The sequence below is a fragment of the Motacilla alba genome, chromosome 1 (assembly GCF_015832195.1).
Source record: "Motacilla alba alba isolate MOTALB_02 chromosome 1, Motacilla_alba_V1.0_pri, whole genome shotgun sequence".
NCBI classification, from domain to species: Eukaryota; Metazoa; Chordata; class Aves; order Passeriformes; family Motacillidae; genus Motacilla; species Motacilla alba.
This window is the reverse complement of record NC_052016.1, coordinates 36013005-36225721: the sequence shown is the minus strand read 5'-3', so window position 1 is coordinate 36225721 and position 212717 is coordinate 36013005. Positions and strand designations below refer to the sequence as shown.

The 212717-nt window shown below is 42.1% G+C and overlaps 7 protein-coding genes across 14 annotated transcripts; 3 read left to right on the top strand and 4 right to left on the bottom strand.

The window, feature by feature from the left end:
- Nucleotides 1-9115: 9115 nt before the first annotated feature.
- FBXO40 (F-box protein 40) lies at nt 9116-22995 on the bottom strand. Of its 5 annotated transcripts, none has more exons than XR_005258263.1 (4): nt 21938-22995; nt 14074-15969; nt 12648-13556; nt 9116-10740 (listed from the first exon to the last, which is right to left on the bottom strand). XR_005258263.1 is itself a non-coding variant. In XM_038148139.1 (3 exons), exons 1-3 carry the CDS (start codon nt 21944-21946, stop codon nt 13359-13361), a joined length of 2103 nt encoding a protein of 700 aa, XP_038004067.1. In that variant the 5' UTR covers nt 21947-22995; the 3' UTR covers nt 9116-13358. The 5 variants fall into 5 exon arrangements, 1 of the variants encoding a protein (XP_038004067.1); XR_005258264.1 differs by having other exon boundaries at nt 9116-9807; XR_005258265.1 differs by having other exon boundaries at nt 13064-13556.
- Nucleotides 22996-25886: 2891 nt separating this feature from the next.
- KPNA1 (karyopherin subunit alpha 1) lies at nt 25887-76697 on the top strand. Its single transcript, XM_038130445.1, has 14 exons — nt 25887-26015; nt 38533-38666; nt 39433-39540; nt 41254-41353; nt 41932-42026; nt 45387-45518; nt 53423-53511; nt 54800-54899; nt 55468-55631; nt 56769-56847; nt 59053-59178; nt 71719-71846; nt 72591-72769; nt 73681-76697. The coding sequence occupies exons 2-14, from the start codon at nt 38538-38540 to the stop codon at nt 73866-73868; spliced, it is 1617 nt and encodes a 538-aa protein (XP_037986373.1). The 5' UTR covers nt 25887-26015; nt 38533-38537; the 3' UTR covers nt 73869-76697.
- A 4162-nt stretch (nt 76698-80859) lies between these two features.
- FAM162A (family with sequence similarity 162 member A) lies at nt 80860-89086 on the bottom strand. Of its 2 annotated transcripts, none has more exons than XM_038133057.1 (5): nt 88936-89086; nt 87781-87906; nt 85434-85542; nt 82191-82299; nt 80860-81109 (listed from the first exon to the last, which is right to left on the bottom strand). In XM_038133057.1, exons 1-5 carry the CDS (start codon nt 88949-88951, stop codon nt 81023-81025), a joined length of 447 nt encoding a protein of 148 aa, XP_037988985.1. In that variant the 5' UTR covers nt 88952-89086; the 3' UTR covers nt 80860-81022. The 2 variants fall into 2 exon arrangements, with proteins under 2 accessions (XP_037988985.1, XP_037989819.1); XM_038133891.1 differs by lacking the exon at nt 88936-89086 and adding an exon at nt 88618-88809.
- MIX23 (mitochondrial matrix import factor 23) lies at nt 88948-97274 on the top strand. Its single transcript, XM_038131780.1, has 5 exons — nt 88948-89313; nt 90362-90487; nt 90985-91131; nt 93440-93499; nt 96978-97274. Exons 1-5 carry the CDS (start codon nt 88984-88986, stop codon nt 97026-97028), a joined length of 714 nt encoding a protein of 237 aa, XP_037987708.1. The 5' UTR covers nt 88948-88983; the 3' UTR covers nt 97029-97274.
- A 143-nt stretch (nt 97275-97417) lies between these two features.
- On the top strand, nt 97418-110447 carry LOC119700192 (cystatin-A-like). Of its 2 annotated transcripts, XM_038135232.1 has the most exons (5): nt 97418-100289; nt 100486-100562; nt 102991-103175; nt 108003-108104; nt 110171-110447. In XM_038135232.1, the coding sequence occupies exons 3-5, from the start codon at nt 103011-103013 to the stop codon at nt 110297-110299; spliced, it is 396 nt and encodes a 131-aa protein (XP_037991160.1). In that variant the 5' UTR covers nt 97418-100289; nt 100486-100562; nt 102991-103010; the 3' UTR covers nt 110300-110447. The 2 variants fall into 2 exon arrangements, with proteins under 2 accessions (XP_037991160.1, XP_037992029.1); XM_038136101.1 differs by lacking the exon at nt 100486-100562 and having other exon boundaries at nt 97418-99287.
- A 150-nt stretch (nt 110448-110597) lies between these two features.
- LOC119701037 (cystatin-B-like) lies at nt 110598-115743 on the bottom strand. The gene is made up of 3 exons (XM_038137378.1): nt 115548-115743; nt 111803-111904; nt 110598-111421 (listed from the first exon to the last, which is right to left on the bottom strand). Exons 1-3 carry the CDS (start codon nt 115611-115613, stop codon nt 111293-111295), a joined length of 297 nt encoding a protein of 98 aa, XP_037993306.1. The 5' UTR covers nt 115614-115743; the 3' UTR covers nt 110598-111292.
- Nucleotides 115744-117772: 2029 nt separating this feature from the next.
- Nucleotides 117773-193212, bottom strand: CASR (calcium sensing receptor). Of its 2 annotated transcripts, none has more exons than XM_038154464.1 (7): nt 193139-193212; nt 160969-161406; nt 151862-152168; nt 148554-149435; nt 127547-127777; nt 124018-124141; nt 117773-121137 (listed from the first exon to the last, which is right to left on the bottom strand). In XM_038154464.1, exons 2-7 carry the CDS (start codon nt 161151-161153, stop codon nt 119687-119689), a joined length of 3180 nt encoding a protein of 1059 aa, XP_038010392.1. In that variant the 5' UTR covers nt 161154-161406; nt 193139-193212; the 3' UTR covers nt 117773-119686. The 2 variants fall into 2 exon arrangements, with proteins under 2 accessions (XP_038010392.1, XP_038010391.1); XM_038154463.1 differs by lacking the exon at nt 193139-193212 and adding an exon at nt 192755-193128.
- Between the last annotated feature and the right edge of the window lie 19505 nt (nt 193213-212717).

Genomic DNA, 212717 nt, shown 5'->3' with positions numbered 1-212717 from the left:
CCCATTGGGCAGGGTCACTTTTCACTGGACCGGGTTGCTCAGAGCTCCATCCAGCATTCTCACATGTTTCTGGAGTGACATCTCTACAGCTTAAAAGGCAACCCTTGGTAAGCCATGTCTTTCCTGTGGTGCACGTACACTGAATTCCAGTGTCACAGAGGTGGCAGGTGCATGGCTGGTGGAGGCCAGCACACTGACCTGGAGGGTTGGGAGTGGCCTCTCCTGTTCTTGTGTCTGCCATGTCCCAGAAAAGGGCTTTGTCTGAACACGGTGCCGTACCTCTTCTGGAGAAAGCAAGCCCAGAGCTTTGGAAGCACTGCAAAATGTGTGGTTGTGATATAATGTGAGGTTGAAGCAAACACAGTTTATTTAAATGATTTACCTCTGATCAGTGAATGCTTTCATGGAGGCAGCTGAGCTTCAGCTCTGTTCATAAAGGGCATCTAAACCAATGTAGTTAAAATGCTGAATTTATTTTGCTAACTAAAATTGAACGAGCAGAGGCATAATCAAACAAGTGGAACCTTTGGGGAAAATATAATCTTGAGCTTTGCTTTATTCTTTGAAAAATATCTGCTCTTTTAATACCACCTTAGATGATCTGGCTTGACCATATCCACAAAACAATGCAGCCACGGCCTCCAAGTAATCTTTGTTGGCTCAAGTGCAAAGAACCTAATCTTTTGTTTTGCAGGTTGACAAAACATGTATAAAATTTTGTATCTTACATCCAACAATTCTACTAAAGAGTTAGTTTTAAATGCCTAAATTTAATATTTATTTGCACTGACACAGTGTGCCTCACAATGGGCTGGTGTGTCCAGCAGCTAATCAGATGATGACCAGATTCCTGCTCCTTGATCCACGTGGCCGGGCAGTGATGCCATGTGGCACTTGGCCACAGCACATTTGACCTTGGAAGGCAGCGTGGCTGCCTCCCAGAGAAGCAGAAGGACTAATATTATTTATCTCTGTCTTCTTAATGCAATCAAGTTTATATTCGATGCACTCTTAGTCTCAGTGACATTTTCTGTAATAAGTGTTTTATATTTAAAATGGAATTAATATTGCTCTTAAGCACAAGGTCACCTTGTTTATCAGTGAGTATTACTTTTTTCTGCTTCAAAGTATCTACTTCACTTGTTTTTGTGATTTAAATCCAGCTTGAGACCTTCAGGGATGCAGTAATTGCAGACTCTAGTGGGGAGTATCAGAGAGCAGGTAGTCAAACAAAATCAAAAGCCATGGTATATGTCTCCTTATGAGGAATTCGGCCAATCCTGATGCATTTCTTCCATATCTCCATTATTTTTCCTTCCTTCCAAGTCAGTTTATGGGCCAAAAAAGCAGACAAACTGCCAGCTCTTATTTTCGATGTAACACAAGCCTTGGAATTTTACCCAGTGCCCCTTTTCACTGATGTAATTAATTTTTAAAATTTTATTATTGTAACGAAAGGACAGCTTGAAAAAACTATCCTGACCTTTATTTGAATACCTTGAAAGACAGTCTGCCCCTTTGACTGGCTGCTGGCTAGGACAGTCATGCTCACTGTTGGGGATGTGATGTCCCATTCTGCTCTGAGCGTGCCTACATAAAGCTCACAGGGGTTGATTCTCACCGTGCCTTTCTCCGCAGGCGATGGTGCCACCAGCCCTCTGTATTTTCTGTGCTGTGACTGGGAGATACTGGTTTAGCTAGACCAGAGTAATGGCTCAGAGTGCCCCCTGTCAGGCCTTGTCTGACCTTCCTAATTGCTGCTGTCATTTTGCCCTGGACCCTCTCCAGGCTTTTGGCATAATAAAGAGCCGCGTGGGCGGCTGCTCTGTGGGTGGGTGCTGCAGCTGCAGGCTTTGCTGGGCTTTCAACTCCACACTGTCAGTCACAGGTGACGGTGACTTTTCCAGTGGCTGCCAACGAGGTTCCTGCTCTTGCCAGCTTGTCCCTCCTCGCTGTCTGCACAGCAGCCAGCGGTCACACACCCTCCTGGGGGTGTCTAGGAGTGTCTGAGTCCAGCGGGCCATCCACGAAGCTTCCATGAGTCCTGAGCCAGAGCAGCAGCATCAAAAGTGAAGAGGAAAGGATATGAGCAAAAACTGCTTCCACCAGCAGTTACACTCTGCCCCTGGTCACTCTTAGGTGTTCCCACAGTCAGACAATTCAGAGGGATTCAAGGATCAATAGCATTGAGGGAGTGTGGTGATGCACGGCCTGAAGAGACTCCAACACCCCTGAGCATCCTGTCTTGGCTGAGGATGTTCACCTGGCCAGGTGACTCATACTCATCTGAAGGACTCCCTCTCCTTTGGCTACTGACCTTGACATTTGCAAATTTTATCAACAATATTTTTTACAGTTGTATCTCCCGGTGCAATTATTAAACAACACAGTTCTTGCAGAGAGACACACATTTGCAGCAGTGATTGGTATTTCTTTTTGGACAATGAAGTTTTGCCTGTTAGCTGCTAATTAATCCATGTAATGCAAATTGTGATGTATACAGATGCTACCCGTTTTTTCTTCAGAATTTACAAGTTCCTTGATTTGTTTCCACCAGTGCATTCATCAACCTAATGTATTAGTTTGTCAAAGAATGAAGTCAGGTTTGTTTCTCGCAATTTTTTTTTTAATACTAAATTATGAAAATTATTTTTATTGGTGGAGCATCTGTTAGCTAACTTGTAATAACTTCCCACTCCACACTCTCTTACCTATGATTATTACAACAGAACAATCCAGCAGCCAGGTGTCATCTCACTTTCTGTCTCTGGACACTGGCACATGTTTTTCCAAGACCTTGGGATTTCTCTAGTACACCAGGATTTTTAAATACCAAACTCCATTGGGCCAGGTGCCTCCTCAGTCAAATTTTTCTATGATTTTGAGATGCAAATTTGCTTGGCTACTGATCTGAAAATACTTATGCTTAATAGATGCTGTTAAAACTTTCCTTAGTTTGCAGAAAGATGAAGAAGATTTTTACTATCCTCCATCAAAAGTCATCACTATCAACACTTTTACCTTTATCCACCCAGTAAGAGCCTAGGCTCTCATGGCTATTTTTTAGTTTTCAATGTATTTTGAAAAAAAAAAAACCTGCTTCCAAGTGCTGTTAGCACTTGCAGCAATCCAGTTTTTCCAGATTATTTTGAACACTCCTTATCACCTTGTATGCTTCATAAATTCTCACTTTTATTGTGTGCCATATACCTCCTTTCCATACCCCTTCCTTCTGCTTCCCCCCCCCCCACCCCCCGTTTGTTTTATACAAGATTTCTAAGTGTTAACCTTCAAATTCCCTTTTAGGCCAGAAAAGGGCTGAATTGTGTCTGTCTTTTTTTTTTTTTTTTTTTTCCCACAGATGATCTTCATCTTGTAAACTCCCAGCAGTGAAATGTCTATTAATAAAAATTTTATTGCAGCTTTCTCCTTTTCTCCTGGGGAGTCCTATTTTTTTGATCACTTGATTTGCTATCAGTTTAACCCATAACTTCCCCTGCTTGAGGATTTACCATTTTGAAATACCAATTTTTGCCTACCTATATGCTCAGCTTCACACATAAAATGCATAAATACATAAAGATCTTGGTTAATGGCTTGTAGGCATTGACTAAGTGTACTTCTATACATCTACAGGTACACATCTACATACATGTTGTAAATCTACTTACAACATGCACACATGCATGCATGTAGCTGTATTTCCACATCATACATGCAGGCATGCAAACACACCTATATGCAATGTGTTTTTCTCTGAAACCAGAGAAGAGGCATTTCTAAAAGTGTGTGCCTGTTGCCTGTGACACGGCCATGCAGCACAGAGCTGAGGCTGTACAGGCTGCCCTCCCTGGATGATGTGTTTTTCTGTGAGCCCATCCCTGAATGGTCGCTCAGCTCCTCCACCAAGGGCAGCCCTCCCCCTCCCATAGCAACCAAGCACTCTGTTAATATTTGGACAGGGCTGGCTTTTCTGAGCAGGATGTGTCAAGGGACAGGAGGCGAAGGACTGCAGGTTAGTGGCACTAAGCTTTCCTCTATTCTGAAGCCCTTCGATGTTGCTGAGGCTTTGGTTTATCTGAAAAGGAGAGAGAAACAATAAAAGAGGTAAAATGCAGTAAGGCAAAAGCAGTGCTGAACATCACCTCATGCTGCCTTCCACCAGAAAAGAGTCCCCAGCTCATCCCCTCCCCGCCTCTCCCTGCAGGATCCTGGGATATTCTGCCCTCCGTCTCTCTTAGGCAGCAGTGCAGGGGAGAGGCAGACACTCTGTGCATCCCGACCACGCCGGAAGAGGCTCAGCATTTTAAACTCCCACCTGCTCTTCTCCTGAGCACAGTGAAGAGGTCAGCGATGAAGACAGCAGCAATAACATCCCCCACTTGTCCTTGGGATGTCCCTTGCTCTGCAGAGGAAGAGAAGGGTCAGTGATGTTGTGTTGCCTGGAGCAGCAGCGTGGCCAGCGAGTTGTCACAGCTGAACAACCCAGCAGCTGGCCGTGCGCCTGCTCTTGTCACACATGTGACAGGAAACAAGTGAGCCAAAGCCACGCAGACCCAGGGCCAGGTGTGCTGACTACACTGCTGTGTCGTAACTCGTTGAACTGCGGGTATGGCTTGCTGTTCCCTGCTGGGTCAGAAGGAGGCACAGGAGCAATGTGACATCAGCACGGAGAGCGCGAACCCCAGCAGCTCCAACAGGGGGAAGCGTTTTTTGCTATAGCTCTCTGGTAGCTTCAGCCTCCCGCTGAACATTGGGTCCAGCTGTGTGCCTAACTCCTTGGAGCGTGGCTGCTTTCTTGTGCCTGTCCACTGGGGTCCAGCCCACTTGCTACAGACTTTCGTTCTGTTGCTTTACCTTCAGTCATAAAATCTCTTTTCCCCTGAAGGAAATGAGATGTTTGCTCCCTCAGAACCTCAGGGAGTCAAATAAAAGCTGAAGAAGTGAAAGGGTAGAGGATGACAGAGAGAATGGGTATGAGAGGACACCAGAAAGAAAGCAAGGGGAACCAGGAAGATGTGGAGTGACTCAGAGGTTTTGATCCCCAAGGTGGGTAGATGAGGTGTGAGGAGGTCTGGGCAGGATGAAGGACTTGTCCCTCTGCCCCTGACACCTACCTGGTGCCTTGAGATGGGCACTCACAGGGATAGGCTCTGCCAGGGCAGCTCCAGGTGGCTGGTACCTGTGTTGGGACTGAGCTGATGCTGAGGCAGGAGGTGATGCTGGAGGGGCCATCTCAGCTTTGCCAGTGCCTGGAGAAATGTGTGTTCGGGAGAGGAATTTCTGTGAAGTGGCAGGTCAGACTAGTCTTCACATCTCTCTCGAATGATGCCACTGCTGGAAAGACATGAGCTCTTGGAAGTTGTGGAGGAGGTACACAGGGAATTGTTTTATTGATAGCACACTACAAAAGTCTGTCCACAAGGGAAAGAAGTTGAGCCTGTGACGATGGGTGTTGGGAGCACTGGTAGGAGGGTGCAGGGCAGTTTCAGTGCCTGAGGACAGGGCTCTCTTGTTGCCTTCCAGGTACTTCCCTTCCTCACTGGCCAAACACAGCTGGGTGATTGCTGGGCCTGGTGCTGTGGGCTGGACACACAAACAAATGCTTGCTACATCTCTTGTCTCCCAGGCTCAGTCCTTGCAGTCAAGGGATGGGTCCCTGCTTCCTAGCAGCTTTGACACAGCCACATGGACTTTTGGCCGCCTGGTCACCTGCAGTCAGCACTGTTCCCTCCTTGGCTGCTGCCGTGGGTCTGTCTGAGCAGCAGAGCAGTGCTGACTCTGCTGGGGAGCCACAGAGTGACCATGAGCCAGGACACAAGGCATGGCCCTCACCAGGCCACTGAAAGCTGGGTGTGTGGATCTCAGGGTCCATCCTCCTCCCCATCCTAGACCTCACACAGCAGAGATTCTGCCTGGGGGATGGATACTGAGTGTCAGTGGATGCCTCTCACCCTGTACCATTTTCCCCTCTGGAAGAGCATTCACCTTTGGAAGAACCCTGTTTTCACTGGGTGACCTTCACCACAGGTGTGGGGGTGCAGGAGAAGCCCCACACTGGCTACCAGAACTGCTTCACTTTCACTCTGACAAAGCTACAGGGAAAAAATCCCCTACATTTAAACCTATTAACTCTTCCTGCACCAAGCTTGGGAGCCTGGAGGCAGCAAGGAAATGAGGCACAACCACTGGGGTCGAGGAGCCCTTCCCAACCTGCAGTATTTGAAAGCAGTCACCTCTCTGCATATTTGCTTTTTAGATTACTTCATCTTTGTGAAACACTTGGAGGCTGAAGCAAGTTTCTGTTTCTTTTTCTTCTTTTTCTTTTTCTTTTTCTTTTTCTTTTTCTTTTTCTTTTTCTTTTTCTTTTTCTTTTTCTTTTTCTTTTTCTTTTTCTTTTTCTTTTCCTTTCTTTTTCTTTTCCTTTCTTTTTCTTTTTCTTTTTCTTTTTCTTTTTCTTTTTCTTTTTCTTTTTCTTTTTCTTTTCCTTTCTTTTTCTTTTTCTTTTTCTTTTTCTTTTTCTTTTTCTTTTTCTTTTTCTTTTTCTTTTCCTTTCTTTTTCTTTTTCTTTTCCTTTCTTTTTCTTTTCCTTTCTTTTTCTTTTCCTTTTTCTTTTCCTTTTCTTCTTTTTCTTTTTCTTTTTCTTTTTCTTTTTCTTTTTCTTTTTCTTTTTCTTTTTCTTTTTCTTTTTCTTTTTCTTTTTCTTTTTCTTTTTCTTTTTCTTTTTTTCCCCTGCAAAACCTTCTTCAGCTGGAAAGAAGATGGTTGCTCTACAGTGGCTGAGCCAGCTCCAGCTCCCCTCTAGCCCAGTGGGTGTGTAGTGCCACCACCAACTGCCCATTCAGCCCTGGTTTTGCAGGAAGAAGTCACTGGGGATAAAACAAGCTGCGAGAAAGGAAACGGATGAGCTCTGATGCTGTTTAACTGCTGCCTTTTCTCTGTCTTTCAAACACATGGGGAGAAGTTGGCTGCTTCTCTGCTGGTCTGTTTCCTCTCCTCACAGTAACAGAACTCACCCTCACTGTGGCCAGCTGAAATAATGGATAAATACCTGCAGGAAACCATGATACCACCAGACACAGCTCGGAGGTCTGGATACAGACTTACCCTCTGCATCCCAGTCCTATCCTCACTCACCAGTTCAGTCCTGCTTGGAAAAGCCTCACAAGGAATATTAACTCTTCCTGCAGAAGCTATGCTTAGGAGCCATGAGCTGTCAGATGTGGCCAGCTGCTCTGCCTGGTGCTCCCACAGCCTCTCCAGGGCAAGATCACACACACATACCAGCACACCCCGTGAGTCTCTGCCAGTCTGAGATGCACTCACCTGTGCTCCCCTGGCCCTACAGGTTAGTGTCCAGCACTATCCATGCTCTCAGAGGGGCACCCACATATTCCAGCAAAGCACAGCTTTACCATGAAGGCATCGAGTTCAAGGGAGCCATTCAGTGGTGCTGCAGCTGCTGGGAGAGCGCTGTGGATCAGTTTTCCTACTCAGGGAGATGAAAACCTGTTAAATCACTCTGTGATGACAGATAAGAGGTACCAATGAGCAGAGGCCTAGACATCAAGGGAAAAGAATACACTCATTGTGATGAGAGGAGCAGCAGCAGACAAAAGCAGCAGCCAAAGGACCATCTAGTTCAGCCAAGGGAAGCAGGTGAGGCCAGGGTGGCAGATGGGTGCACTGAGGGAATCGCAAGAGATGCTGTGGAATCAGAGAAGTGATGCTGGCAGGAGACCTCCAGAGGTCTCTGGTCCAACCTCTGACTCATTCAGGTCACCATAATTTTGTCCAACCAAATCTGGAAGCCCTCCAAGAGTGCAGATACTGCCATCTTTCTGGGGACCAGTTCCAGTGCTGCTTTTTTACCCTTCTGGTAAAAAACTCATTCCTGAGGTTCAGCCTGAACCTAACAAGTTTCAGCTTGTTGCCACTGTCCCTTGATACATCACCTGCTACTATTGAGAAGACCTTGGCTCCATTATCTTTGTAACCACCTTCTAGATATTGGTAGGAAACAATATAGGGTGTAAACTAGAGATCACACAAATACCAGCACCATGGTAGTTTAACAGTCATCCCTGGTGTTAAAAATTCTGTTGTTCAGGGCTGGTTTTTTCAGAAAGGAAAATAAAACCAGTTCATTAATACCATAAGTATGATGTTACAGGCTGTTTAGATGGAACTCAGAAAGCTAAAAGAGGCTTTTCTCTGGTGCAGCTCAGTGTCAGCCATGAACTACTCGAGTTCATACCTGGATATGTAGGGAGAGAGCAAATATTAAGAGATAAAACCCAGTAAGAACTCTGCTGACATGGGGAAAATAACTTCAGAGTTATGGACCAGTGAATCATCTCTCATCATCAGAATGAGCCTCAGGCCTATGATTCTCAGCATGACACGACAAATTCCTTCACCAAACCATCACTGAACCTACAAAAGATTTGTCAGCTCTAAATAGCAATTAAGTCACAGAGCAGGTGGCCATCAAAAATAAATTTGGAGTGTGTGATCATAACTTCCTTACATATACATTCAGTGGAAAGATAGATAAGAATAAGCCTGTACTGCATATGCATGTTTTGTTTCGAAAGAAATTAAATCCCAAGGAATTTGAGACTCTTAAGTGTGGAATGCAGTGGTAAGGAAACTGTATGTGAAAGATGCTCAGAATTATTGACAGAGATGTGCAGTGTCTCTGGAACATGCAAAGCAAAGAAACAAAAGCCCCTCTGTAGCTACCTGGACAAACAGCCACAAAGTGAAGGGTAAGGAGAAAACTTTTCTTCATATGTTTGTAGATGTAATGTAGCATCAATCTGGAAAATGGATTTTTAAAAGTAGAGATAGTTTTTCATTTAAGTAAATAACTGAACCAGGAAGGAGAAAGTGGCTTGCAAAGAAGATGAGGTCAAACCTAAAAGTATTTGTTAAAATTAAATAAATATAAAACATACATTAAAAAAAAGTCTTCAACCAGGAAAATGATAGTGAAGAGCAGAGCAGAGGACAGGAGCATAATGAGTAAGACAGTACAGGAACTGCCACACCTGATTTGAAGGCAAAACATACATTTATGTGATGAAGTCAAGAAAACAAGCTAAGACCTGAATTTGAATGGATTTTTTTATACCATAATAATTTTTATTCCTAAGAATGCAACAAGGAGTTACAGAGTTTCACAAAACAACAGGCACTGTTCAGATAAACTTCACCTTATCTGTGCTCTCTCAGTTTTGGGAGTTGGAGGTCCATCAAAAAATTCCTTCCTTCAACCCAGACTTAGGATACATGTCAGTAGGTCACTTGCCCTTTCACTCCTGAAAAATTATCTTCTGCCCCATGTTACAATATAGCACCAGTTGGGAATTTCCAGAGTCTTTGTCAAGGAAATGCTTTTATCCTGAAAACCTCTGGTTTTGGCAGCACATCCCAACTCCTTTCATTCCTGTGCCCTTTCACCTGTCTCCTCTTGCCTCTCCTCACACCACCTACAAAGAGGCAGGTCTCTCTATCCAAACCCATTACCTTTTCTGTTTCCTGTCTTCTCTTGTTGTGAGTTTTTTTGCCCTGCTCTGACCTTTTTGATTTCCACGATGCCTTCACTTCACTTCCACTTTTCCAGTGAGAGGAAACACTGCAAGACACATCAGCCTGGAGTGTGTGGAGTATTGCTCTTGCACTTCACAGGACTTGTGGACAGCACAAACAAGATCAAAGTCACGAAGATCCAGAGTGTGGGGGCTGGACTGAGAGCAACCTCAATGCTCTGCTGGAATTGGATTCCCTTTTCCAGTTCAGACCCTGCCAAAACAATAAACTATTTTGAAAGACACCACATGCTCAGTTCCTTCTAATCAAATTACTCAAGCTGAGATTTAACCAGAGTTTTCTTGGCCAAATTACAAACTCAAACCAGGAGCTAAGGACTTGCTGAACCCAAATCGAAGCCTCTCACCTTTTAAAAAAGCCAGCATTGTGCTCACCAAGACACACAGTGCAGGAAAATTCAGTTCCTTCCAGTTCCTAAATCTTCTGCTGACTCTGCTAATGGCAGGACCATCAACACTGAGCTAGCTTGGCATGACCCTTAGATTAATTAAACTGCATCTGACACCAGCCCACAGCTCTCCACCCCTGGTAAGACTGGGATGAAGCGAGAAGCAGCTCCCTGCTGACATTGGCCAGGTGGGTATGCAGAAATGCCAGGGTGATTTCCTCTTCCTTGTACAGCTTTGCTTCTCCCAGATCAAGTTGACCAGACTAACCTGAAGATTTTGGCTGTGGATTTTCAGCTTTGACTGGATATACTGAAGGTTACCTAATCAAATTTACAGTTTTTCAGAAATACACCTATATATTCACAGGAGCAAATATGTCTCTCTGTGAATGAGCACTCTGTGTCTCTCCAGCACGCCCTGTAGGGAAGAAGGGAAACGAACCAGAAGGGAAATGATCCAGTCTCCTGCATGTTCTATGCACACCCTGGCTGATCCCACGAGGTAGAGGTTGCAACATTCCTAACTCTGACCTGCACCATCAACCATCTCATTTCCAAAGGTTGCATCCCCCTGAAGTCTGACTCAGGCACCCCCTGTGGAGGGAAGAAGCAGGATCCATTTTCATAGGGCTGAAGTCATGCTATCTCCAGGAGCAGGGAGTGACAGGAACAAAATCCTCTGGAACTGACAGAAGGCAGCCAGGTGCAGAATAGCAGCGGTGCTGGTGACACTGGAACTAAAGGTAAAATGAGCCAAATTCACACCTCACATAGGCCAAAATTTCAAGGCAGCCACAGCACTTTATAGCAGCTAAAGTGGCTGATATGAGAGATTGTTCACAGGCTGAAATTTTTCATGGTCTTCTACCTTAAACACTGACTTACTCTAAGACCTTATTATTTAAGCAATCTTTTTGTCCACCCTCCCCAAATTATCCATAAAAGTAAGTGGCTCCATTTTCAAGCACCCAGCATAGATTCTGGCACCCAATTTTTGGACATGCATTTGCAGATACTGTAGTCTGCAGCTACAGTTGAGTGCTCAGCATCTTTCAAAATCAGATACATGGTAAGTGAAGAATGAGGCCCTGATGTAGAGACCCAGGAATTCTAGGTCTCTTAGGAATTCCTAGAGACCTAGGAAGTCTAGGAATTCTGGCTGTATGTTTTCACATCTGTCAACTTTGCTGGGTAAAATAAGGAGATAATATTGAGCAGCTCATGTTATACGGAATGTTTTGAGGACAGCTGAGTTTTTGTAAGCAGCTTTAAAGGATGGACAGTTTGTTTTTGTGCAGTGGTTTAAGCCTCAGGATGAAGGATCAGAGTGTCTGGTTCTAACTGCTCTGGCCCAGCGTAGGTTCCCTGTATTCATTTCCTTCCATTTCCTCTTCATAAACCTGGGATGCTACTTGTGTTTTCTGCAGGATACCTGTGCAGAGAAGTTTATTTTCATGTCTAAAGCATTATAAGACAGAAAAGGATCTCTAGGGGCAGAAAATAGAGTTGCATAAAGAAGAAAAAGAAAAAGAAAAAGAAAAAGAAAAAGAAAAAGAAAAAGAAAAAGAAAAAGAAAAAGAAAAAGAAAAAGAAAAAGAAAAAGAAAAAGAAAAAGAAAAAGAAAAAGAAAAAGAAAAAGAAAAAGAAAAAGATCCTGGGACCATTCCACTGTCCTCACAGCTCAGACTGTATGCTCCTGAAGGTGTGTGTTTGGAGATGAAAAACATCCTCATATGGTTAAAAAACTCACAGGGACCACTTAAGCTGCAAGTGTAGGCAAGGTTGAGCTGCTCTGAGGGTGGTTTGGGTCACCACGCAATTCATGCCTTTGGTTACCCAGCACTCAGCTCAGGGGCATCAGCAACCTCTCTAGGTAAGAGAGGGCTCCTTCTTGCATGGACACCTCATCCCAGATCTGCACTGAGGTCGAGGATGGCAAAGCGTAGCACACATCCATCCATCTGCCTGAGCCAGTTTGCACCTGGCCAGCCCAGGTGAGAAGAGCAGTGGTCCAGGCCAGCAAATATCCCAGCTCTCAGCAAGGTTCCCCTGCCCAAGACAGAGATGAAAGCCAGACCTCAGTCCTGAGCTCACACTTCTGGCTATGAACTTAAAAAAAAAAGGTGGTGAGTCAGCACCCTGTGGCTGTGCAGTGGCTGGGAACTGTCCTAAGCTGACACATTTATGGCTGTTTCAGAGGAATCTCACCCACCACCACATCCATGGCATTTCTGACTAGCACCACTGAAATGGTTTCAAGTAGTGTAATGAGACAGACACTGCTGGTAACATGCCTGCTCCCTCTCATCTGTTGCCTCAGCAAGCCCATTCTGGTTTAAGTTAGTGTATTTATTTAAAGATAAACCAAATACTAATCACTTTTCTGCTCTCTAAAAAAAGATTCTATGCTCCAGTCCATTCAACTGAAGCAAACATTATCCAAACTGTTACTAAATGGGTTACTGAATTACTTTTCTTTTATGGAAAAGAATATTGTTTCTTTGACATCCTGCTTTCATTTGCTTACAATTAGAATTTGCAATTTACAGCTGCAAAATTGAGTTGGTAAGGCATTCTAAAAATGACTTCAAATATTCTTTAATGGCTTTAATGAATTTTCAGATAAAACACAGAAAGTTGTTACCTTCAAATATAAAAAGTCAATTGAGTCTCCAAAATAGTTTGCCACTTGGTTACTTCTAACAAAGAACAAGTTTGCTTGCTTTGGTTTGGTTTGAATGCTCCCATGAGCTCAGCTTTAGGCTTGCACTCAACTTGGTGTGCTTGCCTTAGTCAGGGTCCTAAATGATGGTCTGTGGCAGTGCAGTGAATTCCCAAGCTCTCACTGGAGTTCTAATCACATAATTTTGGGGTGTCCTTTTCTTCTGCCCGTGCCTCACAGTAGGTTAGCAGTTCCTATCTGCCAGGCAGGAGGGCATCTACTTGTGCTCCAAGAACTTGGCTTTCCAGACAAAACTAAGGTGTTTCAGATCTATTTGAGCAAAGTACATTAACTGCTCTTGCTTCTCTCAGGCACATGGTACAGGAGCAGCAGCCTACCTTCAAAGATGTAAAAATGCTGTTTTCAAATAAGATCCTCATTGCTTTCTTCAGGATGCTGTATTAAACCAGGAACAGAAAACAGAAAGCATGTGAAGTTAGTAAGCAGTGGTCAAAGCTTTAACAAATTAATGCAGGGGAAAAAAAAAAAAAAGCAGAGGTTTCAAATGCAGTTGGGGGAGAAACCAATTTTGTACGTCCAAAGGAGAGTTGGAAGCAACCATCTTTACATCTGAATCCCCAAATCTTCATCTCAGAGCCCTGAAGGGAGCATATCCGAGGGGAAGCAAGTTGTTCAGACTCTGTGCTTGAAAGTAGAGACCAAAGTCTTTCGAGTTTGCTCCCGAGATTCGCTCATGCCCGTCAGCAGCACGGGGTCTGTCCTATGCTCTGCCTGGTAGAAAGGACAATTCCTCAGGTGCTCCGACATGCTTGGGACATTGCTGTGCTGCCAGTTGTGAACTCTGGAGAACAGGCTGCTGAACTGCCAGATCTAATGCAAGAGAGGGGACAGGAATTGGGGAGAGAAAATGAGGATTTTAAATACCTGTCTGTGCTCACAGTGGGTGTGCATTACTCACTCTGGAGGCTGCAATGAATGTCTGATGGTGCAGGGCTGGCATAGCAAGTGAAAATGGGGTCTGTATTGTTATGTACCTCATATTTGCTGGTTTTGCTACTTTAGTTATCACCTGCCATTTTTAATGGGGATAGTAATACTTAAATATCAGGAATTCTTAGTTCTCAGTGCCTAGAAATGGTGCACATGCAAACAGGTTACCCAAGATGAGTTTGGGTGGGGACTTTCAGAAAATGTCTATTTACACCTTCATCCTTTTGTTAGATGTACTGCACCCTACAGCCCTGGGCCCTGACAACAAACCCCAGTGCAAATTCACAACCTCATGAACCTTCCCCACATCTGCATGTTTATATGCAGCTTTTCTTGTCATTCCCATGTTTTATCTGACGAGAACTCATGAGTCTTTCCCAGTGTCACAGTCACTTGCCTTTTTGCGAGCTCTCCAAGAAGTACCACCATGGGAATATCTTTTTTTCTCCCAGACAAGCAGGACCATTCCCCTCTCTTGAAGAAGAGTGGCACAGATGTCCCTCATGAGCGCTGACACTTGTGATAGCTGAGATAAACTGAAGCTGTCCAGGAATCCTGCAATGTACTTGAGCACTTCCACTGGGAGGCTGCTCAGTAAGTCCTTTTGTCTCCCTCGACTATCCACTATGGAATTGCACTTGCCCGGTTCAGCAAGAAGGGTGTCCACCTCTGGCTTAATAGCAAATGTCTTGAGAGGCTTGCTGTAAATCACCTTGGCCTTAAGTCCCTCAGGGCGGAAGTGATTTTGGACAAAAGGACATCCCAAGTAGGCCAGTGGGCATCGATGCTGGAACCATCCGTCCAGGCACGACTGGATATCAGCGTGCACATTCTTGAAGTGGAATGGGAACTCATCCCTCCTAAAGAAATGACTGCAAGTGAACGTGAAAGCTGAACTGCTTTTGTTGTGTCTTCTGGTTACACATTCAGTGTAGAGCTCCATGTGCAGTTCTGGTGGGCTGTTTTCATCCAGAATATCTGCTAGAACTGCGCTGGAGGAGAAGGGCTCCAAAGGAAAGCTGTATGTCTGTGTTGCAAAATCCACAAACAGTCCATCGATACCTCTTGCTTCAGAGATCTCATGGCCTTTCAGCTCTTTTTCCAGAGCACACAGCAGCGTGGCTTCAACTATATTTGTCTTAGGTAGTTCTTCTATGTTTATTCCCAGTTCTGAGGTATCCACTGACTTGTCTGAAGTTGGCATCTTGTGGCCCAGTGCGTCTCCTAGTCGTGCTCTTTTGCCACAATAACTAACTGGCACTTTGAAGGTGTAGACAGTCTTCACCTCCTGGGCTTCCAAGTTCCCATAGACAAAATCTTTTTCTCTGGGAGTGCAAGCAGCCATCTGGCCAAAGCGGATGAGCATTCCCCCGTGATGTACCAGATACATGTTGTAATCTGCTACACCAACTTCCTTCTTCAGCCTCTCCAGGACCCCTTCCTGCCAGGGAGCCAGTCCATTCAGTTCTCTACTCGGTGTTACTTGTTCAGACTTCTGGCCCTTTCCATCTTCTGCACCATCAGGTCCTTCCTTTGCTTTCTCTGTGGAGCTGGCAGCACGAGAGGCTGCTGCTGTTTTCTTGGAAGCCTCCTCCGTCTTTTGTCCTGAGCTGGTTGCTGAGCCTGTTACCTGGCAAGCCAGAAGCTCTTTGCTGAAAATGTTCTCCCACGTTTTGTAACTCCCCAAATCCATTCCCTCTTTGTCCTTTGCCAAATCTTCCCGCTCACGTTGGCTGAGCTCAGACTGGTCATCGCCCTCTTGGGAACCACCGGCAGCTCCTCCCACAGCACCTGCTTCCCCACCCATGGCTTGATCCATTAGTTCTTCCAGTTCATCCTTTTTCCTCCACTCTGGAAATAATTCAGCTACTTTCAAAGCCCTGAAAAGTATCTTCTGGTCTCTGAGTGCCAAAGCTGTGTCCAGACATTCTTCATTCAAGGTCTCTTTCATAATGTTCTTGTGCAGTGTTGTGTCTGAATCCACGTTTGGCCAGCGGTTCCACTCCATCGAGCAGCAGACAACACTGGCTGGACAGACCTGGAGGTGCTTCCCCAGCTTAAAGCGGGCCATGGAGAAAGGGCAGCCATAGGCTGAGTTGAGGCAGGACACCTGCTCCAAGGGGCAGAGCAATTTGTGCTCCTCCTCCTTGCACATGTGGAAGGTGGCCCCGCAGTGGAGGTGGCAGCTGATCACCATGCAGGACACGGAGACCTCAATGGGTGCACGGCAGTGCCGGCTGAAACATCGTTCACAGTGCCTGTGTTGCCCAGGGGGAGCTTTCTGGGCCCGGTGCTGTGTGTGGCAAAGACAAGGAGACAAGAGTTATTGTCTGAAAGAACGAGGAGGGCCACAGACCCTCCACGCCCATAGTTGGTTTCCACACATGAGGTGTTAACAATGCACTTCTGGTGGGACTGAGGCTGTGAGAAAGTGACTGCCAGCTCCACACAGTCACGTATCACCTCTGATCCCCACGGTACAGTGTGGCTGGTAGCAGCACGGATACAGACAAGGTCTTTACTCCTTAGCTCAGGCAGCCAGGCTATGAGCTGTTTTTTGTCCCAATATATTCACCAGGCTGCTGAAATCAAGACTGCTAGGGGCACAGTGAAGGAGCATCCTACTTCCTCAACACTGAGTAGGAAAAATGACATTCCTTTTTCCTCTCTAGATTTGGCCTAGGCCTCTTCTCATCTCCCCACCAAGACATGAATGTTGCACAATGAACCTTCTTTTGCTCTACACCAGCAAGGTCAAGAGTGAGCATTATCTTCAGGATCCCAGTTCCCAGTGTGGAAAACAGCCTGGGTAAGAGCTAGTTTCCTTGGTCTTCTTTACTCTGCTTTCCTGACTTACCCTTATACTCCAATTGTTGGCTTACAGAACTAGAGGCTGTTTAGTCACTACTTCCCTGGATACCTTCAATGCTATCAGTAACTCGGCCCATAGAAGACCTGCTGCAAGTAGAAACCTCCCAGCTTTTGACTTCCTGCTCCTTACTACAGGAGCTGCATTCCAGCCTGGTTCTGGAATCACTGTGAATCTTTGTCTAAAGAAAAAAGCTAATGATAAGGAGGAACTCAAGTTTTGTTTTCAAACAGGACCCAGGGTGCTTTTCTTTTTTATGTGAAAATAGGAAAAAAATTTGACAAATCTTCCCCCCCCTTCCATTTCATGCAGTAAGAGCTACCATAGGCACAGTAGAGTCTCACTTGGTTCTGAGAAAAGGCAGGTATTGGTTCTAAAATAATTTAGACTTTGTTTTATTTTCCCTAGGGCTAAAGAAAACACAGTAGTGTTTACCTAGATGTGTTTTCTTTTGCAAACCCAGGGTTAAGTGACCTAGCCCTGGGGAGAGGTGTGCTGCAGAGGAAGTGGGCTCAGGCTTGGGGGAAGAGATTCTATGTGAAGAACTTCCTCTATCTTTCTTGAAGGTGTTCTCTTGACTGCATGTCTTTCACATCTTTACACCCTGATAGTGGAAGCCATGAACAATACTGGAGAAGGAAAGACATCTGGGAAAGGCAATGCTTATGCATCTCTGCACTAAATACCAACACTCACATTTGAAAATTAGATGTGCGTTAATTGCTCAACACAACTTTGTTCCGTCTTCTGCAATAACCAGTGCTGATCAATACCTGCTTACCCTCCTAATGAATCAACCCCATTGCCTCTTGGCCCTGCAGAGTAAAGGAACACACATCCTTGGTGGTCCCTTTACTCAGAGACAAACATGCACTCTCAAGTAGAAGGCACCACCACCTTTGCAGGGAAAGAGCTCAAGACAGCAATGTAGAAAATAAAACGTTGTGACTTCCCATTATAACATCCCTACCTTGCCTTAGGAGACACTGGCATCTGCACAGAGGTGACGCCAGGGTGCTGGCCAGGGTGTCCTCAGCCACACCAAGCCCTTGAATACATGTAGTTTGGGGTGGCACCTGTCCTGCTGTTAAGTTACATCTACTTTTATGCAGTTCAGAGAAGCAGGAGATACAGATGGATCTATTTCACACTGGTGGCATCCTTGCTGCTCTCATTCTTGTAGCATTTTGCTGCAAATATAATCTCTAAAAATAGTCCCAGCCATGACTTGCATAAGGTCAGAGGAAGGCTGGGTACATTACACTGCAAAAACATGACTGTGTGAACAATACTTTCCACTGCAAAAGTAACTCTTGGGGAGAAATAGTTGATAAGAAAAAACACCTACATTAGAGGCATAGGCCTTATTGGTCTCCAAAACACAGAAAGGACTGATGGCAGAGTTTCTGGGGAGAAGCTTGCTTTCACAATGTTGTATGCTGAAATAAACCCTGTCCAAATCATGTGTAGAGGAAGAAAATACATGCTTTGTTTATGAAAAGTGACCATATCACAGCATTCAGATGCAGATTCAGTATTCCTCGTTATTCAGGCATTTTTTAGTTTAGTTTACCTCATCTCTAACTTGTATATGCTGTTCTTTTCAGACAAAAGATATCTATTCCTCTCTTCTCATTGTCAAATCTGTGAACATAGAGGACAGGAAGAAGGGACAGAGAGTTTCTTTCTGATATTTATCAGGGTTTGAATGCTTGTTCTATTCTGACATGCCAGTAATCTGGAGCTCTGTATTTTAATTGATAATTTAGTTGGCTGTGGTTTAGTTGATGGTATTATTGCAAGTACACAAACTACAAACTCAAAACACTCAGCAGAAAGTTTACAAATTTTGCCTCAGTAGGTTTGATACATAACATCCAGAGGCAGGTGACACACAGATAAGTCAGGTGACAAAACATTTCTCTAAACTTGTACACTTCTTGATTCCCTGCAACTTGCAAAATTTCTCAAGGTCTGGGTTAGGAAACAAAAAACCCCAAACAAACCAGAAATGATTACTTCAATAATGTTCAAGCTACTGTGTAAGGAAAGAACATTACAGTCCATAGTCTGTCCACTTTGGTAAATATTTTTAGACCACCATGACAGCAAATCAAGTAAGGTTTAAAAATATACAGCTGCTATTTTAACTGCAGCTACGTCTGTGTCTGGAGTGGGTCTGTTCAGTGATAATAACTTACAGTTTACAAACCAATTAAAATTTATTTTCAGGAGACATATATTTAATTAATTTGCAGTCAATGAGCCAAAATAATACAAGTATTTTCTCATTTGGCATGTGACTGACCATTTGACATAGTAAGGTCAAACATTGTACCTGAGCTCTTTGCACAGAATAAAGCGATACCTCCCAGTTTGAAGAAACATCAAAAAGGGCCACCAGAAACCCAGATAACACCCCTTAAGAGTTCCTCTGAGATGAGATTGCAAATGAACATAAAACAGTCTTTCTAAATTTTACAACATGATAACAAGCTCCTAAAAAAAAATCTCATGAAAGTTCACATCCAAATGCTGGAGCCAAGAATGCTGAAGTTATACATAATGTTACAACAGAAGGAATGTGAATACTTTTGGTGAAGTGTATAGGGCAGATGGGCAATGTTCTCTATTTCTTTTAACCCTTGTTACCTAGTATATAGTGTTTATCTCATCTTTATCATACTGAAATCTTGAGGGGAATAGTTATTTTCTTACAATATAAGAATTTTCATGTCAGTATATTTACTATCTTAGATCTGATCGTGTTCACAATAATGAATTTATCTTTGCAATACTAGAGGAGCACTTGAGGTTGAAAAATACTATTGCTTCGATTTGTCAGATGTAGAAATAAAGTTTAGAAAGATGAAAATATATAGAATTAAATATGGTATTTTATACATATATGTAAATGCCAGGCAAAAATGCCAAGCATAGAGATACTCAGGTTTTTATGGTTCACTTGCAGTTGCATGCCTCCTGCACAAAAACTTTGGCAGAGCCAGATGTAGAATCACATTTTCTAGGACACCACGTAAGTCTTCTTTAACTAGCGATTTTCTTTTCCTTTCATGCACTGCTCTTCCTCAATCACAACTTGCTTAACAACCTTGTCTAGAAATCAGGCATGGGTCTCCTTTTGCTAAATAGATATTTTCATTTCTTAGAGGTGAGGACAAAATCACTATGCCATTGGAAACCACAGTGTACTGCATTTATACATGAATCCCAGGAGCCCAAGTTTTCCTAAGTCCTCTCTTTAGACACAAAATAAAAAGCAAATCCAAGAATGCTACCACCTGGAATCGTGGAGACCTCTAAATAAGTCGAACTCCATACCTCAACACCGACAGCAGGGTCAGCTACAGCTTGGGTGACCCCCTTGGCACGCAGCACAGTGGGTCACTGTCCTTCATGGCACTCCTGCTCTGCAGTTGCCATTTCAGACTGACCTTGTAGAATACAATACAAGCCAGCCAAGCTTTAAATGAGGCAGGCAGTGAGTATGATATGGCTCAGGGCAGGTGGAAAGGGAGAATTAAAGGTGTAGATGAAATCTTCCTCAATAACACTAATAGTGAGCAAAAGCAAGACCTACTTTTGAGGTGACCTTGAACAAGTTCACATGGATTTTACAGGGGCACTTTGATTCCAGGGCAATCCTGGTGAACTTCAAATCTTTAGCATAAGACATGAGGAGGAGTAAGATTTTCTGTGAAAGAAGTGACTTGTTGGATAAGCCAAACAATGGAAGGATGAAGCTGTGACAATTAGGGAGCTACTGCCTTATTTCCCACCTGGGGATCATCTGGATGGGGCTGTGGTGTTTCATGGCAATAACCACTATTTCAGAGTTACTGAACAGGTTGGAATTACTTTATACTGAAAAAAAAGAAATCCACAGTATAGTGCATCAGTTGGGCAAGGACTTCAATCCATGCTCCTTGCCTTTCTTCCAGAGCACGTTCAGGTTCTCAGAACAGCACATCAGTTTCTGCTCAGCTCCCTACACCTGACATGCAGGACCATAGAGATCAAGAGAAGCTGTTGCACCATCAGGCCTCCCCCTTGCCTGGAAAATCTGTGCTGCACACAGGCAGTAAAGTGGCACCAAAATTTCCTTGTGTGATTTCTGTCCGGTGAAATGCACTAAAGCTGTTACAGGAGGAGCAGGGAGACTTCAGAGCAGTGAGGCACAGGTAACACAGGGCACTGCTGGTGGGAACCCTGCACTGCACTTCCTACTAAAACACCTGGATCAGGAATGTTTCTTGCTCCTCCCTACCTGGTGCAATGTAGCCATAGCTCATTTAAGAGAAACCCACCCAAAAATTCCAGGTGCTGAAATGGTCCCCTGGGCTGGTGGCATAGTGCAGAATGGCTCAGCATCAGCATCATGTGCTGGGCTTGCTGGGGAGTCCTGTGGGAGACAGGCAGATCAGCAGGCTGTGCCATGGAGCTGCTCTGCTGCTCCTCAGACGTGTCAGGGGTCCCTGTGCTGTCCTTGGTAGACACAGTCAAGCAAACGTTCACTTTGCATTGGTAACTAGGAAATGGTTTTGGTCTTGGTTTGAGTTCAACAAGTGCTTTAATAGAATAGGTCCAGTTTGGTTGCAATTTAAGAAAAAAAAAAACCAAAAAGGAGGGTAATGGTCCAAACCATGTTTTTTTTTTTCTCTTTGGGCTTGGGTTCTGTTTTCTGTTCTGGTAACAGTCTCATTAACATACTTTTCTGAAAGGTGCCCAGTATAAAGAATCTCAGAGCTATTGGTTAAGATCTAAGTCATAAAATAAAAATAAAAGACATTAATTAATAACAATTGCTAAGCAGTCACAAGACTAAATGGTACAGTAGTACCTTTAACTCTTGTAGTTCTTACTTCATCATTCATTCAGTCTAGAGTGCCAACATAAAGTTTGCAGTCTCAATCTACAAAACTCATTTAATTTTAAGTATAAGCACTTTTGCCATGAGATTGCTCTTGCCTTTCCTCTGACCCTTACTGTATCTTCTTGTCTTCTCTGAGTTTCCTGAAAATAACAGAAATTGAATTTTTGATTTATCATCTGATCTGCTGCTGAAACTCCCATCTTACAATCAGCATTTTAGTCTTTTTTAAAATCCTGCATACAGTGCTGCAAAATACAGCTAATTCACTGAATATATTATGGAGGGTTTTTTTTAGAGTAGTATGTCACAGAAGTGCTCACAGTTACCAGCTGCCTCTGTTTTAGAGTGTCATTTAAGACATCTCATGATTATTCTATTTCATCTTAATTACTAAGGCTGTTTTGAAGATGTCTTGATTTTCATAGCTTGCTACAGTAACCATTACATTGCATCAAGGTTTGTCCAAAAAAACCTCCAACTCTATTTACAAAGTCTTACCTTGATCATAGAGTCCCTGTGCACGTACCAAACACTTCTCGGCTGCTTGTGCTCAGCTGAGCTGAAGTGAGGTGGGTGAGGGAGAACTGCACACAAAGAAAGAGAAGAGAACAGAAGGACACGGAGCAAGCCCAGGCAGAAACATCAAGAAGTTTTGGGATGTTAAAAATAAAACCTGTGCATGTGACCACATAGCTCAGCTTACAGAGCTGTCTCTTCCACTGTATTTGTTAACTCTGTCACTCCTGGAGTGATAGTTCTCAGACAAGTGGAGAGGCAGAACCAATAGCACTCCGTGTCCCTTGCATGAGAGGAAAAGATCAAACCCCTTCCCCAGCCCTGTATCAGCTCCCTGCTGCTCTCTGATGGAGGTTTGCCCTTTACAACTTAACTCCCCTTAGTGCCTACACCAGTTTGGGGTTTCTGCAGTTGGAATTGTCACCCAGTTCTCATTGTCAGTGGATGCAGCAGCTGGCACAGACAGCAATGGTGGTGTTCTGATCTGTCCAGGCAGGGTGGACGTAAGGAGAGGAAAGCGGGAATGGCCCAGACTTGAGCAGCTGGGCAAAGGTCTCTGCCCTCCTCTTGGGGACACCCAGGAGACTCCCCAGCTTCAATCCCTCCACTGCACAGTGAAAAGGTCCCACCAGCCACCAAGAGTAAGCCTGAGGGTACAGCTCCCAGCACCACCCTTCCTCAGCCACACCTGGGGAAGCAAAGGAGCAAAGGAGAGCAGTCATGCTTTTCTGCAGGCATGGACTCATTAAAGCTTTTCACAGTGATTTCCATGGTGAGCACTCGATACTGATGGTGAGTATGGACAGGTCCTCCATGCCAGTGAGGTTCAGGGGTGCAGATGGAGCAGGTGCTGCTTCTTCCTGGTGGGAGCTCACCCCTTCTGGCTGCAGACATCCCTTGTGACCCAGCTGCTGTTTGCTGCCACCTCTCACCGCCTCAGAAACACAGAACAACCCTTTTGGCTGTGGTGGCCTTGAGATCCTAAATCATGATGAACTTGATACTTTGCCTTATCTTTCTCTTTCCCATCTGTGAGTCCTCAGTGACTCTCACGGCTTGAAACATTGCAGGCAACTGTTTTCATTTTTAGGGCTGAACAAAATGTCAGTGGGTGACAACCAAGGCTTGCTGGTGCCAATTGCAACTTAGTAGAGCTAAATATGGTCAGCAGTCTGGCTCTGTGGCCTTTTTTAGAAAGGGCTGCATTATCGTGATACCATTTTCTGGCATCCCATTGCACTGGGGAAAACAAGAGCCGGGGTATTTTGCCTAAACTTGAATTTAACCCAATCACAGCATGATGGCTGATCTGTTTACTCTGTCCACTTCCACTCTTCCTCCCCCACCTCAGGATCATTTGTCAGCCTTCAGTGTTGTTGTCATCTTTTCAGGCTGTGTTTAAAAACATGCTGAGGGTGTGCCTCGCTTTTGCATGAAGAAAAATTCTGCTCAAAATTGTGTATTGGTTTAAGAGTAAATTCCCTCCAGCTGAATTAACTCAGATTACAAAAACACTCAGGGCTTCAGAAGTTGTTGTCAGAAATGAAGCTACCTTCTGTCTTAATTTTACCTGCATTTGATGTCAGCCTGGTCTCAGGTATCTCTGCTTTCAGACAGTTGGAACTCTGGTGGTGCTTTTTGCTGTTTTCATGCCTTGCTCTGTGACCACACAGACCCAGACAGCCTGGACCTGCCTCTCTCTCTGGTAGGCTGCCTCACCCCACACAAGGCCCCACACAAGTTTTGCAAATCCTTGCCTGCAGGTGATGACTGTGATCCAAAAAGGTGTCATCTGTGGTGGCTGTTAAGGGTAGGTTATCACAAGACATGCAGAATGAACATAGTTCACCATGCCTGAAAATATGTACTTGGTGGGGAGAAGGGAGCAGAAGAGCAGAGAGACAGGAAACAGGAATTCGTCCTTGTACCTGCATTGCATTAGCTCCGTTGCACCTGAAACCAGACTTTCATAAAAACCAGGAGAAGCTGAAGATCTCTGCTGCCACCCATAACTGTGCTAATTTGATTCAAGGTATATCAGGAATGCCAGCCAATACTGTAACCAGACCTCCTGCTGCATTTCAGATGTGCTTAGGTCAGGTGCAAGAAACGTGAAATCCCTGAAAGAAAAGCAGAACTGTTTTTTTTTGGGGTTTTTTTTGTTTTTTGGTTTTTTTTTTGGTGCAAATGCTTTGGGAGAAAGCTGTTGCCTGCCTGCTTTAATCTATCTTATCTCAATTCAATGGGTAGAAATGCTGTGCTTCTATATGAAGCCCTGTGAAATATAAATGTGTGTATGTACACAAATATATGTATCTATTGATGTGGCAAAATTGCCTGAGATCTGGTAGCCTGAGAGAGGCGAGACTGCTGCAGCCCCATTCCCATGTCTAAGCAATAGCCAGACAGAGTTTGTATTCCCAACAGGCACATGCACAAATTCACATATGCACCAGTTAAGCAAATACACATGGACACAGATTACACATCCATCCACACAGAGCACTCCCACACAGCACGGGCAGCCTCATCCCACACTCTGCTCCAGCTGAGCAGGATGGAGGTGCACTACTGAGTCTGTGTCTCTGTATTTACAGAAGCATTTACACACGTGCACAGTGCATCTCCTGCCAGCAGCTGGGCTCAGGCAGCGCCCAGTGGCTGCCCCTCAATCCCAACCTCTCCAGCCCCCCAGCAGCCAGCTCCCTGTGGTGCTCTGACCACGAGTTCCTCGCGCAGGGCAAAATGCAAAAGGAGTTTAACGAGAAGACCAGACGGGCTGCACTGATCAGGTGCAGGACATGGACAAATCATCACAAACCATTGACACATGACTGGCCCTTTTTATTCCTGTATGCTATATTTGTTTCTCTATGTGACCTAGATCACCCCTGGTCCCTGCCCTAATCACGCCCTAATGCGTCCTGTGCAGTCCCCAAGTGCTCTTCCCCTGCATCCCGTCCTGTGTCCCACACCCCTGAGGACAGCTGCATCCCTAATCCTAAAGGTGCTCTGGGGCTGAGGCTCCTGGGATGGGGCTGGGCAGGGTGTTCCTTTCTCTGAGTCCTTAATTTGGGTTCCCAGCTGCCACTGTGCTCCTGTACCCCTCGAAATGGGCCTTTATTGGGCTGATGGCTCCTGGGACGGGCCTGGAAGCAGCCTGGGGGTGCTGCTTGGGCTCCCCCTCCTGCCATCGTCACGCTGTGCTCCTCTGTGGGAGTGCGGGCCCGCTTGTGCTACATAATCTGTACGTGTCACACAATCTGTACGTGTCTGTCGCATCATCCACCGTGGCTGACCAGCAGCCTCACCGGCCCGCGGCCGCCGCTGTGTCCGTGGCGGCCGCGGCATCTTCCGTGGCACAGCGAAATGGCTCCGCTGCTTGCCGCACCCGCAGTGACGCGGTCTGCGGTGACACCGAGGCCACCGCTAGGGGACCTGCATTAATTAAAGTGGAAACATCAGCCCGCTGCGCTATCCTGGGCCGTAACAGCCCCGGGAACATCCCTGCCCCTTTCAGCGCTTCCCGGCACGGAGCTCCCTGGCGGCGGCGCTGGCGGGCGGCGCGTTGGGGCCTAACACCGCCGTGACATTGGCGGCTGCTGCGCCATAGCCACCGCCACCTCCGTGTCCCGGCACGCGACCCATCCCCCCCGGCCGGCCTGCCGCCACCGCCTCTCAGGCGGGGAAGAGTCGCGGCACCTCCTCCCCTCTCCCCAAAGCCGCCCGGGCGCGGCGCCACCGCCCGTCGCACTACGATTCCCGGCGTGCCCCGTGGCGGGGGAGGAGCGCCCGCGCGGAGCGCGCGCTGCTTGCCGGGAGTCGTAGTCTTTCCTTCGGGGCCGCGCCGTCCTGAGGAGGGCGCCGCCGCCGCCGGCCCGTCTCGCCGGAAGGGCTCTTCCTCCCAGAGGGCGCCGCGGCGCGCCCCGCGCGTGCGCAGTGCCGCTGCCAGCCAGCGCCGGGCAGGCAGGGAGGGAAGGAGGGAGGCAGGGAGGGAGCGGCGCTCGCGCGCCTCGGGCCCGAGAGGAGACAGCGCGGTGCCGCGCCGGGCCGGCAGCAGGTACGGGGGCGGGGGGGAGCCCCGTTACCTCGGCTCAGGCGGAGCGAGCGTGACGGCAGCCGGGCGGTGCGCGGGGCCGCGTTCCCGCGGGAGGAGGGACCGGGCGGGGATCGGCTGCCGGCGGCTCGGGTTGGGGGGGGGGGGGGGGGGAAGGAGTGGGGGGGGGGGGAGGACGGGAGGCCCGGGCCGGGGGTGCCGCGCGCGGCGGGAGCCCTCTCGCGAACCCCCGGCCCGTGCGCGCGCAACAGGCGCGCGGGGGCCGCGCGCGGGGCGGGGCCGGGGCCAGCGCGGCGGGAGCGGCGCGCGCGTGGGCCGGGATCGGGACCGGGACCCGCACCTCGCGGGGGAACTGGGGAGAGGCGGGCCGGTCCTGCTCTGCTCGGGAGAGGCTCCTCATGGCTGGAGGGACTCTCTTGGCTTGTGTCGGTGGCGGGGCCGCGGTTGGCTGCGCCGAGTCGGACAACTCCGTGCCGTGGGGACGGGATGGCCCGGTGCTGCTGCTCCCGCGGCGGGACGGGGTGCGAGCAGAGGCAGGGCGTCAGCTGGACGAGGGGACATCGTCGTAAGCTGAGCCAGGGGAGGTTTAGCTTGGACATCAGGAGGAATCTCTTCACGAGAAGCGTGGTTAAGCATTGGAGTGGGGTGCCCAAGGAGATGGTGGAGTCACCGTCCCTGGAGGTGTTTGAGGAAAGACTGGACGTGGCACTCAGTGCCGTGGTCTGTTTGACATGGTGGTGCTGGGTCACAGTTGGACTCGGTGATCGGAAAGGTCTTTCCAGCCTGATTGATTCCGTGGAGGGGAAGGTAAACTTTCTCCTGGATCTTCCAAGCTTTTTTTTTTTTTTTTTTTTTTTTTCCCCTTGTGGTGTTAGTTGATTTAAAAAAGCTCTGCCATCTCCCTACAAATATCACCCCGTAGCCTCGCATGATGTCACTTAAAATGTTATTTCTTTGACTGCCTGTATACGATGGAAGGTTAGCGCTGGGTGGCCGTTTCCAGTTGTCCTGTTCCAGAGGCTGTATATGCAACAGAAACTTGTCCCATTCATAGTCTAAATCTGTGTTGCCCGTAGCGCGGTCCCTGTAACAATGATTTTAAGCTTTGCCTCTTGAGGGCGTTTCGTGAAAATGAAACTCCGGGCTGAAAAGATACGTCATGAGCTGTGAAAATACCGGGCTGCTGTTTCTGCAGAATTCCCAAATGGTGCTGAATGGTGGTGTTTAATGGTCCCTTTATCCTTTATTCAAGCTGCTGTTCCTCTGGATTTTTTTTTGTTTGCTGGCGTATTTTCTGCTCTGACTGCTTGATGTTAATGAAAGACTTAACAAAGTTGGGATATGTCAATGAGCTCTCAGGAAATGGGATTGCAACTTTATCCTCAGAAGCTCTTTATTTTAAAGCTATTTTGTATATACCTCTGGCAGTTGTTAGTAGTTAGAGTAGAATTCCCTCCAGCTGTTAATGAAGCACTGTGTTAATTAATAGGTTATATCAAGCTGATCTTTTGTGTACTTGGCCGTGGTTTTATCGTAACTTCGTTGTGTTCTCCTTCCAGTGTTACCACCTGCACTGACATATGAACTAACTCATTCAAAACAAGTTTTGAAGTTTCTACTTGAACTGTGGTTGCACCTTTTAATTACCCTTTAGACATACCCACAGGCACAGGGGAAATGAATCGTAGCTTGAGGCACTGTAACTTAAGATGACACACGAGGTAGAGATTTCTCTCAGCATGGGTTTTCTTGTCACAGTCTTTCAAACAGATTCAGTGATGCTTCACTTCTGAGAGATGTGACTGTTTTGGGGCCTTGGCATCCCCCCACTGACCCCCAACTTCAAAGCAGAGTCTTCCTTACATCCCATCTCTCGCTCTGACACTGTACCAAGGTGTTCACCTCTTGCTGTCAGTGTGCCATGTGCTGATTTTTTCCAATGTTATGTTCTCTGTGTTGATGACTTCAGAGCTGGCATGCTCATGCGGTCCTGTATATTCAGCTGAGTGCTGGCTCCTGGAGAAGTCCCAGTTTAGTCCATTTGGAAAGGGAAAGGCAGTAACAGCCCATGGCGGCAGCACTGGGCCAAGTCACCACAAGAACTAAAAAGTCCTACAGTTGCAGCAGTTTCTGAAAGGTTCTTTATAGAAACTTCTAAGTGAAAATGTTTATTTAAGCAGGTTATTTGATAGTCTTATTTCAGCTTCAGTGTTTCTGTACAGTGCTCTTTACTTTCTTTTTTTTATTTCCTCCCCTTCTGTTGAATAAGCTAACATTAATAGAGTGGTACATTTTCTTTTATGGTCCTGTTTCTGCAGGCTTGCCTTAAAATCTTCCTGTTTGTCCCTCAATAGGGTTGTGAATTTTTTCTTCTGAAGTGTTTCACAAGTTCTTGAGGGGGCTTAATTTCTATCTTTAGGAACACAAAAGTGTACCTTTAAAGGCAACTAAAAAAGTTCCTAAGTTGCAAAATGTAACTTTTATGGCAAGAGGTTGATGGATGTAAACCAGTGCCTCCCTGAAAAACTGCAATCAAGTTTTTCCAAAATAGCATATAGCACATAAAAAAGCCCCAGTGATGTGATTTAGGGCTAGGGGTTTTAATGTTAATTTGCAACATAAGAGAAATAGAAGGGCAGCAGCAAATACTTTGAAGGCCAAAGGGAATAGTGAGCGAGCCTAGTAGGCTGTGAGTAAGTCAAGAAAAATAAAAGACATTAAAGGAATTACACACTTGATGAAATATTCTGAGTGGCTGAAATATCTGCACAGGAGGTTCTGGAATGATGTAATGGACAAACAAGTTAGAAGGACCAGACCACCTCTTTTTCAGAGAACAAGTAGAAGATGAACTGATAGAAAAATTATTCAGTTTCATACTAAGGGGCACAAGCATAATGGATGTACTTGTTTAAATAATATAATAATACTAATAAAGAAATGCTGATGTAAATGACTGAGAATAGAGGCAGCATTATGATAGCAAGTCAGCTTTTTTTTTCTGCTCTGAAGAAAAAAAACCCTCGTCTATTACAGTTTTTAAAGTCTGTTAAGCGAGTAAGTGGATTTAACTGCTTGATGTTATTTCCAAGAATAAATGTGGAGTTTTCAAGATACAAAATGCCAGCAGTAGAATGCAAGGCCTGTAGAAGTATCAGTACTTTTAAATCATTGTGGACAATGTAAAGGGACTCTGGAAAAACAGAAGAGGTAATTTTAAGCTAAACGCTCTCAAAACCTCTACTGAATATAAAATCTGTAGACCAGTAGGACTGTAGGAAATTGTGTTATGCCACTTTCTGAATGTCTTGAATTGCATTAAACATTGTGCAGGCTTAGTAATTAATTTTGAGGATGAAAAGTAGAAGTAGTGTAAGACAGGTGACAGTAAATTTCCTTTCACCAGAATTGAGTTAAAAAGGATGTTATTAGCAGGAAGGTATGGAAAAGTGTTAGAAAGTTGTGGTAGACTGCACATCACAGGGTCACTTCTGGTCTCTTCATGTTAGACAGGAATAAATGGAGTTCAGTGACAGAAGAAATTTGGTTTGGAATAATGCGAACACTTTCTTGAAACATAATTATTGCTTAGTGTCAGGAGGAGACAGACGCTAAAGCTCATTGGAACTGAAAGAAATACGACCGTTCCTGGATGTGTGTGGAGAGTTATGGACTCTGAGCTTTCAGAGTGTGACATAAGATTTAGCCAGTCACCTGCTGCTGACAGCTTCTTTGTGATCCAGAGTATTTATTTTCTCTGTTTTTTCTGTTTTTGTTGGTAGTTGAGAGTGCTTGTCAGGCTCAGCAGGAGGATTCATATGTTCTGTGAGATACCAACTGGTTTGACATGCACAGATCTTTATTTTATTTTATATAAAGTTGAGATTATATGTGAGTGATGTGCTGCTTCTAAAACCATAAAATAAATACCCTGTGGCTAAACATCCTGAACATATCTTAAAACAAGGCTTTGCGAGCCTATCAAATTTAGTGCTAAGGTAACACTTGAAAGCAAATTCACCTGTTGAATTATGAAAACTGGCAAACAAGCCACCTATTAGTGGATCACAAACTGTAAGTATCTATAAGTAAAGTCCAATAATAATGTTGCGATTAACATTAGGTTGATGCGGTTTTGTCTGAAGTAGGGTGAGATTGCCTCTTAAAAGACACAGGGATTCTTTGTAGAGCTTTTCTCAAACTGCCTATGTGTTCTTATTCTACCCTTTTTTTTTGGTATTGATAATTTATCAGAAAAGACAAGAGGTGTCTCTGTGAATGTGCTGTTAGTTGGATTCAGGAGCTTTTGGCAGGTGTATTGGTTGTAAATGGGATGAGGGAGGCAGAATGAGTGTAACTAAGCTTTGAAGTGCCTGTGGGTTTTGGCTGGATGTGGCTGATGCCTCAGTGCCGTCTGACTCTTTCATTGCTGATGTCCAAAGCTAGGAGGAGGAAATCAGTGGAATTTTGACTTACTGTTATTTTGTTGGTTTGCACACTTCTCTTCCATAGTGCTGAGTCACAGCAAATGATACAATTGTGGCAGGCAGATTTGTCATCATGGGAAGCATGAGATGGCTTTCCTTTCAGTGCCTTCTGATATTTCCAACCCTAGACAAAAGCTGCTTGAAACTACAAAGTCAGCTTAATTATTAATTTAGTTTATTTTTAACCTTATTTGTTTTAAACTGTCAGAGACTTCTTTTTGTTGGTGAAGTTTCGAAAAGTGCATTCTTGTTCACTTATAAAGAATGTTTAAGGCAAGTTAGGATTTTGGAAATGTTAGGGTGATCTTTTTTTCTGGCTGATGACTGTCAAATGTGGTTTTTCAAGCAGTCCCTCTTCTAGATATGACCTTACAGAAAATACATAGTTGACCAGCCCATTCTGTGAGTGCAGGGAGGATGTGCTGTAATCTTGATCAAAATACAAATATATCTCCTCCTCAAAAGAAAAACTGATTACATTTTCATTTGGCACTCAGGAATAATCACTTCTACCGTTTCATACGGATGGGCACATTAACATGAGGTTATTTTTTTTTAATGTCAGTATAATCCTCTGTGGCTGAATAGTTTAATTCCCCATCACTTGCTTCTTTGTGTTATGACTTGTGGGACCTTTTGATTTCAGGTGGATTGTGGACTGTAGGGTTATAGAAATGAAGGTGAGGTTTTTTTTTAATTTAAACAGATTTATTGCACTGCTGCCTCTTTGAATGCAGCAAAGGAATTTTGTGTTTTCAACTCAAGTCAGAAAGTCTCAGTTAACAAATTTGAAGATGTTTTCATTTTAAATTGACCTGGCTTTGACAGTCAGTTTTTTTGCCTTCTCAGTCAAGTTAAAAGCTTTCTGGAACTTTGAAAACTGCATCTATTGCCTTGTTAAGTCAAAATGGACCTTTAAAAATGGAACTCAAAACATCTTGTAAATATCTTCATGGTAGTAAATGTATAGTCAAGTGCTAGATACACTGTATATAATCTTTTATTGTGCGTGTTGCCTTCTAAAACTGTTTTCCAGTAAACCTTGTAAATGCATTACTTCTTAATATGTTCAGCAGTGTTTCTTCAAAAAAGAGAGAGAAAAAAGAGCATACAATCCTCAAACTTTTAAAAATTAAGTGTCCAGCTCTGTGGCTGTCACTGGGCTTAACTAGTAATACATGCTGATGTGCCAGATCAGTTTCTCAGGTAGCACCAAGTGTCAGATTATTCTGTTTCTTTTAGTGGTTGGTTTCTTTATGCAATCAGAAATTTACTTCCTTGATTTTTTTTTTTTCCCCTATGGGATTTTTTTAAGTGTAAAGATCAGGAGCCTGGCAAACTGTTGTTGGCCTGGTTTTAAGTACATCTCTTAAAAAATAGATACTTTTTTTTTTTTAAGGACAGAAGACCTTTCTGAATGCTACGTGGCGATATAATCAATGTACCCTTCAAGATCAGTAATTTTGCAGAAGTACCTTTGATGTGGTAGCTGTTTGTCTTTACTTTAGCCAACTTTTCAGCCCTTTTTTCTGTTTGTGAATGAGAAAGTCAGGATGAGGTGTTGTAATGTGACATCCCTGCAGATTTGACAGAGGTGTCTCAACATTGTTCAGATAGCACACAATGTATTCTCCCCCCCCCTTTTTTTTGCCTTTGAGCAATATTAAAGTTTGTAATTTGTCTGTAATATCACATTCCATGTTGAGCAATGCTGCTTGTCTTTTAGGTCTTGTATTAATTATTTTAAGGCTATTCTTATTTTTAAGCAAGAACCAGTCCAACTTGCCAAGTGGTCTAGTGCTAGAACGTGCCAACTTAGCCATAGATTAGGTGGGTTAGTTCTTGTTTCGCTGTTTCACAGGGTTATAAAAGTGTTAGAACAGAAACAATTGTGAATTAAGGCTTACCACTGGGCAGGGAAAAACCCTAAGAGGACTAGGAAGCCTGCAAAATAAAGCAGATTTGAAAGATATGGAAATGGGCAGCAGTTCCATGAAGAAACCCACTTCTTAATTCCAGTTTTTAACATAAGGTCTCTTAAAGTCTGAACCCTGTTTCAAGGCTGTACATTCTACTCATGTCTGGCTGCCATTCTTATGTTGCATTTGAAGCTCCTTTAATCTTCTGGCCTTTTGGATAGCAGAGGGTGGTGATTGCTTTTCTTCTCCATTGTTCTTGTATGCTGGTTGCCCTAGGACTGTGGATCCCTGCTGTCGGGCTGTTGCAGCTTTCATAAACCACAGAAAATGAAATTCACAGGATCGTTTTGTTTCCTTGTTAGGACTGGAGCAAAACTTACTTTACAGGTCTTTACAAATACTGTAACTGCTGATTTTATAGTGACTGTGAGATGTGTTTCCCAGTCCTCTTTTACAGCTAGAGAAAGGTAAGCAGAAGTCTTGGAAATTGGCTGTGCTTTGCTTGAACAATAGCTTTTTGTAGTTGAGATGATTAAATATCCTTTCCTGTAGATGTCCTGAGCTTTACAAGAGTCTGAGGACAGAGAGAAAGTAAAACCCCTGTCCCTCAGATGGTATGGGTGCTTCTACTGATGGGCATTCCCACAGACCCCTGTAAGCCAGTATGGTTTGTCCAGTAGTTTTGCATTAGAAGTCAGGGCAACCTCATCAAAGTGTTTATCTGGCTGAGCTGGCTTTTGAAAAGCATGAGACAGCAGTGAAGAGAGAAGTCAATCTGTTGATTTTCTTTATTTTTCTTTTTCTCTCAGATAACACTGTCAACAGCACAGAGACTTGGTGGATGTGTTTTCATCTCTGTAAGATGATGCCAAATGTAGGAATTTGCTCTAGAAGTTTTTCCAGGGAAATAGCATTGATCCCAGGTGATACTTTTATCATTCTGTGCCCTGTATTATTCATGGTTTTATTATGAAAGGTTTTTGTTGTCTGTCCTCTCCAAGAAAGCTGACCATTTACTTCCCTGAGATTTAAAGACTTCTTTTAGCATCCTGACTTGTTGCCTGTGAATTACCAAAAAGCAAATCAGAAGGACTTTCTAAAATCTACACTTAGTAGGAAAAAAATCCTAGACACATTTGTGGCCAAAATACTGATTTTTTTTTTTTTTTTTTTTGAGAATGTGTTCATGAGGGCAACGAATGACCAAGTGCTGCTTTCAGGTTGGCTTTTTTAATTGGATAGGTTTCCTAGTCTCACATGAAAGAGTGTTAGAAGGTGAGGTATCCTGTAATCAGAGCTCAGTGAATTGCTCAAACATCTGTCCAGGCTGTGCTGTAGGTATTTGGCTTGATGTCAAGAAGTGTGATTGTGAGGAAACTTCTTCTCTAGGACATGTAGAATCTCATGGCAGAGCCAGTAAACAAACTGAAATCTCCTTGTAAGTAAAGCTTTTGTGCATTTCTTCCCTTGAATAATTCCAGCTTCTCTCACTGCTTGACAGTGCAGTTTCTAATACGAGTTGTCCTTTCAAGGCTGATCATGCCTCTTGTATCTTGTCTGTGTCTCTCTGGCAGCAATCTAAAGGAGAGGCAGCAGTGTGACAGCACAACAGAGCTCCCAAGTCTGCCTCCAGTGACTGCTTTTCTTCTGACAGCCGCCTCAGTTAGGAAATGTACTCTCATAATATGGCAAATCATGGGTATTTTGATAATTTTTTATCACACTCTTTCTCTTCAAACTCCTATTCTGCCTTAATTTTCAAGTCTTCCCCTTCTGACCTATTCTCATAGTGAGGTAGTGTCATGTATAGCTCTATGCTTCTGAAACAAGTTTGTTTTTTTTTTGTTGTGGTTTTTTTTTTTTTTTTTTTGTATTCTTGCCCCTATTTCCAAAAAAGGAAAGTCTGTCTCTATTAGTCTTTAATATCGGGAGTGTATTTGGTAATCTTATTTTCATTATGTATACATGGTACATGTATGCTATTACATGTGTAAAAAAATAGAATTTTTCTATGTATATAATATATAATTATACAGCTCTTGATTTGTAAGGGCTTTATTTTTACATCTTGGTACCTCTGACGTGTGAAATATCCAAGAGTCTTAGTCACAAGGTATTCCTTCTGGCAAAGCCCTTAAGTCTAGTGACAGTGATAGCTGATTTAAGAAGGCAGGGAGTTCATTTTTATTCCTATCTAGATGATTGCTTGGGACAAGGTAGGTCATGGCAGTGAGTGACTCTGTATTTCCCAGTGCTTCAGAGTTTCTTTGACTTGATGAGCAAGGAGAAATTCAGAATTTCTTTTTTCCCCTAAAAATGTGTGCTTAGAATACATCCACATTCAGTATGGTTCTTGTCTTAGTTAGCAAAAAAATTTGGGATCATGTTTGCCCTGTGGAAATGCAGACATCCAGGAATAGTGGGTTTAATTTTGCTAAAATTTGTTTTTATGCCGGCAAACTGAGAAGGAGAAAGTGTTATATGGGTGGTACTTGTGTGGTGCTGCACAAAAGCCCAAGAAATACACCATGAAAATTCCTTACCAGGTCTCCAGAGGTTTTTATCTGTAGCCAGGAGTATCAAAAATATGGACAATGCTGTGCTATCTTTAGGAAAGAAAAGATGGGTAGAACATTTCCATGACAACCACCACAGATTTTCTCCAGAAGTAGCGTTAATTTTGACAATGCAGAGAAGATCCAGGGTTTGCTATTTGCTGCAAGGGTGAACTTAAAGTGACCACTGAAAGATTTTCAGCTAAGTTACACCAAAGCTGCTGAAGACCAGAGAGACAATTTGACGTTGTTTTGCTTCTGTGGTTTAGTCTGGGGAAATAGCTACATCCTCAAAAATGGAGGAGGAGATTTATAGCAAACAATCCTTAGATGACTGTAACAACTAACATAGAGTTGTTACATTTTTAGTCCTAAAAAGCCATTGTGTGCTCACACATTTGAATAGGTCCAAGGATGCTGTCAGTATGTGTGGGCTGGATGGAATCCTTGATGCACTGGTGGAATTTTTCACCAGTAGTCAGGAAACCAGTAAAGAATGGTAAAGAAAGAATTGATATTAAGATTTGTTCAGGAAGTAAAAACTTCTAGAAAATAAGTATGGTTTAACAGTTAAAGAGATTAGACAGACAGGTGTATAAAATAGGTGTGTGGCTGTGTGCTGGCATTTTATTTACTACCAGTGGCAGCCTAGTATAAAATAAGGTATCGAACCCATCTCTAGTTGGATTGGTAACTTCTCAGTGATGAAGAGAGTTTAATCTTTTCACCTTTAATGAAAGAAACTCTCTTCCTAGTCATTTGGTGGTAGGGGCTTGTACTCCCAGGTAAAAGACAATATACTATTTTGAGAGGATTTTAAGTGTACGGTTTACTCATGAAATAGAGGAAGGGGTTAGTCAGCCACGTGAGCTGTCTTGGAAGTCAGAAATAAGCATAACCAAAACCTGCAGCTGCAGCTTGTAGAGGGTGTAAGAAAGATAATACCTGTGAGTCTGTTGGGTAGAGGGCTTGCAGTAAAGTCAGAGAAAGAATTCAAGTAAAAACCTGTATTTTCAACGAGTGAAACAATGGTTTAGGATACAACAGGAGAGGCTAAGAGAACTCTGAGAGGAAAATGAAAATTATTACCTTAAAGACAGAAGCAAAATTAATTGAAAGAAAATCAGTGTACAGACTGGGGGATGGGGGGAAAACTAGGTTAATAAGTACAGTAAGGAAGAATACACTTAAGGAAACTTACTTATGATGAAGCTGGTTGTGTCATTGATGTTTAGAATTGTATGGAGGCTGCATAGTAGAAATCAGATGAAATTCAGTATTGAGGGATGAAGATGTTCCCTGTCAAGAATTCAATTAAATTAAGAACTTGTAGGTATTGAAAGTGAAGGTGTGAAATGACCACAGGTGTTTATCAAAGGAGTTATCAAAGTCTTGAAATCCCAAATAAAGGCAAATACAGTCTTCTGAGTTGGAGAAGACAGACTTCAGACAAAAATGGAGAATTATTGATAACACTGTGGAAGGCCTGAGATGTTATGTGGGCTGTAATGTATGCCTGTGTTTATTCATGGTCAGGGGCTGAATGACCAGAGTGTCTGCAAAGCCATTTTCCTGTTAGGAATGTCCTTCTAGCTCATGGTTGTCCACCTGGTGTTTGAGTTCAACTTGCTTATTCTAAAATATATAAAATGCTTTGTTCAAAGTATTTTAGGAAAGAGAGAAATTTTGAGTGTTTGTTGACTGAACTTCTTTTTACAGTTAAAATCCCAGGCTTATTCACATAGTATGTGTGTTTAATATACAGATAGTAGTCACTTAAACTAAAAATGTGAAGAACATATAATTGCTAAGCATACTGTAAGAAACAGGAACACTTGAAGCTCAAACATGTAAACACAGGAAGAAAGGAGTCTCAAAGCTGTTAAGAAAGATGTAGGGAACTTCTGGTGCTGTGAGATTTATCTTTTTGTTATACTTTTATTAAAAAAAAAAAAGGCCATTTCAGGAGAACCTTTTTAGTAGGCTGCTGAATTGCTTACCTATATGCCCAGGTTGTTAATGTTGCATTGGGTGCAATCTGTGATTGGCTGACCATCAATGTAGTAGTTCTGTGTCCCTGAGCAATTTTTTAAATCTCAGTTGTCAGAATACAGTAACACTTGAAGTGATGTCCTAAATGTTTTCTGTGAAAGTCAGTTCTGATCATCAGAATTCTTATAAATGGTTGTCAGGTAATAGCAACTTAAAAAGAGGCTCTAGCAAGAAGCATATTTTAATATTTTTTTATTGTTATTCTCTTACAACTCTGTGCTAACTGAAAGAAGAGTTGTTAGAGTAGACTCAATATACATTTGATGTAATTTAAAGAGGAAACCTAAGCTGTTGAGAATCTGTACAGACTCATGTTGCTTCATTTTAAAGTAGAAAATGCACAGGAGATCATTTTATCATCTGGTGATTCTGTGCTTATGGAATTTGAGGTAGGTAGCTTATTTAATACAACACATTAGAGCATTTGAAGGAGATCTTTAAAAGTCCTGTAGAGTAACTTTTTATATAGCGCAGCTTCCTAAATTCTGTGTTACAGGATTTACAATATGTTGGAGACTCTACATCTCTGTGAAGATGCATGGAAACACTGACGTGTTGAGAATTTGATTCCCAAAGTCTTTTGGATTTAAAGGGATGGTGTAAGGAGAGAAGTAGCAGCAGAATGGAGCACTAAGAGTAGAGACCTGATCCACACCCATTGCTTTCAGGGGAATGAGTTCTTTCCACGCAGTTCTCCACCCACTGCTTTATGCTAAGTGACTCCAAAGTGTGGTGTTGTACATGTGCAAATCATCATGGGCAGCTATAAATGCCGACCCACTGAGTTACATAAGACAGATGGAAATCACAGACTGAAAAAAGGCCCCTCTGCATAAACAGTGGCAGGATTAGGGATTGGGGGTGGGGAGGAGGGGAACAATAGCACTGCTTTCTTTGCAGGACTGAGCATTTTCAATGGTTAAACCATCTTCACCTAAAATTTTTCTTTTCATTTCAATTTCCTTGTAGGCCTTGTCTGGATAAGAAGAACACAGGGTTTCTTCAACAGGGTTGTGTTGAATTAGCTTAAAATGTTGGTTATGAAGTGCAAAAAAAAAAGCCCCTGTACTGACATGCAAAGTAAATTAAGATAAAAAGCAGCTAAGACACCTTCACTTTTGAGTAAAAACAGGAGTATGTAACTTGGCTAGTTCTCTGTGTGCAGAAACGTTAAATTTTTTTAGTACCGTTTTCTTTTTAGCCCAGGCTATATACTCTGCCTTATAGACCTTAGTTCTTAGTTAAGTATTTTACTTACTCTCTGTTGCCTCAAAATGATAAAATAAAAGTTTGTTGGACTGCTGTAAAGAACTGACACACCAAAGCGACAATTTTGTGAAATTTTACTTTTTTTCCACCTTCTAAATTTTATTAGAAGTTAGGTGACAGAATATAGAGGGGCAGTGGCTGGAAGTTCATGGCTGCAGAGTTTAAGGAGTGGATACAATATAAAATGATGTGTTGTTGAAGAGTAATTTTGTTTTCTTTCTTAAATTGCATTGTGAAGGAATCATGACGACCTCAGGAAAAGAGAATTTCCGGCTGAAGAGCTACAAGAACAAATCTCTAAACCCTGACGAGATGCGTCGCAGGCGGGAGGAAGAAGGTCTTCAGCTACGGAAGCAAAAGAGAGAGGAGCAGGTAACGCACAGCAGTTGAGATATCTGTGCCCAGTCCTTAAATGTCCCGTCTTGCAGTGTGTCTGACTCTGTGCCTCCAAATTCATAAACAGTCAGTCTGAAATCAGAATCACTTGCACACTTCACTGCCTCTTCTGCAGGCTCTACAAGACATAGAGCAAGTGCTCCTCATTCACTCAGGAGTAACATTGGCCAGAGCAGCTTGAGGGTTTGAACAAAACTGTCTGACCAGTAGCTGTAGCCTCTCCAGCTCTTCTCATGACATCTTAAACTAGGTACCTTGTCTAAGTCATAGCAACCAAATTCTGCTCATGCCAGTATAATAACCTATGTATAATCACCCTCCAAAGCCCTCTTTGCCACTGTAACTCGACTGTCAGAGCCCCTGCAGGTGTTCTATGAAGATGTGTAACACACAGGAATTTATCAGGTCTCTGAACCCCAGCATCCTCTGCAAGCAGGCAATGGTGTGGAAGCTAGAGAGCTTGTAGATGGAAGCAGATGGTGAAGAAGAGAAGGGGATGTCAGTGAACATTTTCCAGAAATGTTAGGAACCAATATTTTAGCACATTGCTGTTTTCATTTACTCCATGGCTAAGCTTTCTCCATGTGCTGTCAGTTGAAGTCCTGTAGCCAGTGTACTGCCTTCTCTCAGGTGATAGCGTATGGAGTTTTTATAGCAGCCTAATGCAACATGTTGTGTGTATATTTGCTATGTAATATATATTAAAAAAAAAAAAAAAATGTTAAATATGTCCTCTCTTTAGTTGTTTAAACGCCGGAATGTTGCAACAGCTGAGGAAGAAGCAGAGGAGGAAGTGATGTCAGATGGGGGCTTCCATGAGGCTCAGATGAACAACATGGAGATGACTTCTGTAAGTGATGAGAAATGAATACAGTGTTGGTTGAAGCTGGGGAAGTCTGTTGTGCAGTGACGTGATGAAAATGAAATTCCAGAATGATGTGAAGAATGCATTCAGAGATGGACAACTCTGAAACACCTGGCTCAATGAACCACCCTGAAACAGATTACAGGAGAGAAAAATGCCAGGGATATATAGCAAGTGGTTTTTCAGAGAATGTGTGCTCAAGAAAATGAATTAAAATGTCATTGTCCTGGCAGGCTGATCACTTCCTGGATTTAGTGTTCACCATTATGAGTGATTCTATCAACTGTTGCCCAGAGGTTTTTTTAATCTGAAATTCATACTGCTTGAAGCATAAAAATACAAATCAGGCAGTGTGTTATTGCAATTTACAAAGTTAAAAAGGGGCTCAGTGGGAAGCTTTCTTAGCAGACTTTCAAGTGGCACCATTTTTAATCTAAGTGTTGGAAACACTGCTAGACCTAGCTTAACTGTCTGCATGAGGCCTTGAACCCCTTTCCATGCTAGAATTTAAAACTACAGAAAAATACTTCTTGTGGGAATTAGACTTTTTTACTTTCTCTCTGGAAAGAAAAAGAGTAAAGATTTCAGTTCTACAACAGAAAAGTTTTAAGAAAGTGCAGTTCTCACTTTAAAGTGTCGCTGATCTTCACAGTGTCTGTGTTCAGAGTATGCAAGTGATGTTTCCATAGAAATCAGGCTGAGCTGTTGGTGGTAATATGAGCCTTGAAAATTACTGGGAAACAGAGAAATGCTTTTAAACAGTGTGGTAGATCAATAATAGAAGATATGGTTTTACTCTTCAAGATAGTATTCAAATATCAGGCAAGTCCTAAATACCATTAATCATTTGTGTGGAAGCTTATATTAAACAAATAGAGAGTAAAAATTAAGGAAAGGCTTTTGCATAATTGATAGATAGTGTCATTACACAGTTTGCTGTGTTAAATGCCATTAATTTCAAGCTCTTAACAGTTGGACCTCTTGGCTGTTACAGACAACGCTTAAGTATTTTCAGCACTGTCATCTGTCTCCCTGTCTGTCTAAGGGTTGGGATCAGATGGATCTGAAGATTAGATTAGAAGTGGAAGAAAAAAATCTGACTTTTCTTACGCTTCTTTACATGGGTGCATGTATGGTGAACAGAATGTCAGATTTTACCTAGCATAAGAAAGGTTTCTGATTTAATTTATTCATATTATTGGAAGCCTTCAGTATTATGGAAAGTTTAATACCTCTACTTGATGCTGATAGCAAGCATTAGGGTTTGTCGACTCTTTTAGAAATGACAGGTCCTATACATTTTGGTGTAAGAGGGTAATTCAAAATGTACATGTTAGGGAAATCTAAATGCTAACAGAATTACTTTTTGTTAAAGCTGACAATTTTACATTTATTTTAGAGGAAGGGAGAGAATGCCAGTGAAAAATTCTGAAGAGTAATTTTCTTGCCATATCTTGAGGAAAATTTGAATTTTGGCTTTCAGTAAAGCAAAGTTGCATTTGAGAATGACGCTGCCCTATGCAGATGTTCATATATAATGATTCCTTTGTTGTCCATAATGGTTTTACCTAAGTTTTTATTCAGTAAGGAATAAACTTTATGCTGGTTTAGCAAATGTAACCAGTATGTCGCTAATTCCAGATTTTCTCCCCTTTTGCTCTCTATCACCCTCATTCTGTTTCCCTGTGTAAATCCTAGAGTGCAGTCATCACTGCTGATATGATTGAGATGATTTTCTCCAATAGTCCAGAGCAGCAGCTCTCAGCCACCCAGAAGTTCCGAAAGCTGCTTTCTAAAGGTAAGGGCTGAAATTACTTGGAGAAAAATGTAGAAGCCTCCCTAGCATGTGGTTTTACTTTGACAGCAATAAAAACTGAGTTTCACACTGAAATTTCAGGGTCAAGCTCTGCTTGACACAGTGTCAGCTTGATGTATGTAATAGTCATTTATTTTCTTGAAGTGTGTACTGAGTGTTGCAGATGTGAGATCTCCTCTTGGATGTAAGTTCAGATGTTGTAGGCAGTGTCTCTGTGGCCCTGCTGATATAAAACATGCTAAACATGCTGATATACCAAAGGTCCTCTGCGTGTGTGCATGCCAGAGTGACTGCACAGAGGTGCTGCTCTGAAATCAGTCTGCCTAAACTACTGCGTGTGTCAGTGCTCTGAATCATGTTATCTTACTACCTCAGAACTCTGGAGTTTTCTTATGTTGACAGATAGTAATCTGTTGCCTTTTAGTGAAGTATTGTAAGAAAAGAACACACTCCAAGAAAAGAGCAGTCAGTATGTCACTGGATATTGTCTTGAGGCAGTAATTTGAGAATTTCCTTACTAAGAAATGAGTGTATCTAACGTAACTTCTTATTTTAAACAGAACCGAATCCTCCAATAGATGAAGTCATAAGCACACAAGGAGTAGTGGCCAGGTTCGTGGAGTTCCTGAAGCGGAAAGAAAACTGTACATTACAGGTATAAAAATATAAATGTATCTACCTTCCTAGTTTAGGAAGGCATTTGGGGATGCAAATTAGATAGGAAAAAAATTAGTGATTTGTTCAGCTGTACTTCCTCTCTTTCTTTACTATGTTAAAAAAGCTATTTTATTTTCAGAATTTCTGGCAAGACCTCTGGGTGCAGGACAGGAGAGAGAGAGAGAGAGAGAGATGTCTGACGTGCATTGAGTGACTGATAGGATAGGGTCTTCAGACTTCAGCAAATACAGAGCTTTGAAATTTGGAACTAACAGATGAAAAGCTATTAAACAAAACTTTGATGTTTGTCTTCTTTGTACAAATTGAAGGCAGTTTTAAATCTTTAGAATTAGCATTTAAATTTTTGATTGAAGTAAAAAAAAAGTTTAGAATTAGAAATACAATTTCTATGCTTATCTGTAGTGGTAAGCATAGAAAGCTGGAAACCTTACTGTGGTTTGAAAAAACTGAATTATATGTGCTACAATGGTGGCTAATTTTTCTTGACCTTTGTCTTATTTCTAGCTATGTGTTTTTCTGGTCAGTCTTTCTTGGCTAATAGAAAGTGAAAGAAAACAAATTACCTGGTTAAGCAAAAAATATGTTAACATGTAACCATTAAATACAACACTTAGATTAGAATCAATGTTCTTTTAAAATGCATAAGACAACAGGTTTGTGAATGCCATGTGAAATCCAAATTTTGTTGACTGGAAATATGCAAAAAATTAGATTTTTTACACATTAGAGAAAGCATTTACAGGTATTGCTTTTCAGATTGTTATCCACAGAATTCCAGAGGTCTGTTAGCTTCCTTTGAGGAGTCTGGGGACAGTGACTAAGTATGTATCAGATTTAAGCTTGTTGGTTTGCAGCTCCAATGGAAGATTTGTAAACTATCTGTTGTAAAAAAAAAATTAAAAAAATTAATGCCTTTTATTACTTATTGGGGTCAAGCATAGAAACCCAAGACAGGCAGATAAATGGAAGCAATTCTTGCAGCCTTATTGGTGTAACATTTATTGATTTTTACATGGAAATGGTAAAAATGAGTCAGAGTGGAAATGTGCAAGCTTGTCCTAAAGAGTTTGTAGGAAAGCAGTGAAAATACAAGCTTGAGTATGTTGCTCTTGATACTCCATTCTACCTGGGTAATTTTCCTCCATCTTGCCAAATCTCTCTGCCTGCTTGGCAATTTAGTGTCTGCAGATAGATTTTTTTTGCTTTGATCAGTTGGGAAGTTCTCTGGAACTTGCCTTTTAATGTTTTTATTTGCTCTTTCATTGTTTCCAAAAATATTCCTTTGGGCTTGGCATTCTAGCCATTTCTAACTGTAGCCTAGCCTAGAAGGAAAGGATTTTCAACTCATTCTGAGACAGTGAATTATAATTTATAACTGCTTGTATGGTGGATTGAATATGGCAACTTCATGTTAATGAACTTGGAACTTTATAGGAATTTGTGGTCTGTTATTCTTCTATGTTGTCAGTGGAATATGCTGTAAAAACTAGACCTCTGAGATCAGTGATAGGAAGGCCTAATTTGTTAGGAATTCCTCTGTCTTGTTTTTACTCAAGGTAAGTGGAAGACTTTAAAAAGCTCCCCTGTTCTCCAGGGTCACTTTAGCCATATATGAGCAAGTGCATTAGTCTCATGTGGAGAGAGGAATCTTAAAAAAGAACAGCACCACACCGATCTTTGCCATTAATGTGTGACTGTTCCTCAGTTTATACATCCTGGAGCATCAGGTGTCCACAGAGAAGGAGGAGGAGAGAAACTGTCACTCTCTAACCTTTCTGTGACTTACACTGGAGACAGTGTGAGTCTCCAAGCTGTGAGTGAGTTGTTCAAGCTGGTGGTACCAGTAGGAAGCTGAAGGACAAACTTTAAAATATGGATGAGAGACCTCTGTGGAGGAAAGATGAGTAATAGTTACATTATAACATATCCCAGAACACTGGATACTCACTTCAGAGAAAGTAGAATTACAGGAAAGCAACATTTCAGGTTGGCCTTAGGTTCTGGTCACACTGTTTTGCTTCTTGTTCATTAATGATGAATCTTGCAGTTTTGACTGTCAGTTTCTGCTTTATCTTGCAGCCCATACTCCTTGTGCATTGCAGTGATGTATTTATTCTGATCACATCTTACTAGAATGTTCAGTTGATCAGAAGGGCAGGATTAATTGTATTAATTAACTGTATTTTCAAAACCAAAGTCTTTAAGAACACTTAGAAATGAAAAGCCTTAGAAGTCTGGGCTTAATTCTTGAGTTCTTATTTCAGGCACATTTCAGGATTTGGTGCAACTCCTTAGCAGGAGCTGTTTTTGTAACTAAACCCTAAATATAAGTCCTTGCTCTATCTGTTCAGACAGAGACAGGCAGTTTTTGAAGGTATGTCAGTATTTCCACTGGAATACTGCTGGATCAGCATCTTTTGGTAATGTCAAAATCAATAATTTATAGCTTTACAACTTCCCATTTTCACTGTTTGTTGATTTTTACTTTTCATTCAACTTTTAGCGGTCTTTTAATTCTATAGATTCTGAATGTACCTAATAAGATGTAAATTTCCTAGAGAAGTGTAATAATCTTTGGGCTGAAAGCATGCAGAAACCTACTCAAACACGGATTTCTGGAATCTGTGTTTTCTGAGGCCTGAGGTCTCAGGTAGGGTTAAAATTTGCATTTCATCTTAAAAAGTTAATGTTTTTGCAAGCTGACATTAAAATAATAAATGACAAAAACAGTTGAAAATGCAAAGTGTTTGGGATTTCACCTTTTCTTCAAGTCATGAATAAAAACATCATACACTAATAACATTTGGCATCAGTACTGATCACTAGAGTTGGAGAGAAATTTTTTTGTGTTGTTTTTTAGAAATCCGTTTTTGTTTGGTTGATTTCTTAAAATCTCTTTTAGATCTTTTATTTGCTTCATATCCATGAAGTTTTGTCAAACAAAGTCTTCTCCTGCATCTTTGGGAATACCGCTGGTGATTCAGTGATTGCAGGTGTCATGTCATGAGAAAGCACATTGTTTTGTGTACAGGTTCTTAGCCAGTAAGAAAGGCAAAGGTAACATAAATGCATAGCAAAAAAAAAAAAAAAGGTTTGAAAAGCCACAGCAAATCCAATGTTCTGATAAGGAACTGCTGCAAATTTTTGTTTCAAGTGATAGTGATAACTCTTAAATACAGAATTCTGGTTCTTTGCAAATTGTCTGTTAATTGGTAATATCTCATGTTTTCCCTATGCCAGATCTGCCAGATCTCTCTGGTTTTAGAAGACATTTAGTCTCTGTGTTTGGTGTGGCATAGAAAGTTCCTAGTAAACTGACTTGTATTTTGTTTTCCAGTTCGAGGCTGCGTGGGTGCTGACAAATATTGCCTCGGGAAATTCCCTTCAGACTCGAATAGTGATCCAAGCAGGAGCTGTCCCCATCTTCATAGAGCTGCTTAGTTCAGAGTTTGAAGACGTACAGGAACAGGTAAAGATTGAGAACAGTATTGAATTTTGTGTGTGTGTTAATTTGTGGAATTGGAGGCTTTTTTGTTTGACTTTTTGTTTGTTTGGTGTTTTGTTGTTTTTTTTTTTTTCCACTTCTCTGGAAAGGAACAAGACTATCCTGTAAGAAAGCAGTTAGAGAAAATGCAGTATGTGGAAATTTCACACATTCGTTGCTTTGTGCTTAGTATGTGTTGAGTTACCTAAGCAAGTATTGTATTTTCCACTTTCTGGAAATCATACGCTTAACCATAGTTAATGAGGTAATTAATTTTGTTCTCTAACCAGTTGGTATATTTCTGTCTATTGAGGAATTCAGGGAGCCTTGTTTGAATAATTGCTTTAGATAGGAAAAGTTCGTGCCTGTTTCTCCTGAAGATAAAGCATGAGTAGAAATTATAGTATGTTCTCCAAGCTCCTTTCAGCATAGATGAATATTCTTCAAGGCCCACAGGGATCACTATAAAGCACAGACCAAACATTTGATTCAGTAGTTTCCATTTGAAGTCTGTAACTTGTATTTAAACAAGGATGTACTTGAGACATATAATCTTGCTTTGAAGACTTAGGGTGATGAAATATTAATGATGTTAACAACTTTAGTTTCCGCCAGTCTTAATCCTAACTTGAAAGTATGTACCTTTACTATACAAATTTGACTAGCTTTGGGTTCAGGTATTGCTTTTGTTACATTCTTTACTCCATCAGTAAGTTCTGTGTTTTTTCCTATACCTACTTGCAGACCATGCCTTAGGCTTTACTTGAGTAAATGAAATTAAGCACTGAGTTCTCATTTTGAGAACATTTCTGTGGTGATTGGTTTGTTTTTTGGTGGCCTTTTTCTGAACATTTCTTAGTTTCAGTATCTTTTTGTGGTGAAATGACAAGCACTGGCTATTCCAGTAGCACTCTTTCAGCACTGTTGTTTGCAGAGATAGTAACTCATTTTCACTTCTGCTCAATATTTTGGTGTGTAAATATCCAGTGTCTTTGTGGACTCCTTGCCACAGAAGCTGCCTGTGAGCTCAGGTTAAGCTGATTATCCAATATGATCCATTGTTCTTTTCAGAGTCACTGACTTCCAGGGTTCACTTCTCCATCCTGTGTGACCTCTGTTCTGTGTTCCTAGATATCTGACCTTGCATTTGGCTGAATTGAGATGTATGATTGGAGGAGTCCCAGCTCATAAACATTGGACTCTTTGTGTAACTTGCCTTTCTTTCTTCTAGCTGGCTCAGAGTGTACCACCTGTACTTAAGGTTGCCTTACATTTTCCACAAGACAGATTTTTTTTCCTAGTTGCTTACAGCTTTCAAGTTACTCCTCTTTGTATCTTTCCATTTTCAATGTTCTGTCTCAGACCAAATTATTGTTGGGAAGGCTTTTAAAGAGGAATGGAATTCAGGTTTTTGAAAAAATGTTAAAGAGAATACAAAGTATTTTTTGTCCATTACTTTAGCTTTGAGGAGTTGAGTCTGCTGTCGTTGTAGAAATTAGAAATGTAATAGAGAACTTGCCAAAATGGCAGATAAATGCTGTGTTCTGCCCATGTGAAAATCCATCCGGACTTAGCTATGTGGATCCTTTCAAATTTTGTGTTTTGGGGGTTGAACTGAGTAGCATTGCTTTCCAAATTCAGCCATCACTTGAAGAGTGCTGTTCCTGCAGAATGATTGGTGCTCTGTACATAGTAAAAAGGCTGCTCTTATTTTTCTCCTAATGATTGATCTTCTATGCAAGAGCTAACTTGCTTTTTTTGTTAGGTTGTTATCATCCCTGCTGATGTTCAGAGAGCAGGTGGGAAGAGCAAACCTATTTAGATTAAGTTGTGCAGCCTTCAATCTTTAAATGGGTGAATTAACGGAAGAGCTTAGGGGCCACAGTTAAGTAGTTTATCTGGCTCCTTCCCCCCTCCCTGCCTCCTAATAAACTGCTGACATATTAAAATTCAGGTTGCAGGCAAAGTGGCTTGGTTGTCATTACTGAAAAATATTGTTCCATGCAGTTCAAGTGCTGCCAAATTCATGATCTCTCTTTTACTGGTAATCTCAAAGTACCAGTTACAAATTGCCTCGGTAGTAAGCTGTGCTGAAGAAGGAAAATGTGCTGTGGCAAAGTGTTACACTGTTTCATTGTGGGTTTCTCGGCTGCAGCTCTGGAGATTGCAACCCTGCTCGCAGCTGACATGGGGTTTAATGCTGGCCAACAAAAGAGGAAATCTGCTTTTTTTCCCAACAGCTGTAAAAAACCCCAAGCACTTCACCATAGTATCCTCTGAAACAAAAATTAGGAGCATATAAGCACTAAGAAGTTAGCTTCTGTACCTCTGTATTACAGGATAGCAGTAGTACACAATTGCATAGTATTTTTCCAGATGACTCTTGTCTCATTCAGTATATGCACAGATTGTTGCCCTGGCAACAGATGAGTGGGTAGTAAAGGAGGCTTTTATTTGTCACACTATGACCCTGTTTGTTAAAGTTGGAACAAATTATAGTGCATGGAGGAGAATAGGGAAGAAATTCTTACAATTAAGCCTGATAGCAGGTTTGCGAGAAAAATGTTTCTACTGCTTAGTGTCTGATGCAGGACGATTTCCTTCTCTCAGTTTTCAGTAAGTGAGTACTTGTTTGGGGGTTTTTAGATGCTCAAGGTGAAATATTTCTTTCTCATTTTGTAGTTGAGGACAGCTCAGCAGTGATTTTTATAGGCCTGTGTTTTGGGCAGGTCTGATCCTGGAGTTCTCAAGTTTGATTTCTGAAACTGGGTGATATTTGGCTACAGTTTTCTCCTAAAATGATCACTGTAATTATGTCTCATGGAAGTACTGTGAAGATTATTTGCAAGCAACTGCATTTGCAACAAATTACAAAAATACAGGAAAATACAGAAAATATAACAACGTATTCTGGGCAGAGGGGCCAGAAGCTAGCCCTGTAATCATAGTAAAAGATGAAGAGAGAAAGAAGTGTTGAAGGCTGTGTTCTAATTAAGATAGCAATTCTTTAGAAGGAAATGTTAAGTGATAACATTATTTTGAATATGTAGCATGACATAAGCAAAAAATATGTATACCATCTTACTTATTGGCTAGTCATTATCCACTGTTTTTGTTTTACAGTAAGTCTGTTTTAAAGATTTATGTATCTACTTTGTCTTTTATTTCTAGCTTCCCTTAGCAGTAGCTCAGGAACAGATACCAGTGTACCTTGTCTTTTGATCACAGTGTTCCCAACATGTATTTTTCATATCTATAAGCCAGTTTTAATTTTACACTTTTTTCCTTTGCATATGCTAATTTCTGAGTATAATGAAGAGTCCAGATCAGCTGTTTTAAAGAAGTCTGTGAGGGAATCTTTATAGCTATGTTTAATAAGCAGCATGTATGTTCATGAAATGATTCCTTACGTCCTTTTACAAGATCTGTTTCCCATTAAGCTGTGCAGGCCTCATTTAATTAACCTAACGTCCTTTAACTCTTTCATTGCTTGTACTGTGTGTCAGTCTTCCTGTGTGGTCAGTGGTCAAACCATTTAGCATACATTTTTCTCATCAGAGAAATTGAATTTATCACAGAATCTACCTCCTCGTTATTTAGGAAAAACACTGGTTACATCTGCCTTCTCTCCCCATTTCTGTTTTTGGGGTACTGATTTTTAGGTTTAGTTAGTGGCATATGTCATAGTCCTTTTCCACTTACCACAGTTTTTTTCTTCCAAAAGTCATCTAGAAATTTTGATCTACCTGCCTGAAATTATTTATATTGAAAGACTCCATCAAAGCCCTTTAGACATGCTCCAGGTTGATGTGGCTTCAGCAGTGTCTTAGCTGCAGTTCTTTCCTGACTTCCCATGCTGTGGTACTTAAAACCCAGATGTCAGCTTGGGTTTCCTTGATGAGCATGGAATTTTCATTCAAAACCCATGCAAGGCGTTGTGCTGCCTGTCGGGGAGGATTGCAATTGTCTCACAGTGACAGGTGTGGGTCACTGTGCTCCGCTGGACAGACCCAGCTGCCCTGTTCCCTTTTGGGAAAGTTTGCATTTTCAGCTGAGGCAACCAGTATGTTTCTCCCTCAGTATTTTTCCATTTCTAGGTGTATTGCTATTCCTTTTGGTAACCATCACTTGCTTGGCAGAGCTGACCTGTGAGTCTGGTGTCCAGGTTCTGTTTGGCTTTTACATCAGCAGTCCTATTAACAACCTCTTGGTAATCAAAATCAGGATGAACAGTCAGGGTGTGAGGATGAGCTGCTTTCTCTGTTTGTCAGATGAGATGTGAGAAGAAGGAGCTATAACCACCCCGGGCACTGAAAGAATGATGTTTTCTGTGTTAGGACATAGTAGCAGTCATCGCCTAGGAATGTGTCCTTCTGGTATCCTTTCTTGTGTTTACTTAGCCAATCACACTTGCATGCAAGCTAATCTTCACCATCTTCATCTCAGCATTGGATCCTTTTCCCAAGTCAGCATCCAGATGTTGAGAAAGGGTTGATTCTTTGTAATATTTCTTCTCCACTGAGAGGCAAACTCTGCACAATGTTGGTGATTGGCTTAAGCACTTAGTTTAAATATCCAAAGAAATAATGGCTGAGAATCTTCAGAATCCAGGGGATAGTGGAGAGTTGTCAAAAAGCACAAAATGGATTATTCACAGAAGGCACCATGTGGTTCAACAGTACTTTACAAGACTTGCACTTTACTTTTACTGAATCCTGAAGTTGCCCAGCACTGCAGGAAAAAACTGAACTGGAGTTCAGTGATGAGTAAAATAAATCGAAGATTTACAACAAACCCTACTCCACTGTTAGCAACAAATGGAAATCTATACAAGTTTGTAAAAATAAGTGCTGTCAATTAACAAGGCAGCATTTGCACTTTCAGTTTGCATACAGCTTTCCATCTAAGATGTGGGTTAAAAAATCAGGCTACAAATATTAAAATTAATGTCAACTTTAGTCGGGATATAGATAGTAGAAGGTACTGAAATTGATTTTTTTTAAGTCAAATATTTTTTTGATTGAATAAGGTCTATAATTGAATGAACATGAAAATATTTAAGTTGTGTAGAATGAAGCCAAAGCCAAAATGTTGTGGCAAGCATTTGCATCTTGAGTGCACAGAAGAAGAAATGGAAATCATTGAACGTTATTCAGACAAACCCTGAAGAAACTTGTCATTGTTCATGTGTTTGTGAAAACCATGATAGAGCTTTGTATTTATGGCAGTATTTGATGAGAAGAATTTAAATGAGCTTGACTTCTGTTCCTTACTTATCTGAAGAGCTAAAGTAATTCCCTAAGGAGAGACATTTTCCTTATTGAATGAAACATTGCATATTTTTCTAAAGTCTAAAGTCACCCCAGGACATGGTATTTCAATTAATTGGCATCTTGTGTCCTATCAGTGATTAGCATTACAAGGATTTGTTGCGACATCTTCTCTTACCAGCTCCTGTGACACCAGACTACACACCCAGACGGTCCTTGCCTTAAAAACAATGAAGAATGAGAAAGCAGAGGTGCTATTTGACTTCTCTGGTCAGACTTTTTGATGTGAGATTTGCTGTTGCAAAACCCGTCAGTCATTCAGGGTCAGAATGGATTCTTGGATTAAGTGATTATCACTCTTGTCAACCTTAAAAATAGATATGGCTATAATGGTAGAAACAAAGACCACAGACAAATGAAATAGGGCTTCCTTGTTTTTTTACCTGTGTAAGGGTGTCCAGGCAAGGAAACTGTGTCTTCATGCAAAATCACTCGCCTCTTCAGTGAAAGAGAATTATTCTTTTTCCCCCTCCAGAGTGTTCTCAGAAGATTCACAAATTTATTTGGGACTGTCTGAAATCTGTGGTTCATTCCTCAGGTTTCTCCTTGCTGTAGAAATGCAAGTACTGGAGTGAACAACAGGTGTGGCTCCTTAAAGTTCTGACATGAGTGACATTTTGCAGGAGGTGGCATATATTCTGTCTCTTAAGCTAAATTTTTCTGGTAGCTGTCTTCTGTGTGTTGAGTCCAAGAGGCTGCTGAAGTTGCACTTTTTAGATAAGCTGTTGTCACAATAGTTGTAAAAAGAGTAAGAGTTAGAATGGAAAACAATGATGAAGATCAGTTTTGGGAAAACATTGTGTAGTTGTAATGGCTGTGCTGTTTCGTAGCACAGGTCAGTAAAATCTTGTGTCCTGCCTCTGACTGTGGCTGACAGCAGAAGCCTGGAAAAGAGTAGAAAACAAAACAAATTAATCCTTCCCCTGAACAGTCGCCTACTCTCTTCACAACTTGCACTTTATTGGCTCTGATCCTATGCTGTTGTTGGTAGTACTGGTAGAGAGGAGTCGTCTTTTTATTTTGTATCTAGTAAGCTGACATCTCTATCTACATTCTGTATATACTTCTGGTTTTAGCTGTATTCATTTTGCAGGGTTTGCCAGTGCATTTGGGCCTCTAGAGTGGTTGGAGTCTTGTTTTTTAAAGTAGCATCTTTTTGCCACCATTTAAAAACACCTAATGCCTTAAATTACTTGACACCATATTGAAAATGAATAAATACGTTTATTTCAGATTATCCACAAATTTCCTTTAGGTAAAAAATTTGGCAATTCTGTCAATTTTTTTTGGAGGAGCATTTTATTTTAAATAGGTATAGAGAGAGGGAAGAACATGTTTATTTTGTGTGAGGAACTTTGTTCAGTTGGAGAAATAGTTATGCACTATAACTCATTTTACTGAAGCTAAATACGTAGCCTTCAACTGAAGAGAAATTTGGGGAGGACATTCAGCCTCCATGACAAATGGAGGATTTTGTCCTCTGTATGTAGAGGACATGACAAATAGGATTGCTATTGTCCTCTGTATGGAGAATTGGGAGTACTTCAGTGGTTGTGTAGATACATGTGTCTAATGCCAAAAGCCAAATAAGCCAACCAAATAAGCAGATACATATATCTATTTGATATGACACTTAGTCATCTGCTAACTTGAAGTAAATAGCAAATATGAACTTCATAAGCTTTCTTGTGTGACAAAATATTGTAATTTGCATGGAATTCATAAAATTGCTTTTATACTTGACATAGACTATTTCTACTTTTTAAAGTTATAGCTCTCATACTAGTGGACAGTGATACATAAAACACCACTTGGCCCAAATGTATAAATCAAAACAAGTTAAATCTTTTATTCTCATCATATTACAAAAGATGGATTTTATACTGCTTTAATTCTGGTATTTTTGATCTTCTCAAAATGAAGTTAGGGGTAGTACTCATGTCCAAGCCCTTACATTTTGCCATGCATATGATTTAATCAGCAACACTGGTTCTGTCTCATATAGTGTTATTTTAAAGAATTTATGTCTGGGCCCACCTGAGCTCTTTGATTCTGGGTATTGGTTTATCTTGAACATAGATTCTCGTTTTTATCTGTGACTGTGTAAACAATGCATGGTTTTATGCTTTTGTAGTAAATACTAATATGGGCTGTTCCACACAAACATTTTTGGGTAGATACAGACTTGCTTGATCTGTGCTACAAACGTCTGGTTTTAAATTAGGTGTGAACAGGGAGGGTAGAATTCGAATGTTCCTAAGCCTGTGGAGGTAAGCTCATCTCTTACATTGTGGACAGAGCAAGGGTATGTCTGCCTGCACAATCTTTGGAGACATACATGTTTGCTGTTATGGTGTTCTTCTTAGATATCCACAAATATTCCTGAATCATATAATGAGCTTGAGTGTATACGTGTAATATACAACCAGAGTGCATTCCCCTTCTGTACGTTGTCCGGGACCTAACAGAGAGAACAGATTATCTCTCAACTCTATTACATATGTTAAACAGCTGGAATTTTGAGAATAAAAGCAATTATTATTCTGTTTTTCATTGCAGGCAGTATGGGCTCTTGGCAACATTGCTGGAGACAGCACTATGTGCAGAGACTATGTTTTGGACTGTAATATCTTGCCCCCTTTATTGCAGTAAGTTTGTTTTAATATGTTTTTCAGAATTTTTCTTGAATGCCTGATATGACTGAAATTTGGGTTTTGCCTTGAAGAATAATAATGTTTTCTTTTATTGTGGACTGATCACAGTTTTTGAAGGGGAGTCCCGATCTACTTTTTTAATGAAGCTAAAATGCAAACATGTTTTAGAAGCAGCTAAGCTGGAACTATTTTATTCTATAGTGTGGGTGGATGTCTGAGCTTATTTTAGAGTCACATAATAATTTAAATTGAAAGGCACCTTTGCAGGTCATCTAGTCAAAGCCTTTCTTCATAGCAGGTGAGATCAGATTAGATTGCTCAACTGCTTAACCAGTCAAATTTGGAACATCAAAAGTAGATTCTGTAACTAGCTGGGGTAACCTGTTGTAGTATTTGACCATGGCATGGTGAAACACAGTGTTCTGATACCTAATCAGAATTTTCTATGTTTTGCCTCCTGATGGTGCCTCTTGTCCTGTCATTATGCACCTTTGAGAAGGATCTGCCTTCCTGTTTTCTGTATCCACCTGTTAAAGTGTTGCTGTATCTCCAGCAGTTGTATCTCCTCTCGCACCATCTCCTTCTAAGGCTGAACAAATCCAGGTCACTGACGTCCCACTGCGTGTCATTTCTCTAGCCTGCTAATTATCTTGATGATCCTCTGCTTAAGAAGCATATTATTGCTGAAACACCGACACCATCTTGTGTTGTCATGTCCAAATTACAATTATTCAGTCTCTGTCCTTTGCAGACTCTGCAGCAGGGGAATTCTCCTGTATTCTTATAAAGACATTGGAAGAGTGGGAGATGGCTGTGAGAAAAGGAAACTGAATTCTTATGCTTGTGGGAAAACTAGGTCTTGACTTTCTGCATTTTCCTAGGCCAAAGTGGGGCTCATAGTCTGAGACTGACATAAAAATGCAGTTTGACTATGAGAGTTCTCTTCAAAACTATCTTCGTGTCCTCCTCAGAATAATTTTGTCACAATTCCTACTCGTCTTTTGACTGTTAATCTGCCACATCAGTATCTAAGCATTTGAGTGAAATTTAGTGTAATGTTTACTGTTCTTGTTGGGATACTAGGTTCCTGTGTCTAGCATGTGTATTAGTAGCCATCAAGGATGATTTTCTTTAGGATGTGTTTTCATAGAAAAAAAGGATCATATTTTGCCCTGGTGTATGTTAAAAAGAGTTTGATTTAATGGTTCACACAGTTAACAGGATTGCCTGGCTTTGATTTTTTTAAAAGCAAGGGTTGGAATTTTTTGTTGGTTTGTTTTAGATTGCTTTCAAAACAGAATCGTCTCACTATGACCCGAAATGCTGTATGGGCTCTGTCCAACCTCTGCAGAGGGAAAAATCCTCCTCCTGATTTTGCCAAGGTAAGAGATGCTTGAAAGAAAATGTGTTGTGAAGTGGTGGTAACCAAATTATTAGTTTAAGGTGGTGAAACTTAAACTAAACAGAAGGAATGTTTCATCAGAGAAATTCTGAAATATTTGGTGGCTGTCTTCCAGATGAAGTTTTTTGAGGTTTTTTGTTTAGTCCTTTGGGCAGACATTCACAACCCTGCTTTGACATGGCTGCCTCGTACCTTTTTGTTACTGTTTGTGTACTGGAGACGACTGTCCCATGGCAGAACAAAACTCTGCACATCTTGGCTGCTGTAGAGCAGCACCTGGCACGTCTTAGTGGACAAGTCTGAGTTTCATTGGCAGACGTTGTTCTGTAGAGGCTGAGGAGCTGCCGTGGTGCTTTTCTGGAGACATGCTTCTCCATGCTTGTATAGCCATGGTCCTGCACAGAAGTGCTAGCTAGGTCTGAAATTTTCTGAGTATTGAATCTTAAGATGCCAGCGCCTAATCCAAAAATGACATACTAAATGAGCTGATATAATAATAGGTCTTTTGGCCATTTTAATTGTATGTATCTCCTCTTAATGTCTTACAGGTTTCACCTTGTCTTAGTGTGCTTTCCTGGCTGCTGTTTGTCAATGATACAGATGTATTAGCTGATGCCTGCTGGGCCTTGTCCTATTTGTCTGATGGCCCCAATGATAAAATCCAGGCTGTGATTGATGCAGGAGTCTGCAGAAGACTTGTGGAACTGCTGATGTAAGAAATCTGTTGCAAGCAAGCATTACTCTTTTCCCTGACATCAAGATTATAACAATAAGGAGTTTAATTCAATAGGTCTTGAAATGTTGTGATTTCCAGAGAGCAAGATTTGAGTTTTAATTTCACCTGTCTGTTCAGTGTTCTCTATTTGTCATGAGTAACAAAAGCAATGGAATTTTTCTTGGACTAATTTTGCTGTTTCTTAAGAGATTTTTTTCCTGCATCTAACAGCTACATTTTTGTAAAACCCATAATACACATTGGAATTTTCCTTGTGTCATTGAAGTCCATATTATAGTTACCTAACAAGGAAATTACCTAAAGGATATCAAAGATAAAACTATAAGAAATAGTTCAATTTACTAGAATTGACAGTACCAGGGACTTGAAATATTAATAATTTCCTCAACCCGTACTGTAGAAGAGTAGATGCACATTTTGGTCAGCAAAGTATAGCTGTGACTGGCCTTGTTCAGAGCCATTGCTTCAGATTCAAGGTCAGGACATGGACCATTCAATGGCCGAAGAACAAGGAATAATGGTTTTTAGTGATGTTAACAAAAAGACTACTAAGGCCTCTAACATTAGGGCAAAAGTGTTGCTGGATTAATGAAAGGAACATATTGCCTCTAAGTATCTTTTTATGAAGAAGTTTTGATTTGAGAAAAACATTCCTTACTTCACCTTTCCTATTCCAGTTCTGATTTAACAATGATGATGAAGGGATGCATATGATGATGGAAGATGATAAACAGGGTTTGATGGGTTAAACACACAACTTCTATCCCCATTTCTTCTGTCTCATTCTTGGCCTTTGTGCATGCTACATTAAGTGTATTTTGTAGTTAATGATAATTGCTTTTTCCTCCCAAGGATACTTGGAAGTACTCTGAAGTACTTTTATTCTTTTAATGTTTTATTTTTATGCTGCTGAATGACATCTAAAGGTCTAAATATTTAGAAACCCTAGAAAGGTTTGCAATTAGTTTAAAATCAGACTGTTTTATTTAGATAGTGAAAGTCAGATTTGTTGGGGAAGTTTTCCTCTGGCTGATAGGCGTTCCTTCCTTGAGAATATGAAGCTGGAGATGCTTTGGGAAGGTTAATACTTATATTTTTATATGTCAATTTTAGGCACAATGACTACAAAGTTGTATCTCCTGCCTTACGAGCTGTGGGAAACATTGTTACAGGAGATGATATCCAGACCCAGGTATGGATAAACTTTCTCTTGTGTTGTACTGCAGTTCATCTTTCTGTTAATTGTGGTAACCTGTTTACAAGCACCTCCTCTTGTCCTTTTGAAGTTTGAATGTGAAGGTTGATGGCACTAATTGCTTCAAAGTGTGGTGGTTTTCCGTTTTTCTGTTCAGTCCTGAATTGTTGATGGCTCTTAGGTAGCTGTGTCTGGGACTTCTGGGCAGCTGTGCAATACCCCTCAAGGGTGGGATGTTTTTGGTTTATTTAAAGCAAATCTGTCTCTCAGGCTGAATTTTGTGCTGAGTGATGTATGCTGGTAGTGCCGTCAAAGTCCTGTCACATTCAGTGCTGTTGCCAATCTGTGATGAATCTATCATATATATGATGAAAAATATGTCATATTTATGATGAAAAACAAGTGTCCGGTCATATTTTGGGTGATGTGTGGCTGTGTCTGGACATTTATTTGGAGAAGCATAGGTAGGAGGCAGTGATTTCCACCAATGTAGGAATTGGAAGGCAGGAAACCTGGTGCTTCAGAGGCACTAGGTTGTCGCTGGGATGCTTCTGTAGTTCTGTGACTCTGAGACCAGAGTTAAAGATGAATTAGCAGCATCAGAGCATTGTTTCAGTATCTTATTCCTGGGAAGAAGATAACATGATTTCTTGATTGTCACAATATATTTTGTGTAGCTGAATTGCAGAGGCATTGTTGTGTTTTTTTCAGTGGCATTTGTTTCGCAGATCAGTCATAAAGAATGATTGAGGTGGGATTTCCTAATTTTGTTAAAGATAAAACCACAAGGGATCACTAATTCACATGCAATACAAGTTATTAAATACTGCATATATCTTAGATTTTAATTAAAAATAGTTTAAACGTTTTTGTTGTGCATGATTTTTTCCGAGGAGCATACCATGAGCTTTCCTAAAATTCTACAAAACCATATAGGTAGGATAATTTGATAGTCCTGCCTGCAGATTGTGCTGTATGCTAAAAAGTGATACAGGATGCATGTAAAAATCAGTAATCAGAAGGAAGAGCCCAGCTTTGAGAGCTGATACATTTCTGAATGTGAATGCAATGTACAAGTTCTTCAAGAACTTCTCTGTAAAACTTTGGGGCACAAACTTGCTTTTACTTTTTCTTTCATTTTCAGCTGTTAGCAATTGGCAGTGCTTGAACATGGCTAAAACCATACATATTATGCATGAAAAAAAAAAATTGTCCCAGCAGACACCTGATAAAATCCTGAATCATCATCTTTGCTATTTTCATCTTAGTGGGGAGTATAAAGATTTTAAGACTATGGACCAATGCAGGCAAGGGAATTAAGTCCTCAGATTCCATGATCAAAAGTCATGACCATGATTCAGCTTGACTGGAGTATTTCTTGTAAAATTCTGTACCACGCTGTTCTTTCCAAGAAGAACTGCTTTTGCAGTTCTTTTGCCACACAAGGCAAAACTACTGTGTTTCTTGGTATACTTTCCCAGTTTTTGGCTTCATTGTTAGAAGTTAGAATTTAATTGAAAAAATAATTGTTTGTTTTTCATTTTTTGAATCTTGTTATGTCCTTTTAACCGGTCGAAAAGTCCTTCACTATCACACATGACATAATCAAGGGTGCTGTCTTGTAACATTCAAGTTCTGGGGCGTTTTCTGTTGTATATTGGTAATTTAGGAAAAGGAAATTTTGTTGCAATTTTTCTGCACTGTAAAATTGCAGAGTTTTTGCAGTTTTTGGAATTTTTTAAATAAGAATTGTTCATTCATAATGTCACTGCATACAACACTGGTCAGACTCTGCACCACAGTGCCAGCAGATGTGGAAACAGAACTAGTTGGTGCTTACAATTGTACAAAAATACAAGAAAATGCCATAAGTTTTATTTTTGTTTGGTCATAACGTGCTTAGTATATTCTTGTTTTCAGATCACACTGAAATAATTATGAAGGTGTAATCTCTTACTGAAAGACTTGGTAGTTTTGCTCTTTAGTTTTCCTGCAAATGTTTATTTCTTAATTCTTGCTGGGGTTTTTGTTGTCTGTTTGGTTTTTTTGTGTAAATTTAGTGGTTTTTTAAAGCAACCTCTGTGATCATCTAATGGGGTATGGTTTTTTATATTTTCAAAACATTGTATTCCTTGTTCCTGTGATTCTTTATCATAAATTCCTTCTATGGTGTGTTCTGTTTGTTTTTCCTGTTGTATTCAGGTAATTCTGAATTGCTCAGCTCTGCAGAGTTTGCTGCACTTGCTTAGCAGCCCAAAAGAATCTATCAAAAAGGAAGCATGCTGGACAATATCTAATATAACAGCTGGAAACAAAGCCCAGATCCAGGTAAGCTTTTCAGCTATGATCAGTAATCTTTGTCTTGCAGACTAGAAGGAACACAGGTGATTTTTTTGTGCATCAAGTGCATATTAATGTGAATGCATTATCACAGATATATAATTCCATACAAGAAGTATATTACTGTGTGTAATTAGAATATTTCAATGGCCCAGTCATCTCTAAATTCAAATAATTTAATTTTCTAATCCTCTACACGTTATAAGGGGGAGAAGACAGTCATGGTAGAAAATACCAAAATGTAGCTAAGCTCAAGAAAATTTTGTCTTAAATAATTTGCTTTGTGCTTTTGACAGTCACTAAGATACAGAAATTCTCAAGTATGAAAAGAATAGGCTGCAAACTTTGAGAATCAAATAATTTCACGTATTTCTTGGTTTCACCATTGGACACAGACATACATTTGAAAGTACTTTATTTCTGTTTATATTTCCTTATAATTCTTTTATAATTTCCATAAATGGGCCTTATAATGCCCCATTGTAGGCATGTGTGCTTAGCTAAATTTAAATCTGCTGTTTATAAAACTGAACAGTAATGGAGGCTATCTGACATGTTGTCCTGGGATTTGCCCTTTCTGATTACACTAAATGTTGTAATCCCTTCATATTAAGTGGTAGCATACAGAACAAATGAGTCCCACTCCCTTACGTCAGTCATTACAATTAGGCTCCAAAAGATCAAATCGTTGTTCTGAGTCTGGACTGAGTGTCAGCCATCAGGAAGAATTCCCAGGACTTGTCTCCAAGTGGTATAAATGAGAGATGGAATATATTTTCCTCAGAGAGAAGTCTTTGGCTAGAGAAGTCTTCTTCTAGAAGAAGAGGCAACTCAATATGTTTTGTTTTCCTTGAATATCGAGTTTTGTTCAAGAACAGCTTTACTAGGGAATTTTTTGCTTGTCTTTCGGGGATGTGGTTTGACCTGGTGGGATGTCAGGTGTCCCCCAAAGCTGCTCTGTGACTCTTCTTCTCAGCTGGTCAGGGGAGAGAAAATATAAGGGAAGTTTCATGAGTTGAGGTTAAGGACAGGGAGAGGTCACTCACTGATTACTGTCATAGGCAAATCCAGACTCACCTTGAGAAATTTATAGAATTCATTACCAATCAAAATCAGAGTGGGATAATGAGAAATAAAGCTAATCTTGAAAGCACCTTTCCCCCACCCCTCTGTCCTTTCAGGACTTAACTTTATCCCTGATTCTTTTCCTCCTCTCCTTGGCAGTGCCAAATACAATCAGTTCTTCACAGGTTGTTTTCTGCTGCTGCTTCCTCCTCAGGGAGGGAAGTCCTTTGCCTGCTCCAGCATGGGGTCCCTCCTAGGACAGACAGTCCTTCAGAAACTCACTGCTCAGCATTCGTTCCCTCTGGGGTCACCAGTCCCACCAGCAAACCCGCTCCAGTGTGGGCTTCTCTCTCCAAGGGCCACAAGTCCTACCAGGACTCTACGCCGGTGTGAGCTTCCCATGGGGTCACAGACTCCATCAGGCATTCACCTGCTTCAGCATGATGTTCTCCATGGGCTGCAGGTTTATCTCTGCTCCCCCATGGACCTCCATGGGCTGCAGGAGAGTATCTTGCTTCACCGTGATCTGTACCACAGGCTGCAGGTGAATCTGTGCTCTGGCACCTGGAGCACCTCCTGCCCTTCCTTCTGCACAAACCTTGGTGTCTGCAGGGCTGATTCTCTCACATATTCTCACTCCTCTCTTCTCTGGCTGCAATTACTTTTGCCCAATAATTTTTCCCCCTTCTTAAATGAGATATTACAGGGCTGCTGTTACTGTCTCTGTTGGGCTCAGCCTTGGCCAGTTGGAGGTCCATCTTGGAGCCAGCTGGCATTGGCTCTGTCAGACAGGGGGAGAAGCTTCTGGCAGCTTCTCTCAGAAGCTGGTCCTGTAGCTCCCCCCACTGCTGCCAAAACCTTGCCATGCAAACCAGTACAAAGAACATTGTCTCATTCCTTCTCTTTTGCAGAAGTGTTGGAAAAAGAGATTGTAGTGAGTGATAAAACCATGAAGGCTTGGTTTGGAAGGGTCCTTAAAGGTCATCTAGTTTCAGCCCCTCTGCCATGGGCAGGGATGCCATTCACTAGATTGAGTTGCCCATGGCCCTATCCAACCTGGCCCTGAAACCAGGCTTTATCTGATAAATACAAGTGTTTCTATCAAGGCAGTTCAATAACAGTCTCATGTAAATCAAATTTAGTTCTGAGGTTATGTTTTTCAATTCTTTTTTCCCTCATTGGATACATAAAGTATTTTCAGAGATTGCAGAGGGTAAATGAAAGTCTGGCTGGAGACGTTTATTCTTTGAGGAATGGCAATAAATGTCAGAAATATTAGACTCTGGAAATATTTGTCTTACACATTAGTAACCTGGAAGAAACAATGTTTACACAGAAAATGAACCAAACCTCTTAATATATTGGCAAAAGTAGCGAAGGCACACTTGTTGCCTCTGTTTTCTTTGGAAGGCAGACTGATTGCTGCTCTTATAAATGATGACTCTGGATTACTCATTCTGTATGACCAGAATTAGCATGAAGTGGTTAACTCTGTTCACCTATGGGGTGGAGTTACTTCTCTTTTTGGAGAAAGCTTGCACAAGACTATGAAAAGGCTGCATAATTTTCCTGAGGAATAAGTGTATTATAGCCTTTGAAGGTGACACTTGGAATCATTTTGGTCTACATTCTCCCTTACAAAGAACATTCAGCTGCTGAAGGGGCAAGAATAAAGCTTTAATACCTTCAGTGAGAGCTTCATCTCAGAAGGCATAGGAAATGAAGTTAATACCTTTGTGAAGGGTACTTCAGTCTTTGCTAAGATACCTGAAATTCCTGAAAATGAGAGCGAGTGCTCATCTAACATTCAGAGAATTTTGTTAGGAAATGAGTAAACAAAACCCTAAAATTTAGAAAGGTGGAAAGCTCTGTAGGTTCTTGTTTGAGGTAGAGATGTGACTAAGATGGAAGTGGGATTGTGAGGAAAGGAACCCCCTGCAGTGGTATTTGCTCTGGTCAGAATTTTGTTTTTACCGCTGGAGGTCATGTTTTTTGTAAGATACAGAGAACGATATGGTTACTCAATCTAACCTTGGTAGAGCTCCAAGAATTTTGATTCTGCTTTTATTGTGGTTTGTGTGTTAATCTGTGGATTAGCTGAATTTCTAACAAAGGGTGCTGTGTAAAATCAGCAACTGTACCACGGGGTTTTTTCCCATATCAGCAATTGTAATTGCTGTGCAAGTAGCCGTGCCCAGAAGGTAGTTACTGCTCCTTGTACCAAGGTAAAACTTGTGTTTCTTCTTCTTTCTTTGCTCTTTATCTCTTCAACACCCACATTTGAAATACAGTATTTTCTCTCTGGAAGGGCATTTCTGCTTTTTCTGGAAAGTCTAATAGTATTTTCTGAGGAACAGTACAACCAAATATATTGTCTTAAGTTTGGGGTTTTTTCAAGTCTGTTGGAGGGTTGCTTCAGGATATGTAATGTATAGGGATGTTCCAAACTTAAGAAGAGCTTTAAAAAGCCAGATACCTATACAAGTCATTCCATAAAGACATATCAGAAGTGACAGTGGAAAGTAGTTTGTTGTTAGAGCATTTTGTCAAAACTTTGGGATCTCTATTTTTCATATTCTTGATCTACTGAAGATACAGTTATGAAGAGTCCTAGAGGTAACTTGAATTCTAGTGCACCAGAAGCTATTTCAGTCGTATATTCACTTCTGTAACTTCTTTGTAAGTACTCACTGTACCACATTGTCCTGTTTTCAAGTGAAGGAGTAGATGCCTGTCCTTGTTGGCAAAGTACTCATACACCTGGTATTCACTACTCAGGCACAAGTGAGGCTTTAGCTGAAGAGTCTTATCTGTATCCCTGGTAATCCTTGGTCTTCTAAACTGTTATCACATCTTTATTTGAAAGTGAGTAAGGATAAAATAACCTCTCCTTTGTTAAAACAGAATTTGCCTAATCTACCTGAACAAAATCGTTAGTCTATGCATGTGTGTGTTTAGTAGTTTTTGAATATTTTGGAGTATTTTATCACAGATCAGCTGCCTTTCTGTTGAGAACAGATGAGAATTGCATGGTGACTTGAAAAGGTGAGGTCAGAAGGGAGAGGGGAATTATTGCTTTGAGTCATTAGTATTGCACCTTCATTTCTAGCAGTGACTCTTTAAAAAGTACAAAAAAAGCCCTTTAACTCTCCATAGAAGAATAATTGTGTTTATGTGCATAGAAGCTCTCTTTCTCAGGAGTCTTGTATCAAGAAGAAAACTATCAAACAAATCACCAGAATACATGTAGATTTAAAAGAATCCAGCTTAAAAGCAGCTGCCTGAGGATATGTCACAGACAAGGCTGGGAGTGTGTTGATGCATTATGCAAGTCCAGGGAAAAAGAATGTAAGAAGCATGTTCTCAAAAGTGAAAACTGTATTTTGTTTAAGAGTCCCTTAGGCCCCATTTAGAGTAATCGATCTGCCTTCAGATTCCAAGCTCACACTTGCTTTGTAGTGAAAAAATGACTGCCCTAAGTGCATACCCTGTACTGACAGTTACAAAAATTAAATTATAAAAGCAGTGTTTCTGATTGTGAGCAGGATATAACTATCCTGTTAATCATGACTTACTGCAAATCCTGTCCATCATGAGGCCTTGATTTTTGGAACTGCAGAAAATGGCTCATTAGAGAAAGTTGTGAAATAAAGCACAGTGGAGAATACTAACAACATGCTTGATTGAAGAGCTCAAAGTCAGTGTTTCTTGGAAGTAAAATTGGCAATTGCAGGTGTGATTGCAATGATCACCTTGTGTTGAAAAAAAGTGCCATCACAGATGTGTAACAAGTTCCAGAAAGACCCTGGATTCTCTAGTTTCCAGTCTCAGCCTGGAGAATGTTGTGTGAGATACAAGGTGTGATGAAGCCTCCTTTCAGCTCCGGAGCTGATAAATCTGAATTTCTTAGAAAATGCCTTTGAGGTATTACTTCAGACAACTCTTACTTAATGTCAAAATCATTGTAAACATTTGAGCTGAAAAACACTTAAAAAAAAGGATTTCTGAAGTTAAAAAATGCTGTTTGGTAAATGTTTCTTGAAGATGGTCGCATGCTAAAATGGAGAATAAAAGTGTAGTCTGTTTTTAATTGCTGTGATGATAAAGGATAATTCCCATCTGGGATGAATACTTGTTTTAATTAAGTTCATGGGTGAACCTGTTTCATCTGTGAGTTGAGGTAGGCTTTTTTTTTTCTTTCTCTAAATGAATTTCACATTGTGATGAATTAAAACGTTACTTCTTGAGAACTGGTCTTCGTTACAGAAGGAATTCTAAGATACTAGATGCAGCTCTCAATTAAATTGCTTACTTTCCTTTCTTCCCAGTCCCTGTAAATTGCTCAGTAGTTACTACTAGAGGTCATAGACTGGAGCAGATCTGTTCTGCTCTCTGTGATGTTTACTGGATTTTGAACATGCACAATCTTTAGCCAGAAATCAGGCAAGAATGATTTCAGCATATGATAATTTTTTTCACGTCTGCCTGGCACAGTAACCCACATTTTTGCAAGTTACCAGCTGATCTAACTAGTGGATTGTTGCTTCAGAACAGCTGGGATGTTAAAATGCTATGGACTTTGGGTAGTGCTCAAGCCATAATCTAGCAATCCCTTCTGCACACCACGAAGACATTAAAATATTTTGAGTAATTTAATAGGCATTTTACCTAACCAGCATTAACAGACAGAACTATATTTAGTGTTGTCTAAGATTGCATTGGGTTACACTCCCTCCATCCACCCACTGTAAAGTATAGAAATATAAAGTCAGAGGGAAGGACTTTTATATAAATCTCCACTTTCATACTGCCTACGATGCTGTTTGGTAGCACACTCCAAAGGCTTTCACTGCCATTTCACTGCCAAAAGATAAGGCAGCAGCCTATCACTATTAGATTTGCACTCCAACACAAAAAGTAAACTCTTTCTAGCGTTAAGGCAATGTAAATTAATGCATGAAATGTGTGAAAGTGCGTGCTGAACTTTCTTTGGTGGCTCTTACTAAAGCACAGGAGGTTTGGGTTTTTTTCCCCACCAAAGGTGGAAGTGAAAGCCTTTCAGAGTGTGTTATCAACAGTGCCTAGGCAACAGAAAAGTGTGGTGGAATGCAGCAGTCTTTCCCCTCTTTATTTCTGTGCTTTCAAGGTTTGGGGTGGATGTGTATATCCTGATGCAGTCATGATTGTCACTAAGTATAGTTTTTGTTTGTTAATTTCCTAGTTTGTATACAGCATTGCTGTACTTCAGTGGATAGCTTCCCCAGTCAGGGAGAAGGGGAACTACATCTTCCTGGGAGTCAGAAGGAGAACTGCACAACTGAAGCTTAATCCTGACTGTCGACCCTTCTGAAGGGTATGAAAGGCTATCACATACCTCAGAAAATGTTCTGTGTCTTAACTTCGCAACCCATTGAAAAGCTATGGAGGGCAGTACATCAGACACAATCTTCCATGTCTGACAGTGACGACATCATAGGAGTTCTCTGCTCTTGACAGGTTAAGAAACTTCTCACTTCTTTTCTAACATACCTTAAATTTTCACAAGAGCATCTGGAAGTCTGAGTATGGGTAGGCATGGTAGCCAGAGGATCTGTGCCATGTTTTTCCTCCTCTAGAGTTTCTTAACCTTGCAGAAGAGCGACATGGGCAAATGTAGCAAATGATATGTTGTGTGTCAGTTTTAAGAACTCTGGAATGAAATGCATTTTTACAAAATGTGGTGAAAGTTACAAGCTTAGATTTGTCAGAGGCTCTTCTCCAAAAGGACCACTGGGGACCACTCCAAAAGCAGTGCTGGGGACATGGAAAAGAAGTTACATGATTCACACAGAGCTGTGGTTTATACAGGCATCAAGTTACCTTAAATATAAAGTATGTTTAATTTATGTCATAGTTTGCATAAGTAACCTAAGAATCTTAACATGCTGTTTGTGGTAGTAGAACTTTAAAAAGTATATTCATTAAGAGCAAAATATGGCGTTGCTGACAAGGTCATATTAGTTTGCAGACTAGTGAAAGTCAAAGATTCATATCTTTCAGGTTTGACTTTGTGTTTAATTACAAAATCTGCTTTCAGGCTTCTGCATACCTTATACCACATTGTGGGAAGCAGAGCTAGAATACCTTTATTTTCTTTATTCTGGCTGAAAACCACAGCAGTCAGTGGTGTGTTACTGCCTTTGGGATGTGGGATGCTGGTTGGTCTGTTTGTTTTTTTCTTTCTTTGTTTTTTTGTTTGGTTGTTTTTTTTTTGTTGTTTTTTTTTTTTTTTTTAGAATTGACTGATCCTAAAAGCAGGAGAGAGCTCAACAAGGTGCTGCTCATTATACTGTAGGTTCTTCCAGATGGCTTTGTGTAAACTGGCTAGAAGTTTGCTTGAGGATAGGCTTAGGTGTCTGTGTCAACAACATAAAGGCTCATTAGAACTGAGATCTGAAGTGCTTCCTCTCTGACTCCAGGAAGGCAGGGTTCTTTGTACCCATGCCATTGTGTGAAGTAGTTTCAGCTTACAAGTATTTGCTAAGTTATTTATGAAGCAGTTGTAAATTGCATAAATAAACAAGGTAACTGTAAAAGAAGTCACTGAGAAGCTTCTATGAACTAAAATTTCCAGCCAGGAGCGGGAGATCATAGCAGTAGGGCTGTATTTGCAGCTGCCAATTATATGTTGACTGTAATTTTGATTTGTTAAAAGTAATGAGAGAATGCAGGAGCAGGGAAAAAAAAATCACAGTCTAAGACTTGTTTGCTTTCACATTTATGTGATGAATGATATGTAGACATGTGATGCCAGCACGTGCACATTAAATGTGTGTGTGTGTGTGTTTGCATATCACAAGTGATTTAGGTGTGGGAACCCAAAGGGGGAGAAGCAGATACTCATAGGGCTCAAAATATAATTTAATACACTGTGGCTGAAGACCTCCCTAGCAACAACTGCAACATATTTAGATTAAACATCCATGCAGGTGTAATAATACTTAGAAGATTCATTTTTGTAATCTAGCTTCACTCTTTAAAAATCCAATACTGTGAGGTGAAGAAGCTTGATTAAAATAAGACAGTGTTTCCAAGAGACAGGCAACCCTCCTAGAGGACTACACCACAGGGATACCAACTATTAAAAAAACCACCCCAAACCAAACATAGAGTTGACGCTTTAGAAGTGAGGGTCAGGTTTGCTGAAGTACTGAGTATTACAAATTATATTTGAAAGTTCATATATCAATTAAAATTAAATTTCAGTTAAAATTCAGTTTTGGTTTTCCAAAAGACTTGTAATTACAACTCCAGATGGACTTCAGTTCCAACGAATACCTATGGATGCAGCTGGGCAAAAATTTCAGTGTTAGTTTAATGTATTATAGGATGGGCTTTGGATTGCCTATTGGGCAAAAATGTACACGCTATCTACATTTTGTAGATAGCATCTCCATGCCTAGTAGTGGCAGCCTAAAACCTTTTTATTTCTTTCATGTTTTTCAGATTCTTGTTGAACAGAAATCCCTTAACTCTGTTCCTTTTGTTTGAAAGCTGTACTTATCTTGAGCATTTTCTATACACTACACTTCTTTAGTCTTCAGCACACTTCCGTCTCAGGCACACACATTATAGGGATGCTAAAAAAGTAAAGTAATTTGAATTAAGCCAATCTAAGTCCTTAGAAGTTTTAAGTGCCTCATCCTGCCACAGTTCTTATGGGTTTTGCTCTGCCTGAGGCTTACTTTTCTTAGAAAACAAGAAACCAAAAGAACAACAACAGCAAAAACCCCACTACATCAAGTTCTGTTTTAGCATTTACTATTTTATCACTTGAAAGAAGTTTACCTGAAAGGGAAACATGACCTGTTTCCACAGTAACTGTTGTTCCTACATAAAATATCATAGAGATGGGAATCCTTAGGCATTCTAGTGTGCTTTCAAGAGCAACTGCTGTTGGCAGGCTACAAGTCATAGGGTGTAAATATAGATGCTGCCTGGCACTTACTCTGTATTGGTACTTTATTGTTTCCTCCTTTGCTGAGCTTAACTAGACTTTTGAAATCTAGTGAAAATATTAAGGTTAAAGCAGACCATTTTCTCACTTAGTTAATGTGGGTTTTTTTCTTAAATCTGAGCTCTGAGAGTTTCAACTGTTTGAGAGGGTGCTAGTGGAAAAGCTTTGCAGTGTTACAGAGGGAGAGTTGAGAACCTGTCACTAAGACTCATGCTAGGGTGACCTGGCAACGCTTATGTTGCCTGTCAGGCAGTAGAAACCATAAAAGTATACTACTGGTAATCATCTCTCTTGAGTCAGTCTCTTTCAGAGAAGCGCCTTATGAGAGGCTGTGATTCATTGTGGTGCTTTAACTTGTTCTGCTTGGGTAAAGATAGCCAACTGCATTGTAGAGCAGAAACGAAGCAAGGTCCCCGTAGCCTTTTATGCAATAGAAATAGAAGTAGGAGCACTTATCCAAGAGATGTGAGATCTGGATTCAGTTCTTTCTGAGAAGGTTCAAGTGTGTAATTCTCCACTCTTAAAGAAGAGTAATTTTACCCACCGAACTGAAGCATCCAAGCACTGAAGCAGAGTTCAAAGTTGATTGAGCCTGAAGAAAAACAGTAACAGTCTTTTGTGTTTCTTCCACTTAATTGACCTCGTGTTGCTAGTTCCCTTTATTGTGAAATTGTCTTACTGTTTTACAAGTTTTAAGTTGAAACATTTTAAGGTAACATTTTTTTTGTCAATAAGAAGATTCAAGTGTTAGTTACTGCCTGTCAGATAAGGTGTGCTGATGTGTTTGCGCACTATCATGTAACATACTCTGATTTTAGTATTTATTATACAAGTTGGTTTTGCGAAGACACTTTCTAAGGAAATGAATCTCCTGTAAAAGGATTGTTTTGGAGAGAGGATTTAAGAAGTTATAATGAGATTTTTTATTTGTTTTTTGCCACAATAATAAAAACCTAATGCCCTCAAATATCCCTATCCTAGACCTGTATCAAGATCTTTCAGTAGGCAGTGCTTGGCATCCTGTAACACATTGTTGTTCTTAGGACTTCTGCCTCAACAACACCCTTGTCTATACAATTCTCTGGACTCACATAAAGCAAAGTGTAGACTGACAAATCCCCTTCTCCTCTCCATCTGATGACAACTGAAGTTCACTGGTGAGAACACTTATGCTCTCACTCTCTAGGTGCACAGTTACAGATATCTCAAGCCCCAGTGTGGGTTCTCTGTTCAGCTGCTGTCCATGGCTGCATCAGGAGCTTTCTTGACTCCCTATGCTTGGGTTCTACTCACTGGCTGGTTCAGCTTGATTCTCACTGGCAAACACATGAACACGTTTGTCTTGGGCATCTCCACGCTTGCAGACCCATTGAATATCAGCACAAACTCTCTGTCCATGCCTGGATCCTGGATTCTCCCAGTTGCTGCCCAGTCAATTTGCCAGCAATCTAAGTACACTGTGATCTTCCATACCCACCACCGCTTTTGGGGATAACATAAATTCCCCCACCACACACAGCAGGTGCCCAGGCAAATGGGTTCTGTGACCTGCAGTCCCTTTGCAGCGCTGAGGTGCTGATATCTTCATTAAACTGTGCTCCAGTCCCTCTAGTAGCTGGCATCCAGGCACATGGGCCCTATGGGCTGTGATCCTGCCCCAGTGGTTGAGGCCGAGACCTTCACCCGCTCCTTCACCTTTTATCCAAAACCTGACACCGGTTGCTGACCCCAAATTCACGTTTTATGGGACCTGATTTCATGGCCCATTTTGCTGCTGAGACACCCCCACCCACTGTAGCTGCTGGCCCCTCAGCACAAGGGATTGTCCTGAGGTTTGGTCCAGTTCCTGGCCCAAAGTGAGTCGTGCTCAGTTGCTAGCACCTAATCTTTACAGTGCTCCGGTGGGACAGAGAGAGTGGTTACATAGTAAAATAGTTAAGAAAAGATTTGTTATTAAGTTTTGCACAGTTGCACTTGTCATCAGCTACAAAGTTCAGGCTGGCTCTCTGCCTGTAGTTTCTTAATGACCTGTTAATTAGTGACTGGAACCTTTCCTTCCTTGTGTTTGTTTCCTTATCCCTTGTCAGTTGGGTTTGTGTCACTGTGTGTTTTATTTATTTCTTTCCTGTTATTAGTATCTGCCTTTGAGCTGGAAAGGTCCTTGATCTGATATCCATAATGAAGCATATGCTCTCACGTTCCAAATACCCTACAGTGATAATTTCACAAATTAATTGGGGGTTTTGCAGTAAAATATATGAGGGGGTAAAATGCATCTCTTTTTAAGATACTTCCTTTTATCTTTTTCAACTTTTTTAAATAGCTGGCTCCTGTTTATGACCTATCACTTTCAGCAGTCATGTTCTAAAATTTCAGTTAAGGATACTTTTTCAAATATTCTTGGCAATGTACAAATGTTGTACAACATGGCATGATGGAGATAATGGTTTTCCTTGAGGACCCCAGATTGCTGTATCAGAAGTGTGGATTCTTTGGAATAGGAGACAGTGTTCGTGGGCCTGTTGGTACAACTGAGAGGCTGTATGGATTTACAAAGTAGAGGCAGTGTGGATGCCCAGACAAACAGGAAGGATAAAAGAAATATCAAACTATTGTTTTACTTTTACAAGGTTAGCCATTCACACTGTGAATTGACTGTAGCTTTTTGCTGTATATAATCTGTTTTCTTCTGCAGAACTCTGTGCAAAGGATCTTTTTGGCTTTCTTTGGATTTCCCTTTGTTAGTTCTGTGGTGATTTATGCTTGTAAAGTGGTAGATTAAAAAAGTAATCCTGAGATCTTGCTTGTTTGAATGATCCTTATCAAAGTGTTTCAAATCCTTGTCATAGGTATGTAAAAAAACTGGTTTAATTTTCATCTTATTGCAAAAGGCTGTTTTCAGAAGGAGTTACCAGAAACTTTCAGCTGCTGTCCCAATGTTCATGTGGCTTCTCTCACTTTGTTGAGCTAAGCAGAGAGCCCTACTGCCAAACCATGAGTGCTTTGTCTTTTCATCAGGTGGTTGCTTGTTTTGAGCAGTTCTTACATGAACAGCTTTGCTCTGTTGTCTTGTGCACTGGAAATGTATTATGGCACACAGGCCTATGAAGTTAAGGGATCTTAATGACTTCATGGTTTACTGACTTAATAGCTGAGAGGTTTACTACCTGGAAAAATAAGGGAACTATGGCATTCTTTTGCTGTCAGGGTATGATTAAGTAATTCATTAGATATGACAGTCACTTGAGTCTGAATGTGTTTTTGAATGAATTTAGAATAAGAACAGACCACAACAATAACTGAGGTTTTGAATATAAAGCTGAAAACTGATTTGTCAGTTTTGATGTTTGATAAAGTGACATTTCATTGTTTAATATGTTATGCTGGACATGGACATTAACTGTCTCAGGACAAAGAAGTTATTTCTAATTTTTATTATGACCCTGCCATGTCATTTGTTTTTGCAGACAGTCATAGACGCCCATATCTTCCCAGCTCTTATAAATATTTTGCAAACGGCTGAGTTCCGGACAAGGAAGGAAGCTGCTTGGGCAATCACAAATGCAACATCGGGAGGCTCTGCCGAACAGATCAAGTACGAAGTGGTTTAAATCTTTCAATGCAATAGGCTGAGTTAGTGTTTGTGCAAGAAAACAAACTCTCAGCCTGGAAACTGAAAAAGCTTTCACTGTGCTTTCAGTGCTGTTAACAGAGAGACCATGTCCTTGTTATGAATGAGTCTTTCATTCCTTCAGGGAGAAATCATAAAAGTATTTCAGCTGTAATACTTATTTACATAATTGAACCATTTGTCTTATGTGGAAAAAAACTAAATGCAGCTTTTAAACGAACTTCTGAGGGGTGTAGAGTAGAACAGAGTGCAGTAACAGTCTGGAGAGGAATAGCTCAGCCCCTTGAACAATGGCGTCACGTGCATTGTTTCTCCTGTTTCGCTTATATCAGTACATTATGCTTATATGCAGTTTTGTATTAAAAAAACCCAACTTTACAAGCATGTTAAATTAATATAATTGCTCTTTATAGAAAATATTTAGAAGTTACCATTGTAGAAATACAGTTTATGGTACAAAAAACAAATTATTATTTCAGAGCTATATGGAGAGAGTGAGACAGAGAAAGGATTTTAAAGTCATTTTCATTGTTTCAGCAGAATTGACTGGATAGAAATAGATGTATTTAATTTCTTTCATTTTTCCAGTCAAGTTGATAACTTTATCTGATTATTTTGATTTGTTTGACCTTCATACTAAGTGCTTAAATGGGTACACCAATTATAATTTTGCAGACAATTTACTGGGCTCCATGTGATATTTTTCAGGTATTTAGTAGAACTGGGATGCATCAAGCCGCTCTGTGACCTCCTTACAGTAATGGACTCCAAGATTGTGCAAGTAGCTCTGAATGGGCTGGAGAACATCCTGAGGCTTGGAGAGCAGGAATCCAAACGCAGCGGCAGTGGCATTAATCCTTACTGCGCTCTTATTGAAGAGGCGTATGGTATGAGCAAAACACCTGGGGAAATCAAGGGATACTGAAATGGTCACAAACTCATTGGAGTCTCAGCAGGCCCAGTTCTCTTAGTTCACTTATCACTGTTACTGAAAATAATCTATTCTTTGATAAATCTCCAGGGTACTCCATCTTCTACATTATCTTTGTCTGTGTATAGATTGGAGACAGAATGTGCAGATCTTCTTTCCTTGATTCACACAGTTCCCAGCAGTAGAGATTTACTAGAATGGCTAATATTTGAATTTCATTATAGCATCATTCCTTGCTGTATTATTTTTCTTTGTATCTGACTTCAAGGCTTGAGTTTGCCCATGTGCTTTAATGCCTGCCCAAAAACTGGTTGCCTGAGTTTAACTGCATTGTATACATATATATTATACAGATTAGGAAATGGAGTCTCCATCCTTGGAAGTTTTGGAATACTTGTCCAGACACATCAGATCTTATCTGGTGTTGGTTAGTACTGCTGGGATGGGCTGCAGGTTGGACTAGATGATTATCAGAAGTTTATTTCAGCTTACACATAGGTGATTCTGTAGTCACAGTCTTCATAAAGAAAGCACTGTAAGCATGCTTTTAGGAAACACGGTCCTAAAAGTCTCTTCAAGAAAAAGTCTTTGAATTTGAGGCCTTGTTCTTTACTCATTCAAGCTTGTTGATTTAATTTTTGAGTGAAAGGGTAAAGGCAGACAGAAAGTAGGAAAGACATAACACAGTTACAGAGATCTCTGTCGTTCAAACTGGCTTTCCTTGGTTCTGGAGAATATGAGTTGGGTACAGGTCTCAATAGAGGTGCCTGTTCTTTCTGAAGGTGGGAGAGAATAATGGAACAGAAAATTATTGTGGTTGTGTCCTTTGACTGAGCTTTAACTTTTATGTACTGCTTTTCTCTGCAGGCCTGGACAAGATCGAATTCCTCCAGAGCCATGAGAATCAAGAGATTTATCAGAAGGCCTTTGATCTGATTGAGCACTACTTTGGAACAGAGGATGAAGACAGCAGCATTGCCCCACAAGTGGATATCAACCAGCAGCAATACATCTTCCAGCAGTGTGAGGCTCCCATGGAAGGCTTCCAGCTTTGAGGTGCCCCTGTGCTGTGTGCTCCTCTACCTAGCCAATCCTGTTGTCGAGCCACAAGCCACCCGTGGAGTGATTCTCTCAATGTTTTCCATAACCCTGTTTGCGCTCATTCGCTTGCCTTGTGCACATGCTCTTACATACGTCTGGAAAACTTTTGGCTCTCTGTGGCAGGATGCCCCCTCCTTGGCAAGGGGTCGCCAGAATCACCCTTCTCCTCTAGATTCTGAGTCTCTCCACTGTCATCTTTGTGGAGTTGAGGCACCTTTCTATACTTTGAGATATTCCCTGTTCCTATTACAGGAAAGTAATTCCTCCTCCACTTGGCCCCCCACCCCTGGCATCCAAGAGAAGGCTGCCTTTCTCTTGTATTTGCTGCAGAGTGTGCCTGCAGTCCAGGGAGACATTCAGCCTTTCTGAGAACGTAGCTGAATTCATCCCTCATGTTCTCCCCTGGATGCCTCTTTGGACGGCTGCGAGAGATGCGTTAAACCTTCACACGAGTTCTGTCTCCCTTGCTGTATGTGCCAGCTGGGGTTATTGGCATGAGGAACATGTTACAAACAATGGAGTAAGTTCTCTGTCCCCTGCAACAGCAGGCTGCAATGGACATGTTTTGTGGTTCTTAGGAATACTGAACACATCTGGCCCCGTCCCGTCTCAACACTGAGCTCCCAAGCTGGATTGCAGACCACTGTGGAGATTTGTATACCTTTCCAGTTTTTCCTCTCCATCCACAAAAAAAGAACCTGTGAATAGGTCACTCTTAACACCTCCCCAGAAATAACTTTCCAAAACAGCTTCTAGAACGGAGAAACTGCCCCCACTTCTGCTTGCCAGCACAGTATGATCCAGCCGGGCCTTCCTTAAAGATCAAGCCCTTTCTGGCTCCATGCTCCAGAGTCTGGTCCCTGGTATTCTAGTTATGGCTGAAAAGTTCCTCTCTGCCTCTTTACATTTTTACACAGTGTGACTTGAACAGATTTGTCTTCTGAAAAGTTAACTTCTGAATACAGAATTCTTAATTTGTAAAACTTGGCACAAGGAGTGTTAGATCTCCTTTTCATTTTCACGAGACAAGAGCTTCCTCTCCAGCTCACCTGATGGAATATAGTCCTCCTGGTCAAGGCCCTTATTTAACTAAAATGACACTACATTTGCAGGATAGTACTATTACATCTGGATCCACCTGGCCTTCTCATTTCACTTTTCCCTTTCGCTGTTGATGAGACTTCAGGTGAATTAGCATGGAACGCATGGTTCCTCCAGGTGACATCTGTAAGGCATCGTTGACTGCATGGCAGCTGCCGCACGCAGCTGGAGACTGCCCTTCTGCTAGCAGCATGTTCTTGGCTCTGCAACCTGCTTGGATCACAGACCTCTGATGCAAAGGCCAGCCACTCCTCACTGAGTTCAGCTGACACTGGCGCCAAACTTCACACAACTGGGGGAGATGCCGCCTGATTGAAAGCGGCAGTTCCATTTTGGAGAATGCAATGGATTCCCTAGGCCATCTGCTCCCCCCTGCATCAGGCTATGTTCTTTCAAGCCATTTTGGATGCTTGGAACACACATTTGTCCAGTGTAAACATTTCAAAATCGCCGCTGGCAACTGCAGCGTCACGTACCTGTGGTAAATGTTTGTGGCAGAACTGTCTTCAAGATCCTCATGACTCCTCTCAGTGATAAGCCACTGCAAAAGCAAAACCAGCCCATTGGATACAGAGTTATAAAAACACATAAGTCACTTGTCATACTGCTGAAAGAAGCTAGGCAAAGGCCTGAACATCAGCTCTGTGTGACCATTATTTAAATAAAGTCTTCTGTCTCTGCTTCAGGATGGAGACTCTGACCTGTGTGGCCACTGCAGAAGCCACCTGCTGCCTCCCTAGCTAAGCCAGTTGGCCTCCACTTTCCCTCTCCCAGTTATTTTCTCTAGTGCTGCTTTGTGCTGAAGGAACATTTAGTTTACTGCACTTGATCTGTAAATGGACTTCAATTCTTTGTAATTTTAGGGGGTTAAATTTGGTGGTTAATTTAAAAAAGAAAAAAAAAACCCTCAATGTTGCCTTTACATCACATATAAATAACTGTGTTTCTCTTTTCTTGAAGGGTGATAGAAGCACTGATTAGTAGCAAAATCTTGTTTTAGCTTTTGGATTTTTTTGTGCTGGATTTTTTTACGTGTAAATTTCCAATAACATGTCATTTCTATAAGATTTGTTTAAAACCATGTACCTCTTATTGGATGGTATAAAAATGCTACATATTTTGTAAACAAATCTGAGCAAAGTGTGTGTGCATATATTCTGTATATTCATATATGTATATTCTGTGTATATATACACTAGTGTGTATATATACATATATACACACACACATATATATACACACACGCATGAAGTGTGTGTATATATATACATACCTATATATCTATATATATAAGTGTTTTCTCTTCCAGGCTAGTGAAAACAATGTGGTGCATTGGCGTTTCCCTCCCCTGCCCCCCCCAAGAAAGTAATGACAATTGCCTCTAAATGAGTGAATTAAAAAAGAGTCCATTTAAGCTGACTGGTGTGCCTTCCTGTGTAAGGAGCCTGGCCAGTATTTGTTACTTTTGCCGTGGATATGTGAATTCAGAGCAGATAAGTATAAATCTTTAAACTTGGTATGTTTGTTTGAAGTGACAGGCCTGGTTGACGCAAGTAATATTGTTGTCCTAAATACTTAGATTGTGTAAGGCATTTGATTGGTACTGCATAATATTTTGAGTGAAAACCACACCAATACAAGAATCAACATGGCACACATTAAATGGATTAAAATGCGGCTAACTCATAGGTCTCAATGTAATTTTAAATGGTGCTTAATTGAGTGTATTTCCATCAGGATCTTCCAGCAACCAGTTCTTGGTGTTGCTTTACTTAGCCTTATTAATAGGTTGAAAAGAAACAAAATCTACTTCTAACAAAGGCTGCACATTAAATGGGTACAGAAGGGAGATCAGACTTGTGAATTATAAAAGGAAAAGCTCACTGATACAGACTGACCAGAATTACTTGGTAAGCTAAGGGCAAGTAAACTACTTGTGTTTTAACAGAGCCAAACGTGTAGTGGAATGTTACCCATCTAATAAGTAACATTCTGGATACAGATGGAGGACTCTGCTTTAGAGGAAAGTGCCAGTGAAAGTATGAGGATCATTATATCATATTGCTTGAACACTGCTTCCTAACACAGTTCTGTTGGCTGTGTCCCCTGCTAGAAGCAATGAAACCAGTATTCTCTGCTCTCCTGAAGGATGTGCTCAGATAGGGACCATCTCAGAGAATGCCTCTAGCTGCCACTTTTGTGAAGGTCACGCTGTGTTTTGAATGGTCTGTTGTTGTTTTGTGTCTAAGTAAGAGGCAGCATGGTCTCATATAGAGGGTAGGTGAGGGAGTTGTTGGAGTTCTTGTGTTCTTCTCTTAGCTCTGTCAGGCAGCATGTAACACTAGAAAAGTGTCTCATATCTTCTTCAAAATTAAAATACACACATTGGTTTCTGTCTGCTTGTGGAGATGTGATCTAAGTGTCTTCCAAAAGCCCCACAGCCTGGTAATGAGAGTTTATTGCATTTTTTTTTAAACATCAGGAATGAGGGGGAAGCACTCCACTGAGGTTTTAACAATGTCTGCTTTAAACTGGGTGTTAGAGAAAGGAAGATGCAGGACTTCCTGGAATTGCTATCTAGCAATCCAGCACACAGATCTGCAATGCCACTAAAGTTGTGGTTTTGTTTGGGCAGCAAACAGGAGCCATCATTCTTTCTGTTGGTAAAGTTCCCAGTGGAACATGGCAGACAAGGTCAGTGTCTTGGATTCAGGAGAGTACAAAGGATGATGGAGCAGGTTACTGAAAGCTGAGTAACTAACCCAGGGCCAGCACTTGGGGCTCCTGGGAAGGTATCACACAATCATTTGGGGGAGCTGCTGCCTAGAGACTTCAGCCTGTTCCTAAATTGCTGTTTGTTCCTTGATGCCAACCAAACACAGGTGGTTGAAGACCCTTTGCCTAATGTTAGAAGGAGGAAGACAATGACCCTGGACCTATGTGTTCTTGGACCTGCTTTTTTTTTTTTTTTTTTTTTTACCATCAGCACCCAAGACTATTGAAGAACTAGATTGCACCACATGGTCCTACATGTGACAGTGTTCCTCTGCTTCTCTGGGGACTTCCAGAACAGCATCTTACCTCTGTGCACTTTGATCTCTATGTCAGCTTAAAGTAAATCCCCATCTCTTCCAGCATGATTTTTTTTTTTATTCTGGAAATTGGCACAATATTGGTAGTCTCCCATGCCCATTTTAGACTTGAAGGTCTTTCTTCAGGTGCCTGAGTCTTGGTAGAAAAGTAAGCCAGACCTCTTTGTGTACTGCTATGGCCATGTCCTGCTGTGGCTCCTGCACGTTCCAGTGATGCAGTGTTGGAGTTGTCTGGTGATTGCTGCATTAGGAAGCTTCAGTTGCCTCTGGACCAGGTACAGCAATAAGACACATGGTATAGGATTGATAAACTGGACTCTTCTGGATAAATGGGAATGGTGTTACAGACCAAGCCAAAGGGGAGAAAGAAAATGAGGTACCATTTCAGGCTTGGTGTGTTCCTTCCATTGTGCACTGTTGAAAGGCTTTGGGCTGAAGCTGTGAGCTCTCGGTGATCTGAGAGGTGTTAAGTTCTCCTGTCAGCTGGACTGGCTGCTTTGGCCAGAAACGTGCTCGTTTTGTGACTGTCCCTGTTCAGAAGTGCTTCTTGGAAGCCATCGCACCAGGAAAGAGGTGGTTCCTTTCATTGCCTCGCTGAGAAAGATTTACATAATTTTATAGTACCCAGCTACTTGCAAAGAAAACAGTACAGAGGTTGGGAGCAAGCTGGAGACCACACAAAGCCCATTTTCTTGGGCTTTGGTTTGAGACTTGAGCCTGTGCAGAAGCTGAGAGAAAACACAAAGTTGGGCAGTGATGCGGAGTCTTTATGCCAGATTTTGAAGTGGTGGAGAGACCAGGGTGATAGAAGGATATGTGGAGCTTTTGTCAAACCACTGGACCAGACTTCAGTTTTTGAGTAAATGGCATAAAGCTTATAGAAATTTAAGTAAAATTAAAAACTGCTTACTATTGCTGCTCTGAAGTGTTGCTTTTGAAGTGGTGTTTTGCATATTTTTATTTGAAGTACTTTACCAGCTGGATGAGTCCAAATAGTTTTATTTCCAAAACTAGCAGAGGTACCTGCCAATTCTGTTCACAGAGTGCACTCAGAGGTGTGTCGAAAGGGTGATATTTTTGAGATGCACAGTTTTAAGCTTTGCCATCACCAAGCATAAATCACAAGTTTTTCTTCATGGAAACCTGAAATGCACGTTCTCTTTTTTGGTGTCATGTAGTACATACATGACCACAGGCATGTAATTGGGCAAGATTTTGTTTTGGTTCCCACCCGTGTGCCTACTGGTGTGGCGAAGAACCAGAATTGTCACGGAAAATCTGTTCACATACCTGCAGTGAAATTAAATATGGCTTGCATTCAGTGCTAATTAAGTGGACAAATCTGTGCAATACTGCTCTGCTTTATTGACAGTGTACTTATGATAATTTCCATCCAGCGAATCTGATGACAGGCCACTGTATCATCTCAAGGTTGTGACTTCTGTGATGGAATTGACTACACAGCTTTTCTGATAGGTTACATCTCACTGTGGTACTCAGAAATGCAATTCATAGATGGAACTGCAGCAGCTAGTGAAGATTTACCCTGCATTTTTTGTAGGGCTTTTAACTATTTAGCAGTACTGCTGATTTTTAGGGGTACAACAAAAATAATCTCCCTCTCCCTCTGAGAAAGTTCACAAACTAATTTTGTTAAGCTGATTGGTCTCTTGGTTTTGGAGTTCCCAGGGCCAGGCAGCAGGGCAGTGCTGGGCATTAACATTTTGAGCAGTCCTGACACTTCCGATCTACATTTCTTTCCAGATGAAGTGAAAGGAGGAAGGAAAATACTTCCCCTGGTTGCTGTGGGCTCTTCAACATGAGTAGTGCGGGACTGGGCTCAATGCCGGAAAAAGCACTCTTGAGGCAGGTGATCTCTAGGTGGGCCTAGTGTGATGAAAGCACAGACAACAATTTAAAAGAGCAAAATAAGATAAATCTAAATGAGATTCATAAAGAGCTTAGTAGCAGAGAGCAAGAATGCCTCATTGACTTTCTCATACTCATGTGCCTCTTAATAGTAAATCTGACAGTACAGGTTGAAGTAGTTGCTCAGTATTCTTCAAAACAGTCATCTCTGTTTCCTCATCTCACTGCCAGCTCTGCTGGGACCACTCTTAGGTGTCAGCTGCAACACTGTGGTTCTCTGGAATGCTGTTCCACTCTTCCTCTTCCTCCTTTTCTTGAAGGCAGGCAGTTCTTCACAGGAAGTTATCCCCCACTTAAACAAATGCAGACAGAATAACAGGACCTAGACCAGGGAATTAGGCTTTCCAACACCTTAGGATCATTTTGCTGATGTTAGTGCAGGTCAGACAGTAACTTTTGGCTCAAGGGCTCCCTTAATAATTGTTCTGTCTTGCACAAAGAGGAACATGTGGATTATTTGAAGTAACCAGTACCAATACAGAATAGAAACAGTTCCATTCCTGCTGAGGAAGCCTGAAATAGTCAGTGATAGTGGAGGGCTGGCTAGTGAAGGTATTTTGTTTGTACAAGTGGAAACCAAATGGACCCTTCTTTTGTGTTACAGTTACCTTCCTTCCTGTAAGTGGTAAGTAAGAACATGAGACTTCATGCAGGGGATTGGTACCAAAAATGCAGGTACAGGTCCTGCAGTACTTTAAAAGATGCTCTGGTGCACAGCACGTGGGAAACAATTACATTGCTTATCCGCTGTGCTCATGTGTCCTGTCCCACTAACCATGAAGAAAGGCGTTTGGAAGAAAGAGGCAGTTATAAGGAAAAGAAAATAGGTATTTCTGGTTTTATTGACTACAGGACAGCATATTCATTCTTTCTTGGACATGGGTGTACAGAACTAACATACAGGAAAGATGTGATGATATCCTCCTGTCAGTGCTGAAAGGGACTTTGCTTTTCTACCCCAGTCCTTGATCTCTTCATTTCCTCCTCTATGGTTTAGCAGATGCACCTTCCGCTCTCCACTTGGCTTTCTTCTCCAGGTTTATGGTCGTAAGAGATTCATGTCTTTTCATAGCCTACAATGTAATAAGATCATCAGTTATCACCTGAAGGACCACAGAGTTGAAACTTGAATCAGTAACTTACAAAACACCTGACTTATCCTTACCAAGGCACAGTTCTGTCAGCTTTAATGGCAGGAAGCCAAGAGGGTTAAAATAAAATATTGAGAGATTATTTTGGCTGAAAGTAGTTACTTCTCTGGGAATAAATTAAACCTTTTTTTCAAGGCACTAATGTTACATTCTGTGCTTCTGGTCAGTATTTAATACTGATCTGATTTCCACGAGACAGAGAAACAAATCAAAAGTTAAACATAATCACAGACTCACAGAATATTTTGAGATGGAAGGGACCACATGGATCATCAATTCCAACTCTTCACTGAATGGCCCGCTGGGGGATCAAACTTGTAACCTTGGTGTTATTAGCACCATTCTCCGGGCAACTGAGCTCATCTCAGGAAACTTAAATAATTCCAGCTGCTTTGAAAACAAGGATTCCAAAGTAGCTGTCCTCTCTACCTAGTGCTTGCATTCATACTTCTCCAGTACAGAGGAAAATTCTCTGGGAATCATCAGTGTTTGATCTCTGCTGTTAAAGCCAGGAAGCATCCTTCCACTGTTTCATTTCAGAGTGCTGCATCCTTTTCATTGTATTAGACAAGTTCTGATACAAAATGTCAGGTGACACTCAGTAGCTCACAGTGCTGGCGTTAAGACTGTCACTACTTTTAAGGTTTCTCTAGAACACAGTAGTCCATAGAAACCAGACCTGGACACTGTCATCAGAAGAGAGGCAGCGTAACAAATAAGGTTCTTCTGCCACACAGATGCTTAAAGCTCAGGGGTTTTTGTTTAAAGGAAGCATCTGAATGGTGACATCATCCTTTTCTGATGAGAATTAGTCAATGAGGGTCACTTCTGGGGAACCAGGAAGACTTGTTAAAATTTTGTTCAGTGATAAAATGACAAAAAACCTCAAACCAAACAAAAAACCCCAAACTCCCAAAGCAAGACAGTACTAAAAATCCACAGAGGAACCAAGAAGTTGAAATTGAGATTTATTTGCCCTCATCAGCCCAAAGTCTGTGCTTACCTGCTTCCCTCTGATCACCATGGTGATGCATCCCACTATTGTCAAGGCAATCATGACATAGCTGAACTTCACACGCAGGGTGGTCTTTGCTGCTCTCACTGTCTCAAGCCTTAAGAAAGAATAAAAGAACACGCTCATTATCAGAGACCCAAATAATTAACTTGGCTAATTACTTAATTTCTCCTAGTGTGCTGTCTTAGTAGTTTTGTGGAATGCTAACAGCACTTGGCTCTTTGCACAAAAAAGTTTTAAAACAGGAAAGGCTGATCTCTACCTTGGGAGATACGTGGTAACAGAGGCATTCCTCTCAAAGCTGGAAACAAGCCCAACTTTTTAAACTTCGCTTACTCTATTGTTAAAATACTGCCTTTGCAGACCACTAGACTGCAATGCAAAGGAGGAAGGCTGCAGCATTTAAGTGTGTTTGTTCATTATGGAAACAACAGGAAAAAGAGAGGAATGGTTTAACCAATACTGTATTTTTCTTAGTGTCAGCTCCCTCTGTGCTCACTACCAACTTCCAATATCTGTAAAGTCAGGGAGAACTCATCTGTATTATAATTGTGACATATTTAACATAGTAAAACATGCATTTTTCAATAGCAGAAGTCTGGTAAAACCCCAAATATGGTATTTTAACAGTGTTGAGAGTTCATTGGGCAGAGGGAAGCATTAGCACAGCTTTGCGATTTCTTCTGCCTGAACTTCACAGTGGTTTCATTTATGATGCAGTCTTATTTCCCAGCAAGGTGCTTCCTCTGCTACAGGACTTGAAAGTGCAATAAGTGCAACAGGCTGCTGAATGCAACACTCAGAAATCCTGAACAGAACTTGGTAAAAGACCAGTGGTCACCACTCCTGCTGGAGTAAATAGTCCTAAAGTGTTCTGCTTCCCTGAGAAACTAAGGAGACGTGGAGGATAGTAAGCGTTCATACATCAGCTCTGGACAGAGGAACTATTAATTTTTTATTTTTTATTTTAGTTTTAGGGGGCTTAGCTAGCCACATCAGTAGCTATACCATCCTTTTGGGAAACCTGTTGCCTACTCTGCTGTTATCTTTGAAAAACCAGAAGTCTTCCACCAGAAGAGTAGCAGTTACTGACACCTTCCAGCTGTGTGGAGAGTAAAAACAAAAGATCATATTTTCTTCAGTTAACTCTGCACATCATTCTACCCAAATGGCATTTTGGTTACAGCAGGTTTTCAGTCTGTGTTAGAGAGAACAATGCAAGAAGGGCCAGTGAAGCATTAATGCTTTTTAGAAGTGCTTTCCATAATAACCAAAGACCTACACCCTGTCTACTTAACTCTCCTTGCAGAATTTAGGGCAGATAACTCCCTTCTCAAGGAGGGCTGATACTCTCACTGATTATATTTGGCACATGACAAAATTGCAGAAGACTGGAGAAGCACCAACACTGTGTAATGAAAAGAATAAAGGCATCAAACTAGGTTAATTATACCCCAAAACTAATGTGGAGAATGGATTTAATGGAATTAGGAAATTATTACTGTACATAAACATGAGTGAATATGGAATCTGTCACTACATTTTGACCCTTACATTTGGAAAAAAAAAAGGTACTTCAGGATCCATGGTAGTTCAGCATGGTAAATCACACAGGACCTGAGAGCTGAGTTTTGTTCTTGTTTTTGTCAGAGCATTGATTTGAGTACAAGATTTCTGATCATAGGGAACAAACACATCCATCTACAGTGAAACTAATGGTTAATTTTAGCATCCAGGTTATTTGCTTCTGCTAATAATCTGCAGTGAAAGCCTTGAGTGCAGGCTGCAATTAAGCTGAAATGCACAGCAGTAGGATTTAAAGAGTTTGCTAGTTAATTTTGGAAATACCTTAGATATGTTATGAATTTACAAGAGCAAAAGGTAGATATCTAAACACAACTTGCATTTTAAATCAGTTCAGTGGCTAAGTTTAACATTTGTTTAATAAATGGGTTGCTTCACCACATTTTACAAGATTACTGAGTTATAGCACAAGCCCTTACAACATATAATTAACCTCAGATTAATTAATTAATTAATCTCAGAACAAGGAAACAAATTTTTGTGCTTTTATAGTTCTCAACTGTCTTCTCAGATTTGGCTGAATTATTTGTCTAAATAAAAAGAATTCCCTATGCACTTGCAGAAATGGTCAGCTTTTATCAGAAGTTGGTTTGTCCTTTCAATAAACTACTGAAATCAATCACTCTCCTAACTCTGTTTTCTTAAAAACACTCATAACAAGTGCTTGGTATGCAAAAATATATGAAGTGATAGTAAGTTTTAACAATTTACTCCTGTATGTATTTCAAATGTAGTTTTAAGAAAAATGATTCAATACAAAATGGAAGGATTCCACTTTTAACAAAATTCATTCATTGTGATACATTTAAATACAGGGGTGGATTTTCAATTCCCTTGTAGTGCATCCAAACAAACAGAAAATATGTAAGAGGGCAGCTGCCTCATTTTCCTACTCAAGTAGTGCAAGATTTACTGTTTCTTTTCAATTTAAATAAATACATGTATTTAAAAGCATTACGAGCATGTTTTAAGAGATAACTATACTACCACTAGGAATGTTTTTTAAACTAACAGTTGTCTATTGTTGATAAGTTTGATCTTTATTTTTGGTGTGCAAACCAGAACATCCAGTTTTATTTTCTACTTTTCACACGGAACAAAACTTTTGACATTTGGACTCAGCAGCAACTGGGAAATTTTGACTATATATAGTTAGGGAGCCTTAACATTGATAGTTTAAATTCCAACAGTAAAGGAAGTTGGCCCATGTCCTTCAGATTCATTAATAAATACTTTATATGAGTTTCAGTTATTTTATAGCTGTATATGAAAGTTTCCCACCACGAGAGACTGACACATAATGAAAAACATTAGAAAAAGCTCACACTAATATTTGAAAAAAGCTTTTAATTGTGAGAGAGGAGTAAAAATGAACTGATCTGACATGGTTTTCTAATGAAACAACTGATAAATGCTGGTCAACCCTTTGCAAAAAAAGGAAAAAAATCAAGAGGGATGCATTACATTAGCACAAGGGAATTGCTGAGGTCATTTTATCTACAGGGATGATACACCAAACACAGCAGGGTAAGGTTTTTCAGCTGTGCAAACCCATTCCTTTTTAGAAAAGTTACTCTGGAGTTGCACGCAAGTAACTTATTTCTGCATCGACAAAGTCTCTTTTACAGTTTCAAAAGTGACACTTACGAGACAGTCTCTGGAATATCCTCTGGCTTTTTGAAATGGCCTGCCCACAACAAAAACCTTCTCTCCCAGGGTGTAGGCCTGTATCCAGGCACTCCTGAAGCAGATCGACCTAAAAAAAACCCAACAAAACACACAAAGACAAAACAACAAAACACCACCAAAAACAACAGTCAGAGTGGCTGGATGGTCAGAGCTGTAACAAAACCAGTTAGAGTGAGCATTGCACAACTCTAAATATGATTGCTAGAGGTGGTTAGAGAATGAAAACTGTATCACAGATTAACAATCGTGTGCATACTGAAGCCATGTAAGGAAAGCCAAATCCTTCTCAAAACCTCTGTATCTGCAGGTCTAAATATGCAGAAGCTGCTCCACCATCTAAGGTTCCTAAGGTACTGTTTTTCTATTTCATTTAAATAAGGTTTAAAAAAAAATCAAATGGAACAGCTATAGAAAAGTCAACATGCTGCACAATAACAATAAAAGCCAGTACAACGTCACAGAATGTTAACTTTCTCAGACAGTGTAAGATTTTATCTGAAGGTATAAATAAACAGATGACCATAGGCAAAGATTGGACACATAATTTTCAGGTCAGTCTTTCAAATGCCACAAACAAAATATTCATAATGTAACAGGGGAAGCTTTTCATATATAACATACCATTACAATCTAAGAAACAAAGTGCAAAGACAGACAGCTTTTTCCTTTGAAACAATAGCCAGTATCCTGTATGGATGGCCATGTTCTACCTCATGGATTCATAAATTACCTAGCAAGTGGGGTGGATACAATTTGCTGACAGCACCAGGTTATTCAAAAACATAAAGAAGAGGACTGAGCCCAAAATGCCACAGGGCTTTAGAACCCAGAGTCAATGAATTGGCCTGGAAACTCCCTTGTCCATAAACAGGAAGCAATTCCAGTTCACACACAAGTGACAGACTCTGCCCTCACTCATAAATCATTACCTAGGCCTGAGCAAGGCTTTGGGTTCCGCAGTGGTTTTGGCAAGTGACAGAAAGGAAAACAGCGTTACTGTCAATGATCACTCAGACTTACACCACAGCATTACTGTGCCTCTGTGTAAAACTGTGACTCCAGCTTTTTGAAAGGCATGCGAAAGACTTAGAGGGAGCTGAAATAGAATGGGCACAGAGAACCCTGGCAAGGACAGCCACAGGTATGGAATGGTCACCATGTAAGAAACTGTGTCACAGACTGAGACCCTTTGGCCTGGAAAAGCAGTGACTGAAGCTCTCTTCAGCCCAGCAGAGCACTGTAAGAGATATTGGGAGTGTGGGTTATAACGAGGTCTTGGTTTGGAAGGGGTACTGAATAAAAAAAAATCAGATTATAAAAACGTGCACATCGGGTTAAAAAACAAACACAAGACTGTAGCTGAGGAATTTCTTCTTAGAGAAGAAATTCTCAGGGAATTTCAGCATCCACATTCTTAAGAGAATGTGGATGCTAAAAATACATCCAATCCAGCTTCAGGAAACTGGGCAAATTTGTCAGGGAAAAAAACATCCAGTGAGGACTATTAAACACCAAGATGCCACCTCTGGGGCAGTGGTATAGAGGAACCCTCTTCCTATTCTCTTCCTTAGGTTCTTGCTGTAGGTCACCCTTCCTACTTCACAAAAGCGTAAAGGACTTCCTTTACTGGCCCCTGCTGGAGACATCACACTTTTAAGGAGACCTTTTGTCCTACCCAGTACAGCTGATCCATGTTTTTAACACAGAGTCATGCCAAATGCTTCACATCTGCGTGCTCCTCTTCTCCTGCACGGGTAGGCCATAAGGAACCTGTGATACAGGGAGCACAGAAACTGTCCCATATATAGTGAAAAAATGTTTCATGGCCTGAGCTTTCCCTGACCAGCTCCACCCTTAAACATGAACAATTCAGACTCGTCCCTGCAGGGCACATTCAGTTTTTGGAACAGCTGGAGCTGGCTGCACTCCGAAAAACTGCAAAAGTCTTTTAGCTCGCACAACATTCCTAAACATGAACAGTTTACAGTGGGGCTAAACAGGCAGTTCCAGAGCAGAGCTGAGGAGCCTCAGTGTAGGAGTGTGCACTAGATAAGGTTCTGGTGATCTGCTACAAAGTGAATGCTGTGTGACTGTCACAAGTGGAAACATTGACCCCCAGCTTTTTGTTAAAAAGCAAGACTTCACCAAATTTAATGCTCCATTTTTCAGTCTAGAGACCAGAACCCTCACAAAATCAAGGAAATGACCACCTGTGTCAGCCAAACTTCTGTAGAGATGACTGCAGCATGGATATGTGAGTATTCCATGGCATGAAACATTCCATGACTTTATCAAAGACTCTTACTCTTTGTCTTTGTCTGAAGGTCTTGCTGGGGTTTAATGCACAGCCTTCTGCTTATCTTCGGGTCCACTCCCTCGGTCATCCTCAGAACTGAGGGAACATTTCTTCCCAGCAGTTGAACAGCCCTATCTGGAAGAGAAAGCAGAGGAAGCGAAGAGGCCAAATTTAATTCAGAGCAGTAGAAAGTGGGAACCAGCTTTTCAATGGAAGCATTTCAGTGTTTTTTTAAACACAAGAGGAAAAAAAGAAAGAAAAACAATAGGTACAAACGAAGGCAAGAAGTACCAGATTTAGTTGTAATAGCCTACCAAAGAAATTAAAACTTGCTTATAAGGTATGCCTTGAGCTTGCTCAGTAATCCTATGTAGAAAAATGTGAATGCAATTAAATTAATTTAGGAAAAAAATGCAAGATAATGTCCTGCCAGCAATTTCTAAAACACATTACACATTACAATTTCCAGGAACTAATCTATGCATATGCTTTAGATACACTTTGGATGGTGCTATTTCAAGGACTGCACACCAGCATTCTACTAATCTTGTCACATCCCAAAAGCATTGACAGAGTCAAGTCAAAAAAGGCAGAATATTTAGCACTGAGAGGTAACTACTTTGTAGTGCATTAGAAAAGGCCAGGGCACCTTATATACAAACACATACTTTAAAGAAAGTGCTTCTAATGCATTAATTAATATAATGAAAAAGTTCGGGGAAAAAAAAAAACCCAACCAACCAAACTAACTCAGAAAGGCAAAAAGTGCACTTTTGAAAATATAAAATGAGTTCTTTTTTTTACTTCGTTATACTGTCTGAAGGTGTCTCTCCTCAGGTCCTTTACCTTCGAGGAATAACACACTCCCGCTCTGAAAAAGCAGTAATTTACATTTACAGGCGACACCCCCAACGAAACCGGTCCCTTTTCAAGCTCTTGAGAGAAGCCGGGGCACAGACGCACTCCTGTCACTGTTTTGGACGCCAGGCCATCGGACACGGCCCCTCACGCTCGGCTTCGCTGCCGCCGCAGCGCCGGCCGGGGCCGCCCCCTCCGCGCTCCGGGCCCGGCCGCTCGGGGTCCCGGCAGGGAGGCGAAGCGGCGGCAGCCCCGGCCCGGCCGCGGGGCTCGGTCACTCCCCGCCTCCCTCCCTCCCTCACTCACCGGCGCGGCCCCACATGGCGCTGCCTCGGCCCTGCTGGGCGCCGCTCAATGTCACCGCTGCGCCCCGCCCCGGCCCGCGATTGGAGGGAGCGGCGCCGCGGGGCGCTCGGGGCCGCCGGGGCCGACACCGCCTCCGGTGGGGGCGGCCGGAGCTCTCGCAGCGGCTGCGGGAGGCGAAGGGGCCGCGAGGCCGCTGCCGGTGGAGATGCCCGACTGGGGGCCGCTGCGCCAGGGGCCGCGCTCCGGCGGGTCCCGCCCCGCTCCGCCCCGCGCGTCATCCCGGCTCCCCGCCGGATTGGGCGCCGCGGCTCCCTCGGCCGATCCAGGATGGCGGCGCCCAGCGGAGCCGCGAGCTGCGAGGACTTTGCCGAGTTCCAGGTAACCCGCGCGGGGCGGGCGGGGACGAGCCGGGCCGGGCCGGGCCGGGCCGGGCGCCGCCGCCGCCGCCGCCGCCCCCTCCCGCGCCCCGCGCGCTCCCGCCGCCTCCCGGCGAGCGGCCCCGCGGGAGCGCGCGCCCCGTGCGCGAGGTCACCCCGCTGCTCGCGGCCGGCGGGATGCGGCGGGAAGGGAGCAGCGTCCGGCCTTCCCCCCTGCCCTCTTCCCTCCGGCGGGAGCGGGCCCGGACACCTCCCCTTCCCCGCAGGTCCCTTTCCCGGGACGGAGCGCTCGCGGCGCGGGAGCCACGCGGGCGGCGGGAGCTCCGTGGGCGCCTCCGCGGCGTTTGAGGGAGCGTGGGGCGCCACCCGTGTCTTCGGCGCTGCGAGCGGGGCCCAGGCCGGGGGGCCGTAGGAAGCGGCCTGTGTCTCGACCACGAAATCCCAGAATATCCTGAGTAGCTAGGGACCCTCCGGGATCACCGAGTCCAGCTCCTGGCCCTGCACAGGACACCCCAAGGGTCACACCAGCTGCCTGAGGGTGCTGTCCAAACACATCTTGAACTCTGTCGGGCTGGGTGCCGTGACCACTGCCCTGAGGAGCCTGTTCCAGTGCCCAGCCACCCTCTTGGTGAATAAACTTTTTCCTGAGATCCAGCCTAAACCGCCCCCAGCTCAGCTTCACGCCCTCCAGAATGGTGGGGGCTTTTATTCAAAGTTTGCCGTTTTGGTGCAGGTTGTGCCCAGTTTCCTTTGTGGAAGTGGAGACGGGGACTTGGGCAGAGGCTCTTCAGCTTGTCCATGCTGCCTGCAGGGCCCGGGGACTTCAGGGGGCATCAGTTACTCCCCCCTGCTCTGGCCATTGCTGCCAAGGAAACTCCGTGATTTGCAGCACATACTCCTGCATGTGGGATTGCTCCTTTGGTGTGCTTCTAACTCTTTGTAAGGAGTCCTATTTAGTTTCTATTAAAATGCTTGACTACGCAATTTTTTTGTAATAGGCTTTTCTGAGAGATATAACCAAGTATTTCTCTCTCTCTTTTTAAATACAGGAGCTGCTCAGGGTGATGAGGACAATCGATGATAGAATTGTTCATGAATTAAACACCACGATTCCAACAGCTTCCTTTGTGGGGAAAGTTGATCCTGGCCAGACGTGTAAAGAGCTGTACGAGTCTGTGAGTGTGCTCACCTTGCACTTTCAGCTCCCTTTCCTCTGCTTTTTTGTGTGCAGTGGTCAGTAAAGCATCCTCAGTGTCTGAGGAAAACACTGCCTTGGTAGATCCTGCTTTGTGTATTCTTAACTGTCCTGCTCAACATCTCCACACACTGCTTCAGTTTAAAACCATGCAGGGAAGTTCTTTGTTCTGCAATGCTGATCCTTCAAGGATCTTTTAAAAAGGGTGCTTGCTTTTCCTGCTGCTCTGCAGGACTCCTTCTCATGTTTACCTTTGACTTTTGATCAACTTGGTAAGAGCAAGAATGCCAGGATAGTCTAAGTTGAGAGGAGCTGATGCTCAAAGCAGCATTGTTTCCCACATGTGGATTATGAATTCAAAGGGATTTCTGTAGGCACAGCAATACCATGACTTTAGAAAGTGTCTCTTTAAACTTATAACTAGGAGGTTTTCATTCTCTGATGAGTCACTGTGACTTTCTTTTTCTCCCCACTTAGTTGATGGATGCTCACACCAATAGAGAAAGAATCATCAAAAACTGCATCTCTCAGACTTCCGCTGTAGTGAAAACCCTTAAAGAAGAGAGGGAAAAGGCCCATGAAGATGCAGCATTATTAAAGCAACTCAGGAAAGAGCAGACAAAGGTGAGTGCTGGAGCCTTTGAGAGATCATTTATAGAGGAAGAAGCGGGTATCTTTCCCAAATGGAAAGACCAGTGTGATGGAGAGAACGTGAAGTGGATCCTGAGTCAAGCAGTCTTTTCCAAGGTTCTCGTTGGCTCTTGTTGGGTCTTGTGAGAATTATTTTCCCAAGGCCTCAAGGCAAAGAGCTGCTTTTATCCTGCAACTGGAGCATTTCCTGAGATCCTTTTTCACAAATGCTGTAGAAAAGCACACATTCTTTCCCGTGGTGGATTCTAACCTTCACTGACTGGCACCACTGAGGCACAGCTTAACTTTTCCTACAAGATGCTTGTTCTCTACAAGATGCTTCCAGGCAACCTAGAATTCCACTTACACTTGGAGTACCTTGTGATGGTGTGAGAGAGAGACTTCTGGGTCTGCATACAGAATTCTAATGTGCAAATGCCCTCTCAACCTTCTGGTCTGTGGGTGGGAAGTGTACTTTACCAGAGGTGACCAGAGGGGATTGAGTATCAGAAGTGGAGAAAGAGCCCCATTGATGTTCTCACCTGACTTCCAGGGCCCCTTTTGTAAGGAAAAGGATACTGAGAAAACCATGTGATGGATGAGCATTTTTAGTCTTAAAGCCTCACTTACTAAGCTGCTAACAAGCATGGATACTAGTTTGGAAAACTGGAGTGGTTGCTTAGTATTTTCTACAAATTTTGTTAGCAGAGCCAGTTCTTTGAATCATTTAGTTACTGAGACTGAAATCTCTGTCTGAAAACTCTGGGAAGATCACAATGAAAGTGTTTAATGTTTGGAGATGGCTTCAAATGTTGAAAGCTTTCTGTGACTTAGAAACATTTCAGAATTTTTTTATGAGATCACCTCAGATTTGTACTTGGACCATATGAGGTGTGATCCCCCCTGCTTTTTTTTCTTTTTTTTTTTTTCCTCTTCAAAACACAGAGAGTTAAGTTTTTTCTACAAGTCAGAAAAGCTATCTTGACAGAGCACATCCTAGTTTTAAGAGTGGGAATTTCTAATATCTATTCACTTGCTTGCAGTACAGATCTCTTTTCCCTTGTTATGTGTGTTTCTCTGATCCTGCTAGTTGTACCACCTGGAGGAGTTCATGCAAAATTATTACTTCTGGGTCACTGAATGAGAAAACTTGGAGTAGTAGTTTCTTTGAACTACTAAAGATCCTCTGAGTGTTTATTTTATAGAGACTTATCCTGGTCATGCAGTCATTCTGGATGCAGGATTGTTATTTCAAACACATTGAAGTCCTGTTGAGCTGGGGAGAGTGCATCCAACAACTGTAGCAACTCTGTGTCCCTGGATATCTTACTTACTTGGAAGGTTTTTAGTGGGATTGCTGTCTTGGCTTGCACCTGTTCACCAGGCCTTTAATTGGAACTATGTATTGAAAATGGATAAACTCTGACTCTTAGTCTGTTGTGTTAAAGACTCCACCAAGAATACATCCTAAATTTGGGCAAAATGGCAGATGCTTCTTAAATCTCCTACTATTGCCTCAGGACCAAATTACCCAAACACAGCTGTCACACCTGCCCCTCGGGGTTTCTAATAGGTGTGAAACAAAGAGATTCTTACCCTCCTCGCAGGTCAAGTGAGTGCTCAAGAACTGTTTACTGGTGGTAGTTCTTGCCAGAGCTTTTGCATCTCTGTAGAGCTGGTTTGTCCTGCAGTGATGATGATACAAAATATTAACTGGTTCAGACAGCATGAACAACACATGATCAGACTGCAAACCCTTTTTGGTCAGTGCGTCATGTAGATGGCAAATGAAGCAGAGAGGGTCTGTTCATAACCTTAGTTTTAAATCCAGAATCCTAGCTGGATTCCTAGCTTTGCTGCCAGCTTCATATATGGCTCCAATAATGCAAGAGTGGCAACTCAAGGCTGCAGAGCTAACCCCAGCCCTGGCATTGCCTGTGCTCAGTGCTTGCATTAGGTGCAGTTATTTGTGCCTGTGAAGCAATCAGTGTTAATCAGTTAATTGCTAGCAAATCTTGATGGACATAATTTAGGAATAGAGCATGAGTAAGAGGATCTACTGCCAGGCTTGCTTTGTGAGCCTGCCTTCACTGTGCCCTTGCAGGCCTGTGTGTGCCCTGAGCACTGCTGGAAGGGCCAGGCTCCCAGGGTGATTACACTTCGTGCCCTTTGGCTTGCACCATTGGAGGAGGTGTGCACCTGGTGCTAAGGTTGGGAGCTGGAAAGTTGCACTTGTAATAAATACTGAAGGCTGCAGGGAGACCTGTTTGACAATAACCCTTTTATTTGTTATTTTCTGCAGTTGAAATTGATGCAGTCGGAGCTCAATGTTGAAGAAGTGGTAAACGACAGAAGCTGGAAGGTACTCAGTCATTTAATAGTGATGATGTTCTGTCCCAACAGGCAGTCCTGCACTGGAGGTGTGGGACTGGTGCCTTGTGAAGCAGGTTAACTAGAAACAGATGAGGGCACTGCTGGGGGAAAAGTCAGTAGTTTTCCCAGTTCTGGATGCAGAGATCAAAGCTTTTCAGTTGCACTGCCAGGGGAAGAAAAGCATCTGATCTAGCATGGAGGAAGGACTCTGGATTATTCCCTGTGTCTCTTTCTCCTCCTTGCCAGTGGCTGAGCACTTTGTAGACTTTTCTGTGGTGACTTCTCTGAAAAGCTTTTCAGGGCCTCTAACAATGTCAGAGAGAAGGGTCTTTCACATTTGCCTGTATCTGGTGCTGATCACACCTCTGAGCAGAGCCCAGGGGAGGGTGAGGCTGTGGCAGTTGAACCTTTTCCTGATGGAGTTTCTTCAAGCCTGAACAGGCACTCCCTGGTGCAAAGGGCAGCCTTGCCGTTGCTCTCCTGTGTCAGCAGAGGGTGCAGATCACCCTCTGGACTGATGGCCCTGAAGTCTATCTGGTGATTTTAACACTGAGCTTAAAATCTGAGGTATTGTGTCACTGCAGCATTTCACATCTGGCATCCTTTTCTGGTTTGGTGTAGCTTTTCAGAGCTTTCAGTACTGCAGAGAACCTCTTTCCCTCTCTAAATGCAAAAAGGATTTTTGGAAATAGCCAGTACTAGCTACACCTTCCTTTAATCCTTACTTCATGATTTCAGCCCCTAGATTGCACCAGTGTAAAACCAATACAGTTTTATGTCTTGGGTGTTCATCAGTAACCTCAGTGCAGGCTGCTGAAATGAGCATTTGCCTAGTTTTCAGCATATGCTTTGCCATCAGTACACCTCTGTACTGTCCCAGAAAACCTAAGCATGCATGTCAGTTTAATTTTAAACCCACTCAAATCTGACTAAACAGTGCCACAGCCGTAACAACAACATGCTGCAGGTCACCAGGGGCAAATATTTTACAGCGACTCTGCTGTAGGGGAACAGCCCCCACCCTAATCTTCATTCTGAAGCACCAAATTTAGTAATGATCCTAGAGGTTTCTTGTAGCTGCATTAAGCTTTTACTGGTGACAGAACTGTCTAATTTTTCCTGAAGATGGAGAGTTTCTAAACAGTGAGGTATGCATGGTGCAGGGGCACTTTAGCCTGCTGGTGTATTCCTCAGCCAATGTTCAGAGTGGAGCTTGAAGAGATAATTTTTTTTGGGTTTTATCTCCAGCTCTGCTGTACTGTGCTCTGAATACACACATAAATGTCTCCTTTAGCTGCCTGTTAAAATGTCAATTAGAGCCAGTCATGGTTGCAGACTGAATGCAATTTGTTACATGGAAGTGATTATTGATGTGCAGGCTAGTGTTTTATTGTTGTAGACTTCTGGTTGGGAAGCACTCTTGTGTATTTCCATTAATCCTAAGCAACTGAAAACTAAATGGAAAAATATGATTAGTAAACACTTAAACGCTGGCTGACTGTAGCAATAGTGGCATACAGAAGGATGCTACTTTAGAGAAATGCTTGTGGAATTTGTATGATACCAAACAAGGAATTGACTTTCAAACAAGACAGTTGCATTAGTCTCTGTCCAGCACCTCCAGATTGGAGTTTATTGTTGGAGTGGTTTATACAAATACATAAAAGCCAGCAAAATCAAACTTTTGCCTAGCAACATGAATTTTAAGTTTTCTCAGCCATTGCTTTTTCTGAAAAATGTCTAAAAAAGGAGAATAGCCCTTCATAGGTAGACCAGTGGATTTAAGTGGCTCGAGTAACACACTGAGATCTGTGAGCCAATGATCCTAAAAGTAGGAGGCAGTGTTAGTAAGACTGCAGTGTTGATCTTTCTGCCACAGGTTGAGGAGTTACTGTGGAAAATACTTTGAAAGTTAGCATGATAGCAAGCAAGCTGGCATGTTGTTTGATCCTATAGAGCCTTGCAGTGCTTTAGAGAGTATTTCCAGCACCCTTTTAGACATATATGCCATTAAAATGTCATTAACAGACAGTGGACAAAAACCAGTTCGATTTGTTTAGTAGTAAAATGTTTCTGAGTTGGACTTGATGCCGTTGCTCTTAATTTCTACAGTTTCCTTCTATCAGTGGTCTCAAACCTTTACCTCATCTGAACTCTTCCAGAGGTGTCCATTCCATGTGGTAACATAATGGCTGCACATTTCTGTGTGTGAAAGAAACTATATAACAGCTTTTGTTTTCTGCAGTATGAAGCAGTTTGTAATCCATATCTATTTCTTTAAATAAATTAAATTTGAAAGGTAGTTGAAAATTGCTCCAAAATTGTTGAGAAGCAATGCTGTAACTAACGTGTGCTCCAGGCTTCACTTTTGCTGAAGTTGCCATAGGTTCTGAACTGTGAATAAGATCTCCTGTAGAAGATTCTAGGAAGATAGAGCTTGAAACTGGGTATTTATATAAAGTGTTGGATAACTTCCCCAAAATTACAAGATCACTCACTTGGAACATAAAGCCAATGGGAGTTCATGAAACTTCATATCCTGATGATCACAGGCACTTGGGTCTGCCAAATCCATGGACAGCTTGGCAAAATATGCTCTTGTGGGAATGCTGCTGGGACAACCAACACCTGCCAGAGCCTCAGCTTGGTGCCAGGTGGTGCTTGTGTCTCTTTCAGGACTTGTGCTGGACAAGTTGGGATAAAAACTGATAAATAACTAAATGGCTTGTGAAGAGCACTTGCAGCCTTGGTGGGACCCTGTGTGTTTTGCTTGGATTCAGGCTGCCTTACTTTAAATAGTCACGTTTCTTGGCCCTCCTTAGGGCAGGCTGGCGGCAGTTCAAGCTAAATATACACAATCTTCAGTATCCAGTTCTGGAGGCTAAATTTTACCCAGAGAAGGTGCCAGAGGTGAGTGAGGCAGGAGTGCTTTGCCCTTTGCAGGGAGTGCTGGCAGCATTGGCACAGGCAGGCAGAGCACTGGAAGTGTGCACCTGGCTTGCAGGAGCCCTTGCCCCTCTTCTTGGCTGTCATGCCAATGTAAAATATGCCTGCTCAGGAAAGACAGGAATACAGTGCCCAAATTTGAATGCCAGAGTGAACCTAACAGAACACAACCATTCAGGACCCTTCCCATGATTATTTCCCTCTCTTTTAAAAACAAAAAGGCATCAGCATTTTTGATGATAACAGCCTGCCAGGATTAAGAGTCTGCATTTTCTGAGGGAGAACACTTAGTGCTGTGCAGTCTCCCAACATCAGGCTGCAAACTTTGGATTTACTAAAGCCAGGAGTGAAGGTGAATGGAGATGGATGTCTTGGTAAGTGTCATTTATTGATACCTCAGAGCTGGGCAGCTTGAGATGGGTGCCCAGGTAGTTGAGGTAGTTGCCTGAACTGTCTGTGAAGTTCTGCTCATTTCCTGGATGGGGTTGATTCACTTTTACTCTTCCGTTTTGGTATCTCAGGTATTTAATGAGCGGTGCCGAATTCACTACAAGCCTCCGAAGAGTCAATGATGATGTGGGGTATTTTCCATCAAGATGGTCCATAACTGTGAGAGCCAAACTGGAAAGAGACCTTGGGTGAGCTGAATTGGGACCCTCCAGAACCAGTAGAACCCAGTCTTGTTTTGTTTTGGACCTACTTAGCTGAATTCTCAAGCTTGAAATGATTCTCCTGTAATTAAGAGAAAACAACTCACCTTTTGTACAAAATATGTGAACAAATGAGTTTTATAGTATTAAAACAATTTTCAATCGGAATGCAAAACTGGCATCTTTCTTGAACTTCTGCAGCTTCAGTGATCCCAGAGGGGAAGAAAGAGTAAAACCTATCCTGAGCAGGGAGGAGAAGGCTCTCCCTGAGCTGGTGCCTGCTAAAATATCAGTGAACGTGGTCTTTTTGTGGAAATAATCTGCTGAAGTCTGAAAGGAAATAAAAATTGCAGACTGATCAGCAGGTGTAGTAGGTTCAGCATCTCTGAAAGTAAGAAGTTACCAGCCTTGTTCTGAACTGCTCAACACAAGCAGCAGTGGCTCAGAGCTGTGTGTGGGTACAGGTTTGCCATTGCTGCTGCAATGCTGACAGGCAGCATCTGTTGCTTACTGCCCTTTGGTCTGTGTTTCTAAGTTCTGGAGTTTTCCTTTATATAGGGAATTTGGAGTCGATTTAAACCACTTTGGGTTGGAGATGAAGATGTGTCTCATTTGGGAATGAGACTGTCCAGGGACCCTTTTTTGTTCCTCCCTCTGAATATTTAAGAGTAGTTCTAAAGGTGAATTGTGTTTGAGCTGAGGAAACAGCTTTGCATACCTGATCCTGCCGATCCTGGCCATGGTGTTGTGTTTACAAAGCTTGAATGCAGCACCCCTGCAGTAACAAGCATTTGAAGGCAGATGAGTAGGGGGAAAGCTGAATTGCTGCAATTACACCTGCATATTTTACTTCTTACTTTTTATTTTGTATTTATCTCAGATAGGCTGACAGTCAAGTGACAAGGTCTGTGTGGTTGCCAGCTGATATGATCTTAAGAACCACTGAACTTAAACAGAGCCCTAAAAATACTGTCCCTGTCTTGCAAACACTTTGGAATTCAGCAATAGCAATGAAATTACTGGATATACTCTCACATCCCTAAAGCTTTGAATACATAGGGAATGGGATATAAATGAAGGAATGTACCTGTGTTACTGAGAGCTGGCAAAGATCTGTGCAGCAGCATCTGTTTTATAGTTGTTTGTGCAGTAAAGACTCAAACTGCTTGGAGGCCTTTTATTTTTAGGCACCAGGGTCATTTTGTCTCACCTTTTTTTTGAGAATGAGGTAGAAATATATTTTAAATCTTTGAGGATGTAAATCCTTATGTTCAAACTTAATTTTTTTCCTTCTTTTTTCTCAAGGTACTGCTTTATGCAGAACTTTGAGTTGGAGCACTCATTCTTAAAGATTTCTCATTGTTTTTCTGCAACTCTGAAAGCAGAAAATGTGTTTGTTCTTCAGTTGTTAAATTCTTATAATTGCTTACCATCAAAGTGTAAATCAAATACTGCTCATCAGTCTGGGCTAAATTGGCACCAATGAAATTTCAAAAGGAGATGATAGTCAATTAATAAGATGTTGAGAACAGTAAGTTTTGATTTCAAAGTTGGTACTTTATTATTGACCTCTAGTGTAGGTGTCTAAAATATTTGTTCTTTCCTGGGCTTGTATCAACTGCAAGGACAAATTCTCCTTTTAAGCCAATTGTACAATAGAAACTTCTACGAACGTGTATAGACTTGGATCAATAGTCTTGAAATATAATTTTTTATTTCTGTATAAACTAGAGACTGTAATGAGAATTAATCATTGTCTTCCTTTATCCATCCAGATGTTTTCTCAGCTGTTGTGGAAAGCTTCTTCACTTAAGCAGATGCTGTGATAAATGACCTGTGAAATGGATGTGATACACAGATTTTTTTTTTCTTTTTTGCATTAGTTATGAGGAAACTATTAAAAAAACCCCAAAACCCACAACCCCAAAAAATCAGTCCAACATAGAATTATTTTCAGTTTGAATATAAGGCCAATACGTATGGAGAACTGATACTTTGAGAAGATTCCTAAATCCCCAGCATCCCTTCTTGGGGTGTTTGCCTACAGAGGGTTGCAGTAAGACATTGAATTGCTTTATTTAGTTTGCTCTGAGCACAGAGGGTGTCTCTTGCAGTAGTCCACAGGCAGTCAGGAGGCTCAGAGGCCGTTTCACGTTGCTGTTGAACCTGATGGAACACACGGTGAGTAAATGGAATTGCATGCTTCACTTTGGGTGCGGGGTAGGACACAGCTCTGCTGGTTCCTGAGAGCCTCAGAGCTGCGCGTGGAGCGGAATGTTTTGGCATGTGTGCAAATGGCATCGCTGTGAGCTGTGCGCCACACTGGACACAGGCAGGTAAATTCTTGTGTCTAGGGGCCCCTGAGGATTCCAGGATGGTGTTTAGTCAGGGATTGAACCTTGCTTCAACGTTGCCGTTGAGGTAGTTACAAAGTTACTGGGCTGTTTGCTGTCATATGGGGGTCAAATAGTGGACCCTACAAACTGCAGAATTTCATCCTTTCCCTGGTTTTAACCTCTGTTTCTGCAAGTAATGGCATTTGAGCACAGCTGATGGCTGTGTCCAGAGTCCTGTGGGTGCCTTGCTTCCTGTCCTGCGGCTTTCCCGTTGCTTGCAAGTGGTGAATAGAGGTGGGCAGATCCCGCATGCTTGGAAAGTCCTCTCAAGCTTGTGCATCTTTCCTTCTGTGAAACAGAAAGAGGTGTTGTTCTTTTTCTAGCGTTCAGTGCTGTTGTCTTCTGCAGCCTGTAGGCATGAAAGACTGATGAAACTGGTAATTTCTTTATAGAATATTTTTTACAGTAGATTTCAGTTGTCTTGAAGCAGACTGAGAGGAAGAGGCTCAACATAGGCTGGGCTGTGATAACTTTGTGCTGCTGAAGGTCAGGTTTCTGTTGACCCTTTTTCATGTACGATGTGACAAATCTTTCAAAATCAGGATGGGTAGCAGGAGGCGAAACCTATTTTGCAGACCAGCACGTTGAAAATCAAGGCTGTTGTTCCTGTGAGGATGAAAATAGATCTTCATCTGATACATGGAGGGCTGCTTTCCTCTAGAAGCTCTTAAAGACATTCAGACCATGTGTCATGTCCAGCCACAATTACATGTCACTGTGAAACCAGAAGACTGACCTTACTGACTTGGCTTTCACAATCATTTCTACAGAGCTGACTTCATTCCTGGTATAAAAATTACTTGTAAATACATAACCCTGGGGTTTGGATTTTGGTGGAGGCTTTTTTATATTTTATTTTGTTTGCTTTGTTTTGTACTGGCGTTGTTATCAACAATAGCTTGGCACTCTTAAAATTGCTTAAACAGGACCAGGGAGTAGTGGCCTGCAAGTGGTAAAGATCTGTTTCTTCTGTTTTGGAATAGTACATGGTGCAAGATGTTACTCAGCTTCAAAGCTGTACAGAATGCCAGTGGTGGTGTCCCAGCAGAGATTCTCCAAGGTAACAGCAGCACAGTGACGTGAGGGGAAGCTGGCAGTTGTGCTGATGGAGAGTGTAGCCTGGCCTGGGATGTGATACCAGCCACGTCTCAAACACTACAGGGGGCACACTCACCTTGTTGTGCAAGAGAGGGCGTGGGAGTGGCTGTTCTTTTCAAGGCAGTGTTCCAAATCCTGCTTCATTACATCCGAAACTTAGTGTAGAGAGGGATGGGTGGAGGTGCGGGTTGTCCCAGATAAGGCTGATCAATTGCCTGTGGTCATCTTTGATCACAGGTCTGTGAAATGTCAGCACATCAAAGTGGTTTCATGAAATACTTGTGCAGGATGAGTACTGCATCCCATCTTAGAAATATCACTGCATTTTGGAACAGTCATTAGCACTGCCGTGGAAAGGAAACAGTCTGATTTGTCTCTGTAAACTTCAGCATCAACTTGCTGACAATCAGTCTTGATTTTTTTTCCCTTCTTGCATGACTGTGCATTCTGGGGAAAAAAAAAAGTTGTTATGCTTTCAAGTAAAAAACAGCAAACCCAGAAATATGTAGTCCAGTGAATGATTTCCATGCAACATTAATATCTTTAGTTTCTAGAGTCTTTCCAAGATTATAAGTGAACCCTCCTAGACTTTGTGCTCAGTGTATTTGTTGCTAGACAGAATCAAGAGTTCTCCAGAAAGGTACTGCTGCCCTGGGGAATCTTAACATCCCTTCCCAAGGAAGTTAGCAGGATCTGTATCCTGGTGAGTGGAGAGGTTTATAAAATACCCTGTTTTAGCACTGGTGCTGTGTAGTAGTTGGACACATTCTTTGATTTCTGGCCTCAGTAAGGTGAACTGGCTCTTCCAGATCCTTAATTTATCTGTCCTGCTGTATGAATAAGGCACAGGTGGTGGAACATGATCAGCATTTGAGTGAATCAGCAGGGTCTTAGGCAAAAGAAGGTTTGAGTTGTCATCAGCTCCATGAATAGGGCTCTGAGGAACTCCTCATCTGGAGAGAAGCTGGTGAAAGTGGCAGAATTCCAGTTTTAACAGCTGTCACTCCCTTTATTCCTGAGAACTGGAAGGATTTTTCTCTCTGTTCACAAAAAATATTGTCTCAGGACAATGATTTTTCCTCAAATGCTTTTTGTCCACTTACATAGCACTGCTGCTCAAGTCTGGAAAATTCTGCAATGTCTTTTTCAGTAACGTGCTGTAATACTAATCAATACTGTTGAGTGTAGGGCCCCTACAGCCCCAGTTTCCCAGTCTCAGGGGCTTTGTACCAAAACCAGGCCTTGAAGTCAGATCTGAAGTACTTTTTACAGTGTCTTGCATCATTTGTTATCTGTGACAAGGAGGTTCAGTAGTATGGGTAGAACACAGATAAGTTTGTTGCTATGGCCATAAATCCACCTCTTCCTAGCAAATTCCCTAATGCTGATCCCAGCAGAAATGCCCATTGCCTGTGTGCAGTATATATTCTCATTTTACCTGTTCCCATGTACCTGTCCCTACAGACTAAAAAGCGTCTGGTCTGTTTCTGCTTCTCTGGTCCTTGTTCTGGAACAACACTCCTCTTATTTGCTAGAGAGGGGGATGGCAGAAATATTGACAGGGACTAATTTTTTTCTGTAGTCTTGAAGTGTTAGTTCTCCCTTACCAGGGAGGGCTGCTAGCAGTTATTAGCCTTCCCCAGTAGGATTTGAGCTTTGTACATTCACATTTGTGAGTGTGACTGTGCCATGTGACTGAAACTGCAGAATGAATACTTCTGACTATATGTTCTCATGTGATCTGCTCCAACAGCGTACGTTCAAAATGGGACAGCTTTTGTGTTTTTTTGATTGTACTTTGTCTTCCAGGAAATTGGCACTGGAGTTCAAAAGTAGATTTTATTACACATTCAGTTGCTATTATGATTGCCTGAATGCAACTCTTGGTTTGATGGGAAAGAAGCAGAAATGCCTTATTTGCAGTACTTACCTGAATCTGGGATTGAATTATTTTCTACTTCTGATGCTGGTGTTTACCTTGGCACCTTTTTGGTCAGGCGGAGGAAAGTGAAGTCACTGAATGTAAGATGCTATCTGCTCCTGTTTCCCCACTTAGAAGGATATTGAGAGCTGCATCCTTTCCTCTGATCAGTAAAGGTGTTGGGAAATACTGGGTGTGTCTTTGATCTGTTTCCCAAGAGCTCAGCCTAGTCATCTGCACACGGGTGGAGAGGCAAGAGGTTCCAGCTGCAGCCTAAACCAACTCTCTTTAAGATGAGGGCAACTGGGGGCTGATGTTTGCTTTTCTTTTGGATGTGAAGACCATAAAGACTACTTTAAGTGCTTTTTACATTTATTAGTAATATTGCCAGTGCTTTACATTGCTTTTTCCCCCACTTTTCCTCATTTGTCTCTTCCAGTTCAGTAATGGTAGGCTCCGTGTGTTGCAGGTCACATGGTTCCATGACACATGTGTGTATATATGCGAGATGCCTGGGGACTCTGCTCAGACTGCGCTGAACTTCTCTCTTCAGAGCCACTCATCGGTTCAGAAAAGTCACCTGCCACCATGATGCCTGGGGGCTTATCTGACACCAAGCCAGCTACTCCAGAAGTTCAGCAGCTTGTTAACCAGGTGAGTTGTACCCTCTCTCTAGATTAAGTTACTTGTGTGCAAAGAGGTCATTCATGAAGCATGTGTAAAGCCTGGGACTGAGCCAGGTTTTAAACTGCAGAGGCTCATGCTGAAAGTGGGAATCCCCTTGACTGGCAGGGTTTTTTCAGCATTCTATGTAGGAAGTGCCTTGGTTAAGACTGAGACAAGCCACTTCTCTGTCTCCTCTTTGTCCATGGCCAGGCATGGAACTGGCTACCTTCAGTAAATGTCTGTGTGAAGTTCCAAGCCCAGCTCTGCTATGCCAGCAGTGAGGTCACTTGTTTGAAATGAGAGGTGGCATATTGGAAGGGAAGAGGTTGTACCTGGTAGAGTTCATTCCTCAGTGAAGAACTGCATAGGACAAAACAACATGCTGGGATGCAGGTAAGAATTATAAATGCAGGACAAAACTTTTAAACTGTGTGTTCCCTGCTGGCACTAAGTGTTTTCTAGAGTCACAGCTGTGATACAGGGGCTGCTGGTGGGGCAAGATGAACTTGGCACAAGGCAGGCCACTAAGTGAGCCCAGTTGTCAGGTGGTTGGTTACAGGCAGTGGTCCTGAACTGGAGCAGCTGTGTGAGCAGCACCTCTGCAGATCCTCTAATGCCCTGCAGTGCAGCAGCTCTTCTTAAAGAAAGTATAAAATGCATCCTGAGGAATGAAAGGGCTTCTCACCCACCCAGTTGTCTCCACCCTTCTGCCTCTGAAAGACGAGTTCTTGTCCCTTTGGCAATTGCACTCAGGCACTCTTTGAGGAAACAAAAATAGGAAGTAGCAGGGCTGAATGCATTGGCAAATACTGCAGCACACTCACTATACCTGATGTGCAAGGCTCCCAGTGCTCTCCTTTGCTGTGCCACCGAGGACGGAGTTTGCACCAGCATCCTTCCACATCTTCTGTGATTTTGCAACTGTACTCTCAGGCAGCCCAGCACTCTAACAGGGCTCTTTTCTGTAGTCCACAGGTGGAGGGGATAACTTTAACATTCAGTTTACGGGTTAGAAGACACTCTTTGTTACATGAGGTGTCTGATTTAGCAGAGTGATACAAATATGCTGGTAACTTGATACAGGTCTAAGTTACTTTTAGCAAAATGTAGCAACTTCAATCCCAGTTCTCTGAGAATACCAGGATGTTCAGCACTCCCGGTGTACGACACCCTCTGTGTCACCCCACTGGGCATCCTCAGTGACTGGGAAGGGGGATGTGGGTTGAAGTCAGCTCTAACCAGCAGTTTTCTTCAAAATTCTTCTGTCCAACCATTTAGTTTTTATCCTCAGGGTTGGGCAGAGCCATGTGTTCACTCCCCCCATGCTGGTCTGGCTAACTCAGGGTGTGTTCGCTTTCTCTTACTGAACTCGGGGAGTTACATGACCACATGACCCCCTCCACTGACAGAGCTATTTATCAAAAACACCCTGTGGTCAACCTTTGTGTTGAGATTGTCAGCTTATTTGCAAAAGCTGTGGTCAGTCACACCCTGCATTATTCCCTCAGTTTCATGGGTGGAACGTCACCCTCCCCAGCTCCTCTGAGCCTTCTTCCATTATAGGGCTTTATTGGTCAGTCACAGCTGGGGTCACCAGAGATGGGCACATGTACATGAGGGAGGGCTGGAGTGTGGGGTAATGGGTTAGTCAGAGATGATTTACTGCAGAGCAGAAAGAGAAATGGATGATCTACAGTTGTTTGATCTACAGTTGTTTGGGGGCACTGACTGAATTACTTGGGAACAATACCACTGTTCCTTCTATGCTAACAGGAATGTTTGAAGGAACAGCACTTGCAGAGATCAGAAATTCCCTTTTAGCTATGGAGGGGAGACCCTAGCAAGGGACTTGTAGCACCTTTGTGTATTTGCCATTCTTGTTTCCTCATGTTTAAGATGGGGCCAGCTGAGGGCTGTGAAATTTAATTAATGAGTCTGTGAAATGCCTCAAGCACCATACCAGATACTGAGCTTCGTTTTCAATGCTGGGCTGTGTTAGTTATGGGTAATCAGAAGTCTTGCAGTGTGTATTGGAGGTGAAACCACAGCACTTGGCTGTCCATGAGCGAATAGGCACTTGAAAATGTGAATGCTGGTTTCAGGCAGTGCTAATGCTCCCAGAGTACAGGGCACACATGGAATCTGAAATGTGGATAGAGCAAAGTTTCTGTTTAATTCCAGAAAAGGACTGATCCTAATTTTAGTGTTCTTTTGTTCTCAGTATCTTCAGGAAAATGAAAACCTATTGTTCTTTGCTCTTTATTTTCTGAAAGGTGAAATTTCTGCCCTGTGCTGAGAGCAGGAGAGAGAACGCTTCCTGTCCTTTCCCCCTTTGCAGAGAGTTTGGTATAGTTCTCTAAGGAAAATATTCTTATGGAAACCTTATGCTGGGGAAATCTGCTATCCTTCCAGCATAAGTATCACCTTTTAACGAAGCAATCTGGGGGGCTTTTATGCTCTGCTGAGCAATTCCTGTGACTTCAGTGAAGCTGTGAAATGTTTGCAGAACTTGCGATGCTCAAGGTCTGTCTGCTCATGGGATTACATAATTATTTACTTATACCTGTGCCTTGTCTCTAGCCATCCTTAGTGAGCTGAAGAATGTTATTTATTTGATCTCCCTGTTTTACAGCTGTTGCCCAAAACTGAGGAACGTTTTGGGTTTAGGATGCTGTTAGATAAGAGCTTAGGAACATTATATTTTTTCACTGGAGGATTAAGGAGCTGTTTGCCTTCTGGATTTTATTGAAGGCTGTCTGTAAATAACAAATGGGGGATATAGTGGCCAGAGGAGAGAGAGCAAAACTGAAGAGAAGTGGCTTTGTTTGTTTTGTTCCGAGAGAGGAATATCATGCACCAAAAGTTGCCACTTATGAGCATTCTAGGAGGCCCCTGCCCCGGTCAGCTGGAAGGTTGTTGGGAATTAAAATTTCTCTGGTTTGCCTGAGTTAGCAGCTCCTCAGCTGAAAGTATAGTTGTCTGTTCCTGGGGATGGAAACTCTGTGGAAGCTACTCAGCAAAAGAGCAGGGTAAGAGATCATGAGGAAGCTGAACAGGATGACAATATCTGGCTCTTTGGAAACAATCTGGATGTTCCTTGGATGATTTTCATCTTCCTGCTAGGAAGGCTTGTCATGGGAGTGGCAGCCAGCTGTAGATGCTTGTACTGGGAAAGTTAATTAATTCAGTGGGTTCCTGTGAAACAGGTGGGTGGTGAGAAGTGCTGAGGTGCTGCTGGCCCGGCCCAGGGCGGCCTGAGCAGGCTGGCACTGACACTGCTCCTCTGCCCAAACTCACTCATGCATCCAGTCATCAGCGTGGCTGTCATGTGCAGAGGGACACCGCATCACACAGCCTAGGAGAGACTGTCTCTGCTTTCTGTGTGGTGGTCATGCAGCGATCATGAAATGGGAGAGTTTTTATTTCTTGGAGAAGTAAGGAAGGGCAATAGCAAAACCACTGCCTTGGACTTCTGGAGGGAAGACTTTGGCCTGTTTGGCAGACTGGTTGAAAGAGTCCCTTGGGAGGCAGTCCTGAAGGGCAGAGAGATCCAGGAAGGCTGGGCATTCTTCAAGAAGGAAATCCTAAAGGTGCAAGAGCAGGGTGTCCCCATGTGCCAAAAGACAAACTGGTGGGGAAGAAGACAGGCTGAACAGAGGGTTTTGGCTGGAACCCAGGGTAAAAAATAGAGTTTATAAGCTTTGGAAGATGGGGCAGGCAATTCAGGAGGATTACAAAGGTGTTGTAAAGTTATGCAGAAAGTCAGAAAGGCAAAAGCCCTGTTAGAACTTAACTCTGGTCACTGCCAAAAGCAATGACAAAAAGTGTTCTTATGAATACATAAGCAACAAGAAGAGGGCTAAGGAGAATCTCCATAATTTGCTGGATGTTGAGGAAATCATTGCTACAAAAAATAAAGAAAAGGATGAGGTACTTAAAGCCTTTTTAATCTCAATCATTAATAGTCAGACCAGTTTTTCTACCAGCTCCCTGAGCTGTAAGACAGAGACAAGGAACACAATGAAGCTCCCACAATCCAGCAGGAAACAGTGACCTGCTTCTCCACTTAAACATGTGTCAATCTATGGAACTGGATGGAAGCCACCTGAGGGTACTGAGGGAGCTCATGGAAGAGCTCTCCAAGCCACTGTCCATGATTTACCAGTGGTCCTGGTGAACCAGGGAGGTCTCACACAACTGGAGTTTGGCTAATTTGATGCCCCTCTAAAAGAACATCTACAAGAATGGTAGGAAGAAGGATCCAGGGAACTACAGACCTGTCAGGCTGACCTCAGTGCCAGGGAAGGTCAAGGAACAGCTCATCCTCTGTGCCATCACACAGCGTGTGCAGGGCAACCAGGGATTCAAGCCCAGCCAGGATGGGTTCATGCAAGGCAGGTTCTGCTTGACCAACCTGATCTCTTTCCATGACCTGCCTAGTGGATGAGGGAAAGGCTGTGGATGTTGTTTCCCTGAACCTCAGTAAAGCCTATGAGTCCAGTTCCTGCAGCATTCTACTGAAGAAGCCTGGACAGGTGCACTACTCACTGGGTGAAAAAACTGGCTGGATGGCTAGGCCAGGGAGAGGTGGTTACACCTGGCTGGTCAGAGGTGGTGCACCCAGGGCTCAGTGTTTGGGCCAGTTCTGATTAATATCTTTATTGATGATTTGGGTGAGGGGCTTGAGGGTGCCCTCAATCACTTTATGGAGTTTTGTTAAGGGAGTATGTGTGGAAGGATGAAAATTGGAGTGGTATATGTGAAAGAAATCCCTAAGTATCAACCTGCCAATCATTTTTCCCTTTCTTTTTACAGGTGAAGCCACAGTTTGAAAGCCGGGCAAACATGAACTGTGGTGTCTTTACAGCCATAGCATATAAGACTCAAGTGGTTGCTGGGACAATGTACTTTATTAAGGTTTGTATATATTGTAGGAGGGAGTGTTTTGGAATTAAATGATACAGGTGACTTGCAGAGTGGCTTACAGCTAGAAAGAGAAGCAAACATCATAGGAAACCATCTGATGTGAGTAACAGAAGTGGGGATTACCTCCACAGGCTTAATAAAATTCCTCTGTTTGGCACTACTGTAAGTAGGAATATAAATATTATAAAACATGCCCTATGCTTATTCAGATGTGACTGGTAAGCTTCTTGGGATCATCCCCCTCAAGGACTATAGATTGCCTTCCCCACTCAAATTATATCAACAAGTCATAACTGGTCTCCTGTTTCCTTTCAAGGCAAAATAGTATCTAAGTCCTTCAGTTGTGTTTGTTGGGATGAAATTGAAGTCAGCTTGAGGAACTGATGGACAGATAGAGTCCATTTTGTAATGCAGTGCACACATGTCTGCTGACTAGTTTTGCATGCAAGCAGGTGTGTTGATGTTTTGGTTTTTGATGTGTCAGGTGCTGCAGAGGTACACAGCCTGCCTGCTGGTTCTTTCTGTATTTTCAAAACCACCCCTGCTGCTGCAGAGGAAAAATGGGTAATGCTTAATTTGGAGCCCTGTGATAGCACCATTCCTCCTCTACTGGAAACCCTGACTGATGGATGTGAGCAGCTTTCTGTGAAGTAGCACAGAAGAAATGGCTGGGTGTATTTTTCATCTGAAGGCCAGCAAGCACTGCTGAGCAGCAGGCTGGCCTTCTGGAGCAGAGCAGGCATGGCCTGTGACTGCTGAAACCTTACGTGTGTGTGGGCACATGCCTGGCAGGGTATGTCATATTCCAAGGGAACTGGAATAATTCTTTTATTAGAGGAATTGGCCTGTAATGTCTGGGGGAGAATAATTCTGCAGAGAGACACTGAGCATTAGCTCCACACTGCTCATACTTAGTTGACCCCAGGAAGGGGATCAACTAAGGACAGATGCTGCCAAACCTTCTTCTTTCCCAAGTGCTTCCTTAAAAGAACTCTTAACTCAGAAACAAAGATTACTGAACTTGGAAGAAATCCATTTGTAACACTGGAAATTGATGATTCATCTCTTCTTTCCCAATTTTACCAGTGATGGAAAACATCACTGATGGAATACATCCTCATTTTAGCATTAACTGGAACAAACTCTGTCACAAAATTCATTCTTTTATATTTCTGATATAAAATTCATTCTTTTATATTTCTTCCACCTCACTGATGTTTTACCAGCAGACTTACAGCTGAGATGCAACCCAGACCAAGCATAGTGCCCCACTGCAGCCACCAGAAGGCATGTAAAAACCTCTTGGAGCCTAAGGCATTAAAGTTTCCATGTCCCTCACCAAGGGAGAGTTTAGCACCTGTTGTGCTTGGCTCTTTAAGAATGAAATTTTACAGCTTCCTACCAAGTCTTTATGTGAGGACTTTCTAGGGAGGAAGGTGAATTTCTTTGGAAGAGTATTTATTCCAGGCATTCCCATGCACTCCCAAAAGCACCAGGATATGTCAGGTTCCCCGTTCAGGCACTGATGTGTTTGGAGTAACTCTGCAGACCAGGGATCCTGGCTTTCAGGTTGTCATTGCTTCTCAGGACCATGTGCTGGTCTTCCTGTATTAGATTGTTCTGTACCCTTTGGGAGCTGACATGGTGTCTGCACTGTGTCCCACCCCCAAATCATGGAGGTTTCCTCATTGTCTCTTGTCTCCTAGGAGTGTGTCAGGAAGCTGTGAGCAAATGTGCTGGCATCCTGGTGACTGAAATAGGACATCATCAAAACCTTTCTCCTGTTGCATCTTCTGGTGCTTCCACACCCAAGCAGTTCTGCTCATTTTCCCTTCACCTGAGGTTGAGGGGTTTTAATACAGTTTTCTACAGGTGTAGACAGTTTCTGCCAACACTTACTATGCAGACTTGGATAAGAGTTGTTTAAGTAAAAATGAAGGTACATCTAAAATTAAGATCCCGAGCAAAGATGTTCTTTCAAGAATGTAAAGAACAGCCTTTTGTTTGAACCTGCTTTGAGCCCATGATCCTCACTTCCCCGCTCTTCTGGTTTCTAGGTCCAAGTTTCTGATGCTGAATATGTCCACTTAAAGGTGTTTCAGAGTCTTCCTCATGAGAACCTAGGTCCCAGCCTTGTCAGTTTTCAGACTGGCAAAACCAGAGATGACCCTCTGACCTACTTCTAAGACAAGATGTGTTGCAGTGCCTCACCTCCGCAAATCCTATGGGGGATTCTGCCCATGACAGTAAATAAAATAAGTTTGGAAAGCTGTTGTCCATACTTTCCTTTTGCTGCTGATCTTTCTCTTGTTATCTTTCATATCTGCCACAAGACTAAAATCAAGTATTTTTAATTAAGATACAGAATAAACATAAGGTTATCTGGAATATAAAAAACAGTTAAGGAAAAAAAGCTGAGCAAGATAATAATCAATAGTGAAAACCAGTGAAGAGAACACTAAAGCACTAGTCAAAGATGCCATCTCAAGTCAAAAGAAATGTTTATTGTTATAAATGCAGAAATGCTTGTCCAGCTCAAGTTCCTTTCCAGGACTTTTCCATAGGACCGAGAACATAAGCAAGCTGGTTTGGTATTTTAAACTCACACACCCTCTATGGGACATTACACGCTACTGCTGCAAGAGGATGAGCACGATTACCAAGGGAATGTTTGTTTCAAACAACTGTAAGCCTCTTTCTCTTCCTTGCAAAATTGCTTCAGCTCAAGTCTCTCATCAGGTCTTTGCCCATAAAATACAAAGTACAATTTAAACCTACACATACATTCACAGTTGCAAAATAGCACAGGAAAGACCGAGGCTTTGCTCTTGTTCCTTGCTGCAAATATATGAGGGCTGGTGTCATTCCTCTTCCTATTTCCAGACCAAGGAAGTCCACAAACAGGACTCGGCCACAGTATTCTCGTTAAGTTGCACTAAAGCCTAAGCTAAGTTGCAATAAAAGTAGGGTTTACATTAGTGCAGGTAATAGGAGAGCCCTGTGACTCTCAGGTTTGGAGATTGCACAGGAAGGGAATCGCATAAAAGAAATTGATTTTTTTATACCATGATGTTAAAAAAGACACTTTTTTCTGCCTTTGTTGGCACAGGAATCAACATTTTGCAGCCTGTAGAAAATGCACGTAAGAACCAGCCAGGGAAACACAGCAGAGAAGGCTGCTAGAAATAAGCCAGTTCATCGTGCTTTGTCTTGCTGCCCTGGTAACTGTGGAGGCTCAGCTGCTCATTCTCGTGGGGCAGGCTCTTGAACACCCGCAGGTGCATGAACTCCTCGTTCCCAACATGGACCTGCAAAGCACGAAACCCAGTGAGATCCCTGCAGGGGAAGCAGCCTGCAGCAGGAGGGGTGGCAGAGGCTGGGCTGGTTTGAGGATGGAGCAGCAGACAGGCAGTAAGAAAAACCACTGGCTTGTTTTAAACCAGACTAGGAGCCATGACTTTGCAGAAATACCACCTAATTTCCCATGAAAATGGAGAAAAGAGGATCTCTCTATTTAACAGATAGAGAGAGGGGCTGGGAGGTGGGTATTTCTGGTTTTCTGATGCACAATTTTTTTTCTTATTAAGGTCAAATCGTAAGCATTCTCCTCTAGGTAAGAAAGGAAAAAAACCCCACCATTCCAAAGATTATACACATTAATATAAAAGAAACAACCCAGTGTCCTCTACCTTGATGAAGTAGTTTGTTCCAGCAACCAGCTGAGTTTTAAACTCCACTGCAGTGAAGACATCAAAGGTTTTCCCTTCTTTTTCTTCTAGCTGAGCTTTTACCTTAAGGAAACAATAGGTTCTTTAAAAATGATGCAAGATTCAAGTATTTAGGACTTCAGGCTTACAGTTCACTGCTGCTGAATTCCCCAACACAGAGTTCCTGCTTTTCCAAGACATTAAAAGATCAAAATGAATCATGTTAAGTTTTGTGTGAAAGCAGGACCAGGAGTCTAGGGAGGTGGCAAAGCTGAGTCAGAGGTGGGAGTCAATCACTACAGGCTGACACCAAGTCTGGAAAACACTTGACAGTTCTTTCAGCTTGTCTGCTGGAATCTGTGTTTTCAAACTGCAAAATAGTGCTCAAGAAGTCAAAATAACCTGTCCAGTACCCAAGAGGGGAGCCATGAACCCCTGAGATGCAGCTCTTCTCTCCTGCACTGGGCATTCTAGCACATTCTGGCTATATGGAAAATTCTTGGTCAGGAAAGCAGAAAATTTCAGCCTTTGTTTTGTAGGGCAAGATGAGTTAGTCTTGGAGTTCTTGCTTGCCAGTCCTTGCCTGCTCCGGGCTGCACCTCCTGCACTGCATCATTGCAAAGCCCTCCCTTCACTCCCAAGGCAGTAGTGCCAGCAATGAGCAGATCCTCCAGCTATATGGTGTATTTCTCCTTCTCCTAAATTCAAGGAAAATAGATACATCTGTACTCCTGCCTAAATCCCACAGGGTTCCCTGGGGAAAAACAAGTGTCAACTTGCCACTAGTCAGGTGCTGTAGGTGAAACAGGAACAGAAGAACCATTCCTGCAACAGGCTGTGTTCTCACACCTCTCCAACTCCCAGAACTCTGGTGCCTTTTCAGTGACCATCCTGTCCCTGCAAGCTGTGTCCATGCTTTTTACCTTCTCTCGGAGGCCATACCTCTGCACTCCCTCCAGGTTATGATCAGTATCTGTCACAAGCAAGATAACAACGTTTGGACACTCTCCTGTTTGCTTTTTGCCATATGGAAATCCAAGCTGCATTCTGAGATGCACTGAAGGGCACAGCCCCAGAAAGCACCATGATTCACTCCTGCCTCCTCCCCTTCTCCTGAGTTAGAGGTTGGAGCAAGTGGTTTCAGTTTTCATCACACTTTTACAAATTTTAAGCAGCAGGGCAGACGTAAGTCTCCTGCTGACCCTGTCCTGTCCGGCGCTCCTTCAGCAATCCTAGGCACTGGGCACCTTTGGTTTCCGAGGTCACTAAATCACCCCAGCTCAGCACATTTTGTATTTCCACCAGCGAGCTGAACGCTGGGCCCTGGGTGCAGACAGCTCAGAGTCCTGCAGCTGCAAGCTTGTCAGGGTGTTTGTGGCAGTGAGTCACCACAGCATGTGACAAACGAAGATCCTGAGTCAGTGTGGAGACGGAAATCCCAGACAGAAATACTCTTCCAAAGAACTGGTTCTTGATCTCAGTCTGGATTTGGGAGTCCTGGAGGACAGGAGCCAGCACTGTGTCCTGGTGGAACCAAAGTTAATGGCATACTGGGCTGCATCAGCAGGAGCCTAGTCAGAAGACAGGCGAGTGATTATTGCCCTTTACTCGGCCTTTGTTAGAAAATGTGGAATCCTGTGCTCAGTTCTGGGCCCCCAGTACAAGCCAGACACCAGTGAACTGTAGTGAGCCCAGTGAAGGGTCACCAGGAGCACTCCATGAGCACACCAGGATGGCTGGAGCACTTGTGCTGTGAGGAGAGGAAGAAAATGAGCTTGCTCAGCCCAGAGAAGAAACTTTCCAGATGCCAGAAGAATGAGACACAATGGTCATAAACTGAAACTGGAGGTTCAGGCTGGATATAAAGAGAAACATTTCCCCTGAGGACATTCCTGCAGTACAGCAGGAGTGTTCAGAGAAGCTGTGCAGTTTCCATCCTTAGAAGTTTTCAAGACCAGACAGGACAAAGCTCTGAGCAGCCTGAGGATGCTGACCCTGTGCTCAGGCAGGAGGTGCAGTCCCTTCCCACCCAAACAATCCATAATTCAGTCACAGGGCTGGAAATGATCATCCTCTGAAGGCTCTCCACTGCCCTGCATGGCCTGTTTGCCCTGCACTCCCATAGCAGTTAACTAAAAAGCAGATAGTTCAGAATCACCCTGGATAAGCTCTGCCACAATTACCAGTGAGGAACAGGCCTGGGTGGAAATCCTTGCTGTGAGGAGGCTGCTCCTGTGGGATTCCTAAGGCAGACACTGCCAAAGGAAGTCTTCCTGCCCCATGTGACACTACACCCGCTGTGGGTCACCAAACTGAACAGCATTTGGCCATCACAAGGATTCTTACGAAACTGTAAAATGAAGGCAAGAACTGGAAAAGCAGGAACAGGGAATATGTTTATGGCAAGCAAACTGGCAGGCTCTAATAAATCTCCGCAAAGACCTGACGTTAAGCAAATAAAACTATTTGAGAAGGCTACTTTGATTTAACAAAACTGTTATCTCCAGCAGTGTCCAGATGAGGACATGAGTGCATGGGCAAGTTTCAAGTTTGGGTTTTCCCACCTGTATTTAATTTAAGGAAGTAATTTAAATTGGCAGTCAAAACTCTAAAGTAATTAGGTGATTAAAATGAAAACATGAGATTTTTGGTTAATTCTGTTCACTTCTGAATCCAACAGGGTTTTGTTTTTGGATTACCAAACCACTGCAGTGTGCTAGAGAACAGAAAGTCAGGATTTCAAACCTAGTTTTAAGCCATGTTCATTTTTTATCTGCATTACCTTTAACATGACATGTAGGCCTTTTCAGGTCAAAGCAGTAATTATGACTCTAAGCAATTCTCAATCATGTGCTTATTACTGCAAACTCAGGCTGGTGCTTAGGAGATGCACATCTCTCCCTTTTCCTAAAACAGAATCCTCAGACTGTACAAGCTAAATGTGAATTTCAGTGGCTGCTGTGCCTTTGGGTGCTCTGTATGTGTTTGGGAACTTCTCCTGCCTGCGGAACAGGCCCGGGCAATGACAAAGAGTGTCAGAAGCTGGAGTGCATCCTTCATCTTTGCTCTCCAGCTTACCACATCCTAGCTGACAAAGCCAAAAAGCAGAAGGAACTTGAGTTTCCATGACAAAAAGAAGAACATGTGCTTTGAAAGAACTTAGTTGCACAATGGCATTTTTAGAGTAAAAGCATGTGCTCCAATAACATGAACAGTAATCTCAGGTACTGTAAGTAGTATCAGAATTTGGAGTCAGCAGTGGCTGGAGCTGAATTCTGTGTTGGGGAAAAGCAGAAGCAGAGAAGAAGCTTTCTTGCTTTATTCCATGTTTCCCCCCCTCAAAACAACAAACAATCCCCCCCCCCCCCCCTTTCCCAGGCAGACAACAAAGAACCAAAACCCCAAACGTATGCACAAGGTTCAGATTCTGTAAGAAGCACAGGAGCTCGTTCCCCGAGCTCAAGGCAATGGCTCTGTCGGGTTCCCCCGCGCACCCAGCGCATCCCACGGTCCCTCTGGAGTCAACAGGGCCACGCCAAGCGGGCACAGGGAAGGAGAGCTCCGGGAGCCGGCGACTGCTGCCATTCCTTCCACCTTTTACACCGGGGGGCGGTGTCTCGGCTCGGCCGCGCAGAGCAAAGGCCGAACCCACCCTGGGCCGCGGACAGCCCCTGCAGGGGCCCGTCCCCGCCTGGGGCACCCTCCCGGGGCGCGCCCGGCCCCTCACCTGCTCCGCCATGCGCTGCGTCTCGTCGGTGGCGGGCCGGGCCGCCGAGGTACCGCCGCACAACATGGTGGCACCTCTCCGCTGCGGGCCGATCCTGCCCCTCGGGCGGGCCGGGGCGGTGCCGGGGGCGGTGCCGGGCCCGGGGCTGGAGCCCGCGGGCGGGGGCTCGGCGGCCGAGGCGGCGGCGGGCGGGAGCGGCCGGGCCTGGCTCCGCCCAGCCGGGGGTGGGCGTCAGCGCGGCCCGGCGGGACCAGCACCGCCCGCGCTGGCGGGGGGTATTGCGGCCCGACGGCCGATGGAAGACAAAACCAGCCCAAAGCGACATTTGCAGTGAAAGCTACCGGCAGGATTTATTCTGCGCCCTGGACAGAAGGGCTGTAGCCGCTCCTCAGCGAGCGGCGCCTCCGTGGCAGCCCCGCGAGAGGACAGGGCTGCCCTCAGCCGCTGTTTTCCCTTCCCTTCCCGAGTGCCACCTTTCCCAGCGGCGGCGTGTTCCCTTAGCCGCGTGGAAAGGTCCGTCTCCAGGCTCTCTTGTTCACCACGTTCATCACTCCCTCTCCCAGGATGATTTTGCCGCTCCTCAGCCAGCAAGCTGAAGACGGTGGGGGATTATCCAGCCTCTGGGAAATCCCTGAGGAGATTTTAGTCTGAATGTTTAGGTCTTTACCTAAATTTCCTCACAATTGAAACATCCAGACTCATGCAAAACCAACAACAAGCACCTACCTTCCTCCTCCTGCTTTGCAGCACCCCTTGGTAAAGCTGGTCAATATAAACCTAAATTTAACAATAGCAGGTATTGCAAATGGAACAGAGCTCATGAACTGACAAGGAGGACAAGGTAACTAGCATGAAATATAATGGGGAATTTTCTTTCCTCTGGTATCATCTATAAATAAATTCTTTGCTGGGGCTTTGGGTAGGCAGAGTTCTGCCAGGTTTGTCAGGAGAATGGAGAGGAAGGGTTGGGCTCTTCACTGGGATGCTTCCCAAGTTTTCCAGTGGAAATCCCACCAGAGAGCTGATAACTGTTGTTGCTTCATGACTGGACAGTTCGGGAAACCCCACACTGAGGCAAGCTTTCCAGTGGATTTTTGAGCCATGGTGGGTGGGATGAGGCATTCATGTGGGCACCTTCTGGTAGGAAATGTCAGTGGAGGTTCTCAGGTAGGTGCTTTCAACAGAAGAATGTTCCCCAGCGTGGCTTCATCAGTGTTGTTACGTGTGATACACTGACAGGCTTTTGGACAGGTGCCTGACCAAGCCTTCTCCTCTCCTGGACTTGACAGGATGAGAACATATCCCCCTTTCCATGCATGGGAAAAGGGGTTTGGTTACAAAGCACCTTCCCAAAGGGGTCTTTTTTTGGTGAACTTCCCTTGTGTCCAGCGTATGTGTCACTGCTATCAGCTGCAGCAGCAGCAGCTCTCATGCAGCATTGGAGCTGGAGGCTTAGGGCTCCAGGTACAAGAGCAGGGAAGGTGGAACGGGTTCCCCAGCAAATACAGCACAGTTGGCCGTGCTAAAAAATGACTGCAGCTCTTGGAGATTCATTGTGTGCCAGGGAATAAATTCCTTTTAAGTGAATGTAAAGAATGGAAAACACCCGAGGAATGAAAAGCACCCAAATGTCAGTATCATCTACTGTATACATAGCTAGTGAATATTGCTCTCCAGACAAGGCAGCTGATGGTGACCTTCTATTTCTTACTGCCTGTTATTGTACACAGTCTTTGGTTTGTAAATGGTGTTGTTTTCGTTCACTCATTGAACTCTTACATGTTTCAGTGCTGTCAGCTTCACTTCAGGGGCTGCTGAGCTGAGTTTGCTCCAGTAGGAATGATTCACTTAGCACTAAAACCACGGCAATTGGAATTTTTGGAAGTGTAGGCAGCAACCAAAATGCCTTTTTTAGCCCTTTCTGCCATCTAGTGCTCATCCCTGTTCGTGCAGTTAGACTCAAGAGACCCCAGGGCTCAATTCCGTACCCTAAACTGAGCCCACGGGCCACAGTCAGCAGCCTGGGGAAGGGACCTAGTTTCAGAAGCAGTAGGCAGCTCTTGGCTGGGTCCAGGGGTAGAATGTGGTGTCCAAAATTTGGGCTAGAAGGATTTGTGTTTTCAAACTCTTTTTTTTTTTTCTCCCCCAATCATCTGAGCCAGAGTTTTAATCAAATGTTGTCATTTACAAGCCTTACAGTTATAGTTGGGTTGGTTCTTGTGTGGTGTAGTTAAAATTTGAGCCCACTCCAAGGGGGATGCAACAGATCAACAAAAAGGTTAAAACAACTTGTCTGAATAGCCTGCTTCTTGGGGTTCTGGACTTCCACTTTGCTCCCATAAGTCAAGACTCCTCTTCCTTGTCAACAAGTGGAGGTGGCAAAACAAAGTTTTTATACAGTAATGTCACCTGTAAGTTTTATTTGCCTGCCCTGGCAGAAGAACAACCAAGCAAAAACAGTAACAAGAGAATTGTGGTGTTTCCCCCAATGCATTCGAACACAGTCCTTTTGTCTCTGCTCACACTGAGCTGCAGGCCCATCTACCTTTCTATAAGAGGTCTAGACTACCTTCATGCCTAATGAGGGAGGGCACAGACATCTTCCTGACAGATGCTTGTTCTTCCATGGGGAATCTGGGAAGAGGGAATTAAATTCTGCAGCGTAACCCTAGCCCCTCCCACCAGGCTGTCCAGGGGTGTTTCTTCTCTCATCATGCAACAAATCTCTGCTAATGACTCTTTTCAACTTTTCCAGCATGAATCAAAAAGAACAAGGCATGCCTTGAAAATACCAGGAGCACTTATGTCTGCTTTAGGAAGAGTGGGACAAGAGTAATCAAGTTCTGCTATGTTCTCTGCTGATGTCCTTAGTGTTTTTCTTTGGGTACAGTCCACCATTCTTGTCCTAGGTGCCCTCTCTTCAAAATGGGAAATGACATAGTAGGTGGCTTTTAGGAGCAAAACTGTATCCAGTTCATTAATTTGTCCCTATATGTGTCCAAGAACCTAGGCCTAAATGTCTTTCTCACCCAGTCATCTACCGGCATGCATACTTCAGATATTCACCTGCTCGGGTGATCCTATTACCACAGCTGGGGGCTCCTCCTCCATCCCTAACTCCTCCACTTCTCCTTGTTTCATCTGCTGTGTCAGGCCCACCAGTACCGCCAGGACTGTCACAACGCTCCGTGTAGGTGTGAGGCAGATTAATATGGCAAAGCACAATGCTGACTATGGTGAGAAAGGGTTAGCCATGTATGCCTTGTGGGATAGTACAGCAGCAACACTTGGTTAAGCATACAACTAGTAGCGACATAATCAATCAGGGATACATCTCATTGTGCTTTTGCAGCGTTCTCTGTGAGGGATTTACATGCTGTTCTCCCCCTCCACCAAAGCAGGCAGGCTGGAGGTAAAGCTATTCCAGCTGGAGGAAACCAGTAGGAACCTAAGTAGCTTGGTCTAGTGCAATGGAGTCTACAGAGAGTATTGTCCAGTATTTCCTGTTGGGCAGAAAGGAGAGACTGGGACATTACTAAATATAAATTAGCAGGGCGCTCTGTCACATTAAATACTTTACATGTTCACACCCTTGGCTGTACACAGCATGCAGGATGTTGGGGGCTTTTTTATTTTCCCCATGACTGTGCTTTCCTGAAGTGAAACTGTGTACCTTGCTTTTGTAGAGCTGAGAGTCCTGATGCACATGGTTACAGATCACATATACTGGATAAAGAGGGAATATCATACATAGTGGGAAAGAGGAATATTATACATAAATGTAAAAGCAGGGTATAGTGGAATTGCCTAGTGCCTCCCATAGTCAGCTGAGTTGCAGTCTGGCAGGAAAAGCTTATGGAGGCAAGGCAGCATGCAGACTTCTGCTTAAGCCCCACCAGAGGCGATCTTCACTTGTCCTTCTGAGATGTCCTGGTTTCAATAAAGCAAATGCAAATTCAGTCCAAGGCTCCCCAGACACAGTCCTTCATCTGGAGGCACATGTGCTACCCTGCTGGCGCTAACATTAAGGTGTGGTGGGGCTGCGTCACAGCAGTGTGTCTTTTTTGCCTTTCCTGTTCAGAAGCAAGAGGTGAGAAGTTCCTCTTGGGGGTTGGTGTACTTTTCGGAATCTTCTTTCGTTAGGAATGTACTGTGTTCTCTGTGACAGAGCCACCTCCAGTGCCTATAAAATTTCGGGAGTTAACCGATGGCAGGGAAGGCTCCACCTCAGGGCTCGGTCCCTCTTCTTTGTTGTCTCCCACCACCGACTCCTGCGAGCTGGTCTCCGGGCTGGAAGCTGCCTGGAAGCCGGGCTCAGCCCCGAGGGGCTCATTGATCTGCAGGGGAAGCAGGGCCCGGTGCCGCATCAGGCTGTCGTCGCTGTTCTGGGCCTCCAGCGAGTTCCGGCGCTTGGCGTTTCTGTTGGCCATGGCGTTCTTCTGCGGCTCCTCGAAGCTCAGCGACAGGGTCACCGTTCCACTCCCAAAGCTGACTTTCTGCTTGCACCCGCGCTGCTGCTGGCGCTGCCGCTCGGCGCAGGCCGGTAGAGGAAAAGGGTCCTCGTGGTTGCTCTTGCTGCTGATGGAGGAGGAAGGGGTGGAGCCGGTGGAGCCCCCCAGGCTGTTGGAGCGCTTGCGGGAAACGTTGCTCCGTCTCAGTGTGGCCCTGGCAGCCACTTTGAAAGCGTGGGCAGCTGTGCTGCAGCGCACCTCCTCGATTGTGTTGCGAGAGGGCTTGAAGAGGATGATGTAGACTTTGTTGAAGAAGATGCAGGCCAGAAGCCCAAAGCTGGCAGCCAGTATTGCAATCACCTCCACAGCAGACACGAACTTGCCGTACGTGCTGGCATAAGCAGGGATGAAGGAGATCCACACAATGAAGAATATCAGCATGCTGAAGGTGATGAACTTGGCCTCGTTAAAATTCTCAGGCAGCTTTCGAGACTTGAAGGCAAAGAAGAAACAGATGGCTGCCAGTAGGCAGGTGTAGCCAATGAGGAAGCCGAGGGCCATCAGGGAGCCTTCATGGCAGGTGATAAAGATGATCTCATCCTCCAGTTCATGGTTTCGGTAACTGGATGGTGGGGCCGTATAGAGCCAAATCACACAGATGACAATCTGCACAAACGTGCACAAGAAGACCAGGAGGAACTGAAGGTTGAGGCCCCACCACTTTCGATGGAGACTCGTGGGGATCTTTGCCTCGAAGACAAGAAGGACACGGTTGGTTTTCACCAGGATGCAGGAGATGCAGAGGACAAAGCTGATGCCAAAAGCTGGCTGCCGCAGACGGCAAGTCCAATTCTGGGGCTCACCAATGAAGAACAATGAGCTGGAGAAGCAGCATAGCAAGGAAAAGAGGAGGAGGTAGGATAGCTCCCGGTTTGTGGCCTTAACGATGGGTGTGTTGCGAAATTTGGTGAAGACTCCCAGAACAAAAGAAGTCAGGAAAATTCCAAGCACAGCAAAGAGAGTCAAAGCAATCCCAAAGGGCTCAGTCCAGGCCAGAAACTCTATCTGCTTGGGGATGCAAGACGTGTGGTTCTCGTTGGACCAGTAATCCTCAGGGCACTTGTCACAGGCACTTGCATCTGAAAAAGAAGTGATAAGGAGAGGGAAGGTTTGTCAGAATGAGAGGCTGAAGTCTGGGATGACATATATGGCAGCTACACACCAGCCTTGATGTTAAACACACAGAGTGTTCCGCTCCTGTGTGCAGATCCCCAGAGTCATATATTGATGTCTCGGAGTTTCTTACTCTGAAACAACCAGCCTCCCAGGGGCTATATAGGAAAACACAAAGCATGCTTGGTTCTGGCTTAAAAGAAGTCCTGCTTCTGCACACGTTTTTTGTAATAGATTTCTTGGCAAAACTTTGCAAACTTCGATCGCTATCAGCTCTTACACAGTTTCTGTTTTTCCCTCTCCCTTGTTCCTTCACTTTTATCTTCTACTTCTGTCTGTCTTCATACCTCTCACACTTTTATCATCATTTGAATATCCTGCCTTTTTCTATTACAGAGAAAATTAAAAACGTGCTTGCCTCCTTAAATGCTTTGAGAGCCTATTTCATATTCCATGGAGGCAAGTCTTAGTGTTTAAATTGCTCTTCCCTGAAGGCAGGCAATGCCCTTGACTTGCAGCACATTCTCATTTCATGTTGGAATGACAGGGAAAGACGTGGCTTAATAATATCACTCTCCCTACACCCAGCAAATGTCCCACTGATACTTGCAAAGGGAAAAAAATTGGTGCCTCCATCTCCTTCATGAAAGTAGTTGGGCCTGCAGTGATAGTGTGGTCATGCCAATGGCTTGCATGATCAAAAAGCAGGGACCTGTTGCTTGTGCTCTTCTTCTTTGACTCAAATGGGTCTTGTGCTCTAGCAGGGAGGGTCACAACTCTTTTGATGGCAGTAGAAAGGGGATGTGAGCAGAGAGCTGGAGGTCTCAGCTTACCTCTGCTTTTGGGATCCCAGCAGGATAGCAAAGGGCTGCAGAGAGTCCACAAACTCCTTTAACAGCAAGCACCCTCTGAGTTTTGCACCTGAGCACAGACACAGACTCTGACCACAGCTTCCAGAGCAGAGATTGATGCTAATGAGAAAGTCAGGAATGCCGAGCTAATAAGGCCAAAGCTTTTCAAGCTCTCTTGTTCTTGAGGTGTGCTTGGAGAGACCATCCATGACCTGATATGACACTGCTTTCCTAAGGACTTTTTGCCTCACCTAAGGTGTTTATTTGAAAATCTGGCACTAGATGCAAAAGCTCAATCAGAAGCTGTCATCACCATGTCATTTCATTTACATCCATTCAGCCAATAATTCTTATTTTTCTTGTGCCTTTTACCTGGAAGTTCATTATAAACTGCAAGCTGCAGACAAAGCAAAGTTAATTTTGTGTAGCAGGGAATCCAGCAGTGTCTGCCAGAGACAGCTATTTAGCACTGCGCCCTAAAGACACGCTTTCACTGCTGTCTTGTGGTGGCTTAGAGATGGTGCTGCCACTGAAGGGAGTAAACCAAGTCTCCCTCCTGCAAGGCTGCTCAGTCTTTCCCCCTCCTTTGTGTTGTTAACATTTGAGGGCATGCATCTTCTCATTCTAGTTGGAAACTCAACCTCCCAAGAGCTTGTTTTCAGGAAGACCAAAGACCTGATCCAATTCGCTCCATGGCTGCACAAGCACCAGCACTGCTCCCAAAAAAAGTGTGGGAGCAAACAGCTGGGAAAGGACAGATTGTTTCCTCTGCTAGCATCGCTGTCTCAGCTGGATGGAACTGGTTGTAAAGCTGCTCTCTATGCCTATAAAACTGGCAAGCATGGGAAATAAGGACTATTACTGTTAGCTGAAATTGCAGCAGGAAACTGTAGAGTCAGAAGACAGTCGCTACCTCAGCCCCATAAATTTCACCTCCACACCAGAGCTAGCTTCCAAAATTATGTGAAAAACACCAGAAGATCCCTATTACATGTGACCAGAATTGCTTCTATTCAATCTGGAAGTCCTGCTTCCAAGCATCCTGTAGTACTATATGGTCATGCTAAAAAAATATAATTCCTGTCTGATTGGACACAAATTAGATTCTCCCAAAGAACACTGGTTCAGTTTTGCAAGGAGTTTACTGAATTGTTTGTCTCCAGCAAGGTCTGCAGTGTTTGCTGGGACCAGCTCACCAGAGGGGGTGTGAGGAGGTCCCAAGTGCCTTACAGTGTAGAGAGGACTGATATCCTGAAATAACTTACTTGCCTTCATTACCCTGGGGATGCCCAAAACTGAGGGAGCACTAGTGGTGTTGGAAATTCAAAATTTTTCAACCGTTTCTAGACCCGAGTTTACCTTTTCTGTCTCTTCCAGAACCTGAGTAGCTTGATCCAAGCTCCCAATGAAACAAACAAAAAACATGTCCATGGGTGCTCAGTAGGATCGACAGATTCTGATCTTTTGTAATGCCAGTGATCAACAGAACCTGTAGCTGATGAGTCCATAAAGGGAAGTATTTCTCTCTGCTTGTGGAATCTGGGATGTAATGGATTTTATTTCTTTGTAAAGCATGAAATAAAACCCTGACAGTTTGAGGAAAACATGGGGGCAGAGAGATAATACAGAATTTAGGATGGGGAATCTCTCCCTCCTCCAGGTTTTTTGATGAAAAAAAGCTACTGCTACAGTGCAGTAGAGTTTGCTTGTGGCTGCCTGAGAGGCTTCCTATGTGTAAGTTGCTTTTCAGGTTCTCTGCCTTAATTTTCCTAATGCAGAGCAGAAGAGACGAGCAGGCTTAGCGGTAGACAGGACCTGAGGACCACGGGACTCAACTCCTGTAAGCTTTTCAGAAGTCCCCCAGACTTTCTGTGGAGCCTCCTGGCAAGGCAGGCACCAGCCCAGCCCTGCAGGGAAGTGACTTCAGCACAACTGCGGGGGATGCCCGGAGGACACCGCCCCCGAGGAGGCCCAGAGCAGCTGTGTGGGCATTACCTGTCTCGTCGCTGTACTCCCCGTCGGGGCAGTCCACGCACTCGAAGCAGCAGGTGGGCTCCCCCTCAATGATGCCCTTCCTCGTGCCCGGCAGGCAGTCCCTGCTGCAGTTGGAGAAAGGCACCTGCAAGAAAAGAGCCCGAGCAGGTTAATGGTGCCAATGCCTTACTGTGGCAAGATCTTGGCTTCTACCAAGGGTAGTATTGCTTGGTTGGCATGCTGGATGAAGAGCCTCAAATGCTCACCTCTTCTGCCCACGGAACAGACACATTTTGCGCAATAGTCATTCCCCACCTCACTGCAGTGAGATTTCTTTGAAGGAATACATCAAAGAATAGTAAGGAAGATCAGCAGATCTTTGTAATCTCTACTGCATTGTGGGCATTGCAAACTGGGATGCGAGCATGACACACAAACCCCAAAACAGTCATTAGCTAGTCAGAAGAAAAGACAATCAATCTCTACTGGCAGGAATTTGATTCAGCCTTGGAGATGATGGGCCCTGACGTCTGATCCCCAATCCGATATATTGCATATTGTCTGCTAATAATTTATGGGAATTAAAATGGTCTTCTGAAACTCACTTCTTCTTTAAGAACACTGAACATCTAAAGATGCGAATCAGTAGAGCTTTACAGATCCAGGTTTCCAGAGCTCTGGTACTGTAAATGATGTCACCTGCTGGCTGTGCATTTCTGCTGTGCCTGAGCCCACCTGAGCATTGTTGTGTCCTGGCAGCAAGTGGTTGCACGGGCACACTCACTGCATGCCTGAAGTACACTGACACAAAGACTTCAGCAGGATGAATAGAAGCCTAGGCCTTTGTCACACAGTCATGACCTGAGGTTAAGCTCACCTCTTCCCAGCTAAATTAAAGAAAGAGAGTTGACACAGAACAGGACTTTCTCAGCTCAGGATAGTTAAACCTACAATTTCCACTGCTAGCAAAGCACCATGATCCTTACATAGTCAATGGCTGTTCTGTTTGGAAGCCTCCATTCACCTTTTTGGAAGTTTGGTGCTAGTTTACCCAAGTGCTGCCAACCTGCAATGAGTCCTAGCTACGGTTTGGAAGTTGTCTATGTGCAGGCTTGGTGCCTTAGCCACAGGGGAAGCAAAGCCCTCACTAATGACAATTGCTATGCAGAGATGACTCAGTGGCTCAGGTGAGGGCAGTCTCTGTTGCCTATCACTCTAAAGTGCAGCTGCAGCACAGTTTGGGAATGCTGTTCCTAAGCTGTTGATCAGGATTACATCATTGATGGGACAGACACAAACACAGGGCAACTCCCTGCAGCTCCCAGCTTGAAGCACTCTGCTGTTAGTGCCTATTGCTATAAACCCAGTGCTCCTATTCCTTGGGACAGTCTTTGAGCAGGCAGTGCATCCATCAAGAGGACTTCATCAGTCTAGCCTGTCTTTCCCTAGGCTGCCACCAGTGATTTTGAACAGAGCTGAAGCAAAGGCCTGGCTGAAGTTACACGCTGCTTCCCCATTATCTACAAAGTTGACTGAGCTTCCAAGGAGGAAAATTAAACTGGTTTGGCATGATTTTATCTTGACAAATACATGTTGGCTTGTTCTTATCAGATTATTATCCTTTAAGTGTTTATAAATGGTTTAATTTTTTTTTTATCAAGTCTTTTAGGTTACTGAAGCTCAACTCAATTGTGTATAATTCCCTTGGTTCTCCTATAACTGCTTTAAAACCAGGTATTACGATTGCTCTCTGGTCCTTTGAGACATCATGCATCCTCCACATTTCTAGAAGATGAATTGCTAGTACTTTTGTGATTGCTCTGGCTGAATTCTTAAGTATTCTGTGGGGAATTTCATCAGGTTCTGCCAAAATGAATCTTTCTATCTTACCTACTCTTTAACTCATTCTTTTGCGAGTCTGCCCAATGCTCAAGTTCCTGAATGTTAAAATTACCTACATTTAAACTTTTGTTGGGGATGACAAGAGGCACAGTGAGTGAAGTACTGGCTACTCTTTTTGAACAGAGCCTTTTATCTGAAAGAAATTGGAAGTATATAAACTGAAAAAAAAGCTGCAGCAGACACAGAGATTGCAAACCTCTCCACTGCACAAAATTTACATACCCTGGCATTACACTCAGCAACATCCTGTCACATTTTTAACAGTTTAGGACAGAGAATGAAGTTAAATATTGCACTGCCAGAGAAATTTAGAGCAAGAGAACACAATCACTCAGTTTAAATAAAAACCAATAAATCCTAACTGTTGGAAAAAGTGCAAGATGCATTTGCAACGATCAGAGAGAGGGATTATAATATCAGGGTTTTTTAAGTTCCACTTGTAGTTCGTGCTTAGAGACTCCAGGTGGACTAAGAAAAGCACTGAGCTCAGTATTTCTGTGGTACTATGCTCTGTTCAATTCATGCCTCCTTCAGAGTGCTCTGGACTTGAACCAGAAGTGTAGATGGAGTAAAGGAAAGGCTGAACTCATGCTGCAACTGTTCTGGGCAAGCAGCTAAGGCAGAAGCATTACCTGCTCTGCCAGCCAATGTGAATAATCACCTGGAAGTGAATCCCCCCTTTCATTCATCAGGTGCTGGCTTGACACATTGAAACATCCCAGCAGGGCCTGGCAGTGACATTTCTGAGCTAATACTCTGCTCCCTGTGTCAATTCCCAGACCACAAACCATATGCCCACTCAGTATTCCCTCTGGGAGTCAGAGTTTCTGCCTATCTGGCTGTTGCCAGCTGTGCAGCAGCTCATTTGGCTCTGGTCTGGAGATGTCTGCACCATGTTTCCATCATGTGGGTCAGACACAGCCTGGCTGCCAGTGACAATAATTATGCTGAAAAGAGTAAACATTCAAGACAGTGGAGAAGGACTTAGGCTTGACTGAAGTCAACTGATACCTCTTGAGATCACTACTTCTGAGGCTGCAGAAGCATCCTCAAAGAGAATACAAAAAAAAAAGGTAGCAGGTGCTGGCATCTTCCACTACTTGAGCACCAGGTCCAAGTTAACCCAGGCAGATGGACAGGGCTCATTCTGTTGGTTTGCAAGGGTGTGAGGAAGGCTCTGGGACTTGGTGGGTGAAGCTAGCAGAAAGAGTTGTAAATATAACTTAGAGCAAGAAGAGACACTTCTTGATACAGAGATAATTGGAGTGAAAGAGATGGCTCTTTTCAGCACTGAAACTACCGAGCTAAGGAAAAATTGATTTAGTCAACAACCAGACTTGGGTAATGAATTTTTCATCCCTCTGAAACACTGCTATAAAATTCTACTGTATCTGCTTGGGCTAGGAAAAAAAGACTCATTTAAAACATTAATACCCAGGGTCAATGAATGTACAGAAGGGGAGGAGACATTGTCTGTTATTTCAGTGTATAAGAAGAGTAAGAAAGATTATGGTGGAGACTGTGAATACAGTAAGGTGAATGGATCCTATCATGAGATATGGAGTCATAATATGAGGAGTGTGCAGGGCCGGTTCAAATTTCAGCTTGAGGATCTGGAAAACATTGCTGTGAGGATTTAAGCACTTACCTCTTTAGAGAATCCACCCCACAGGATCTTGTTTTCATTGATAAAAAGCCTCTCCCCTTTCTTGGCATAAACGTTGTAGTGTCCAACCTCTTCAAAGACGACTGAGCCATCCTCCGGAGAGAGATGCCAATTGATTATTGAGTAATTTCCTACCAGGTCCCCAAACTCATCAAAATCCACCTGCTCCCCCATGTTATTGGTGAAATTTAAGTGTCGCAGATGCTTGAGAACCTAGAGAGAGACAGAGAGACACTGTGAATGCTTGTGTGTTACAACCCTACCACAGCACACATCTGCTACAGGGACAGAACTGAGAAGAATCACTTCACTACAAACCTTAATCTCTTCAAATCTTTTAATTGCAGCAGTAGGAAGTTTTCTATCACGTGTACACACACAAAGCCTGTACAAACCTTGTAGACAACACAAGGTATTGTGGCCCTCTGGGTGGTTGGCAACCCATCTGTAACACTTACTTATGCTACCCCATGGTCCATTTAGCATTCCTCTTTGCTCCTCTGAGTCACCTCCACAAGACCAGAGCTCTTTGTTAGGGCCGGGGAAGTGGCAGCAGCCTCTCATGTGTTTCAGTCACCCATGCATCACTCTCACCCTGCTCTTGCAAACACTGTATGAATGCTCTCAGTTGGTATCTCTAGTCTCTGAATTTTCAATCAGAAATGGGAGTGCTTGAGAAACAACTCAGGCTTGAGTCTGGATTGAAAAAACCCAAGCCCAATGCACTTCAGTAAGAAAACCCCAAAAAATCAAGCTCATTTGCCATATGGCAGACCTGGAGAATTCGTACCACTTTTTTTGGCTTCTGTCTCACAGTTGCATAGATGAAAATAATCACATTCTGCCTGTTCCCAGGAGTTCTTCCCTGTAATTTTCACCTCATGCCTTTACGTGTTATATAGAATCATAAAATCGTTAAGGCTGAAAAACACCTCCAAGATAATCAAGTCCAACCATTAACCCAGCACTGCTCTATTCACCACCAAACCATGTCCTCAGGTGCCATCTCCACACGTTTTTTGAACACTTCCAGGAATGGTGATTTCACCACTTTCCTTGACAGCCTATTTCAATGCCTGACCACCCTTTCAGTGAAGAAATTTTTCCTAATATTCAATCTAAGCCTTCTCTGACACAACTTAAGGCCATTTCCTCTCATCATGTGACTTGTTACCTCTGAGAGAAGACCAACCTCCTCCTTGCTACAACCACCTTTTAGGGAGTTATAGAGACTCATAAGGTCCCCCTAAGCCTCCTTTTCTCCAACTAAACAGGCCCTTCCTTCCCTCAGCTGCTCCTCATCAGACTTGTTTTCCAGACCCTTCACCGGCTCTGTTGCCCTTCTCTGGATGTGCTCCAGTACCTCAGTGTCTGTCTTGTAGGGAAGGACCCAGAACTGGACATAGCACTGGAGGTGTGGCGTAACCAGAGCCGTATATGGGGGGACAATCACTGCCCTGGTCTTGCTGGCCACACTATTGCTGATAGTGCCAGGTGCCACTGGCCTTCTTGGCCACCGGGGCAGAGCTGGCTCATGTTCAGCTGGCTCTCAACCAGTATGCTGCATGTCCCTAATCCCAGGGACAACTGTAGTTGTAAAGTTAATGATCTAGATAGCCTGACAAGTAGACCTAAGACTGCAGCATGAGAGAAAGCCTGTCCTGGGCAACTGTGATACAATTCAGCCATATCGTATTTCTGTTCAAAAAATAATTGCTGGTTTAGGAACTTCTCAGATTTCTCCCCAAGCTCATCTATGGAAAGATAAGGTGACTCTGAGGGTACCTGGCTGTCAGCTGCCCCTAGACCCCAGCAGCATAGTTGCTGCTGTGCTTCTACTGCCTGTGACAGCTTGTAAGCTCAGTCTGTCTCCTTTCTCTCTTTTTCTCTCTCTCTCCCACCTGTGAGTGCCCAAACATACAACTCTGGATGGCAAAATGTAAGAGAAGCCAAAACTAAATCAATTTGTCTGGGCAGGCAGAGTCCTCTTCACTCCACAGACAGAACAGACAATATTGTTTTGATGAATCCTTCTCACCTGGAAACACAGGGACAGGGGAAGAGAATCACTTCATTAATTCCTGTCAGTTGTGCTAAATTGTCTCATTTTTCACTGTTTCCTTTTGGGATCCTCCCAGCTCAAGCGAAAATCCCCAGAGCCACAGATACCCTCCTCCCACTGCCTGTTTCAATGCCAGCCTGAGAGAATCTGGAAAAATCATTGTAGTACTACAAAGGATGTGACCAACAATACCTTTTCAGCTTGTATGATGTTGATGGAAGGATATCAAAATATTGCCACAGTATTCTGTCTTTGAATAATGGGTGAGACAGAGAAGGCAGGATTTTTTTCTGTCTTTCTCATCCCTGTTGCCCCTCCTCTGGAGACCAGCTCACCCATAAGGTATGCAGCTGGAATTATCTCACCAAGAACCAGGACCTGTCCCTGGAAGATCTCACCCTCTGACGGACACAGCAGAAGAAGGTGCTCTGTGCTGGCACTTTGCTGTGGAGAGCTGGGCATCGCCTGCTGGGTAAGGAAACAGACTGCTCCCCTCTCATTCCCCTCATTCCTGAGGGGTACCCAGGAAGGTGCTACTTGCCCAGCTCCACTGGGGGACAGCGAGAACAGAGCAGAAGCAGCTCTGAGTCAGACAGGGTCTGCAGATCCACAGTGATCTGTTGTACTGCCTCACCTCACTCTGGCCTCATCTGCACAGGGGCTTCAATCTGGGTCTGGTTGCTACCAGAAACTTTGTCTGTCAACAGTGCGGGTGCTCAGCAGGGCAGCTCACATTCATCTGCAGGCTCTGGCACCTACCACAGGGTGACAGCTGCAGCTTTGATGTCCTGATCAGGTTTGCCCTTACGGTGAGCCTAATGCCATGTTTCTCCTCACTCCAACTCAGTATGACACTCGTGCAGCACTACTGCATCCTTCTGAATGACACCAGGATATCGTGAGGATCACTGCTGGGTTGACTGTTACCAGCACAGACAGGAGACCTTGCCCTTGTTTTGACTGCAGTTGCTACATACACTAGGAGACAATCTTGCAAGAGCCATATCGAAGATTCTTCAGTTCAAGTCCTGCCTCTCCTGGTCAGCTGCAGCAGCAGGAGGCTCACTGGCCTTAGGGAGAGCAAGATGAATGGTGGAGAAACTTCTGGATTCCCTGAATGCAATTTTTTGTTCATTTAATTTCATAACATTCACATCAATTGATCTGCTCCTTGGCCTTCCCTCCTGTCATTAGGTTTCTTAAAAATAATACATACCCTTGGCTTTTAGTGGGGTTTTGTAGGATTAGTTTGATAGGTCACACACACTACACCTGAGGATTAAGGCTATAAATGATTTCATGTATGACTTGATATGCCTGTCTGACTGTTAATTCATATAGAAATGCTGATCTGCAATTAATGCTGTCTTTCCCCAGGCAGAGTGTACCAGCTTCAGCTCTGCAACTGTAGCTAGTGGGTACAAAATGTGTATTAGTTCATGCACAAAAGGCACATGACCTGATTAAAATTCCAAATGGAAAGGCAACAGGAACAACAGAAATAACAAAGCCTGGAGTTTTTTTCTTTCCAGAAAACAACAAAGCTTTTCTTCAAATCTAAATTTCTGAGGGGCAACTTGTAAAATGAACTACCAGAACATGTTCTTATTTTAGAGAGCAAGAAAGTCCCAGGATCATATTTCTGTATCTCACAAGTTCTGCTCTTTACAGAGTGAAAATGCAGTTTAAACAGACAAGGAATATATAAGCACTAAACTTTGAAAGAGGAAGTTGTAGACTCTGAATAACCCCACAACTATTATATATTCACCAGTCTATCAACGATTAGCTAAAGGCTTTACAGTTAAAAATGTGTCACTGTGTTCTGTAACTAAAGATAGAAACATACATAGCCAGGACTCAATCCACAAAGACCTAAAAGACCCTGCTTCAGCCAGGCCAACAGCATGTGTCCGGGGTAGGTGTATCATATCCTGGAACCAAGAATTTATGAAAGAAGTGTTGACCTTGTGGCTTGGATACACTGTCAGCAGCTGGTGGAAGCCTGTGGGGAGAGCATTGTGCGAGCTGCTGTCTTCAGATATTTCTTTCTGTAATTTTCCCTTCTTTTCTCTCTGTCACAGACTTCATGTTGAATTGCAGTGCCTTTTAATTAAAACACCTATAATTGGAAAGGACTCGCAAGCTGCCCTCTAGTTCACCCTCCCATTATTCCTGGTAAGGCCATTCCCAGCCATGCAGCATCCTATACTTTAGCCAGGCTAAATATTCTGGGTCATGCGATTTCCACTCTTATGGGAGGATCATAGAGCTGTAACATAAATACAGTTGTGTTAGACCAGGCTGGCTGCCCGGGACCTGTTTCGCACTGTGGCCAACAGCAAATACCCACAATAGGAGCACAGGGCCTGTGGTACTTCCCCTGAACACTCTCACCCATTTTGCAGCTCAGTGACTTCCTGGGCCAGAGGTTTTGTACCTGATAACCTTTGGGTGGATTTTTCTTCCATGATGTTGCACATTTGTGTTTTGCAGCTGTGTGAACTTTTCACACCCACAGCCTCCTACAGCACGGAGACCTTGATTTTGTGAGACAAGCACATCTTCATCCCTTTTGGAAAAGCAGCTACAAAACTCTTTTGATTTTTATGCTTAAATTGGTAAAGAACTGTCATTTGCTGATCATCTTTTCCATGCCTCTCAGGACTTTATAATCACCTCTCTTCAGACACCTCTTTCTCAGGCTGCTGTGCCCTACCTGATGTTGCTACATCTTGTACAGAAGCTGTTTCACTGACCCTTCTCCAAGCATTCCCAGTCTTCTTCATCAGTTCTGAGTCCTGCACATGATACTGAAGAGAGATGCACCAAAGGGTTGAAAAAGCGGCCCCGGGACACCCTGTTTACCTCACTTTCCCTTTTCCAGGGCAACTGTTCTTAAAAGTGCATTTGCTTTTTTTGACTCCTATTCAGATAAACCTGAGGAGTCCACCATAGACTTGATCAACTTCATTTGTGCTAAGTCAGCTCGCATAATTTTTTTTATCCTCTGCTGACTATCTTTCAACCAACACACACATAAGATTACCAGAAGATGCCTTCAAGAAGCCTGAGCATACTCTATGAATAGAAGTTCCCTTATTCATACACATCCCAAAGCCTTCAAAGTACTTCAGGATGTTTGTGAGGTAGGGCTTCTCTTTAGAGAAGTAATGGTCACTCTTCCTCGGTATATTCTATTTTTCCTTCCTAAAATTTTAAACCCCAATTTCTAATAATGGGCTCAATCAGGCTCTGCTAGTTCCTTGGATCTCCTCTAGAAGCCTTTCAGAAAATTGATGTCTTATCTGTCAGCTCTCTAGACCTCAGGGCCTAGGATTTTTCAAGTGAGGAGATGGACACCGCAGCCAGCTCTTCTGCTACTTCATCTGTGAGCTCTGGCATATCCCTTGGGTGAATATTGTTCACTTGGCCTGAAGTACCAAGGTTTATTTTGCTCTTGTGTTCCATAGTTTCTTCTATAGTCAGTTCAATTAGACAGATCCTCTAAAAGTCCCCCATAAATTACTAAACCTTCTTAAGTTTGTCCATGAGGAGCACACTTTTCTTCTGTCATGGCCTTACCTTGTCTTTTGCAGTGATAATCTATGGCTCCACAAACAATCCTACTCCTGAAATGTTTAAAATAGGATTTATGAGCTTTTACCGTTTCAGGATATTGCTTATTCATTTTTCTGGCCTGCCTTATTTTATTTGTACATTTAATCTGCCAGAGTTTATGAATCTTCCTATTTTACTCACTGAACATAACTCAGTTATTTGAAGGATGCTGTCTCACTTTTAACAAACACCACCTAATACCTTTGTTTTGCTTTGCCAGCTTCCTTTCTCCCCCTTTTCTTGATCTAAAGAATACACTCACTTTCTGTCACTAGTACTGAGGCTGGTGCCAGGCAAAAACATCCATTCTAAATTTTGGATGCTGTCAGAAAGCAGAGAATTTTGTGTGTGCATGCATGTCCAAAGCTGAATTTTGAGCTGTGTTCCGAAGCACAAGCCACAGACTAGTTGAACATTTTGATAGCAGCTAGACTAAACAACAGTGGCATGTTCTAAACACTCCAATTAGTAACAAAATAGGAGACAGATCCACCAGTCAAGAGGCTGATTGCAACAAAAACCTAGTGTCGGAACCCAGGACATTCCTCTGACTGGACAGGATGGCTCGAGCCCCGGGGAGGGGGCTCTGAGACCCTGGCATGCAGCCGAAGGCACCTGTGACTTTGATTTCAACCCATGGAACAAACTACCTACTCTGTATGAAGAATTACAAGTCACAAAAGTTTAAGTAGCATAACAGTAGTTGTCACAGGGTGAAAAGTAGATTTTTGGGGATTTTTAGAATGGGGGTTTGGGGTCCCAAGATGGAGGGATTTGGGCGTGCCCTGTCCTTCTTCTTTCTTCATTCCAACCTCCATGATTTGGGTGATTGGTTTAGAGTGGAGACTGACTGTCTAACATAGGTGATAGATATTGGAACATAAGTATAAATATCGTACACATAGTTTTTAGTATAAAACACAAACCAGCCCGGGAGACGGGCAGTGTGCCTCTGGCTGACCTGCTGAACAGATCTGCGTCAGGTCAGAAAAAGAATGTAATAGATAAGAAATAATAAACAACCTTGAGAACTGCAGCCGAAGAGTCCTGACTCCTTCTTCGACAGCTTGGCTGGGAAAAAAGACTTTCTAACACATCTGGGAGTCATCCTGATAGAGGAGACTCCCAGAACCTAGGGCCCAGGGCTAGAAACAAGAAAGTGAAGGTCATGCTTGGATGAAAAACACCGGATGTAGGGCAAGATCCTGCAGATGAAGGATATGTGTGGAGACAAATGTTGGGGGATGCTCAGTAACCTTGGCCAGTACTGCTTGAGAAAGGTAACTGAGAGGAGCTGCACAGCACAAAGTGAGAACTTCCACCTTGACAGACCTCCACCATGTCCCTACCAGGAAGGGAAGGTGAGACCTGGCGATGTAATACTGTGGGGAAAGCAAGAGTGTGTGAGATATCAAGCAGTTAAAAGTTGTAGTCTTGTTAATTCTTAAATAAATGCAAATAAACATCAATATCCAGGTGTGCTATGAGCTGTCCTTTACTCTGTCGCAACTGTGACAGGTCCTTAACTAGTCTCCATATACTGTCAAAGGTTTAATATCCTTGGCTTCTTTCTGCAGTTTCTTTCTGGTGTATTTCCTCCCTAGGTCAAATGGTCCTGTGATGGAAGAGAACCTGAGCACATTATTGGTGTCTGTCACCATATAAAAGACGGACAATTACCCCCTCAACACACAGTTGCAAGCCATCCTCGATTGACAATTAGCATACATTGTCGCATGCTTAAGATTTAACTTTTGTCTAGCTATCTCTCTTCAGGCCTGTAAAACAGTTCTGGACTGATAGGTACCAAATGTTTTTTTCTTTGGTTTGGTAGAGTGCCTGTGCTGAGAGCAGTCAACAATACCACATGGTGGCTCAGTGTGAATGAAGATGAAAAGTTGGCAACTGTCCTCAAGATGGCAGGTCCTGCCTTTCACTTTCAATTGCAGAGGGCCCAATCTTCTCTCTTGTTTCAGATCTCTCATCAATGAGAGATCTTACATGGAGATCTTCTTCTCTTACATGGAGAAGATGCCTTCATAATGCTGTAACAGGTGTAAGGCCTTGAGAGATCAGCTGTTGCATTGGGCCATGGGTTATGGTGCACAGGACCTGGGTTTTGCCAGTGGTCAAATATCATGAGGAAATATGCCCAGGCCAGTTCCAAAAGAGCCACTCATAAAATACTTTAAGAGAAATGTTGTTTGAAGCAATAATTTTTTGGTGTTTTTTTTTCTTTCTTCCTTTCGCTTTCAACTACCTATGTGTCAGTCTTTGTTTACAGGCTAGCAAAACTCAAGTTTTTACTTTCTGTATCAAATCCTTAATTCCTGATGCATTCTCTAATTTGGAATATGTTGTTCTGGCCTTTTTTTTTAATGTAGGGCCAACATCTGGGCTCTCTGAAAGGCAGTGCTGTCATCACACCAACAAGTTTTGACACACAGGAACCGAGCGAGCAGGAAGGTGCTGGCCCTGGCCCCCTGCATCAGTAATTTTTCCAGAAGCCTGAGGCAGGGCAAGATGAATTTCACCCTTCTGTCCAAAGCATTCTTCTTGCCAGCAGTAGCTGAACTTTCCTTCTGCTCTGTAACCTCTCCTCCTTCCCGGCTGCCCTTTGTACACCAAGAGGGACAGCATGTAGTGCTGATGTTGTTTTTAAAACCAAGATGCCAGAATATGCCAACACTGTTAATCTCACCTTTTTTCAAAAGCTGTTCAGAAGATAAAGGAATTTTTCAGCCAGTGAAGGATGTGATTCATTGCCTCACACCACTTGCTACATTCACAGAATCACAGAATATTCTGAGCTGGAAGGGACCCACAAGGTTCATCAAGTCCAACTCCTGGCCCTGCACAGCACACCCCAAGAATCACACATATGCCTGAGAGCATTGTCCAAATGGTTCTTGAACTCTTCTCAGGCTTGGTGCTGTATCCACTTCCCTGGGGAGCCTGTTCCAGTGCCCAGCCACCCTCTTGGTGAAGAACCTGTTGTTAACATCTGATCTAAAACTCTTCAGGCCATTCCCTTAGGTCCTATCTCTGGTGACCAGATTCCACCTAAGCTGCCTCGTGTCTATTGGTTTACTGCTCTGAAGAAGTGACTGTTAATGCTTTTGATCACTATAAGGGTATCTTAGGTGGAGAAGCTGTAAGGTACCCAGGAGCAGAGCTGTGATTCTCACTGTAAATACCTCACAAAAAATTTGGATGTCTTCCTGTTACACACATCCAGCTTCATTTACAAGGAGTGCCTGGTGTGTAGATGGGATACTGAGCACTTCATGCCAAAATAATGAAAACCCGTCAGCACCTACTGTGCCAGGCCTGGGCTGTGCTCCAGGATTAAACTGTCAGGTTGGCAACAGGGCAGATGAACAAAAGGAGATAAGACTCTGGAAGAAGGGTTGGTGTCAAAGAGAGAGGAACTGATGGTCAGCCAGAGAAACACAGACCATAATCCAAGGGAAATTTGGCGAGACAGGATGGACATCCCAGCTCTGGTGAAAAGCTAGATCTGCACTGAATTGAAAAACAGAATGAAAGCAATAGTTCATTCAATACTCAAAAACAGATGTGTGAAGCCTGAGAATAACTCAAGAACATTCAATGTTGTTATGCTTTGATAAGAACCGAATTACTTCCTTGTAAAGCTGGGAAGGTCATTGGATAACACAATTAGATGTGTATGACAAAAACAATGTGCCATATGTTAGAAGTAATAATTTAAGCTATTCATAATCTTTATTGAAGAAAATTAACTAACCGCTCAAGACAAAGACCTGTTCATTATTGTAGGCAGCTCAGTAAAATCACTCTGTGCCTGTGCAGTGGGAAGAGCAAACTAAATATTAGGATATGAAAGCAAGAAAAAATTATACTGAAAATATAGCACGAATAGTACAAGTCTCCTCTGGAAAAAGCTGTCAGTTCTAGTCATTTGATCAGAAAAAAAGAATAAATTAAATTAAGAGAGGTCCATAGGTGGTGATGATAGCTCTTGAACAGTCAGTCTTCCATTTCAAGAGAAATGAAAGCATGTAATTATTTAATTGTTTATGACACACGTAGTGATTTGTGGGAAAGAGGTGGTGTATTCTCACAGAAGCAGGGACCCCTGTCCCTGAAAAGGCAACTGACCTTATTCAGGTCTCCAGAGAAATACAGGACATCCAGCTGACACGACAAGATGTGCTGATTGTCATATTGTAACTGATAATTGGCTCTGCTCTGCTTCTGTCAAGGACATGATCCCTAGGCAGATGGGGACTGGATCTCTCTCTGCCTCTTCCATTGGCCAGTGCCCTGTCCTTGGGGAGGGGCAGCAGTGGTGCTGACATGGGGACCCACGCAGACATTATGTCCTTTCTTTGTATGAGAGAAGCAGGATCTCCAATAGAAACTTGCAGAAATTGGGACAGCAAGGAACTCATGTGGACTGTGTTGGAAATACCTTCACTTGCTGCTCAGAGGAAGGTGAAGGTGCTTCCCTTGTCTTATTGTATGCTGTGAGGGGCTTAGTCTGTTTGGAAACTGGTGAAGCCTAGAGTTTCCTAAGACAAGGACCAGTTCTAGTGCCCATAACTGGGCTTGATGGGTCAGCTTATGTGGTGTTCTCACCAGCAACCAAGCGACCCTGCTCTGCTGCTTAAAAACTGCAGCAGCTTTGATGCTTTCTTGACAATGAAAGGTGACAAAACAAACAAATTAATAGCTACTACTACAGCAGTAGAAGCAAGTAATTTATACCAAAAATGTCAAAGGCAAGCTTTTCTAAATGGGACTTGATATACAACGGGACTAATCTGATTTAGGATCAGACTTACTACAGTACCATATTTACAAGGATATCCAGAGAGAAATCAAAAAGCTCAAGCCTAGTGGATTTTATAACAGAGGCTGCACAAGTCAGGTCTGACTGTGATACTTCAGGAAAACCCATTTGGTATTTACCGGTGGCTGCAGATGCCTCAATTCCATTGCAAGCCTGAGTCTGAAATGCTTCCGAAAGACTTGTCTGATGAGTCACAGAGGTTCCCAAAGGAATCAAGAAATTATTCTGCAACATTTTGGCATTGCATGGCTGCTTTTCCAGATGGATTTAATCATCGGTTAGGAGGTTGTATGATGCAATAAGGATGAGACCAGAGTATTTTCTTTCCCCAAGGTCCTCCACAACTCCTGCTGGTCCTGTGCACACTTACAGTTCTAAATGCAATTCTCCCTAGATCATCAGTCCTGAGCCTGTACTGTGTAATGCTTAGCTGATAGGTGTGCTCACCTCACATAGGTGTGCTATGGTAGAGAATAATGATTTCACCCAGTGTGACCAAAGATTTACACAGGGAAAGGTGAAATCCTGTCAAATGAAATTCAGTACAAACATATCTTTTAAAGTCAAACTCAAAAGTGTGATCTTCAAGTGACAATTCTTTTTTAAACTGTATTTACCTTTTTATAGTGAGAAAATGGTGAAACAATTAATTTAGAGACTGTCAAAATGCTGGTTTGGACAGTGATGTTTCCATTAACTGCAATTAGTGAATTTGACTAGCTCGAGAGTAGAAATGAGATGACAAAATACTTTTTTACCTCTAACACTTTCCCTTTTTCTGTTTTAAATTAAGATCCAGCTGTATGATGGTACTCGAACATATTTGCATGGCCCAAAGCATGAAAGTGTAGTATTAGTTCCCTGGAGTCCAAAAAAATCCTTCCTACAAGCAGATTCAGGAGTCAGGGCATCTGGAATAGCCTCAATCCCTGTTCAGTGCCATCCCAAACAGACTTATTCTGACTGCAGGAGGTTTCTTCTGGGGAGAAATGGCTGAAGTAACAGCACCTCTCCCCCTCCTTAAGTTCTGTGAGCATTAATTCTTTTCCTAGGAATCAGGACAAAATTTATGGCAGCAAAATCAAAAATAATGTCTGTGGAAAACCCCTAGATGCAGGATATAATGATATATAAAATTAAGGAGACTTTTGACTAGTGTCTGCTCTGGTGTTGTACCAGTATAGGACAGTGATGATGGAGCTCCACAGAATGGAAAAAATCCATGGACAAGCTAAAGGAAAGGACTGACTGTACCCTATGCATGATAAACCCATTTTAAGTTCAAAATTTTGCCTGTGTTCATTAAAATAAAAGTTCATTAATTAAAGAGTGAAGCTATGTTGCACATATCCTCATCATACAATCAGAGCTCAAACAACGGTATTTTCTATGGTGGGCTCTAAAAGTACAAATCCAACATGGAACATCCAAATAAGACTGAAAAAGACAGGTGTTGTGTTGTCAGAAAGCAGAACATAAAAAATCCTGGAGAACAAGGAAGGAAAAAATCACCAGGAAATGTGTAAGAAGTTCCTTGAACATATTAAAATTGAGAGGTGTCATGTATGCCAGATCCTGATGACATTAAGTAAGCTGTAAGAGACAGCTAAAGTGGATGGAACACTAAAGAGAGAGCTGAGGAGGGGCAGGAAAGCTAAATGAACGATGTGTTAGTACCCCTGCTATCAGAAAAAAAATCACAGACATTCTTATCTCAAGGACACTTGTTTTGAAGCCATAATGTGACATTAACTGAGGTAGAAAGTCCTTAAAGAGAGATTAGAGGGCAGCCTGAGCAATTTAAATTGGATTTAAAAGGCTGACAGAACCAGACAGTTCATCACAGCAGTCCATGAACAATAAAGAGAGCACTAATACAGGAGGTTTATGATATACACATAAAAATGCCACTGGCTTTGAATGACAAAGTCAATATGCTATCTAATCTTATTCCACAGCAACCCCGATCCACCTTTCTGCTGCACCTGCAAGTGTAATGCATTCCCAGCACTGTGTCCAAAGTTCTGCTCAGTGTCAGCCTCTGGTGGGCTGCAACAGCTGCCAAGAAAAGACAATACTGTAAAAGGCAGAGGGAGGTCTTCTGAAGCCAAAGGCTGCTTAGCCTGACATGAATCACAGGAAAAACAATGGAAAACAAGAGTGTAGGGCTGAGGAACAATTAATACAAAACTGTAGGATGGAAACATAATTGCTGCCACCTAGTAACATTTGAGAAATCCACATCTTGAATTCAAGCTGGATTGACAGACATACCCCTTCAGAAATGAAATAACTGAGCTTTATACTTCACGTAACATGGATCAGGAATTGCCCAACAGATATCAACAGAGGCAGATCATCAGTTCATGGAGAATTCCTCCTAAACAGCTCACTGTTTCTCCTACACAGCCTCAGTAAACAGCTCACTGTTTCCCAATATTTTCATCAGGACTCTGGCAGCAGCTACAAAAGCATTGTGGGCAAAATTTTCTGAAAACTCATGGATTAAGGTAATGATAAATAATATTAAAGAAAAAGCATTTCCCCTCAGATTGATTTCAAACATCTGTGTTTAATACAGTGACATTCAGGCTTGTGCATCAAGGCATAAGGAATTCACACCAGGCACAGAAAGGGTACCACCTGCTGCAAAGGATTACTGGCAACTAAATGTGACCTTTCCATTGCACGTGGTGGCATGGAAGGCTTAGGTACCTTGTGCTCCTACAAATGAGGAAGTAATAGGAGTATGCAAATGTGGGATTTTTTTCTCTGTCTGGCTGTGCTGAGTCTGTTGAAGGACTACTGAATACATGCCAAAAAGAGGGATAAGTGAATGGACAAGGTACAGAACTAAAGCAGAAAACATACCTTACGACTAAAAGACCACTCTGTTTAAATTATCAAGGTAAGACCGAGGAATAATTTGATCAATGTGCATAAATATTATATGGAGACAAATGATGCATACTTCATCTGGACTTTTAAATCTAATAAAGCAAGCCCAAGTAAGGACCAATGAAACTAAAGGTCAGCAAATCCCAACAGGAAATCAGACATGATCTGTGACAAGAGACGTGGCCTGCCATGGATCATACTAATTAAAAAAAAGGTCTACCAGTCAGCATGTCTTTGGGGAAAATAAATCTTGTTAAACACAAGTTTGGCTGTCAAACACAGCCTTTCAGAAATGAAATACCTAGGTTTTACATTCGATGTGAAGCAGCCTTTAGCTGGATCAAGATGACTTACTTTCCTGGACATGGCATAAATTTACATAATTAATTATTCAAAGGATTTCAAACTGCATGATCATTTGGAAAGTTTTGGACTCCGTTTTAAACATGTTTTAGGTTTCTGCTGAAGTTTTGTGGAGAGAGATGGTCTCTGGACAGAAAAAGGCAATTGTACAGGTACAATGAAACCTAACTGTCAGTGCTGCTAGATGGTATTTTGCGCTCTGTGCTCCTGTCTTTACCGACAGCCATGGCATGAAAAAAATATCAGAGCCACTTAGTCTAGACTCAATGCCATTATTGCTTTGGTTTTTACTTGCAGCAAATATAATATGGAGAAATCCATTGGGTACAATAGCCCAGGTTGCTGTGTACTGAGGGTGAAGGATCTATTGGCAGGATCCTAACTGAGTAAATGATGCTTTAATGCTCTTGGGACATCACCATACTGCACAATAACTGTTATGGTGAAGTACCTAACAGCTTAAGATAGGACTCTTTTTATTAATTTAAGTTTAATATTAAATGATACGTAAAAAAAAGTCCTATTATTAAAGCTACTAGTAGATACAAAAGTTCAAGTGCTCAGTGTTTTCAAGTAGTGTAATTCTTATATGTTGTCTTGTGTAAACAAAGTCTGATTGAAATGTTTTTTTTTCTGGGAGGCATTTAATGCCATCCCTGCCCAGCTGTGCAGAGAACAACTGTGCAGACGTGTCCCTTTACACCCCTTTGCTGTCACTTTCTTCAAACAGCCCTTTATGGATCACTCTCTTCAAAGCCCCACTGAGGTTAGAAACTGCATCCTGCACAGAGCACTGCTGATACTGTTTTGAAGAACTGTGCTGCTCCCTAGGCCAGGAGAAAGTCATAGCTTTCGACTGTAAATCTGTTCCTGTTTGGAGCTATAGGATGAATTCCTTCAGTGGTTGGGTAAGCTCTTTGTTAGAAGAGAACAAAGAGATGATGCACTCTAGATGTCATTCCTTTTAACAGAACCATGGTAATTCATGAAACCTGAGTTCAATGCTTATTTATAATCTATTGAAGAAGTACTATCCATGGGGAAGAAAAAAAAAAAGAGCCCCAAAGTTTCCTATAGTCACAGTGAGTTAACTGCACTCATGCAAGAGTTTGAGACATTCAGGGTGTGCAAGTACAGTCATGGGTCCCATCACTGGTCAGCTAATGTGCCAGGGGATTCAGTTACTGTGTCTGGCCACATGTTCCACTTGGCTACTGGCTTAAATCAGTTTTTTCCATTTCCTCTATCAATGTAAGTCTTGGCCAACAAAGAAATCTAATGTCAAGACTTTGATTACTTCAGTCTTTCATGTCATTCTTACTACAGACACTGGTAAAAGTCCTTTCAGAGCAAAGTATTGCTTCTAGTCCAATTGGAAGATCCCTCCTATAATTCTACAAGGCAAAAGGGTCACCACAAAAAGTAATTTATTCTCATTCCTCCTAATTTCTGTGTGGAGCAACACCAGTCCTTCATAGCGCATAAAAGTTCACTTTGGGGATAACTAACTGTGACTGGTCAGTAAAGCGTTTGTGAAGATAGCTGACTACCCAGAAAGAAATGAATTAATAACCTATGCTATGGTTATCACGACTTTGAAGTTAGCTTCAACCCCATCTTGAGATAAATGGAAATTTTTAAAATATCCACTTGTTTCCTCATCCCACTTTGTAAGTGCCTTTAGGAAGCTCTCAAGGAGCCCTTTGTCACCAGCTCCATTTGTGAGTAGTATCAGGAAAGGTCAGTCCTGGAAGAAATCCTACATCCTTTTGTGCAACAAAGACATGCTGTGTCTTTGTAACAGATACTGGTGTCTGAGGTCTTGGTAATTCAAGGGATAATTGTTATCTGAAGTTGTTACAGAGAGACATTGTACGAGCATTTTATGGAGCCTTCCCCAAAATTCCCACTGTAAGCTGAAAAGCTGACTTTTCCCAACTGACAGAAGTACTTATTAAATGAGCTTCATAAATATAAAAAAGTTCTTTTCAAATACAGCTTTTGTTGTAAAGCAGCACATAAATGACTATATTAAAGGTGACTTTTATGAAAAATTCAACGTGTTTGGGAGCAGACAAGAATACTGTGGATTTGGTTATCAGGCATTAAGTACTACCCCAAATCAGAAGAATCGTAGCCATTCTTTACTTAGTAATTAATAACCATAACTCCTTTGTTGTATTTGCTGCATGCAGTTCATTCACCCTTCTTGTAGCAGCCTTGTCAGGGCAATCATTTCCCAGCACATTTTCTACTGGTGAGTCCAGTAAAGTCTTTCTCCTTTTAGCTGTAGAGACATCTGAGTAATACTCCATCTATTGTCTGCTTAGTTGATGCTCTCAGCTGATGGCAAGTTGTTATCTTCAAACTGATGAATTTAGCAATTGTCTGTTATTGGCCTGGTGGGGAAATAGCTGTGTTTGCTCTACTGACCCCTGTATTTCTGTGTGCGGCTCAAGTTGTGTCCCTCTCAATTCTGTCTCCCACAACAAAGGCACACCTCTTGCCTTCTGTTCACAACAAACACATCTCCAGTGCATTTGTAATGCAGAGGAGGCAAGGTTTTGCAGTTGCCTGACATACAACAGCTTCCTCTGTTTTCTTTGTGATTCCCCCCAAATGACTAATTTTCCCATCAGCCATAGCTAATAGCTGTTCTGATACTGTTTAATTCTGTATACCACAAGGCGGCTGGTTTTGAATTGTTCAGACAGGCCTCTAGTTTAATAGACACAAAAATTGATTAGATAGCCATTAGGCTCAACGGTCTATGTCATCTAAGGCATTATTTACTTCTTTAAAGCCTTGCACAATCAATTTCCAGCCAGGTAGACACGCCTAAATGTAAAGCTGGAGAAGGTGCCAGTCCATTTTTACCTCTTCACAATGAGCACCACCAGCAATGAGGAAGGAACTGTTGGCTGGGAGGTGCACAAGTGTAAGAAAAGAATTTAGGTGTTGCTAGGTGAAGCCATTTTGTATTTGTTTTGATTTTGTGGAACAGCATATGGCAACTTTTCATTGAGTCTGAGGTCAGTCAGATTTCCAGGCATAGAATAATACACACAAGCATGTCTCTAACCTGCAAATCATTAGCACAACACATTTTCCAGCCCTTGCACTGTGCTTTGCCTTGGTGCCTAAGACAGCTCTTGCTTTCCACTCATGCCAAAGTTCAAAGCCTCCAGTGTAACAGCAACCTGCAAATTGTCTGGGAGTCAACCCAAAGATGCTCTGCTCAATGACCCTGTGGCTGCACACCTTTGCCTTCTCAGATCGTTGGGAGTCTTTCTTCCCCATTTAATCACAACACTTTTACTGCAAGACAAAGAGAGGTCCAGCAGCTGCTCATCAAGAATCCAAATGAATGGACAGAAACGGAGTGACCTCATTCCGAAGACAGGTCTTTCATCTTCTCACACAGAAATAATATGAAGCAGGAAATATTTGCTCTGAAGGACAGATTCCCTATTAATTTTCTCCCTATTTTTCTGCAGGACCACAGGGTGTTTGTAGTGAGAGAGACACCTGAGAGGCTCCTGTAAATGCTCAGAGGGGAACTGAAAAAAGAACAGATGGACTTTTTCCTAGAAGTGACCACAGAAATAGCCTCATGAGCTATGTGACTAAGAAAATGAAGGAACTTGAGGGACTTGAGAAATCTTATCAGGGAAGATATTAAGAAAAAAGGGCTTCAAAACCAGACTGTTAAAGCAGTTATGGAGAAACAGGCCAAAAATGCAGGGAATTTTGACAAAGAGGCAGCATCAGTACAGAAGTTCTCAGCCTGTATCCCACCCCTTGCCATAAGTTCCCACTTCCATTCTGTAGCTTATGGGAGAGCCTGTTTTTGGGGTAGGCAAGTCCACAAACCAGAGCAACACACAGAATTAGCTCTGCTTGATATGATGTCCTAAAAAGTCACAACCTTCCAACAGAAGAGAGTGGTCTTCCGACAGCCAGAGGTATTGGAAACCTTTATGAGGATTTTTTCTGTTCTACTATTTGCACTCATGCACTTTAATTCTTAGTGCTTTTTATAAAATTTTGCTTTGCCCTGAAGTGACAGAATTTATACATTTTGTTCGGGATTGCCCTGCACCTTTTTGTTACCTGAACAAAACAGTGCAAAAAGAAGTAATTGATCTGATCTTGTTCAATATTGTGTGGGACACAACAACGGCACACGCAGACAATACTGTCTGCCCTTTGCAGAGCAGACATCTGGCAAAGGTGTGCACCTCGATTATCTTCTGCCTTGCAGCAGTGTAGATTCTTAAAACAAGACAGATCGCTCAGAATAAGAGCAGCACAGGCATCCTAATAAAACCTGCAATTTTCTGCTGAATTCTGAAGTGCCAGCCGCCCCATTTTCAGATACAGGATTCTGAATTCCTGGCCAGCTCTGCATGTGGAATGAGTGGCACAGGTTCCTCTGGGCACAGCCTGGAAGCTGTCCTGCCTGCTCGCCAGCTCTGCCTGCGGCTGGATCTCTGCACATGCTGGGCAGCCAGACAGCTTGGGCTGGCCAGTCCCATCGCCACTGGGAATGCCCATAGCCAGCTTCAGAGGCACTGGCAAAACAAAAGGAAGCAAGACTGGGTTTATGGACAGGATCTGTCACAGGTCACTGACCCAGGTGGAGAAAATGAGCAAACGGTTTCTTAAACAAGTAGCTATAACTAAGTAAACATGAAAGTTGGTAGTATTTGATATTTCATCGTAGGAGACAAAAATCCTGTGCTCCCCATGCTGAAACACACGCAGAGCCTTCCTAAACAATAGATGTTAAATTCTTAATAGGAGAACTTCACTCAGTTTAACCAGCTCACACTGATTTGTGCTAGGCTGTCCATTTCAAATGAACTGATCACTGAGGTAAACATCCTGGGTTTATATACAGACCTGCACAAGCACCCCCCACAAATGATACAGAGCACATCCCCCAGAAGATTTGTGCTGTAAGTACATAAAATTAGCAATTACCAAACAACAATAAAAACTCATATGTGTTAACAGGATAACACCATTGAAAGGCAACAGAATTAAATGGTACATAATTAAATTGTGCAATGTATCATTTTTTTGCTCCGCAGCTGCCAACCCTGCTGGCAAGGGCTGCTCCATACAGGAGCTCAGGCTAATGGAGCCACAAGTTCAGCAGGTTCACCTTATCTGTACCACACAGCACCTGGCCAGTAATTGCACACACCGTGAGCAGCTGCCCTCCAGTCACAGGTGTGGGGGCCTCCTAGCACTGTCCTTGCTCTCTTGGGTCACTTCCCACCAAGAAAAGCCTGACCTGACTGTGAGGAAGGGAGCAGGCAGTGAACACTGGCAGAAGTACCACTGCAAATGAGACTGACTTTAGTAGAAAGATTTTTTTTCTGTGCAGTTCTCAGAAAATTACTCTGGAAATGCTAGAGGCTGCATATTTGTGAGGTGAACTCATTACTCCCAGGGCTGAGGAAAGCTTCCTGAAGGTAATGAGCTGCAATGCCTGGTATGAAGTAGGTGTGCACATAAATTTGGCATTTACCTGCTATTCATGTGTTTGATTTTGAAACAAAGTGAAAAAAAATGCACAAGTAGGCTTCATATGATGGTGATGGTTATAAGTATAGCCTGTTCCTTTGTAGTGTTCCCTGCTCCTGCCCACTGGGGTTGTATTCCCTACATACTCCTTGCTGATTCCCTCCTCTCAGGCAGGTATGTGTATCCAAATGCCTAGATCAGCAGTATGCTTTACATTTTGATGTATATCCTTCAGCACCCGGCAAGCAACACAGAAATGAGAGGTCATTCTTCTCCAGCATGGAATTTTCAACAAACACATTCTTTTACTTAGCAATGTCATGAATATCCAGCTTTCCAACTTTCCAAACTGACAAGGCATAAAGGAATGAATTAAACTACATTTATTCTGGATAATTTTTACTGACAAAAGTGAAAGCTAAATCTGTCTGCGACTTGCCCATTTCTGCCAGTATTTTCCTGAAAAGCAGAATAGCTTTGAAAGACAGAAACTTTACAGATATCCTGCAATTGCTGGATTGAATTCCTCTAAATCAGGGTCAAACCTTGCCCTCATCAACTCCGAGTAAAGTGTTCAGGCACCTAGAGCAGTGCGAGTTTCCCATAAATGCCAAGACAAAACCTTTTACTTTGATCTGACCGATGTTTTTGAGTTAACGGAGACTAGACAGGAACCAAACTGCCGTTTTCATGTGTGAATATGACCTGACATCTGCAGTCTGTGGCAAGGGCAGCCTTTGTTTTGGTTAGACTATCCCAAAGAGAGGAAAACACCAATGAAAATGGGGAGGTGATCCTCCATTTATTCACCTGTAGTGTTCTGATTTCAGGCATGTTTGGGCTCAAGTGTTTTGCGACAACCAGAGTGCGGCAGACAGAATTTGCTACATATTTGACATATTATCATCAGTCCATGCTAATTGTGTTGAGAATGCAGTAGATATTAACACCACAAAGTGAATACCCCATTGGATAGCATGATCAAACACATAATAAGGTAGAGAGTATTCATAAAAGATCAGAAGACAAAATGTGATCCATGTGCCAGTGGGCAGAATGCATTGAATGAATGGGTAAATGGGACTAAGTCATTAACATAATTTCATCAGTTCGCAAATACCACCGCCAAATCAAAGCAGTCATCTATTTTCTGCCCAAGAGCTACATATTATTTTCCTTCATTACCCAATCTTCTGTGGTTTGATCCTATATAAGCTTGAAACTGCGAGGAAAAAACCACAGCCTGTATGGAAAATTGTTGTGGGATTGCAAAAGATATAAAGCTTGCCAAAGAAAATGAACTCTAAAAACTGTTTTCCTTGTTTATGTGTTCTCCTAGGCCCTCTTGTTTATGTAAGGCTCACTATATGATCAAGTTACTTTGCGTCAGCCAGGCTGTGGTAATTGTCTGTGTGTGCACTTTCGGCTCGCAGCAAATGCAAGAAAATTTAACCTGGTTTAAGCCCCTTTCACTGCAGGCCTAGCCCAACTTACCTTACATTCCCTGTGGGATGGGAGCATGCGCTACCTCAGACACAGTCACACACTGCATCCCAGGAGCCTTATGCTGTGTCTGAGACCCAGGATTAGGAGAAGCACCCTAAAGGGCACTTGGGACAGATTGTCTTTCCTTCTGCAGGAATGTTGCGCAGGCACACGAACGAAGGGCTTACCTGCCATGCCTCCACCTTCTTTATGTCTGCACAGGACCCGTTGGTGAAGAGTCCCTTCCCAGGGGTACAGGTATAAATATCCTGCAAGGCATGGGCGATGGAATACACTGCCAAGTACACGTTATAGGATATCCGCAAGTGTGTGTAGTCCATGTATGGTGTCTCCACGCTGGTGATGTTCTCATCCCCTGTGCACGGAGGTCGGAAGGCAGACGTTCCATTTCCAGCTCCCAGCCCCTCTTCATGGCCCTTGTGGAAGGAAGTTGAAGCAGGAGAATTTTTGGATCCATCAGGGAGATAGCAGTTAAATGTCTCCTCCCAAAACTCCTTGGCAAAGCCATTGTTGGTGGACTTCTTGGGATGCACCTTCTGCAGGAACTCACGAAAGCCTGGGATCTGTCCTGCTTTCAGCGCAAACCCGATGGTGCTGCCGATGACACGGAAGAACTCTGGCATGGCTATTAGGGAAGAGCTGGCCCAGGCCTCGCTTGCCAGCCAGATCTTGCCAGTGATGTTTCTCCTGACAATCTCTTTGATGAGAGGCTCCAGATCTGGGCCACTGGAAAAAACAACAATCACTCTTGCTGTGGAGTTCTGGATGACCTCTACCACCTGCTGGATCTCCTCTTCGTCTGAGTACTGGGAGATGAGCTCGCTAAAATCAATGCAGATATCTCTCTCCTCTGCCTCTTCCCGAAATTTTTCAATCCCTGGCCGGCCATAGTCATCATCAGCTGCGATTGTTCCCACCCAGTTCCAGCGAAAGTACTCAATGATGTCTGCCATGGCTGTGGCCTGATGCTCATCGTTGGGAATTGTGCGCAGGAAGGACTTGAACTGGTTCTTATTGCTCAGGAGACGACTGGATGAGGCATAGCTGACCTGTCAGAGCACAGCAAACACACCATAAAATGAAATGCCTGAAATAAATTGCCTCCATTTACCTAGCATCACTGTCACCCTGGGAACCACATTTTCTTAGCCTGTGTTTGCAGGTGATCCACTCTGAGGGTTCTTCTAGCTGTGCCTGTCCTACAGAGGCACTCATGCAGGAGCAGCTGCTGGGACTTGAGAAGCTGGAGCCAGCTTGTGCCCACCTGCAAGGTCAAGGATCTGAGGGAGAGAGAAATGGACACTAGACTAGAGGAATAGCAAAGATTTCTGTCAAATCTAGAAATAAAAAGAATGTGCCATCTAGACAAATGAAGGCAATGCACCGAATTAAGACAAAACACAGGCTTTCTCTGTCCTGAACCAGACATGAGACAGAAGGATGGTATTGTCATTCCAAAGCTACTCTGTTTTTCCCTCCTTGCCTTTGACATCCATCCCCATCCTTAAACAGGCTCCTTTTGCCTTTTATATACAATCCCTGTCAGCTGACATAAGAAGAATGTGCTGTATATCAGCTTCCTTGATCCTGCAGGGTGCTATGGTAATGCTACTTTAGCAGTGTTTCCTGACTGCTGGCCAGAATCAGCAAAGAAGCCAGTCCACGCTTCATAAGCCACCAGGTTTTATGGTTAAAACTAGATTTTATTTCCTTTTCTAAAACTATCAAGAAGTACTTTATTTTCCTAATCAGAACAAGTGCCACATGCTCTTAAGATATAATTTGAATTATCTACAAGTAGAAAGAAAACCTTAAACCCCAGATAATAACTGTTTAAAGATCTGGTGAACTTCTAAGACACATTTTGAGGTTGGTATCTGAATTCTTTAGGCCTGACTCTTATTTGAAAATGTCTTCTATAAACAGTTCATTTTGTACAAAGTGGAAATTTACAGAAAACCTTATCTTCTCCTTAAACTCTGTTATTTAATGTTTCTGTGAGAGGAAAGAAAAGGAGGTCTCATAGTGTAGTTTCAAGGGCCACAGCAGTAAACCCTCCTTTAACAGAGCTGTAGTCTCCCATGGACAGGCTCTTGCCCAGTGCTACTCTCACCCCCATCAACCTTTTTCCAGGAGGTACAGGCAATGTGTCCCACTGCCACGTGTGCTGTAAGGAGACACTGACCTGAGGTACTGAGAAATAGAAGTTGTAACATTTTCAGTGTCTGCGTCAACAGAATGAGTAATGAGCCGTACATTAATTGTAAAATACACCTCCAACTCTTACTGAAATGCAGGGCCTAATAAGCCTGGATTTGCTAATGGACTTGCTATGAATGGCTGTGACAATTCTACCCAACATCTGCCAGTCTAAAAGCCTGCTTTCAGTTGTCATGCTTCAACCACCTGGCTGAGACTTCGTTCCAGAACTGAACCTCCTGACATCTACCCTTTTCTGCAGCCTCTAGATAAAGCTACTGCCTCACAGGACAAATGTCATTCTCTGTTCAAAGACAAAGTCTGAGCCCTGCAAACATCTCTTATGTTCAGTTGAACTCACCAACCCTTCTCGGCTGCCCCTGTTCACCTGGTAATGGCATGTGTAAATCAACAATGCCCCATAAGATGTCATCAGGATGTTTATTACAGGCCAACTTCCAATGCCATTCTGGGCAGATAGCACAGCATAAACCATTCTTGCCCTGCTCAGAGACCAAATGTCCAGTTTTTCAGACTCCTGCAAAGGAGTCAGACTGATAAGACTGAACAGACAAGATATATTACTGTGCACAGGGCAATCAAGAATCCTTCCTTCTTCATTCATGGTGCAGATGAGAATTGGAGCCCTGGCTGAAGCAAAGATACATTTCTCAGCACAGAATGAGAGCACATTCTGACACAATCTTGTAATAAGGACTCTTGTGAGCTCTGGCACCTCTATTAATTTTGGAAGAGGGATTGGAAGTGTTAGGCTGTACAAGGTAACACTTAAATGGATAAGGCCAAGCACTTTTTCCAAAGCTGATTTCAGGGTAGAAATGTAAAATCAAGAGCAATAACATTAAGCCAGCCTTGTACTTTGCTTAAGGTCTGGGCCGATCAACAAGCCTCTTAAACAGAAGGATGTGGCCATGGATGCTGGCACTGGCTCCAGCAGAGTCAGAATGCTTTTACAGTTACTGCTGTATTCACAGACTAAACCCTCTAGAGGACTCCAGTCCTCCTAGGCTAGGCTGCTGTTGGCCAAATGTTGTTATGGCTGCTCAGTAACCTTTATATTTGGGGCCTGCAAACTGCTAGCAAGACACATTTCCATCATAACAATGACACCCACCCCCCTCCCGACCCCCATTTTATTGTTTCTCTTCTATAAACTCTATTGGAAATGGAAGAGATTAAGCAATCTCTGCTTAATCTCTGCAGAATAGAGGAGCAGGCCATTTCTGTAACCTAAGCAAGTGAGGTGGAAGCATACCTGAGGTATGTAAAAGAGTCCCAGCAGATTTGCCACAGCAGTGGAGATGCCAGAGCCAGTTGCTCCCACGACTGCAATGGTGGAAGGGATATGTTCTGAGCAGTTACAGAATTCATCCAGGTTCAAGGAGTCTATCTTGTTCTGGGCCACAAAACTCAGCGTGGCCTCCAGGGCTTTCGAGACTGTATTGCAAGTGTCAAATATCCTATACCCCAGGGTCATGTTGGGAAGGAGAGTTGGGCTACTGTTTATTTCTTCTATGGCAAAGATCATAGCCTGGAGCCAGCGGAAGCCTCGGAAATTATACCTGGGGGAGCAAAAATAAAAACAAAATAGAGTGAGAAGGAGGAAAACAGAGCAGAGGAGATCAGGAATGAGGCAAAGACAGAGTGAAAAATTCCAGACACAAAAGGCAAAAGCAACTTAGGCGATTTCTTGCACCCTACTAAATTTGGAAAGTTTTGCTTTTGTCTCTACTAGTTACAGAAGAGGCATGTTTTTGCTACAAGGTTTAGTTTTGGCTTTCAACTTTTCAGTTTGGGCACTCACTCCAGAGGTAAACTTTTCAAAATCCCTAAAACCTGGGAAAGTTAAAGGACAGCACGTCTGGAGTGATGACTTTGGCCTGTCCCTTGTGCTCAGGACTCTAAACATGATCTCATGATCCTCGAGGGAATGGATGTTGTGATCCTCTGATTGAAAGCTACCAGGTTTGCTTCCAGGCTCCTCTGACATGTTTCTGAATGCAGATGGCAGTGTCTGCTAAGCCTGTGCTGAGGTTGCCTGGGACTTAGGCTCGGGGATACTCCCGGAGTGTGTCAGCTCCTCCTGGCTTTGGGCAGGCAGAGCAGGCTGAGCCACAATACTGGCACACCGCTGGATGCAGAGGTGCCTGGCAGCTCTGCTCAGGGAAATTCAGCCTCACATGACACCCTTCAGTTTGTGAGAGAGAGCACATTCAGACTGTTCATACCAGAGATCAGAGACATGCTATAAATAGAAGTCCTAGTGCAAACTGATAACTTGTTAATTTAGATAGTTCAGTGCCTTTGCTGAAGGAGTAACTTTTCTCATAATTATGGTTTTCTCACACTATTTGCTTTAGACACAAACTCAGAAGATGCCATCAGAGCTGGTCTGTGAAACTGGAACTGTTTTTTGAAGCCTCCTCTCTTCTCTAAGATGGAGAAGCTGAGTTTTCCGATTATCTTGCACCTGTGCGTGGAGCTAAGGCAGAGCTGCAGATTGGTGGCAACTGTCCAGCAGGAGCTGGGAGTCCTTGTTTGTGGCATCAGTAGCCTGGCAGTGGAAGAAGCTGAAGCACAATGATTGCTTATCCACAAAGGAGAGAAACTTCTTCCTGGAAAGCAGCAGCAAGAAAGTACCTTTGATACAGATTATTTTGAAGTTTTACTGTGTTTCCCCTGTAAAGCTGCCCTGGCAACCAGTTGTGTGCCTGTGAGGCTGCTGTGTTTTAGGGCAATGCAGCTGGAATGGCAGAATCTTTCATCAGCTGAAACCTGCCCTTCCTTGGAATGCACTGTGAGTCAGGATACCAGCTAGTTTGCAGTTTTGTGCTGAGTTGCAGGTGAAAACAGGAAAGTGTCAGTGCTGTTATGCTTGAGACACACCGGGAAAAAGTGATGGGCTCCAAAACTGGAAAAGCCTGGGGAACAGTCTAGCTAAGAACAGATTCTATATGAAATGGTAAATTGTAGGTTTCACATAAGTTACATTTTGAAATGCTTAGAGAAATGTTTCTATTACTAAGGTGAAGATTTCTAAAGATAAGCTTCATGAAATCACAGCCTTTCAATCTCTGAGATATATGACCCAAACATTTTTAATGGCTGGATTAAATTAATGGCTTCCAAAGTTGATGTTAGCTATGTCTGACTTTTTCAAAGCTGAATGAACAAAGCCACATTATTCCATTCCAGGAGTTTTATCTGATTCATCATCTAAGGTTTCTCTTTAAGTCTTAAAAACTTCATTTATTCAACTTGACTTCACCTCTCCAGACATCTTTGGCCAAATTCCAAATGAGGTTCAGCTCTGAGCTTATACCTCAAAGCCCAGACAACACAAGGTAACACTTAAATGTAAAGTATGATGTGAGTGTAAACACTTTCATTACAGATCTCTTCAGGTCAAAAAGTTTGAGTCCTTAGTTATAACTTATTACCAAAGGGACAGTTAGCTTTATTAAGATTAGACTTTAGAAGCACGGAGTGTGGGTTACTGATAGAAGTAATTTGGTCATTTAGAATATTTTTTGCTCTAGTTCCAAACCATTAAGGAACGGGATGCAATGAGAGAGCTCTGAAATAAAAGGGCAAGGCTCAGAGGGATCGAGTGAGTAAGTGCTGTGTACAGGAAAAGACATGTTGGGCACACCATGTTGCTTCATGTGGTCAGTAATGCACAGGGGGATAAATGGAAACAAGGAAAGGTTTTGTGACACCTCTTTTCAAAAGCTGCACATGTTTACAGATATTTTTAATATGAATAGGATTTGACGCAAGGAGCCATATTCAGGCTCCTCATGTAAAAGAAGAAAATCTAATAGCATTTTCTATATTTAAAGGAAAGGCTACTGAGAACCTGGGAAGTTAAAAGATATCACAATACTGCTGGGAAAATCTTCACACATTTGAGCATATGTAAAAGCAAATTTAAGCCTGCTCACTTTAAATTATACAGGTGAAGTACAACAGAAAATTATTTTGCCTGCTTGAAAGGAATTTGGCTTTATTATTTTAAAATGCCACAAGGAGGTATCTTCAGATGGTATCTTCGAAAGCAGTGAACTGGATTGTCTTACTCTTCACAGAAATATTTGGCATTTAATTCAGTAAATGCAGACTAAGACTCATGATACACAGTTGCTTTTGGTTTCCTTTTTGACATATGCTCCTGATTAGTGCATATTTACAGTATAAGGCTTCTAGTTCAGGTACTTGCATTTGGAATGATTTTATTTTGGAGGGAAAGGAGAGTAGGGGCTGTTCTCTGGGAGCTAGAATCCAAAATATCTTTGAAATTCTTTCAATAATTTATCTTAAACTAACCTAGGCAAGAGACCTGCTGTTCTCTTCACTTGCACCTCTGCTGACACCAGCATCAATGGCTCAGGAGGAAAGGATCAGATGGGATGAAGACAGCACTCCTCATTCTGTTTTCTCTAACACCTGATAGATCTTCAGACAAGCTGTCATTTTGTCATCTGAGACAGCATTGTATCAGTTCCGTAACACAGATATGGTCAGACAAAGGCAGTGCTGCCAAACTGCTCTAAATAAAGCAAGATCCTTCCAATTGCTATGAATGGATATTTTATAGACAATTTCTCTCCCACTATAATGTAAGATCCCAGTAAGGGGCTGCAGATAGGTTCTTCTTTGCTTGGTGTGTACATGAAGGATTGCTAAGAGCAGCCTTTGAACCTGGCAGTAGGTCCCACTGATGCAGCTGACCTCCCGTGCCGCGCTGCTGCTGTGATTAATATGATCAGTCACTGGAATGCTCTGTCAACCATGCAGAAATTTGACTGGTAATTTCCATGAAGAAACTGTATAGTATTTACCATCAGAAGCAAGCTTTCATTAGATTTCCAGAATATTTAAATAGCTGCTGGTATTGTCTTGATGGAAAAGAAGCAGCCTCCAAAGCTCATTTTCTGCCATATTACTTTACAGGTATGTTCACATAGTCTTGCATTTTGTGAGATGTGGTGCTATGAAAAGTGGCCATTAAGCTCTAAATGAAAGTTTGATGTAAATAATTCAGAGCCCACAGGTGTAGAGGGGAATTTTTATTTACACTCCTTCCTTAAAGTTTCCCATCTGACACTTGTTCTCCCTCCTCTCAGAGAATTCAACCCACTGATCTTTCTATTCCCAAGGAGGAACACAAACTGGGAGAGAGAAACTGGAAACAATACCTCGCTGTAACTGTCACCTCTGCAGAGGACAGCTGTGCAGCAGACCAGTTTGCTAGAAACTAATCATGTCCATCCAAAGGTGCTCAGGATGGCTTAAATGTCCCAGCCAATGTTTCAAAGCAAGGCTATGCAAATTAAGGGGCACAAGCTGTCTGCATGGTTTAAGCTCCCCATAGCTCCATCCCCTGTTTGTTTGTGTGGTTTGGTTTTAACAGCTCTTACTGTCTGGATCCAGCAGGGAAATTGGTCCTGATCCTTGCTAGTCTCCATAAAGAAATAATTCACAGCCTCATGTGTATTCATGACCTTCATTTATCACACTTGTAAGGTTCTAAGGAATGGAATATGAAGCAAAAAAAAAAGGAGAAAGTGATGTGAAAGCTCTGAATAAAGCTTTCACTTAGCCCCCCATATCTGACAGGTACTTACACTCAGAAATGGTGGCAAAGCCTGCATATACCTTTCGATCACACCAGCACTCCTCTTTCTCTAGTGGCTGCATGCACATACTAATTTCTCTGTCCTCTCTAGATTTCCAGTACATTAATTGCATGTTATTGCTGCTACTGCTATTTCTAAGCTATGCAAGGGGGAGACCTTCAGTCATTTGTTGGATTCCTGCAGTCATAGGTATAATGAGTTGCTTACCACTCTTACAATCAAGGACTGTGAGTGAGAGGAATTATGCAGAACAAAGAAAATCAAAAATTAAAAAATTACAATTCAGAAGCTGAATGGAGGAGAGAGAAAATGATATAATTACATCTTAGGGAAGAGAAATTCCAAGTATCTTCTTGTACATTCAGGTCTGCAATGGGATTAGCAAATACATCTGCAAGGGCTAGAATTTAAATTCTGTTCTCTCAGATGGACAGAGAAGCTCAGTGGGCTAAAGAGTCCTGGAGCCATGCTCTGTGAAGTCTTCCACTATGACGTGGGGACAATGTCTCACCAGTTTCACAGCTTGAAAGCTTTGTCACAGTGTGGGACCTTGGCTAGACTGATTATCAGAATACAAGAAAAACTGCTAATCTCCCTGAAATCAAGACGGGGCAGAAAAATCAGGTTTTGAATAGGCCTATGGGCATGCTGACAGAGAATGGAATGGGGAATGGGGGTCAGGGCTTGCTTGTGCTGTGCTCAGTCTCTGCCTCCCCTGCACACACCAGATATGCATCAGCAAATGTTATAAGGAAAGCTGCTGCAGCAGCACCGGAGGCATACAAAGACAGGAGGTGTATTTACAGCAAACGCAGGATCCTTGAGTGCTGAAACAACAAACAGGAAACCAAACTGCTCTCGCTTTGTGAATTCCTATCTGACATTTAATGTGGCACAATCATGGGTACGTTTTCACTTTGGACTCTACAATTCAGTGTTTAGAGCACATGGATGCATTTTCAGTAGCAACAGCACAAAAAGAATGGGGAACCGATTGTTACTGTTCTCTTTTCCTTTCACTGCTGAGTTATGTATATAGTTTCTAAATAATCATGTGCCAGGTATGCACAGTAGGTTCAGGCCAGTATGTTTGCTGAGCTGGAGAGAAAGGTGCTGAGCATGAAGAACATAAAAATGGAGAAAGTGGAGAGAAGACTGTCCTATCCTTTTTGAGAAGTCCCAACGGTCCTACCCATTGGGAAGCCCAGTTTGGGAGCACAGGTACAGCACTGAACACAGCTAAATGTCCAAACAGCACCGATCAGGTTGAACAGTCCTCAAAACAGAGGAAAAACAGATTATCTTAAGCTGTTTGATTCTGAACTCTAAAATAGACATCCCACAGGGTTTCAGTGGGACCCTTAGGTGTAGTCGTGGAGCTTTTCATACAGTCTGATGACTTGCTGTGGCAAGAGAGCATGAGGAGAGAGAGAGGATGCTCATTAGCCTGGAGTGACCCGGGTCTAATTTTCTTATGTGATATGAGACACATTGTTCTACATAATAAAGAGATTAAAAACTGTATGCAGCCATCTGAAAAGGGGGCAGGTATAAAACTTACTAGCCTCAGCTTTGAAAAGATACACCAGTGCTGGAGAAGGCTCAGAGAAGGGCAACAAGGGCAGGTAAAGGTATGGGACAGATTCAGCACTTTTGGTTTGACCATGTACAATCACATTTGTGTTTCCCTATGGATTTCTATCTAATTTGCTAATCTGTGGATTTCCCACCCTACAGAAGTTTTTAACTCTACAAGATCAGGGAGACTTACTTTGTGAAGAAACTAGAACCTGTATTTTTTTCTGCCCCCAAAAATACAAGTTTGAAAATTCCAGACCAGTCAGTTGCCTGCAACCTAGGAAACTCATATGTGATAATGTAAGATTTTAGCAAAAAACTTGAAGAATGTATTGAACTCCTAGAGTTAACATGCACAACCCTGCTAATGCCTGATCACAGGGTCCAAAACAAAAAATGACTGCCATGCTTGTGTTGCAACTCGAGCAGGAGGAATTTTCTAACTCTAATACTGCTTAAGATAGAAAATCCTTTCAGGAAAAAATATCTGCTCTCAATTTTACGTGTACCAATGACAAGGAATACACTCAAAAATTCCCATGTATTTATTACCTCCATCATTAAAACCTGATGACCAATCTCGAAAAGTCTTCTCAATCCAACCTCTTTTGAATTAAACATTTCCTGCAAATTGACATTTTCTGGTAAAGATGTGTGCAATGAAGCAACTTCCAGTTATTTCTGGCCCAATCTCACCCCCTTCTTCCCTTTGTGATTTCAACTACCTCTGCAGCTAGATCTCTGACCTTCATTCTTTCTCCAACTGCATTATACTATCAACTCACAATTTATCCAACTCCCTGAAGGATTTGTGCCACAAATGCCTGCCTCTGCAGACATCTTTTTTCTCTTTTGCACCTATATCTTCTACCTTCATCATCTGCTTACAAGGAGTCCTAGAGTGACGTTATGATGCTTGTGTCCCCATTTGTCTGTTCTGTTTATGCTGGATATTTTGTTCTGTGCCTTCAAGACTGGCTCTGAAAAGCGAATGTTTTGTTTTGGTTTTGTTATCAGCCTGCTCCCCCACGGCTGGTGGAACACAGAGAAGGGGCAGTACATAGTGTGGCTTTTGCTTTTTGCTTGGCTTTTTGCTTTGCTCTTGCTCTTGCTTCTGCTTTGCTTCTGCTCTGCTCTTGCTTTTTGCTTCTGCTCATTAGTTAGTTTAGCTAGGCAGTCTGAATTTTTCCCTGGACTGTTTTTTTGTTTCCCTTTCTTGGAACCACTTGAGCCTGCTCCGGACTGGGACTTGGGAAACACCGAGAGTTTCCACACTGTGGCCTGCAGCAGCCATTCCCAGCACCGGAGGGACCGATAACAGTGTGACCACTCCCAAGAGAGACTTTCTGAATTTGTCATCTTTTTCAGAGCGGTGAAAGAGTGTTGTCATCTGGTATTGTTCATTTTGTGTGCTGGAGGGTATTTTGCCTGTTAAATAAACAGGTTCTTTCCACTCCTCTCCGAGGAATCCTTCCTGAACCGATTGGGGGGGGTGGGCCCGTGTGGGTTTGCTTTTTGGAGGGGCCCCATTTTGGAGGTTTTCTCCCAAATTTGCCCTAAACCAGGACACAAGGGTAAAAAGAACAGGGATTATATCCAGGCAAATTTCAGCTGGAGGATACCTTTTAGCAGATTGAAAGCCATCCAGAAGGATCTCCCATTGTGTCCTTAAAACAGCTAGTCTGGCTTTTCAGGATTTGGCTGTTGTTGGCAGTGCTACCTCATTAACATGCCTTTTGGCAACCACACACTTGTAGTACTTGTGGCAGAACATTTTCCAGCCATCTCTTCCAATACCATGTCAAGACAGCCACTGAGGCTGACCCAGAGTTGACAGAAATGAAAGCTGTTTAGTTTGCAAATATCTGCATTGTCCTGCCTGCCAGCTGGAGCAGGAGAAGAAGGAAATATAAGTGAAAACATCCACTGCTTTCCAGCATTCCACTTTTAAAATAATGCATTTGAGAGAGAAAAAAAATGCTGGAAAGCTGATAGAGATTCTTGCTCCATAAAATAGACATTGCACATACATTTAGTTCACGACTTTCCTGTGCACACAGAGAAGAAGCCAAAATAATCCCTGCTCATTGACACCTGTGTGTGCTCCTCATGATAGGTTCTGGGGATGATCTCCTAACCTAGGAGGACGTGTCTTGCTCAGGGTCTCAGTGGGAAACCACACCTGAAATCTGTGAGTGTAACAGGAATGGCTCTTGGCCATCCTTCATTGCCATCTGCAACAAAACTGTGCTAGATCCCCAGCCTAGGATGAGAGGTCCAAATAATTCCAGATACACAGTTCTTCACACATGGTAACAGAAGAAGTCCCATAACAATGAAGTGTTTTCTCATGCATTGTCATGACAGAAACCCACATGAATTTCTTATATTTTGTTTATATGATGTTCCAGTTGCAAAAAGTTTCTGTCACACTTTCCACTTGTTCTGTGTATTATGTGCAGGCTCGCAATGTTAAAAATTCCTCACGTTTCATCATGCCTACACTTCAATAATAAGAGAAATTGTTTTCATGCGCATTTCTCACTCCAAGGTTAACTCCCAAACACTTAACACAAAACATAGATGTGTTGTTTACACAAAAGAGAAGAACTCTGGGTGAGAAAAGCCTGGTCTCAAGTTTGGGACTTTTACAAAGTCCTAAAGAGACATTCACTGGGATTTCTCAAAAGCCCTGACCTATCCCACTTTAACCGATTCACTTATTTAGGCAACTTAACAGTTTGTAAAGTCTTAGATGATGTCAGGCGGAACTGGACAAAAAATTGATTTCTAAACTATTTGGCCATGCACTACTTTAATCAAATGAACTAAAGGGCACTATTGGTAATTTTCTGTCCTGCTAGGGAAGCTAATTTTCAGATACTATTCAAATGATCCCTGCGAGGGGCCAGATAGATCAGTATATTAATGTTTTGGCAGCTTCAGGTAGTACAAAGATTGCCCTCTTTTAGAGTCCAAATAGTATTTATGTTACTGTTTAACATACACACTTGTTTTTCCCATTATTTACATCATACCTTCTAATTGCAAGCATCAGATTACAGACCATATTTACACAACTTAAAGTCAAGAAACGTGGAGACTTCCCCACCAAAACTTTTTATTTTCCCTTTTACCAGCTTACCTTATACACTCCACTGATTCTGGCCTTGATTTTAGATCCTGGTCTTTAGCAGCCACTCCAAAATGAATGGGGAACAATCCTCCAAGAATAATGTCTCCCTTCTTCTGTGCCCGTTGGTTTGGCCCATAGGCAGCAGTGCTCCAGGTAAACAGCAAAAGAATCAAGCAGCAGCTATATGAAGTCATTGTTCCTCTTTTCACCAGGGGGTTATCGGATGCGAAATTGGAAAAGATGATGTAAGAATGCAGATGTCAAAGCTTTTCCTTTCCTTAATACAGCACAGAGAGGATTTGGGGCACATGTTGGCAGGGAGATAAGCAACAAGGTGGGAGCCACAGTGCTGGTGTTTCTCCCTCTGTCTTCTCCATTGCAAAAAAACAATTCAGCTTTCCTTCTTCCTTCCTAACTGAAGCATTATGGAGAGACCATCTCTGAGAACTGTAAGAGAAAGATTTGAAAGTGATTCCAGCTATACACCAGGACCCCTCATTGCTATGATTGTTCTGCTTTGTCAAGCCAAGCCCTCAATATGCCCCTGAAGCTGCCCCCACTCAAGAACCCACCTGGGACATATCACAACCTTGGCAAAGTCATCCAGGCACCCTGGTGACACAGCCACACCTCCTCAAACAATGTCAGATGCCTGATTCTCTACCACATACCTAAGGTGGGTTGCTTAATCTTCCTATGGTTCTGTGTGACTCTGGTCATAGCAGATGCTGTAAAACCTGTGATCTGACCGGTGTCTATGAACAGAGCACACTGTGAGACCCGGGTGGGCAAGTGGGGAATAAGGAAGGATCAAAAGCAGTAAGAATCAAGCCTTTCTCTTAAGCAAATAACCATAATAATCTTTTGGTGTTGGTCCATCATCTCCTATCCATTGATCATTCTTAACCCTCTGTCTTTGAACTTATCCTTGATAAAAATGAAACAAGGTCACCAGAAATAGTTCTTTTGCAGTGAAAGGGAGAATGAACTCCAGGGAAGCATTTGAAACCAAGATACTTCTCCTTAATGAGTCATGAAGGCTTGAAAGGTTTGGCAATCATGCCATTGAAAGCTTAGCTATAGCAGCCTTTGAAGCCTGTTTCCTGGGGATGAAAAATACTGCAGCTTCTCCATGCTCAATACATTTTCCCTGCAGCATGTCTACAGGCCTCCCAAACGAAGAACTAACGTAATTATGGCATATGAAAATGGCTATGGCTACAGGAGAGGAGATAGCACAGAAAATTCACAATGAATAGCTCTTCAGCCTATTTGAAACAGGTCTAAAAGCTAGTAGTAAGAATCTGAAGTTAGTGAAATTTGGAGTAGAAGCTAGGCATACATTGCTAATTCTGAGAACAATTAATTTCTGAAGCAAGTCATCAATAGTTTTTAAGTGCTGAGAACCTTTTTATGAGGCTGACTTATTGTCAATAAATGCAGCTATATGGATTTGATCTTCACTTAGGTCAAATAAAGAGCTACTGCAGAGAAAAACTGTGATCGTGAGGCTTCTTCTGGTAGCCAGTCTGGATGATCATGCATGCTGTATGACCACCAAGCATGTGGAACTACTTTGTACATTTTCATTGCAATGAAGGTTTGGATGCAGCAGTCAATGAGAGAGGAGAGACAAAGCTCCTGTTGTTCTCATGTCTCTGTGGTCACTGCACTTAGCTGGGCAGACGCTGCAATTCTCTGTGGCGGGTCCACTCTAAACTGCTCTTTGGCCCTGGCTTGAACAAGTGCATTTTTATTGGCAAGGGCAATCAAATCTTTGGCTAGATATCAAGATATGTCTAGGTATTGGCAAGTGGCCCTTTGACAGCTGGATGATGGAATTTTAACCAATACCAGGATTAGGAGGGGACAGAGCAATGCTACGAGTGAGTGTCATGAAGTGTTTGAGTTTGGATCTTTTCTGGCAGATGGATGGTGGTTTGGCTTCTTCAGTGCCCAACAGAATAAAGAACAAAACACTTTTCCATATTTCAGTTAGAGAAATATCATCTTCCTCCCATCACCTGTGGTTTCAGGAAAGATAAAAACACTGGTGAAGTGCTGATACAGTGTCCTGAGGTGAGGACCAGCACAGGCAGGGCCAACACTTGGAGGTGAGACGTTTGAAACAGGGCAAGTAATTTCTGAAGAGACACCACAAAGACATGGATGGTCTGACTAATGCTCTTTAGCTCAGCTCATCCCCTCCCCCAGCTGCCTCTGGGATGGCAGGGACCTGGGGTCTGCATGCTCTGACAGCTGCAGGGATGGTGTCCCTGGAGTCTGTGCAAGGAACCATGGGTGGGACTCAGCCAAGGTGGGATGAGGTCAGTGACTTCCCCATCTGCTGTGGGAAGACCACAGCCTGCTGATTTACTACTCAGTTTTTCTGCTTTTACTTTAATAAGGCTTTCTTTTGCCTTTGGGGTTATTGGCTTATGAAAAAGGAAACTGTTTCCATCAGCAGCAGACATACAATATAATTTCGTTTGCTGGGCTGCTGTGTAGGGGTTTGGGCTGATGCTACTGAATATTTAGGAACTCTTCACCACAAGACAGTACATGGCTGAAGTATGAAATGTAGGAAAAGTAAATTCACATTCTTATTTCTCTTTTCTCACAGTAGACAAAGTCAAAGCATCCAAACTGGCAAAATACAGCAAATTTTAAAACAGCATTTACAGCAGTTAGTAGTCCCAGTTGTCATTTAAGAGCATGACAATGGAATAGACAATGAAAATAAAATCATTCATTCATGGTATAGGGCATTAGTTGGTATCCCCGTGAGTAATTTGGAACTAGCAGTTCTCAGAGACACAGAACTGAAGTAGGATCAGAGGTGATGTCTGGGAACAAGATGGGCTATGTATACATAAAGCACACCCCTGAGGCAGAAAACTGAAGGATAAATGTCCAAAGATGCACTGGCACAGAAAAGCAAAACTAAGTGTATGCTCAGCTCCTCCTAAATCTCAGTGTCCAAATTTACAACTCTCCATACCTAAATTTCAGCTATAGCTGGAAAACCAAACTCACTTAATGAGAGACAGAGGACTCACAGGTGCTTTCAAGTGCCTTGCACACCTGAAGATGAAAATATTTTAAGATACTGATTTCCCGATGAACAGTTGTGATCTTGTTGCCAGCGCCCCAGATAATATCTTCTAGTATCAACTTCTGTTGTGGCAAATTTTCCTTCAGTTCTCTTTTCTTTTATTAGATTAAGATTATGAGCCTCTTCCTTATTAAAGAAGGCATTACACAGCTAATGATTGAATTACCTGCTGATGTATGCTTTCAGACATAAAACTTAGCATACTACAAGTGGAAATTGTACTACTAATAGAACAGATTACTCTGGTTCTGCAGTTTCAGCTAATAAATTAAAAAAATTAAATTAACAAGCAACTGAATTTAGATGGAGTCCATTGATATCTTTTTCCTTTGCAAATGTTTTTACATGTAGAACATTATATGAGCTCTTCAATGCAGAACACCTTTTCCCTGTACATATATTCAGCCAATAAAATTCCATAAGATTACTTTTGCAAGAAAAGTAACTAAAAAACTAAAATAGTAACTTTTTTTTTTTTTTTGACATGGCCTGATTTTTAATCCTCCTCCCCTTTTAAAAATAATCCTCAATAGTTTTTTCACTCTGTGTCATTACCTATCAGACATTTTGATTCTGAGCTGTCATGGAAGAGAGCTTCAAAGCTTCCATGGAGGAATTTGAACTGTTTCCAGGGACAGGATAAGCTACCTGGCAACTATTGCCATGGCAGGAACAGTAGCTGAGGTGGGGAGGGATGGTAGCCAGGTACAGCTGTGGGTACTCGCAACAATCAATATCATTTTGCCAGTTTAATGAAAGTTCTAGTTGTCAGACTAAATCAGGCAGAAAAGCCAGAAATGTTCAATAAATCTTTGTTTTTTTGGGTAAAAGGAAGCTGAATGGTATACTCATGGCATGCATTACTGATGAAGAAATTATTAATCAAACAGTAACTAACCACAACTCTCAACAGCAGCTGCTCAGGTACATCCAAGAGCTGACATGGGAAGGATCTCAAGGGATCTCCATGAAGCTGCCCCTTAGCCCAAGAAGGGCTCAGCAACAGTAGTGCAGTTCCTGGCATATTTTCTCTAAAACCTTGTCAGGAAGAAAACCAATCAGACACTCAGGGCAGCCTACTTCAACACTTCTCTGCTCTTACCAAAGAAAATGTTTTCTCACATCTAATTTCAGTGTTTTTTGTTACAACTTAAGCCTGTCTTCTTCTTCCATCTACCACATGAAAGCCACTGCCTCCCTGCCCATAATTATTTGGGATTTGATTCACCTCCCCTTTTACTCCTTTTCTTAGACCAAGCAAATTAGGTTAACTTTTTTTTTTTTTTTTTTTTTTTTTTTCATAAAGATGCTTTCCTGAGCTCAGATTATTCTTATTTCATTCCTCTGGCCTCTCTCCAGCATGTCTCCACATTTGGTGCAGACCAGTGCCCAGAAATGGACACAGTGTCCTTGTCTGGCCCTTACAAGCACTGAGCAAAGTAGTAGAATTACTTTGTGTGTCTTGCAGGCTACAGCCCTGTTTGTACATCTCAGCATGGCATTTGTCTTTTTTTGGAACAGCATGATATTGTTAACTAATGGTAACTTACCAGCTAAACACAAAGCAAAGATCAGCATGTTTATATTCACAAGGCCGTGAAACCTCACAAGAAATTATCATTTTCCAAAAGCTTTTCCCTCACATTCAGTTCAAAGGTAGAACCTGCTAAATTTCACATGATCATCCCGGACACCAACAAGGAACCAGCATGGACCAGCTCAACTAAGTCTCCTAGGCTTTCAGGACCTTTTCACAGCAGATAGCTGGGGAAGATTCCTGCTTACAGCCATGGAAAAAGGGCTGTCCCAGACCCAAGAAGGCCCCAGCTTCCCACACAGCAGCTTTGTTCTGCTTCTGGGAGGCCTGGATGCCCCAAAGAAGCTAAATGACACTTCAGAGGACAATGGACACAGAATATAAGTCTTCATACTACTAAGACCAGACCCGACTTATAGTGGTTAGGTACCATGACAATATGTGAAAAAGTAAATTGTTCACATTTGTCACCAGAGCAAGACTTAACTCAACCTTCCTGCACCTCTTTGGTCAAAATGATGGACAAGTGCACCAAAGATGCAATTAAAACCAGAGTGTTAGGGTGCTCAAATGGAGGAGTTGTGCTTGCATTTTATAGAATTAAAATTGCTCCATCTTTAAATAAGGCAAATGTTAACTGAAAATTTACTATAAAAGAACTTTTGCCTATGCAGAAAAAGACAATTCTTACCTAACACACTGCCTAAGATAAGGAGATTTTTATTGGGACAAATAGCATGATTGAGAGATGGAATGTCAGCCTTGGAAAAATGTGGAGATTTCAGACGAGTGTAGAGAAAAAATTCAGATCTAGAGCAATGATTCTGTTTTAAAAACATTACCCCCACACTTGGTTTTGAACTAAATACAAAACATGAATTCAAGAGCTTTAACCAATAAAAGGATTTTTAAAATCATCAAGACCATCAGGGTCACCAGGACAGTATTTCCATGCCCTGCTATTAGCTTAAGGGCATGTTACCTGTTATAGATCCTATTTTTCTGGCAGAAGTCAAGATGGTAATACACTATTACACTACAGCAAATGTATGTTAAAAATTATATATTACAGTCTCACCTGGCTTCTCAAAAGCTAAGAGGAGGCCGAAATCACAGCACACAAATCAGCCACAGTACTGAAGGAGCTGCTGAAGCTCATACATAACAAGACTTGGCCCGTTCAAATGAAGAAAGCCATATACTTAGCACTGGGAGGAAGAGACTGCAGGAGGAAATGTAGGTCTAAGAACATAGTCTGGTCATGAAAAATCTGACCACTTGTTCTAGAGTAACATTCTCAATCCTCCAGGATAAACTAAATATTGAAAACAGTACAGTAAACCAGGCAATTGTAACATTCAACCCTGCTATATCTGATATACCAAACATCGTCAAGTTTCTCTGAGAGTTACCATTTAGGTTTCCAGAGTTTTCCTATCTATAACATTATTTTTATGGAGCAGCCAGATCTTTAGCTTTCCTTTACTCCTAAGGTCATATACTGGTGTCCATATAATACAGAACCTACTATCAAAGTGTGGAGTCCCACCCTGTTTAGAACTACAAAATCCCAGAGTGACAGAAATATGCCTAGGATATTCCTGCTGATACTCTGCTCAACACAGAAACTTGAGATCAAGGAAACCTAAAATGTTAGAGGCTGATGTCCCAGACTCTTGGGAACTGCGGGTATGGATAGAAAATGGAACCAGAAATAAGCAGAACACTTTTTTCCACAGAGTCTCAAACAAATCTGGTTGTAGCAACAGCAGTCAAAAGAGCATCAGCTCCTGACAGATGCATAACCAGGTTAAAAACCCAAACCTGCCCACAAGCAGCATTTTCCGTGTATGGATTTAATGTGGCATTACAAGGCCTCTGATCTCCCTCCCACTTCAGCACAGGCTCACAAAATTCACACAATCCCATGCCAAGCCACGTAGCTGTGATTGCACAGCTTTGCAGCAACCGCCTTTCCATCAGGACTGTACCTAGTTTTGGGATTCGTGTAACATTGCATCAGTATCATGTTCTCTATCCCTGATCAGTGCTATTTTGGATGCGATATCCCTTTGTGGAAATAATTCTGTTTGCTGATGGCAGGAAGCAAAAAACCAGAAGTGGCAATAGAAAATACCTTAGAGACTCGTTGCATGCACTCAGCGAACACCATTAGCAAACACAGAGCTGTAAGTGGTTTTTGAGTGCTGAGTGCTTGGTGGAAATCTGTGTGGAGGGTGACTTATGTCTTTGGAGTAATTTCTTCACAGGTGTGGCTGTAAGTCAGGCTGAGAAGCAGCTCCAGGGACCTCACAGGCGTGACTGCTTTTGCTTCTGTGAAGGCCTTAAGTGTTTTCTGCAATAAGAGCTAAGGCTCATTTCTACAAGCCATGGCGCAAACCTCTGAAACAAATACTGGAAGGGAATAAGACAATTCCACAACTCCTCATCTTTCCATTCCTGTGCCTTCTTCAGTACAAGTGTGAAAAGTGCATGTGTGCACACATTCAAGGGAACATTGGAATGCACAAGTTTATCACGGCATCTTGGACAAGAAACCTGGGACAAATTCATTAGAACTGCTAAGATGTGCTTAAGAGCTACAGCACTAAAGAGGATCCATGCAGAACAAGTGGACTTGGAGGGATTTCCAAGTCCTAGGGAGTTCCAGAGCCACAGCAGCCCATCTGCAGCCTTTTGGGAAATTGCCATAAACCCACTGGTTATTGATTACTCTAATTTATGCTGGGAGCTGCATTGGACCCTTGAGCAATCTCAGATTTAGAGACTACAGGTACCAGGGAATCCATCTTGCCTAAATCTTAAAGATGTCCTGTTTTGCCTCTCTGTGTTCCAGATTCTGACCTTCTGTTGCTCTGCCATGGTTTGCTAACTTGGTTGTTTCCTACCTTGCCTGTTAAAAAGCCCATTATTTTATCAATTGTTTAAACAGGATGAAAAAGATGCTTTTGATATAATACCAATCTAAAGGCTTCTAGGTAGTTTGAATGATTTTTGTCTTTATATATAGAGGAGATCAAGGGAGACCCATAAGAGCTGCAATAAAACAGGAAGTGAACTTCTTTGCTAAGGTAACATTTTCTATTAAATTGATTTCTCTGACTTTCCTTGCTCCTAAAGAAAGTCTCAACCATACTAACCATGCTAATGACTGTACATTTCAGTCAGAGATACTTTACCCCATCCTATATTTTTTGGGATGTGACTAGACCCTCCTGAACAGATAGAGAAAGAATGCCTGGGGGATATTCTGGAGAATGAAGACAATCTCCACCCTTGTGGCATGGTGCATATGGCACTGGGATGTGGTTTGTGAAACCTGAGTTGTTCAGATTTTGCCTGCAGGTGAAACAGCCTCACCTAGTGTGCCCTCCAGGGCACCTTACATTCCTGCACATCATATGTACATTCCTGAATCTCAAGCAAGTCTTTCCTGGACATCCAGTGCAGGAGCTTTGTCAGCAAGTGTCACTCAACTGAATTGCTCTTAGTTCCTGATTTGCAGGATTTATCTTTTCTGTGTGTCTGGCCTTAGGACACACAGAAGTGTTAAGAGGTGCTGTGTTCACAGCCCACAGAAGTGAAGTCTACTGCTGTGAAATGACCCTGGATAGGCAACTGGGAAGTTTCTTCATCTTTCCCAGATTCTAATCTATCTACTTCCTCTCTTACAAGAAACATCTCTGGGGCTGACAAAAGGATTGAATCCCCTTAGCAAAGTCCTTTTTCCTTGCTCATAGAAACAACATGATCGTGTCATGCTCTTTGCATAAACCCAATTTTTTAAAGATGAGCTTTTCTACAAGAAAATGAAAAGACTCTTCAGGTTAGTTCTTTAATAAAAAAAAGTCAGTCAAAGAACACAGTTTATGAAACTGCATTGCTGTAGTCTGTCTGGAAAGAATAAGGAGGAACTATTGCTGTTATCAGCTCCTGGATGCTCTATACCTTACATTTCTCTCTAATTTTTGTCTCTCTTTCTTCTCTTTAGAAAATAATAGGTTAGAAGGACTGGTCGCTAGGATAGGACATCTTGAACTGCTTTTTTTTTCCTGTTCTACATTGTGAGGCAGAAAATAACAGAGGAGGGGTCAGGGAGGTGCCAAAGCAGTCAGTCATTTGTGAGTAGTTAGAATTAAAATTACACAATTTAGTGGAGTGTCATTCAAAAGAGATGTCACACTTTTTGATTGACCAGCATTAGATCTGCTGGTTAGCAAACTGAAAGGTCAGGGAAGATGAAATAACAGAAAAAGAATTCTCAAATAAGGCAATGCATAATTATCTTTCTGTATTTCTCTCAGTTAATCAACCAATTTTTGATTATTCCTCTACAAAACAGCAAGAGCAAATAAGCTCAGATCATGTAAATAAACAAGAGAAGACTCTGATTGTATCAGCAAAATTCTCATTTCCAAAACATTCTATGATCAATCAGGACTAGGTGCAAGCCCCTAGAAAAGTCAATCTGTCTGTTAAGTGCAGCTTTCAAATAAATTGGGATAACATGTTTCTGATTACAATTTGGCATAGGTTTGTTGGAAGTGGTGCTCTCCCACAGCTGTTGTGGGGAAGGACCCTTGACATGATACCTGTTTCTTTATCCTGCCTGGCTTGGCAGCCATATGTCAATTACTTTGAGACTTTGCTTCCCAACTTGTAATAGTGTCCAGAAATAATTTTAGAAACGTATTGCAACTATGCTTTGTCTATGTCAACAGATGTCAAACTGAGTATCAGCTGAATCAAGGCTGATTCAGGCTTTTCTCTAGCAAAAAAAAAACCAAAAAACCAGATCTGAGAGCTGAACACTTTTTCAAATTCAGCTTTGTCAAATTGCTTACAAGGGAAAAATATATTTTGCTTAGTAATTTATTTTAATTTTACTTGATTTTGTTTTTAAAAACATCTGCGCTTGAAGTAAAATGCTTTATTCACATTTTTGTTCCCTGCAGAATCCTCAGTGAACCAAACAATAAGGACAACTGTAATTCTGAGCCAGTTTCAACATAAATCCAATTCAGAAAAAACACTTAAGTATGTGCTCAACTTTAGTGAGACTTGTCTTTAACGAAATCATGGTAGATTCTAAAAGCTTAGCATGTACTTATTGGTTTTCTGAATCAGAAGCTAAAGTGGCCTCTGGCTGATTGCTCCTTTCTCATTTATATTATTAAAAACAAATAAACACTTCCTTTGTGTTGGATAATTTCTTTTTATACTAACTCCAGCATGATTTATTAATAATTTTTTATGGATTTTTGTGGCCTTTTTATTCCTAATCCTTTATTTTATATTTCTCGTTCTCCACTGTCACAAGCTGCATTTTCTTTTTTTCTTTTTCTTTTTCTTTTTCTTTTTCTTTTTCTTTTTCTTTTTCTTCTTTTCTATTTTTCTTTTTCTTCTCTCTTTTTATTTTTAAACGTTTTCCCATTGCTTATTTTCTCTTCATTATGATTTTCTGAAAGGAATAATTATTGTTCCTTCTCCAGTTTTCTTCTTTCTCCTCCTTTCATTCTAATACCAAAACATTCTTGTCTATTTTTGTATTTCTTTTGCCTGTACATGACCTGTAACCTCTTCCTGCTAGAGAAGGCAGGAGTGAATAGGGTCGCCAGGAAACGAAAACAGATTCAATGTAAAGGGAGTCTTGGAAAGGTCATCAGAAATATTGAACTCTAGCAAGGACAGAAGCTCTGCTAAATCCATAAATCATTAAAATAGATCAGTGAAAGGCACAGAAGAAATTCAAGAGTAGAACTGCAAGCGTGAGGGCAGGTTAGTTATGGGCACAGACAGGCACATGTCCTGCTCTAGCCCTACAGTGAGAGAAGGCAAGTTTTGCTAAGATTTCTTTGTAGATCTGGCTTGTGCTAGCATGTCCCATGGAAGGGGGCACAGGGAGGAATACAATATTGTACACTGTACACTCACCCCTGGAATAGGAACAGTGACCCTCATCTGCCTATGCAATGCACTGGAAGATCAATGCGATAGGCAAGAATTTGTTTATCAGTTATGATTATTTACTTTATTCACCCAAGAAATGCTGCCTGGGCCTGTGAGGCTGCACTTTGTGGCTGCAGACATCCGTAAGATGATACCACAGATCCATGACACGCAGCCAGCGCTGGCAAGTAGCAACACCAATCCAAACAGCCAGTATTGCTCTCCCCTCTTGCACCCCCTGCCCTCTCCAGGGATACATCATATTATTGACAAGTTTGTAGGAAGCAAACTTTCCACAATGATTTGTAAAAGATGGAGTGGACAAGTGTAAACACTTTTCTCAATTTTTTACAGAATTAATCTTGAACCCTACAGATGCATGCTATCTGCCCTATAATGTAAGAAGATGCTGGAAATCACCATCCAGATTAAAATCACAGTCCATTCAATATAAGAACCACCTCTAGCAGCATCCAGTGATGCCTGCTTCAAAAAAGTTTTGTTAGAAAATTATAGTGTCTAATAAAGGGCATGTCTAGCTCCATTAGGTAGCAGTTGATTAATGTCCTAAGCAAATAGGACAAAGTTTTATGAAAATCAGCCTTAATTTTACAAAAGAAAAAAAAAAACCAACCAAAAACCCAAAATCAAACACTCCCATGAACAAGATTTTCCCCTATTGAAATTTCCATGTCACTCTCCTCAGCTGATACAATCACCAAAGGTATCACAATGTCACTGTGATTTTTTTATTGCATCACTATTGGAGGCCATCAGGAGTCGTCAAAATAGATCTTGAACCCTCACCTTAGCTTTGTCCTGCAAATTCTGGCAGTTTAGGTTAAACGGCTGTGATGATGCAATTAACCAACTGAGCTGGATTTGGCACTGAGGAAGACCAGGAGCATGGCACTTGCTGGGGAGACTGCCCAGATGAAGAGCATGCTCTTTTTAGATTAGGACCTAAAATTACTAATTGCAAAGGAACACGTCTAATAATGCTCAAGTGTGGGCTCCTTTTGACTACATCTATCTCAACAGGTCCACTATCATGCTTTTCAACCAGAAAAAGGCTAGGAATTGTATCTTTCTCACTTCTAGATTTATTTAATTGGTGAATTTAGCATTACTACTACCACATTCTTCAGGAATTTCCATGTGATTTAGCTGGTAACTAAGGTATTGCTCAGTGAGAGTAAAGACAGCAGAACTCAAGTGAAAGTAGGGACAAGCAAAGCTATTTAGCTTTCAAAATAATCTGTATTCACAGCAAAGGACTTCATCCATTATCTTCATTGTACAAAAATAAAATTCGCAAGAGTGCATGCGTTATTTTTCTTTCAGCACACAACACCTTATGTTCTTGAAACAGAATATTATGGAAAATTAGCCTCTTTTCTGGCACAGCTCCTCTCTGAAATAAAGCAGGGTATCCCAGACTTTAATGAACTGAATTGCTAGGCTTTGTGTCCTCTGCCTTTCTAAATAGGGCCCCTTCCCATTGTGTTAGATATTACAACATAATTTTTTCCAGTTCATAATTTAGGCATAATTGGTGAGGAATACCAGAGCTTCAGGGCAGGAGAGATGACCTCCTCCTCTGCATCATTTCCATATCCAACACAGAGTTCCCAGCAGGTTTGGAATAGAATCAAATACAGGGTTTGTGCCATGGAAAGAATTGAAGAGCATCCTGCTTTATTGGACAGAATGGCATGATATGAATGATTGTAGTGTCTCATCTGGATAGGGAGCCTGGATGCTGGAATACCAGCTGTCTGTCAGGAGAGTGGGATTGCCCACTACAGACCTAAGGGCAGGGAGGGAATTCTTGACCAGCAAGCAAAAAACTAATACCAGAACTACTGGAAGATGCTTGAAAGCTTTCATGGTCTTCATGGCCCGTTCTGCCACACAGTCCAAAAATGAGAAGACACCATGGCCGCCCACTTCCTCTGTGCACTGAGAAACGCAGCTGTGTTAATTGACCACAATATGGACATTTCTCTTTAACACAGCACTTTCAAAAATAATATTCTTTTATTGCCTTCCCCCTAACTCCTTTTTGAAGGTGATCTTTCTGGAGCAGAAAAACACCTGGGGTCACACTCTAGTGAGCCCCAGCCGCCTTGCCTGCCTGCCAGCTCTGCAGCTCCACGCGCTTCATCTCCGGGACGACGGTGTGATTTTTGGAGGCTCCATGCCTCATTTAGCCCTGGTAATGGCCTAATTGGGTTGGAAAAATGCAGGAGCAGGAGCATGATAAAGAAACAACTCTGCTGTGCTTATTTCAGTGGGTGGAAAAAAAAGAAGAGAAGAGAAGAGAAGAGAAGAGAAGAGAAGAGAAGAGAAGAGAAGAGAAGAGAAGAGAAGAGAAGAGAAGAGAAGAGAAGAGAAGAGAAGAGAAGAGAAGAGAAGAGAAGAGAAGGAAAGGCAAACCCACCAAACACATATTTTCTACCTTGACTAGATATTTATATCTGTAGTTTTATTTATAATGGGGCATTATGCTGACTAGTTCTGTGGGTAGCAGGATTAATATGCCAATTGAAGGAGTACCAGAAGAGGGCCAGATTTGTATAAACATTTCCACTTCCAGGAATTTTCTACAGCAGTCAGCCCCCTATGCATAGGGCTTCACTCCATCCCCACTTAGTTCTTAGTAAGGACTGAGAGAATGGATGCTCTGATTATCTAAGTGGGAGGGGAAAGGTGAGTGGGAGAAAAGGTGAGAGGAAAGGCAGATGACAAGAGTGACTATTTCAGGAACAGCAAAGGAAGCAGCTGATACCACTAGCCAAATGTCCATTCACCATTTCTCAGCCATACTTTCTCCTCTCCTGGGAGGAATCTTGCTACCTACCCAAAGAAAACCATCCTATCCTCTTCTAAATTATTTCAAATTTTTTTCCTGGCATCCCATAATCCACTCAAATAGTGAAATGCTACCCTTGCCTCAGAAAATCTCAAAAAAAGAGAAAGAAATATAGACCCTTTTACAAGTTTCGAAAGGTGAGGATCCTCTTCCTTTAGGGATCAGTTCTTCAGCAGCAAGAAGAATGCAAGACCAGGGGATGAACCAGATTCCCCTTGACCCAAAGTGACAAACCAAAAAATTAACTTCACAGTGGAAAGGACAGCCTTCCCTTTGGATGGTCTTTTTTTTTAACAGCTCCTAACAAGATCCCAGCTATATACCTGACTTTGTTTCCTCCCTTTCCTCTCTGAGTGGGAGTCCTATATCATCTCAGAGTACAGTCTCCTTAAGCTGGAGCCAAAATTGCTCATACAGCACTGGAGTCACAGAAGCACTCCATATTTGCCATCGTGTAAAGGACAATCTACATCTATTTTAGTTCTCTGCCTTGGGGACTGGTACAAAATAACCTGTGTTTTATTCACATCTCGTATTAAAACTTCAAAGAATAGATATTTGGCCGATAAAAGTTCCAGAGGATCCTGCTGTAAATCAGAACACATCTTCACCAGTAACATTTTAAAAATCTGATTGAGTCTTGGTGCTCTTATTTACATCACAGCCCTATAAACATTTCCATCAACACAACAGCAGGGGCAGCAAACAGCATGGAGCAAGCACAAACAGCCAGTGGGAGGAAAAAAGCCTCAAGGATTTTCAGGCAACCTCTCATGCTTCCTTTGGGAAACCCACTGGAATTGTTCCTAATAACCTTTTACTAATGTTTCCTGCCTGCTTCTTATTATAATTTCCTTGCTAACTTGAAAAAAAATGTGTTGAGGAGGAATTGCTGTACCCATCAAGCGGCCAGCAAAAAGATGATTTTTTAGTTTCTTGGGACTCTAGTGGTAACATAAAAATTTCCCTGTGGGAGCTCAATCAGCTCAGCCACAGAATTGTTTTTGATGGACTAGAAATTTTTAGTGCTTGCCTTCACCTGGTAATTGCCTGGGTACCAATAATGGTGATGTGGTTACAGTTATGATATTCAAGCAGAATGTGGCATCAACCAGTAAAAGGGGCCTGGTTTCAACCAGGCTTGGAGCTTTAAACAGGACAAACTTTAACAATCATCATTCCCCCTGGCTGGTAGTGTAAAATCAAATGGGAAATGTAAATTAAAGTGTTAAGCTTATCCAGTCATGGACCAAAAATGCACTTCCAGGCACAAAAATATTTACACTAAACCAGAAGCTGTTTGAAAAAAAAAGCTGGCAATAAAAATACTAAAAACCACTTATTTGTAGCATTGAAGAAAGGGGAAAGTAAAAACCATTAATAAATGCTAAGATTCTAAACATGCAAGGAATTTATGAGGGAGGTTTATAAGATCAAGGAAGTACTAAATAGTTAATGGAGGTAAAGAGGCAAAAATTATATTTTTATAAATATAAAATGTGCCTGAGACTGGCCATGAGCCCATTGCTTGATGCGGGTGATAAAACTGTAAATGACAATCCAAAAAAGGCGGAAATATCGAATAAACATTTTGTCCTTTGCACATTGTTTTGTCCTTGGAATGAAGCTGTAGAAAGTATCATCCCATATTACGTCAGCCCAACAAAATTCACCGTAGGTAATAAAAGGAGATGTGAGATGAGATCTGCTAAAATTAAATGTTTTCAAATCAACAGGCCTGGAGTCTAACATAAACTAAATAAGGAGTTCTCCGAATCACTAGTGTTGATACTGAACAACTCATGGAAAAATGGGGAAATTTCAAAGGGTCAGAGAACTGCAAGTGTATGCAGTTATTAAATAACTACTAAAGAAGGAAGGCCCAAGAAATTATAGGCACCATACCCCAATATCAGTCTGGGTACAATAATGAAATTAATTGAGCCAGCAGTCTTTCTAAAAATCAATGAGGATAAAATATTATTAATTTAAACTATACTTTTAAAAGCCCCCACTGTTCTTTCTATGAATGATGAACTGGATAAAGACAACTATATAGACTACAACATGGACATGTCCAAGGCATTTGATTGACCAGATTAAAAGTTGCTATTAATAGATTCAAAACTAGTTTATGGATAGAACTTAAAGGTTTTGTTTAAGGTATGGTATCAATGAGAAGAGTATTTTCTAAAGACACCACCAAGAGGTCAATGTCATTGTGAACCTATTCCATATTATTTAATCAGTCCTCTAGATTGTAAAATGAAGACACATTTGTTAAAAGCTGATACAAACACAAAAGCTAGCAGTGAAGAAGACAGTTTAAATGTATGATTGATCACTAATGTTGCCATGTACAAAACTAAACTCTCCCCTGGGCACCAGTGATTTTCTGTGCTGTGCTCAACATCCTCATCTTCCTCATGGCTCTGCATTGAAATAACTCCATAACTCAATCTCATGTTTCAAGGCTTCTGTGGACAGCCTGCAGGAGGGAGAGGACTGCTCTTTTTTCTGATGCCCAATTTACCCACACGCTCTAGGATGCTTGAAGGAAGACAAAGCTTCACTGATTGGCAGCAGCTAGACTGAGACCCTGAAAAAGTTGCACCAGTGTCCTGCTAGGACACAAAGGATCTATTTTTTCTTAAGTGCGTATGTTGGTCTAACTTGCTCACACGCTGAGGGTCAAATTTAAAGTCAGATATGGAATTAGGAAGGAATTTTCCATCCCACAAAGACTGGCGAGAATCCCAAGTGCAACTAACTCACTGTTTTCTCTTCTTATCTCCCTAGACTTGTACAGGGAGATGCAAATAACAAATTCAAACCCAAAGATTTAATAGACTTACAAGACCTTAAAATAAAAAAAGGGACATATCTCTTCAGGGACTGCAATCACTGTATGACTCAGAGGCTTGATTCTCCTGAGTCAATGAGGGGCAGAAGACATGCATAGTGTTTTGGTAAGGGAAGGGTATATGGGATGTTGTATGTCTCACAACAGTTATATTGAGAGCTCCTCAGGACACAACACAAGCCTCGGGGCATAAGGAGAGACAGTGTGTATAGATTGTGCCGTAGGTGTGCCACTGTCATAAAAAAGGAACAATGTGATACTGAATTCTGCTACAGATCATCAAAACTTTGGTTGTTGAGGAATTCCTCCACTTAGATGTTTCAGCTGTTTAAGGCAATTCTCCTAGAGCCCATCTAACCAAAGTGACCAAAAAGAAAATTGGCCAAAAAGTAGCTACTAGCTAGAACTACTTCTGATGTTGACAGATCAGCTTACTGACAAGGAAAGTGTTTCCTATAGTGTCAGCACAGTAAAAGTTGAAGTCTAGGTCACATGTATACTTGTCTCAAGCATAAACAAAAAACCCTGATAAGTTCCAGATCTAGAGCCCCTTTCCTGTGGGTGCCACTTTAGTGAAGCAGAACAAGCTTGGCTTGATGTTCAGATAGCAGGCTAAACCTGCAGTGTTAGCAGTGGTGTGATGCCTTGTTTTGACTTACATACTGAAGAGAGCAAAGACAAGGCCTCAAAAGGAGAATAAATAGAGATGAGCAAGAGGTTATTTCATTGATATCTCACTTTTTAGAGAGCTTCCCACACTTACAAAGGGAAACACAAACAATGAACCTGGAAATGCATTCTCAAACCCTCACTTAAGTGATGTCTGATTTTCTCTTGCTTTTAACAGATTCAGTACTCAAAGAATACCTTTGCTAAGACCAAACCTACCAGATCTGCAGCCATCTAAAGAGCAGTATGTTACAAAGTGAAAGGAAATACTCCTAAAATTAACCTATCCATGGATCTCCCTTCCCACTATTGAAAAGACAGACCTAAGATGCACCACAGGAATGCACTTGGATTTCTGTAAACGAGAAAACTCTACTAAAACAGCAGACTGGCAGTGAAAAAGCACCACCACAACAGTCAAGGGAACAAACATTACAAAGTGACTGGGAACAACAAATTTCAATCAAATCCTTCAACCCTTTTGTTGCTGCTTACCTTGATTATGTCAGACAATATTGTTAAAGAGCCATGATATTACCTTTCCAAATTACAAAGGATCAAGGCAGCCTGCTCCTAAAATTTCAGAAGACAGCATATTCGCCTCTTTCGCTATCTACAAAGCTAAAGACAACAATTTCAAACAAACAAAGCACCCCCCTCTGGGTCCTTCTGCAAGGAATCCAGGAGAGCACAAAACTACCATTAGCATTTGCAACCTTTTTCTGAGCTAAACCCATTAGCTACAGAAATATTGCTAAGAAAACAGTAATAGGAGGCACTTCAGTGAACAACTACATCAGCAAGTTTTCAAGTGTTCACTGTATATGCCTAATTTCTTGCCAGCTTCATTTCTTGCTCAGTCATTTACTTCTTGAGCAACGTTGAATGCAGAAAAAAAAAATCTCAGCTTCCCTAGCCTATAAATAGGTAACAATTAGCTGTGACCACTTTTGTGGAGGATGGAGGATGTTAAGACTGAATAATTGTTCCTCAGCAAAATGAAAGAACACAACATTATTATATATAAAATTATGACAATGATCTGTGGATGCCTCTCACATCTTCTCTCCATGGATCTAAGACTTCCTAACAAACATTAAATTAATCCTTGCCTCCACACTCTTGGAAGACAAATGATACTTTGCTACAATTTGTTTGCAAGTGGGAGAATGTAATGAACAGCTAATGCTTACACATCTAATTTAAAAAAATGCTTTCATGATTTTATTTCTAAATGTTTATTTAATTTCCCAAAAGTGAAACTGAGAAAAGTGTACTATTTCATGCCAGTCTCTCTCCACCACTTCGGCTCTTTGAAGCCTTACAACATCAAGCCTGTAAATTCAATTTCTCTGTCTGGAGGCTCAGATCTAATAGCTCTGTCTGGAACATCAGTATCAAGGGATCTTGTCTTCAGAGTTTAAAGGAAAACAGCAAAGAGCTTTCTGGAGACACAGAAAGAAAAATTCTATTATTTATTTTAGAGAGAGATTATTAAGAGGTGACAACTACAAGAGCATATTACTTTTATTAGTAGCTTCTCAGTATTACAGTGTAGACCAAAATTTATGTACAGACACAGAGAAAAAAAAGAATGTACTCTCACCTATGTAAAACTTGCCCAGGTTCTCTCTCCAGCAGAAATAATCACTGCTTATTTCAGAACAAGTCACAATGAACTGGGATAGTTAACCTCCCACCTCAGGTCCCACCATCATCTCCAACAATTTTAAGTTTTTTAAGCACTGAGGCAAAATGACTTCCTGTTTCTATCAGTAAGTGTCATCATTAGCAATGAATACTCTGACTGCTAAGACTTACATTATGTAGTATTAGATCACCACTTTTTAAAAACTCATTTTTGCAAGCCTGTTGTATTCTTGGGCCAGTAAATTTTCACTGATGTTTAAATTTTCTGACATACTTACTGACATACGTATCAAGGGTATTTTTTAAAACTTACACTGATGCATTGAGAAACACATAAACCCATCAGTGTCTTTGTGTGTTTGTCAGCCTTTATGCTATCAGCCTAGCTGCTCCTATCAACTTTGCTGCATCTCCTGAGATCTAGCCATTTTGAATAAAGTTTGCATCACAGCAGCCCAGCAAAACTTGCAGCTTTAAAACACAGTTTTTATGGAAAAAACCCCAATGTCTCATTTGCAAGGGCAGAGATTCCAAACCAGTATGGTTACATAGGTCCATCACCTTAAGAGGTTTAGGTCTTCAGACAGGTTTCTATTTAAGCACCATTTACTGTTAATGCATGTTGAAATGGATCATTCATTGCAGTTAGATCAGCTTTCCATAAGCCAGAGGGTTTTATATAGACCTATACATATGTAGACCTTTAAATACAGATCTATTTCCAATAGAGCTCCAACATTGCTACAGTGGTTGATAACAGGAAATGAAGAAATTATCTGAAAGTAAGAAATTCCCTATAAAATTTTATCATGCTTCCATGTTTTAAACATGTTGATTTAAATAATTTCAGTTTCTCTGTCAAATCCTACCCTCACTTCTTCTTTGGAGCAGTATAATCCACATCCTCAGTCTCCTCTTCCCTATTCACAGAGAACCACAAACATCTGCTGTTTTGTTTGTGAACATGCTGGCAGTCTGCTCAGATACCTGGCTCAGGTCTCAAAAACTGGTGTTTTAACCTGGGCTGAAGAACACATATCTCACCTGCAGAGCATGAACCTCCAAACAAGCTTTGTCAACGGTCAGACCACACAGCAAGAGGATCAAATCAAACTCGCCGTGTGGGGAAGGTGTGACAACAGGAAAAGTAGTGAAAATGCACAGCCCCTGAAGCCAGGAACTGGATTAAAAGAGGACATAGCTTTGAACAAATGTTCAAACTCTGCTCTAATTTTTGAGTGCAAAAGAGACGTCCAGGCAAACAACACTTGATGAGCTTCCATTCTCTTGATACTGTGTGATCTTAAAAGGACCCAACAGTCATGCACATGCTTTCTGATTTCCAAACTAATAACAATTTAAGACCATGGAATAGCTAATATTACTTGAAGAACTGCAAACTAAATTGATTCCCAATACAAATTTCCAAGCAAGTACTAAAATCTATGTAAAGCTAATTAAAATTTCAGAACCTGCTTTCAATTTTACCTGTATTTCCTTTGTAATTACCTGATTACTTATGCATGATTGAATCCCACAGGGAGTAGGAGTTTTTCCTCAAATCATAATTGAACCTGAATGATTATTTTGCTATTTTATATAAATGAATTGAAATAACTTCTGTCATGGAAACACGTGACTTAGGACAGAGGTGAAGAAGTAACTAGCTAAGCCTCACAACATGAGCTCAAGTCTGTACTGCTCTATTCATCCATTTTTTTCATATTTCATCTCAGTACAGAATGAACGAGAATGACCTTTTGATTTTTCAATTGAGATTCTCTTTATCACACAATCTGTGTTTACAAAGTCATAGAGTATTCCTAGAATAACATCATGTCAAGCAGCTGTTACTGTAGTTTTATATGTATTGATGTAGAGTCTTGGAACACGCAGAATACTTCTGAAGAAATGGTCCAAGAGGATAGTGTAAGAAGGACAGCTCAGTTATCAATCTGCAGAGGAGCCACAAGATCCTCTTTCTTTAGGCATTTAGGAAAAACAGAGGTATAGTGAGTAAGAATTGGGATAAGGTTTGCAATCTGATATAGTAATGAATTTTGTTCGGAATGAGGACATCTGTATATTTTTAAATGTAATTATTACTCTTAACCACTTAAGTTGTACAGTAAACATACACAATGTTAAACAGATGTCAGGCCTGCAGAGGGCTTTACAAACAAAAGAAACTTGGGAGAGAGGTTTATTTTTTCCTCTTTACAATTTACACAATCCATGCAGATAAGGATTTTATTGCTTTATTAATAAAAATTAAAGACAGCAGAAGGCAATGAATCTAAGCATCTGTGACCACCCATAGTTTAAACAGTTGACTGAGAAGAGACTTTGTCCTGCAGCAAACAATTACACAGAAGTAATCATTCTGTACAAGTCATGCCAAAGCTCTCCAAGCTGTTCTTGGCATAAGACCAGCAAAGGTGAAACAAAAATAGCTTTATGCCATCCTTGCAATTGCCCAAATCAAGTAAAACAGAAAGAGGCCAGCCCTAGCCCTGCATGCCACAGCACATCTACAGGACTGCTCTGCCTATCACCCACTTGCCTGTGGTTCCAGCAGGGTATTTGATGACCGAGGACCACAGAGAGAAGGTGAACTTTAATTGTCACAGGTGTTTTCCCGAGGCACAAGAAACATTAAGTGAGCTGGCTGGTACCAAGGCAATAGGTCTTTGGATTTTAGAAACAGCTCAACTGAAAAAGTCTCCTCTGTGAACTTTTGGATGAAACAATGGCATAATATTAACTTACAGGAACTTTAAATTAAACTGGGCTAAGTATACAGGCAAGACAGGCAGAGAGTACGGGCAAGGCAACTGAGAGCAGCTCAAGGAAGCCTTGGGGTGTTGGTGGATGGAAAGACTGACGTGACCCAGCAATGTGCACTTCCAGTCCAGAAAACCAACCACTTCCTGGCTGGCCACCAGGTCAAGGAAGGTCATTCTCTCTCTCTACTCCACTTTCATGAGACCCCACCTGGAGTGCTGCATCCAGCTCTGGGGCCTCTGACATAAGCCTGGAAAAGAGAAATCTGAGGGACACCATATGGCAGCCTTCTAGTAAAATAAGGGCTACAAGACAGCTGGAGAGGGACTTTTCACAAGGGGATGTAGCGACCATATGAGAGGTGATGGTCTTAAACTGAAAGAGATTTAGATTGATATTAAGGAAAAATTCTTTCCTGTGAGGGTGGTGAGACAGTGGGACAGGTTTCCCAGAAAAGCTGTGGATGCCTCATCACCGGAAGTGTTTGAGGCCAGGCTGGATGGGACTCTGAGAAACCTGATCTGATGGAAGGTGCCCCTGTCCATGGCAGGGAGGTTGGAATGGAATGATCTTTATGCCTTCTTCAAACCCAAATCATTCTATGATCCCATAGGTCACTGTGTTCAATTTCTATCAGCCCATAGCACTGAAAGAAAAAGATGAGAGCCATAGTTATCTAACCCTACTGCCAGCTCTTTTGGTGAAATCATGTTCTCTTAATTGAGATAAAGGTCTCATAATCCCTTTTCCCAACAGGATGTGAGCTCTTGCTCATCTAAAATACTTAACCTAGGAAGGACATGAGCATTGTTAAGTACACAGCAGCACTGCTGCATTACATGATAAACTAAGAAGTATGGACTCTCTTTCCGTCCTAGTTGTAAGGTTATTAGATACCTGAATAATTTTTACTGCTTTGCTTCTGAAGAAGATGGTGTAATATTAGTATGAGCATCACAGAGATACATTAACTGGCAATTACTGTCTAAAAAGACAGAGACAAATAATAATAAAAAAAAGAAGAAAAAAGAAAAAAAGAAAAGAAGAAGAAAGGATGAATCCCAGTGAGGAACAAAATATTCAGGCTTTTGCATGTTTCATATGTTTATCAAAATTTCCTCCTTTCAATCTCTGGGCCCGGAAATCAGATAATTTTTCAAAATTGAATGCAAGTTGCCATCTAAACCTATATTTAGATCAAGGACATGAATATGAACGTAAGCATCCAACAGTAGAAATCTGAACCTGAAAATTATAGTTCTGCATTTTTTCTACTTTAATATTCCTTGATACAAAATGGGAACTCGTTACACTGCAATTAGACATTTTTAAAAGTTCTTTCAGATCTTTGGATGAAACACAATATCTGGATGCCAAGTTGTTGTCAACATTTTTACTGTCTGGAATTGTATGCTTAAAACTATTTCATGTCAACCTTTTGTATTTCTGAGACAGCTATTTCAATGTGTTTTGATTTACTACAAGAGACCTTTCAAACAGGGCCATATAATGTAAGGTTGTTTCAAAGTGCCTATAATAACAAAATCTTAATAGTCCACATGTGTTGCGTGCAAATGTACTTCTTATAATTTACAAGAGGTTATTGTTTTTAATGGACATCCCTCCAAACCTACCTGCCAGTTTGCAAATTGCTAACAGCAACAGGAAACTGTGAGGACAAACTGCACCCTTGGTGTCACATACAGTCTTCTGCATCCCCCAGGTTGTTGGCACAACCGTCAACAATTCTCCGTTACACGTCAGTAATTCTTTGGGCAAGGTACACAAAGAGAGAGGATACAAATTGTTGTGTCAGCTCTGCCAGTTTTGCAATGTTAATAGAAATTACAGCACCAAGATTTGTTTTAGACTTTAGTAACTGCAGCTATTTCACTGATAAACACCACTAAAGACGTATTGAGTAAGAAAATGAGACTGCTACAAATCCCCTCCCGGAATAAGATTTTCACTTTAAAAACTGCAAATATGAACAATGTCAGGGCATTGCTTGTAGGAAAGACACTTTGGTAAAACTCTAAAACTTTCAGCAAAAATAAGAAATTTCAGAGTAAGCAATTTACATTGTTTTGATATAGAGGCATTAAAATAATCTGTTCCTCTATAATAATCTTTGTCAATGGTCTCTTCTCACAGGATTTCATTGGTATTTTCAGTTTCATCTGCCAGGCACTGTCACCAACCTAAAGGTTCTTAGAAATATGATCATCTGCAGCTATAACTAGCTAATAGTCTTTACCTATAATCAAGGAAAATAAAGTGCTATACCTCAGTGTCAGTAACAGGCAACAAGTCTTATTTGTACAAATACCTTTTGATGTACAATGCGAGAAATTAGTTATTAGGGGAGAAATAAAACAGGCATTATATAGGGAAAGTATCTCGTCCTCATACAAATAACAAATGGGGACCACTCAGCCTCACAGACCCTTGTTTCACCTTGTTGATCCTGTTCACTCCAAGAGGGATGATCTTCTTCCCACATTTCCCTTAGGCAGGTCTGTAAGCTAGCACTGTGCACTCTGGCACAGTGCCAGCTCTCTGCCTGCCTCAATTCCTACCCCACTGGAGCCTCTTGTCAGGTCTCCCCATGTGCTCCAGACCCTCTCACTGCTGCCGGTTTCAGTGCTAACCCTGCAGCACTCTCTCACTCTCTGCACTGTGCTGCCAGCTGTGGTGCTGATGATAAAACATCAGACATGTCCCACTTCAGCTAGAGCACTTGCAGTTTGACAAGTAGGGGAAAATGGCTGCATCCAGGCTCCTACACTCACACCTTCAGCTCTGTCACTGCACTCAGGAAGTCCAACAGCACAGCAAACCACTGCACTTCTCTCCATATTATTCACCTATGACAACGACCAGAATGTATGGATATTTCTGATTGTACTGAGTTCCTTTCCATTAAGTGTCCAATTTTTTTTTTTTTGTCCTTCATAAAATGCCTCCGTTTACCAACTGAAAACTGAAATCGATTCTATGGAAGGAATGAAAATAACTAAAGCAAAACAACTACCAAATACTTAATCTACTTCATTCTGGCTATAGCCAACATATGTTGATTGATCATGCCTGTGTCAGATTCCAGCCACAGAGCTCCTGATGTACCCATGGTCAGAGCACCATCTCAGCAAGAATGTATCTGTGACTTCAGTGATCAGACACCAAGTGGTTTCATTTGAACCTCAGTTTTCAACTTAAACTAAACACCTCTGCCTTTCATGGCTGTGAACCAAAACTTGAGTGCTTGAGTAAAACAAATGGAGCAAGTGTTGGAGAAGCTCCAGAATAAGAAGAGGTTGCAGTTACTAACACTGAGGAGCTAAAGGTCAGGTCCTCGAAAGTTCTTGAGATACTCATCACCCTCTTTAGGCACAAAGAATTTTCCACCCCCAGAAGTGTCATCCAGCTGCTACTTAAGCCTGGAGGATGGGGATCTCATCTCTGCAAGCCAGTACACTGACACTGCATCCTGCACCACTTCATGGAGAGACACTGCTCAAATCTTTCAGCTGAAAGCTTCCAGGCACAGTATTCAAAACATGTGCTCTATTTGTGGAGGAGGGAGGGTAAAGGCCTGTTTAAGATTAAGCTCTGCTTTCTGATTGACTGACGCTTTCGAAGGCTTTGGTATGAAAATGGACATGAGACATCAGAGACCATTAACTATGTAAACACTGCTTACTAAGAAACTAAAGCAGCAGTAATTGTGCCCTAGCTAGCTGCTGAAATTACTCAACCCATGACTATCCTGGGAAGTAAAAGAAGCACAATATGCTATCAATGTGTTTGTTGAAGACAGAAGTCTAAATGTTATGAAGAATTCATGTTTATTCACATATATATATATATATATATATATATATATATATATATTCACACATCACTGATGATATTTACGTTTGTAACCTCATTACAATGCTTTAGACAAGGATATCATAAGGCGTAATGTACGGAAAAGGCATGGTGGCACAAAAAGTGGAACCTATTTCTGTTGTTTAGAAACCAGATTTTATACTCAGTTTTTCACTCACTAACAGGATCCAGCCCCTTCAATCTCTAATACATGAACCAGGACAATCACAGTTGCCTCCCTAAGGTGAGATAAAGACTATAGGCAGGTTCCCTGAAATAATAAATACAGGCAGCAGAAGATTTAGTATTACAGCTTGGTTTATAAATCTATGTGTTTTTCCCATACTGAAGGCCACTAAATGGAGGAAATTCATCAGCAGGGTATGACATTTTATAATTTGTGCAAGAATATGACAGTCTTACAAAATATATGGCTATACAGAAGGCATAAAATATCTGTGAGATTTATATGTGGCATAGATTAGTTGTCCTTTGAGCAGATTGTTGTCTTTCCAACATAAAGTTCCTGAAAGGAACCACCCCTACAATTCAAAATACTTACAGAGCACTCATATAGAAAGAATGGCATCTGGTGTAGAACATACTGCATGGTGTTGACTGGATATAGCTTAGTTAAATTTCTCCTCAAAGGCTAAATATAAAACATGTTCTCAGAGAGATCTGAAAACTGGATCTTTGTTGCAGGGCTTGGACAGCTGGCTTGCAGAGGGTTAGTCAAAAGGTCCTGGTGAGTACCAATTATAACACCTTCAAAATATTTAAAAACATATAGAGCTAAACTGGTCATCTTGGAAGCAACTACCATAGCAGACTGAGCGTGGTACATGTGGACCCATTCCATCATGGCTTCCCACAACAGGGTTTCAAGCAGTGTCAAAGAACAGAGCAGAAACATGTGCTTTGTGTGTGGCAAAGACAGCAGTGAGGCAAAAGGTGAAAGAAGATGGGAATAAGGAAAAAATCCCTGCTACAGGCACCTACTATTGAGGCACTAGTCCAGACATTTAAATTTGCCTGTACTGTGCTTTGTAGAATATCAGAGATAACTGCAGCATCTGGCAGACGTGACACAGGACCTACAGAAGATCTACTCTGTGCACGTGAAATGGTACTCACTGAAAATTTTAAAGGTACCAATATTTCTGAGAAGATGAAAGGGTGCAAAGAAAACTGACACCCAGGTCCCTAATCTGTAAATTCACTGATGAACTCCATCACCACCAGACCTCAACCTCCCTTTTCCCTTGTCACTGTGGAGTTTTGTGCAATGGCCCATGTGAACACAGCCATGGTGGATGGTTCCATGGAGCTCCTGAGTTTGGTGGACACTTTGACACTAACAACGAGTGTGAGAGACTCATCTGCTGCATTCACTGGAACAATCAATCTGCTCCCAACCCTTATGCTTCCATGTCTAGCTGATAGTAGAGGAGCCAGAAATAATGGGGCAAGAGGAAATCCCCCCACAGTATTACATTCATTCAATAGCTTGTCTTTAGTAATGTTCCTTTACACAGGCAGATCTTAAACAAACTTCACAAGTAAAAGCTTAATTAATGCTGCCAGGCCATGGGTGAGCCAGAGGGTAGAAAAACAGGAATGGGGAATGAATGCCCTCCTTTTCAGGAAGATTAGGGCTACAAGGTAACAAGAAAGCACAGAGGACAGAAAGCAGAAAATACAGGTTAGATAGTACTTCTTGGAGGAAAGGACAACATCTGTTGAGCTCTGTCTTGAGGAGATGACATGAAATTGAAAGATGAAGAGTCTTTCATCTCCTTAACCTAGTATGCCTAAGACAACTTCAGCACTCTCTGGCAGGGACCAGTTCTCTTTTATGTTTGCAGAGCATACTGCAGACCACTATTCTGGTTTGTAACATGTTCTCCTAAGTGAAGACAAGTATCAGGTCAGGAGCCCCATTGCTTGCAAAACCCAGCAGACTCTGAACAGTGTAGTGGTGCTAGAAGGACTTGCTGACTGAAGGCAGAAAGTCAGCAGAGCTGCTTGCAGCAGGAATGATTTTTTGTGACACTTCAATATTAGATTTTACTTTGGGTTGCTCCTAAATGTTCTGCTTCTCATAGTACGTATGTAAAGGACTCCCAAAACTCTAGTTTCTCAATGTTTTAATTCAAGATATCAAGTGTCCAGAAATATCAGCAGTCCAACAGGCAAAGAGAAGCATCGAAGGTCAAATTCTTTCAAGTAAAAGTGATCTTTCTATAGAGTAGAAGACATATATATATATATATATATATATGTTTTGATTATTCATGTTAATTATCTGAAAAAAATCCTGAAATCAACTGTCTTGAGTTTAATGATTTCCTGTGTATTGGTTTGCTCTGACAGGTTGGTGCATCTGTTTTCTATGTTTTATAGCTCCCAATTGCTATTTTCAAGTAGAAAGTCAAATTAGGAAAAATTACTAAACTGATTACATAATTTATGAAAGTGTTGTAGTGAATTTATCCTTACTCATTAGAGGTCACTTAATGTGTTTCTCACTTGTTAAGATGAAATATCTGGTTTTAGATGCTAAATACTGTCACAAGTCTCAAAAGTAGTGTATTTGTGCAAACTACTACAGAAAAAAAAAAGTCCATCAATGAATTCCTGTAGATACCACCATGGACACCAAGATAACTTTTTTAAACAGATGCCAACAGTTTAGCTGCAACGATCAGAGTGTTCACATATCTTACCTACTATTTTAGTTGTGAGATGTCTTTGTGTTGACTGACTTTTGTTATTTATTTCAGAACCTGAGTGTACCTTCTGGCTGACTCACAGCTATGTAATAATTTTTTTGAGAGGACTGAATTCCATTTCATGACTGGCTACAGGCTGCATCATAAATTCAAGACTCCTCACTCTCCACTGATCTCCCACAGATGCCAAAAGGAAGCTTGTACAGAGATCAAAGGAAGAATTTGGGCTCTGTGTAGTAAAATAAAACTTTCAGTTGTTATTTTTTACATCACATTCAGAACTGCTTACTGGAAAATGTTCCCTTTGCTAGGGTCATTGCCACCCTTGCCTCCTGTCTCTTTTCCCTTCCCCATCCATCTGTCTTTTCTCTGTCTTCCTTTTCTTCTCTTTGCATGTGTCACTGCAGATTCCCACTCCCTGTGCGCTGTGTTGGAATGGTCATAGTAACACGCGCACTGCCACCAATACTTGCCACTTTACTGCAAGTACTTGCATTCTGACAACTCCAGAGGAGCAGTGGTTCAAATCTCTCTCCAAACAGGACACAGCACAATAACCCACACTTTCGCCCAAGAGAATATTGCATATTTATATCTGCAATGTCACAGTGGGGTTTAACACTTCCTACCCCACCATTATTTTTCAAGAATCAAAGATCACTTTGAGCAGTTACTAACTGCTTTATCCATATCAGACACTCATCCAGGTGTTCTGTATCTCATCCACGAAAAGTATTCAACACCAAGTAGTCTCTATTCCAGGCAACGGAGGCATCAGCAGGTTAACATGCCAGCCACAAGTGCCCCAAATTACCTATTAATAAATAAAAATTAAAAGTCCAGTAGCATAAAGTTTTCCCTCCAACTCCAAAATGGATTTAGATCAGTAAAGCTGGTTTCAGACACAAGGCTTCTAGTTACAAGGACCACATGAAGGCTGCTGATCAGAGGAGTGGTCAACCAACCCTATGCACCACAACAGTCAGTTGAATTGTCCTGAAAATGGAGGGAAAAAGGATCAGATGATACTTTTGAACCTCTCTGCTTTGCCTGTTCTCATATGTCAACCTTACCATAACACACTGCAAAGTTTTTTGCATGGAAATTCCAGTGTGCTTTAGAAACCTCTGTTTCTAACCAAGCTATTTCTAACATTATCCTGTGAGGTACAGTTCTTATCATCACTTTTTTCAAACTGGAAAACTGAAAGAAAATGGTTTGTCTGAGGTCAGTGTCCAAGCCCAGAACAGGCTCTGGAATGGTCGTTACGACTGAGTCACTAGATTGTGTTGCCTTCACCATCATTTAATGTAGGCAGGAAGAGATTATCATCTGTCATGTTTTGTAAACTGGGCAGTTCATCTCACCTAACTTTCTCAGCTGAACAACAACAAAAAAATGTGCTTACATGGAATCAGCCTTGAAACATGAGCAAATAAGACTTTGGTACTAAAGCTACCAACTCTCTGTCAATGTCCTCCCTCAGTCTACTTGGTGTCAATAATGTTCTCAAAATCGTAGGCACAAATTAGTGCAGACAAAGAATTCTGCACTCTTGCAGTTAATAAGTGACTGAGAAAGGCTGTCAATTTATGCAGAAGAGGTTGTTTGCAACCAACAATAGATGCAACAGCTTGCAACCAACATGCAGATGGAATGAGAATGAACTGGAAAGGTCCCCCTGTCTCACTCGACATTTTTGCTCGTAATACAGAAGATAATCCTAATAATCTTATCAAATACCAAAAAAATATTGAGGTTTGCGAATGGTAGAAAGAGTGTCAGGATGACAGACCTGGGATCTGAGTTCTTCCACTAAGCCATAAAGTTTAACATAAGAGGTTCAACCTTTTCTGTCAATATTGGTCAGTTGACATTTTGAGAATGATGTCGAAATTTTGCCTGCTGTCACCCACTCCATCACTAACCTTTCTGAGAAGTTAAGGGTAGGACAGTCTGGTGTCAAATACTGTTATGAGATTTGACACACACTTGGGCACAGAGTTAGGATCACCCTAAAAATTTTATAGATGTCTCCAAACATCAGCCTTGTCATGCCCTAGAACAAAAGAAATTACTTTGGGATGCTTTGTATGGTTTCTAGTAACTAACCTGACATAATCAATCCTCCTTAAAAACAATTACATTTCAACAACTTCAATTACATCAATTAAATGCAAACTGGATTTTGGAATAGTACTTTGTCTGAATAGCCATCACCACTGATCAATTAAACATATTCTTAATAATCATCCAACTAATTTTTCCACTCTCACAGCTAGAAAAGATGTAAGAATTTGGTCTTCACAACACAGGCATTGATGGGCAGACCCCAGTGAATGCACAGAGCACAGAAACAGATTTCGTTCTTGGAGCTGAAACTTCTATTTCCCATTGCAAAGAGAGCTTGGTCCTGCAGCGTGGTGAGGGGAGAAGCATATAGCAGTAAGCGAAAAAAGTGCCCAACTGCCCAGCTTCAGACTAAATCAAGTACAGGAGTTAAGGGCTCTAATTTCCACAATTAGCATAAGCACTTTCAGGGGCCTGGGAAATAGCCTTAGCAACGCCTCACTGATACTCCCCTGACCTTGTCCCTCCCAGCACATCCTCTCTGCGTTTACACCGGGGGGGGTGAAACATGAGTAGGAGGCAAAAAAGTCCCAACTGTGATAGAGACGCTACTCAAAAGGGGAAATCGGGAAAAGCCTGCAAAGTCACTGTCCTCCATGATACATGACCAAACAGGAGAACTGCACTGGCCATGGCTGGGAGATGAAGGGCTACCAGCTCCCTCCTCTGCTCCTCTGAATCCAGCCCAGAGTGTCCAACAAGGTTAATCTAGTTTGCACCATGACTGCACAGAAAGACATACAGAAGTGGTTTTGGGGGCAGAGCCTGAGAGGGAGCAGGAGGATCATGCAAAATAGACCACCTGTTCCAAGTAGGAAAGAAAAAAAAGCAGTAAAAAGAGAAACACTTCAAACAAATACGAAAATAATTTTGTCATAGTCTCTATCTACACAAGTAAAAATGAAGATTTTAAGGGCAGATTCAGGACTTCTCAAAAACTCTCTTCAGACATATGGTGAAATTTGTTCTGAATAGTGCTAAGGCTTCAGAAACTCATAATTATGGTATAAACCAGTTTTCAAGATACTGCTATTAGCCACTTTCTATCAGGATCAGTGAAGTGATTTTTTTTTTCCCCAGAGCGTGTGATTTCAGTAAAACAACTTGTTGCTCTTTAAAGTTTTGTTATGAATTACTGTTCTTCTTCCCCTCAATATTATTCCTAGATAACTTGAGCCAGAGAAAACACCTCAGAGCTCTATGGAAATTTCTCCTTTCGCCTGATCCTACATGTATCAGAAACCACCCTGCCCAAGATTTGGGGAGGGGAGGCGGAGGGGTCCCTCCGTGGAATTACGTCTGCGCCTGGCATGGCCGGCCGGGCTCAGCCTGAAGTGCCCCCGGCTCCCCTGTCGCCCACGGCTCGCTCCGCACCCCGCCTGGCCAGGGGCTCTGCTTCTCCAGGTTTCTGCACCCCAAAGCCAGACTCGAAGCTGCGCAGCCTTCCCCGCCCGTCAGATCCCGCGGGCTGCGCCCCGTCCGTCGCTCCCCCGGGTGCTCCCAGCGCGGGCGGGCTGGTCCCGGCGGGAGCGCTGCCCGCCGCGGCCCCGCTCCCATCCCGGGCGCGCACCCACCTGCCCCGCGCCCCGCTCACCTCGTCCCGCCGCCGGGGCTGCTCCTGCCGCCACCAGCTCCTGCCCTCACTCCGGCGCTGGGCAGGGCGGCGGCAGCAGCATCCCCCGCCGGCCCCCCAGCTGCCGCGGCGGCACTTGCAGCCTCACGGGAACCGGCGGCGAGGGGAGGAGGGGGTGGGGGAGAGAGAAACCCCTGGCCAGGGCCCCGTCCCAGCCCTCCCCGCCGCCTCCGGCACCCGGGCCCTCTCCCACGGGCCACGCAAGGCGGGGCGGGCGGCGGCGGCCACAGCGGGGACCCGCCCGGGCGCTCCTCGCTCCGCGCCGCCCCGCGCTGCCCCGCAGGTAGCGGCGGCGCCGGGCAGGCACCGCGCGTACCGCCCCGGAGGCGCGGGGAAGTCGGATACCTCTCCGTGAGCCTCCCTGCTGCCCGGCTTCGGGGCGCTGACCCTGCGGTTCCCCGTGCAGCGGCACCCGACAGGTTGGCACACGGGTACTTAACCCTGCAGCAGGACGCTACTGTGGGGGAAGGGAAAAAAAAAATAAATCATTGCTTGCTCAGTTTTCTTTTCAAGACTGGGGTCTTCTTCCATCTCTCAACGAAAAAGTCTGACCTCCCGGTTTATGCTGTTCCCTGGTACCTGAAGCTCACAGAGTAGACACCAGGGACCTGTATTTCTTGAAGATGAAAATCCTCGTCTTGGTCTGTACAGTTAAATTTTGGTGTGGTTTTGCAGATTTTTACAGCTACAGATCTGCTATACCCACCAGTTGATTTGGTTCTTAAGAATTGAAATGCAGAGAACAAAATATTTTCATTATTATATGGTAGCACTTGCATTATTACACTGCTTCCCAAGTCCAAAAATCTTTCAACACCGTTTGAGAGCAACAGTCTTTTGGGATCATTATACAGTTTGTATTTGAAAACCCTTAACCTCATAAAATGCCTTTTTTTTTTTTTTTTTTTTTTTTTTTTTTTTTAAGGAAAAGTAGCATGCAGCTCTATACACAGACTCTGGTGCCATTCTACAGCCAGCCCAACCTTAGAGGTTTGGATCTGTCCTGAGCATACAGTTTTCCTTTGCCAAATAATAATAGCAAAAATGTTGTTAGAGTTGCAATATATTGCTGAGAATGACACTTAGGATGTATTTAAAGTGTGTTGTAATTTTACTTTGAAGAGGTGATAGAGACCTTTATTTCTGAAGGAGATCCATGAGACCTAACTTTAGCAAATGTGTAGTCTATGTATTATTGCAGAATTACCCACAGACCTGAAGTCACTTATGTACTTAAATAGCATTTCATGTATTAGGATACAGCTAATTTTGCTAAATGATTAGTTTTCCTATTTCCACTGCACTACACTAACTTTTTAAGAAATAGATCATCCTTTTGATAGTTAATACAGTATAATTGCGCAACCATAATAAAATGCCAGCAAATACTTTTCAGATTAAAAAAAATAATAAAAAATTACTGATTCCAAAGGGGAAAGAATAGCTTTCTTAATTCTTAATCATACTTAACTGGAGATGGTTCCAGATACAAGGTCTACAGATTTAGAGAATTCCCTCCTAATGGTGTACCAAACTTTGATTTACAGCCCTAAGAAAACTTAACACTTCCCTGCAGCAGTCAAAAATGTTAATGTTTCACATCCTAAATCAAAATAAAATCTTGTTTGAAGAAACAGTACAGATTTCTTTGTACACCAAGTATTTGTTCTCAGGCTCTTCAGGGCCATGCTGTAGCATGGCAATGAAACGGAACTTTTTTTTTTTAAAGGCTGTTCCCTTGTGAAGAAACTTGAGGAAAACAGGAAGTTGGGTATTCTAAGTAATCATGTAGTTGTGAGGCAGAGACAAAAAAGATGAAGGAAAACCTTTAAAATAACAAACTCCAAACTTCTTCCACAAAATCTGTAAATCAGCTACTGCTGTATTCATTGTTGCACTATCCCCACATAGCCAGCCGTGCTATTTATGCCACAAGGGTTGTTGTGGCCCATTACTTCATGCATGGTTGTATAAAATAGAAAACAATGTAACAGAAAGTTTTATTTTTAAATTTCTCTCAATATTGTTTGTATCTCCCCATTATCTGTGACTTCATCACATTGTGATGGCTTCTTCCACCATATTTCCAGCAATAAAAATTGGATGAGGAAGAGGCAGCAGGACAAGCCCACTGGGACAGTCTTTGATCTTGCTGGACATCTCTTTGTCTTCTAGAACTCAACAACACAAGGCAAGCTGGCAAGATGACATCCATTCAGGGCTCTTGTATTTAAGCCAGTGCAGCACTTTCTTCCTCCTTCTCACCTACAGAGTTCGAGCAGATCATACCAGAAAGTGCTTTATCAGGGCACCCTCAGATCCCAGTGTTTTGGGGAGCCCAACCAGGATGTAGAAGGCTCAGTTCTTTCAACTTCTAAGCAGATTTGAACCCACATCTCTCACTTAGCAAGGAAATAGCCTAAACGGCTCACCACAGAGGAAGAATTGCCTATGCTGCCCTTTTCAAACCCGTGTCATCCTTCATTTTGATTCACATGGCTTTATTTTATTTTGAATTAGGTGGGAGGAGAAAGAAAGAATAAGCTACTTACACCAGGGAAATACTAACATTCTGAGTCCTGTGCTAATGACAGTAATTGTGGGTTTGACTCTATTGCCCTTTTCAGATAAAGCTGGCATTTTTAGTAGAGACTCTGGACCCAAGCCAGTTTCACTAGTGACCTGATTTTGGAGTCCTTACATCTCAGCTTCTCTCTGCCTTTGCCATATACAACAAACATGTAAAATACAGCATAAAATAACAAGTAAAATCCAAATATTTATTTATTTCCTTCTCTATGCAATACTAAACAGCATCAGCAGCTCAGTGATACAATGCCCACGAAAGGAGGAAACCAACAAATACTGAGAATCATTTCTACTTAAGAGGCACATGTGAAAGCAAAAGGAAAAAGAATACACAGAACAACTGAACCTTATTTCCTTTGAAACTACAAGTCAAGCCTACCTTTGAATATTTCCCGAAAATACCACAAGCTGTGAAAGAAGAAAAAGCTGGCAAGGGCTGAGATGGAGTATCAAACATAAGGATAAAGGAGAGAAAAGTTGCTGGAAGGTGGCATGGAAGCCAGAGGTTTCTCTGGCTTCCATGATAGTGTGGTCACCTCTACTGCACTGTGGCCTTCAGGGTTAGGTCTCAAAGGATCAAAGGCTGCACTGTCAGGCCAGTCTGCCCAAGTTGCAGCAGGTCCCTTGTGATGGAAAGACACCTGTGGTGTCAGTGGGCATATTCTTCAGGGAGCTACCAAAGGAGTCTCACAGAACAGGGAGAGAGTTCAGAAAGACAGGATGCTCAGAAACAGCTACTTTCCACTTGTAAGAGTTTTGTTTGATTGAAAGGCTGTTATAGTTTTCAGCTGCATCTCATCAGATGCCTAGATGCAGTAGCAACTCAGCCCAAAGCAGACTGGGAGAGAGGATGGCAGCTGCTGGAAAGGAATCTTGGAAGAGATCATTGATTGGAGTGGCATATGTAATCAGCTGGGCCTACCAAGGGTTGATGTATATGTTGAGCAGAACTAAGGCAGATAGGGTCTTATGGACTGTCTTTTAGGGCACTGTTGAGCAAGTTATGCTGGCTGATGATTCTCTTGATGATGCCTCTGATGATTCCTGGTCAGGAATAATGGCTCTGTTGGATGGCATTGCACAGACATCTTACATTGGCTCTGTGAATAGTTTTCTTTATTCCAAGTTAATTTCCTAGTGAGTAGCCAGAGTAGGAAATGTGCCGATGACGTGAAGTGATGAAGTGATGGAGTCTTACAAAGGTGAGGGGAGTGGTGAGGTCCTGTATTGATGTGAGTAGGGCAGGTGACAGCTTGGAAGATAAAGTACTGAAGGTTCCTCATTGCATACAGGCATTTTGTTCATCGATTGTCTCTAGCTGTGAAGGACAAACTACTCACACAGAGACATTTTCCCGCAGAAACTCTTCAGAGGGGCAACTCTTCTCATCATCTGAACAAAATGTTTGCTACCTCCCAAACAGAACTCTTGCAGCTCTCAGGTCAAGTCTCTCAAGTCTGCCAGCACTGCAAAAGGGCTTGGAAAGCTGCTTGATTCACCTAGTCCCTGTCAGGAGTATGAACTGGTGCTAGGACAGGCTTCCTGTTCTTGTAAGTTAGCCTCTTCCAGTTTACCTGTATCCCTTATCCAGGGTGTGCATGTGGCTGGGGAAGAAGAAGGAGTCAGGGAGGAGATATAAAAGCTAGATGCCAATGTGCAAAGAAAGTTAAATGGGATAACTGGAAAGTTTAATGTTCCTTCTGACAGAGCTTCCTGAGGCAGAAGTGAAGCAGCTGGTGTTTGTCAGAGATATACCTCATACGATGGATGTGGATATAAGTGCCTTGAGCCAGTTGCTGGGAACGTGAAGCCCAAATCTGAGTCAAATTGCTCATGGCTGAGTCTTTTTCCCAAGGTCTGTCATGCTGAAGAGAATTATACAATGAGGCCTAAACCAGGCTCTCCATTGTTTTGTTCTGGAACATAAGTCCAGGGAAGTATGCAACCAGGAGAATGACAATATCTGCCTCAACTTCTTAAACTACTTTTATTGCAAATAAAAATCTAGACTGATAGTTTGAAGACTGACAGCCCAGAAGGCTGAGGTCTTTTTTCTGTTGTACAAACTGAGCATCACAGGCAAGGCTAATCCCTGTCTTCCTCTACCTTAGAATGTTCTTCAGCTTCAGCTTGTACTGGAGAAAAGGTCTTATTAAAGCCTTCCACTTCACTGAGACTGAATGGTGAGTACTCAGAAGAAATATGCAAGATGAGTTTTTATAGGGATTCAGAAAAAGTTTGAGTGCTGGGTTGTGAAGGAAATGCTGGAGAGAGACTGGGGCTGTTAGAGGGGTGTGCTTTGGTTGTGTAGATGTGGCTATATCACTGTCTAGTGGCTGTCCCATGGAACACAAGTCCCCTTGCTGCAGCTAGACTTCGTGGATACACCACGTGCTCAAATAATGAGTTCTATGTTTTTTAAGCCAAAAATTTTTCTCCCCCTGCTGAGGAACATGAAGTTTGTGTATCTGCAACACATGGATTCCTTACAGAGGAGGAGATTTGCTCTTGCAGGATAGTTTATATTGCTTTAGTCAGTGCAGGAATGAAGAAAGGAACCAGATTTTGGTTACAAAATGCTTAAGGATTAGACTGGTATTGCACTACCCAAAATGAAATCTACTGGTCCAGCTAGGAGTGAAGCATAAACAAGGCAACATCTGAATTAAAAGCTGCTAGAGAGAGACAGCACCCAGTGTGCATTGGATAAAACCAGCAGCCCTGTGGACTGAGAACAATCCAACAACAACTCTAGCCCAGCTCCACAAATGTTATTGAACAAGTCTCATGAAGGTGTGTCCTATGTGAATTAGCCTTAAACAAAGAGGACTAAAAATCTCGAGCCTGTTCCTTCTTCCTCCCTGCTGTCTTGGTTTAAAAAGTTGAAAAGTCATGATTAAATTGGCTCCACTTGTTATTTAATATGTTTTATTTAGTTTGTATCTATGATTTTTTTAAATATTTATCATATTGCTAAAGAATGGTGACTGTTTTCATAGAAACTGGAGATGGAAGAGACCCAATAAGTTCACATCCAGTCCATCCCCCCTGCTGCCACTGCCGAATTGTTCTGCATGTACATTTTCCAGGACCACCTCCAAACTAATTTTGAAATGTTCTGCTTTCTTGGTGAGGGTCTGTAATCCTCATGTACAGATCTGGAAGTAGCTGGTGATGCCCATTCTCATTTTCTTTCACTCCTTTTCCCTCTTCATCTTCTTTATTCTTGTATTCCTTTTTCGGGCACAGGCACTTCTTATTTGGTTATCCTTAAATGTTTCTTCTCCCTCCTTAGATTTTTAAAAGGATCTGCACAGTTGGGCAGGGTTACTCTGGCAGATGCAAGCAGCCCAAGCAATATCATTTGAGCAGTTATTTGTTGAGCAACCCTACCCTGGAATATCCTGTCCTGGGGAGTATGAAAAACCAAAACAAAATCTCCAAGGTATTTGCTGAATATCAAAGCAGAAGCACACAGAGAACATTGGCCCTCTATTAAACACAGCCAAGCACACTCTTCTTAAAATCCTATTCTGTTATAATTCTTTGGCAAGGAATTTTCTGCTAAAGATATTATTTATAACTATTGCAGTTCCTTTGTTTGTTACCCAGTTCCTGCGTTGGTTTGATCTACAGGTCACACTTGGCCTTCTTGGGGCAGCTTAGTGAGCTGGCTGTTTTCCCTCAAGACAGTCATCTTGTGCTTCAGGAGCTAGCCATGGATAAAATAACAGTTTCATGTCCACATTTTATGATTGCAAAGAAAGCTTTCCAGATGTGAGCCACTGTCTTCCTTTATTTTCACATCTGTATTTCTTCTCTGTATTTCCATCATTTGGTTCAGGTCAGCTATGGAAAAAACTTGCACACATTGCCCTGTCCTTTTTATCTTAGGTTGAAGCACAAAAGCAGCACATCAGCCTGAGGCAATAGTGATTATTAAGTCTGCAGGTCTGTAAATGTTATTCCCTTTGTATTAGTCTGCAGTTAGTGAAATGTTGGGATGGAAAACCCTCAAATCTGACATCAGAGGAGGCTTCCAAACATCTCTTCAGCACAGACAACCCAAGCAAAAGTTATACTATAGGATTAAAAACAAACACAAAAATCAGAAATACATTGAAATCAGAAGATCTTTTGGAGTTTCAGGAGTGTTTTCCCTTTCTATATTTAGAAGGGCTTTTGGAGCACCTATATGTACATACTGAAAATATTCAAGGTGAAAACTGAACTGTAAGTGCTCATTTACGCTAGGGAAGCCTCTTGATCTTCTCTCACGTTTCCCACAGCTCCTTAGCTGTCATCCTTCCTATTCTGCTGCTCTTCTGTTAAGAGAATGAGTCACAGAAGTGCTGCATTTCATCCAGATTTCTAGCCATATGTACATGTGCTTGCTTTTTTGAGTTCCTCTCCCAGCTCCTTTCTTTCTCTTGTAATTTCTATTCCACTTTTGAGTTGCACATACTATCTGCCCCCAAATTGTAGCATTCCCAGAGAATTTGCACTTTGAATAATAAATAGCCTTCTAAGAACAGAAGAATCTTAATTAGCTCACACACTAACTATAATCTTAAAATGTCATTTATTCAAACAGTCAGTTCTGTTTCATGTGATTGCAAATGTGAGCAGATTTTGACAGATTGGCTGGGTGTGGGTTTTGTGTTTGATTTTGGTCAGTTCAGGTATTATCTGCCTTGACAAACATTAACTGAGATGAATCTTAAGTTCAGCTGCTGTCATGGTTAATTATTCTTGATGATGAAAGTTAATAGCTATTTTTCTCTACAATCTTTGCAAGTCAACGTTTTTAATCTAGTAAAGACTGAATGCTAATGCACTGTTCTACACAAATCACAGGGATCTGCCTTTTTACAAATTAGTTACTGTCTCCTATTGTTATCTAATAACAATAGACATGAAGAACTGGTGGAGTGAGCAGTGATGTAAAGCAGATCCTTTAGAATACTTACTGTATAACACATAACAGGAGGTGACGGAAAGTATAAGGCCCCATCAAAAGATCTGAACAGCCCTCTGAAGATTCTCTATGGAGTGAAGAGTCAGCATGTGGCAATATTTGCTCCTAAACAGGATACTTCATCTGGGACCTTAAAATTTGAATGAAAAAAATTTCTTAAAACCAGGATGAATGTAGTTCTCCGTATCTTTTTAGATTAACACAAAATGCCATCAGTCTTCACTCTGCAATTCTACTCATTCACAGAATTTAACCACTTTAGCTGATGTTGAGTGAGAAATGAGATAATAAGAAATTCACACACATTGACATTTGTGCATGTATTCACTAAGGCTTAGGCCTCAACTGCATTGACATCTCTTGGACATCTCAATGGACATGTAGATGAACATCAGGTTCACCCAAACAATGCTTCCCAGAAAAGTGTTAATTTGTAAGCTGGGGATCTTCTGCCTCTGATTTGCACTACTGTGGCAACAGATGGAATGTTGTATCAAGTGCAAGTGTTCTTCCTTTAAGACAGATGGCCTTAAAACTGAAGATGAGCAAGAAAAAGGACATAAGAATGATGAAAGATTTAGGAAAAAAAGCGTCAGTGAAAATTTGAAAGAGACAGATTTGTTTAGTTTAAGAAAAGGAAGATGGAGGTGTGAATTTATCACAGCCATTCAATACCAACATGGTGGTGGGCAAAGTGGTAAATTGAGATCCATTTCAAAGTCAAAGTCAGTTTTCTGGTACTAAAAGGAAAAAGTAAATAACCTTTCCTGTTTGGTGTTCCAAGCTAGGCAGAAAGAGATGGGTAAGTTCTCGACTCAGATATGGAGAGACACCCATTTGCCTGCATTTATACCCAGACACCTAGTCCAGCAAGAGACACTTATTGGAATCTGAATTTATGCAAATTCAGACTTGAATTCAAGTAAATTTGGTAATGTTGCTGACAAATAGTTGTCAGAACAATTACCAACAATTACTCATGGAAAATATTTTCTATTAAAAACTGGGGTTTTTTTAGTAGTTAGGACATTTATACCAAACCAAGCAGTCTCTATTACAGAGGAAGTCAAACCATGTGTTCACAATACTCCTGTCTTTATAATATCCAGCCTGAATTTATGCTTTCATTACAGTATTGTTTCATCATCAGTCTTAATGAAGCTCTCATTAACCACCTCTGCTTTCCTGTGAAATGGTCACACATACTATTCAGCCATTACTGAATAAATCTACTCATTAAAGAAAGGAAATAATTAATCTCCTTTCATCATCTGTTTCACAGTTGCGTATGGAGTGATATGATATCTAAAATGTAGATTAGAAAGTAAATTGTGTTTCTTTTTAAAAGCATAAAAAGTAAATGTTGCTATTGTGTTGTACCTAACTTTTTGTTATACCCTTTCCCACACTTATCATGCTTTAGAATGTGCTTCTTGGGTAGAGTGAGTCTTCAAGGTTTTGTAGACAATGAGAAATTTCTGGCTGGCTATTATATATACATGTTTTGGTCAATATTGACATTTGTGTTTGAAGAGCAATGGAAGAAGAGGTTAATCATGTTTAGCTATATGTCCTACTACATTCTTTTTCTACATCAGTCTTAATAGCTCCCAGGACAAGATGCCTCGACTAAGTATTTTGCTTCTCAGAAAGCTCTTTTCTCCAAAACCCCACTTGTTTATGTATTGCCTCTCCTTTGTGCATGGCAATCAACTCGCTTGAATTAATATCCTCATCCAGTATTACAGAGATAAGTTGCAGATAGTTACAAGAATGAGGAACTCTGCAAACAACCAGTTTCCGTCCTGCTGGGCATTGATTTATTCCACAGGCTTTTAGTGCTGGGTGTTTGTAAACCTTTCCACCTTACCAGCTGTGATTTGGTCTAATTGTCTGTAACAAATCTTGGTACAATCTTGTTTACCTCATTATCTGTCAGTGACCAGCCAGTTTACCTGACTGATTCCATAGGCACACCTACACCTCTGCCTGGTGGCTGATTCAATAACTAAGTTACTGTCAAAATAAAACAAAAGGACCTGACCCAAATAGTTCTGGATTTTTATCAAAAAGAAAGAGCCTAACAAGATACTTAGGCGAATATCTAAGTATCTAAATATCTAAGTATCTATATGAATATTTATCACCTGGTTGAATCTGAAGTTATGGCTCCAAGAAAATCCTCCTAAGCAGAGCCACAAGGTCAAGGGATTCTTGTTTGCCTCTCTCAGGTACCCAAACGTTCATTTACCTCTCTTTGTTTGGTGTGGTTGACTGTGGAGGTGGACAGGAAGTTGGGGAATATATCTGATTAAAGAGTCAAAATTAAAAATATGTATGTGTTGAGTCTGGTCCTGTCTCCTATACAGTCCCACAAACATTGGTATCACCATGACTAAAGAAGCTGGGTAGGAGGGAAAGGGAATCTGCCAGAACCAGGAGAAATAGCTGTAGATGGCCTGAAAGCATCCCTCTATTCCTTGAGGTTTCCTAAAACTATTCTAAGTGTTCCAGAGTCAAAATATTAGTATTCTACCTTATTCTTTATGTTGATTATTGCATAGTCCTCGATCAGTAGTTGTCACACTTACTGCTTTCACTGTTTTCTTTCTATTTTAGTCTTTACGCTTGCTTTGAGTTGTTTGCTTTTCTAGTAGCACTTTTAGCCCTCAGAAAATATTGTAGTTATTAATTTTTTAAATTTTCCCAGAATCCAATTATTTTGCTTGGAGTTTGAATTAAACCCATCATCCATCATCTTGTAAGACAGAAGACAACACTTGGCACTGTAGCTTGGTGTTAGTAACATTTTTCAAACTTATTTTTCTACTGCTGGTTTGTTTTGGTTGATGGCAAAAATTTTGTAATTTGCATTAGCTTTTTTTCTTATTTTTATATTAATGGTAGATGGTTTTATTTATTTTACTTGTTGTTTTTAGAAGTACTTATGCAGTCCAAGAAGACTTACAGTGATTACAACTGCTTGCATCTCAGCTCCCAGCTGTTTACCTTTCAGCTTCTTGTTGAATGCGGCAGGCTAGGAGATGTCATGTGAAGATTAAGACTGTCACGTCCACATCCTGAATACTGTCCTCAGCTCTGGTCTTTCCCACTGAAAACAGGATATAGTGGAACTAGAAGAGGTACAAAAGAATTAGGATTGTCAATGAACTGGAATAGCTTACATGCAGGCAGAGTTTAATATGCTGTTCAGCTTGGAAATTATGCAGCTGAGGTATGTTATGGTAGAGGTCTGAAAAATCATGACTGGGTTAGAAAAAACAAAAGATAAATTTGACATTTCAATGCCTCCCTCAGGACTGTTTTGGCTTTCAGGGAGGACTAGAACTGGTGGATTTTAGAACCTGGGAGGCAGCTGAACTACATTTGGACAGTTCAGTTACTCCTTCCCTTCCTCAGCATTTGTCACTAGTCTACAGGGGTAGTATGCTGCCTTCTTAACTGGACCTTTAGTACAACTGGGGATGGCTGCTCTAACCTGGATAGGCAGCCTGGAACCAGGGAAGGAGGGGTGGAGAGGAGACCTGGATGCATTATGCTGTGAGATCAAGTCACCAGTGAGACAGTCCTGAGTGATGTTATTTCTAGTTGACTGCTTGACAGGAAAGGCAGATATTAGGAGAGCAGGGAAGGAATCTGGCTTTTCCTCTCCTGCTCCTGCACTTTCAAGTGGCTTAGATCACACTTTTCACTGCACGGCTGCTGTCTTGTTTTCTACCTTTCCCATGCTAACATTCTCTTTGTGACCCTTGCTTTCTTGGAAAGAAACTTAAGAAAGTTTCTTTCTTAAATAACTCTTTCAGCATAGTCATCATATAAGTAAGGTGTTCATGGCCATGCCTGTTTCTATTCCTACCCCTTTCACAGACACACAACATTCTCTAAATCAAATATTGGAGGCAAGGTATCAGTTAAAAAAATATCTGCCCTGAAATAAACCTTACACATTCCAGAACATTTCCTTTGTCACCAGAAGCCCTGCAAAAATTGGATTTATTCTGCAGGCTGCTGCTCCTCTCTTCTAGCCGCCACATTTTTCATTCCAGGCCAGCTACTTCAATGTTGCTAATGGTTTCCCCTTGTTGTGCACCCTATGTATAAACAAAGATCTTTTTGCACAAAACAAAGTCGAGTTATCATCTTTGATCAGATTGTTTGGATCAGGTTCAGCTGACAGCTACGGAGTTGTTTTTCCACCCCTATGCATTTTCAACATGCTGCAAATCCCTTATGCTTGTGGGATTTCTGTTTGTTTGCTTGAGTTTCTTCAGAGGTTAACTTCTCCAAAGAGCAGTGTGGAAAAGAGAGGAATGAAGCAAATTTCCCAGATCCTGAGGAGTAAAGAATGTGTGTTGCTGGCAGATTATGATTGCTAAGAAACATCTTGGATGCCATCAAGCTAAAAGCATAAGGGCTGTGAAGTCAAAGAGTGCATCCACAGAAAAAAGGTGAAGCTGAAGCTGTCAGGCCTTTGAGCATATGGTGCACACATGAAATAGATCTTCAAGATCAAAGGTTAAAAGTTATTTTTTAACTCATGTAAACAGTTCTTTGTGCTCCCACAGTACCTTTCCTTTTGTCTAGGGATGCTAAAGCGTTTTTGTAACTCTGGGGACCATTACCTTATCTAACAATCAGGAGCACTAATGTACAGAGAGTTGAGGTGCAAAGTCAAGTCACACAATCAGAAAGTAAGGGCTGGCAAAAGCAGACACTGTGCCTTTCTCTGTGGACCTTGCTTTTACAACATCAAAGATTTAATTTTTAAAAGGGTCAAATAACTTTTAGTAGTGCGTTTATGACCAGGCTAAAGCTTCCTATAGCCAAAAGACTATTATTATTATTATTATTATTATTATTATTATTATTCCCATTTTAAAGATGAGATATTCAACACTCAGTTTTGTGTTCTAATGTATGAAAAGATACTTCTACCTCTACTCTGCCCACCTTTGTAAGAGCACACATTCCAAGACACACACCTTTAAACAAAGCAGCAGCACTGTTACTGAAATCTTAGCTTTCCTGCAGGCTCTGATTTTGTCCCTGAGCCCTAAGTATCAACTCTTCACCTGGGGCACCACACACTGGGGTACTGAGGCCATCAGTATCTAAGAAATTATTTTTTGGATACAGAGCTTGACAACAGCAGTGCTAGGCATGTTTTGTCCATGTTTTGTCCATGTTTCTACTAAACATCAGTGCTCCAAGTTCATATTTGATTTATGTTTTCAAGTGCTTACATATTTCTTCACTTGCCCTCATCAATGAGGAATGAAACTAGAAATAGCACAGTACTGAACAGATAGACCAGATTGTTCTTACAGTACTGTAGATCCTGGAAGTGAAATATGAAGTAGTTGTTTCTTTGATCTAGAAAGTCTGAATAACACCTAGAGTACCAAAGTGATCTACAGGAAAGGGCATGATGGAATGTATTCATGTTGTCAAATGTCTGTGAGTATAAATGAACCACTAAACTCAAGCAGATGTTCAGAAAATAGGCAAAATTATTGGCAAAGATCCTGGTAAGGACCACTTTAGAAGAGTTTAATGAGAAGTCTGAAGCTGTTTTGGATTCTGTGAGAGTCTGAATTTGAAGTATCTCTTCTTCCTGAAGGTCTTTGGAAGAAGGGTCTTCTTCCAAAGACCCTAAGCTTACCAAAAATAGTGAGTGGAAATACTATGGGGAAAAAAATAATAGGGGAGGTTTGAAATATTGTTACACTGATTTTGAAAACCACTTTTTCCGTCTGAATTTCTGAACATTTTAAACCTTTTAAGACATACATGTTGGAAACCAAAAGGTATTCCAGTTGAAGAATGCCTAATTTTGGAAATATTAAATTCAGATAGCATAACCTCATAATTTCTTCCCCAGATTTTACTGAGTCAATTAATAAAAAGCTGCACTTTCTCACCAGCAGGGCTGATTTAAAAGATGTGGCTTTTCCTAATAAACAGTATTACTTCAGAAAAAACATAACTAGTTTTAAGAGGCACTGTATTTAAAAGCACTGCAAAACTCCTCACATGGGGGCCTGGGAGCCCATGCTGCTTGTCAGTAACAAACATATCATCACCTGGTAGTAACCAGCTTTTTATCAATAGCTGTCAAAAGGTACAGGTCAGCAAGACCAGCACAGAAAAAAAGGTGCTGATGCAGGTATTCTGAGTACGAGGCCTGACCAAGTAAGATGAGGAGATGATAACATGAGGGCTTTCTTTTTTTTCCTTTTTTTTTTTTAACAGAGGCTGGAGTTACTGGAGGCATCAATTAGTCACATGGATAAGCACACAAGAAAGTTGGTTCTCTGTGGTCTGCAAATGAGACATTAAATCATTTGCAAGGAAATATGTCTATTGCTATATGGTCCCCAGCTTGGTAAAGCTCAAAAATCCCTGATCAGGTTTGGAAGTTGATCCCTACTGCCTGCTGCCAGCTTCCTGGCACTTCCTACCCGCTGTCTCTGCACTGTATTGCAGATGTGATGCATTTCCTTGGGTGTCTGGGAAGTGAACACCTATAAAAATATTATTATGGGAAAATCTATTAACATTGCTGTGTACTGATTGCACATGTACAATATTTTGGGATTCAGGAGCCATGGAAATGCTAATGTCTGGTTTAAGAAACAAAGTTATTAATAAAAGATTAGGTGTATTCACTTGGATGAATGAGAAGCAGGGATATTTGCTTTAGATAGTGCAAAAGCATATTCTGACAAGAATATTGGGTAATTAAACCAATAAACCAATGCTTCCTTTAGTCCACATTTTTTAAACTGCTACTTGCAAGCCTCTGACTTTACTTATTTCCTCCACTGTGTTCTTTTTCCGTTGCAGATCAAAGTCTGCCCAGGTTCTAGATATGCTTGTTATCCAATTGCCACTCACATACAAGTGCATCCTTTATTAACCCAGTTCAAGCAAAGCCCAGAATGTTGATTTCTTCTTGGAAAAGGGGTCTGCTCTGACTGAGATCAGTTGTTGAGCAGTTGGCTCAACAAGGAAGAATGGCCTTGTGGATTAGAGAGTGGAGTGATCCTCAGACCAGATTCTGTACCTTGCTTTTTCACAACTTTCCTGAATGACTTTGGTCAAATTGCTTAACTCTGTACTTTAGTTCTCTTGCAGTGTGACAGTACTTGCCTACTTGGAAAATGCTTGTATATTGTAATGATGCTGATAAAGAAAGCACCCTAGCATCTAGATAACTCCAATGCCAATTTCTGTATCTGCCCTGACATAAACCTCAGTGCTACAAAGATACCAAGACCTTCACAGATGCCTTCTCTCAATTAGCTTTTTCTCAGTTTCAGTGTTTCAAAGTTAGTATCATCTCAGCTTTTCTTTGGAACCACTTAGCTCCATTGTTTCAGTTCCAGGCTTTCCTTATTGCTGAAATGTTTCATTTATGCCAGATTATAAATCAGATTGTAGCAAATGGAAACAGCCATTTTATTTTTTCCTATCTACTTTCAAATACAGGAAATAAGCTTCTTGGAATTTTCAACTAGTTAGCCATCCTTCTAATTTAATTTGAACCATTTCTCTGTAGGCAATGTTTAAAAATTACTGTGGTCTTTCTCAGATATTTCAGTTGGGATTGGTCCTACACAGAATAAATGTGACATGCAGAGAACTAGAGCCTTGACATGACTCCCTTACTGAAATTAACAATCTCCCAGGTGCATTGCCTTGTGTCTGAGACTACATTGCAGCTTATTCTTGGAATGTGTTACTATAGCAGAGGTCCACAACACCAGTATCCTGGTTTAGGGCAAATTTGGGAGAAAACCTCCAAAGGGGTTCTTCTAAAAAGCAAATTTAAGTGGCTCCTCTCTCAATTGGTTTGGGAAAATATTTCCTTGGAGAAAAGTGGAAAAAACCTCTTTAACAGGCAAAGCATTCACTAGCACCAAAAAAAAACCAAAAAAAACCAAAAAAAAACCAAAAACAAACAAACAAACAAAAAAACCCCAAAAAAACAAAAAAGAAAAAAACTATATTAAACAATAAAACCTATTGCAACTCTGAAGAGATGACAAACTCAGAAAGTCTCCTTCATGGGCTGCAGCTCAGCTTACTCAGTTTCTTATCAGTCCATCCAGCGCTGGGAAATGCCATGGCCCAGGCCAGGCCCTGGTGGGCCACAGGTGTGAGCTGTCAGTGCTTTTTTGGGTTTTCAGTCTAGAGCAGGTTTAAACAGTTCCAAGAAAAAAAAACAACAAACCAAAGTCCAGGGAACTTCTCTGCCTCAGCTAGCTAAAAACTATCTTAAAGTAAAGGAGAGCTCTCTCTCACTGTCTATCTGTGCTGCAGACAACACAGTCCAGGAGAAGGGTACAGAAGAGCAAGTACAGTTCTTGATAACAAACTCCGCACTTCTTCTCTCCCCTCTTTTGTTCTCAGAACTAGTCTTAAAGGTGCAAAACTTATTTATCGGCGAAACGGACAAATGGGGTTACAAGCATCATAAAGTCACCCCAGGACAACCAATGACTTGGTTTTCACTCCTATCAGGGACATTGTAGAGGATGAGCCTGCAATTCTTTTTCTTATTACTCAAAGTGGCAGATTCCTCCTTTAGTTTACGATTTGAGAAGTTTACTTAGTTTAAAAGAAATTCTCCCCTTGTTTAATTTTACATCAGGCTGGATGACTAACACCATCTAAAGAGACTAAAAGAGAGGACAACCACCTCTCTTTTGCTGAAATCGATTGTACCTAGCATTCTGCTGTAGAAATTGCTGAACAGAATGAACCTTTGAACATCTTTACTCTTTCACGTGTAAAAAAAACCACAGAACACCCACATTTCCAAATATGCAAATAGACACAGGTAAGTTCACCTCCTTTTACAGGTCTATGTGTTCTTACTAGAAAGATGAGCCTGTGATGTTTCTTCTAATTCCCAGACAGCACGGTTCATGCAAGATTGTTTCCAGGGCCTGTTATATTTTCTAGTTCAAAGTTCCACAATTTTACCTCTTCTCACAAATCTTCTTCAGAGTAGTCAAGAGTGGCTCTATCACCTGCTTAATCACATCAGCTGCTCCCTGCTCTCAGAAGGAGGAACAGAGTAAGCTTGTTCCTCTTCATGAGAGGCATATTTAACCAGTGGGACTGGGCATACAGGTCAGAACAATCCGTGTTCTCTATTATGTGTGAAATCTAGCTCACTTCTTCCTGAAACTACCAGCTATATTGGACTACTTGCTTAAAATAAAAGCAGTGCATCCTCCCACTGAACGCTGAGAAGCAGTATTGCCATCGTACACAAAATAATTTTTTTTCTGATTTTTTTCTCACTGAACTACTTTGAAGGTCCTACTGCAGTAAAATCTAGGTTAACCTAACTAATGCTCAGAAGCCTGTGGTGATCTGCTGTCTTCCTCATCTTTTCACACAAACATTTTGGTTGCATTTACAGCACCTGGAAGAGAAAAAGGCAAAGATCCATTGCAGTTGCCTGCTGTCCAATATACTGTATTTGTTAACAGACTTATTAGAGGCTTTTTAACGAGTTCACTTGAATCAGGAGTAATACTTTGCATGATTTTCCTGCATATATTTTTGAGCTTCCTGTGCAATTTGCCTTTCAAGTAATGTTTTGTCCATCCACAAAGGGCCCAGACCTAAGAGCTGGCAAGTACAGCACAGAGATTGTTTTTTTACTTGAAATTATTCAGATATTTATAGTGAAAATTAGAAAAAAAAGATGCTCCTACTACAATCAAAGTATCAATTGCAACAACCTAAGTGATAAGGATGGCATTCTTCCAGAATATTGTGTATTCTTGGAACATGCAGAGATGCTGCCATGACTAGATGGGTGGGACACTCCTTTTTTTTCTTTCTTTTTTTTTTTTTTTTCCTCTTTCCTGCACATGTGAGAGGGAGAAAGAGATGAAAAAGGAGTAGGGGTTTTAAGCGTTTTTCAAATCTTATCAAAGCAAAAACTTCCATTAATATTGCTTGTATAGCCAGAGAAGGAATGTACACAAAGTGTGTCAGAGAAGATCAGTAACAGATAAGTGACATTTTTATATAAAGCCAATAAATAATTATGGCAATGACAATCCAAATCTTTAAGTCCCATGTGCTCCACAGCTTACCTCCTAAAATGCCCAGGGCAAGTTAAAAACTGGCTGCTAAAAATCCACAGCCACAGGACTTCTTCCTTCATCTCCTTTGCTTGTGCTCTGTAACATTGTGTTATCATGAGAGGACATGACAACACTATCTTACACCTTAAGGTGTTAAACTCAAGAAGAAATGTGACAAAGAATGCTTTGCAAAATGTCATTGTGACACCCCTACCCAGCTTAATACTTTTGTCAGCACCACTCTGCATTGCATGGGGAGTCACTGTAGGTGTGTAATAACTGTGATCCTGGAGCCTTCCCTTTAGGGTTCATATTCAACTCACTTAAATGCTTGGGAATTGTCAGGGGCATGTAAAAGAATGGATTTCCATGTCTCAGAAGTATGGAGTGTTAATGTAAACTGAGAGGATTGGTACTACACCTCTCGGCTCTTCACAGTTCTGTCTGATGGAGTTTTTTGGCTGACCTTGTCTTTTATAGCCTGACATTCCTTCTTTTACTGGTATTACTTTTTTTTCATATTGTCACTTGTTCCTGAAATTGTACTTATTCACACCAATAAAACATTTAGGAAACAGAGGATGGAGAAGTGTATACACAATGGAGTTGTACAGCACTGTGGAGCTTAAAATCCACCATATACTTATATTGATATGTGTCTAATGACCTGTGTTTGATAACCAAAATTATCAGGTCTCTTTATTCACTGGTAGATCAGCCTCTGAGTACTTCTCTTTAGGTCAGCTGAAATCAGCTCATAAAGAAAATTCAGCGCAGGGAAGCCTCTGGTATTAGAACAGAAACTTTCAACAGATTTTTAAATTTCTCTTGGAAATGCTGAAAATAATTTGCAAAGATTGTCTTTATAAGTTGTGGGGGTAAATAATTAAACATTTAAAAGGATTTTTAAAATATTTTATATGTTCTCATGCTGTTCCAAATTTTGTTTCGATTTTCTTGTACTGTCTCTATTGAAATTAAATGCTTTGGCTAGATTTTTTTCAAGGTTTTACAAATACTTTTTTTATAAATTCCCTTTCAAGCGTACACTTTGCATTCCTAATGATTTCACTGAGAGAAAAACCGCTTTCTATCAGCTGCAATTTTCACCCACATGGTTTGCAAGTTTTATTAAATAGAAACTTCTCTATTAGAGACTTCGTGTCCCTGTCTTCAAAGGGCTATCATCTATATTCTCATTTTTCTGCATGAATTCAATTCTTCCTGTTGCATTCAGTTGTCTGAATAGCTTTAGATTTTCAAACACACCTTATAATTAATTTCCCCTCTTTTCTAAACCTCAGTCTTCTTGTCCCACATCATCTTTGCCTTGACTGCCTCAGAGTTCTGTTCACATGAATAATTCTTCTTTTCCCTGTATTTTCTTCTAGCTTCACATGAAAATTTCCTAGAATGAGAATGGAGCAAATTGCAAAGAATTTGTTGAGAGTGGGCTAGGCTTGTGGGATTGATCATGAAGCAGGCCTCAGTGGAGGGGGAGAGGTGACAAGAAAACTACAGTGCAACTTGTAGAGTAAATGCATAGGCTCTTGATACCTCACGTCCCAAAGTGCTGTACCTGCTCTGGAGAAAAGGTGGAAAGGGGAAGATGCTGGTGAGATGACTTCTGTCCTTGTAGCTCATGAAAAAAAGAGGGGCAGCAAACAAGGCTGATGGTTGCTAGGGCTGTATTGACAGCAGCATTGCCAGTAGATTGTGTGAGGGGAACGATGCTACTGCTTTTTGCTCGGCACATCTTAGACCACCTCTAGAATAGCCTGCCCACTCCTGGGTTCCCCAATGCAAGATAAATTAGTGCAAGTTTGGTGGTGATGGGACTGGAGCACTTGCACTGTGAGGAGAGGCCAAGGGAGCTCCCTCTGTTTGTCCTGGAGAAGAGATACCAAATCACATCTTTCCAACAACCACAAGCAGGTTACTGAGAAGATGGAGCCAGATAGTTCGCAGTGGTGCATGGTGAGAGGATCAGAGATGGCAGCCAGAAACTGAAAGAAGAGCAGCTCAGGCTTGGTGCGAGGTAAAAATTTTTCTCTATGACATTCAAGCAGCAGAGCAAACAAGTACTCCTGGAAGGGTATGCCATTTCTATCCTTGAGTGCAGAGAAGGGCAAAAAAACTGTGGAAGGATCAGGCGAGTAAGTCCTATGAGGAGCGGCTAAGGGAGCAGAGGGTGTTTAGCCTGCAAAAAGAGGGGTCTCAGGGG

What these genes read in the sequence shown, in the direction of transcription:
- FBXO40 (XM_038148139.1), bottom strand. An exon ending in CTTGGAGAGCTCGCAAAAAG is followed by an intron (nt 13,557 to 14,073) that starts GCAAGTGACTGT and finishes CTCTTGCATTAG; the next exon opens with ATCTGGCAGTTCAGCAGCCT.
- KPNA1 (XM_038130445.1), top strand. Translation starts at nt 38,538, where the DNA reads ATGACGACCTCAGGAAAAGAGAATTTCCGGCTGAAGAGCTACAAGAAC. An exon ending in CCGAAAGCTGCTTTCTAAAG is followed by an intron (nt 41,354 to 41,931) that starts GTAAGGGCTGAA and finishes TATTTTAAACAG; the next exon opens with AACCGAATCCTCCAATAGAT. An exon ending in ATCTTGCCCCCTTTATTGCA is followed by an intron (nt 53,512 to 54,799) that starts GTAAGTTTGTTT and finishes GGTTTGTTTTAG; the next exon opens with ATTGCTTTCAAAACAGAATC.
- FAM162A (XM_038133057.1), bottom strand. An exon ending in CCTTCAGACAAAGACAAAGA is followed by an intron (nt 85,543 to 87,780) that starts GTAAGAGTCTTT and finishes GGTTTTTTTTAG; the next exon opens with GTCGATCTGCTTCAGGAGTG. An exon ending in GATATTCCAGAGACTGTCTC is followed by an intron (nt 82,300 to 85,433) that starts GTAAGTGTCACT and finishes TTCTTTCTTAAG; the next exon opens with GCTTGAGACAGTGAGAGCAG.
- MIX23 (XM_038131780.1), top strand. Translation starts at nt 88,984, where the DNA reads ATGTCACCGCTGCGCCCCGCCCCGGCCCGCGATTGGAGGGAGCGGCGC. An exon ending in AGGACTTTGCCGAGTTCCAG is followed by an intron (nt 89,314 to 90,361) that starts GTAACCCGCGCG and finishes TTTTAAATACAG; the next exon opens with GAGCTGCTCAGGGTGATGAG. An exon ending in TCAGGAAAGAGCAGACAAAG is followed by an intron (nt 91,132 to 93,439) that starts GTGAGTGCTGGA and finishes TATTTTCTGCAG; the next exon opens with TTGAAATTGATGCAGTCGGA.
- LOC119700192 (XM_038136101.1), top strand. Translation starts at nt 103,011, where the DNA reads ATGTGTGTATATATGCGAGATGCCTGGGGACTCTGCTCAGACTGCGCT. An exon ending in TTCAGCAGCTTGTTAACCAG is followed by an intron (nt 103,176 to 108,002) that starts GTGAGTTGTACC and finishes TTCTTTTTACAG; the next exon opens with GTGAAGCCACAGTTTGAAAG. An exon ending in GGACAATGTACTTTATTAAG is followed by an intron (nt 108,105 to 110,170) that starts GTTTGTATATAT and finishes TCTGGTTTCTAG; the next exon opens with GTCCAAGTTTCTGATGCTGA.
- LOC119701037 (XM_038137378.1), bottom strand. Translation starts at nt 115,613, where the DNA reads ATGTTGTGCGGCGGTACCTCGGCGGCCCGGCCCGCCACCGACGAGACG. An exon ending in CGCAGCGCATGGCGGAGCAG is followed by an intron (nt 111,905 to 115,547) that starts GTGAGGGGCCGG and finishes TGTTTCCTTAAG; the next exon opens with GTAAAAGCTCAGCTAGAAGA. An exon ending in GAACAAACTACTTCATCAAG is followed by an intron (nt 111,422 to 111,802) that starts GTAGAGGACACT and finishes CGTGCTTTGCAG; the next exon opens with GTCCATGTTGGGAACGAGGA.
- CASR (XM_038154464.1), bottom strand. Translation starts at nt 161,153, where the DNA reads ATGACTTCATATAGCTGCTGCTTGATTCTTTTGCTGTTTACCTGGAGC. An exon ending in GGGGTGGATTCTCTAAAGAG is followed by an intron (nt 124,142 to 127,546) that starts GTAAGTGCTTAA and finishes CTTTTCTTGCAG; the next exon opens with GTGCCTTTCTCCAACTGCAG. An exon ending in GGAGTACAGCGACGAGACAG is followed by an intron (nt 121,138 to 124,017) that starts GTAATGCCCACA and finishes CTTCTTTTTCAG; the next exon opens with ATGCAAGTGCCTGTGACAAG.